We start from the raw sequence: 232,392 nt of genomic DNA on the forward strand, positions 1-232,392 counted from the left end.
CCAAAAATGGGCAGAAGACCTAAATAGACATTTCTTCAAAGAAGACATACAGACGGCCACGAAGCACATGAAAAGATGCTCAACATCACTAATTATTAGAGAAATGCAAATCAAAACTACAATGAAGTATCACCTCACACCACTTAGAATGGGCATCATCAGAAAATCTACAAAAAACAAAGGCTGGAGTGGGTGTGGAGATAAGGGAACCCTCTTGCTCTGTTGGTGGGAATGTAAACTGATACAGCCACTAAGGAGAACAATATGGAGGTTCCTTAAAAAACTAAAAATAGAATTATCATATGACCCAGCAATCCCACTACTGGGCATATACCCAGAGAGAACCGTAATTCAAAAAGACACCTGCACCCCAATGTTCATTGCAGCACTATTTACAATAGCCAGGTCATGGAAGCAACCTAAATGCCCATCGACAGACGAATGCATAAAGAAGTTGTGGTACATATATACAATGGAATATTACTCAGCCATAAAAAGGAACGAAATTGAGTCATTTGTTGAGACGTGGATGGATCTAGGAACTGTCATACAGAGTGAAGTAAGTCAGAAAGAGAAAAACAAATATTGTATATTAACGCATGTATGTGGAACCTAGAAAAACGGTACAGATGAACCGGGTTGCAGGGCAGAAGCTGAGACACAGATGTACAGAACAAACGTATGGACACCAAGGGGGGAAAACTGCGGTGGGGTGGGGATGGTGGTGTGCTGAATTGGGCGATTGGGATTGACGTGTATACAGTGATGTGTATAAAATTGATGACTGATTAAAAAAAAAAAGAAAAGAAAACACTCCCATTTACCATTGCAACAAAAAGAATAAAATATCTAAGAATAAACCTACCTAAGGAGACAAAAGACCTGTATGCAGAAAATTATAAGACACTGATGAAAGAAATTAAAGATGATACAAATAGATGGAGAGATATACCATGTTCTTGGATTGGAAGAATCAACATTGTGAAAATGACTCTTCAACCCAAAGCAATCTACAGATTCAGTGCAATCCCTATCAAACTACCACTGGCATTTTTAACAGAACTAGAACAAAAAATTTCACAATTTGTATGGAAACACAAAAGACCCCGAATAGCCAAAGCAATCTTGAGAAAGAAAAACGGAGCTGGAGGAATCAGGCTCCCTGACTTCAGACTATACTACAAAGCTACAGTAATCAAGACAGTATGGTGCTGGCACAAAAACAGAAAGATAGATCAATGGAACAGGATAGAAAGCCCAGAGATAAACCCACGCACATATGGTCACCTTATCTTTGAAAAAGGAGGCAACATATACAGTGGAGAAAAGACAGCCTCTTCAATAAGTGGTGCTGGGAAAACTGGACAGGTACATGTAAAAGAATGAAATTAGAACACTCCCTAACACCATACACAAAAATAAACTCAAAATGGATTAAAGACCTAAATGTAAGGCCAGACACTATCAAACTCTTAGAGGAAAACATAGGCAGAACACTCTATGACATAAATCACAGCAAGATCCTTTTTCACCGAGCTCCTAGACAAATGGAAATAAAAACAAAAATAAACAAATGGGACCTAATGAAACTTAAAAGCTTTTGCACAGCAAAGGAAACCATAAACAGGACGAAAAGACAACCCTCAGAATGGGAGAAAATATTTGCAAATGAAGCAACTGACAAAGGATTCATCTCCAAAATTTACAAGCAGCTCATGCAGCTCAATATCAAAAAAACCAACAACCCAATCCAAAAATGGGCAGAAGACCTAACTAGACATTTCTCCAAAGAAGATATACAGATTGCCAACAAACACATGAAAGAATGCTCAACATCATTAATCATTAGAGAAATGCAAATCAAAACTACAATGAGATATCATCTCACACCGGTCAGAATGGCCATCATCAAAAAATCTAGAAACAATAAATACTGGAGAGGGTGTGGAGAAAAGGGAACACTCTTGCACTGTTGGTGGGAATGTAAATTGATACAGCCACTATGGAGAACAGTATGGCGGTTCCTTAAAAAACTAAAAATAGAACTACCATATGACCCAGCAATCCCACTACTGGGCATATACCCTGAGAAAACCATAATTCAAAAAGAGTCATGTACCACAATGTTCATTGCAGCTCTATTTACAATAGCCAGGACATGGAAGCAACCTAAGTGTCCATCATCGGATGAATGGATAAAGAAGATGTGGCACATTGGGCTTCCCTGGTGGCGCAGTGGTTGAGAATCTGCCTGCCAATGCAGGGGACACGGGTTCGAGCCCTGGTCTGGGAAGATCCCACATGCCACGGAGCAACTGGGCCCGTGAGCCACAACTACTGAGCCTGCGCGTCTGGAGCCTGTGCTCCGCAACAAGAGAGGCCGCGATAGTGAGAGGCCCGCGCACCGCGATGAAGAGTGGCCCCCGCTTGCCACAACTGGAGAAAGCCCTCACACAGAAACGAAGACCCAACACAGCCATAAATAAATAAATAAATAAATAAATAAATAAATAAAAATAAAAATTCAAAAAAAAAAAAAAAAAGAAGATGTGGCACATATATACAATGGAATATTACTCAGCCATAAAAAGAAACGAAATAGAGTTATTTGTAATGAGGTGGATGGAGTTACAGTCTGTCATACAGAGTGAAGTAAGTCAGAAAGAGAAAAACAAATACAGTATGCTAACACATATATATGGAATCTAAGAAAAAAAAAAGTCATGAAGAAACTACTGGCAAGACAGGAATAAAGACATAGACCTATTAGAGAATGGACTTGAGGATATGGGGAGGGGGAAGGGTAAGCTGGGACAAAGTGAGAGAGTGGCATGGACATATATACACTACCAAACGTAAAATAGATAGCTAGTGGGAAGCAACCGCATAGCACAGGGAGATCAGCTCGGTTCTTTGTGACCACCTGGAGGGGTGGGATGGGGAGGGTGGGAGGGAGGGAGATGCAAGAGGGAAGAGATATGGGAACATATGTATATGTATAACTGATTCACTTTGTTATAAAACAGAAACTAACACACCATTGTAAAGCAATTATACTCCAATAAAGATGTTTAAAAAAAAATCATAACTTTTACTGTAATTTTAAATATTATTTTACAATGCTACAGCTTTTCAGATACAGGATACAACCTTCTCTAGAGAATAAGCATAAACAATACCATAGTTGGCTTAAAAACAGCCACGCATTAAGAAAGTGTGCAAGGTCAACACCACACAAGACTTTCATCTTAATACCCACAGTAGATAAAGCAACTCCTAATTTAATACTGGGCTAATCTATTCATTATTAGAAGCAATACTGTTAATATGAGTAACAAGAAATATTTCCCCTTGCATAAGCTTATATCAGAATAGATAACCCATGACAGTTAACAATAAAAGAAACCTAAAGTAATACTTAACCTATTCAAACATTGTTAACCCAACACAAGTATGCATTTAAGAAGAGATTTTAGAGCTTCCCTGGTGACACAGTGGTTAAGAATCCACCTGCCAATGCAGGGAACAAGGGTTCGAGCCCTGGTCTGGGAAGATCACACATGCCGCAGAGCAACTAAGCCCGCGTGCCACAACTACTGCAGCCCGCACGCCTACAGCCCGTGCTCCTCAACAAGAGAAGCCACCACAATGAGAAGCGCGTGCACCACAACGAAGAGTAGCCCCCGCTCAAAGCAACTAGAGAAAGCCCACGCACAGCAACAAAGACACGATGCAGCCAAAAAAAAGGAAAGAAATTTTTTTAAAAAGAAAAGATTTTTAAAAGCAAAAGGAACTCAGCAATACAAACCTATCTGTTTATGAAAAACATTACCTCTAGCACTTCTGGTTAGAGGCACCGCCTGCCCAGTGAGATCTGTTTAAGGGCTGTGGTATCCTGAGTGTGGAAAGGTAGCATAGTCATTTGTTCTCTAAATAAAGACTTGCGTGACTGGTTACACAAGGCTTTTACTGTCTCTTTTAAGCAGTGAAATTGACCTTCCCCTGAAGAGGTGGGAAGAATATAAGGTGAGAAGACCCTATCGAGCTTAAATTAATTAAACCAAAAAAATAAACAACTGAACTTTTAAGGGATAACATAGTTTTTAATGTATTAACAATTTTGGTTGGGGTGACCTTGGAGATTAAAACAAACTTCTAGTGATTAAAATTTAGACCAACTAGTCAGAATGCTTTATTGCCTATTGTTCTGAAACACTGATCAAGCATATTGTTGATGCTTATGGTACAAGTTATCCTAGGGATGAACAACGCAATCCTTTTCCAGAGTTCATATCAAACACAGCATTTACGATCTTGATGCTGGGTCAGGATATCCTAATGGTATAACTGCTATTCATGGTCTGTTTGTTCAGTGATTAACGTCCTAGAGATCTGAGTTCAGACTGGAGTAATCCCAGTCGGTTTCTATCTATACTGTAGATTTCTCCCAGTATGAAAGTTCAAGACAAGTAAGGCAGACTTTACAAAATGTCTTCAAACTAAATGATGATACAATCTACATTCAATTAGTTTATGCATACCCTACTGTAGACAGGGTTTGTTAGGGTTTGCAGAGACCAGCAACTGCATTAAACAAACTTTCATCCGCAGAGGTTCAGGTCCTCCTCCTAAGAATATGTTCACAATCAACGTTATTTCACTAATCACCCCATTTTACTCACTATAGCATTCCTTACATTAACTGAATGGAAAATCCTAGGCTGTATACAAATCCAGAAAGGGCCAAGTAGAGACAATTTGAAACATTTACCAACCATCATGCTAATCGGACTTGCCCTATCATCATTGCGAATCCTTTACGTGACACATGAAATCAACAACTCTTCCCTAACAGTGAAAACTACGGGTCAGCAATGATACCGAAGCTACTAATACACAGATTATGAAGATTTAAATTTTGACTCCCCTATAATCCCCACATCAGATCAGGGTTACTGATCACTCAGCAGAACATGGAGCAGCGCCCCTTCCAGGTTGTCCGTCCTCACATGAACACAAGATACAGAGAAGAAAAGGGACCACAGGTTAATCATGGCAAAACCCTCAATTCAGATGTTGGAAATCTCAGAGGGGACAAGACACACTGCAGGCAAAAAGCAGATACGGGGTCTCCCCCTACATGTGATCCTGACCCATGCAGATGTGGTGAGACCACACAATCCCCAGACCCTGCACCTGGGGTCACACGTCCACACTCACCAGGGGGACCCCACCTCCCCAGATCCTGTACCTGGGGTCACACATCCACCTTGGTCAGGACACCGTGGCTGTGCTGCGTGGGCTCCCAACGTGTGGACAAGCCGGGTCCCTGGGACCTCCTAGGACTGTAGAAAGCAGTGTAGGTTCCACCTCCACTCCTGGCACTTGTCCCAGAAGAGTCAGTCCCTTCCTGTTTCACTTTGGTTCTGTGTTATTTTAATTGTTCTTAAAGCTTTCAGGCTAAAGTTGAACACAGTACCTTGGTTCTGGCAGGCTCGGCCCTTTCCTTGCTCACCGAGGTGTGGAGAAAACTCACGCAGCAGCAGGGCTGAAAGAGGAGCGGCACGACCGGACTCTGCTGAGTGGGGATGGCCGACCGGAAGGCGAGCACAGTAGCAACCTCACCTGCTGCCCATCAGCCTTAAGCCCAGATCCACGTGCCCAGCAATCAACTCACCAGGTACACCTGCCTCCCTCCTCGCCCTCTGCGTGCTGGTGAATTGGAATAATTACCAGGTAGCCCACCTGAGGAGTCTCCACCAGCCCCATTGAAGGTGAACCTCAGAGGGGTAAGGACTAAGGCCCCTACGACAGCACTGACCCTGGGAGGGCCAGGTAACCACGCTCGGAGCGGAGCGCTGTTACCCAGACAAGCCCACCTCAGCTCCAGACCCCAGACATCTGAGCACTGGCATTCAGACAGAAGCACAGAGCTTCCCAGTACTGAGGCCAGCCTGGGTCTCTACCCTGGTCTCCACATCGCCCCTGAAGCTCCAGGACTGAGGCCAGGTCTCTACCCATGTCTCCACTTCCATCTTGAAGCTCCCAGGATTGAAGCCAGGCCGCATCTCTACCCAGGTCTCCATGTTCTAGTGTATGCAGAACACAGTCTGGTCTAAATGTTCTCATTTGTAGACAGCACACAGTCAGGTCTAAACATATTCCGTCTAGACAGGGCATGGAGAGATCTAAATCTATGGTGTAGGCAGAACTTGGCCAGGTTTAAACTACTTTAGGTTTGATCTCCTACGAGGCACAGGTCACACACGTGGGCTCATCTCTGAACAGGGGCTCACTGTTGTGTGGGAACTAGGATGTACATTTCTTGGAAAATAAATTAACATCGGGCTCCACAGTCACTCACATCAGGAAACTGAACAAAATCTTTCTGTCATTAGACATTTCAACATGCAAAACAGAAACGTTACAGATTTCTCTGGTCACATCGTGGTCAGGATCCCGGGGTAAGCCAGGAGCTTCTTGTACTGCAGCCTAGTCTTCTGCAAGGACAGACCAGAAGTGGCCTGATTCCAGCATCTCGAGCTCCCAGCAGGAGGTGGCCGCACTGGAACCCTGGGCAAGACCATCCATCCCACAAGCCGATTCCGAGTGGAGGGCTGATGGCTGCGAGGGCTCCCAGTCAAGTTACTCTGATGCCCAGAGCGTGCACTGCACTGTGTTCAAGGGGAGAACATGTGGAGAGGTTGGGGCACAGAAGCCATCCGAGCGGAGAACTCACAGGCCGAGCTCCTAGGGCACCAGTCCATCTCCACATGGCGGCCCGCCTGCCCACCATGGGCCTCACGCCACCCACCCATCACCCCCATGCCACAGTGCCTGCTCTTTCAAAAGCACAGGGTCTCATGAAGGAGACCCAGTGGTCCACCCTCGAGTCCTGATACTGAGTTTGGGGAGAATGAACTCCCCTAATTGGGCGATGGGACCCTCTGAGGAAAGAGCTAGTGGCCCCATCCGAGTCAGGGCCTTACTGAGCAATGGGAACACAGGAGCTAAGTTCAGGGCCTGGAGGCCAGGCCAATGGGAGGGGCGCCCCCCAGCCCTGGCTGGGCTCTCCAACCGTGACGTTGTAGCTTAAAGGGGACCCAGGGCAGAGCACTGAATGTAATGGGGGCCTAAGCTGGACCCTGAATGGAGCTTAAAGAAGGTGTGAATGACGTGACTGAGATAGTTACAGCGACTGGAAGACAGACTCTGTGTTAGGACATCCTGCTCCATCCATTTAAATGCCCGAGATCCGTGATCTTTACATGGCTACACAGGATTGTTTGAGCAGGTGTGTGCTGAGGTATCTGGGGCCTAATTAAGTCTGCAACCAACTTGCAAGTGGTTCTGGCAAACACACAGGTGTGCGCACAGGCATGCACAGCACACACACTAACATATGCACCTGCACAACATAAGTATATGCACACACTAGCATATGAATACACATGCACACACATGCATAGCACACATATGCCCATGCACACAGTAACACGTTCATGTGCAAATGCACACGTGTACCTACACATACCCAAGCACATGCACAGCAAATGTATGCACACAGGCACATGTACACACACAGGGAATAAAGTGAATATCGTAAAGCGTTAATTCCTGAACACAAGTGAAGCTCATGTGTATTCTTCCCTTTTTCTTAACTTTGACTTTTTTCAAAATAAAAAGTTTAAGAAAAACGTTAATGGTAAGTGACTTTTGATTCATAGGACTTTCTGAAGTTATTCCACAAATATTGTAAGACGTGAGAGATTAATGTAGATATTACATGTGTCCATCAATGGATGAATGGAGAAGGAAAACATGGTCCATCCATACAATGGAATGTTATTTAGCCTAAAATGGAAGGAAATTCTGACACAGGCTATAGCATGGATGAAACTTCAGGGCATTATGCTCAGTGACATAAAGCAGACACAAAAGAACAAATAATGTTTGATCCATTCATATAAGGTCCCTAGAGCAGTCAGATCTATAGAGGCAGAAAGTAGGATGGTGGGTGTCAGGGGCTTCAGGAGGGGGAATAGGGAGTTAATGTTTAATGGGGACAGTTTCAGTTTTGCAAGATGAAAAAGTTCTGGAGATGGATGGTGGTCGTGGTTGCACAACAGTGTGAATTACTTCCTGATCCCGAAATGTGCACTTAAAAATGGTTAAGAAGGGGACTTCCCTGGTGGCGCAGTGGTTGAGAATCCACCTGCCAATGCAGGGGACACGGGTTCGAGCCCTGGTCTGGGAAGATCCCACATGCTGTGGAGCAACTAAGCCCATGTGCCACAACTACTGAGCCTGTGAGCTGCAACTATTGAGCCCACGTGCCACAACTACTGAAGCCCACGCGCCTAGAGCCCGTGCTCCACAACAAGAGAAGCCACGGCAACGAGAAGCCCGCGCACTGCAAGAAGAGTAGCCCACACTCACCACAACTAGAGAAAGCCCACGCGCAGCAATGAAGACACAACGTAGCTAAAAATAAAATAATTTTTTAAAAAATGATTAAGATGGTAACTTTTATGTTATATGTATTTGACCACAATTTTTTTAACTTTTAAAAGAACCACAGGAAATAGTCCATGAATGCAATAAGGTGCACAACTTTACTAATAACCCAGGAAATAAAACCATAAGAAAAAACTATGCATACACCTACCAGACTGGCAGATATTAAAGACACAGTGTCAAATATCAGCAGGATGTGGAGCAATGGAAAGCCTGGTACCCGGCGGGGGTGCAACCACTTCTGAAACAATCTGGCCTCAGCGAAGTCTGTGCACACGTGGACCCACCGTGCTGCTCCCAGTTAAACACAGACCCACGAGCACTGGACCAGGACACACAATGACTCTGAAGCTGCAGGAGCCAAACCCGAAACCTGAAGGCCATCACAAGCAGATGCAGAAATGAACTATGCATGCTCACTCGAAGGAATATTGCACAGCAGTTGAGTAGGTTTTTATTCAAAGTAGGTAAAACTATAAAAATTATTTTTAAAAAGCTATATCCACGAGATGAAAGAATCTCATGGACACAGTGCTAAGCCACCAAGGGCAACAAAGCAGCCCGTGCAGTACACCCACGTACAGAGTTCAGAACTAGGCAAGCTGGGCTGTGTTATTTACGGATGCGTGCCTGGGGGTAAACCATGAGGACAAGATTACTGTCACAAAATCAGAAGAACAGCTATCTCACGGTAGGGAGGAGGCCGTCACAAGGGAAGGGCACCCCTGGGTGCCCACTCATCATGTTCTGTTCCTTGAGCTTTATGATTATTCTTTATGTGTATATAACATAATTCTTAATATATAATTAAAGCTTATCATTTTTGTTTATTAAAAGAGGAGTCTCCGCAACAAAGTAGAAGGATGCCTACTTCTCCCAGGGAAGCAAAGGAGTACAGTTTCTACCAGTGAAATCTGGACACCATGGCTGCTTCAACCATCAGGCCTGACAACAACGCCCATGAGTGGGGCACCAGGGCCATGACACTCAGAAGGAGGCCCTGGGACCTCAGTCCTGGGTCACTGCCTCTGAGCAGCCCACCCCACCTGATCAAACTTCTCGGTCATTCTGGGCATGATGCTCTTGCCTTGGTTGCACAGCTCGGCCATCACCATTGCTGGGAGAGAAAGAGGAAACGGACAGAAGAAAGAAGTAGGGTTCAAGCTGACCCACCGCCTTCTACGGAGACTATGCCACCGTCCCTAAGAGAGGACAGCAAGGCCACAGGATCCAGCCTCATGGCCTGAGGCCTAACCACACTAGGGCCCCAGGTGTCTGGTGTCATGGGGAGAATTTCATGAGGTGCCCTCAGACCTCCTGGTTGGACACATGGGGCTTTCAGACACACAGGTCCTGCCCGACCCTGCACCTCTGGGGTCAGATTCTGGAGGTGGGCCTGGAAGCCTCCAGTTTTTCACTTTTTTTTTTTTTTTTTTTTTTTTAATTTATTTATTTATGGCTGTGTTGGGGCTTCGTTTCTGTGCGAGGGCTTTCTCTAGTTGCGGCAAGTGGAGGCCACTCTTCATCGCGGTGTGTGGGCCTCTCATTATCGCGGCCTCTCTTGTTGTGGAGCACAGGCTCCAGACGCGCAGGCTCAGTAATTGTGGCTCACAGGCCTAGTTGCTCCATGGCATGTGGGATCTTCCCAGACCAGGGCTCAAACCCGTGTCCCCTGCATTGGCAGGCAGATTCTCAACCACTGTGCCACCAGGGAAGCCCGCAGTTTTTCACTTTTGATAACAACTTTTGAGACAATTCACATACCATAGAATTCACCTATTTTAAGCATAAAGCTCAGTGGTGTTTTGCATATTCACAGAGTTGTGCAATCATCAGCAGGATCCATTTTAGAATATTTCCATCATCTCCTCAAAACCCCTGCCCTTTAGAGGTCACCCCTCACTTCCCACAGCCCCAGTACCACTAACCACTTTCTGTCTCTACGGATTTGCCTGTTCTGGACGTCTCATGTAAGTGGAATTAACTAACTTTCCTTTTGGGTCTGGCTTCTTTCTCTGAGCATTATGTTTTCAAGGTTCATCCATGCTGCAGCCTGTATCACTGCTTCACTCCTTTTCATGGCTGAGTAGTATTCCCCCCTCTACTTTTAACTCTATAATTTATTGTGACTCCCTGCCCACACTGCATAGGGCTGATGAGAAATTCACCTTCCATCATTCTTGGGGTGTAACCTGCACTTTTAACCAACACCCAGGGGTCCTGTGCAGGGGCTGAGAGCCCAGCCCCACACGGTGCACAGTCACCCTGTATGACCAAGCCCAGAGGAAGGGTGAGATGGGCCTGAATGTTTAGAGGACCAGCAGTCTCATGTGAAACCAACTTGCGGGTCAGTGTCCAGTGAAAGCTGTCCCCAGGGCACCATGCAGGGAACACAGAACAGTCAGGGTCCACAGCACTGCCTTCAGTTCAGGCCCACCCGTGGCAACTGTCTACTTGGAAAGTGCTGAGGCTCCAGGGGAGGATCCTTCCTGCCTCTTCCAGCTTCTGGGGGCTCCAAGCATCCCTGGACATGTGGCTGCATCCCTCCCATCTCTGCCTTTGTCTTCACGTGGCTTCTCCTCTGTGTCTGTGTCTCCCCTCATCTTAAAAGGATTAGGGCCACACAGGATTAGGGCCACCCCAATGCCCTTGTCTTAACTACTTACAGGACCAGTCCCTACTTCCAAATGAGGTCATGTCCTGAGGCCCTGGGGTCAGGATGTGGATGTCTTTTTCCATGGTGGGGGATGGAACACACAATTCCCTTTCACTCTGAGGTAACAGACCCCATAGGACAGGTGTCCTTATAAGAAGAGGAGATCAGGACACAGAGACACCAGGCACATGCCTAGGACCATTCTAGATGACCAAAACTCTCCTCAACCATATCTCACCCAGACCCTGTCCTTGGCCTCCACCTTGGCCCCATCCTTGTGGGGCCTGCACAGCCCGGTCTCAGCAAGAATCCTGCCGAGTCAGTGCAGAAATGAGGGCACCAGAACACCCCAGAATGTGCCTCTTTGGCATGTGGATTAGTGTGAGCTAAATGCCACCAAGAACCAGCAGATGCAGGCAAAGCTCTAGAACAGGGCACAAGCATTCCTCCTGCAAAGGAAATTCACATTTACAAAGGAAATGCTCACTTGTAGGGACCTCTCCTTCTCTCATACCTGGAAGAGGAGGCCACTCAACAACTCTCATCAATAAAAAAGTCACCAACTTGAATCTGCATCACAAACTCCACTAAACACCCTTGTTCACCGTGCTTTCCTGACCGCCTTCCCATAACTTAATCCCCCCAAACCGCTTTCCTTTGTCCAGCCCATGATGGTATTTACGTCCCCAGTTCTCACTGTCTCCTGAAGTAGCATTTCTTTATTCCCACATATACATACATCATTCAGACATTTTCTTTTCTCTTGTTAGTCTTTCTTTTCTCAGTTCAATTTCTGGGTTCCAAGCACGGAACCTGGAAGGGGAGAGGGCACTGGAGCTGGCTGCTGTCCATTGTGAAAGCCATATTGGAATCTTCAGGAATGGCGTGAGCCATTGTTAAACACAACTAGTGTTAGAAATTAACTTAAAACCTTACACTGAATAAACTATATTAAGAACAAAGGCAGCGGACTTCCCTGGTGGCGCAGTGGTTAAGAATCCGCCTGCCCACGCAGGGGACACGGGTTCGAGCCCTGGTCCAGGAAGATTCCACGTGCCATGGAGCAACTAGGCCCCTGCGCCACAACTACTGAGCCTGTGTTCTAGAGCCCGCGAGACACAATTACTGAAGCCCACGCGCCTAGAGCCCGTGCTCCGAAACAAGAGAACTCACCGCAATGAGAAGCCCGTGCACTGCAACGAAGAGTAGCCCCTGCTCGCCGCAACTAGAGAAAGCCCGTGCACAGCAACAAAGACCCAACGCAACCAAAAATAAATAAATAAATAAATTTATTTTAAAAGAAAAAAAAGAATAAAGGCAGCAAATTCTCAAAACTCACCACTATCACTGTAGACCTCACTGGCTGTGGTACTGCATTTACTACCATCTCTGCTTGCTCTAACCCCCTCCCGCCCACAGCGTGTGTGATGGAAATGCTCTCTGGGCTTCTTCCCGACTCCGTGTTCAGGAACATCACATTGGAAACTTGAAACTGGCCACCGTGGAAATATCTACACCACAAATACCACAACCCAGGCTTGGTTGACTGTTATGTTGATGGTCTAGACTTACAAAGTGATGGGGAAAGTGTGACTTGTGCAGACCAGATGCACAGGTGCTTGTCTGCGGTGCTGCATTGTAATGACTGAGACAACACTCTTCCGCGTCCAAAACCCAGGACATGATTCAGCAGAGGCTGCTGACGTCATGGAGGAAGGAGTGAGGTTTTACACACATGGAGTCCATAGTCTTACTACTTAATTACAAAAAAATACCAAGCAATGTCAGAACTACTCTCGTGTGTCGACTAGGGGACCATGGGTGGTGGGCGAACAGGAGCCGGGCAAACATCCACAAAAGCATCCCGTGAGGCCCTGGGCTTTCTGGAATTTACACCAGAGTCTTGTCCGTTAGTATGTTTTGTTAATTATGTACCACACATCCTGTATATCAGTTTACCTAATAAACATATGTGCCCATATATGCACCATTTTGGGGGGGGCCCACTGACAATAGAGGCTTGTGTGTTATCTGTTTTCCCATGATAGCATATTTTCATCTTTGTTATCTGTGTACCACTGTCCTTCACGTCATCTTACATCATAAACTGTGCACGTGTGCTGGCTCTTCTTTCCCTGGAGAGTGGGGTCCTGACCATTGGCCAGCACACTCCTGCCCCTGACCCCATTACCATCCCTGGCAGAACTCAGGCCCTGAAACATTGGCTGGACTCACACCCAAAACCTAGGTGTCCAGGAGGTATGGATTTTCCAGACCTTCACCTCAGTTCCACAACTTGCCGAATTGGAAAAACCCGGCCACTTTGCACACTCAGGTGTCAGCAAGAGCAGTGGGCAGAGATCCTACGAGACGGAGGAGGACAAACACGATGTGTCCTATCAGCAGGTCCACCGATTATGGCTGTGGTGAAGCTGGGCACCCTCACGTGAGAACCAGACAAAGATGCTGTTGCTCCAGGATGTCTGCATCCAGGCACTGTGACCACAGGAGGAAGGGTCACCCCAGTAGACCTCAGCCTCACTCACGCTTGAGTGAAGGAAGGAAGGAATGAAGGAAGGAAGGAAGGAACAGGCAGTGACCCAGCAGGGCATCCACAGGGACCCAACCCTTCCCCCAGAGAAATTCCACAGTTGCTCCCAACAGGGAGATCATCGGACACCTGCATTGTGGGCCCTCAACACACTCTCCTTGACCCCAAACACAAGTTTGTTGAGTGAATGAACAAACGTCACCCCCAGGTACAGTCACTAGAGCCCCTACCTTTTATTGCCCCTGTACCTTAGAAGCACACAGACATTTCTATCTACAGGATCCAGTGTTCCTCCAGGAAAATCCAGCTAAAATGTAAACTTGAAGGTGGAAAGATCACCCCTTCCCTGTACCTACCTCGTACCTCCCCTAGGCCCGCCTACCAGCTCGGCATCCTCAGGTGCACACACCTGATCAATTTGCTGTGACTAATATTAGTGGTGGGTGTTCCAAAAGTGGTGGTGGTAATTGTTCCATTACTAGTATGTTGCTTTGCCATTTTAATCCTCGACTGAATGAAATAATTCCTGGGGCCTCATCTACCTTGAGACAGAACAGAAAACATCCATCCACAGCACAGACAAATTTGCAAAGCGGGTAGGAGAACTCGGTTTCTACAGAGCCCACCTGGGACTCACACTGGGCAGTGTAAGAGCAAATCCAAATTCAAACCTCCAGGCTTAATTCTCCGAGAATAAAGACTTCCCCCTTCCCTTTTCTTAGGACATTTACTTTAGAACACGTGGGAATTCCTTCTCTGTCTCTTTGAAGTCCATCTTTTAAAAGTGGACACGTGTCTGACACTAGCACATCTCAGAATGTTTCCGGCAGGACTGGGCATGTCTCTGAAATGTGACGGAGAAAAAAAAAAACCCGACTTCCAGCTCCTGAGAGGAGAACCTGACTCCAGCGGGGCCTGGCTCCAAACACAAACTCACCTCCACCATGAAGAAATCAGTGATTGTTTGTCTGGGAACATGGATGGAGCAGGTGGTCTCCGCTCAGCTGCACAAAGGGTGAGACGCTTTGTCTCTCAGTGGGTTCGCCCCTGATGCCACCTGTGACGCATCACCCACTGTGGTTTCATGCTGGTTCCAGAATAAACGGTGTTTTCTCTCCTATGTTTGTGGAATGTCCCCTCCTTTCTATCACAGGTCAGGGTCTGAGTGTCCTCTCCTCCTGTCACAGCCCAGGATCTGAGTGTCCCCTCCCTCCTGCCACAGGTCAGGGCCTGAATGTCCCCTCCCTCCTGTCAGAGCCCAGTGTATGAGTGTCCCCTACCTCCTATCACAGCCCATTGCCTTTTGACAATGTTAAAGGTGACCTGAAGGTCCAGAAATCCCCTCACCCTCTGTGTCCAGGAAACGACTTTCCACAAAGACCCTTCTCCACAAAGAGCCAGCTGAGACTCAGGATCCCCCATTTCCTGACCAGGCCACACAGACCCAGTCCCTCCCCCGGCTCATCAGCCAGGAATTGACCCGCTCATTCCCAGAATCTGTCAGAACAAGGGCTGGTCACCCATGCGTTCCCCTCCTCCCCGGCCTGAGCTGCAGCCACTGCCCTCTGACGGGGCAGAAGCCCTGCACAGAGCACCTCCTGATTTGGGGCCTCTCATCCACGTGCCATCAGGCCACCTTTCATGCCAACGCCACGCCCAGGCCTTTATACTTGTGTTTACTCTTCTCCATGGAAAAACCTCCTTTGCCCCAACTATCCAGATGCTTGCAGACCTTGTTAGGAGTTATCCCTACTGTCATGGTCCCCCTTCTATAGCAACAGTCCTCCTCTATTTTTAGATCCCCCCTCTACAGTAACAGTCCCCCCTTTACAGTAATAGTCCTCCTCTACTGTCATATAACACCTCTACAGTAGCAGCCTCCCCTATAGAGTAATAATCCTCCCCTTTGTCATAGTCCACCCTCTAAAGTAAGTCCACCCTCTAGAGTAATAGTCCCCCTATATTGTCATAGTTCTCCTCTACTGTCATAGTCCTCCTCTATTGCCATAGTCCCCTCTCTACACTAACATCTCCACTCGTGTCACAGTCCTCCTTCCACAGTAACAGTCCCCTCTCTGCTGTCATAGTTCCCCCTCTACAGTAACAGTGATCCTCCACTGTTAGAGTCCCTACTCTATAGTAATAGTCCCCCCTCTACAGTTATAATGTTCCTCTATTAACACAGTCCCCCCTCTGCAGTAGCGGACCTCCATCCATTATAAGAGTTCCCCTCTACAGTAATAGTCCTCCACTGTAATAGTCCCCCTTCTTTCGTAAAAGTCCCTTTTCTACTGTAATAGTCCCCTCTGTACGGTAATCGTCCCCCCTCTACAGCGATAAACCTCCATCTACTGTAATGGTCTCACCTCTACTCTAATAGTCCCCTCTCAACAGTAATAGTCCTCCTCTACTGTAATAGTCCCTGTCTACAGAGTGGTCCCCCTCTATTGTAAGAGTCCCCTTTATGATAATAGTCCCCCTCTAGGGTCATAGCCCCTCCTCTACTGTAACAGCTCTCGCATTATCATAGTGCCCCCCATTGTAACATGCCCCCCTCTACAGTAATAGTACCCCCGCTACAGTTGTAGTCCTCCTTTATTGTAAGAGTCCCCTCTCCACAGTAATATCTCCCCACATTGTCACACCCCCATTTATTGTCACATTCCCCCTCTATCATATGAGTCACATCTCTATGGTAATATTGCCCCTTGTACAGATATAGTCTTTCCTCTACAGTAATGGTCCCCCCTCTACTGTAACAGTCCCTCTCCCTATGAGTATACTCTCATGCCCTTGTAACAGTCCCCCTCTCTCCTCGCAATACTTCTTTTGAAATAAAAGTCTCCTTTCTAACCCAGATTTGATTTTATTTCATAGGCCTCATAGAGTGACATACAGCAAAACACTTATTGCAGGGCCCAGGCATGGGCACCTGTGGATGTGTGGTGTCCCCCATCATGTAGGGCGCCTGTTGGTGTGCCTGTGTCACCATCATGGGGACACCTGTGTGTGTGTCTGCGTCCCCATCACAGAGGAAACCTCTCCCCAAACACAAGTCACATGACACTAACAGTATCCTGTCCACACCCGTCCCTGTCCCCAGGCCTCTCCCCATAACTCAGGTCACCTGAGCAACGGGTGTCCCGTCCCCTCCGGTCCCACATCCCCCAGACCTCTGTTTCATCAGACTCTGGGTCACTCTGTAACAAGTCCCTCATCCTCCCATTTGCCCCCGCCTGAGAAGGTCATGGGTTTGTCCATGGGGGGAGGAAAATCGTCCCATCCCCGTGGACACCAACTGTGCACCTGCCAGGCTCTCACCTCCTCCCAGGTGCACAGGTGTGGGTCACCCGTCCTCTCCATTGACTGCAGACCCCAGCTCTCTGGTTTCCAAGTACAGGTTCAGTTGTGCTCTGCACTAGTGCAAACCCAGAACTAGCCAGGTGAGCCCCATTCCCAGGTGCAGTCCCAACCTCGAGCCCTCGGACAGCAAGCCTGGGAGTAAGCCGGGTGCACCTGGGTGCCCTGATGCTTTCCCCACTGAGCCCTTCCCCAGCTGGATCCACTCCACCCTTTGCCTTCTCCGTCCACATGGGGCTCAGGTGAGCACCAGGAGAGGCCTTCCCAAAATGCAGCGGGGCGCAAGATGAGTTAAGGTCTCAGTCCCGCTGTCCTGCCTGGATGGCCAGGTGAGACATCTGAGCCGCCCACCTGTGACAACACAGGGAGGCTCCTTCCGTCCCCCCGTGCACCTGCAGGCGGTGACTGGCACAGAGTAGACACTCAAAGTAATTCTCAGGTGAAGGAACGGACGGACATGCACACAGCCGGCAAACCCACCCGACGTTCCAGTCCTCCTCCTCACCCAGACCCCTGAATGCTCACCAGGACCCCCAAATGCTCAGCGGGCTGCTCAAATGCACATCAGGCCCCCCGAACACGCACTCGGCCCCACAACTGCTCAGCCACACCAACCCGCCCCATGGGCCCTCAGCCCACAGGAGACCTCAGGCCACAAGCCCTTCCCCGCCCCCGACCTGATCCGCGGCCTCGCTTGGCAGCACAGGAGACGGCGGGCTCGTCACACACACACACCCCGCCCCGTGAGCTGCAGTCCAGGGGCCCCTGCAGGCTCAGTGGCTCCCCCTCCTCACGCTGGGAACACCGGAGCCTGCGCGTGGATGCTGCCCCCGGGGGGGCCCCGGCCCTCCAGCCCCTCCTGCTGCCCCTCCAACCCCTGGGCCCCAAGAAGGAAGGAGGAGCCAGGGTCTGAGGGGCGTGTGGACCACCCTTGACCCCCACCCCACCTGGAGACCCTGAATTCAGACAGGCAGGTGGTGCTTGCCGCGACCCTGAGTCCAGCCGACTCCCCTGCTGCAGGCCCGGCGTCCTCTCTCAGGCCCCCGGAGGGAGCCTCACGCACTGCCTCACACGCTCTGGGCCGTGCTTGGATGTAAAATACCCACTCCTGTGATGGTGTGGGCGGAGCTACCTCCCAGAGCTGACCCGTCCCACCCCAGACGGGACCCCACTGTCCCCACTGTGGGGACCGCACTGCCCAGCTGGGGGTCCTCAGGTCCTCACAGCAGACAGCCTGCAGGGACCAGACCTTCCCAGGGGACACGAGGACTTTCTGAGTGTGACCGTGGCATCCAGTTGTCAGAGGACAGGACTGAGGATGTCCTGGGTGTGACCACTTGGATAAAGTGTCAGGCCCCAGGCCCCGGTGGGCCAGTGCTAGGGGTAGTGCTCTAGGAGACTCCTCCCACCCAACTTCCCTACTCCTTCCTGTGGTCTGCACTCTCCGCTTCAAGGAACCGTCCCCCCACCAATCCCCTCATTTGCCTCCCACATTGAAGCCCCCCGGTGGGGCACAGCGGTGGAGAGATGAGGCTGAGGAATGGCCTGGGGTCTCCAGGCATCGACAGGCTGCCCCCAGGCTGCAGCACACCTAGCCCACGGGCCTTGAGCCCACAGGAGACAGAAGGCCCCCACTTCCTCCCCAGGGTTGCCGTGCTTCCACCCCAGCCAGGAGGCCTTGGTAGAGAACACTCCAGGCCAGAGGGAGGCTGGACCCAGGAAACTCCACAGTGATGTGCCCTCTGTAGTGTGTACAGTCAACTCCCAGGGACCCCCGGATGGGAAAGACCCTGCCCACACCATCCTCCCCCCATAACTCTAGGTCCTGCCCCTGGCCTGCTATTGTGCTGCTCTGAAACAGGAGCCCTAGGCCAGCATCTGTGGTCGGCACTGTAGGAATGTGTCTGAGCATGGGACAGAGAGGAAGGGCTGGGGAGGGGAGGAGGGGAAAAGGAAGAGAAGGGAAAGGCCCGGGAGGGAAGGGGGGCGACTTCACTGGTGCGTTAAAAGGCAGCGGCCACTGAATACAATGGGAGCGCCTGGAAGGGATGTGGAACAGAAGGGGCATCAAACGGAAACCCAAGGACCACTGAGTAAAGTCTGTAGTTTAGTTAGTACTGTACCAAGGTTAATTTCTGAGTTTTTGATAAATTGTTATATGCTGGGTGAGAAGTATACAAGAACTCTTTAGATTATCTTTGCAATGCTTCTGTAAATCTAACAGTATCTCAAAAACTGAACTTTAACAAAAAAAAGGCAGTGGCCACAGCAGAAAGGGCGCCTTAGTGAGTCAGAAACCTCTCGCACTCTTCGTGTCATGGCTCATGTCATCCTCAGCTGGGCTCTCTGAGGCCGGGAAGTGGAGCAGGAGCCCCAGAGAAGCCTGGCTTTGGAGGCAGAGAGCTCCGGGCTGTCGGCTGTGGTGGTGCAGCGCACCATCTCTGCACGCTCACCCAGCTACCCACCTATCCTACTGTGCTTCCTCTTTTGTGCAGGGCTGGACTGAGGATGCACAAGGGGTCCAGGACGGGGAGGATGTTCCACAGAGCTCTCAGCTCTGCGTCTGTGGCTCCCACTCCCTCGCACACAGTGGGTTCTCCACGAGTGCTCGGCAACGAAAGCAGAGAAAGGGGGTCGCCTTCACCCTTCTTACGGCACCCACTAAAACGGAATGTGGGGGAGGCCCACCTGAGCCCAGCAACCACTGACTGTGGGTGCAGAAGTCAAGGACCTCTGCAGGCTCAGCCATCCGGACCGCCTGCGCCTCACCCCCAACCCCACCCAGGGCACAAGTGGAGCATGGACAAGGCCAGAAGACCTCAGCTGGGTCAACGATGGAAGCCAGCATAGAGGTGTCACAGGAGGCTGCAGCGCCAACAAGGAGCTGAAAGAAAATGCTTTCCTTCCCCCAGCTTTGGTCCCGGAGGTCGGGTCAGGGCAGGCCGGCCAGCCCAGCACATGCACTGTCTACCTGGGACACATTCTCAGGTACGGCAACTGCCGTAGGGCCCGGGAAGGGAGCCACTGGGGTGGTGGCCCCTCTAAGGGTTGAGAGGGTCGGGTTGCCCATGGCTGCCAAGAACGGACACTCATGTACACTATGGTCTTTTGGTGATAATGATATGTCAATGTAGGTTTATCAATTGTCACAAATGTACACTCTGGTGGGGGACATTGGTAACGGGGGAGGCTGTGCATGTGTGGGGACAGGAGGCATAGAGGAAATCTCTGTACCTTCCTCTCAATTTTGCTGTGAACCTAAAACTGCTCTAAAAAAAAAATTGTCTAGTAAAATGTAAACAAAAAATACTTCTAACATATATGTACAGGACCACATGTTATTAATATACAAGGAGCTCTAACAAATCAATAAGAAAAAGAAGAATCCGGGCCGCCCCTGGTGGCACAGTGGTTAAGAATCTCCTGCCACTGCAGGGGACACGGGTTCGATCCCTGCTCCGGGAAGATCCCACACGCCGCGGAGCAACTAAGCCCGTGCGCCACAGGTACTGAGCCTGTGCTCTAGAGCCTGCGCGCCACAACTACTGAAGCCCGCGCACCTAGAGCACGTGCTCCGCAACAAGAGAAGCCACCGCAATGAGAAACCTGCGCACCACAACAAAGAGGAGCCCCTACTCGCCGCAATTAGAGAAAAGCCTGCGCGCAGCAACGAAGACCCAACTCAGCCAAAAATAAATTAAAATTAAATTAAATAAATAAATTTATAAACAAAAAAAGAATCCAATGCAAATGGAAAATAGACATAAACAGGCAGATCATAGACAGATTCAAGTGGTCTGTAAATATATTAGATAATAATAATAGTTATAACATTTACTTAGCCCTTATTTTGAGCTAGGAACTGTGCTAGAACTTTATATGTGTGATGCTGTTAAATCCTGAAATCCAATTACTAAGGCCATTTTCATATCCCCATTTAATAGATGAAGAAACTGAGATTCAGGGCGTTCAGCAACTTGCCCAACATCACACAGCTTGAGAGGACCAAACAGGAATTCTCATCCAGGCAGTCTGACTAAACAGAATCTTACTCATAGTAAAGGAATTGCAAATCAAAATAAGCATTAAGGTATCATTTTTTCACTTATCAAATTAGCCAAAATATTAAAGTTTGATAAGACTCAAATGTTGGCATGGGTGTGAGAAAATAAACATTTTCATGTATTATTAGTACAATCTTTTTGGAGACCAATTTACCAGTATCCATGGACACTTTATATGTACCACCAATTGAAAACTTTATCCCCAGATATTCTCACAGATGTACACAAAATTATACATATACAAGGATATTTATTTTTACATTTTTTTAATAGCAAAAAATATAGGCAATAACATAAAGTCCAGCAGAAGAGAACTGGTTTAATTTTTTTTTAAATGCACCTGTATTCTATGCAATACAATATACCCACAAAAAAGAAGGAGGTGGAATCTATATATGGCAACATTATCTGCAAGATATATTAATTTTTAAAAATAAATGCAGAATAGTGTCTAAGTCAACCTAATTTATACAAAATACTTAGAAATCTGAGCTTGTGATTACAGAGAAAATTTCCTGGTGGACCCATGGAAAGTACAGTGGGAACCGTGGGAACTGCCCAGCGGGGAGTGAGGCAACCTTCAGTCTACACTTTACACTAATTTGAAATTCTTATCACGAACCCGTACAATGTTGAAAAATAGAAAGCCAAGGTCTGTACTGTTTGAGATTCTTATCATAAATATCTATTGCTTTCATTTTAAAAAAGCAAAAAGCCAGGCCTAGAGTCACACAGACTGGAGTTTGAATTCCAGCTCCTTCATTTCCTGGTAATAAAACAGGGCAAGTTACTTGACCTCTCTGAATCTCAATTGTCATTGGGAAGTGGGCAAATTGTGAGAAGTAAAGAAGATAACGTATGCAAAATATCATCACTGCTTCTACCATTTGTTTAGTGTCAGAGTGTGGTAGCCACTATTATCATTGCCTTCATTCACTGACAGACTATGAAATGCTGATGTTTTTCAACTGGTTAACTGTGTGTACCAATAAGTTCTTGTGGCAGATTGTAGGTCTCTTGCTTTCTAGGAGAATGTAATGTCTGGAGGAGCCGCAGCCATCTTGTGACCATGAGGCTAGCCCTTGCTAACACCCTGAAGATGGCAGAGCAGAATTATGGAAAGAATCTGAATCCTTGATGTCTTCATTGAGCCACTGAGCCGACTCTAGAACAGTGACCTCCTAAGTTCTTAACTGAAATTAAGAATTAAGTGGTGAATTAAACATTCTCATTGTTTAGATAACTTTTGATTCATAATTCAGTTACTTGCAATCAGAAATGTCCTCAAGGGGGCTTCCCTGGTGGTGCAGTGGTTAAGAATCGGACCACAATGGAGGGGACACGGGTTCGACCCCTGGTCCGGGAAGATCCCACATGCCGCGGAGCAACTAATCCCGTGCGCCACAACTACTAAAGCCCGCGTGCCTAGAGCTTGTGCTCCACAACAAGAGAAGCGACCGCAATGAGAAGCCCGCGCACCGCAATGAGTAGCCCCCGCTCGCCGCAGCTAGACAAGCCCCCCCCCCCCCCCCGCCCCGCGCAGCAACGAAGACCCAGTGCAGCCAAAAAAAAAAAATGTCTTCGAGAGACCACCTCAGGGAGGCTTCGTGGGCATGTAAAGAGATAGGAGTGCTTGTCCTGGGCCCAGCCACTCCCTCTCACCCCACTGAAGAAGAGAAGCCCACCCCTGCTCAAGTTCTACTCTCTCTTTCCATCCCAGACACAGCCCTCATCCACTCTTCAGTTGAGAGGCTCTATCCAATCCTCCTGCCTGACATGCTGCAAAGAAGAGGCTCTCCCTCCAACCTCTCTCTTGGCTGCCATCACCCCTGGCACACCCAGCTGGCCCTGGGCACCAGACAGAGCAGGTGGAAATCATGCCAGGCAAGGAGCGACAGGGGGAAAGACCCTCAGAATCAGCCGCCACCGCAGTGACCTTTAGGCCCCAGTCTCTCTCTGACAGCCAGCTCTAGCTCAGAACCCCCTCCTCAAGCCCACTGCCCCCGGTACTCCCTCTGCCAGACAGGGTCAGTCTCCCGTGACGGGAGGCACACTCCCGGCTGTCCACACCTGCTCTCTCCATGGCCCAGGAAGAGGACCTTCGTGGGGTGGGACCACGGGGCACATTTCGAGGCTCTAGGTAAACTTAAAGACAAAGGCAAGCCGAAGAAGAAGGGTTATAAAACAAGGCTCCTACACTCAGCCCCCTCGGCGTGTATAACTCACATTTGGAGTCAATGGTGTAAGTAAAGTGAGGCTGTCTTCCCTTTCAAAGGCCGAAATCGCCCCCGCCCCCTTCCCCATCCCGGCGCCCGCACCCTTCCCCATCCCGGCGCCCGCACCCTTCCCCATCCCGGCGCCCGCACCCCTCCGCTCCGCCCCGCCCCGCCTCGCCCCGCCTGGACTCCACCCCCTCCACCTTCTCCAGCTCTTTGCTCTTCTCTGGAAGCTTCCGTTCAGCTGTCCTGGTTGGCAGTGGAGCGTCAGGAGTGGCGGAGGGGGAGGAGAAGGCACAGGGACCGAACTTAGCAGTGTCCGCCATCCCCCCACCCCGCCCGCGTCTTCAACCCAGGGCGGGACAGGAGGAAGGTCGCTCGAGGCCGCCGCGGGCGGGGCAGGGTTGGTGGCTCCCAACCTGCGCCCCCAGGTGCCTCTGGAAGGCGATTCCGCGGCCACAAGGGGGCGCCCGTGCTCCTCCGGCGGTCTGCGCTGCCCGGATCCCAGCTCCGCACCGAAGCCCTTGGCTGACCCCGCCAGCCGCCTGGGACCGACGCCCAGCTGTGTCCCAGCCCCTCTGGGACCACAGTTCTGCTGGTTCCTGCCTCTCCTTTCCCCAGCCCAGTGGTGTGACCACGGAGGAGGCCGTGGGCCATGCCCAGGGGATTGCATCAGGGGAGAGGGGAGTTGGGTTGAAATCTTCTCAAGAAGCCCCTTCCCCTCTCTCTGAATTCCCCCAAGTCTGAAGCGAAAGAAAATCAAACCAGAGAGTCTTCCTTAAAAGACGCAAGCGGGGCTGACAAAAGCCACAAAGCTTGCAAACAAAATGGCGTCCTTGGCCACTTCCTTCCCAGACCCTTGACAGCTAGAAATGAGATGTGAAGAGAGGAAGGGTAAAGCAGAAGCCTAAAAGGGACGAGCCAAGTGGGCCTGGGATGAGAGGCAATTCCACTCCTCCCCAGCTGGACTTCAGCACCCCAAGTGTAGTTCTTTGGTGAGCCATAGAAAATTCCAGCCCCAACAAAGGCTCCCTACTTGGGCCCACCTCAGGCCTTCTCAGTGTCTCAGAAGTCTTCTCAGAAGTCTCCTCCCCCTGCCCCCAGCCCTGGCTCCTAGACACAAATCCAGTCCCACACAGGAAGGGAGCAGAGACCAGACAGCGCGGTGTGTCCCTACCGAGGCCTAGGCCATGCCCCAACCTAATTACAAGGCAAGCAAGAAGATTCTGAAAACATGAGAGAGAGATGACCTACCTAAAGCCAGCAGATGGGTACCACCCACCCATCATGCCCCTTGGGTGACCTAGCCAGCCAGGGCCCAATAAAGGTCACCCAAACTGAGGATTGATAGGTGCCCTTCTAGCCTGATCAAAGCCTCTTCACTCACAGGGCAGGACCACTGACAACTGATTTCTCTCTTAGGGCAAAAGCGATGGAAACAACCTGACAAAGCAACCCCAAGCTGTCCCAGGGAGGCCTCCTTCTCCAGGAAGAAGCTCAGAAGCTATTTGGCAAGCTCAAACAGTTTGGGTTTTGTCTGAAGAGAAAAAGGACAGGTGGGACGGAAGGGCCTAGACTAGTGAAAATCAGGAATGCCAAGACCCTAACCACGAGAAGAGAGACTGCTGTTTGGAGCAGAAGGGATAAGGCAAGGCAAAGCCTTGGCATAAAGGGAAGGAAGCAGCGGGGAGGACAGTGGGATGGATGGCGGGGAGACAGAAGGTCTCTGGGGGCAAAGAGGACATGAGACGGAAAAGGAGAAAAGGGGGGAACTGAAATTAAAGATAAATAGGGGGTGGGGGAGAAAGAGCACCAAGGGCAGTGGGTGCAGGACCTGCAGAGCCTCCCCACTGCCCCTGGGATGGACGCCGATGGCGGCGCTCTGCTCCCTCAGCCGTGTTAATAGGATGCTGAGAAAGCACGCTGTGTCTTTTCTCAGGAAAGACGTTGGGAAATGAAAAGCTTCTGGGGAGCCCACTGCAGACTAGCAGTGAGAGATGGGATGCTTCTCCTTAACATGGCTCTGGGAGCCAGAGTTTCAGAGGACCAGGGCCAGAATACATGTGTCCCAAGCACGGTGAAGGACCTGGAAAGAGGCTCTGAATGAGGGAGGTTTAAGGAAAAAATGTGGGCCTTGATTAAGGCCAAGCTGACAGGGCAAGAGCTGATCCCACTGGTGGCTGTGGAAGTGGTACCTAGCAATAGCAGACGTGTGCTAAGCGCTAACTCAGTGCCAGGTAACTTATGTGGGCTACTTCGTTTACTCCTCACAGCAAGCCAAAAAAGGGAGGCACCATTATCGCCCCCCATTTTACAGATGAGGAAGTTGAGGATCAGCGAGGTTAGTAACTTGACCAAGGTCTCATAGCTATAGGTGAGATCCAGGATTCAAACTCAAGTTTTAGACGACTAAGCTATAGTGCCCCCCTCAGTATCCTAAGTATCAGGACCTGCATTGGGAAGACCCCATTGGCCTCCTGTGAAATAAAAATCCAGTACCTCTGGGGGACAGAGACCCAATTCAGCAGACTCGAGAGGTGATGTCACAGTGGGTCAGGGCCATTCTCTGCTTTTCCACCCTCCCCCACACTGTACCCTCAGCCCAGCAGTAGCCTACACTCTGGCAGGAACAGCTTCTCCCCCAGGTAGACTGGTGATCCCTGTGACGGTGATGGCAGCCTTGGACTTGGAGAGGAGATGCATGCCCTGTGTCCTGGCCAGGCCCACAGGTGACAAGTTCCAGGGAGCTAGGCTTCAGCTACTGGGGCCCCAGGCTGCCAGAAAGGAGAGCTGGTGGACGGAAGGGAGATCCCTGGAGAAGAGGTGATTCCTGCCTGAGCATGGAGCTCTAGGAATCTGGGGAAGGCTCCAAAGGACAGAATCTACCAGAACAAAACAAAACAAACAAGACCAGTCAGGACCAACTGGACCCTTCCCTGACAAAGCTGTGATCTCCGTTTATTTCAAATTCAAAACAAAACAGACATACACATAATGAAATCCACCACCTTCCAGAGCCAGATCTGAAGGGGTCCCAGAAAGTCTGGTCAGAAATCTGGAGTCTGAGAGGAGGAGATCTGTAAACGAAGCTGGTGGCCATGTCCTGGGACCCTAAAGCACTGCCAGTCAGGCCCAGCCACGGAAAGGCCACAGCAAGAAGTGGGTGGGAGGGTTGGGTCTCCAGGTTGAATTCAGAAATTAAGCTGCAGCTGCTCCAAGTAGACTTGTCCGCAGAGGCTGTGCAGCCTGGGCTAGTGAGGCCAAGGACACCATTTCCGCTGTTCTGGGGTGGCAAGCTTACCTAGGAGGGTGTCGTGGGGGCCCCAGCCGTGCACAGCCCCCAGCTCGGACACAGGCCAGGCTGGATTCCAGCACCACCCTGCAAACCTTTATCTCGGTCACGATGAGGTGGGAGGGTGGCTGGCTAGCCCTCCCCATTCAGGGCACAGCCCAGCCTGCCATCTTGACATACCAGGGGCAGCCTAGAGGTGGCAAACGGAGAATGAACTCATGACAGCCTGCACAGGACAGAGGAGGAAGTCTCTTCATGAAGGGTGTCCCTGGTCCCAGCCAAGCCCTGTGGCGTGCAGCCCTTCACCTGTCCCTCCCCAACCTCCACCTGCCTCTCCTCGTCCCAGGTGGTAGCCTCACCTCCTTTTACTCAGACTGGAAGCCTCAGCTTCCTGGAACTCCTCCTCCTTCCCAAATCCATCACATGCTGTGTGTGTCTGTGTGTGTGTGTGTGTGTGTACACATGCCCAGCCCTAGCTGCCTTCTCCATCTCCCCCTAACAGGCCGCTCCTTGGTTCCCATACCCCAGTCCCGCCTGGGCTCCTCCCTCCCACCTCTTCCACACGAATCTCCCGTCATGGCAGCCAAAGGGACATTGCTGGAATGAAATCTGTGTCCACCCCTGCTTCCACAGCTCCTGTAGAGTCCCTTTCCTCAGTCACACCAGGAGCCTCACAACTAGGACCCCCTGGCCAGCCTCCCAACACAACAAACACCCCAACTCAGCCTGCACTGCAGTGATTCACCGCAGCCTGGGCAAGACAGCCACCTCCAAGCCTCTGGCCAGGCCGTTCTCTCTGCCTGGTATGCCCCTCCCTGCTCACCCACCAGTCCAGCCCCGCTATGTCCTCAAGACCCTGCTCAGCTCTGGCCCTGTGTGAAGATGCCTTCCTACCCCAGTTCATCACCCCTCCCCCTGTGTCCTCACAGCTGGGGCTCCTGGCGGCCCCACGCAGGGCCAGAGATGAGGGCACCCTGGTACCCACATGTCACTCCCTGGAGCGTGACATGCCTGCCCTGAACCACAGGCGTCGGGATGGACAGGCCCAGGCCCCCGGGCTGCACGGTGCCAAGAGCCTTATGACTGCACGAGAACCTGCTTGATCACATTTTAAAAGGGGGGTAAGGTCAAGTCCCCTCCTGCACACCACACCCACCCCTCTGGCCCAGCCCTACCCTCAGAAGCAGCTCTGATTCGCTGTCATTTTCAAGCAGCGGTAACATTTTATCTGGCCTCCGCTGGGAGTGGGAAAGGCACATTTTGGGGTAAGAGAGCCCCATGTTGGGGCCTTGGGATGCATTCTGACCTGAAGCATGCCTTTCTCACCTGGTTCCTGTTAGAATGTCACTCCTGCGTTAAATGTTAACCTATTGTTGCATGAGTCATTTCCACCTCGAGTACTGGGCCCTTGGGGGTGGGGAAAGGTAAGCCAGCTGTCAGGTCCTGGGTTCCTGGGTGCAGAAGAGGGCACAGGAACAGGGCCAGGCCATGGGCAGGGCTGCATGTGGGCCCTGACTCCACCTTCCCATGCCAGGTGACTCTAGGCAGGGCACTAACCTTTGGCTCCCTCACAAGGCGGCGCTGGTGGATTCTGTCCCAGGAGCTTGGAATCCCCAACACTAAGCCCCAGGGCAAGGACACAAACTCACCCTTATCCTCCGCAGGTCTTGAGAGCTCCTTTGTCAATGAAGTCAGGCTGTGCTAAGCGCCAGTGTCCTGAGCTCCCCACCCCCATGGTCCCCTGACCCCCATGGCCTCACAGCTCCCGCCATTTCCCACTAGGTGGGAGACCCCACCCCAGGCTCCTTCCCTTTTCCCACCCATTCCTGCCCTCCCTTCTTTGAAGAACTGCACCAGCTGAGAATAAGTCCTTAAGCCAAAGGAGCAAGGTGATAATGGTACAATTTCAGGCACTGCAACATATTTGGGGACAGGTGGCCACCTGCTCTCTCCTTCCTGAGGCCAGCGCCTGACACAATGCCCTACTGGGAGGCTGGCTCTTAGAAGTACCCTGCAGTCCTCTGTAATGCTCAGAGCCCCCCATCCTACACACTGTGAGCTCAGCAAGGGCACGGGCAGTTTCTTTCCCAAGGAATTCACAGAACCTGGCATGGAACATGGGCTCAATAAATTCTTCTTGTTCACAACTGCCCTGCGCTGCCAGCCACGTGCTGCAGGAAAACACTACAGGCTTCAGCCAGCCTCAGCTCTGCTCTCATCCCACCACCTCGAGCTGTCCAACCCAGGGCATAGCAGCTACAGCCACGCCAATGTCTGTGGTTGCGTCTATAAAACAGAGTGAAGCGGTAAAGACTCCACGAAGTAAGGGGATGAGTACAGGCTGTGGCACATGGGAGGCCTCCACCATGTCAGTTCCCGCCCCTAAAGACTCAGACAGTCCTTGCCACTTGGGGCCCCACGTCTCATGGCAGGAATTCGTTGTATCTCAGCACTGCTGTGAAAATAAAGCCACCAAGAGGCCTGGGGGAAATCATGGCAGAGTTCTGAGGAGAGACTAAACAGAAGGTCGAGGGTTTTGACAGAAAAATCAGGATCCCCCTTATGCACAGCGTTGAAACCGTCCCAGAGTTCAGAGCCGGATGTGCAGATGTGGCTCTTGGAAATCAAGCCCTTAAAAACTAGCCCAGCTGCAGGGGGAAGGAAGCCCCCAGGCTGCAGTCCTGTGGTCTGCAGGCAGCCGAGAACAGAGACACGTCCATGGGTGCCAGTGGGTCCAAAGGGCACAGGGCCCCTACTGTCCCTGGGGCTGAGTCCATGGGCCCAGGGCAGCTCCTGGGACTGCAGCTCGTTACTCAGGGGCTGCACTGGAGCAGCCACAGCAGCTGGGGCACTGCAGGGACTGCATAACAGCTTGAAGTGGCCCCCTCCGGCCCTCCGCGGACAGGCTGTTCTCGCTGGCAGGGGCCCGCTGGAGCTGCTCAAACTGCATCTCCAGGTGCTTCTGGATGGCCAGGCCGAGTACCTCAGGGTCCACTGCAGCTCCATACACCTCCCATGTCATGCCCTCAGCATCCCATCGCACCTCCCGCACAGGGGATGGCACCTCCTCCAGGCTGGACCCCAGAGTTACCTCCGGGAATGTGTGCAGGGACACAGGGGCCTCCAGAGGCGGGCTGGTGGCCACAGCTTTGCAGACTGCCTTGGGGGCCGCTTGCACACCAGCATCCTGGGCTGACAGAGGTGATGCCAAGATGGGGGCCAAGTCACTTGCTGAGGTCATGGTCCACATATCCTTGGTCCTGGCGCCAGCCTCCATAGCTAACCCGGTGGGACCCCAAGGGTACGCACAGCAGTGGGAATGCCCAGGAAGCCCCACAGGCAACCTACACTGGAATTTCACCCCATGCTGAGCCTGCAGCCCAGATTCACTCACTGATGCCACTAGTTTAGGAAAGGCCAGGATCCCTGGGGCAGGCAAGCCATGGCAGCAGCTGCTGGCCCCCACCTCCCTCATGCCACAGAGTAGGGATGCTGGGGGCAGAGCATGGCAGGAGGTGGTGGCCGACTGCCCAGTGGCTTTGAGGCTGCTGCTGTGGGTCATTGTGCCCCCCAGGCCAGGTGGCGGCACCCACACCTGACTCTCCTCCAGTGTCCAGGCTGAGTTTGAAGTCCCATCCTCCAGAGCCAGGTCCCTTTCCAGGCCTGCAGGGGCTTGGCCACCCTGGCCAGAAGTGCTGCTGGGCTGCAGCTGAGCCCTATGGACAGGCGAGCTGCCCAGGGCCGAGCAGCTGAGGCTGGCCTTTTGGGCACTGCTGTGGCCCCAGGTCTGGGTGCTGTAGACCAGGTCCGAGTGGCTTCTCTGCACAGCGGCGGTGCTGGGGTCCCGCAGGCAACACAGGTCACCACCGCCCACGGTAGACACACTGCCCACAGTGCCGCTCCGCCAGTGACCCATGGCCCCGGGCTGTGGCCGGGGGCCGGAGGCCCGTGCCTGCTCCTCACGCTCAGCCTGACGCCCTTCCTCCTCTGGGACCTGGGCACCCGTGCTGGCCTCGCCCGGCAGGCTGGAGGAGCTCCAGGACAGGGGCTGAGGGCAGGGACTGAGGGGTCCCTGGGCACCCGGCTCAGGGCGGCTGGATCTCATGGCTGCCTGCAGGAGAGAGAGAGGGAGGGAGCGGCGTTGAGTTGGGTGCAGCACTTCCGCTGGACTCTGCTGGGGGCCCACAGGGTGCAGGGCGCACTGCGGGGACAGCTTCAGTCGCAGCCTGCCTGACCAGTCAAAGCCACAAGCAAAACGATGACAGGAGACCAGACACTTCAAATCAAGGTCACCACACATTATACACAGGGATGACACTTCAAATACCTAAAAACCAGAAACGAGCGATCAGAACGAGCCCTAGGGTAAGGTCCTAGAGACCACCCAGAAGGCCAGCTGTTGACTCTTTACTGCTGGGTTATGGGGAAGGGGGGAGCCAGAGGAGAGGTCAAGCCTGCTGGGGACAATAGGTCTTAGCACAGAAGTATTGCAGTATTTTAATAACCAGTAAAGCTCAACTGGTGAGTACTAGCCGGGCTCCTCCCACGACTTTCAGTATCTGTTTCACCTGGACTAGAGCATCCTTGGTACACGGTGCGGGGAGGGGGCTCAGAGAAGTTTCGTGGGACAAGCAAGAAATGAATACAGGGCACACTGAGAACCACCCTGGGTTCTCCCATGGCCCTCCCCATCTTCTCTGGCATAGCCTGGCTGAGCTGTCACGTCTCTGGGGATCAGTCTTGGCTGCCGTGAAGGGGAAGGGCTTTCCTGGCTTCCATCACAGGCTCCAAGGGTAGGAAGAGGCCCCCATATCAGCCCTCTATGCACAGGACTCACTCGGCATTTGCTCATTCCTCCCACAGCCATCTCCTGAGCACCTACCGCATGCCAGGCTCTTGGAATTGGGCAATATGGAACTAGTTTAGATCAGCTGTGTGCCCCCCCCAGAATGGGGTCCAGTACAGGCCTCCCCCACTATCCGAAAGTACGGCATTCCTATGGAACCGTTCGTAAACCAAAATGGCGTAAAGCAAAGAAGCAACTACCTTTTCTTGTAAAATCCTCTTCGGATTTCTTTCCTTTATTGAAAACCTGTACTAATTAATGTAGGTCTCTCATAAAAGTGAAGTGACATAAAGTGAACTTTTGAAAAGCAGGGGATACCTGTACCACCAATCAGACACCGCACACTTCCTGCCCCATTCCCTCCCTGCCATTCCTGTCCCTTCCTCTAGCCATAGACTCCTCCAGACCTGCCCACTGGCCTGTCTGCAGCCCAGAGTCAGCACCGGCCCCTTCAACCTTAGTGTCTCCTCCCGGGGAAGCTTTCCCCAACGGGACTGGCTCCATCTCTGGCTGAGCACTGTCTGGCCTGGATGGAAAAGTCTGGCCAACTGTGGGCCTCCCACCAGCCTGAAGCTGTCAAAGCCCGTGGCCTGTTCCACACTGTCTGTCCTAACACGTGGCTGGCACTCAGAGAGTGTCTGCCGTGTGTCTGACGGAGAGAACAAGCGAATACAAGAGTAAACCCATAGGGGAAAGGGCTGAGTGCCAAGAACGGGGTCTGAGGGAGGGCATTTCCAAGGCAGGAGAGCTCACTTTGCATGATGGATCAGAACTTCCTGGAGGACCAGCCATGTAGGTCGGGCCTGGAGCGAGAGGAGGGAGATGGTGCCCAGGGGGAAGGAACAAGGAACAGGGTGAGCAGAAAGCAGGAGGCATGTGTTCAGAGCACAACAAGGGGACAGCAGGCTAGGGGCTGGGCAGGGCCCCAAAGGGAGGGAGTGGGGTCAGGGCATCTGGGCCAGCCCGGCCCCGGCCAAAGCTGTGAATTAGAAACTTTACTCTGAGACTCCCAGCCAGGCAGGACCAGCTGCAGAAACAGGGCAGGGATAGCAGGCAACAGCTGCAGTTTGGGCAACCCCAGTCCTGCCTTCCCAGCCTGGGCTGATAAGAACTGTCAAGAAACCAACCACCCTGGCCAGGTGAGCAAGGCCACCTGAAAGGGAATGTGGGAAGGGCTCTCGGGAACTCAGTTTCTGTATATTACAAACTTCTTGCTGTCCCAGAGCTCAGGAGATGGCTGGTGGTTGTTCGAGCCAACGGTGAGGATGTTTCTAGGGCAGCTGTCCCCTGAGAGCTCCAGGCTTGCTATGAAGCCCATTTCAGCACAACTTCCGGCAATGATGGAAAGATGCTGCTCTGTGCCATCCAATGCAGTAGGCACTGATCACATGTGGCTACTGAGCACTTGACATGTGGCTAGTGCGACTGAGAAACTGAAATCTGATTTTATTTAAATTTAAGTAATTGAAATTTAAAGGGCCACCTATGGTTAATGACGACCATACTGGACTGTGCAGCTATAGACATGGTCCCAGCCTGGGCAGGAGTATCCTGTCCTGGCTGCTCCTTGGGGCTGAAGCCAGACTGGTCCCTGGAAGAGTCAGGAAAAGGATGAGTAGGCAAGAGAGGACTATGGCCCAGGCCCAGCCCTCAAGGAGTTCTAAGATGGACATATAAACAGAGAAGGGCAACAAAGCCAATAATCACAGTGATGATAATAAGAAAAACAGCTCCCAGTGCCCAATCACCCACTGTTTGCCAGGCATGTGCCATCTCCTTTCCAGCACTGTCTCATTTAATAGTCCAAGCAACCTCATGACATATGTCATCTGAGACGTATGAGAGAGGTTTAGTGACCTGCTCAAGGGCACACAGCTGGTAAGTGGTTAAGCCAGGAATTAAACCCAAGAGTTTCTGAGGTTCTCTGTGCTCCCTCTGAGCACTGTGCAGACCTCCATCCTAGACACCATCACTCTCCACTGTCATTCCTTTTTATTTACTGTTGCCGTGGCTCAACTGGAGTCCCAGAACCCGGCGCAGCATCTGGCACTCCCAGGGGTGCCCACAACATGCCAGTGGAACAAGTGAATGAGTAGGAACAAAGCCTGGATGTCCATCCCACCCGACCTGCTTCTTAGCAGCTTCACAGGCTGCCCAGAGTCAAGAGGGCAGGAGGAGCACCTGCTGCGTGGGAAGGCTGTGGTCACACATAGCCCCTGGCAGGCAGACAACCACCGAGCCCCAAGACCAAGTATGCCAAGGAAGCCCTATCTGGACAGCCTACACAGCTTCTGGCTGAGCCTCACCTACCCTGGACCCTCCTCACAAATAGGTCCTTAAGGAGCCAGGCCAGGCCCTGGCCCCCCTAAGGAAAGGGTGGGACAAGGCTGGGGATACCCTCAGACTCCACCAGGAGCTGGTGAGAAGCCGTCAGTGACAAGGGTCCCGCTGTGCCTGCCTCACCAGATGGCTGTCTAGTGTCCAGGGTTGGTCATCACCCAGTGAGAGAACAGTGACCACAAAGACACCGGGGGTGGGGGGAGGAGGTTATATTTCTGTTGGTTCCCTTCCTCAGCCCATCTCCACAAATGGCAGGTGACAAAACTGAGACCTGGAGCAGCTCAGAAATGTCAAAGAACCCACAGCTGAACCCTAGCTGGCCTTCCCAGCCCGAACGAGGAAAGGGCTTCGAGGGAAGTTACTCGAGTTATGCCAGGGAAAGGAGGTTTCCCACACACCCTACCACCAAGAAGAGGGGCCTCTCAGGAAGCAATGGAGCTGACCAAATGAACCTTGGAGCCAGGGGCAAGCAGGTGGGGCAAGGGGTCTGCTTCCAATCCAGGCTCTTCCCCTTCCTACATATGTGCACTCAGGTGGACCCCTAACCACTTTGAGCCTCAGTTTCCCCAATCTGCAAATAGGAAATAAATCCCCACCCTGCAGGGCTGTTGTGAAGACTGAACGTGATGGCATATGGACTGCCTGGAACAGTGATTGTTAGTAATCTTATCTTTCTTCCTCCCATCAGGAGTGACTTGTGCTCAAGGTATCATAGGACTAGTACTGGGGGGTGGGGGGGAGCAGAAAGATGGCTTTTAGGAAGCCATCGAGACACCCTATAGGTTAGCCTGGTCTCGCTTCTTAATCTTTCCTACCCATCCTTTCCTTTCATCCCATCCTAGGACCTAGTTACCAACAGTGTTCCCAATGTCTCCATCATCACTATGTTTCCAAGTCTATTTTAAACCTCAAGTTTGAAGGATACCCATGCACACACTCATACCTGCATGCATACGGACACACACAAGTTTGCAGTCTGCATTCTAAGTGCCCCAAATGGCATGTCCATCTGCCTTAAAAATCATGGAAAAGGCTCTGGTTTCATGCAAAAAAAAGACCCTGGGAAGATGTTTTAGCACAAGTTAAAGCACAAGCACAGAGGTATCCAAGACCCCTAGTGTTCTTTAGATGACACTTTAATGTTCTCTCTCCTGTCCCACTTGATGCCAGTCAAATTTGCAATGTGGTCAATTCCCTGTGGCCAAGGCAGCACTCTCCTGCTGCCTCAGTTCTGCTTGTCAGCAAGTGGAGGAGCAACCAGACTCACATGCAGCATTCAACCAATGTCATTTTGAGTAAAAAACTCCAGTTCTGCAAAAACTTCCAGAGAGGCCCAACCAAAGAGAATGCTAGGTTGACCTGGTCAGAGGTTCCAACTCCTGCTGTGTCGCCCTAGCGGAGGAGTCCAAGGCCCCTGGGGATGAGCCCAGGGGGATTACCAAGGCCAGTGCAAGCAGGCCCCATTGCAGACCACACCTGTGGCATCCATTTAGGTCCTCTCTTTTAAGGGACAGGCATTTGGATGATGACTTCTGCTTCCAGCAAAACCAAGACAGGAAAAAGCAAAGCTATGTGGTCAGGAGGGGAAACTGCTCATATGTTGAGATGTGGATCTTTCCCCTCAGGGACCAGGGAGGGATACACACCACCCAAATCCTTCATTGCATAGTGAGGGTGTGGCAACCTCCAGCAGGTGGTCTGATCCATCCCAGCAGCAAAAGAGGGACTGACAGGACCAGACTGTTTAGGGCCAAAGTGGGGGAATGCAGCAGGGAGCATTCCTGAGCTACTGAGAAGTGTTTAGAGGGACAAAACTTACCCATCATAGAGCCTTAAGAACAAGATGCCCAGCTCACAAGCTATGCAGGAAAGGGTCCTGGGGTAACAGTGGGGCAGAGGCCCCAGGACCCAGCTCTGCTCACCACAGAGAAGCCTAGGCCCCACCAGCCCCAGAGCTTCCTCCCCTGAGGAGGATTTGCCCATACTTTCCAGTAGGAACCTGGGATGGAGAAGGTCAGCCTCCAGGCCCAGCTGCCCCAAACCCGAAGCAGCCCAGGTGGCTGGTGTGTCGCTACCTGCGTGGCCACGGGCACCCATGAACCAGCACAGGCCCACGCCCCAGCCGTGGACACACCAGAGGCCGACATACAGGCCCGTTTGCGTGTGAGCCTGCAGGAAACAGCATCCACACAGCTGCACACTGCACAGCAAACATACAGGCTGTGGAGCCAAAGGCCCAAACACACCACACCACACACTCTCCCCCAGGGGCAAGGGTCCCTGCCCTGACCCTCCCGCACAAAGCCCACTGGGACTCAGGGAGAAGGTCCTCAACGCGATCCCCCAAACTAGGCTACAGACCTTCCCAGCAGCAAAGACAGTGACTGAAGGAAGACAGGGCTGTGGGCCAAGGGGGTAGGGATGGAGGGCAGGAGGAATGAGAGGGAAGGGAGGTCTGGGGCTGGGGGCTGTGGGAGGAGGGTGGGATGGGCGGTGGGGATGGAAAAGGGAGGCGGAAGGGGAGGAGAAGAAACCATAGGAACAGGGGTGGAGGCAGCATGAGACGGGGTCCTGGGCAGAGTATTGAGAAATGGGAGGATGGGCAGAGGAGACGTGAAAGAGGGGATAGGAAAGGCAATGAGACCAGAGATAGGAGGAGGGATGCGGCCATGGGGGGCGCTGAGCACTGAGCGGGGGCCGGGATGCGGAGGGTCCGAGTGCAGGGAGAGGTGAGGAGTGGGGCTCCGGGGCGCAGGAAGGGGAGGCGCCGCCCATCCCACCCTCCTTCGCCCTAACACGGGCGAGAACGGAGCTGGCCTCTCACCCTCTCGCCCGCCCAGGGCCGCGCAGGCCGGCGGAAGCGCTGCTCCTGTGGCCGCCACAGGTGCCCGGCGCAGCGGCCCAAGATGGAGCCGAGCCGGACCTGGCCTGGGCCGAAGACGCCGCCAGCCGCGGTCCGCCCGGCCCGCGGAGCCAGCGCCGGGGAGGCGCCGAGGGGTGACTGGGGGCTGGGGTGGGGAGCCGGGGGAGACGGGACGAAGGGGACGGCAGCCCTGCTCACCTGGGCCCGCCCCCGCGCTCCACCGCCCACGTCGGCGTCCCGGCCCCGCCCCCGGCCCCGGCCCCGCCCCCACGGTCCCTCTGCTCCCCGCACTATCCCCACAGCCTACAGCCCCACGAACCCTCCCCTACTCTGCCCCGCGAGCCCCCAGTCCTCCTTCCTGACCCCCTCCTCGCGGCACGTCCCACTGTCCCGTCTTTTCGGCCCCGCCCCCACCATGATCTCCAGTTTTACAGGCCTGTCCAACGACCCCCCACCCAAGACACCCATCTTATCGACCCGACCCCGCCGTCCCCAGTGTCATAGGCTCGGCTCCCCACAATCCTCCAGCCCCCGACCCAGCTCCCCAGCCCAAGTCTTCATAGCTCCGCCGCCTCGGTCCTTGTTCCTCTCCGTCACCACGCCCCGCACAGAGGTCTACAGCCGCTCTGGAGACCCCCTTTCTCACGGCCCGCACCTTGTTCTTGGTCACCCTGGCCCCGCCCTTCACAAGTCACGGACTTCCCACCCTGCCCTCGAGAACCCCAGCGCTAGGACCTGTCCCCTGGGATACCCGGTCGGGTCCCTCTTAGTCCCCGCCCTGTGGACGCTCATTCTCCAAGCCCTGGACCCCAGAGTCCGATCCTCTCCGATTCACTCTCGCAGACCCCAAGACCGACCCTGGTCCTTTGCACTCCACCTCCACGGCCCCTCCAAGACCCAGGTCTTGTCCCCTGAGCCCTCCACCCAGCCTCCACAACCTAAACCTCCTAGATTCCATGCCCAGAGTTGCTTCCCCAGTTCTGGCCCCAAAGCCCGTATTCTCCCACACCTTTCCTCATCCCTTTCCTGGCCCATGTCCCTAGTCTCCATCTTTGCCCCCAAGCCAACCCAACTCCTGGCATTCAATCTCCAGCCCACTCCCAGGGACCCCAACAGCTGGCTTGTGCATTGACCATGTGGGAATGAGCCAACTCCACCCAAGCTCGCACCCCTTCCTGCCACTCTCTGCAGCCCCAAAACGCCCTGTCTCACTCTCTCCCCGCCCTATGATGCCAGGAGCTGGTCCAGGCCCTGGGAAATCCCGATCCTGCCCTACTAGGATGGGGGCCTGTGAGCTCAGTTTGCTCAATATCCCCCAATCTCTGACAACCACGGGCTCCTTACACACAGACTCCCAACAGGCGTCCACCAGCCCAGACTGATCCTGACCCCTTCCACCCTCGAGAGATTCCTACCACCCTCCACCCCCACCCCAGGGCCCCTTGTAAGAGAATCTTGTCCTATCTCTGGGCTCCGAGAATTGAGCCCCAGTGTCGACCCTCCTCTGTTGATCCCAGCTGCAGGGACCACTGATTTGCTTGCCCAGCCCTTTGCTGAGGGGTCTTCAGTGGCGGAAGAGGCAATACCATCTCTGCTGCTCTTCCAGTTTGGGAAGACCTCAGGCCCCAGCCGCACTTCTCTGGTCTCCACCAGCCCTGTGCCTCCACCTAGCATCAAGAGGGGACCTGCAGAAAGTTCCCCAGCCATTGGAGAGTGGAAAGCCCAGGCAGGAGCCTGCACCATTCACTTTCCGTAGCCCCTAGCCTGGCACCTAGTCCAGAGGAGGGGGCGTGCGGCACTATGCAGCAGGTGCAGCTTGGACCTCACACCCAGCTGCCCCCACCCAATGCCTTGGTGTATTCTCTGCATGTGAGACCCCTCCCAGCCTTAGTACCCCTGTCCGTAGCTCTGAGCTGCCCCTCATCAGTTTGTCTCATAGACCAAAGTACGCAACAGATAAACAGTCATTCCCTCAGTATCCGCGGGGTATTTGTTCCAGGCCCCAGCACAGATATCAAAATCCTCAGATGGCCAAGTGCTGTAGTCGGCCCTCTATATCTGCAGGTTCCACATCCTTGGATTCAACCGACTGCTGATCGTGTATTAAGTTTGCCATCTGTGGTTGATTGACTCCACATGTGTGGAACCCACGGATACAGAGAGCCGACTACACCACCATGTCACACACAGCATTTGACCCTGTGGGTCATGCCCTCACGCTTCTCCGCCCAGATTTTAATGACGGGCATCACTGTCTACTCCCCCCAGCCTGAGATCCTGCTGCTTAGGGCCTGGAAACCTTGGTTTTACCTTCTCTGCCCACCCGCCCCCCCACTCCAGTTACAGCTTCAATTTGGGATCTCACTCACTGGTGAAGAGGGTGGGGTTCTGCTTAGGAAGACTCAGACTGTCCTAAGCACCCCTTTCCAGTGGGGTCTCTTTCCCAGGGTCTAGCAGATGGCTGGCCTCCTCACCATACACAGCCTGGCAGGGGGATACGGCCAAAAGGGGGCATGTTGGGGATTTGTTTGCTGAGACCACCACCCACTCCTGCCCCTGCCCAGGAATTAGGGCCCCTCCTCCAACATCTCATGAATCTTACTCTTATTTCCTTTTTAGGGAAGTCAACAGAGTTCCAGGAAGGGATGAGCTATGTGGGGATATACTGAGAGCTAGTGCCAGATCCAGGACTCAGACCTGGGGCTCCCAGCCCCATGAGCATCAGAGAGCCCCCCTAGAACCTCACTGCAAGTGTTTCAAGGATCCCTGCTTGGAGGTGTCAGCAGATGTCTGCCATGCTGGATGCCCGCAGATGCAGCCTGACTGGACCTGCCATTAGAGTCTCTGAACATCACCCTGGCCTTGGCCCCTTGTCCAACTGGTCGTCTTCTTCCATTTGTGGCTGGTCATGGCAGCTTTCCTGGCTGCAGTGGCTGCCGGGGGAGAGCCCAGGATGGAGAGTCAGACAGGAATGACAATCCCAACACCCCCGCATATTCACTGGTTCTGTGATCTCACACCCAAGCTAAACCATTCCTCTCTCTGGGCATCAATTTCCTCATCTGCAGAATAATTATTCTTACCTCACAGGACTATAGGAAAGAGAGAGTTTGTTTAACTGTTCTGTAGAGTCTTCTTGCTGCTATCAGTCATTTGATCAAATATTTATCGAGCTCCTCCTTTGTTCTGGAGATACAAGATAGGACTGCATGGGGTGGGGATGGGAGTGGAGTTTGTTGATTGCTTTGGTAGAGAGAGGAGGCGCTTGACTTAGGACCTCATGGGCCAAGTGTCATTTCCTGAGACTCAGACCCTGACAGAAGAGAAGCAGGTATGGTGGGCTCAGGAGTTCAGTGGGGTCATGCTGGGATGGGTGAGACAGCAGGTGGAGAGGCAAGTGGAACATACAGGACTGAGGTTTGGGCTTCCCCAGGAGGTCTGGGCATCATGGGCACAGGGGTCCCTGAAGTCACAGGAGTGGATAAGGTCTTTAGGGAGAATGTGGAGAAGAGGACCTAGGACCCACCTGTGAGTAACCAGGTGGCAAAGGACTGAGAAGGAGAAGCCAGAAAGGAAAGAGGGAAACTGGGACATTGCTGTGACCCCGGGCATTTAGAACAAGGAGCTTCAACGAGGTAATGGAGCAAGAGCCACTGGAGTCAAGGGGGAAAATGGAAGACAGTGCTTGTGCAGGCAACTCTTTTAAGGATGGCCGTAAAGGGGAAAGGAAAAAATGGTGTCACTTGGAAAGGGGTGTGGGATCAAGAAAGAGATTTTTTGGTGTTGGTGCTGTTTTTTGGTTCGCTTTTTTTTTTTTTTTTTTTTGGCTGTGTTGGGTCTTCGTTGAGCCTGGCCTTTCTCTAGTTGCAGCAAGCAGTGGTTACTCTTCGTGGCAGCGTGCGGGCTTCTCAATGAGGTGGCTTCTCTTGTTGCGGAGCACGGGCTCTAGGCACGTGGGCTTCAGTAGTTGCGGCACGTGGGCTCAGTACTTGTGGCTCATGGGCTCTACAGCACAGGCTCAGTAGTTGTGACGCACGGGCTTAGTTGCTCTGCAGCATGTGGGGTCTTCCTGGACCAGGGCTCGAACCCGTGTCCCCTGCATTGGCAGGCGGATTCTTAACCACTGTGCCACCAAGGAAGTCCTGGTTTGCTTTTTAATATGATGCATCATGTAGCGGGTTTCCTTGATTTCAAGAAACAGAAAACAACACTGGTTAAGTTAAGCAAAAAAGGAACTTGTTGGAAGATTGCAGAGAGCCCAGATGGAAGCTAATGCAAGAGAGCTGGCCTTGGTTCCTCAAGACAGGAGCCAGGTGAGTGCAGACCCCAGCAGCAGGGGCCACCCCACCATCTGGAAGGAAGGATTTCAGTTGTTTGTCTTTCGTGTGCCTCTCAACTTGAGATTTAAAGAACCAGGGGATCAGGAGCTCTTTTGACTGAGCTAAGGCCACATGCCCTCTGTCTTTGGATGGTGAGAGGAATACCTGGCCAAATGCATCTCTAGGAGCATCACACAGGACCCACCAGGACCGCACACACAAGGCATTTTCCCCAGAAGGAGGAATGGAGACTGGGTGGCCAGACACAGACAGATCACTGCACACTGTAACAAACTGACAGATCACAAACTGACAGAAGGAGGAATGGAGACTGGGCGGCCAGACACAGACAGATCACTGCACACTGTAACAAACTGAGTATATTTGACAGTGGAGAAAAGGGCCCATAGAGAGGGAGTGGATGAAGAACAGGAAAGAGTGGGAATCACTGCTGGCGTAAGGTCCCCAGTGGGATCCTGAACGTGGTAAACAGGAGTCAGGCGATTTCTCTGTGTAACCAGAGGGCAAGAAAAAATGATGGGGTAATACCTAGGTAGGGCACTAGGTTTGGAAATGGAAGTTTGTTGATTTCTGTTTTCTTGTCTGATGGTTCTGTTTTCTCTGTGTAATAAAATGCAAGATCATGTGCTGAGACAGACAGGGGAAGATGGAAAGGTTGGAGGGGCAAGGAGGGAGGAGGAGGTTTGACATAGTTATTGCAGAAAGTGGAAGAGACTACTGGCCAAAGAAATGCCATAGAAGATCACCAAGAAATATTGGGGGCCACGCAAGTTTGGAACCAGAAATCATAACGAAAGAATCTTCATCAAAGAAAAACAAGTTTTAGCTAAGACTCACAGTTATGAGAGAATTAGAGAGTGAAACTTTAAAAGGTGCTTTTGCAATAAATATACCAAACAAAAATAAAACTAGTTTTCTTAGTCTTTTCTTACTATCCCTTAACTGCAGCTTCCAGAATAATATTAAGTAATATTGGAATAATCACACTTCTTGACAGATTCCTAAATGTGATGGGAACTCCTTTGCTTTTATGCCTTCAATTATGAGATGAACTGTTGGTTCAAGACAGACATTCTTTATTATGTGAACAGCATATTCTTATGACACCTGTTTTCAGCTTTTACCAGAAATAGTTGTTGCACCTTTTTAAGGGCCTGCTTATTCTCTAAATTATGACATACATTTTTTTCCTTCTACTTAATGAACTAATTATAGAAACAGATTTCCTAGTATGAAGTTAACCTGAAACTCTGTTTTGGCAAAGTAAATTATACGTTTAACATACTATTGGATTATATGTATGGCAATTTATGTAAGATTATTACATCTATACATGTGTGTGTTCATTCTGTGGTTTTTCTCTTTTGGAAAAATAATTAATATTGTAAAATTAAATAAAAAACTTCCCCCCCCCAAAAAAAAAAAAGGTGCTTTTGGGACTTCCTTGGAGGGCCAGTGGTTAACACTCTGCACTTCCAATGCAGGGGGTGTGGGTTCAATCCATGGTCGGGGAACTAGATCCCACATGCCGGGTGGTGTGGCCAAAAGATAAGAATGAATGAATGAATGAATGAATGAATGAATAAATAAATAAATAAATAAATAAAAGGTGCTTTTGACCCATCTCCACTTAACCAACTTGTGGAATGAGTCAAGGTCCCCATTTCTTCAGTAAAGATGGTGAACAAAGCCTTCTGGATGCTGGTAGCCAGGAGGACACACTTTAGCTGGCTGGGCACCTCTGCTCCCCCAGCTGAGTTGCTGGCTTACCAAGAGTCAGTTGAGTTTGTATACAAACTTACTTATTCCAACCATATGTGTTATCATTATGCAAGGTAATTAAACAGCACATGAACCAATGGAATATGAATATGAAAAGAAAGTTTTGTTCCTGTGAAAACTGGGTTAAATGCTCTGGAAAGCGAGTCATCAAAACTGCTGCCAGTTAAGTGTGGGAAAGGCAACTTGAAAAAGCATAAGAAGAAAGTCATAACAATCTAGACAAATTCTGAATCAGATTGCTCCCCATCTGTCTCTGAGTTAATTAACTCGCCTATTAACCAATCATTGATCAGAACTGAACCCTGAGTAAAAGGGCTAATGTTTAGGCAAAGAAGAGAACTTACTGAATCTAGCTTCGAGCATTGCAAAATTCAAAGGCTCTGTCTCTCGCACTCCTTCCCTCTGATCCCCTCTGGGTTAGAGTCATTCTTACCTGGGCTCTCTCCCCTTGGGAAACAAGGGTTGCTGGCAGCCCCAAATCTATATCCTCACGTCTCTGGATCCACAAATCAAATCTTACCCTGCTTGACAATCCTGGGCCAGGGGGAGGGAGCTCTTCGATTGGCCAGCCTGTGTCGTGTGCTACTCCCGGGAGGGTGGGGACATTGTGCTATGACTGACAGTCCCTCCAGGGTCACAGAGGGGGGTGAAGATGCAAGATGCTGTTGCCAGACTAAAGGGAAAGTGACACTGAGCTAGCTCAAAGCACAGTGACCACTGGGGCAGCAACTCTGGGAGTCTCAGAAAAGGAGACGCTGAAAGTTTGAAGGTGTCAGTGTGTCATTGCCTAAGGAAGAGAGAGCTTTGACTATGTTGAAAGGTATGTGCTTGTTTTTCAGACAAAAATATCCCTAGAGTGTGAGAGACTCCTCTAGCCATAAGATCCATGAGTGAAAAGAACCTCCTGGAGAGAGAAGACTCCCTGGGACCTGGCATCTAATAGATGCTCGCTGAAGGAACAAAGGAAGGAAGGAAAAGAGGGAGGGAGGAAGGGCTGAAAGGTAGTTTACCCAGGAATACCTATTACCACCTCAGTTTAGCCCACAAACATTTTACTGAGTCCCTAATAAGTGCCAGTCCTCAAGGCCTCTGTGATGGGAGATTCAGGGACAGCAATGACAGACACACAGACAGACAATTAGATCATGGTGATTAAAGGAGGCGGAAGGGGCTGGGGCACAAGAGTAGAGAGCCTATAAATAGACCTCTGTTGCTTTTTGCTCCCCACAGTCCATCCCCCCATTTCATTTGGAGGATCGCCCCAAGACCGATATTGCTGGTCATCCTCCAATATTTATTCTCCCTTTCTATAGTAATAGAACTCCTCTAGCCAAGAATATGACTACTCAGAATAAAAGCCACATTTCCCAGACACGGTGCTGCGAGGCCTGCCAAGGGCCTAGGCTGTGTCCAGTGAGATGTTAGCAGAAGTGATGAGTGCCATTTCTAGGTCGTGCCCTTCAGAAAGAATGTGCCTCGGGACTTCCCTGGTGGCGCAGTGGTTAAGACTCTGCGCTCCCAATGCAGGGGACCCAGGTTCGATCCCTGGTCAGGGAACTACATCCCACATGCATGCCACAACTAAGAGTTCGCATGCCACAACTAAGGAGCCCGCCTGCCGCAACTAAGCCGGTGCAACCAAATAAATAAATATTAAAAAAAAAAAAAGAATGTGCCTCGCCCTTTCCCTCCTCACTTAATGGGATGAAGTCATGGCATTAAGCCAGTCTGTACCATTCAGATGAGGGCAGGGCCCTAGGGATGTCAGAGCAGCAAGCTAGAAGGGGCCTAAATCCCAACACTGTGCATGGCCTATCAGCCCTGGACTATTTATGACCGAGTATCACATGAAAGAAAAATTAACCTCTAGCCTATTTGAGCCACTCCTTGGGGTGGGGGCTGTCTTGCAGAAGGAAAGCCTATCTATTAATTAACAACAGTCTTGACCTGGAAGGGAAGTGCTGCAGGTAACGACACTTAAAATATGTTCTAAATACATATCATTGCAGGCTGGAAAGCTGGAAACCCATGTTATGCACACTAAAGCAGTTGATAAACTGATTCCTACAGTGCCTTGGAAAGTCATCTGTAGCTCTAGGGAAATGGTTGAAAATTTCAGGATGTTGAGGTTTGCTGGCTGCTTCTTGCCACTCTCAACAAGTCCTACAAGAGCCAGAAGAATCTGGATAGAGGTGGCAGCATGCAGGCAGAGATGGGGGTTGGTGTGCTAGGAGAAGCTCTCTTTGCCTATTGGCTACAACCTAAACTGAAAAGTTTTTCAGGTTGAAAAGTCCTACTGCTTCTATAGCACAAACTGAGGCAGATATAGGAGATGTTTCTGAAGAAGTGGTATTGGCAAGAGGCAAGACTATGGACCCCTGTCTTTCTCAAGTACTTTCAATTAAAGGTTCTCAGTGTGACAATGATGGCCAGCTCACTGACAAAGACCAGATAGAGGATATTGCCTTCCAATCCAAGCTGAATGTTTTCACTGGTCTCAAGTTGAGAGGGTGGTGAACAGGTATATCATATAGGCTCATAAATAAAAGACCAGAGTTTTAAATTCTCTTACATGCCCAAAACTAAGATTTTGAAGGACATGTGTTTCCCAAAAAACCACAAGCCCGGCCAGCACCAGCCTGCATTGTTGACTCAAAGCAATGAACCCCAAGTCACGAAACCCACACCAGCAGGAAGTGGGCTGAAAAACTATGCAGCCCCAAGAGGGGTGCACCTTCGATGCCCACTTCAGATGTGGCCACAGAAGAGAGTGAACGAAGTGGGGAGCACCAGGGCCCAAAGGAACAGTCCTGGAGAGAGGGCCTTCATCCAAGGAATTTGCTCCACACCCTGGGATTCTTTGCAATTTCTTCCCACCAAGATTTGATGACAGCAGCCAACCAGTGGCTGCAGGAGTTTCCATTTTCCCTTCTTCTGGACAGGGGTTCCTACTATGCTATACTGTTCTAATGCACTGTTGTATATTGGCTGTGATGAGGTAGCTAACTTGTATATGCATTTAGAGGGCACTGCACCACGAAGAACTACATCCAGACCCCACACTGCAGGCTGTCCGTGCCCAGATCCTAGGCTGGGAGCTGGGTACAGGCACTGGATGGAACTTTGGGGTTGTCTTCCCCAGGGAGAGGACATTTGAAGCTTTGGGAGAATGGAGCACACAGACATTTGGTTGGCCAAAGGGACAGACTGGGAATGAGACTGCTAATTGGCCCCTAATGGTCATGATCTCCTTCTTCTATCTGGGGACATGGAAATCCAGGGGGAAAAAAAGACAAAATTTCATTATCTTCCTGAAAGCTATGTTTGGCCAAGTAACTGACCAGTAGGACTGAAGTGCGGAGAGGCAATGCCTGTAACCAGAAGGGGTGAGCCCTCCTCTTTCTCTTTTCTGTTCCCACTGGCTGGGTCGTAGAGATGGTGAAACATCTCATACCACACAGATACCTAATACCTAGGGCTAGTGAAGCAACAAGATAGGAAAAAACCTGGCCTCCCAGGCTGCTTACCTACACACAGGTAAGAGAGAAAGAAACTTCTATCTTGCTTAAGCCAATCTCACTTGAAGTTTCTCTTCCAGCAGTTCAACCTGTATGCTACAAATTACTCACCCTCTCCTCTCCTCCATGCCCATGTGCTTTGGGTGGGTCTCAGGAAGAACAGCATATGACGAGGCCTAAGCCAATCACTGCATCACATTACCCTGGACTCAGAGGTTGTTCAGGATAATAGGTATGTGTCCCACTTAGAGCCAATGACATACAATAAAGAATTTCTCTAGGAGTCCTGAGAAAGAGACTCACTCATTGGGACTTCCCTGGTGGCGCAGTGGTTAAGAATCCGCCTGCCAATGCAGGGGACACGGGAGTCCTCAGGAACAAGCAAGACAGATCCAGAAATATCCATTACTGCATTGCTTCCTTCCTGGAGCTAAGTGCACCATCTAACCTCTTGACTTTCCTCTTCTCCACTCTTTCTACCAACTAGAGCCCTCTACTGACGCAGAATTTCTGCTGCTTGGACACCTTGAATCACCAAGGCCCCAGCTCCTCCTGGTGGCATCTCTTAATGCATCCTTCTTGCTTCTTCCTCTGCAGCTAGCTGCCTTGCTCCTGCCATCTTTCCAAACTCCCAGTTCAAACAAGAGGAATCCGATAGACATATGTCATCTTTAATGACAAAGAAAAGCTCACAAGTCCTGCCCAGCTGATGAACTCAACACTTTAGACCATGTGGCCCTCTCCCATCCAATGGCCACATGGTCTAAAACATGTCCACCTACTAGCTGTCCCCTCTGCTAGGGCTGTGGGCATAGCAGGTGCCACCACTGATGTATTGTACTTCCATATAGAAGTATATTAGCCAGGGCTTCCCTGTTGGCGCAGTGGTTAAGAATCCACCTGCCATTCAGGGGACACGGGTCCAAGCCCTGGTCCAGGAAGATCCCACATGCCACGGAGCAACTAAGCCTGTGCGCCACAACTACTGAAGCCCGCGCACCTAGAGCCCATGCTCTGCAACAACAAAGCCACCACAATGAGAAGCCCGTGCGCAGCAACGAAGACCCAATGAAGCTAATAAATAAATAAATAAATAAAATATAAAATATATTTTTTAAAAAAAGAAGTGTATTAGCCAGTGTACTCTTTGGACTTCGAGAGGCAAAAACCCAACTCAAATTGGGTGAAGCACCAAAAGGACTTTTCTTTGGTTCTTGTAAGGTAAGAGTCCAAAGTCAGGTTTGGCTGAATCCAGAGGCTTAAATGATGTCAGCAGAACCGGGCACCTCAGGGCTTCCCTGGTGGCGCAGTGTTTAAGAATCCGCCTGCCAATGCGGGGGACACGGGTTCCAGCCCTGGCCTGGGAAGATCCCACATGCTGCAGAGCAACTAAGCCCCAAGTGCCACAACTACTGAGCCTGCGCTCTAGAGCCTGCAAGCCACAGCTACTGAGCCCACGTGCCACAACTACTGAAGCTCGCGCGCCTAGAGCTCATGCTCCGCAACAAGAGGAGCCACCGCAATGAGAAGCCTGCGCACCGCAACGAAGAGTAGGCCCCACTCGCCGCAACTAGAGAAAGCCTGTGAGCAGCAACGAAGACCAAAAGCAGCCAAAGATAAATAAATAAATTTATTAAAAAAAAAAAAAAAAAGAACCTGGCACCTCTTCGTCTCTTTTAGCTGTACTTTCCATACGTTGTTAACTCAGCAGCTCCTGGATTAGATCGTCACAGCTCTAAGTCGATGGAAAAGAGTTTTAGGAGTTGAGAATAATGTCAAATTATTGTAATAGCTATTATTGTTATTATCACTCCCAACAGTTCCCCTTAAATTCTAAGTCTGAGTCATAATAAACTAGCATGAGTCACTGCCCAGCTCTTCACTCATCACCATGGTCTAAGGAATGCAATGTTCTGACTGGCCAGGTCTGGATCAAGCTCTAGAGTCAAGGAGAAGTCAGCCGACCCTAAGAATAGAGGTCTGAGAACAGAGGAGAACACATGGATTTTGTCACCAGAAGAAGCAAGAATGGATTCTGGACAGGCAAAAACACCAAATATCCATTGCAACCTGCACCTTTGGCCACCCGACATCCACTCCTATCCTTCCTCCCATAAACATACTTGTTAAAATATTCTTGCTTAACATAATGAATGCAATTTTACCATATGCCACCGAAACTCTACTCGTATCCACTGCAACAGAAGACCACCAGGGACCTAGATTCTCAATCAATGACTGCCTCCAGCTCCAGGTCCATAATCTCTGGGTGATGTGCAATGCTTTCAGGGAGCCCAGAAAGAACTGTACTAAGTGAGGCTCTGAGGACTAGATAGCAGAACCTAATGGATGATCTCTTTAGCATGCAGGTGAATAAATTCCAATCAGTTTCCAATTCATCTGGATTATTCCACTCAAGATTCAGGTTTCAGACTGAGAGCATCTGATTGACCTAATCTGCATCCCACACCCACCCCTTGACCAGGACAGAGTGCATCTGATGGAAGAGGGAACATAGTTTCTGTTATCCTATGAGGGAAGCAGGTATGCTGGGCTAACATGGCAGATCCTCACCACATCTATTTCTAAGACTTGACAAAGAGATAGAGACACTGCTGAAGAGCTAGCTGGTGGGAGGGTGGCTGGGTGAGTGGGCTCAGATGTGGCATCAATGGCTGCTCCAGATATGCAAGCATCCCTCATGCCTGAGAACCTATGGACTCAATTCTTTTTATGAGGCCACTAAAACAGCCCTTGCTCTGGGAAAACTGGGACATTGTTTGTGTCAGTTCAGTCCAGGGTGTTGGTTCCTTGCTGATCCTATCATTATATTACCTGAAGACCAAATGATGGACACTGCTGATTGCTTACCTGTGTCAGGATAGGCTAGGTTACCTGGCAATAGCAAACCTCGTGAAAATATCAGTGTCTTAACTAAACAAAGGCCTATTTCTCTCTCTCGCTTTATGTCCATCATAAGTTAGCAAGAGAGCTCTGTTCCTCATACTTCTTCAGGAACCCAGGCAACTGGAGGCTTCTTGACATATGCTTTTACAGTCACCACATCGATGGGAAATGATGGGGAATCACGCACCAACCCTTAAAGCTTCCACTAGAAAGTGGTATGTGTCACTTCTGCTCATATTTATTTCATTGGCCAAAGTAAATCACACATCCATGCCTAAGTCCCAAGCGGAGCTTTGTACCACCTGCATGAAAAAAGGAAAGCCAACTGTACTGGCCAAGTACACACACAGCACTAATGACAAACAGTACCCAAGTTCTCTCTTCTTCTTCCTTCCTAACAGAGTCACAGTTTTATCCAGGATGACAATGTGCCCAACTAAATATACGTTTCCTAGTTTTCTTTTAAACTAGGAGTAGCCATGTGACCTCATTCTGACCAATGAGATATAAGAGGGAATCACCAGTAAGGAAAGCTAGACGTGATGCCCTAAGATGCAGCAGTCATGCTGTGACCATAAAGACAGAAGCTACACAATAAGGAAGTTAAAGGAGGAGAATGAGGGAGCCTAGAATCTTGATGAAATCCTTGAGTGGCTGCCTTTCCCTAGGCTGCCAATCTCTGGGCTGCTTTTTACCCAAGAACAGTAAACCCTTATCTCTTTTATCCACTGATAGTCAGGCTGTACAGTGTTTGCATTCAAATACATACCTTATTATTTATCTTCTCTGTGTTTGAAGTTTCTCACTGTGGGTCTTTAACATACAGATGATTCATGGTACAAGGAAAAGAACATGGACTTTGGATCACTCAACACTGGCTTCAAATCTAGGGTTGACCAATTTCTAATTATGTGTGCTTGGGTGGATAACTAAGGATACATAACTAAGGTTCTTTGAGCCTTAATTTCCTTATCTATAAAATGGGAACAAAAACCCTGTAACATGGACAGCCATTTCTGAAGTCCCTTGCCCACCTCCCACTGTAAGACTGAAAAGTCAGATACCTGCTTTTTTCATCTCCCTTGAAACCAGCATGGCTGTGTGTGGGTCTTGCCCATGATGTATAAGAGTCAACATGCTGAGGGCTTTCTGATGAAAGGAGAGAAGTGAGTGAGGAAAGAAGCACTTATCCCACCCATGTCCTCTTCCTTCTTTTTCTGCCTTTGAACTTGGTGATAGAGAACACCAAGCTTGGTGCTATAGTAGCAATCTCGCAACTTTAAGCTGACACATGCTGAGATGGCAGAGCAGAAAGACACAAGGAGCCTGAGACTTGGATGATACTCTTTGCCAAACCAAATCTGAGGCCATCTAACTCCAATTTCTTGTTAAGTAATACTATATTTCACCAATTCTAAGATCCACATTCTTTTTCACATGTAACACCTCTAAAATCAAGTCACATCTCACAACTGATTTGATAATAAAGAATTGCTTCATAGTTTGATAGCATTTTTTTCTTATGCAAAGAAAGTAGTGTACTAATGATACATTTCATAATCAATGGCATCTTCAAGTTAATAAAATATGGTAATAAATCTCCTTATGGTTTAAGCCACATTTAGTCAGGTTTTCTGTAAGCTGTAGCCAAAATAATTCCTAACTGATTAAAAAAAAATACCTACTATAACATAGAAAACAAACTTATGGTTACCAAAGGAGAAAGAGACAGGGGAGGGATGAATTAGGAGTTTGGGATTAACGGGTACACACTACTATATGTAAAATAGATAAACAACAAGGACCTACCGTGTAGCATAGGGAACTATATTCAGTATATTGTAATAACCTATAATGGAAAAGAATCTGAAAAAGAATATATATATATAAACTGAATCACTTTGCTGTACATCTGAAACTAACACAGCGTTGTAAGTCAACTACACTTCAATAAAAAGTTGTTTGTTTTGAAAAGAAGAAAACTTCATAATCTAAAAAATAAATACCTACTATAGAGGGTGGTTATGAAGAATGAATGAATAAAATAATGTAAGTAAAGTACGTACTTTGTGTAGATAGTTTTCAAGGGATGGTATTTGGTCAGCGGCTCAATATATATATATTTTTTTATTAGAGTATAATTGCTTTACAGTGTTGTGTTAGTTTCTGCTGTACAATGAAGTGAATCAGCTATATGTATACATATATCCCCTCCCTCTTGGACCTCCCTCCCATCGCTCCCACCCTACCCATCTAGGTCATCACACAGCACCGAGCTGAGCTCCCTGTGCTGTACTGCAGGTTCCCACTAGTTATCTATTTTACACATGGTAGTGTATTTATGTCAAACCTAATCTCCCAATTCATCCCACCCTCCCTTCCTCCTCTGTGTCCACATGTCCATTCTTTATGTCTGCGGGGGTCATTTGTAGAGATGTGGCTCAATATCTTTTTATATAAATTCTTTTTTTCTACCATGTCCAACAGTAAGCACACATACACATGTATACACATACACTCACTTAAGAGGGGTATATGCCCAGAAAATAAGGCCAGGTAAACAAACTCTGAGTTACAAGTTTGGCCCACAGAGAACTCAAAGCAGGTGGCAATCTTGTATCATTTGAGATTTTTGATTACAAATGGCAGATACCCACCCAAACTTGCTTGAGTACAAATGGGAATTTGTTGACTCACCTAAGAGAAAAGTTGAACAGTGTTCTGGCTTCAGACATGGTCTGATTCAACTGTCACCAGGACCCAATATTTCTCTCCCTCTGATCTCTGGTCACCACAACTCCAAGATGATCCTGTTCTCATCGGGCTCTTTTCTAATCATGCAAGATTCCTGTGTTATATTCAAGGCCTTTGGGAAGAGCACCTGTCTCTCTCCCAGCATTGTGAGGAAAAATGGGGTTACGTCTCATTGGCCCTGATCAGCCCTGTGCCTGTGTCTTTCTGAACCCATCACTGCACCCAGGAGAGGGCACTGCAGAGGAATCAAGGCCAGCTCCAAAACAGAGGGTGGGGTCAACCACACCTGAGCCATCAGCACCGAGACAATGCACACAGGGTACCATTTTAGCAGAAGAAGGATGAAGGATGCTGTGTTACAACAATCCCAGGTATCCTCCCTGAGCCTTTTTCTCTCTTTCCCCTAAATCCACTACCACCACCCAGTCCTTGGAGCTTTATCACTCCCACAACAATTAAGGCTGGTCCAGGGACTTCCCTGGTGGCTCAGTGGTTAAGAATCCGCCTGCCAATGCATGGGACACGGGTTCGAGCCCTGGTCCGGGAAGATCCCACATGCCGCGGAGCAACTAAGCCCATGCACCACAACTACTCAGCCTGCTCTCTAGAGCCCGCATGCCACAAGTACTGAAGCCCGCGCACCTAGAGCCTGTGCTCCGCAACAAGAGAAGCCACCACAATGAGAAGCCCGCGCACCGCAACGAAGAGTAGCCCCCGCTCACCACAAACTAGAGAAAGCCCGCGTGCAGCAATGAAGACTCAACACAGCCAAAAATAAATAAATAAAATAAATAATTTTTTTTAAAAAATTAAGGCTGGTCCAGGGAAGACCAAAGTCAGCCAGTAAGGAGAAGTGGCAAGACCATCCACCTGGGGCCACAGCTACAAGGTTTGTGAAGCAGGAGAAAGGGTGTAGCTCTTCAAAGGGGAGCCCTGCTCAGCTCCCCACTCTAGTCTCACCAAAGTAATCAACAAGAGAATGACTGTGTTTCAGTCAACTCTTGCTGCCTACAGACTCTCTATGGCAATAAGCATTTATATCACCCTTCCACGTCTGCGCCTTGGCCGGGGTAGGTTGGCATAAGCTGACCTCATTGATTCCAGGCTCCCAGACCGGTTTGGATCTGCTCCACAGATCTCTCATCAGTCTGGAACCAGCAGCTCCCTGGGTCATGCTCTTCTCACCTCAATGGCAGAAGCACAAGAGAGCAAGGCAAGTCCAGCCTTTGCTCGCATCATCTCTGCTAACGTGCTATTGGCCCAAGCAAGTAACAAGGCCAAGCTGAAGGTCAAGTAGAAGGGAGGTAAGTTTCCCCACTACGTGCAAGAATGAGGAAGTACAATACTAGTACAGGGAAAAGAGGACTTGGGACGGATAATTTAATCTGCCACAGAAGGTAACCAAAGAATAACCTTCCCCACAGACTCAGCACTTTAACCGATTTGCTCTTTATACTAAACGCTCAGCCTTGAGCCCTGAAGTCCAATAAGATGGCCTTGTCCCTCATCACATGATCCATTTTGGGGGGGGAAAGGTGTAAGATATGAGAGAGCCCTGAGCTCTCTATGGAGGCCACACCTGGAATGGAGCAACATTCAACAGAGATTTCTTCTCTTCTGTCCACTGCCCTCATGCCCTCAACAGTCTTGATTTGAAACTGAGCAGGAATCTGTGGGGCCCTCCCGGGTATAAAAGCCTTTCTGTGCTCCCCATTTCTTTCTTTTTTTTTTTTTTTTTGGCTGCACGGGGTCTTAGTTGCGGCATGTAGGATCTTTAGTTGTGGCATGGCATGTGGACTCTTAGTTGCGGCATGCGGACGCTTAGGTGCGGCATGCATGCAGGATCTAGTTCCCGGACCAGGGATCGAACCCAGGCCCCCTGTATTGGGAGCACAGAGTCTTACCCACTGGAGAACCAGGGAAGCCCCCCCCATTTCTTGTTTGTAGGAAAAAGGCTTCAGCATCCTAGCCCTTCCCTGAGTTCCAAAGAGCAGATTCAAACAGTTACTAATTAGAAAAATGAGGGAATGCAGAAACAAATTCCTGCAGTCAAGAAACAATAGTGCAGTGTTGGGGCAGGGTGCTGGTTCCTCCTCAGGGAGGGTGGGGGATATGAATAGCAATTTGATACAAATCTTTGAGTTCTTCTACAGGAACTAAGGGTCCCACCCAAGTGGAGGATGGTGACTACATGCTGAGCGCAAGCACTTGGACCCCAGACTGGTCAGAACTAGAAAGCTGATGACTGAGATTCCTGGAACATCACCCTGTTAGCTCACCACCAACCAGTCAGTAGAAAGTCACATACCCTGCAGCCCTCCCCCAAATTTGCTTTTAAAACTCTTCCCTGAAACCCTTCGAGGACTTTAGGCCTGTAGAGCCAGTTCTCCTTGCTTGGCCCTTGCAATAAACCTTTCTCTGCTCCAAACTCCAACATTTCAGTTTGTTTGGCCTCACTGTGCATTGGGCACACAAACTTGGGTTTAACAACAGATTCAGTCTTCAGAAAAGCCCAGCCCAGGTAATAAATCTGAAAACCTGAGCTAGAGTTGTCTTCCCGTCTCCCATAGCCAGGGCCAGCCTCAGAACTTTCCCCTAGAAAGTTTAAACTTTCCCCTAGAAAGTTTACCTCCTACTTCCTTCTGCTGCAGCCCCATCAGCTCTCTGGGCAGGCACCCCAGCTCTTTCGTTCATGTGGCCCACATCCGATCATGGGAATTATGCACACAGCCCACGTCCTGACAAGCCCCAGGAGCAAGTCAGTGGTAATTCCCTGGCACACTCAGACACACATTCCCACCACAAGTGGCACATCTAGTCCCCGAGATCCACAGCTCTTTGACCTTCATTAGAGGGAGGGCAGCTACTTCCCAACACAGCAGCAGATTGCTCGGGCCTCTGGCTCTCTCTCCACCCTCTTAAGCCAGAAGCCACAATTGCCTGTGCACATCAACCGCCAGTTCATTTCCTCCCAAAGCAAGCTCTCAGAGTGGTCCTGTTGAAGCCGAAGCTCCCTGGGCTTGAGGGGAGGGTGTAGCTTCCCCCCTGTCCCGCTTGCCGAGGGTCCCACATCACAGCCCAGCCTTCCCCAAAGGCATCTCCCAAGTCCTCTCTCTCCTCCACTCTCCCAGCCTTTTCTTTCCCACTATGGGCCAGTCATCCAGCTGGTTCTCAGCTGCCTTTGAAAATCTACATTATAGTCTACCCCCACTCTTTGGAGTCTGATTGCTAACTTCTTAGTATCTCAGCCAAAATGTCAATTTAACATCTTGAAATATCAAAATAAAAAAAAATTTTTCCCAGCAGCCCCCTGGAAGATGTCTTCATGTATCTCACTGGCTAAAACACAATCCTATGGCCACCCCTAGCTGCAAAGAGGGCTGGCCAAGTCAGAATGTAGCAAAGGGAGATGTGGGTGTCAGGAATGGCTCAGACCCTCCAGATGCATCCCTGGGGGCCAAGCACACTGCTGCCCCTAACAAAATCTGGGTTCCACTGTGAGAATCGGAGAAGCTGGAGGAAGGGTTGGGGTGGGTGTTGAAGGCTAAGTAGTAAATTAACTGTTGTTTGTCACAAATGGCCCTGGTTGATAAGACCCTATACCCCAGTGGCCAACAATCCTTGGGACAGCTGCTTGGTCAGAGGTGACAATTCAGAAAGGGCAAGCCTTGCATTGATCCCTGACTTCTGCTCTGAGGGGCAGCCTTGGTGGTCAAGGGACCCGGAGCCAGAACAGCTAATCAAACCTGGCCAGCCACTCCCTAGCCTCTTCACCTCAGTGTCCCTCACTTTCCACCTGAGTAAAATGGGAATAAGAGCCTCACAGAGCTTGCTGTCCCCACCTCCCATTCATTTCCTGCCTTGGCTAACAATTAATTAAGAGTCTTAGTTGCAAATATCAGAAATCAACTCATACTGGCTTAAGAAAAAAAAAAAAAAAAAGGTAATTTATTGGACCACCCGGGATAAATGGCTGCCGGCACAGCAGGACCAAGAGCAAGACAGCTTCGTCAGGCCTCCCACGCTGCTCTGAGCTCTTGTCTCACACACACTCCTCCACACGGGTGCTCCCAGCATCCCCAGACTTACTTCCTTCAGCTCAACAACTCCCACCAATAAAGGGAGTGATCCCACAAAAATTCCAGGATTGATTCTGATTAGGTCATGACCCAACCCTGAACCTATCCCTGTGGTCTGGGTCACGTGCAAAGCTCCAGAAAAGAGGCAAGCTGGTGATGCGGGGAAAGGGAAGAGGTCGCCTTCTATCAGCTACTACATGGACAAGGAGAGGAGAGAGTAGTTCTCGAGAAAGAAAAGGCAGGATGCTGTTGCCAGGAGAGGAAAAAGGCTGCCAAGCAGGGAACAGGGAGAACTGGGCAGGGGAGCAGAGAACATCCCTGGGAGGCAGGAGTGAGCCGTGGGCTCTGGGCTCCACCCTGGGACCCTGGGTGGTCGTCCATAGGATGGCACACATTTGGAGCCAGCATGGTGGAGTAGGGGAGAAGGAGGGGACTTCTGACCTGACAAGGACAGATGCTCAGAAGAAGGGGTTATGGGAAATTCAGGCTGAGGCCACCCTAATAAAACCAGAGAAAAGAGATGAAGCTGGTGGGGGAAACCCTTCCCCATCTCACAAAGAGGGACCTGGGGTGACTGGGCTGGAATTGACATAAATGTCAGAAACACAGTCTTCCACATGTTTCTCAGCATGGCCTTTATCCTGCTCTGGCCTCTCTGTTCCTAAGTGATGACAGATGACACTTCCTTAGACAGGGCTGATTCTTAAGGTTAATTGAAAGTGGCCTTTTGCGTGAATCATCCATTGCACTGAATTATTAATCACCTGCAGACATTTGCAGGCTTTTAAACACTTGGACTTCCTGCAACCCTCCTTGGAAATGCTTTTTCCAGTGGAAATATGACTTCCTTTTGGCCATGGAAAACAGAAACATTGTCTGCTGCTGTTTCCAGATTTCCTAGCTCCCAGAGACCCAGTAAGGAGCCAGATCTGAAAACAGGAAGCAGGGCCAGGGCTGCAGCCAGACTCAGAGCCCATTCTTTTCTGCGGAGTAGGCTCCAGGCCAGCCTGCTCTCAGAGCCTCCACAGGACAGTGGACAGAGGGAGACTGACCACAGTGCCTCTGGCTGTTGGCCTTGTTCATGGTCATCTCCACAGGAAAGGGTGCCCAGGGGCCTTGCATGGGCTCTTCAGTGGGTCAGTGGGGAGGAAGGAATGAGAAGGCCAGGTGTCAGGTCCAGCTCCACCACTTACTGGGTGGGCCATGGAACCTCTTTGATTTGGTTTCTTCATCTGAAAAGGTGGTCCCTGGACAGGTTGACAGGACAGTTTGACACAAGGCAGGGCAGGTTGACACAAGGCAGGGCTCAATGGGATCATGTACATCAAGCCTGCATCATGGGACTTCCCTGGTGGTCCAGTGGGTAAGACTCTGCACTCCCAATGCAGGGGGCCTGGGCTCGATCCCTGGTCAGGGAACTAGATCCTGCATGCATGCCACAACTAAGAAGTACACATGCCACAAGTAAAGATCCCACATGCCACAACAAAGATCCCACATGCCGCAACCTAAGACCTGGAGCAGCCTAAATAAATAAATATTAAAAAAAAAAAAAAGCCTGCATCATGATAACCAGAACATAAGGAGCAAAAAGAAAGGTGGATTTCCCTCCTGCCATCTGCTCTCATTTTCCAGTGGAAGAAGAAAGACTCAAAACTCAGTGGGCTGGCTGGACATGTAAGGTGCACGCAGACAGAGCTAGCAAAGTAAGTGTAAGCCCCAGCAGCTGGTCTCCAGGGCTAGGTCAAGGAGCTCCTATCAGACCTGGAAGGGTAAGCCCAAGATGTGTGATACATGGACAATGGTGGCAGAAGCCAGGAAGCAGCTCAGCCTGAGGGCACAAGCTCTTCATCCACCATTCAGCACAGCCTTGGCCGGGAGGTGGATATTGGGAACGCTGAGATAAATAAGACATGGCCCTCTGCCTTCATGGAGGTTCTGGTCTGCCAGGGAGAGTGAGCTGGGGTAACAGTCACAGACACAGACTCCTATAAAGCAACATGGTAGCTCCAGGTCCAGTGAGGACAAGGAAGGGGTGATGAAGGGCTTCATGGAGGAGGAGGAGATACTAGAGTTTCATCTTGAAGGATGAGCAGTGAAGAAGGAGAGGGGGCCCCTGGATATCTCAGGCAGGGAGAGGGCAGCATAATGAAAAGGCACCTGGTGCATTGGCAGAGCTGCCAGAAGTAGTTCCACCAGTCTGGGCCCTGAGCATTGCAGAGGGACGGGGGGATATGGGGTGTCCAGGTGGGTGAGAATGGGGAGAGGAGCCTGGAAGAAATAAGCTGGGGCAGGGGTATAGGATCGAATCTAAACTGCAGACAGAAAGTTGATGAGGTGAGGCATGATGAAGACCTGGGCAAAGTTCTTGATGGTGATGGAGATGGATGGAGGAGGAAGAGGCAGGACTTGGTGACTGCTTGGGTGTGAGTGGTGAGGGAAGGAGGCCAGGGAGGAAGATGGAGCCCTGGGAAGGCACAGCGCAGGGCTGGGGGAGGATGGGCAGCTCTGGGCCTGGCACTTCCTGACTGGCCACAGGCATTGCCTTTTCCAGGAGTACCCACTTCCCCAGAAGGGCCCCAGGGCAGCTCAGGCCCAGCTGTGGAAGTGGCTGGGTATTAATGAGTGTAATGCCCATCAGGGAGGAGTGGTCAGGCAGACAGGACAGTCGCGAGTCAAGGGGGGGAGGGGTATGCTGTGGTAATGAGGGGTCATGGTGGCTGGAGGATTACCATCTGGGGGGCACATGGGCCTTGCTAGCTGCCTGGCCCCAGCTTAGGAGCAAGCTGAGAGCTCCAGGCAGCAGGAAGAAGGAGAATATAAACCATCTCTCCCAGAGGGCTGCCCAGACTCTGTGCTCAGCACAACAATAGCTCCAAAGATGTCCACTCCCTAGTTCCTGGAACCTGGGAATAGGTTACTTTACAAGGCAAAAAGGACTTTGTAAATATGATTAAGTTAAGCATCTTGAGATGCAACATCACTAATTATTAGAGAAATGCAAATCAAAACTACAATGATGGGGGCTTCCCTGGTGGCGCAGTGGTTAAGAATCCGCCTGCCAATGCAGGGGACATGGGTTCAAGCCCTGGTCCGGGAAGATCCCACATGCTGCGGAGCAACTAAGCCCTTGTGTCACAACTACTGAACCTGCACTCTAGAGCCCGAGAATCACAACTACTGAAGCCCGCACACCTAGAGACCATGCTCCGCAACAAGAGAAGCCACCACAATGAGAAGCCTGCACACTGCAATGAAGAGTAGCCCCCGCTCGCCACAACTAAAGAAAGCCCACACGCAGCAATGAAGACACAATGCAGCCAAAAATTAATTAATTAATTAAAAACCATATGGTAATTAATTACCATATGACCCAGCAATCCCACTACTGGGCATATACCCAGAGAAAACCATGATTCAAAAAGACACATGCACCCCAATGATCATTGCAGCACTATTTACAATAGCCGGGACATGGAAGCAACCTAAATGTCCATCGACAGACGAATGGATAAAGAAGATGTGGTACATATATACAATGGAATATTACTCAGCCGTAAAAAGGAACGAAAGTGGGTCATTTGTAGAGACATGGATGGACCTAGAGACTGTCATACAGAGTGAAGTAAGTCAGAAAGAGAAAAACAAATATCGTATATTAATGCATATATGTGGAATCTAGAAAAATGGTACAGATGAACCTGTTTGCAAGGCAAAAATAGAGACACAGACGTAGAGAACAAACGTATGGACACCAAGGGGGGAAAGGGGGATGGGATTGACATATATACACTAATATATATAAAATAGATAACTAATGAGAACCTGCTTGTATAGCACAGGGAACTCCACTTCGCTGTACAGTAGAAATTAACACTACATTGTAAAACAACTGTACCCCAATTTAAAAAAAAAAAAGGATCTTGAGATGGAGAGATTATCCTGAATTATGTGGGTGGGCCCCATGTAATCACAAAGGTTCTTATAAGAAAGAAGGGGACTTCCCTGGTGGTCCAGTGGTTAAGACTCCACGCTTCCACTGCAGGGGGTGCAGGTGCGATCCTTGGTTGGGGAACTAAGATCCTGCAAGCCATGCAGTGAGGCCAAAAAAAAGAAAGAAAGAGGGGGACAGCACCTTTGGTCAATTAGTCTGTGACAAAGGAGGCAAGAATATACAATGGAGAAAAGACAGCCTCTTCAATAAGTGATGCTGGGAAAACTGGACAGGTACATGTAAAAGAATGAAATTAGAACACTCTCTAACACCATACACAAAAATAAACTCAGAATGGATCAAGGACTTAAATGTAAGGCTGGACACTATAAAAGTCTTAGAGGAAAACACAGGCAGAACACTCTTTGATGTTAATTGCAGCAATATCTTTGTGGATCCACCTCCTAGAGTAATGAAAATAAAAACAAAAATAAACAAATGGGACCTAATTAAACTCTAAAGCTTTTGCACAGCAAAGGAAACCATAAACAAAACAAAAAGACAACCCACAGAATGGGAGAAAATATTTGCAAACAAACTAACCAATGAGGGTTTAATCTCCAAAATATGCAAACAGCTCATGCAGCTCTATGTCAAAAAAATAAATAAATAAACAACCCAATAAAAAAATGAGCAGAATATCTAAATAGACATTTCTCCAAAGAAGACATACAGATGGTCAAAAAGCACATGAAAAAATGCTCAACATCACTAATTATTAGAGAAATGCAAATCAAAACTACGAGGTACAACCTTACACCGGTCAGAATGGCCATCATCAAAAAGTTTACAAACAATAAATGCTGGAGAGAGTGTGGAGAAAAGGGAACCCTCCTACATTGTTGGTGGGAATGTAAATTGGTACAGCTATTATGGAGAATAGTATGGAGGTTCCTTAAAAAACTAAAAATAGAACTACCATATGATCTAGCAATCCCACTCCTGGGCATATATCTGGAGAAAACCATAATTCGAAAAGATACATGCACCCCTATGTTCATTGCAGCACTATTTACAATGGCCAAGACATGGAAGCAACCTAAATGTCCATTGACAGATGAATGGATAAAGAAGATGTGGTACATATATACAATGGAATATTACTCAGCCATAAAAAGAACAAAATAATGCCATTTGCAACAACATGGATAGATCTAGAGATTATCATACTAAGTAAGTCAGGCAGAGAAAGACAAATATGATATGATACCACTCATATGTGGAATCTAATTTTTGAAAAATGATATAAATACTTATTTACAAAACAGAAACAGACTCACAGATTTTGAAAACAAACTTATGGTTAACAAAGGGCAAATGTGGGTGGGAGGGATAAATTAGGAGCTTGGGATTAAAATACACACACTATTATATATAACATAGATAACCAACAAGGACCTACTGTATGGCACAGTGAACTCTACTTAATATTCTGTAATAACCAATATGGGAAAAGAATCTGAAAAAGAATTAATATATGTACATGTATAACTGAATCACTTTGTGGTACACCTGAAACTAACACAACATTGTAAATCAACTATACTCCAATAAAATTTTTTAAAAAAGAAAGAAAGGCAGAAAAAGTAGATATGTAGATGACAGGAAGTCAGAGAGATTAGAAAGTGCTGCTGCTGGCTTTGAAGATGAAGGCAGCTTCTAGAAGCTGGGAAAGGTCAGGAAATGGATTTTCCCCAGACTCTGGAAGGGAAGCAGCCCTGCAGGCCCATTTTAGTCTTCTGTCCTCCAGAACTGTAAGGTAATATATTTGTGTTTTTTAACCACTAAATTTGTGATTATTTGTTACAGCAGCAACAGGAAACTAACACAGACATCCAGTTCAGACCTGAGGGGAAAGATGGGGAGGTTTGGGGCCACTAAGGCCCCATTTCCTGAGACACCGCCCCCACCTCCAGCCTGGTGAAAGCAGAGGTCAGGGCCTCAGGTCTTCCAGACACTCCAGCCAATAATACTGGTCGCGGAGGGAGCGGAAAGGGCAGTGGGGGAAATGCCCTGCCTCCACCTAGCAGGGTGAGGGGGTGGAGTGGAATGAGAGGTCCCACTCCTCCGGGACACTTTCGGGGCCCCATCTTCTCACCACCCCACGCCCATCTAGATCCTGAAAAAGACTGACCACACTTCCTCTGCACTCTAGCGACCAAAGGCTCCCAGACAAACCCCTCCCCCTGAAGGGAGAGGGATCCCTCTTCACCACCCATCCCACCTCAGGTCATTTAGGGCTCAGGCAGGGCGGGGCCTAAGGCACACTGACAGACCGGCGGGCTCTTCACCTTGTCCACCCCGCGTCCTCCTTCCCTTCATAGGCACAGGTGTGACTTGGGAGCAAGGCCCAGGCTCAGGCTCTGTCTTTGGACACAACCTTCAAGACCGTGAAACAACAAGACCGACCCTCCCTCCGCCCACAAATATCTTCCTTTCCTTCCGCTCTTACAGATGCTTTGAAGTCTGAGACGCTCCCACAAGAGCTCCCCGCCGGGACGCCGTGCGGGCCCCGGGAGAGTGCTCATCCTCTGCGGGGTTGCACGCTGGGTGAGAGCGGGCTGCGGACCAGGAGAGCCTTTACTCCAGCCTCTCCGTCAAGGCTGCGTTCACCAGCCTCCATTGGCGTAGCCCCTGCGGTCTGACAGTAATCACTATAGAAATAGTGACAGTGGGTGGTTAGGACTCCTCGCTTCCACTGCAGGTGACACGTGTTGGATCCCTGGTCGCGGAACTAAGATCCCGAAAGCCTCACGGCTGGGCCAAAAAAAAAGGTTACTGTGGGTGCAGAGTAGGGAGGAGGCCTAGGCGAAACCGCCCTCGGTCATATAATCACAATAGAGGCTGGCACGCGCCGCGCTCCCCCAGCCTTGAGCCAGTCACGGATCTGAATACATTAGATACGTTAACCCTAGAGGGAGTACTATTATTAACCCAACTGAGCCGAGGAATCTGCTCTCTCCAACGCCTCGTTGCTGTCTGTGTCTATTGAGGCGGCCAACTTGTAAACCTGGGCGCTGCCCTGCGCGCCCCCGCGGTCAGACCGCAGCGCCGGGGCCGGACAGGGCGCGGAGACTCAGCCCTGGAATCCGCGAAAGCTCCCGGGAGCAGGGGTCGGAGCTGGGCATCAGTCTGCAGAGGATCTGCGGAAGGTGGAGGCGCATTCCTAGACGGGCACAGCGCGTGCCAAGGCCGCCAGGGGTGAAGAGCCAGGTGCGGAGCCGTCTACCAGACGCGGGCGGAGAAGGCTTTAGCTCTGCCCCCGGGAAGCCTGGCCCTCGCGCCTCAGCCGCGGGGAGCCCCGGGCGCCCCGCCCCGCGGGGAGCCCTTCGGTTCCGGGAGCGCATGGTCGGCTCTGCGCCCTTCCAGGGCCACGACCAGGGCCAGGCAGGGGCGGAGCCGCGGCCTCCGGGAGCTGGGTCCCTGCCCCCGCCGTTCTTCGCTGACCGGAGCGCAACGAGGTACTGCCCCCCGCGTCCGCCCGACGGCCCGCTCGGCGCTTTAAAAACCCGCGCGGCTGCAGCGGTGGCGGCGGGAGGCGCGGAGACTGGCGAGACCGAGCCCCGGGCCCGCGCCCCAACGGCCGGCCAGAGCAGACCCATGGAGGGTAAGTGCCCTCGCCTCCTCACCCGCTACCCCGGCGCCGCGCTCTGCGCCCCGGCCCCTCAGCCACCCTTTGCAGCACTTTCCCTCACCCTGCGGGCCTCTGCTGGGTCGCAGCCCTGCCTTGCCTCCCGCTCCTAGCGGGGTGCGGGGATGGAGCGTAAGGCCCGCTCCTCGTAGCTAGCTGCGGGTCAGGAGGTGTGGGTGTCTTTCCTTCTCACCACCCAACCGGGTCCTGACCCCAGAGCCTGGGAAGCCCCGCGCCCGCGCGTGACCCGAAGGAGGGACCTTGCTTGCTTAGCGCAGGATCGAGGGTCCGAGCTCTCTCAGCCGGCTCAGACTGAAGCCTCCCAGGTCCGGGCAAGTGTGGGGTGCAGGTGCCGGTAGCAGAGTGCCTGTGTTTTGGTTTCTCACACTCGCTGCTCCCATCCTCATCCACATCCCCTCCACCGCCTCCCACCGACTCCGCTAAGTGGGCTTGCTGTGAGAGAGGGCTGAGCGGTGGGAGCGGTTTTTAGAGAAAGTTACAGAATTCAAGCAAGAGTCCAGCCTCTCAGCAGGTTCCAGGACCCAAAGGATAGGGCTCTGAGTGCCACCCAGGGCGTCCTCCCTTCCCCTGCTTTCCTTAAGTGCAGGGTGCCCAGCTCACCCTCAAGCCCGAACAGGAGTCCAGGGAAGATGGAGGTTCTGATGAGAGAAGGGTTAATTTCTATGCAGAAGCACAAGGAAATGGTTCATTTCACCCAGAATCCCAAGTCCCAGGCCAGCTGCTTTCCAAGGGAAACCAGAAAGCTCTGCCCAGGGCACTAGGACCGTAAGGGAAATGGTTTTTCCTTGAGACCCAGCAGAGCCCAGCCAGCAGCACCCCTCCCCAGCAGATACCTTAAACCTGCTTCTGTGTTATTCCTGGGGTCCAACCCAGGGGGGTGGGCTTGCTGCTCAAATTCTGTCCCCAACCTGCCAGTGGTGTGAAGGGGAGTGGCCTTCCCCAGGCATCACATCCTGGTGGTGTCTGCCCCCAGAGCAGGTGGTCCTGGTGATTGGGGGCATCCTTGGGGGACTGCTGCTACTGCTGCTGTTGATGGGGGTGAGCTGGTGTCTCTGGAAGAGGCTTTGCGCCACGTTCACCTATGAGGAGCTGTCAGGGGCCACGGCTGCCTCCAGCACACAGGGACACAAGCTCTGCCCACCGGATGCCAGGACCCAGGCAAGCAGGTGAGGCAGGATTGGGGCCTTGGGGCCAAGGGAGCTCCTGCTCTTGCTTCGGGCCCTCCCTGTGGCGTTTCCCCTGGAGCGGCGTGGGGAAGGAAAGGTCTGTTTATGGAGGGCCTCCTCTGTGCTGTCAGCAGGCCGGGAGCTATCACAAAGAAACCCCAGAATTCTCACCACAGCTATGAGGCAGGTGTTATGAAGCCCGTTTTCCAGCTAAGGAAAGTGAGGCTCAGTGGACATAAGTAACGGGTCCAGATAGCACAACTAGGAAGTGGCAGAACAGGCATTCAAGCCCAGGCAGGCCTACTCCGGAAGCTCTGCTCCTTCTCCAACTCAACACTGCTGTGGGCAGATGAAGGTGTTGCCTCTGGCTCTGTGTGTGTGTGTGTGTGTGTGTGTGTGTGTGTGTGTGTGTATGGGTGTGTGTGCCCTGGTGTGGGCCCAGAAAATGGTGCTGTTGCCTCCTCCTGGCTCCTGCTGGCTTTTTCTCCTCCAGCGCCTGGCACTTAACCCCTCTGGGCTGAGCGCTCTGAGGCCACACCGTTCAATAGCCACCTACGTGTCATCTCCCTGCCTCTGGACAGGTTACCAGGTGTACCATTCGTGGTGCCCCCTTCCCTCCAAAGCCAAGACTGGGTGCCCCTGAGCAGCAGAGAGTGGGCCCAGGCCCCACAGGACCCCTGCCCAGCCCTGGAGCTCCTGCCCCATGCCACCGGCAGCAATCTTGGTGAGTGTGCCCACCAGGGCCTGCCCAGGGGTCATGGTATGCTCAGGCCAGGGCGGACCCATCTGGTTTCATGGGCCTGGCTCCAGAAAAAGAGCCTGGATGGGCCTGGGGATGCCAGAATTGCCCAGTGACCACTCTTTCCAGGTGCTTGGGTTTACCAAATGCCTGCTGCACCCCAGCCTGGGCCAGATATGGCTTCATGTGCCATTTTGGAGTTAGACCATAACTCTGGGGCTGGGGGAGGGATTATCACCCCATTTTACACATTAATAAACTGAGGCTCCGGAGGTTAACAGTGCCTTGCCCAAGGTCACAGAGGCAGTAAGCAACAGATCTGGAATTGTAACCCCAGTGTTCCTGGGTGCAGAACCTGTGCTGTGTCCTGCTTCAGGATGATGGGTTGGCCAATCCAGAAGGCAGCATGGTGGAAGCTGGGCACACAGCTTTCTGCCTACCTCTTTGCTCTGAAGACCTCCCCAGGAACCACCCAGTAATCAGCTAGGCCCTTCTAATTTAAAGAGGATGAAAAGGGACAACACTATATTACTGAGACACCCTCTGGACACCACGGAAAGGGGCCAGGCCAGATGCTGGGAACTGCGCCCCGCCCTGCAGGCCCTGACCTCTGGGGGTGGGGGTTAGTCATGGGGGCAAGGGTTGAATGAGTATTGTGGCCTCTGCTAGGAGCCCCAGGGAGGAGCAGGCCTGGATGTAGAATGCCTTAGTGGTGAGAAGGCCTCTTGGGGGAGCTGCACTAGAGAGAGGGGCTGTGTTCAGTCTGGAGACAAGAGCGGGGCGAACGTGGTCAGGAGAGGCCAGTGAAGTGCCTGGTCAAAGCTCAGCCACAAAGGGCTGGGCCAGGAGAGGTGTGGCAGTGGAGCCCAGAGCTTGCTGCCCCCGATGCCCCTGCCTTCCCCTGGCCTGCCAGTCCTCCCAGCCTCTGTGTTGTAGGAGACGCATGCGTGGTGGAGACCATCAATCCAGCGCTCTACAAGATCCCGGAGGACAAAAGTGAGACCCACTTCCCTGAGGGCTGCCTGGGGTGGCTGTGGTTCTCTGTGGAATATCAGCAGGAGGCCGAGCGACTGCTGGTGGGCCTGATCAAGGCACAGCGGCTGCAAGCCCCCTCAGAGACCTGTAGCCCCCTGGTGAAGCTCCACCTGCTACCGGATGAGCGGCGCTTCCTACAGTCCAAGACCAAATGCAGAACAACCAGCCCACAGTTTGACGAGCACTTCATCTTTCAGGTATGACCTCCGGAGCGGGCAGGGTCTGGGACCCTCTCCCTCCTGGGAAGGACAGACATTGTGCAGGAGAGCCCCAGCCTTCCGTGCTAACCAGGGCCCTGCAGCCCCCAGGACCCCTGTGCCACAGGCTCTGCTTTACCCCTCCTGCCAGGTCAGGGTGTACAAGAGCCCTCACCCTTGAATGGTGGGGGAGATGAGAGACTTGAGGGATGAGGGGGCAGAGGGCTGGGCTCCTCCTGTCCAGGTTGCCTGGAGGTGAGAAACAGAAACATATTCTTGGAACACCCACTGAATGCCAGGCCCTGGCCCATGGGGCTCGGGGAGGCACCCCAAAGCCCTGGAACACGAGGAGCTCTCTGGCAAGGTTGTCCATGGAAGGCGGAGGGGGAGACCCCCCCAGGCCCCTTGGGGTGGGGGCAGGAACTCACCCGTCCCGTCAGAAGCCAGAGCAGGACCTGAGAGCCATCTTGCGACAGGTGGTGCCTTTGCAGCATGGTGGGCGGATGAGCTCAGGGTCTGGAGGTGCTGAGGCTGCCGGGGCACTGAGCCAAGCTCACGGCGGCCTGGGAGCCTCAGCAGGTGACTGGGGCCCTTATGGGAAGCCAGCAATCAAGAGCTGCCGAGAGGCCCTGGACAAATTTTTAAGAGCAGGGCAGCAGGCTGGCTGGCAAGGTAAGGATAGGCCAGTCTGCATCTGGGAAGAGTGTGATTCCTGCTTCTTCCGGGGCAGAGCACTGAGAAGAGGGGTGGCATGGGGCCCAGCCCCTGGCTGTCCTGCTGGTGCCGAGGCTGTGAGAATTCACAGGTGAACCTGCTCCTCTTAGGACATCCAGATCCAAGGTGGGGAGGCTTGGATCAGCCACACGTCATGCTTGCATAGTTAACACCCATCACTTCCCTGCCCTATCCCTGCACCAACTTGCTCCTGGCCTCTCTGTGGTTTATGGGGGAAGGGGAAGGAAAAGAAGAGAAGAAAATCAATATTAATTAACCATCTGCCATTCATGGTTTTATAACCCAGAGAGTAAGAAACATTATCCCATTTTACAGGTGAGGAGACTGAGTCTCAGGGAGAGGACTGTTCAGGTGCCCAACTCAGATAGCAGAGACAGGCGGGTTCCCTGGGCTCCAGTGCGGGAGCTTCTTACACTTTTATGTGTAGGTAAATCATTGGATGCCCTGTTAAATGTAGATTCTGCTTCATGGGTCTGGGTGGAGCCTAAGGTCCTGCACTTCTGAGGTCCAGGGGGTGGTGTGTGCTGCTGGTCCTTGGAGCACACTCTGCGTGGCAAGGCTCTGGCACACCCTGCCACCTCCCCGGGATACTGGCCCAACGGCAGCAAAGGGTCCCCTGAGGATGCCTGGGTTTGGGGTGCACAGGTCCCTGGTTGAGACACCCCTCATGGAAGGATCCTGTGTCCAGAACATACCACGCCATCCCATCCCCTGACCCCACACCTGAGCCCAGCCAGGCCCTCATCTCCCTCAGGTGTCCAGCAAGAGTGTCACCCAGAGGGTGCTGAGGTTCTCGGTGTACCACGTGGACAGGCAGAGGAAGCACCAGCTCCTGGGCCAGGTGCTGTTCCCCCTGAAGAAGGAGACCCTGGCGGGCGACTGCCGGCGCATCATCTGGAGAGACCTGGAGGCTGAGAGCCTGGAGGTAAAGGTCAGGGTCACCAGACATATGCCACCATGTGTCAGACTACCGTGGACAGCCAGCAGGTGTGGCCCAGCACCTGCTAGCCAGTGTCAGCCCTCAGCATACTGCCCACCACCCCTACAAGTGTGACTCAGCATGCTGGGCCCGGGCCGGAGCTGCGTGGGACAAGGAGGGTGTGTGGAGCCTGGGCAGGGAAGGGTGCCTCAGCCTCTTTTGCCCTGGAGATCAGATTACCTGGAGCATCCTGAAAAATCCACGTTTGGATTCCCATCCAGATCAGACAGCTGTGAAAGATGACACCCCAAATGGACCAGCCAAGGAAACTACCTACTCTTCCCCCAACCCCCAGTGAGGGTCCGGGTGGCTCAGAATAGGCCTTGGAATCCCCGAGACCTGGGTTTGAATCCTCAGCTCTGGTCCTTACTACTCTGTGATCTTCAGCGTGCCCCTTCAACTCCCCAGACCTCCGTTTCCCCATCTGTAAAATGGTGGGTGGGCTTCCAGGAGGGAGTGTGGCTATGTCACGGAGTACCCAGGGCCTGCCTGCCGGGAGGACGGAGGAGGGCATGGGGGCCTCCAGGACCTACCAGGGTGACAGGGGTGCTTTCCTCTCGGCCTCTCCAGCCTCCCTCCAAGTTTGGCGACCTCCAGTTCTGCCTCACCTACAACGACTTCCTGAACCGCCTCACGGTGATCGTGCTTCGAGCCAAGGGCCTCCGACTCCAGGAGGACACGAGCTTTGTCAGTAAGCCTTCGCCCTGGGGCAGGGCCCACCCTGTGAGCTTAGGACCCTCACCCCCACCGTCCAGCTTCTGCTCGAATATGCTGCCAGGAGCATCACTGCCTCCCGAGCCACACCCTCCCGCTCTGCACGGCTGTGGCGTGAGAAGCTGCTTCCTTATGTGAATCCCGGGGCTGCATCTCCTTGGCCTCCATCAAGACCCCTAAGACACCTGAGACCAAGTTTGCCCTTCACTTTTCCCAAGGCGGTGTCTTGGCTCCTTGCCTGCGCTGCCTGACTCCGCCCCTGCCCTTCTGCGAAGGTTCCAGTTCCTCCAGGACGAGGCCCTGTGCCCCCCAGCCCCGGGAGCTGGGGGTGGCGGGGGCACCCCTGCGTGCAGAGCTGGTCACTCAACTGGAGCCCGGGAGCTGGGGGCACAGGAGCCCTGCTCGGGCTCACCCCGCATGTCCTGCCCCACTGTGAGCCCCCCAGCCACCCAGTGGGTGGTTGTCTGCCCCCATGCGTCTCTGCCTCTGGCTCACTGTAAGCAAGCTGGCATTCAACCCTCCACTGCGGATCCAAAACCCATCTCAGCCTCTCCGCCAAAAAACTTGGCCTCTGAACGAGAAGGTGTTTAGGGGCCCCAAGAGGCCTGAGCACCCAGCAGGCAGGACCCCCGCCCCCCCGTGGGGAGGGATGGGAGTGTGGTGCCAGGTTCCAGGAACAAAGGCCAGCCGAGCCGTGGGTGCGTTCAGGAGACAGAGAGAAGAGGAAGGGAGCCGAGCATTTTCTCGGCTGCAGGCAGTACACTAATCAACCCCGTTTCCTCTTGTAACGCCCTTTGGCTGCAGCAGCTGTGAGTAATGGGGTCCTGGCGCCCAGGCGGGGCGTGTGCCCTCCCAGCCGGACCTCCCACAGGCTGGAGGCTGGGCCCCTGCCCGCCCCTCCTAGCCCGTGGTCTGCACTGCCCCCCAGGTGTCCTTGTCAAGGTGTCTCTGATGAACCACAACAAGTTTGTCAAGTGCAAGAAGACTTCGGCTGTGCTGGGCTCCGCCAACCCTGTGTACAGCGAGACCTTCAGCTTCAAGGCCGACCCTGCCGAGCTGGACACGGCGAGCCTCAGCCTGACAGTGCTGCAGAGGGCCGAAGGGGACAGTAAGGCTGCTCCCTTACCCTCAGGCCGTGGGGGCAATGGGCGAGGAGGAGCTGCTGTGCATTCAGAAAGCACGGACCCTTTGGAGGGAGCTGTATGGTTTCTGTCCTCCGCCTAAGGAAGCTAGCGCTCAGAGAGACTGAGATATTTGCCCAAGAACACGGAGCTTGCTAGTGAGAGAGCTGGGATTCACACCCAGCTTTACTCTGGTTTGATTGTCCATAGCACCCTAGAAAGAGGTTAAAGGATGGCCTCTGCTACCGCCTCCTGGGGCAAATCACCAGAGAGTTTGGGAGACGGCACAGCTACCTGCCACCAGCCCAATGACCTGGTGCCGTGGGTCTTTATGTGCCCTTGTGTCGCCTCATGACTTCTGTACAAGTCTTGAGGGTCCTAGGTAAGGTTCAGTGTGGATGAGAGGGTGGAGTTATCCCAGGCTGCTCTCCCATACTGCCCCCCACCCCAGTGTCCACTGTCACTGAGGCAGAGCTGTCGGGCCAGCTGGTCTCATGGGCCAGAGCTTAAGCCCCTTCTCCACTGTGGTAGTTGGTGGGTGAAAATCATTGTTGGATACTCCCCCTGAATACTCAAGTGGGCTGATGGAAGAGGGCTCCCTTCTGGAGGGGCCCCTTCCTCCTTGGCTCTTTGACGTGAGGCAGGTTTGATGGTCCACTGGGAGGTTGGGGGCAGAGTGGGTGCCCCAACGGAAGGGCAGACTCTCCACCTGGGCTCCCTTCCCCTGCCAGCTGTCGCTCCAGATCAAAGTCAAGACCTCTTTGGAGGCTGTTAAAGAGGGAGGGGGCTGGCTACTTCCTTCGAGGGGAGGAGTGAGAGAGAGAGGGAAGGCACTGGGGATGGCTGAGGTCGTGTGGCTTCTGGGCTCCAGAGAATGACAGTGTTCTCCCGCCCCGCCCCCCCACAGGGAGCAGCGAGCTGGGCCGGGTGGTGGTGGGCCCCTACATGTACACCCGCGGCAAAGAGCTGGAGCACTGGAACGAGATGCTTAGCAAACCCAAGGAGCTGGTCAGGCGCTGGCACGCGCTTTGCCGCACCACTGAGCCCTGACCCGGGCAGGGACCTCGGGTCTGCTCCAGGAGCCCTATCTCCCCACAGCCATGCCTGACAGCCACAGGCCTGGACGCTGCATCCAGCATTCTCACTGGGCTGCAGGACCAGCCCGAGCCGGGGGATCACGAGTGCCGATGTGCAGGAGAGAAGAGGTGACAAGAGAGCCCCGGTCAGGGCAGTGGTGTGGCCGCTGGGCTACATCTCACCAGCATGTGAGGCCCTCCCGACTCATTCCATCCTTCTTTACCCGTGGGGCTGCCTGTGCTTGGAATCCTGGCTCCTGGTCGTCGCAGTCTCGAATTGGACCGGAATCTCAGGCATTGGGAAGAAATACTCTCTAGAGTGAAAGCATAGCTGTGCACGTTGTGTGGAGTGCCAGGGAAACTTGGAAAACTGATGATGTGTTGATGCTCAGCCTCCACTTTCTTCCTCTGTGGTTTCTCTGCCTTCTGCCTGGCGGAGAAAATGAACTGCCCAAAGCGTTTATTTCAGTTGGTCCACAATAAATAGCACAGTCTGAGAAACTGGATTGGCATGTAGGTGTGGAACAGTCCCCAGGATGCCTGGGCAGCACGGCTTGGGAGAAAAGGCTCCTGGGGATCGCGACTCACTCGCTTCACACCTGCAGGAGAAAGCAGCCCGCCCAGGTACCAAGTGGTGGACAGGTTCTGGGCGTCCGCTCCTGGGGCTCTCACTTTGGGCATGAAATGGTGAAAGCACGTGGCCAAAGCATAGCCCATAGGGCTGAAGCTTTTCCCGTAAACCTAGCAATTCCATTATGATTATTGTGTTGTGGTAGGTGTCGGTGTAAACTTCATTAAGATGGAAGTTCCCTCAACTACCCGTGAAGATGTACTCAAGGTCACCGGCAGCCCTTGTGCTTGTCACTGTTACTTATCAGGCAGTTTGTATTTTCACCCAAATGCTACTAAACTTGCAGATTCAAGCCTCCTTACTGTGTAATTAGAACAACACTTAAAACAGAATCTTCTCTTTTCTTAGGCAGTGAAGCAACTTCTGCAAAAGCAATTAGTGAATGTTGCCATCGGTTTGTGCCTCTTTGACTTCACCTCCAATGTCTGTCAATGCACAAATACAAGCTTTGCTGGCAGTGGTCCATACGCACAGAATACCTTGTGTTTGCTTTTCCTCACTTATTTCACGGGTCCATTTTTAACGTAGTCCACACTCCAGTAATTTCTAATAGTGTTGTGGCACACACATAATAGGCATTCCCTGTGTGTTTGTATAGCCAGCTACTAAAATGGAACTGTTCCCCTTTCACCTGGGGTCATGAAACCATAGGTGCCAACCACCTCCACATTTCAAGGGGAGGTTCATGCCTGTCAGTGACCTTTCCAGGGCCACTTGGAAAAGTTGGTAAGTTTTCCCTTTGCAGGACAGAATGGACGGGTATGGCCTACTCACGGTGGAAAAATCTCAATGGCAAGAGACAGGCAGGCTCTCTGCTCTGATGGGGAGGTGGGGGTGATATATTGGATTGGCCCCCGTCCACAGATGCAGTCAGGGTAAAAAATACACAAGTGCCTCCCATAGACCAGAGATGACAGCCAGCCTGGGCTATCTCGATACTGTCCACAAGGTGACCCAGCACAATGAAGCCCTTGGATTTCCATAAAACATTTAGAACCAGCTTCTCAATTTCCACACCAAAAAAGTGCTAGAATTTGGTTGGATTCTTCATGGAGTATATAGATCAGTTTGGTGGCCATCTGGTATCTTTACAACGTTGAATCTTCAACCCATTAACATGGTGTATCCTCTATTTCTTTAAGTCTTTTGCAAATTTCCTTAAACATGTTTTGTGGTTTTCAGGAACGTGTTTTTGCACCTCTTTTCTTGGATTTATTCTTAGGTGTTTTATATTTGTTTGTTTCCAGTATATAGAGATTCTATTGATTTTTGTATGTTGACTTTGTACCTAGTGAGTGGCCTTGCTAAAGTCACTTGTAATAGTTTGTAGATTCTTTGTACTTTCTTTGTATATAGTCATGGCCTCTGTGAATGATAGCTTTACTTCTTCCTTTCCAATCTTTATGCCGTCTTTATCTCTTGCCAAATTGCAGTGGCTGGGTAACTGGACAAGAAAAGGAAATAAAAGGCATCCAGATCATGAAGGAAGAAGTAAAACTATATTTATTTGCAGATGACATGGTTTTGTATATAGAAAATCCTAAGAAATCCACCAAAAACTTTTGTGAATATAGAATTCTAGGTTGACATTTCCTTTTCTTTCAACAGCTTTAAAATGTTATTCACATTTCAGAACTTCTTTTTCTTTTCTTTCATTCTTTTTTTTTTTTTTTTTTTTTGACCACGCAGCACACCTTCCAGGATCTTAGTTCCCAGAATGGGGAATGAACCTGGGCCACCGCAGTGAAAGTGCCAAGTCCTAACCACTGGACCACCATGGAATTCCCTAGAATTTCTTCTCTGTGTCTCCCTTTTATCTGACACCTTGGCCCCTCCAGTCTCAGCTGCCTTGGCAACCCAAATCTCCAGTGTCTTGTCTCTCCAGCTCCAGAGTCTCTGCTGCCTTTTCTGCCTCTTAGCCATGGCCCTCTGTCCAAATGCTCAGCCTCTTAACTAGAATCAGCAAGTTTCCTGAAGGGAAAAGTGGTTCACAGAACGTCAGCTAATCTCCTTGTGTTTTCCTTCTTCTGAGATCATGGCCCATCAAATGCTTGTCGACTTGGCAGCTCTTCAGCAAAGAAGTTTTCTGTATTTTATTCAGGCTTTCTAGTTGTTCTCAGCAATGAACATAACTCTGACTCAAGCAGAAAAATAATTATTTTCTCAGAATTCTTCTCCCAGAAAAAGAATTCTTAGCAAAGAGTGATTTTATACAGGGAATTTGATGACACAAGTTACACAGCCTTCTTGGGAGGCTGATGAAGCTAAAAGGAGAAAAGTTGCTTGTATCAGTTGGCTATTTTTGGAATAATGGTGCATAACAAACAATCTCAACATCTCAGTGTTATACTAAAATGAGCATTTATTTCTCACACATCTATGTGTCAGCTGAGTGTGGGCTGATCTAGGTTAGGCAACTCACTTCCAAGCTGTGGGTCTGGCCAGGCTTGGGTTCTCATCCAGGCCTGCTCCATGTTTGTTCATTCTGAGCTCCAGCTGAAGGGGCAGCAGCTACCCAGGGAAAGCTCTTCTCATGGGGAAGGCAGAAGAAGGGCAAACACTTTCTACCCTCTGCTTGTGTTGTGTCACCTAATATCCCATTGGCTGAAGTAAGTCATTTGTCCAAGTTCAAAATCAAGGGGCAGGGAGGTAAACTACACCTTTTTGTGAGAGGAACTGCAAAGCACCATAGCAATGGATACAGCTACATGGGGGGTTAAGGATAGGGGTGATAACATCAGTGCACCATACTGATGTTCCCTGGAAATGGGGAACGCCAGGCCCTGTGCTTGGCTGTGCAGGTGCACTCCCTGAGGAGGAGACCTCCCTGCCTCGTAGCTGCTGCCAGGTCTCAAAGCCATTGCTGCCTATTTGGTATCCCATAGTGATGACTGGGTGGAATTTGCACAAATTCTTTGCTCAAATTACTGCAAGAGCCTTGAGCATCCTGCTGTCATAAATGTCACAGTCAAAGGGAGAAAAGGATGATTTTTTACCTTCTTTCCACTTTCTAGCTTCACCTGAGTGTCTCACATTTGGTAAACTCATCCTGGAACCCTGTTTCATAAGTGTTGGGAAGCATAATTTCCAGACTTCCATTTCCAAAAAATGTAATAAGACCTTTAAAGGGGATAGGGAGGGGGCTGTGTGCCAACCCACACTCTGGGGCAAACCTGAGTCACAGGAACCTGCAGAGAAAGGAGGCTCTTGAAGAACCCACGTGAGTACTCTAGCTCATAACTGGTCATGTTAGAACCTCTCCTGCCCCTTAGGTGGCCTTCCCATACCCCCTCCCTGCCCCTGCATGGATGATCAGAAATCCCTGTTAGCAAGTTGGGAAAGGAGGAGTGGGAGCACAAATTGGAGAAATAGGAAAACAGTGCTCCAAGCCGATCTTCTGCTGTGGCCGGCTATAGGCATGAGTCCAGGTCAGTGCAGGAGTGAGTGGGAGGTGTAAACTTTAAATGAAGCTGGAGATAACTAATGAGAACCTACTGTATAGCACAGGGAACTCTACTTAATGCTCTGTGGTGACCTAAATGGGAAGGAAATCCAAAAAAAGAGGGGATATATGTATATGTATAGCTGATTCACTTTGCTGTACAGTAGAAACTAACACAACATTGTAAAGCAACTATACACCAATAAAAATTTTAAAATAAAAATAAAAAAATAAATGAAGTTGGAGGTTTGGACCACTGCATGACTGGACATTTCAAGTGCTGAACATAACCTGTTTTCGCAAGTAGAAGTAATAGGAAAAATTTATCGTTACATAAGAGTGCTCAAAACAGTCACGGGACTTGCCCTAGATTTTATCCAAATGGCAGGGAGAAGCTACCTGCCAAGCAGGTTTGAATGGATGACTGGGGAAAAAAAGGATCAAGTAGTTTGCTGATTACATTCCATAAGGCCGGCTCTTTCAACAAAATGGATATATTTCTTAATTGAATTTAATATGCCCTTATGAAGACAGATTGGAATATCTACTTTTTATGGGGTTTTTTACCCTAATTTTTAAGTATGGAATTATTTGCTCAGATCACTCTTCCCCTCTCAATTTCAGAGGTGTGTTTCTCAGAGTGGAATGACTGTCAAGGTGGGGAGAAAGGCACTAGCTCTGAGGAACTGTGCTAGGTCATTGCACATCATCAGCTTGTTAAACTCCACAGCAGTCCAGGAGAAACTGCCCCACACTTAGAAGTGAGGAAAGTGCACATCAGGGAGGAGATGCCATCCCTCAGGCCCCAGAACTAGGAAGTGGTGAAGCTGGAATTTGAATCAGACTCCGGATGTCTAAAAATGGTGTCGTTATCACATATAGCCAGAGAAACCTCAAAAAAGCGACGGTGTCGTGCCAAAACAGCCCCACAGCCTGGGATCCTTCAAAGGACTTTTAAGTGCCTATTGGATACAGCCGCTTCTGTTTGTGCACCTTTGGTTGCTAGTGAGGCTGTGCATTTCTCCACATTTCATCCTCCCTTTTCCCCCTCTTCCCTCCCTCCCTCCCTTCATTCTTTCCTCTTTCCTTTCTTTCACTCCTGTCTGTATAAATTATCTGCTCATCTCCACTGATGAAGTATAATGCAGCAAGTGACCAGATTTGATTTCTATCTGCCCTTTGTTTTTGATAGTATGTTTTTACCGGTTTGCTGATTGACAAATCTGATAGGACAAACGCAGGGAGTAGACAATAGGTGGGTGGCGCACCGGTGCAGACTGGATAGGGGGCTGGAGCTGGTGGCCTCCTTGTCAGGAGGGCTATGGGAACATGACTGACGGGCCAGGCCGGCCGCAAGCTGGTGGAGGGACCGGCGGCGTCCAGGGAATGTGGCCGGAGCAGAGCGCCACCCGGTCGGTGTCCTCGCACTCAAATCGGGACTGATGCGCAGCTACTGGAACAGCAAGAAAAGCGCCTGCCTCCCTCAACATATCTCTAGCGCCCTCTACTGTTTAGCATCCTACTCACTGCGAAGGAGAGACGCTTAAGGGAATTCCGTCTGCAGAGGAAGGACGAATTTGGAGCTGATTCCGGAGGTGAAAAGCTGGAAAAAGGACCTCAGTTCTTCTTTGAAGAATTTAGCAAAGAGACCAAGACTGTGAAAAAGATAAAAGCTTTTATTAGAAGCAAAATACGTGTGGAAGAGGCAATGTATGTGTGGGAAAAACAAAATACGTTTGGGGGAGCACGAGGTCGGGCTCAGAGTGAGTTGCACGCAATAGGGGCAACTTAGGTTGCTTATATAGGGTCAGTTTTCCGGGTTTTGTTTTTGGCCAATCGTCTCCATATTTGGTCCTGGTGTGGGGCACATCGCTCAGCCAAGATGGATTCCAGCTGGCATCTTCTCCCTCTTGTCCTTCCCCTAAACTGAGGGCATTCTCTGAGCATGTGTCAGGCCAGGAAATCCACAAGAACGCCCCCAATCAGGGTCCACTGCTCCCGCTGGTATCCCATCTCAAAATGTCAGCAGATCAGCTGCAGCTGCTCAGTCTGGGGCCTATCTCCTACCTCAGAGCTGCGAGGCAACTGCTAACTGGTAAACCAGCCCTCCCAGAATCTTCCCTTGTGCCCGCTCCCAAAGACTACCTCCCCCCCTCCCACCAAAATAGCCACTAACCTGATTTTTTTAACCACTTTATACCCGTTAGAATGGCTAAAATGAAAATGATTGGCACCCCCAATTGTTGGCAAGGATGTAAAACAGGAGTCCTCATACATGACTGGTGTGTAAAACTGTGCAGTCTTGGAAACTGTGCACTGACAGTTTCTTATAGTTAAATATACACCTATCCCATAAACCAGCAATCTCAATAGGCATCTACCACACCCCCCCAGCTTCAAAATGAAAACATACATCCACAGGAAGACTTGTAAAAAGATGCTTATAGCCAAACATCTATAGGTATTCATAACAGCCAAAAACTGAAAATGACCTTTCATAGGAAAATGGATAATGTAATATATTCATAAAATTGGTGTATTCCTCGGCAATAAAAAGAATGAACTATTGAGTCACATAAAAACTTGGGTTAATCTCAAAAATGTTGTGTGAAAAAAGCAAGTCACCAAGGAATATAAGCTATATGATTTCATTTATATGAAGTCCAAGAACAGGTCACACTAACCTACGGTAATTGAAATCAGAACAGTGGTTTCCTGTCATGAGTGGCAGGGGACTAACTGGAGGTGGAGATGAGAATAGTGATGGAAATGTTCTAAATCCTAATTGGGGTATTGGTTACATGAATGTATTTTTTTTTCTATATTTGGGAAGTGATCTTTTTATTTTTTTATTTATTTTTTGGCCACACTGCACGGGTTGTGGGATCTTAGTTCCCTGACCAGGGATCGAACCCATGCCCCCTGCAGTGGAAGTACAGAGTCTTAACCACTGGACTGCCAGGGAATTCCCAGTGAAGTGATCTTTTTAATATAGGGAATTTATATTCTTTAGAAGTTAGGGACATTTTCCTAGTAATTCCATCAAGTAAAAATAAAGAATAAAGTAAAACTAGGATTTCCCACCCAGGGGAATCACTACACCATTTTGGTAAGATTCTTCCAGACAGTATGATCACAGTGCTGCATACATTATACTATACACATATGCAAATAAGGACAATTCCTTAGCTTGTCTAGTATCTGATTATGCAGACAATTTGCTGACCTGCTATCTAAGCTTATCTGAGCACGGAGTGAAGTGAATCAGAGATACCAGAATGGAGAGAGGAGTTACCATTTGGAGGGAGTTGTGGAGTGGAAGAGATCAGGCAGGAGCTTGATCTCCCATGACAAGAAATTGTCATATACTATATAAAAAGGTTTTGTTGGAAACTACAGACCCTTCTCCACAGAAAAAGGTACTTTTGTGTGTGTGCACTCTCATACAGTCATTTTTGTATATGGTTTTGGGGAGAATCACAAAACTCCTGAGGTTCATTTTTAGGGAAGCCAAGTTAAAAACAAAAAAAGCCTGAATTAGAGAAAACAATTTCAATGAACCAAAAGAATTTTTAAAAACACACCTAGTAAAATAAACTTGTTCATTTTATCCTGAATTTAGTTATGTTCAAGCAGTATGATTAATCTAGTAATCCTCCAAACTTCCAGGTTAAGTACCGCTCCCTACTTCCTCACTGGTGACTACCCTTCTCTACGAGCTGCTGCTACAGTCGTAATGAGAGAACCAACTGCAAAGTGTCTGCTGGCAAGTAAATTCAGTGAGGCACTCAAATCCTAGAAATGAACAATGTGACTCTCTGCCTCCCCTGATAAAGAGTTGAAACATGACCATGTTTCCTGCATTTTCAATGCCTCTTTATCGAAAGACATGCTCGTCTGGAACTTGTCTAAACGTAGGCTTATTATGAACTAATCCATAGTCATGTATAGTTATAATCAAGGAAATCATGTCATGTCTATGGTTTATTAACGTAGGAGTAAGGAAAGCACTTAGAGTTTGTGACCATAGCGGAAAAGCAATTCCTGAGGAAATGCCTCAGGTCCGCGTCCTAGTACTTAGGAGAGTGCCTGGAATGGAGCAGGGACTAAATGGAGAGAGCCTTTAATCCTAATGAACTGCTGCATGTTGCCTTCATTGCTAGATCATTTTTCTAGAAGCAAAAAAGGGATGGGCTTCCCTGGTGGCGCAGTGGTTGGGAGTCCGCCTGCCAATGCAGGGGACACGGGTTCGAGCCCTGGTCTGGGAGGATCCCACATGCCGCGGAGCAGCTAGGCCCGTGAGCCACAACTACTGAGCCTGCGTGTCTGGAGCCTGTGCTCCGCAACAAGAGAGGCCACGATAGTGAGAGGCCCGCGCACCGCGATGAAGAGTGGCCCCCGCTTGCCACAACTAGAGAAAGCCCTCGCACAGAAACGAAGACCCAACACAGTCTAAATAAATAAATAAATAAATAAATAAATAAATAAATAAATTTATTTTTTAAAAAAAGGGAAAGACCGAAAAACAAACAAAAAACCTCACAGAATTTTCTCAGGGAAAAAAGAGTTTTAATTAATACCTTTAACACAACTCTCTTTATAAAATATACTTATTTTAAAACCCCGAGCAAAAGCCCTGTCATTCATTTCAAAAGACAAATCATTTCAGTGCTCTTCCTTGAAGTGCCTGCAATTTCTTCCTCTGGTCTTAGAGAAGGGCATGGGACCCGTGCTTCATGTCGTCAGGATAAAAATCCAGGAGGGAGAAATCCTGTTGTAGTGGGTAGCTGTTTTCATCTAACACAAAGAGGCTCTGCACCTTCAGGACACAAGGTGCCCCACTGCCTGCCAGCAAGGCATGGAGCAGGTCTGCGGCGACCAGGTCGTAGGTGACGTCTGAGGGAGGGGCTGAGGAAGAGGAAACATGAAGGGCTCTTAGCATGCCTTCCAGGGGTGTGGACATGCTCACATTGAAGGGTTCATTGTTTTCCTTGGTTTCTCAAGTCCCAAACCCACTGTAAATGTCTCTTTCTACCCCCTCTCTTTCTAGTCACAGGTTACTCTAGAATGATGAGGCACAATTCCTGCTGATCTGGAGAGAAGGCACAAGTAATGCACTGTTCAGACTGATGGTGTTTCCTATTATGGTACAGCCCCTGGCTTCTTCAAACAATCGAGGGAAGAACTGAGATTAATCTTTTCCTAAATTAAGCCTGAAACAAAAAGGGCATGTCCATATCAGAAAAGTACTCTTATATTTATCTAGTCTATAGCTCTTATCACAGTTACATATACACATATTTATTGTTTATATAACAGGACTCTAAGTTGGTTACTTAATATCAAATCTTGATAATGTATACAAATACTAAGATTCTAGGTGGATATGTCATTGTATTCTGCATTTGTCCTATATGCTTCCTCTCATTTTTTGAGGACATCCAATCAAGTCATTTAGCAAGTTGCTCAACACTAGACAGCCAAGGCATCACTGACTATGCTCAGACTCTACTGGTTCCCTAACCAACACCACCAGCCTTTCTTGTATTGAGTCTACAGACTCCTGGAGGGCCCATGACATATTCCTGGAGGTGTGAGAATTCTGTACAACACTTAAAATTTTTGAATTTTCACTTTGATAAGCTAAAAAAAAAAATCAAGGTTAGTGATAATCTGAATGATCTGATGAACACTTTATAACGGTGCCCACATCTTCACTTAGGGATACAATTTAATTAATGCCAAGAAGGAGGACTTTAATTGTCTGAGGAATGGGCAAAACACAGGTCTATACTGTATATGAGAACGATGCTTCTCTGAGAAATAAAGACTAACTGCCACTGTGCAAAAAATGAAAAGACAAGACTGAAAATAAACAAAGAACAGTGAGAAAAGGCATGAAAACAGTGGAAAGAATGAAAATTAATAAAGAAAGTGAATAAAAAAAACAGAGAGACTTCCGATTAGGATGCAGAATACTGGGAAGAGTGTGGCTCCTACCCTAACAATTATTAGAAAAAGCTGAACAAACTACAGAATCACAATCTTCTTGGACCTATAAGTGAGCCAAGGTTGTACAGCTGCCAAGAAGACTGCAGTGTAAGGAGAGACAGGACAGGAGCACAGGTTTACCTGGGGCTGAGCTCAGAAAGAAGACAGTCCACCAAACAAGCAAGAATGAAGAATGTGCTTAAAGTTTCAATGAACTGCTAAAAGCCAAGCGTAGACCAGCGTCAAAGACAAGGGGGCACGTGCTCTTCTTATCTTCACCAGGTACTCACAAGGCTGGATGCAGGTCAAGACATCAGAGAAAGCTTCCAGCTATGGTGAAGGCCTGGGAAAGGGGAGAAGCTGCCAGGAGGAAAAGCACAAAACACCACTCAGGACGTCTCCCTTAAGGAACAAAAGCCTTAAACTGCTGGAGGAAGACCTCAAGTCCTACTGCCCCAAGATACAGATGGTGAGGATGAAGATGGAGGAAAGGTGAAAGGAAAATCCCTCTATCCCTGGGGGAGGGGCAGAAAACCACCCTGGATCAAGACCATTAGCGGTGCCCTGCTGCTGAGAGAGGGGAAGGACCACACAAAGATACCCACCAAAGACACAAGGCAGAGCTTGGCTGACTTGGCAGAAGGGGCAGGGTCACTGAGAAAGCACCAGATCCAAGACCCAGACACACAGAGCCTGTGTAAGACTAAGGCTGGACCAGAATCAAAGAGAATCACTCCTGCCCTTCCCTCCAGGCTGGGATGCACCAAATGACAACGAATAGAGCTTGTACAACCTGGGGAGGTACAAGAACATGAAGAGAAACTCTCTCTGAGGCCCAGGTACAGAGTGAAGGGTTAAAGCTGATTGGTGAAGCAGGAATAGTAGGGAAAACTCTCTGGAGAACCACTCCGTACCATGAGCATACATAATGCTAGATAACTGGAAGCCAGTGGTGACCGGAAGGTAACCAGAACAATAAAAAACTCAAATCCAACTCATGGTCTGACAAGATTAACTACTCTGCCCACCCCCGACCCCCAGTAAAGGTCTAGGAAAACAGGCATGCCCACTTCAGGTACAAATACTGTTTACCTCAGTCTGTATTGTTCTATATGCAATGTTCAGCATTCAAGCAAAAATGAAAGCCAGAAAAAATAATCCACTATTAACAGACAGAGCAATCAATTGAACCAGATTAACTCATCTGCTTAGAGAGTCTAAGACTAATGAGAAAAGGATGGAGTTTGAGCATCTGACAAATGGGTCATCTTCACTTTGTTGTTAGCTACTGACTAGACCTATCATCAGAGCTGAAGATCCTACATATCCGCACCACCGACACTGGACAATCTTTATATGTTTATATAGTGTCGCACATTCATTTACTTAACTATTATAAAACTAAGGTCCTGGTGTTGGACACCAGGTAGGTCCTTGTTGATTATCTATTTTATATATAGTAGTGTGTATAGTCTTGTGTTTCACTTCAGCTAAATTATCCTTCTGCTTATATACTGACAAAAAAACCCTCTTAATTTACAGTATAGTGTTCCTTCTGTTCCAGTATACTATCTACACTCCTGAAATGAATGGTTTCACCAAGGACAGCCTCTTGATGGCGTGTTGATATCTTACCTATAACTCTGTTGAGCCAGTCAGGAGAAATGTTGAGAAGAATCTTCTCTATCAGCTTTGATCCTACATGGACGCAAACCTTATATATTCCATCAACTATGGTCATTAAAGCTGGCCTACAAAAGAGTAAACAGCACAGGACCCTCAAAAAGATTTTCAATTAAAGAAATGTTTAAATGCAATATGATTTCAAAAATCACTGGGTTTTTATGCAGGGTTAATTTTAATTCCTAAAACAACTCTAGGACGTCCTGAAACATCCCAGAAATACAAGAAGGGCTTTTTTTTTTTTAAAAAGAGTTTCAAGTGATAAATTAATAAATTTTATTTATTTCATTTTAAATTTTCAGATACTAATGTAAGAAGACATTATTTTACACTGCTGTGTAAATTATTTCTAGAAATAAAATAAAGATGATAATCATGTATTTCACAATCACAATTTCAAGTTATTTTTTTCCACTGGATTCTTTCTCATCAAAAACAAACTGTTTTGCATGTCAATAAACAAGGAACTAGGTAAATAGTTTTCAGTACCAATAGTATTCAGTACCATAATATTCCATATGCAATGGAATATTATGTGACTATTAAAATGAACGAGGAAGATTTATAAGTGCTATTAGGAGAGGAATGCCATGATACACTCTAAGGAACAAACAATATGAACAAAACGATATGGATAATATTATTCTATCTATATACTTTTAAAGACAGGGATATACCTCTTTTAAAAATAAATTATTAAAAAATAAATTGAAATCCAGATACTACTTGTGGCAATGACTGGGTCTGTGAACATCAATGGCGTCAAATAAGGAACATGGTTGTGTTCTGTAATGTAGTTGACGGCCAACCTTTTACAAACACAATGGTAGCAACCAAGTAACTTTTGGAAGAGGAAACAGAGGATTCACTGTCTTTAACAATGATGATTGGGCATTATCTTTAACTTTGCAAACTGGTCTTCCTGCTGGTACATATTGTGATGTTATTTCTGGAGATAAAATTGGTAATGATTGCACAGGAATTAAAATCTATGTTTCTGGTGATGGCAATGATAATTTTTCTATTAGTAACTCTGCTGATGATCCATTTATTGTGATTCATGCTGAATCTAAATTATAAAGCTTGAATTAAATACATATACCCAGAGCGGGGGGAAAAATAATAAACTGAGAACAGAATTTAGAAAGACTCACTAGTATAGGGGAATTTCGTGTAACAGCTAAAACATGACTACTGATTTTCCCTCTAAAAACTTACTTCCCCCTTTATCCACATGATGATTCTAGTTTCTTTCCTCTTTTACACTCTATACTCTTTCCCCAGGCTATCTCTCTTCCTCCATTCTTTATTTCAACAAATACATACTCGATATCTTGTACCATGCAGTGTGCTAAGCACTGGGTATACACTAGTGAATAAGACAGATCTGGTTCCTTCACTCAAGGAACTTAAGAGTTTAATAGGATAGAAAGACAATAAGCTTTTCAACAATGGTGGCAAGATGATTCAATGGGGATAGAATAGTCTTTTCAACCAACTGTACTGGGACAACTGAATATCCACATGTAAAAGAATGAAGTTGGACCCCTTCCTTATACCACATACAGAAATTAACTCAAAATAGATCATGGACCTATACATAAGAGCTAAAGCTATAAAATTCTTAGAAGAAAATATAGGAGTAAACCTCCATGATCTTGGCTTAGGAATGATACTTTTCTTAGATATGATGTTTCTTTATGTTGCTTGAAAAGCACAAGCAACAAAAAGAAAAACAGATAATAAAAAGTGTTGGCAAGGACATGGAGAAACTGCAACCCTCATACATTGCTGGTGAGACTGTAAAATTGTGCAGCAGCTTTGGAAAACAGTTTGGCAGTTCCTCAAAAGGAACAAAAAGTTACCATACAACCTAGCAACTCTACTCCTGAGTATACATCCAAGAGAAATGAAAACATGTCCACACAAAAATTTGTACATGAATGTTCAGAGCAGTATTATTTATAATAGCCAAAAAGTGGGGACAATCCAAATATACATCAGTTGATGAATGGATAAATAAAATGTGGCATATCCATATTATGTGGCAATAAAAAAAAATGAAGTACTGATACATGCTACAATATGGATGAACCTTGAAACATCTTAAGAAAAAGTTAAGTCACAAAGGACTGCACACTGTATGATTATTTATATGAAATGTCCAAAATAAGCGTACCTATAGAGCCAGAAATTCGACTAGTGGGTGCTATGAGTTGGTGGGAGAGGAGAATAAGTGACTGCTATGGGTATGGGGCTTTGGGGGAGGGGGAGATGAAAATGACCTAAAATTGATTGTGGTAACAGTTGCACAAGCCTGTGAATATATTAAAGCCATGGAATCATACATTTTAGATGGCTTAATTTGATGGGATGTGAATTATATCTCAGTAACGATGTTTTTTAGAAGACAGTATGCAAGTAAACGACTCCAGGTACACACACAGGGCACTCTAACAGAGAACAAAGGAGGTGACTAAGAAGGCCTCTCTGATGAAGGGCCACTGAACTAAGACACGACGGAGCCAGCCTCGTGGAGTCAGGCAGAGAAAAGAGCATGTGAGAAAGCCCTAAGGAGGAAAAAGTCAGAGTGTCTAAAGAACTTAAAGAAGGCCGGTACAGCTGCAGCCCTTTGAGCAAGGCAAGGAGTACAGCAGATGAGACCACAGAGGCAAGTGTGATGGGAAACTCTGGAAAGGTTTTAAAGGAAGGGAGTGGTCACTCTGTCAGCTGTGGAGAATGGACTTGGGGGAGGCGAAGGGAGGGGACCATGCATCTGAATCCAATTTTCTTTTCCAGACAAGCAACTTTCAAAGTAAGAGCAAAGTTCATTTACTTATTTATAACAAACATAAATATATGTAAAGGGAAATAAGGCTTATGGACTAAGCTTCTGTAAATTTTCTTAAAGTATTCCATGATAACATGCTGAATATATTTGCATACGGCTTTTAGATATTGCAGTATTTAGAAATAGAAAAGAGAATAAAACACTGAGTGCTAGTCTGCTATCCTTAATTTCTAATATGAAGTTGGGGAAACTGAGATACAGAAAGGTTAAACACCTTACTAGCTTCCACAACTCAGAGGTTAGGTCATATAATTACTTTTAACCTTTAAATTCCAATAATATGTTAAGGTGAGGAAATGAGTTTCTTATGAGCCATTTAGAACTTGGTTAAAAATGTAAACCAAGTAAAAGTTTTCTTCAGTATAGCTGCTTAAAGACAATAAAATCTCCCAATTACTGCTTTTTAAAAATTCCTGTTATGATTACTGGGCAATTTCTGCTTTCATAAATAGCTATTTATCACTCAGGAGGAAAAATTTATTCTCTTGGATTAGCTCTAGTTAGTTCTCATTAGAAAGAGTTGATATATGTAATTTTTTGGTCACTTCCAGTCCTATAATATTAAACATTTTCCATCCCGCTGGCTTGCTTAGTTGCCTTACCTATAGTATTTTTTCTTCATGGTAAATGGCAAGCAGCTAAAACATTGTTTGTAGATCTTGTTCTCATCTGTTTCTAGTTCCAATCCACATTTTGCACAGCCAGTATATATAATATTGGGAAGAGAAGAAAAAATAATCTTCAGAGAACTGTGAGCATTTAGAGCTATCTTCAGAGATGCTGTAACGGGAAACACTAGCTCTAAAATCTGGGCTTTGATTAGAATCACTCCTGTAAAAGACAAACAGAAAGAAATATCACAAATTAGGAGGCCAAAACCATAACTTTAATTTACAAACATGCTTAACTATACAGTTGATTCACAGTTACTTATAGTAAAGGATACACCGAGGTCTTGTTCTTTGTCTTCTCTACTCTTTTCCTAGACATTCTCACTCACGGAGGACTTCCGTATTTACTATAGAGTGTAAGGGGTGATCTGCCTGCAACTTAAAGATTTGGCTAATTTGGCTGAAAAGGTGGATGTTTTCTTCCTCCCTGTCCTCTGGAATCATGAAAAATCAGTTTAATCTTTTTTAGGAGAAATCCCTTTAAACACTTGAAACTAACTAACATGCCATCTCTTCTTCCTTTTTAATTAATCATCATCAAAAGTCAAATAGGAGGTCAGTAATTCTTCTATTCTCTACTTTGCCCAAAAATAATACACCACTAGCTTACCATCTTTTTAAACTTTTTTTTCAATTTCCCACCCATCATCATCCACACACTGGGTGTTGGTTACATAGCCATGTGAGCCCTGAGGGTCCTCATGTACTAAATGTTTTCTGTGTGACTCACCAGGCACCTCAAGCATGTTCATTCACTACTCACTGGCTCATGCACTCACTCATTCAACAAATACTGAGTATCTCTTATCTGCCAGACATTCTTTTTTTCTAATTTATCTTTGCCTTATTGTATACTAGTGAGATTGATGAGTTTATCTGAGCAACCTTCTCTTTTCCTCTCCATGTTCAGTTTAAAGCCTTTTTTAAGGCTTTGAATTTGCTCCTCTTCATCCTTTTAGCACACTCCGGGTCAAGAACTCATCATTCAGTGTCCTGTTCCCTTTCCTGGTAATCTCTGCAGGGGTCTCATTAATGGCGACTTTCCTATTCCTAAGCCCTTCAGTTTGCTTCAGTCTTTTAGTGCCTGAAGGTTGTTTCATCATCTCTTCCAATCATGTCATATATCTCTACACAAATTACAAGGGTGTGTAGCGGTCAGCATACCTAATAAACTATAGCAGACTCTTCATCACGTCTTTCCATAGACATGATGAATCACTAAGAAATTATTTAATGAAATAACTCAGTAATTTTATTTTTATTAAAGCATAGCTCACCCATGTTTTTTGTTTTTTTAATATTTATTTATTTATTTATGTGGCTGCGTTGGGTCTTAGTTGCGGCACGCAGGATCTTCGTTGTGGCATGCAGGGTCTTTCGTTGCGGTGCATGGGCTCTTCGTTGCAGCACGTGGGCTTCTCTCTAGTTGTGGCGCGCAGGATCCAGAGTGTGCAGGCTCAGTACTTGCGGTGCGTGGGCTTAGTTGCCCCACGGCATGTGGGATCTTAGTTCCCTGACCAGGGATCGATCCCTCGTCCTCTGCATTGGAAGGCGGATTCTTAATCACTGGACCACCAGGGAAGTCCCAATAATTTTAGAAGAATGTTAATATAATTGCTAACATTTTGTAAATTTACACAACTCTTGAATTAAAAGTTCATGATGAATGTGGATACCGCTTTCAAGGGGTTCACGGCCTGCTGGGCACTGATATTCTGCTGATGACAGGATACTTCCTTCCTTCCTCCCCTCCTCCCTTCCCTCCTTCCTCCCCTCCTCCCTTCCTTCCTTTTTTTTTAATTTTTGGCTGCACCACGCAGCTTGAGGGATCTTAGTTCCCGACCAGGAATTGAACCCAGGCCACTGCAGTGAAAGCGTGGTCCTAACCACTGGACCGCCAGAGAATTCCCAGAATCTTCATTTCTTTACAAGGAGGCAGGCACAGCCTCAACCCCTCTGGCTTTTACTAAGGAAGCAGACCCTCTTGGGAAATTCCCCCTGTTAATCTCCCTTTCTTCTGCCTTTTATTTAACTATGAAATAGGTTAGAAAAACATTGCTTGTATTTCCACATGCTCTCCCCATGTCTGTCTTAAAAACACATAAACAATGATAAAAACTATGAATTCCACCCTCATAGCTAAACATCAAGAGACTGAAAATAGCTAAAAGGGCCTCTGTGAACACAGGATACTGCTACCAAACACAAGTTCGGGTGCCCAGTGCATACTGAGGCTAAAAAACCTGAAATGTTAGAGTTTGGAGCAGAGAAAGGTTTACTGCAGGGCCAAGCAAGGAGAATGAGCAGCTCACGCTCAAAAAATCCAAACTCCCTGATGGTTTTCAGGGAGAAGTGTTTTTGTTTTTGTTTTATTGAAATATAGTTGATTTACAGTGTGCCAATCTCTGCTCTACAGCCTCTACAGGCTTCCCTGGTGGCACAGTGGTTAAGAATCCACCTGCCAATGCAGGGGACATGGGTTCGAGCCCTGTTCCGGGAAGATCCCACATGCCATGGAGCAACTAAGCCCGTGCGCCACAACTACTGAGCCTGTGCTCTAGAGCCCAGGAGCCACAACTACCAAAGCCCACACGCCTAGAGCCCATGCTCCGCAACAAGAAGCCACGATGATGAGAAGCCTGCGCACCGCAACGAAAAGTAGCCCCTGCTCGCTGCAACTAGAGAAAGCCCGCGCGCAGCAACGCAGACTCAGTGCAGCCAAAAATAAATAAATAAAATAAATTTATAAAAATAAAAAAAAAAATGTGTACCTGGAGTCGTTTACTTGCATACTGTCTTTTCCATATGGTTTATCACAGGATATTAAATATAGTTACCTATGCTATGCGTTAGGAACTTGTTTAGGGAGAAGTTTTGCTGCGCAAAATTCGGGATGAGGGCTGCAGGGTGTGACTTTCTTCTGATTGGTTAATGGTGAGGTAACAGGGCGGTGTTCCAGGATTGTCAATCATCAGACTTCTGATTTCAACCAGTCTGGGGTCTCAGCATGTAGTTAACCATCTTCCACCAGTGTGGGGGCCTTAGTTCCTGCAGAAGAACTCAAAAATTCTGTTATGTATATTACTTGAGCAGGAACCAGGATCCTGCTTTAATAGTTGCACTATGATTTCTTGACTGCTCCTTCTTTGTTTCTGCATTCCCTTACTTCCCTGGTTAGTCACTGTTGGAATCTACTCTTTGGTATTCAGGAAAGTCTAGGAGGCTGAAGCCTTTATCCTGCAAATAAGAAACTGGGGACACAGAAAGTTTTTTGTACCTGGGAAGGTCCCGCAGGGTCCTGCTCAGTTTCACAACCAGGGACTGACTATAACAGCACGAAGTTTTTGCATGGTTTCCCACTGGGGAGTACATCTCCAGGGTTTGCAAGAATAGTCCCAATTCCCAGCCTCATCCCCCAAATTGGTGAGTTTATATACTTAGTACCATTAATCATCAAAACTGTGGCCACCTAATTTGTTGTTGTCCGTAATACTGTTTATTTTTATTTTAAAATCTAATTCTAGGTCTCCAATCCCAGCAAGTAGCTGTTTTATGTAAAAGGTAGATAACAGAGTAGACTTCTCTGTGACACCAAATTAAATGTAGCCCCTCTGCTGCCTATGGCATTCTTCTTGCAGTGACCAGCTCCACAAGCCTGTGGGGCTTTGGGGGTGGGGGGCGGGGACAGGAAGGACATATAAATATGAAACTGGGTTAGAAATTTACATGGCACTACAACACTACCCAAGATTTCACCAACTAGTATAAATCTAGAGTTTCTATAGCCACTTACTTCCATTTTTGAAAGTTGTATCAAAATTTTGTTTGATATAAAAATTTGTAAATTTTCTATCATCTGTGTTTATTTTCCAGAAGTATTATTAATTTAACTTAACTGTTAGTATTGAAACAGAGCAGGACCCTGTGGGGCTCTCCCAGGTACAAATCCTTTCTGTGTCCTCATTTCTTGTTTGTAGGAAATAGGCTTCATTCAGCCTCCTTGATCTTCCCTGAGTTCCGAAGAGCAGATTCAAACAGTTGCTAATCAACGAAGGGAGGAGATGCAGAAACAAGGGAGGAGAAGTCAAGAAACAATAGTACAGCAGTGGGGCAGGGTCCTGGTTCCTTCTCATGGAATATACATAACAGTATCTTTGAGCTCTTCTGCAGGAACTAAGGCCCCAACCCAAGTGGAGGATGGTAACTTCAGGCTGAGCACACAGATTCCAAGAGCACCACCCTGCATCTCTCACCCCAAATACTGCCCATAAGACTTCTCCCTGAAAACCACCAGGGAGTTGGGATTTTTTGAACATGAGCTGCCCATTCTCCTTGCTTGGCTCTGCAATAAACCTTTCTCTGCTCCAAACTCTGACATTTTGGTTTGTTTGGCCTCACTGTGCATCCGGCACACGAACTTGCGTTTGATCACAGTATCAATAAATGTTTCCATGTAGAAGTGGGTATATGGAGTTCTTCTCTGAGAATAAATCTCTGTATTCAATTAAAAGGTGGATATTTTGAGAGGTGTTGTTGTTTTTGTTTTCTACTTGCATTCTCCTTAGCTTAGTTTTATAATGTAATAATGCTAACCTATAATCACATCTTGGAAAATATTCAAACACACATACCTGAATTAACACAACTTGTAAAATTTTAACCTGGCATTTGGCCAAGGTAGAGTAAGCGACTGGATTTATGCTCCTACCTTGTGATATAATAAAAAGTAAATATTCAGTCTTTGTCCTTAGTTCCTAGCACACAGCTCCAAAAACTCTTGGAAATCTCCCAGAGTGATAAGAGTATCTTTCTTTGCTAATGAGATGACTGGTGACTGGGGCCCATAGGTAGCTTCAGGATGGGGGCTGGTCACCAAAAGAACCAAGGCAGATTAGATGGTTAGAACTTTCAGCCCTACCCACTGACCTCTGCAGAGGGGAAAGGGGCTGGAGATTGAGCTAATCACCAATGGGCAATGATTTCATCAATAACGCCTACATGATGAGACCTTGATTAAAAACCTTAAACAGGGTTCAAGGAGCCTCTGGATTGATGAACACACTGAGATGCTGGGAGGTTGGTGCACCTGGAGAGGGCACGGACACTCCACGCCCCTTCCCCCATACCTTGCCCTATGTATCTCTTCCATTTGGCTGTTCCTGAGTTGTATCCTTTATAATAAACTGGTATGTAAATAAAGAGAGTTCCTGAGTTCTGTGAGCAGTTCTAGCAAATTACTGAGCCTGAAAGTGGGGAGGGCTGTGGGAACTCCCAACTTTGTAGCCAAGTCAGACAGAAGGGTACCCAGGGTACCTAATACTTGAGACTGGCATCTGAAGTGAGGACAGTCCTGTGGGACTGAGCTCTTAAACCTGTGGAGTCTGATACTAACTCCAAGCAGGTAGCATCAATATTGAACTGTAGGACACCGAGTTGGTGTTCAGAGTTACAGAAATGGCTATTGGTGTGAAAAAAACAAAAACAAAAAAACAAACAAAAAAAACCCATACATTTGATGTCAGAAGTGTTGTGTATAAAAATAGTTCAGACACTTGAAACAACTAAAAACCAAACAAAATGTATGACACAACAATTCTCAAGACATCAGATATCAGACAACAAAGGATAGTGATCCCTAACAGATGAGAAGCAAAAGATGTAAGCCTGGTGACTGCCCCAGCTTACAAAGAGAGTTTCCTGGCTGTGGTGAAGGAAAGGGTACCCAGGCAGAGACTGGTGGTTTCCCTGAGTTGAGAGGAGACAGAGCTTTGAGTCTGGAAGGCTAGTATGGCTAGAGTTCTCAGGGCAGAGCACTAGATAGATGAGAGCTGCAAAGAGAGAGAACTCTGGAGAAGTGCAGAGGGAGAACTCTGGAGAAATGCAGAGGGTCCACCCCTTGGAGAATTCAACTGAGTATTGACCAATATATGTGACCAGAGGCCAAGGAAAGAACCATGGAAAAGGATTACTGGGAACAATCACTGAAGCTTGCACAGAGCTGGGAGTAGTGTATCTTCCCACCAGCTAGAGTGGAAAATCTTGTAATCCATAGTGCACTGGATAGAGAACTTAGAAGCTGTACTTGGAGGAAAATTTATGGCACTAAACTCCTACATTGGAAAAAAAAAAGTCTCATATCAACGACCTCAATTTCCACCTTAAGAAAGGTAAAAAAGTGAAACCCAAGAAAGCAGAAGAAAGGAAAAATGAAGATCAGACAAGAAATCAATGGAATAGAAAATAGAAAAACAGAGAAAAATTAATGAATATAAAAGGTAGTTATTTGAGAAGATTAATAAAATTGGTAAAACTCCAGCGAAAATGATCAGTAAAAAAAAAGAGAGAGGACACAAATTAGCAATATCAGGTAATACTGTTATGAGTCCAAGCTTGCTCTGTTCACCACCAGACAGGCCAATGAATCGGAGACCAGGAGTTGAGGCAAGGAATACGACTTTATTTGGAAAGCCGGCAGACCGAGAAGATGGCAGAATAGTGTCTCTGAAAAACCATCTTTTCTGGGTCTGGATGCCAGTTTCTTTTATACAATCAGAGAGGGAGAGGCGGTGAGGAAGTAAAGTAAAAGGGCCATCAGTCTTGCAAAACATCTCCTGGAATGACCAAGCCTCGGTGAGGGGATGTGTTAGTTTCTTCTTTCTTACAGCCATTCACAGGTGGGCAGGGTTCCCTGAGGCAGGCCATTATGTATGATTATAATAATAAAAGCAACGAAAAGCAAAGGTTAAAGTCAAACAGGTCCAACGTTGAGTCCGATTTACCTCTTCCCTGTTACAAATATTACTATAGATTCTACATATATCAAAAAGGATAAGAGAATATCATAACTTTATGCCAATAAATTGTTGTTGCTGTTGTTGTGCCAACAACCTAGATGAAATGAACAGATTTCTTGAAAGATACAAACTACCAAAGCTCACTCAAGAAGAAACAGATAACCAAAATAGCCCTATATCTATTAAGTAAATTTAATTTGTAGTTAAACCTTCCAATAAAGAAAACTTCAGGCCCCGATGGCTTCCCTGAGTTCTACCAAACACGTACAGAAGAAATCAATCTAATTCTAAACAAACTCTTCCAGAAAACTGAAGAGGAAAAACTACATACCAACTCATTCTAAGGGCATTGCTCTAACACCAAAACCGGAAAAAGATATGTAACAGGGAAGAACTAAATGGGACTCCATGTTGGATCTGTTTCTTTGACTTTAACCTTTGCTTACCGTTGCTTTTGTTATTATAATCATATATAATGGCCTGCCTCAGGGAACCCTGCCCACCTGTGAATGGCTGCAAGAAAGAAGAAATTAACACATCCCCTCACCGAGGCTGGCCATTCCAGGAGATGTTTTGCCAGACTGATGGACCTTTTTACTTTACTTCCTCGCCACCTCTCCCTCTCTATTTTGCCTTTTTACTTTACTTCCCTCTCTGACTCTATAAAAGAAACTGGCATCCAGACCCCGATAAGATGGTCTTTTGGGGACCCTAGTCCACCATCTTCTTGGTCTGCTGGCTTTCCAAATAAAGTCATATTCCTTGCCTCAACACCTCATCTCCCAATTTACTGGCCTGCCACGCGGTGAGCAAAGTGAGCTTGGACTCGGTAACAGTTACTACAAGAAAAGAAAACTGCAGACAACACAGACATAAAAATTCTTATTAACAGATGTTAGTGAGAATTCCCTGGCGGTCCAGCGGTTAGGTCTCCGTGCTTCCACTGCCAAGGGCCCAGGTTCTATCCCTGGTCAGGGAACTAAGATCTCACAAGCCGTGCATGGCGTGGCCAAAAAACCAAAAAACCCAGAAATGCAAAGTTGGTTTAATATGCAAAAATCAATCAATGTAATTAATTATATTAAAAGATTGGAAAAAAAACTATGATCATCTCAATCGATGGCAAAAAAATCATTTGAAAAATTCTAACATCCATTTCTGATTTAAAAAAAATTTTTTTTTCAGGACTTCCCTGGTGGCACAGTGGTTGAGAATCCTCCTGCCAATGCAGGGGACACGAGTTCAAGCCCTGGTCCGAGAAGATCCCACATGCCGCGTACACCACAACTACTGAGCCCACGTGCCACAACTACTGAAGCCCGCGTGCCTAGAGTCCGTGCTCTGCAACAAGAGAAGCCACTGCAATGAGAAGCCCGTGCACTGCAACGAAGAGTAGCCCCTGCTCGCCACAACTAGAGAAAGCCTGCACACAGCAACAAAGACCCAACACAGCCAAAAATAGATAAATTTTTTAAAAAAATTAAAAAACAATTTTTTTTCAAAAAACTAGGAATAAAAGGGAACTTCATCAACCTGATAAAGGCATCTATGAAAAACATACAGCCAATACCATACTTAATAATGAAAGAATAAATGCTTTCTCCCTAAGATCAGAAACAAGGTAAAAATGCTTGCTCTTACAACTTTTTTTCAATATTGTATTAGAGGAGCTATCAAGTGTAACGAGGAAAGAAAAATAAATAAAAGGCATCCAGACTGGAAAGAAAGAAGTAAAACTGTCTTAACACAAGTAAAATGACCATCTATGTAGAAAATCCAAATCCACCAAAGAGTTGCTACTGAGTTTAGTGGGTGTAGCAAAGTTACAAAATACAAGGTCAATATACGAAAATCAACTGTATTTCTACATATTACCAATAAACAATTAAAACTGAAATTCTTAAAAATACCATTTATAATAGCATAAAAATAGAAACTAGGGGTATGTCTGACAAACAATGTGAAAGTCCTATACTCTGAAAACTATAAAACACAGCTAAGGAATTAAAGAAGATCTAAACAAATGGAGAGATACATCTTGTTCATGGATTGGCAAACTCAGTGTTAAGATGCTTCAGTTCTTCCCCAAATTAATCTATAGCTTCAACACAATCCCAATCTAAATCCCAGTAGGCTTTTTTTGTAGAAATTGACAAACTGATTCTAAAATCCACATGGAAATGCAAAGGTTATAGAACAGCCAAAACAACTTTGAAAAGAACAAAGTTGGAAGGCTAACAATATCTGACTTCAAGACTTATCAGTATAAAACTTAGGTAATCAAAATAGTGTGCTATTGGTGGAAAGATAGACAAATAGATCAATAAAACAGAAGGAAGTCCAGAAATAGAACATACATGTGGACAACTGATTTTGACAAAGGTGCAAAGGCAATTCAATGGAATAATCTTTCCAACAACTAGTGCTTGAACAACTGGATAGTCATACAGCAAAAAACAAACAAAAAAACCCCAACTTCAAGCCATACCTCACGTTACATACAAAATTAACTCAAAATAGATCATAAACCCAAATTTAAAACCTAAAACTCTAAAACTTTTAGAATAACATGTAGGAGATAAATTTTTGTGACATTGGGTTAGCAAAGATTTCCTAGAAATGACACCAAAAGCACAATTCATACAAGAAAAAATGGATAAACTGGACTTCATTAAAATTTAAAACGTGTGCTCTTCAAAAGACCTGGGTAAAATAATGAAAAGACAAGTAAAAGACTACAACAAAGGCAAGCAAAAGACAAGCAACATTTTTGCAAAGCTTATAGTTGATAAAGAATTTTTACCCAGGGAGTTCCCTGGTGGCCTAGTGGTTAGGATTCTGGGCTTTCACTGCCGTGACCCATGTTCAGTCCCTGGTCTGGGAACTGAGATCCTGCAAACTGCACAGCACAGCCAAAAAAAAAAAAAAAAGAAAAAAAAGAAAGAGAAATAATTTTTACCCAGAACATAAAGAACTCTCAAAATTCAATAAAACAATCAAGTCAATTTTTTTAGGTAGGCAAAAGATTTCAATCGACACTTCATCAAAGAAGATATATAGTTGGCAATAAAGTACATAAAAGGTGTTCAACACCATCAGTCAATAAGGAAATGCAAATTAAAACCACAATGACCCATTACTACACACCTATTAGAATGAACAAAATTAAAAAGAATGTCCATACCAAGTGTTGAGGTAGGTGTGGAAAAAACAGAACTCTCATATACTGCTGGTGGAAATGTAAAATGGTACAACTACTTTGGAAAACAGTTAGGCAGTTTCTTTATTTTTATTTTTTGGCAGTTTCTTTAAAAGTTAAACATATGCCTACCATATAATCCAGCTATTGACTCAGTTCCTAGGTATTTACTCATGAAAAAAGAAAGACTATGTAATGCCTTATATTTGAATGTTTATAGAAGCTTTATTTATAATAGCCAAGAACTGGAAACAATCCAGATGTCCATCCACAGCTGAACAGATAAACAAATCACAGTATATTCATATAATATGTACTACTGATACACACAACCACATAGATACAACTCAAAGAGTTTGCTAAGTTAAAGACTCCAAACAAAACAATGTACGTACTGCATGAGTCCATGTATATAAAACCATAGAGAATTCAAAGTAATCTCTACTGACAGAAAGCAGATTGATTGCCTGGAAGAATCGGGGGCAGGAATGAGGAGTCAGAAGAGATTACAGAGAGACAGCTGACGGTTTCATGACTGTGGTGACGGTTGCACGGGTTTCATGTCAAAACTCACCAATGTGAATGTGCATGCTTTAAAAAAGGGTAATTTCTTGTGTGAAAATTACATCCCAAAAACCTTGTTAGGGCTTCCCTGGTGGCGCAGTGGTTGAGAATCTGCCTGCCAATGCAGGGGACACGGGTTCGAGCCCTGGTCTGGGAAGATCCCACATGCTGCGGAGCAACTAGGCCCGTGAGCCACAACTACTGAGCCTGTGCATCTGGAGCCTGTGCTCCGCAGCAAGAGAGGCCACGATAGTGAGAGGCCCGCACACCACGATGAAGAGTGGCCCCCGCTCGCCACAACTAGAGAAAGCCCTCGCACAGAAACGAAGACCCAACACAGCCAAAAATAAATAAATAAATAAATAAAAATTTAAGAATGGTCATTCCAATTTAAAAAAAAAAAAAAATTTTTTTTTAAGCTGACACTCTGAATCACATTTGAAAAGCACTAACTCTGGACTTTCCTGGTGACACAGTGGTTCCTGCCTGCCAATGCAGGGGACACGGGTTCAAGCCCTGGTCCGGGAAGATTCCACATTCCGTGAACCAACTAAGCACGTGTGCCACAACTACTGAGCCTGCGCTCTAGAGCCTGTGAGCCACAACTACTGAAGCCCACGTGCCTAAAGCCTGTGCTTCACAAGAGAAGCCACCACAATGAGAAGACCGCTCAACGCAACAAAGAGTAGACCCCGCTCTCCGCAACTAGAGAAAAGCCCACGCACAGCAACGAAGACCCAATGCAGCCAAAAAATAAATAAATAATTAACTATTTTTTAAAAAAGAAAACCACTAACTCTGAAGTATCCTATTAACTGCATATGACACAACTCTTAACATTTCTGTGGATGAACCAAAAATGGGCATATCATGCTAGTAAAAAGCCCAAGAAATATAGTTTAGAATCTTAGCATGTGATCTCTTAGGAGCTTCAACTTATTTTATTTGGGACCAGATTCTTTTCACTAGAAAAACTGTTAAAATAATCTTAGTCCACTTAAAACACATTTAGCATTTAACAAAATCTAAAACCATCTATAAGAATTCAGAAAATTATTTATGCAGACTGGAGAATAAAGTTAAAATTCAGTATCAAGATCCAAAGTTCCTGAGTTATTCTCAATAACTCAACCTATAAAAGCACCAAATATAGTAATCTTACACAAATTCTGAGGAAAATTTTTGACCAAATTTTTCTTCTTCATTAAAAAACTTAAATTATCTAACAATAAACCTGCAGAAACATCTCATTTTTTTCAACCCTTACTTGCCCTCTGAATACATTTGCTATGGACTTCCCTGGTGGCGCCGTGGTTGGGAATCCGCCTGCCAGTGCAAGGGACACGGGTTCGAGCCCTGGTCTGGTAAGATCCCACATGCTGTGGAGCAACTGGGCCCATGCGCCCTAACTACTAAGCCTGCACTTTACAGCCCGCAAGCCACGAATGCTAAGCCCACGTGCCACAACTACTGAAGCCCGCGCGCCTAGAGCCCATGCTCCGCAACAAGAGAAGCCACAGCAATGAGAAGCCCGCACACCGCATCGAAGAGTAACCCCCGCTTGCCTTGACAACAGAAAATCCCGCACGCAGCAACGAAGACCCAACGCAGCCAAAAATAAATAAATAAATAAATATTTAAAAATAAATAAATACATTTGCTGTAGTAGCTGCTGGAAAACTTTCTATTAGTTTCCAAAACTGATAATCACTGACATTTACTCATTACTGGCATTTAGCAACCTTAACTATAGCTTTAAATGCTGTTTAATTTGTTATACCTTCAACCAGGAGTTAGCATCTTTTTAGCATCATTTCTGTAGTTAGGAATGCAATTTAGTGAAAAGTATTTCCCACTAAAATTGTAGCAGTTTATCTAGTTATTTTCACTATTTTACTCTCTCTTCATTCCAAAGTGTATAGCATTTTGAACCTAAAACATACTCCTTTTACTACTGCACTCAAAATAAATTAATTATATTTAGTTCATGGAAATTGTGTGAGTGTGTGTATAAAATTCATCAGGCATTCTTCCATGTAGTATGCTTCTGAGAATGAAATTTATACACACACTCACACACGCATATTTGAGTTCAGGAAGTATGTTATTACATTATACAAAGCAGTAAGTAAATATCGTAAATTCTGTATCAATGTTAACTTTTAACACTCATGTATAGATGATAGCTAAGTAACTTGATAAAATGTTTATCTCAACAGTGATTCTGGCTACAGTCATTTTTCTATTTCTGGCTTATTAAATGATAAGCTGCTTTTAACTACATGCAAAAAATATTTTTAGGTAATCCCTAATAATTACAAATTAACCTCAAAGGATTGTAGGCAAAATGTTTGGCAGATGTCAGTATCTGTTTCAGTTACTTACAGAGATCTATATTTCACTTTTATATTCAATTACACATTTTCCCCACAAATGGCAGCTTCTTTGCTTATATTAAAACTAGCGGACTTCCCTGGTGACGCAGTGGTTAAGAATCCTCCTGCCAATGCAGGGGACATGGGTTCAAGCCCTGGTCCAGGAAGATCCCACATGCTGTGGAGCAACTAAGCCCATGCGCCACAACTACCGCGCCTGCGCTCCAGAGCCCACGAGCCACAACTACTGAGCCCGTGTGCCACAATTACTGAATCTCGTGTGCCTAGAGCCCGTGCTCCACAACAAGAGAAGCCACCGCAATGAGAAGCCCGAGCACCACAACGAAGAGCAGCCCCCGCTCACCGCAATTAGAGAAAGCCCGAGCGCAGCAATGAATACCCAACGCAGCCAAAAATTAATAAATAAATAAATTTATTTAAAAAAAAAAACTAGCAATGTCTTATATAAATAAAGGTCTTACCTGAACGCTTTTCCTCTAGGTGTGTCGCTAAATCTGACATCTTCACAAAGGAGGATGTGTTTTTTTGAAATTTTGCTTTAAATGTAATTGCCCTTATATCATCATCAAACAGGCACTCACAAGATGACCATGGTGTCGTATGCAATTCTAGGTTCTCTAGGATGCAATTGCGCTGAACAAAAAGATATTTAAATTCCCAAATACAATCTTAAACAAAACAAAAACAAAAAGTTACCAAAAAGGAAATTATCTAGGCTCAAAATCAGATTAAATAGATTGACCTGATTAAATCAGTTAAATACAACTTTCATCACATTAAGGAATTTGGATATAAAGAGGCAAAATATCAATGTTGTATTAAGGCAATAAGATAAGAACGCTAGAGATCATTTTAACAAAAATTTTTCTAAAGATTACTTGGTCTCCTAAACAGTCATAATTTATCATAACCAACTGCTTTTCAAAGTAGCAAACTCGCATTTTGATATCTGCAGAAAAGATATTTTAAAATAATGGCATAGAAATGGACGTCTGCCATAATCAATATTACTCATTGATTTTTCAACACCTTAGTTTTCTTTTATATTTATTCATTTATTTATTTATTTATTTAGTTGCACTGGGTCTTAGTTGAGGCAGGTGGGCTTCCTTAGTTGTGGCTCTCGGGCTCCTTAGTTGTGGCATATGGGCTCCTTAGTTGCAGCTTGAGAGCTCTTTAGTTGTGACATACGAACTGTTAGTTGCGGCATGCATGTGGGATCTAGTTCCCTGACCAGGAATAGAACCTGGGCCCACTGCATTGGGAGTGCAGAGTCTTAACCACTGTGCCACCAGGGAAGTCCCCTTAGTTTTCTTATTTAGCTAATTTTTCCACAACAAAAATAAAAGCATTTAGACTCAGTTGCTCCTATTTTTAATTCCCTTAGTAATAATTCTGAACCACAGTAGCACAGACCTTCTTGCCAAATAATCAGACTATATATTAATAGATTCAACTTTAAAACTATATCAAAACAAAAAGAGGTCTCTTAGCACTAAGTTTTCTAATGACAGTTGTCTTTTTAGTTTCCCACATACTTCAGGCCATAAATCTAATTCACACACCCTACCAGCTTCCTCATTTTCTTTCATTGGACAGCTTTTTTTTTGTGGACAGTCTTAAAACAAGTCAATACATCTGTATAGACAGAGCATCATTAGAAAGAACTAAAGCATATATATTCCAAGCTGTTGCTTAAAACCAATCACTATTTTAAAATAGCTTTCTTGCCTTGTTATAAAATACATGCTTAGAAATCACAGATAAGCAAAGAAATAAATGGCAGCTATAATCAACACCTCAAAATAAACACAGTTAATATTTTAGTGGCCATCTAGTTGTTCTCAATTTGTTTGATTTTTACTTATGTCAACTATATTTTTACATGTCATTAAGTATTAGTCTACATTATTTTAAAATACTGCGTAATATGTCATTGCACAGATATACCAAAATCTTAAAAATTATTAGAGTAATCCTCTCTTTTGGGGCATGTTTCTTATTTTTCACTATTATAAATAGTACTGTGATAAAATATTTTTAGCTACATCTTTATGCACAACCGTGATAAATTCCTATTAATTATAATTGTTAGGCCAAAGGTATTCCAAATTCTAAGGCTTTCATATGCATTGTCAATTGTCCTCAAGAAAGGTTTTACCCCGAAACTAATACACTGTAAGTCAATTATACTTCAGTTAGAAAAACAAAAAAGAAAAAGAAAGGTTTGCCAATTTACATCTTCAGTAGTTTAGGAGAGTGGCTATTTCCCCATATCTTCTCTATTGATTTCTTAGGAGAAAAATCAGCTGTGATTATTATTTTATTTGTCTGTCTTCCATTACTAGTTAAGAGTAACTATTTTCATACATTTATTGGCCACTTTAATTTCCTCTTTGGGTACTTGCCTGTTCATATCTATTGCCCATTTATTCTTACAAGTATTTGTCTTTTGCATATGGCATTACTTTCTGACAAAACGCAATTTTTTTCTGGTTTTTCACTTGCATTTTAATTTTGTATATAGTGATTTTTAGTTGATTTTTAATGCAGTTTTTTGTTACTATATTTTATTTAACCTACTAGTCTTTGGGTTCCAAATGAGTTCACTTATATTTTTTTCTTCTAGTACTCATTGCTCCTTTTTTAAAATATTTGAATTTCTAATGCACCTGGAATTTATTTTGGCACAAATATAAAGTATAAGTTTAATTCTTATTTTTTTCTCAAATTGTTAGCTAGATATTCCAAATATTATCTACTTTTTAAAGGAAAAAAATTTGCTTTAATTTTTAAATTATAAAATAAAATATACTTTTTGTAAAATATTTAGACAGTAAAAGAAAAGTAATAGGTAAGATAAGATTGCCCATGTTTCAATAAAATGGATAATGGGTACTTCAGTTGATTATATTATTCTGTCTATATGTTTGAAGTTTTTTAAAAAATATATTTATTCATTTATTTATTTTTGGCTGCATTGGGTCTTCACTGCTGTGTGCAGGCTTTCTCTAGTTGTGGCGAGCGGGGGCTACTCTTCGTTGCGGTGCGCAGGCTTCTCATTGCGGTGGCTTCTCTTGTTATGGAGCATGGGCTCTAGGCACACGGGCTTCAGTAGTTGTGGCACATGGGCTCAGTAGTTGTGGCTCACGGGCTCTAGAGCGCAGGCTCAGTACTTGTGGCGCACAGGCTTAATTGCTCCACGGCATGTGGGATCCTCCTGGACCAGGGCTCGAACCCATGTCCCCTGCATTGGCAGGCAGATTCTTAACTACTGCGTCACCAGGGAAGTCCCTGTTTGAAGTTTTTTATACTAAAAGGTTTAAAAAATAAATGCAGACTCCATACATGCATAAAATTCAAACTAAAGGTATAAAGAAAAAATATAAAGCACATAATACTATTATATAGAAATAGCCACTGCTAGCATTTTAGTATCTGTATTTCCAGATTTTTAAAAAATTTATTTATTTATTTATTTATTTTTGGCTGTGTTGGGTCTTCCTTTCTGCGCACAGGCTTTCTCTAGTTGTGGTGAATGGGGGGCTAATCTTCGTTGCGGTGCATGGGCTTCTCGTTGCAGCGGTTTCTCTTGTTGCGGAGCACGGGCTCTAGGCACGCAGGCTTCAGTAGCTGCGGCATGCGGGCTCAGCAGTTGTGGCTCGCAGGCTCTAGAGAGCAGGCTCAGTAGTTGTGGCGCATGGGCTTAGTTGCTCCACGGCATGTGGGATCTTCCCAGAGCAGGGATCGAACCTGTGTCCCCTGCATTGGCAGGCAGATTCTCAACCACTGCACCACCAGGGAAGTCCCTGTATTTCCAGATATTTTAATGTGTATATACATACTTATATATCCACTTTTATTAAAATGGGATCCTATTATACATGAAGTTTTATAACCTACCTTTTTTTTTTTTTATTTTTATTTATTTATTTATTTATGGCTGTGTTGGGTCTTCGTTTTCTGTGCGAGGGCTTTCTCTACTTGTGGCGAGCGGGGGTCACTCTTCATCGCAGTGCGCGGGCCTCTCACTGTCGTGGCTTCTCTTGTTGTGGAGCACAGGCTCCAGACGCGCAGGCTCAGTAATTGTGGCTCACGGGCCCAGGTGCTCTGCGGCATGTGGGATCTTCCCAGACCAGGGCTCGAACCCGTGTCCCCTGCATTGGCAGGCAGATTCTCAACCACTGCGCCACCAGGGAAGCCCCTATAACCTACTTTTTTAAACTAAATATTCTATAATGTACACCTCTCCAAGCTAGTGAACATACACATCTTTGATAGTGAATATCTTTGTGTGTCTACCAGACCACAAATAACCCCCTTAACTCTTCCCTCACCCTCTGAAATAAGCTCAGATACTCCAACTGGTACTTTTTTTTCTTTTTTTTTTTGGCCACTTAGTGCAGCATGAGGGATCTTAGTTCCCATACCCCCTGCAATGGAAGTGCAGAGTCCTAACCACTGGACCGACAGGGAACTGCCTACTTTTTGACCCTGTCCTCCAGGCCACAGCTGACTGAATCAAATTCAATCTAGGCAATCAGATTCTCTTTGCTGGGAATTTAGAAATGGAACTGGTCTCTTAAAAGGAAAAGTAAAATAGGAGCTACAGAGTAACCATCTGCTTTCCATAAGGTTGAGAAGCAGGGAAAGTCTAGACTGAATGAATAAAGCAGATCCATGGAGATGGTGCCTGGGACCCAAAAAGCTTTACAGCTCCTAGTTCCAAGTCCCCCTGAAACCCATCACTCTTGTCCTATGTACTATGACATACTCCTGTATACTTCCAATATATCTCCCTTAATTGTTTAAGTTAACCATGATAGAGTTCTAGTTTTAACTACAAGCCCTCAGTGTCCAAGTTCAAATATAATTTCTTAATACATCCAATGGATACAAAACCTTCATGTGCATGCATTTTTAACTTTGTGATTCTTTTCTTATCATTTGAAACAAGCCAAGTTATTTCCTCCTCAAACTTGAGTCTTTTACTCCTTAAAGACAGTGGGAACTTTGAATGGCTGCCTGATCTGGGTTTTGTTTTTTTTTTTCTGGCCATGCTGAGGGGCATGCGGGATCTTAGTTCCCTGACCAGGGACTGAAACCATGCCCCCTACAGTGGAAGCACGGAGTCTTAACCCCTGGACCACTAGGGAAGTCCTCTGATCTGTACTTTATTCTTCATTCATTCATAAAGAAAATATCTACTAGCACAGGCAGTGCTGTGTGATGGGGATACAATGGTGAACAAGCTAGTCAGGGTGCTTTTATTCACAGACTTTACAACCTACTGGGAAATTTAGTTAATTACCAAGCAAGCAAATAAGCTGGATCATCTGTCTGTGTTAGGTGGCATGAGTGCTATACAAAGAGTGACCTGGGACTTCCCTGGTAGCGCAGTGGTTAAGAATCTTCCCTGGTGGCGCAGTGGTTAAGAATCTGCCTGCCAATGCAGGGAACACGGGTTCAAGCCCTGGTCCAGGAAGATCCCACATACCGCGGAGCAGCTAAGCCCGTGCTCCACAACTACTGAACCTGCGCTCTAGAGCCTGCGAGCCACAACTACTGAAGCCCGTGCACCTAGAGCCCGTGCTCCGCAACAAGAGAAGCCACCACAATAAGAAGCCCGTGCACCGCAACGAAGAGTAGCCCCCGCTCGCCGCAACTAGAGAAAGCCCCCTCACAGCAACGAAGACCCAATGCAGCCAAGAAAAAACAAAGAGTGACCTGAGAGGGAGTGATTATGTATATTCATGTGTGAGGCCTCTCTGTGGAAATGAAATTGGAGAGCCATCCATGTGGGAGAGCTGGAGGAAAAAGCACTCTAGGCAGGGGAAACATGTAAATTCAAGATCCCAAGGCAGGAAAAAGGCTGGCATGTTCAAGTAGCAGAAAGGAGTTAAGCTAGTAGGTCTGAGGGAGACTGACCAGTACTGAGACAATTCGTGATACAATTCTATATTTGAATCATGAATTAAGGGCAGGTATGGATATCAAACCTCCATGCAGACATAACTGTGATTTTGCATGAAGTATAATTATAAAGGTTGAGATCATTTGTATTACTCTGTGCTTAATTAGTAATGTCATGAGAGTACTTTATTGTAATGTTTTATTTTTTAAATATTAGACTTCTATTAAATGATTTCAGGAGAATATTGCATTGGAAAGGCATTTAGTTCTGAATAGCTTATTTTATGCATACTCAATTCCCAAGAAGTGTAATTTATGTCCCTAGCCCACCCTCATTAGGACCTAAACTGTGACCAATGCTTGCTACACATGAGGCATACCAAATTCCTACTAACAATGCATATTTCTAAAAAACGCAAATTGGGGATTAGTCTCTTATTATTCTTCTCTAAAACATTGACTCTGTTATCTCCAGTATTCAGTAATGACTGCTTGACGATCATTTCTGATTATATCACCTAAATGTGAGTTTGTTTTCCTTGGGAACAAGTAAAACCAGGGCCCAGTACAGAAAGAATAATACAGAGAATGCCTTAGGAAAAAAAAAGATATACTAAATGAATAGACAGAATGCTAACAATTTGTGAAAGTAGAATCACTTACTTAAATGATTCTTCAAAATTGGTATTTTCCCATTTTAGAAAGAATGATCTTGAGGTATTAAGGTAGATATTAAAACTTAAAAAACAATGATTATAAATAAATATGCTGAATGAATGAACAAAGAACAACTATACCTTAATTCCTGGATTCATAAATTTTCAATATTAACCTAAATATCACAGAATTATCTAGAGATAACTACAATTCCTCTTCTATTAACCAAATAACTATTAGTTTTAAAAGAATATTCATATTAAGCATGGAGCAATCTGCTTTGCTACAGCTCCACTGTAACTGGAATGACACCTTCGACCTACATTCTGCTCAGCATGCAGTAGACTCATGTTCCTGGCCGTGACATGGTGGTCAACAACGATGGTTTGTCTATCATCGACACATGTTTCAGATTTCTCAACCAAACAAATGTTTGTCACTGCTTGATCTTAACATAAAAGTCAAAAGTCAAATCCTAGTTATGGGCTATTAATGATTAAGAGAGACGATGTGATAGATCTTATCTTTAGATAACTATTTTGAAATACAAGTTTGCAAAGAAACATTAACTCTTTCAGGTAAAAAAGAATGGGTCACATACTTAATCTTTGAATTAATTTAGCAGAGTAAAATAACTCATAAGCCAGTAATTAAACTGTTTCTGATTGTTGCAGCTAAAGGATCTCACAATATCAAAAAGAAGATGTTATACTATTTTATTGAAACATCAATTCCATTTAATTCAATACATCACAAGTGATTAACTTATGCTTTAAAGAAAAATGTAATCATGTGTCATACTTTAAACATGAACATTCTATGGATGGCTAATAGTCCACACTTTTAAAACAACTGGAATAAAAACCTGGGGCACAGTAATTTATTAAACAGTAACACTGCGACTTGAAAGAGTTAATGCAACTCCCCTAACATCTGCCCTATAACCAGAGAGAAGTTTATTTATCAGAGTACTTTGGCTGAATAAAAATTGTAGAAGCGTCTCCAGAATTAAATTTTTAAACAACATTGTCCAAAGAAGGTAAGATCTTCACTATAAAGGTAAAGTAGTATACCTGGGAATAAACAGAAGATTTTATTTTGCTACCATTAATTGTAGAGGACTTTTTAGATCACTGAATTGCTTACAGGAGGTATAAAATTATAACAGAAGAAATCTGCAAAAGAATATTCAATCATGATCAATTATATTTCAAACGTAGTCTGATCTCCAGAGTCTCTTCATCTTAGGCTCATAAGCATTAATCATTTACCTAACTATAAATAGATTAAATGCTTTTTGGTGTATTTACCTTTTTTCCTTTGAAGTTGAGGGTACCAGGCTGCTCCAGGACCCCATAATACAAGCACATAATGTTGACCTTGGGCCTGTTCCACTGTTAACATAACTTTCCTTTGCTTCTGCCCTCTATAACTGTATAATGCCTCTGGAAAAGGAAAAGGAATATTTCAGTTGGCATTACTCTATTACATGTGATACCGTACTTCAGTGTCTAATGATATCTACTGATAACCAAATGGTACACTAAGACGGTCCTGTATCTTAATTTTTTTTAATTGAAGTATAGTTGATTTACAATATGGTGTTAGTTTCAGGTGTACAGCACAATTCAGAAGAATATACATATATATATTCTTCTTCAGATTCTCTTCCCTTATAAGTTATTACAAAATATTGAGTATAGTTCCCTGTGCTATACAGTAGGTCCTTATTGTATCTTAATTTTTTTATAACCTAAAATTAAGGAGGCACCCAAAATGTTTACCTGTCAGTATAATGATATCAACAACTCTTAGAACTGCATGGACTAACACGTCTGGCTGAAGCTGCTCCAATTCTACAAATTCTATACTGCTCATTTTCTGAAGCTGCCTCCGAGGAAGATCTCTGAGATAGGAATGTTTTGAAGACACATATGCCAGTAAGTCTTGAAGTACAGTATCACTAACCATACTGGAATCTAAGAAAGAAAGAAAAAAAAAAGACCACATGTACAAAAAATGGAAACATTATATTTTCCTGATAACATGATATCTTCTTAGAACTGTTTTTTATGTTGTAAAGTGTGATTAAATGTAAAACATGTTTTCATTTCTATAAAACATGTAGCTTATTCTTGAATCAGTTTAGATGCCAAAATAAGCTTGATATTTTTAACCAATGGAAATGGAATTATTTACCATCTCCAAAAAACTTGCCCTGCTCCCTTACTTCTCTATTTTGTTAATAATATCATTTTTCCACCAATTAACCAAGACCAATATTTCAATTATTTTTTGATTCCTCCATTACCCTGTTGTATCCAACCAGTTTCCTAACTCCTGGAGTCTGATTTGATCACGTCTTCCTCAACTATCCCAACCACTGCTATTCTTCCTCAAGACTGTTAGCATTTCTCATCTGAAATACTCGAAGACTCCACTAACTGGCTCTCCCAGAACATGCCTTATTCTTTCCCACTGCTAAGCCTCTGCCTTCACTATATTCACTGGCTATAATGCTGTCATCCTCCTCTCTCCCCATCCAAATACTACACAGAAAAACAACCACTATAGACTCCCAGTGATTTCTCCTTCCCCTGAACTTAGTTTTTATCTCTAACTCTCATTTGGCATTTGTGCATGCACTACTTTATATTTATCTTGATTGTTAGATCGATTATGTAATTCTTAAGTCATTATGCTACTTAGATGTTTTTCTCTCTTGTCTCAATTTTTTTCCTCATTTTTATATGTACTTTACATACAATAAAATACACATTTTAAATGTACAGATTGATGAGTTTTGCTGATTAAAATTTAATTTCCCTGAAGGAAAGGGAGGTATGTTTGAATAAATGACTGACTGTTGACGAAAAATAAGATCTTAGCAAAAAACAGGAGTACTTTTTAAAAAGCAGAGTCTATTAACTGATTTCAATAGAAAAAAATAAATGATTCTTCTTTCCTTCTCCCAGTATCATTTTCATCCTAACGTATTTCTTGTGCCACACTAAAGCCTCATTATTCACTCACTCATCAGTAGACCATCCACTACATGCCAGGCATTATACCAGGTGCTAGGGACACAAAGACATGAACCCAAGGCTGAAGAAATTATCAACCTAGAGGTTGATAACCAACAATGGGCTTAGGGTATATGCAGTATATGTAAGCATTCCTAGGAGGACACCAAAAGAACTGCCCCGGGAAGTTGGAAGAGGCTTTACTGAGGAAATATTTAGCAAGGTTTTGGAAAAATGCCTAATAAAAGGTTTCTAGGTAGTAACTGGGAAGGAAAGTATATTTCCAGGTAAAGAGAAGGGGCTGGTAATACTTTATGTACCTTAGACGCTTTTGATATTCTGATAAAGCATAGAGACCCATTATCAGAATAATTTTTTTTTTAATGAATAGAGTTTATTTATTTATTTATTTATTTATTTATTTTTGGCTGTGTTGGGTCTTCGTTGCTGCGTGTGGGCTTTCTCTAGTTGCGGCGAGCGGGGGCTACTCTTCGTTGCGGTGCACGGGCTTCTTATTGCGGTGGCTTCTCTTATTGTGGAGCACGGGCTCTAGGTGCGCGGGCTTCATTAGTTGTGGCTCACGGGCTCTAGAGAGCAGGCTCAGCAGTTGTGGCACACGAGCTTAGTTGCTCTGTGGCATGTGGGATCTCCCCAGACTGGGGCTCGAACCTGTGTCCCCTGCAGTAGCAGGCGGATTCTTAGCCACTGCGCCACCAGGGAAGTCCCCAGAATAATATTTTTATAACAGCTTTATTGGAATATAATTCACATACATAAAGTTCACCCTTTTAAAGTGTACAATTCAGTGTTTTTTATAGTATTTCACAAAGTTGTGTAACTATTACCATTATCTAATTTTAGAACATTTTTATTATAGAATAATATTTTTAAGTTCATGAAATGAAATAGGATAGTAAAACCAATTATATGGAAATACAGTAATCAAAATATTTTTAAAACTGGGGATAACCTATGAGCCTCATTAAAACATTAAATAACAAGATATAGCAGAGTATGCAGCAACTACTATAATTTCAAAGTATGCCAAAGTATCATGGGCATAAATGATATTCAAGTTATCTTCAACAACTGTAATGTGATATGAAAATATATGTGTTTTCCATTGATGACCAAGTCACAAGTATTGATAATATTACTGAGGATTGTCACCTTATTCATAATGGAAGGAAATGCTAATTTTCAATAAGCAATTAGTGAAAACAAAGATGTAATATCTTACTGTTACCAGAGATGGAGGTGGGGGCAGGAGGAACTGGATGAAGACAGTCTAAAGGTACAAAGTTCCAGTTATAAGATAAATAAGTACTAGGGGTGTAATGTACAACATGATAAATATAATTAACACTGCTGTACATTATATATGAAAATGGTTAAGAGAGTAAATCCGAAGAGTTCTTATCACAAGGAAAAAGAATATTTTTCTATTTCTTTAATTTTGTATCTATATGAGATGAGAGATATTCACTAAACTTACTGTGATAATAATTTCATGATGTACGTAAGTCAAATTATTATGCTGTATGCCTTAAACTTATACAGTGCTGTATGTCAATTATATCTCAATAAAACTGTAAGGAAAAAAAAGATGTAAGGTCTTCCCATCCAAGTTTATGGACGCATTAACGTAGAGGAATCAATTTTCATAGACGAAAGAGTAGGAAGAACTTTTAGAAGGCTAGTGACCATCCAGCAGATGAAAGGACTAGAAACCAGGCAAGACTGCTTGAAGGGGAAAACGGTGATAGATTTGTGAACTAGTTCTGAGGTAGAATCCAAGAAGCAATTAGATGTGGAGGGTAAAGAAAAGACTGCAGAAGACATCAAGATTTCTGGCACAGCTGAGTGGATGGATAAAAACAAATGTTCTAAAGCTTTTAGAATCTGATACATGAAATCTATTCTAATTAAGGTCACTCAATTCCTAAATGAATTTTATAAAATAATGGTGATAGCATAACAAAGATAATGAGCATAAGAGAAAAGAACAGACAGTATGAAAGATGAATGAGAAAAAGGGGAAGAGTGGGGATAAGGAGACCAATTAGGTTACAGCAAAACCCAACTCCAGATATCTCCTTCCGCAGCTCCAGTTTATTCACCAGGCCTCCTGATTCCTCCTTCACAATATTTCCAGCACATTTGGAATCAGAAAAACGGTTCAATTCTGACTTTGTCAATAATGACTCCTCTGAACTTGTACTTAACATCTCTGGGCTTTATTCTTTTTTTTTTTTTTGGGGGGGGCTTTTTTCTTTATCTACAATAAGAGCTTTTTTGGGGGAACAAAGATTGCTAATATCAAATTATTTGCTTATTCTTACTTCATAAAAATTTGTACAGAAACATCTGATTAGTTAGATTTCAAATAAAACAGCCTACTTCATGAAAACATTGTGTTAAAACTTAGATTTATATACTTAATTTAATAATATTTAAGATAAATTTATATCCTGTCACATTATCAGGACTAGGTTTGTAAAATTTATAACACCATACTGTAATGAGGAAAGAACAGGAGCACAATACATATATTGATCAAAAGTAAGAAGGCTCTCATGAGTTGTAACACCTTGCAAAAACAAAAAAAACTCTTAACTAAACTAACCAAATTGACTTATTCTTTCAGAAGAAAAACAATTGCAATATTAGCAAAGTATCAACTGTTAACTATTTCCCTAAATCAAACAAAAAAAGCCTTAGAACATACTTTATTTAGCTACTAACTTGTGTAACCTGTGAAAAACAAGGCAATATAAATTCCTATGTAAGTATAAAAATAAATTTGAAGTAACCTCTAAAGGTTATTTAATTAGCTCAAGGTTTTTCACATTGTTCTACAAAACCTGAAGCTCCCCAGGTTCCATGGGATATTCTCCATCCAGAATTAGATCCTAAGATTTTTATGAAATTACTGAACTAGAGCAATCTCACTTGAATCTAGATCAGTCTTAAAACCAGAACTATCTACAACATCTGTCTCTCAAATCCCTTGCAAAATATTTACATACCATGTTATTTTCATTATTGTAAAACATTCTTTACCCTTCCACTGTATTAACATCTATAAAACATTTATAAAAGCCATTTAGCTCCTTGGAAATATGCTTTCGAAGATGTAGCAACTTCGAATGCTCATAATAAAAGATTAAACTTTAATCTTTTTTTTTCTAAACTTTAATCCTTTAAAGAAATCCCAAAATTAAAAATTGGCTGACTTCAACTAGCCAAAACCATACTGTTTTTAATTACTATAGGTTCACACTAAATCCTGATATCTAAGAGGGCAAATTATTCCTGCTTTTCTTTTTCAAAAATGCCCAGGCTAAAAATATATATATATAAATATAAATAAATAAATACAATAAATGCCCAGGCTGCTTTTGACCACTTACTCTTTTACCTATTAGAATAGTCTTATCAAATTTCATGAAAATCTTATTGGGATTTTGATTGGATTTTTACTGACTTTATAGATCAACTTGGAGAGAACTGAAATCTTTACAATGTTAAACCTTTCAGTGAACAAAATATGTTTATTTAGTTCTTTAATTTCTCTTAATTTTTAATTTTTTCATTTAACAACAAAATTGTTAAATTTCTTACTAGATATTTAGTACCACATGATAATATTGTAAATGGTGCCTTCTCTTTATTTGTGTTACTAGTTGTTAGTCACTCCACTCTAGAAATGCAATTGACTTTTGTATATTAACCTTACACCTGGCCACCTTGCTAAACTTTCCCATTATTTCTAATAATTTGCTTGTAGTTTTAAGAGGGGAAAGATCCTTTGTAAATCTATAAATAATAATTATAATAATCCATCACATCATCTGTAAATAATGACAGCTTTATTTCTTCTTTTCCAATCTTTTTGGAAATTTCTCTTTCCATGTTTTCTCACACTGGTTAGTATCTCCAATAATATGCTGAATAAAAGTAGTAACAGCAGCATCCTAGTCTCGTTCCTAATTTTTTTAAGGAATGTTTCTAATATTTCTCCAATTAAGATATCTGCTCTGGATTTTTTAAAGATACTCCTTATGAATTTAAAATAAATTTCCTTCTATTCCCAATGAATAGGGGTTGAATTTTATTTTCAAAAGCTTTTTTGTACCTTTGAGATGAACATATATGGCTTTTTTTAACTTCTTTTTTTGAACTAATATTAGACTTACAAAAAAGTTGCAAAAATAGTGGAGTTCTCTTATATTCCTTATCCTATATCCTCTAATGTGAAGATCTTCATAAGTACAGAATAATTATGAACAGAAAATTAATACTGCTTAAATATTAACTATAAATCTTACTCAAATTTTACCAATTTTCCCACTAATATTCTTCTTCTATGTAGCATCTTATCCAGGATTCTACATTACATTTAGTTGTTATTTCTCTTTAGTCTCCTCCAGTCTGCAGTAGTTATCAGTCTTTTTTTAAAACATTTATTTATTTATTTGGTTGCGTGTGGTCTTAATTGCAGCAGGCAGGCTCCTTAGTTGTGGCTCGTGGGCTCCTTAGTTGCACATGTGGGCTCCTTAGTTGTGGCATGCAAAGTCTTAGTTGCGGCACGCATGTGGGATCTAATTCCCCGACCAGAGATCGAACCCAGGCCCCCTGCATTGAGAGCACGGAGTCTTATCCACTGCGCCACTGGGGAAGTACCCAGTCTTTCTTGTCATTCATGACCTCGACACTTCTGAAGAGTATTGATCAATTACTTTGTAGAATGTCCCTCCATTTGGGTTTCCCCAATGTTTTCTCATGACTGAAATGAGGTTATGCATTTTTGGCAAGAATACCACAAAAATTATGCTGTCTCCCTTTCAATGCAACATAGCAAGGAATTCATGATATCCTTAATACTGATATTTACCTTAATCACCCAGTTAAATTGGTGTCTGCCTTGTAAGTTGGTTTTCTCCTTGTAAGCTGATAACTACCTTGGGGAGACATTTTGAGACTATGCAATGTTTTTTCTCCCCAAACTTCCATCTACTAATTTTAGCATCTATCAGTGGATCCTTGTTTGCAATATTTATTACTGAAGTGGTTACCTAATGGTAATTCTCTGTTTTCCTTTTTCTTCTCACATTTATTCATTGTAATTCCAATTTAGTCATTGGAATTGTGAAGAAGAGCTCTTATTTATTTGTTTGTTTGTTTACTTAATTTAGTTTGTAAGTCAGTCAGTTGAATGTTTATTTATTTCAGTATGAACCCATAAATATCTTATTCTATGGGCTATAATTCAATACTATCTTTTCTTTTTTTCCTTAAATTGTTCCAGTTTTGGCTAGTAGGTAGTCCTTCATGTTGGCTCTTGCGTTCTTTCAAAACAACCCTTTTCTGACACCACCAGATGTTCCAGGCTCTTCTCATATTTTCGCTGTCCCAGTCCTGTAATCAACCACTTCTAGCAGTGCTGGTTCCTTTTACAGACCAAGATCTGGGCCCTAGGTATGATCATTTTTACTGAGGTGTCACTACTTCTGTGTCCTCTCAGCAGACAGAACTAGGAAATATATGTACTAAGCATAGTAGCCCACCTATACACATATATCTATATTTCTGTATCCCTTTATCTATATGCTTATCTATCTATATATTGAAAACCATGAGCTTATACTAGTATTTCTAGCTCTAATCCAAAAGGTTCCTTTTAACCTTCCCTCTTTTTTAAATATAACTTCTTTCTTTAACAGTGAGAAACCCAATTCTCATTATCTACAATTTATTTACTTACTTGTTCAATTTTAGTACATATACAGAGTTGTTGCTAATCCATTCCTCTTTGAGAAACACTTTTACTAACTAGATTACAGCATTTATGTACGTTTTTTTCCTTAGCCTTACAGAATCCAGTCAATACACTGTTTTCCAGTTTCTTAAGTTTGTTCTTTTTCCCCCCACCCTTCTGTGTAGTTATTTTATTCATCTGTAATACTCTTGGGCTCATTTGTCAGTGTTCATTCCATTTTGGGTTCCCCCTCCACCACATTCTAATTGGTTTTAATCATTTATTTTCGGGGGTATATGAAACATCACTGTGGTTCTGTGAGACACAGCCACACAAAAAGACATACTCAAAGAAGTGTCGCTCCCTCCTCATCAATGTTACCCTATTTCCATTCCCTCTTTCATCTCTCTCATTGATGCTACCTTATTTTCATTCCCTCTTTCTTTCTACCCCTTTCCCAACCTTTCCCAAGATTGCAGGTATCCAATCTTGTTATTTCTGGTTTATCCTTTCTGCATTTTTTTTGCACAAATGAGGAGTTACATGTATATTTTCTTATTCCTCCCTTCTTTCTTAGATGAAGGATAGCATACTACATACGCTTTTGGGGGCTTTTTATTTTTCACATAACAATATGTCGTGGAAATCACTTCGTATCACTTCATAGACTCTTTTTACACCTGCATAGTATTACACTATGTGACTGTACCATAATTTAATCAACCATTCTATGTATGAGCATTTCAATTTTTTCAATGTCTCGTAATTATAAACAACACTGCAAATAATAACCTTGTTCCGATGTATTGTCATATTTTTGTATTGATAGTTGTATCTTCAGGGTGGATTCCTAAAAGTAAGCTTGTTGGGTTGAAAGCTGCGTACATATGTAATTCTGTTAGGTATCACCAAATATTGCTCCAGAAGGGTTGTGGCAATTTACCTTCCCACCAGCGATGTGTAAAAGAGCCTTCTCCCCCACAGCCTCATCAACAGAATGTGTTGTCCTAGTTTTTAATTTTTGCCAATCTGATAGGTGAATGACATCTGTGTTGTTTTAACTTGAATTTCTCGCGTCTACTTCCCATTTTTCCATCAGGTCCGCTGTTGCTCAATTTTTAAGAGTTCTCCACATATTAGGAATACTACCCTTTTGTCTTAGATGTATGTTGCAAATATTCCCTCCAAGTATGCCAGCTGTGTTTTGACTTTATGTTGTTTTTAGTCATTCAAATTTTTATTTTTCCATAGGTAAATGTATTAGTCTTGTATTTTACTGCCTCTGGATTCTGAGTAATAGTAAGAAAGACGTTCCCTTCACCAGGTTTAGAGGGGAATTCATCTATGTTTCCTTCTAGTAGTTATATGGTTTTATTTTTTACATTTAGATTCTTTTTTTTTTTGTAATTTATCTTTTTTTTTAACATCTTCATTGGAGTATAATTGCTTTACAATGTTGTGTTAGTTTCTGCTTTATAACAAAGTGAATCAGCTACATGTATACATACATACCCATATCTCCTCCCTCTTGCATCTCCCTCCCACCCTACTTATCCCACCCCTCTAGGTGGGATACAAAGCACGGAGGTGATCTCCCTCTGCTATGCGGCTGCTTCCCACTAGCTATCTATTTTACATTTGGTAGTGTATATATGTCAATGCTGCTCTCTCACTTCATTCCAGCTTACCCTTCCCCTCCCTGTGTCCTCAAGTCCATCCTCTATGTCTGCATCTTTATTCCTGTCCTGCCCTTAGGTTCGTCAGAACCATCTGTTTTAGATTCCATATATATGTTAGCATACAGTATTTGTTTTTCCTTTTCTGACTTACTTCACTCTGTATGACAGACTCTAGGTCCATCCACCTCATTACAAACAACTCAATTTCGTTTCTTTTTATGGCTGAGTAATATTCCATTGTATATGTGTGCCACATCTTCTTTATCCATTCATCTGTCGATGGATACTAGGTAGCTTCCATGTCCTGGCTATTGTAAATAGAGCTGCAATGAACATTGTGGTACATGACTCTTTTTGAATTACCGTTTTTCTCAGGGTATGTGCCCAGTAGTGGGATGGCTGGGTCATAAGGTAGTTCATTTTTAGTTTTTTAAGGAACCTCCATACTGCTCTCTATAGGGGCTGTATCAATTTACATTCCCACCAACAGTGCAAGAGGATTCCCCTTTCTCCACACTCACTCCAGCATTTATGGTTTGTAGATTTTTTGATGATAGCCATTCTGACTAGTATGAGGTGATACCTCATTGTAGTTTTGATTTGCATTTCTCTAATGATGATTAGTGATGTTGAGCATCCTTTCATGTGTTTGTTGGCAATCTGTATATCTTCTTTGGAGAAACGTCTGTTTAGGTCTTCTGCCCATTTTTGGATTAGGTTGTTTGTTTTTTTGATATTGAGCTACATGAGCTGCTTGTATATTTGGAGATTAATCCTTTGTCAGTTGCTTCGTTGGCAAATATTTTCTCCCATTCTGAGGGTTGTCTTTTCGTCTTGTTTATGGTTTCCTTTGCTGTGCAAAAGCTTTTAAGTTTCATTAGGTCCCATTTGTTTATTTTTGTTTTTATTTCCATTTCTCTAGGAGGTGGGTCAAAAAGGATCTTGCTGTGATTTATGTCATAGAGTGTTCTGCCTATGTTTTCCTCTAAGATTTTGATAGTGTCTGGCCTTACATTTAGGTCTTTAATCCATTTTGAGTTTATTTTTGTGTATGGTGTTAGGCAATGTTCTTATTTCATTCTTTTACATGTAGCTGTCCAGTTTTCCCAGCACCACTTATTGAAGAGGCTGTCTTTTCTCCGTTGTATATTCTTGCCTCCTTTATCAAAGATAAGGTGACCATATGTGTGTGAGTTTTTCTCTGGGCTTTCTATCCTGTTCCATTGATCTACATTTCTGTTTTTATACCAGTACCATGCTATCTTGATTACTGTAGCTTTGTAGTATAGTCTGAAGTCAGGGAGCCTGATTCCTCCAGCTCCATTTTTCTTTCTCAAGATTGCTTTGGCTATTCAGGGACTTTTGTGTTTCCATATAAATTGTGAAATTTTCTGTTCTAGTTCTGTGAAAAATACCATTGGTAGTTTGATAGGGATTGCACTGAATCTGTAGATTGCTTTGGGTAGTATAGTCATTTTCACAATGTTGATTCTTCCAATCCAAGGACATGGTATATCTCTCCATCTGTTTACATTTAGATTCTTAATCCATTTGGAGTTTATTCTTCTATTTGCTGTGAGAATTTGTCACCTGAAAACTCAGTTCACCTTTTCGTGGGTGTCAAGTCAAAAGACACTACCGGGCTTCCCTGGTGGCGCAGTGGTTGAGAATCTGCCTGCCAATGCAGGGGACACGGGTTCGAGCCCTGGTCTGGGAAGATCCCACATGTCCCGGAGCAACTGGGCCCGTGAGCCACAATTACTGAGCCTGCGCGTCTGGAGCCTGTGCTCCGCAACAAGAGAGGCCGCGATAATGAGAGGCCCGCGCACGGTGATGAAGAGTGGCCCCCACTTGCCGCAACTAGAGAAAGCCCTCGCACAGAAAAAATGAAGACCCAACACAGCCATAAAATAAATAAAAATAAATAAATAAATAAATAAATAAATAAATAAATAAATAAGAAAAAAACCCCCAAAGTTTAAAAAAAAAAAAAAAAAAAGACAATACCAAGTCAAAGATGGGGAGAAGGCAGGATTTATAACTTGCAGCAAGTAAGGAGAACACTGGTGATCATTCCCAAAGCAGTGTCTCCCCGAACAGCAAAATTGCATAAGTTTTAAGCTAAGGGTACCTGAATATTCATGAAGGGGTTTGGGCTGGTGTATGCGTATTCATGAAGGGACTTGGGCAGTTGGCAGAGTCCAAGCTGGAAAAGGTCAAAATCATCATCCCTTAGGTTCCAGTTGATCTGGTGGTTCAGCAATTCAGGCTAATCTTTACCTTTGAAACAGAACTGGGAATCTTTACAACTGATATTTTATCTTTGTTATTGTTACTTCTCTTCCCTGATAACAGTCATTGGTTTCTGCATTCCTTTGTTCCCTTAAGATCATTAATTACTGAGACCTGTTCAAGGACAAGCATTATGGCCATGCTTAGACCACAAAATGGCTTAGGACAAAAATGGCTTCTCTTGTGTCAAGAAAGCCATGCCTGGTTCTCTTTCTCTGGGGACTCCCTTACCCTATCTGGTTCCAAAATGGATATAATCTTATCTTTTTCTAAATGGCTACCCAGTTACCTCAGCACCATTTATTAAAAAGCTAACCGTTACCTCAGTGGTTTCAGTTACCATCTTTGTCATATACTAAATTATACATATGTGGTCTAATTCTGGTCTCCCTATTCTGTTCCACTATCTAGTTGCCTATTCATGCACCAGTATCACACTGCTTTAATTATGGGGGCTTTAGAGTATGTTTCAATGCCTGATAAGCCTAGTCTCTCATAGTTTTTTTTTCCTAGCTTTCCTAGTTTTTCTGTTTTCCTAGCTATTCTTGCATGTTTGTTTTTCCATATGAATATTAGTATCAAGTTGTATATGCCATAACATAGCATGTTGGTATTTTTATTGAGACGGCATTGAATTTATAAATTATCTTAAGGAGAATTGGTATCATTATAATGTTGAGTCATCCCATCCAAGAATAGGGAACGTTGTCTTTCCATTTGTTCATGTCTTCATTTTTTTCTAGTGTATTTAAAATTTTTCTTCATATAGGTGTTGCACATGTCTTGTTTAATTTATTCTGAAGTATCTTCTTTATTACTATTGTAAATAAGTATTTTCCTACCATTATGCCCTTTGTTTGGTGTTTGTGTATACAAATGTTATTGATTTTTTTAAATAGTAATTTTTGTATTGTTACACCACTGAATTCTTTTATTGTTTGAACTGATTTTATCTTTGAGTCCCTGGAGTTTTCCAGATATGTTATCAAAGCATTTTTACATAGAGGTAGTTTTTATTCTTCTTCACCCATTCAAATGTCTCTTCTTGTCTAATTGCATTGGTTAATAAGTCTATATATAATGGTGAAGAATAGCAGAGATAGTGAACATTCTTATCTTATTACTGATTTTAGTGGAAATGCCTCTAGTGTTTCTCCATTAAATAAGATTAGGCATTAGGGCTAAGCATATCTATATTTTTGATACAGTATCAACTGTATTGTAACTGTAGCACTGTAATGAAACTGTACTTATTGATAGAAAGAGAAAGTATCCCTCAATTTTTACTTCCTGGAGTGCTTTAACTATGGAGATAGTCATATAATTTTTTCCTTAGATTTATTAATATGAAATATGATACTCATGCATATTCTAATACTGAACAAATCTTCCATTTCTGGAATAAATCTCACTTGGTCATTATTTTCCTAATGTGGTGTTAGATTTTGTTTACTAAAATTCTGTTTAAACTTTTGTACCAATAATCATGTATAATACTGGTTTGTATTTTTATTTGTAATGTCTTTATTTGGTTTAGGTGTCAGTGTTATATTTGCTTTATAAAAGGAATTAGGAATTTTCCTTCTTCAATACTCTGGAATAGGGACTTCCCTGGTGGCACAGTGGTTAAGAATCTGCCTGCCAATGCAGGGGACACAGGTTGGAGCCCTGGTCCAGAAGATCCCACATGCCACGGAGCAACTAAGCCCATGCACCACAACTACTGAGCCTGCGCTCTAGAGCCCGTGAGCTACAACTACTTAGTCCACATGCCACAACTACTGAAGCCCACATGCCTAGAGCCTGTGCTCCACAACAAGAGAAGCCACTGCAATGAGAAGTCCACGCAGCGCAACAAACAGTAGCCCCTGCTCGCCCCAACTACAGAAAGGCCCACACACAGCAACAAAGACCCAACACAGCCAAAGATAAATTAATTAATTTAAAAAAATACTCTGAAATAATTTTAACGCCATTGGAATTATCTGATCTTTGAAGGTTTGGTATAATTTCCTATGAAACTATCTGGGCCTCGCACTTTTTTGTATGGTAGTTCCTTAATTCTTTTTATTTTTATTTTTGGCTGCACCTCACGGCTTGTGGGATCTTAGTTCCTGGACCAGGGGTCCAACCGGGGCCTCCAGTAGTGGAAGCACAGAGTCCTAACCACTGGACGGCCAGGGAATTCCCTGTATTTCTTCTATAGAAACTGGTCAGTTTAAGCTTTCTATCTCTAACGGGATCAATTTTGGCAATCTGTATTTCCCTAGAAAATTATATATCTAGCTTTTTCAAATTTATTTGCATTAAGTTCTGTAAAATAGCCTTTTATTTTTTTAACATATTATTATTATTATTTTTTTTTTTTGGCTGTCTTGGGTCTTCATTGTTGCGTGCGGGCTTTCTCTAGCTGCAGTGAGCGCAGGCTCCTCGTTGCAGTGCGTGGGCTTATCATTTTTGTGGCTTCTCTTATTGCAGAGCGTGGGCTCTAGGCGCGTGGGCTCAGTAGTTGCAGCACGCAGGCCCTAGAGTGCGCGGGCTTCAGTAGTTGTGGCGCACAGGCTCAGTAGCTCCGTGGCATGTGGGATCTTCCCGGACTAGGGATCGAACCTGTGCCCCTGCATTAACAGGCAGATTCTTAACCACTGTGCCACTAAGGAAGTTCCCTTTTATTGGTTTTTAACTTCTGTTTCAATGATTATTTCCTCCTTGTCATTTACTCTGTATCTTTGTGCTTTCTCCCTTTTTTCTTTTATTTTTTCTTTTTCTTTTGTTTCTTTTTAACTTTATTGTATTATAGTTGATTTACAATGTTGTGTTAGTTTCAGGTGTACAATGAAGTGATTCCATTTACATATACATATATTCATTCTTTTTCAGACCCTTTTCTCATATAAGTTATCACAGAACATCGAGTAGAGCTCCCTGTTATACAGCAGGTCCTTGTTGGCTATCTACCTTATATATAGTTATGTGTGTCTGTTAATCCCAAGCTCCTGATTTATCCCTCCTCCCCACATTTCCCCTTTGGTAACCATAAGTTTGTTTTCCATATCTGTAAGTTTGTTTCTATTTTGTAAATTAGTTCACTTGTATCATTTTTTAAAAAATTAGATTCCACATGTGAGTGCTCTGTCTGACTTACTTCACTTAATATGATAATTTCTAGGTCCATCCATGCTGCTGCAAATGGCATTATTTCATTCTTTTTTATGGCTGAGTAATATTCCACTGTATATACATACCACATCTTCTTTATCCATTCCTCTGTCAGTGGACATTTAGATTGCTTCCATGTCTTAGTTATTGTAAATAGTGCTGCAATGAACATTGGGGTGCATGTCTCCCTTTTTTCTTGATCAGATTAACTAGTTGGTTCATCTATCTTTTTTTGAAACAAGATTTTGATTTATTATTAAAATTATCATTTTTTAATTCTTATTCTTATTAATTTCTGCTTTTACCTTTATTATTTCATTCCTGTTTCTCTGCTTTACTTTGTTGTTCTTTTGCTAGTTTTCTGAGTTTGGAATTTAATTCATTTATTTTTATTCTTTCATTTTTATTGATAAAAAGAGTTTAGCTAATAAATTTTTCTTTGATAACTCCCTTAAATGCATCCCAGAGATTCTGACATGCAGTGTTTTCATTGTCATTATTTTTTTTTAAATTGTATAATATCAGTTTGTATTTCCTTTTTCACCCAGGATTTTTTTAATAGGTTTAAAATTTCCAGATATAGGACCTGCTGTTGTTGTTGTTGTTAATAAATTCTAGTTTTATACCATTTGATCAGCGTGTTTGTAATAATTCCACTTTATAGAAGTTACTGACATTTCCTTTATGACCTAATAGGATCAATTTTCCTGACTGTGTTGTGGGCACATGACAAAAATGCATATTTCTATCATTAGAATGTAGACTTCAATTTATATACATAAGATCTACCCTATTCATAGGATCAACACTGTTCACTATGTTATTTAGATCTTTTATGTCCTTAGATATAGTCTGTCTATTAGATCTGTCTTGTGCCATTAGAGAAATGCAAATTAATACCACAATGAGATATCACTACACACCGATTAGAATGGCTACTATTTCAAAACAGGACAATACCAAATGCTGACAAGGATGCAGAGAATCTACAAGACACACTGCTGGTAGGAGCCACTCTGGAAAATAGTTTGGCAGTTTCTTTTAAAACTGAACATGTATTTGCCATACAACTCCCTCTTTTCATTATCTCAAGAATTCCAGAGGCTCAGAAACTCCACGGAAGAACTTCGGAGATCCCTGGAACCACTTGGAATGATATGCAAGGTTTTATATCTATCTACTTAAGTCTGTTTTTCTGAAGACATGGCCCATAGCTTCTCAAAAAGGTCTATGACTTGCTAAAAGGTTAAGAACCATGACTATATTGACTCTAAGAAAAATAAGAAAATGAAACATGAACCCCAATATTTTTTTTTCTTTTTTTTAAATGAAATTTATTTTATTTATTTATTTATTTATTTATTTATTTATTTATTTTTTAAATTTTTGGCTGCGTTGGGTCTTCATTGCTGCGTGCGGGCTTTCTCTAGTTGCGGCGAGCGGGGGCTACTCTTCGTTGCAGTATGTGGGCTTCTCGTTAAGGTGGCTTCTCTTGTTGCAGAGTACAGCCTCTAGGTGCGTGGGCTTCAGTAGTTGTGGCACGTGGGCTCAGTAGTTGTGGCTCGTGGGCTCTAGAGTGCAAGCTCAGTAGTGGTGGCACACGGGCTTAGTTGCTCCGCGGCATGTGGGATCTTCCCGGACCAGGGCTTGAACCCATGTCCCCTGCATTGGCAGGCAGATTCTTAACCACTGTGCCACCAGGGAAGCCCCCAATATTTCTTAAATATGATTATACTGTACAAGTTCATTTTTGTAAATTCTATTTTCATTCTTACTAAGAAAATAAACCAATACCTTTCAGCTAACTTGTTTAGAAGACATTTTGTAACATTACCATTTTAACCCTACTTTTTTCTAATACACTTCAAATACTAAGAAATTATTATATTTAAAATGTGTCTTACATTCTTCAGGATGGACAGATGAATAACTCCCAAGATTTAATAAGTGACTGGTAAATGTTGATTGCAGTACTGTCTCACCAACCCAATGATCCTCATGAATAGTAACATCTAGAAAGGGGAAAAAAAAAAGTTCTGATCATGCCAAAAATTCCTTCACATTGTGGTTAACGTACCTATCATAGCAAAATACTGTGCATGCCTCTCACATGCCAGCCAACTGAAGTTCAAATAGGGTAAATCATCTGCCTAAAGAAACAAAATGATAAAATAGCAAATCTGAACTCTGAACCTAGGTATGTCTGTATGTAGGTAAAATAACAAAAATTGCTTCTGTATATTCAAACAATATCAATATGGACGCTCTGCTCCACAGAAGTTTAATGGCTTTTGTTCACTTAAGGCAAATGGTACAATGTATATTTCTGATAAATTAAAAGTGAATAGGGACTTCCCTGGTGGCACAGTGGTTAAGAATCTGCCTGCCAATGCAGGGGACGCGGGTTCAATCCCTGGGCTGGGAAGATCCCATATGCCTCGGAACAACTAAGCCCACGTGCCACAACTACTGAGTCTGCGCTCTAGAGCCCACAAGCCACAACTACTGAGCCCGTGTGCTGCAACTACTGAAGCCCACGCGCATAGAGCCCATGCTCCGCAACAAGAGAAGCCACTGCAATGAGAAGCCTGAGCACTGCAATGAAAAGTAGCTCCCACTCGCCACAACTAGGGAAAGCCCATGCACAGCAACAAAGACCCAACACAGCCAAAAAAAAAAAAAGTGACTAATTTAGGGCCAGGAAGCCAAGCAGTGGTTCATTCCAAAGCAGTAGTGCCTAGAAGAGTAAAAAATATTCAGTATGCATTTACCCCTTCTGCTAATAAGCATAACATAAGGCATTCTTATTCAGAAATTGTGAACTAGATACTATTTTTTCCTAAGGAAATAAAGCAAAACAGAACAAAAAACCCTGTTAAAAAAAAAGGTGTTCATAGAAATAATCTAAATATACTATAATAGGAAAATGGTTAAGTAAATTGTGCTAAATCACTTCACAGAATGTTACCTAGTTGTTAACAATTGTATGGACACTAGGAAAAGATAGAGAGATAGCAGGGTTGAGTTTCCATCTGCTAGGAAAAGGCCTCCTGGGAGGCATACACAGTGACAGTAATGCCTTGGTAAAGTAACCATGGTCCACGGTCTAACCCTCTCTTTATGGTCTGGGGAACCTCATTTTTTTCAGCACTCCAAAAATAGATTTCAGCTCTGCAGCATAAGCTCAGTTAATGAGACAAAAAAACCCAAAACAGAACACCATCTTTTTGTTTAAATATACAACAAGGCATTAATTGCCAAAGAACAACACTTGCAGCCTGTTCTCACCTTGTAGGCAGTTTTACACCTTGGAAGCCAAGTCATAAGGAAAGGGCTGCTCAGCGAGCACTGAATCAGAACAGAGCTGAGTTAGATGACCTGAGCTGCCAACGAATAAGAGGATACTGCCAGTGAGACAAGACTACGCCAAGCTGTTACAATCACATGTTCATCTCTTCAGTAGGGACTGCACCTGACAATCTTACACAAATACCAGCGTATATTAGCTAAGGTTCTCACTCTCCCAGCAAACCATCCGGTAGGAATTACCAGTGATTGCCTTGATTTCTCTTTATAAGCTTCTAAGGCTGACCCACACCTCTTCTCTATCACATTCTTTCTTTAGATGTGCTATTAAGCTCAATCAACTTCATCCTGGTCTGGGATTCATGCTTTTTTTTTTAATATAAATTTATTTATTTATTCACTTATTTTTGGCTGCGTTGGGTCGTCATTGCTGCCCACGGGCCTTTCTCTAGTTTTGACAAGCGGGGGCTACTCTTCGTTGCATTGCGTGGGCTTCTCACTGTGGTAGCTTCTCTTTGTTGCGGAGCACGGGCCCTAGGCACGTGGGCTTCAGCAGTTGTGGCACACAGGCTTAGTTGCTCCGCAGCATGTGGGATCTTCCTGGACCAGGGCTCGAACCCATGTCCCCTGCATTGGCAGGCAGATTCTTAACCACTGCGCCACCAGGGAAGTCCTGGGATTCGTTCTTTTTTTTTTTTTTTAATTAAGATTGGAAAGTCCATTTATTTTTATTTATTTATTTATTTATTTATTTATTTATTTATTTTTGGCTGTGTTGGGTCTTCGTTGCCGCGCACGGGCTTTCTCTAGTTGCGGCGAGCGGGGACTACTCTTCGCTGTGGTACGTGGGCTTCTCATTGCAGTGGTTTCTCTTGTTGCGGAGCAGGGGCTCTAGGCACGCAGGCTTCAGTAGTTGTGGCTCACAGGCTCTAGAGCACAGGCTCAGTAGTTGTGGTGCAAGGGCTTATTTGCTCCATGGCATGTGGGATCCTCCCAGACCAGGGCTCAAACCCGCGTCCCCTGCATTGGCAGGCAGATTCTTAACCACTGCACCACCAGGGAAGTCCTGGGATTCACTCTTAAAATGACTGATATCTCTGCCCTAATACACTGGTGTGTTGATTTTTAAATCAATAAAGGACATGTAACAAAATGTTAAGATTTCTTTTTTCACGTGAAAAAGCAGGATACAAACTTTTTCATGATTACAATTGTATAATAAGAGTAGGGATTCTGGAGTCTGGGTGAAACCCTGCTTTGCCACCTCCTAGCTGGGTGACAGTGGGCAAGTTACTTCACTTCCCTAGGTCCCAATTTCCTCCAGCTGAAAAATGAGGATGATAATCAGTGCTCTCCTCATGTAGTTGTTGTAATGAGTTGAAAGACACGTAAAGTTTGAAACAGGGACTGACACTAAGTAAGTTCCCAATAAATATCAGCTATTACTCATGTATGCAGACACAGATTGAGAAGCACGGGGAAGATAAGAGGAAGGTAACACTCCAAAACTCCACTGGCAAAAAAAAAAAAAAACTCCACTGGCGGTTATATGAGGTTGGTATAATACCAGGAGTTTCTCTTTTCCATATTTCCAAATGTGATTAATAGCGACCCTTGAATAACGTGGGGTTAATGCATCTATAACTTTACAGTTAGCCCTCCATATCCCTTGTTCCTCCACATCCACGGATTCAACCAACCACTAACAGTGGAGTACTGTAGTGTTTACTATTGAAAAATATGCACATATAAGTGGACCCATGCAGTTCAAACCCATGTTGTTCAAGGCCCTACAGTAATTTTAATAATTTTAAAATGCAATAGAAATTCTATGTTCCCTCAATAAGAATGTAGTGTGCACAGCTTTATTAGGGATTAAGTAGTAGATATATTGTCCTTTTATCATAAGATGGTTAATACACCTAAGGAAAATGGTAAAAAAAAAAAAAGATATACATAAATAAAACTATAAAAAACAAAGAAAGAGCCTGATGATACACGACATGAATGCTAGCACAGTGAATGAAAGGAGGAGCAAGCAGAGAAGGCTTCTTAAGGAGAAGATGAGTGGGAAGGAGGGACAGAGCTAAGAAGGACAGACAAATGCCCAGAAATGGCAACACACAGGACCCCGGGAAGGGGTGAGGAGACCAACACGGATGCCATAAGGAACTCGATCATTGCTGGAACCCTGAGAGGCAAATGGTAAAGAGAGAATCCTCAAAGGCTTAAAGTGGGAGGGGGAAAAAGCCCACAGCTTTGTAAAATAAACTCCCAGTATACCATGATGACCTTACCCGTGAGTAAAATTATATCTCCAAGAAACACTGTAAGTGCCCAAAACGCTGCAGTCCTCCACAGAAAAACCTTCTTCTTAATTTCTGATTGGTCAATTACCACAATTGTTGCTAAAGGCACTTTGGAGCCAGAATTTGGTCCAGATTTTATGTTTATTTCTTTCACGTGACATGGAGATAACACCATGACTAAACAATTATACTTCTGACTTTCAGAATCACAGTTTTTTATTAACGATGTTTTTTTAATGCCCTTAAATCCAGACACATTCCTCTGGTGCATTGTTACAGTATGATCTCTCTCATTAGAAATCAACTTGATTTTCTTAGCGACGTGGGGGACTTCAGATAGAGCTTGAGGATGGCCTGATTTATCTTCAGAGGTCCAACTTCTTTTAATAGAACTTTTGTGGAAGGTATTTAGTTGGGAACACAGTATTCCTGAGCTACATGACTCAATGCGTATCTCATTTGGTGGCAATTTATCATCAAAACTGAAAAGTTCTTGAGATCCTATATTTTCTTCAAGACCTTTATCGGTGTTCAAGAGAATGTGGCTATTTTTTGTTTCAGGACAAACAGGACTAAAAAGTTCAAGGGAACAGGCTTGGTTCTGTCCACCTTCATGTCCTTCTGTAGAATCATCATTGGGCTGAATCAAATTATCTTCAGTTATTCTTATTTCCCCATGGCTTGTCTCTGGTTCAATCTCCATTTTAATGGTTCCTTTATTTACAGAATTCTGCCCTTTATACTTCCTTTGAGCTAAAAAAGCAACCTGGCTGGAGGTCATTACACTGAGAAATTCAGTATCAGTGGATATTTTAAGGCCTGAGACCTTCCTAACTGTTCCTTCAGGCCTTGGTTTGTCTACTGTGCTAGAGGAAAAGAATTCCAGGCACTGGTTTTGTATTTCTTGATGCTCTGTTGGTGCACAGTTTGTTTCCATAGCTCCTGGCCCCGTATTAGTCTGTTCAGCACCACAGACCACATCCAATATAGCTGCACACTTATGATCTAACTGAAAGGAATTTTTTGGAACATTCTGACCATGTATATTTGATTGATCTTTATGCTGTTCATCTGTGATTTTCTTATGTTCACTGAAAAGCTTTTGATACTTTTCTTCTTCAGTTAAATGTTGAAATCCGGCCTTAAATCCACATATTTGATCACTGGAGTTGGTTCTATCACTCAACCCCAAGGGGTGACTCTTCTGGGATTTTATAGTTTGTGTTTCAGAAATGCAATGTGTGAAGTCATCTTTCACATGAACAGATCTGTTCACAGAGTTTGCTGGAAAATGACCATGAGGAAGATCTGGAGGGTCCAGAGGTTCCAGGTCCTGATAATCCTCAAGACTTTTGTGCCTGCATTTTTCATCCTTCAGATGTAAGGAATGGTGATTGTACAAAAGCTGAATTTCTTTCCAGGGGTCCGCAGTGGACACTAAAGAAGTTGGTTCCTGTGATACTGTCATTTCCAGTGGACTGACTGGAGCACCCCAAAAAATGTGGACTTGAGATCCTCCACTCATGGTTTCTGAAAAAATGAAAAATCTAAAATAAGCCTTTGTCATTAAGTTTTTATAAGTTGATATTAACTTATATCCCCAAAGCAAATATAAACTATGAATCAAAAACATAATTAATAGATGATTTACATTGTTACTCCATTTAATTATAAAAGTAATAAATATGTAAGAAATCGTAAGGAGAAACCAAAACATCCACAAAAATTCCTCACATAAAGACTCTCTTTAAGGAAAATAAAGCTAAGTATACTAACATCAAACGAGTAAATCCTTAGCATGGTCACTTTTTTGTGTTGAAAAACTTGCACCATTTAAACAATAACTTAGTAAAGAAGGCAGGAAACAGCATTTGTTTAACTGCACTATAGTCACCTTGAAATCTCCTGTTTCCTTTACTCCATTGATTATGTAAGTTTAGGGCCTCCTTCCTTGAACTGTGAACTCAATTCCCAAGATTAGGGACCTCCCTGGTGGTCCAGTGGGTTAGACTCCATGCTCCCAATGCAGGGGGCCCGGGTTCGATCCCTGATCGGGGAACCAGACTCCACACGCATGCCGCAACTGAGTCGGCATGCCGCAATAAAGGATCCCGTGCACCAAAACGAAGACCCTGAGCGCCGCAGCTAAGACGCCCCCACAGCCAAAATGAGTAAATAAATAAGTACTAAAAAAAAAAGTAAACACACACACACACATACACACAAGTTTCAATTCCCAAGATCAAAACAAAAGGGTTGAACCAGAGAGAAAATAAAAAACCAAGGCTCTTTTCAAGATGTCCAAGTGACTGTATTATCTATCTTTAATCTGTCAGCATAATCAATAGTTGCTTCTGTATTTTTAATCTTCTCTAAAATACACCAGATTAAGAAAAGTCACTTTGTAATACACAGATAAAAAAACTCATTATAATTTAAACAGTTTTTCATTAACTGTGGCACTTGATATAAGTAAATCTAAGTAAGCATCATATTTAGTGAGATAAAAATAAACATACCAATATTTACTTGATAATAACTGACTTCCAAAAAGTTTGTGTTTTTATTTTGTTTTTTTTGGCCGCGCTGCGTGGCTTGCGGGATCTTAGTTCCCCAACCAGGGATACAACCGCGCCCTTGGCAGTGAAAGTGCAGCGTCCTAACCACTGGACCGCCAGGGAAATCCCCAAAGAGTATTTATTAAATAGATCTATTCCTAGAGTTTGCTGACAAATTTTTTATAGTGCTACAGAGACAAAAAGACAGAGTCCCTGGCCTAAGACAACTGTCAGCCTGGTTTTAAAAAAACAAAAAGGAGAGAAAAATAGTGAATGTAAACTCATAGTTTAAAAATAATGTAATAAATACTATAAGCTATAAATAGGAAACAGTAGTCTCCTGCGGAACAATGCTCCTATGGAAGGTAAGCGCTATGGCTATAAGCATCTAAACAAAAGAACGAGCAGCTGTAAAAGGCAGAGTTATGAAAGACCATGGTATGATTGAGGACTTTTGATCAGAGTACAGGGTCCTTTGTAAAAAGGTAAGAAAGTTTCAAATCATGAAAAGTCCATCTGGAAGTATGGGAAATATGGCAGTATACAGGAAACGACAGCTATTATCCACAGTCACTCTTATCATTCCTTGAAGATTCGTTTATGGTCACCTCTTTCAAATCTAATAACCTATCCAATTATAATTCTTGTGATTTCAGTATCAATGTGGGTGTTCCTTCCAATACCCTGGCCTCTTGGTTCCTTGCCCTCTTCTCCTCCACTTATTTTATTCTCCATCCTACCTCAGTTATCCATTCTCATAATCATACAACTACCATTATCAATAACTACATACTTTTCCTTAATTTCAAATTAAGCTTTCAACTCTGACTACTTTCTCCTATCTTCGACTTACCCCCTCTAAATGCACAACTCCAACAATTCTTTGACCACAAGGGATCTACGTTGAACACAATGATCATACTTCATTTTTACAGCCTCATTCTTCACTTCCCTCCTTAACCAACTTAGATTCCATGGTCCATTATTATAATCATTCCCTATCATACTTCTCTAATTCTGCTGCTCTCATCTCCAAGGTATTGGCCCGGCTAAACTCGAACCCTAGTTCAATCACCACCTACTCTACACCTGTAACCAATGAAAACTAGTCATTGGTTAGTTCATTACCACTAACCTCAAGGTGGTACCCAGCAATCTTATCTTTTCCTGTCCATTCGTTCTCCAAGATAACTCTTTTATACCTTTTTACTCTTTAAATCCCCAGCATCTCCTCCCCTATCTTCAAGTGCAGCTGGTGATCATTTACAAGTTGTCAACAACATATTTACCCACTTCTATCATACCCATATACTTTGCCCAACTTCTTATTACTACAGACGAACTAACTGTTCGTGCTTCTATGCAAAGCCATCTCTTCCTCACTTAGACATTAGATCTTATACCCTCTTTCCTACTCAGGTTTCAACAATTCTCCCCTTTTCTCCTAAATCTTGATTTTTCTCTCTTTACTGGAGCATCTCCATCAACATACAAACATGCTGTGATTGCTCCTCAAGCTGTTATTCCTCAGCTCCTACACTCCTCCATTTATTGCACCACTTTTCTGCTCTCCTCTACAGCAAAATTCCTTGAAAGAACTGTCAATATTCCCTCTGCTCCCATTCTCTCCTAAACCCACTCCAGTCAAGCATTGGTCCAAACCACTCCACTGAAACGGCATATTTCAAGGTCTCCAATAACCTCCACCTTAGCATCAGTCAACTTCCCATTTTCAACTTACTCCGACTGTCAGCAGGATTTGACACCACTGATCACCGCTTTCTTCTTTTTATCTGGCTTTAGGGATACCACATCCTCTTGATTCTCATCCCACCTCACACTACCTCACCAGTCGCTCCTTCTCAGTCTCCTTTGCTAGCTCCTCCTCATCTCCTCAACTTCTTACTCAAGGGCCCAGTACTTGGCTCTCTCTCTGCACTCACCCCCTAGGTGATTTTCTTTCAGTCTCAGGATCTAAATACCTTCTAATGACTACCAGATGTATATCTCCATCACTAATGACTAACGACCACCAGATGTATATCTGATGTAATGACTAATGACCACCAGATGTATATCTCCATCACTAATGATTAATGACCACCAGATGTATATCTGATGTCATGACTAATGACCACCAGATGTATATCTCCATCACTAATGACTGATGATCACCAGATGTGTATCTTCATCACTAATGACTAATGACCACCAGATGTATATCTCCATCACTAATGACTAATGACCACCAGATGTATATCTCCATCACTAATGACTAATGACTACCAGAGGGGGCACGGGTTCGATCCCTGGTCAGGGAACTAGATTCCACATGCCTCAACTAAGAGTTTGCAGGCCACAGCTAAAGATCCCGCATGCCACAACTAAAAGATCCCACATGCTGCAACTAAGATGCAGCACAGACAAATAAATAAATAAATATTTTTTTTAAATCCTAGAAAGAAAAACATTGGGAAGCAAGATTAAGGATGATTTTTTAAAGATTTCTATATTTTAAAAGTTTTATTGTGATGAATAATGAATGTTTATTATTTTTATAATAATCAGATCTTTTTTTGTTTGGTAATTCAGGCTTTTCTTTCACAATCTTCAAACTGGATATGGTGTTCCAATAGACATACAACAATGGACCTAAATCTAACATTGCAGAATAAGAGCTGAGAACAATGATGTCAGCTGTTAACTTATTAGCAACTAAAACAAAGATATACCGCTATTTTCAAACAGTTTATAATAGTGAATTATTACTAAGGAAACAAAATTATAGTAAGCTTAGGTGTCAAGTCTTGACCCATAACAAAACAAAAAGGGCTAAGTATCACTAAGTACTATAATCACATGTCCCACCCCCATCTAATCCTCATAGAAAGAATAATCTGCATAAAGAGTAACTGGTACATTAGATCTAATTGACAGTTTACTATCTATATATCATTATTAAATTGGCCACTAGGGGGCCCCAAATAGCACAGCAAAAACGTTCAAGTTCAAAAGATATATCAAAACCAAGTGGAAGAGGGAGGAATATATTATTCTGACACATAGGTAGAAACACTTAGATATATTCAAATCAAATGCATAAAATTCCTATGCTAACAAACTTCCTTATCTAGAATCTTTGGGTTTTTCTCCAATAGTTTCTTCCCTTTAGCCTCAAATCTTTAAAAACAAAACAAAAAAACAAACTTTCATGTTGTTTCTTTGTTCTCACTTCCTATTTATTCTTCAACCCACTTAAATATGGCTCTTAACTCCAATCATTTTGCTATAAAGTTTTTTACTATGGAAATCAATGACCTCTAATAGCCAAATCCAAAGGTCAGTTTTCAACACTTATCTTACTGCCATTTGAGACTGTTTATCAATTCCTCTTTCCTGAAACACTCTACTTTTTTTGATTCTGTGAGACCATCAAATTAGAATTCTTTTCTGCTTAAAAAACCAGAAAACTATTGATTTATTCATTCAATCATTCACATAACAAATACTCAGTAGTATATGCCAGGCATCATGCTAAGTACTGGGAATTCAACAACAATAACAAAGAGCTTTAAGGAGCTTATAGTCTAATGGGAGAGCTAAAATGACAACTGTAAAATAGAGAAATTGAGTAACCACAGGAATACATGCAGGGCGTCCCTAGGAGGGAGAAGCCTGGGGCAGCTCAACCAAGTAGGACTGCCCATTACCTGCATTTTTCATAGGCTCTCTGGACTACGTTTAGTGACAAAATTTTGAAACTGAATTTAAATAATATTCATAAAAAAGGAGTACAATACAGTCCCAAGGCATCCCTGCACTCCACCCCAACACCAGAGCCAGTAAAGCAGCCTCCACTGTTTTACCCAAGGGACAGACCTGCAATAGGTAATCTCCAAAAGGTTTAGAAAGAGTGTAAGACACTCACTGCTTCTAGGTCCTCACTTAACATTTTCTCCTAAATGTCCTGCAATCTGACTTCTATTTCCTATCTCTATTAAGACAACAGTGAAGCCCAAATTGTCAAATAAGTATCCATAGTACTTCACCACTCCAACTGTGAAACTCTTTCCTTAGTTTCTAGAACACTACTCTTTCCTGACTAGTTCTTCTACCTCTCTGGTTTTTCTTTCTCTCTTTTTCCTTGGGCCATCTCATCTTTTCATTCCATATAACGCTGCAGAATTCCATCTAATTGCATTCATTTAACTACTAAATATCCAATTATGCTTTACCAGGCTATACTGAACCAACCACTCTCCCTAACATCAGGCTTATATTTCTAGTATCATTGTATCTGACACAATCACAGTAGATAAAAAAGCAATGTTCTTATGGAAGTTTCTCAAAAACCTAAAAATAGAACTACCATATGAACCAGCAATTCCACTCTTGGGTATATATCTAAAAAACAACAAAAACACTAATTTGAAAAGATACATGCACCCCAATGTTCATAGCAGCATTATTTACAATAGCCAAGATGTGGAAGCAACCTAAGTGTCCATCAACAGATGAATGGATAAAGAAGATGTGGTATACATATACAATGGTATATTAGCCATAATAAAGAAATTTTGCTATTTGCAACAACATTGATGGACTTGGAGAGTATTATGCTAAATGAAGTCAGACATAGAAAGACAAATACTATAAGATATCACTTATATGTGGAATCTAAAAAATAAAGCATTCCAGTGAATATAACAAAAAAGAAACAGACTCACAGATATAGAGAACAAACAAGTGGTTACCAGTGGGGAGTGGGAAGGGGGGAAGGGCAAGATAAGGGTAGGGGATTAAGAGGTACACACTAGGGACTTCTCTGGTGGCGCAGTGGTTAAGAATCCGCCTGCCAATGCAGGGGACACGGGTTCAAGCCCTGGTCCGGGAAGATCCCACATGCCGCGGAGCAACTAAGCCCGTGCACCACCACTACTGAGCCTGCGCTCTAGAGCCCGCAAGCCACAACTACTGAGCCCGTGTGCCACAACTATTGAAGCCCGTGCACCTAGAGCCCGTGCTCTGCAACAAGAGAAGCCACCTCAATGAGAAGCCCGCGCACTGCAACGAAGAGTAGCCCCCACTCGCTGCAACTAGAGAAAGCCCACGCAGCAATGAAGACCCAATACAGCCAAAAATAAATAAATAAATTAATTAATTAAAAAAAAAAGAGGTACACGCTATTATGTATAAAATAAATAAATAAGCTACAAGGATACAACTCAGGGAATATAGCCAATATTTTATAATGGCTATAAATGGAATATAACCTTTAAAAATTATGAATCACTATGTCGTACACACAAAACATATAATATTGTACATCAACTATACCTCAATTAAAAAAAAGAAAGCAATGTTCTATTTAGTCTCTTTCTTGAAGGGAATATCTGACTAAATGACCCTATATCTGACTAGATTCCATAGTCCTTGGATTCAAGTTTGGTAGGGTTGAAGGTTATGAGGCCCAGAGGCCACAGATTCCCAAGATTCAGAGCTCTCCTTGCCTTCTAGGCAGGGGAAGTTGCTGAAGCACACAGGGGTGACACGAAGCAGTCTTGAGAGTTCAGACAAGATCTCCCAGGACGAGAGATGTCTGAAATAAATTAAAAGTCTATAAAATACAAGGTTATTTGTATATAACGATTACTTTAGTATGCCTTCACTTGTTTGTCTGAATATATATCCCTGTACGTGTGGGACTCCCCCTTCCCGCTCAAAAGAAAAAACACAAAAACTGACTTGAAAGTACGGTCCTGTTAATTCAAAAGAGAGTAATTTTTTAAAGAAGTCTTTATATCTAAGGCTGCAGCTAGTAACTCCTCTAATTCATAGGATTTGTGAGTCTGTGAGCAGGGGGATGGCATGTGGTGAGGCCAGAGGGAAACAAAATATTTATCATAGCAAAAATACACTGACTGAGAGTTAAGCTGTGAACACTGACATATTTCAATGATTCCTGGATAACTTTTGGGTGGACTCAGAGGGTTAAAGCTCATTAAGATACCAGATGAAACTTGCAAGTACATATCCATTACCATAGTTAATAATTATACAATTTCTCAATCGGCAGAAGGCCACTTCAGTCAGAAAGACCAATGCAACCATAGTCCTTTATCTTTAGAGTGGTCAGAGTCTGATGAATGGGTCAAAGATTTATAAAACAGGATGAACCATATCAGCAGGTTTGTCTTTGCAGAACACTGCAACTAAAAATGCTTGTTACAAAATATATGTGGTTAAAAGGGAGTGCTTTCTCCATCTTATTACCAACCTAAAAACTCATCATTATAATGCCTTTCCATGTCAATTTTACCAAAAAAAACGAGCATGATAAAGTTACTCAAAAGCATCAAATGACAAAATGAAGAGGCAGCATAGGATTGTAATTAAAAGTATGGGTTTGGGAGCAAGATAGATATGGGTTAAAACCCTACTCTGCAACTTACTAAAAATGTAAACTTGAAATTATTGAAGCTAGATGAGATATATATATACATATATACATATTCTTTATATTTTTGTATATAGTTGAAAACATCCATAATAACAAAATTAATTTCTTTGTAAGTCCAGTGAGAATTGTCTCCTTATCTGTCAAATGAAAATAACATCCATCCCTATCTTACAGTGTTGCTGTGAGATGGGCACAGAGTACTTACTCAATAAAGATTAGAGTCTTAAACCTCAGGAACTCTACACATATATATCGATACTTGGTGACACATAAAAACCAGCCCATTGTATTTCAGGGTTTTTTTTAGTGTGTATTTTTACATAGTTGTAACCATAAAATTGAAATAATTTTGTATTCTGCTTCAATTCATGTAATGCTACTCTTTTATGTCAACCTATAAATTCCTAATCATTTTTTTAAAATAAATTTATTTTTGGCTGCATTGGGTCTTCATTGCTGCGCGTGGGCTTTCTCTAGTTGCCATGAGCGGGGGCTACTCTTCTTTGCGGTGCACAGGCTTCTCATTGCAGTGGCTTCTTTTGTTGCAGAGCACGGGCCTCAGTAGTTGTGGCTTGCGGGTTCTAGAGCGCAGGCTCAGCAGTTGTGGCGCACGGGCTTAGTTGCTTCACAGCATGTGGGAATCTTCCCGGACCAGGGGACCCGTGTCCCCTGCACTGGCAGGCGGATTCTTAACCACTGCGCCACCAGGGAAGCCATTCCTAATTATTTTTAATGCTAGTTTAATATTTTCATAATGAATCTAATTTAGTTCACCATTACTCTCTAATTCACTCATTTGTTTCTAACTTGTCACTATTATAGCCATTGCTACATTAAATAATTTGAGGAATTTAGCATTTCCTTTCGATTATTTTCTTGTGATAAATTCCCAGGTATGGAATTATTGGGTCAAAGAAAATGTACATTGTTATAGCTCTTAATATTTATTATCGTGTTGTTTGCAAAAGAACTGGACAGTTTATAATGCCACAAACAATGGCCAAGAGTTCCAGTCTTACCACAACTTTGTTAGCATACTGAAAAGTAATTTTGGGACTTTCCTGGTGGTCCAGTGGGTAAGACTCCACATTCCCAATGCAGGGGGCCCAGGTTCGATCGCTGGTCGGGGAACTAGATCCCCCGTGCATGCCACAACTAAGACCCAGCGCAGCCTAAATAAATAAATACAGTCTTTTTAAAAAAAGTAATTTTACTAGTGAGGGTACAGAGGTACTTCACTGGTGTTTCATCTGCATTTCTCCAATTATTTCCAAAATGAAAAAATAGTGAATTTTAAATTACATTTGGATTAAAATCCTTAATATATGAGGTATATGCAAGCATGTGCAAACAGACACACAAAGTAATAGAAAAATGGGTTAAGAAGATAACCAGGTTGGGAATTCCCTGGCGGTCCAGTGGTTAGGACGTGGGTTTTCACTGCCTTGGACCCGGGTTCGATCCCTGGTATGGGAACTAAGATCCCACAAGCTGCATGGTGCAGCCAAAAAAAAAAGTAGATAACCAGGTTTATAGCACAGAAAAAAATACATGGTTAAAAACAAAGAAAACATTCAACCTCCTAATAAAATGAAAGAAAATTTTATAAATTAATGAGAAAACATTTCAACCTATCAAACTTGCAAAGATTCATGAAAAGGGTACAAAGGTGCAGGGAAATAGCTTATACTAATAAGAGTTTAAACTAGTAAAATCCTTCTGGAGGGCAATATGGCAATGTATGTCAAAAGTCTTAAAATTCTGTATACCTTTGACCCCATAATTATACTTCTAGGGATCTAACCTAAAGAGAAAAACATCGTATACACTCTCTTAGATTTAGCTACAAGGATGTTCACAGTAGTATCGTGTAAAATGTTAGAAAAGTGAGGAAAACGTGCATTGACTGAGGTCTGATAAATTATGGCACATCCATACAAAGGCAAACTATATAGCCATTTAAAGTCATGAAGATAGGTATTATCACAAAAATTTTTCCTTAATATACTGATATGTAAAACAAGGAGACTATAGAAGATTATATATGGAGATTTTATTTTATTTTTTTTAAAAACAGTATTCAGGGGCTTCCCTGGTGGTGCAGTGGTTGAGAATCCACCTGCCAACGCAGGGGACACGGGTTCAAGCCCTGGTCCGGGAAGATCCCACATGCAGCGGAGCAACTAAACCCGTGTGCCACAACTACTGAGCCCACATGCCACAACTACTGAAGCCCATGCACCTAGAGCCTGTGCTCTACAGCAAGAGAGGCCACAACAATGAGAAGCCTGCTCACCGCAACTAGAGAAAGCCCACATGCAGCAACGAAGACCCAACACAGCCAAAAATAAAAATAAATAAAATAAATTTATTTTTTTAAAAACAGTATTCAGGTTACTACTATTTACATTGAAGTTAGAAACCATTTCTACAGTTTCCATGTGTTCTCCATAGTGACTGATACAAGTGGTGCTAAAAAAGAAATAGTTCTTCTGTTCTTTAACCTCATTCTATCAATCCAATTTATCTTAATTCACTGTGCTAAGAAATAACATTGAATACTAGTAACCCACCTACTATGCACATTCATGGTAAACTCATTACTCTTACAAATACCCAATAGTTACTAAATGCTAGTACCTGAATTTCCTACTTAAAGATAGAATGTTGCCACATTTTATGTCACTTACTAAAGGGTATAAGACACACTATCTGCCCCTCAAAAACAAAATCAATTGAAGTTTAAAGCTATTACTCATTCTTGTATCTAAAATAATAGCGACTAAAACAAACCTTTAAGCAGACAATTGATTTCTTAAATCTTTTTGCATAAGCTCTCATTTCCTTTGCAATAGGCTTTGGTTTTTCAAGTGAGAGATTTGTTATCATGTTCTCATCACCACCTGAGGTACCCTATGATTAGTGCGGTGCAGTGAGCCTCTTAGTCCTGCTTGCAATGCAGTGGGAATTTCTCCCTCCCAGCCCCTATTCCAGGCATTTTCCTTCTCCCAGTAAGTATTTAAACAGGAAGTGACCCTTAATCTAGCTGCTCTTCTGCCTTAAAGAATAGGGTGACCGGACATCCTGATCTGCCCAGTATGGTCCTAGTTTAAGCATGCTATCCTGGTGTCCTGTTTCGTCAGTTTCCCTTCTCACTCTTAAAAATGTCTCCGTTTAGGAATAAATTACATGGTGCCCTAGTTATGAACCTTATAAATACACGAATAAATGTCCTATTAGTGAAGAGTGTGCCTCCTAATACATTTTATCAGAAACATTATAACAATAGTTAGGAACAACTTAAGAAATAAAGGGAAACACTCTGTTTCATTTCCCTGTAAAAAGTTTTTAAAAATAAAATACTAACAGAAATAAGGCTGAATTGCATCTAAAATACATAATATGCATTTAAGAATCTCACAACACAGATAAGAATTAAATGAGGTAGAAAAGAGAATTAACCTGCCTGGCAGCTAAAGAAGCTAGTCAGGTTCTGGGTAATGAGGCTACAGACACAGGTATAAAATCTTTTGGATCCAGTCTTCCTAGAAAATGTCTCAGACAGCAAGATGTCAACTTATCCAAGACTCACCCTTCCTAAGGAAAGTCAAAGGAGCAATCCTAAAATGTCACACTTCACTCCCCCATCTCCCACACTATGTAACTGCAAAAGGACTGAACTGTAAGAATAGTAATCAAGATCTCAAGCAAAACATGGGTCCCAGGGGTCTGCCTGCCAACACCTGTACTTGCTCTCATCCACCCACCCCCTAAAAAAGATGAAAAACACAAAATCAAGGAAAAAAAAAAAACTTTGCAACTTCAGCCCTGACATTCCTTTGTAAAAAGTCCATACTCATCTCAGCAAATGGCAACTCCATTCTCCCAGTTCCTCAAGCCAAAAACCTTGGTATCCTCTCTGATCGCTCTCTTTTTCTCATACTTCCATTTTGTCATCAAATCCTTTTAGCCCTACCTTTAAAATTCATTCAGAACTTGACCACTTTTCTCCACCTTCACCTGCTCCTGCCCTGGTTCAAATCACCATCATCTGGATTATCTGCAATAACCTGATTTTCCTTCTTATTCTACTGCCTCCTCAGAAAACAGGTTTATAGAAGTTAAAGGAACTTGCCCCAGGTCACACAGCCTGCAGGCAGTGGAGCCAAGACTGGAATGCAGGAAATCAAACTGCAGAGCCTTAGATCTTAACCAGTATACCATATTGCCTCTCTGGGTTTTTGACTTTGCTCAACTGTGGAGCTAGAATCCAAGCCGGAACGCTGCCATTAAGTCATATGAAACACACTCAAAAAACACTGGTGGAACTTCCCTGGTGGCACAGTGGTTAAGAATCTGCCTGCCAATGCAGGGGACATGGGTTTGAGCTCTGGTCGAGGAAGATCCCACATGCCGCGGAGCAACTAAGCCCGTGCGTCACAACTACTGAGGCTTTGCTCTAGAGCCCACGAGCCACAACTACTGAGCCCACATGCCACAACTATTGAAGCCTGCGCACCTAGAACTCGTGCTCCACAACAAAAGAAGCCACCGCAATGAGAGGCCTGCACACCACAACGAAGAATAGCCCCCACTCGCCGCAACTAGAGAAAGCCTGCGCACAGCAATGAAGACCCGATGCAGCCAAAAATAAATAAATAAATAAATTAATTAATTAATTATTTTTTAAAAAGCACTGGTTTATCTAGAGAGGTAAGAAAAGAACAGAACTTCAATATAAAGGAGCTACATTATCAAAGAATTCCACTTAGAAGGTTTACTGTAAAGTTAATAATGAAGTGAATAATAAATGGCTTTTAAGAGGACCTCTCTCTCTTTCTCTTTCTTAATCCCTTCCTTCAACTCTGACAAATTTTCTCTCTCTCTGCCTCCCTCCCTCCCTCTCCCTCTCTCTCCCTCTCTTTAGTCATCTGGCAATGGGATGATAAATTTCCAAGACATTAAATATTCAAATTTTAAAACCTGTTGCTGGGAATTCCCTGGCGGTCCAGTGGTTAGTACTCTGTGCTTCCATTGCAGGGGGCATGGGTTCAATCCCTGGTCAAGGAGCTAAGATCCCACATGCCACAACACAGCCAAAAAAATAAATAAATAAAAATAAAAAATAAAAACCTGTTGCTTAGCAAGTTAAAATATACAGAGTAAATGTAACAAACCATAGATGACAGACCTACTTTCCTGACCTAAATCACTTTCTTCCTTTCACCTTAAAATACCCCAAGGTATACCTCAGCATCTATGTGCACTAGCTGTTCCCTCAGCCTTAAACGTTCTTCCCCTAGACTCTTGTTTACTATTTTTAAAATTTGAAGTATAATTAAACATTCAATAATAGGCACAGGTCTTAACAGTTCTGTTTGATGACTATTGACAATGGTCTACACCCATGTAACCATCACCCAAAACAAAATACAGAACAGTCCCAGGATCTCAGGAAGTTCTTTCATGTCTTTTTCTAAACAGCTTCCTTCCCTTTCCAATCTACAATTATCTTCTGATTTCTATCACTACAGAATAGTTTTGTCTTTTCTTGAACTTCATATAAACAATACAGTATATGCTCATTTATGTCTAGTTCCTTTCACTTAACACAATGGTTTTGAGATTCACCTGTGTTGTTGGGTGTATCAGGTGTTGGGTACTGTGAATACACCACACACACACACAAAAAATACACCACAAGTTGTTTATCCATTTTCCTGTACATGGACATTTCAGTTGTTTCCAGTTTGGGGCTTTTATGAATAAGACTGCTATGAACATTCTTGAATTCATAATTTTGAGGAAATATGTTTTCATTTCCCTTCATTAAATATATAGGGGTAGAATGTTAAATAATAGGATGTATATATGTTTAACTTCAGTAGAAAATGCCAAACAGTTCTCCAAAGTAGCTACACTATCTGGCACACCCATCAGCAATGGATGAGTTCCGGTTGCATCACATCATGCCCAACATTTAGTATCTTCAGCCTTTCTCTTGTTAGCCATTCTAGAGTGTGTGAGATGGTATCTTATGATGAATTTACTTTGCATTATTTCCCTGTTGACTAAGTGATGTTGACTACCTTTGCAAGTGCTTATTGGTCATTAGTATATCCTCTTTGGGGAAGTCTGTTACTGGGTTATTCCTCTTTTCCTCATTTTACTATTGAGTTATTACACTTCTTTACATACCCTAGATATAAGTCCTTTCACAGATAGATATGCTGGAAATTTTTTTTTCCCCACTCTGGACTTACCTACTCTTTTTCTTAGTGGTATCTTTTATTACTTTTTAAAATATTTATTTATTTATTTATTTATTTGGCTGTGCCGTGTCTTAGTTGTGGCACGTGGGATCTTTAGTTGTGCCATGAGAACTCTTAGTTGTGGCATGTGGGATCTAGTTCCCTGACCAGGGATCGAACTTGGGCCCCCTGCACTGGAAGTGTGCAGCCTTAGCCACTGGACCACCAGGGAAGTCCCTTAGTGTTATCTTGTAAAAGGCAGTAATGTTAAATTAGTTGAGGTCCAATTTATCAATTTTTTTCTTTTACGTGTCTTTTTTCTTTTAGGATCTTATCCAATAAATATTTGATACTCCAAAGTCATAGGGATATTCTCCTTTTTTTTTCTTCTAGAAGCTATGACATTTTAAAAATATATCCACAAATTATTTGATACTCCTCCCTTCAGGAGGTGAGGCTTAATTCCTCTACCCTTAAACATGGGCTGGAGTAATGAGTAGAATATGGTTCAAGTGATGGTATGTGACTCCCAAGACTTTGTCATAAAAGGCAATGCCGCTTCCTCCTTGTGCTCCCTCTTTGATCACTTACTCTGAGGGAAGTCAGCTGCCATGTTATGAGGGCACTCAAACAGCCCTAAGAATAGGCTCATGTGGTGAAGAACCGAGTCTCCAGCCAATAGCCAGTGAAGAGCTGAGGCCTCTAGCCAATAGCCGTGGGACATAAGCCATCTTAGAAGGGGATTCTCCAGCCCCAGTCAAGCCGTCAGATGATTATACTCTTGCTAAAATCTTGCCTACAACCAGATGAGAGACTCTGTGCTAGAATTACCTAGCTAAATTCCTCCTGTGTTCCTGACACAGAGTAACTGTAACATAATAAATATTTGTTGCTTTAACCCAGGAAGTATTGGGAAATTTGTTATGAAGTGAGAGATAATACAGAAGTTGTACTGTTTTTGCTTTTGCATTTTAGATATATGATCCACTGCAAATTAGTTTCTGTGTATGGAATGAGTTGAGGTGATAGTTCATTGTTTTCCATATAGATATCAAGTTAGAGCAACATTTGTCTTTCTTTCTCCCATTGGACTGACTTGGCACTTTGGTGGGAAAATGCATGAGTCTATTTCTGAGATCTCTATTATGTATCATTGACCTAAATGTCTATCCTTATGCCAACACTACACTGTCTTGATTACTGTAGCTTTGTGGAAAATCCTGACATCAGGAAACAAAAGTCCTCCAACTGTGTTTTTCAAAATTATTTTGGCTATTCTTAGACCTTTACATCTTGATAAGTTTATAGAATCGTCTTATCTATTTCTTCAAACAAAGCCTACTAGGATGTTGAAGAAGACTGAAATTAATCTATCGGTCAATTTAGAGAGAATTCCATCTTAATAATGTTGAGTCTTCCAATCCATGAATATGGAATATCACCATTTATCTAGGTTTTTCTTTTAACTTACACTAGCAATGTTTCTACCTTTTCAGTGTTGAGAGCATATCCTTAGTTAGATTTATTCATAGGTATTTGCTTTTTTTTATGCTATCAGAAATAACAGTTTTTATTTCAGTTTTCAAATAGTTCATTGCTAATATAGAGAACTACAAATTATTTTCATATAGCGATTTTGCTAAATTCACTTATTAAAATTGTTTTTTGTAGACTCTATCGGGTTTTCCATGTACACAATCATGTTATATGTAAGTAACAGTTTTACTTCTTTTCTAATTTTTATGCTTAATTATGTTCTTTGTCTTGACTTATTACACTTTCTAGGACCACTAGTTCAATGTTGAATAAAGGTGGTGAAAGAGAAATATATATCCATATTATTGCTTTAAAATCTTTAGGATCCATAGCTAAGGTTGGCAAATGTTTTCTACAACAGGTCACAAAGTAAGTATTTTAGGCTTTGCAGATCATACAGTCTGTTATAATTACTGTACACTGTGGATGTAGCAAGAAAGCAGCCATGGACAATACATAAACAAATGAGCATGGCTATGTTCCAATAAAACTTTACAGTCACCGAAATTTGATTTTCCTATTTTTCACATGTAACAAAATATTAGTCTCCTTTTGATTCTTTTTCAGCCATTTTATTACATATAAACCATTCTAGGTCACAAGCCACACAGGCACAGATGATGGGCTGGATTTGGCCTACAAGCTGAAGTTTGCTGATCTCTGGTTTAGACCACTGATTTGAGACCTTTCTTCTTTCCTAATATAAGAATTTAATGCAATGTTTCCCTCCAAACAGTGCTTAACGGCACTACTATTTGTTTCATTTGTGCTTTGTACTGGTTTTTTAGCCATTGCTATAGGATTTTCAATTTACATCTTTAACTTTACACAGTCTTCAAATAACATACAGCCAGCCTACCATATACATGGGTTCCACATTTGCAGATTCAACAAACTGCAGATCAAAAAACAAAATCCAGAAAGTTCCAAAAAGCAAAACTTGAATTTGCTGCATGCCAGCAACTATTAACATAGCACTTACATTGTATTCACAACTATTTACATAGCATTTACCTTGTATTAGGTATTATAAGTAATCTAGAGATGATTTAAAGTATACAGGAGGATGTGCATAGGTTACATACAAATACTGTGCCATTTTTCATAAGGGACTTGAGAAATCTGAGGATTCTGGTATCCAAGGGAGGTCCTGGAACCACTCCCCGGGGATAACAAAGAATGACAGTACCACTTAACCTGTTCTAAGAACCTTACAACAGCATTGATTCCCAATCTGAATGTTATACTCAGGCCAAATTATTTATCAAGGTTAAGAGGAAAATAAAGGCATTTTCAGAAATGCAACATATCAAATAATTTGCCTCCCATTCACCCTTTCTTCAGCAAATTGTGGGAGTAAACCAAGAAAGAGGAAGACATAGAACAGAAGAAACAGAAGATCCAACACAGAAGAAAAGGAAGTGCCTAGAATAATAGCTGGGCACTATGAGAAAATGGAAACCGCTCCAGACTGGAGCACGTTACTCTGGAGGGACTTCTCTGAGATGACGACATTGACAGAATAAATTATGTGAAAGAAAACAGGAAATTTGGGCAACTGGTAGCAAATTTTGAGTTGAGTTAGTGATAAGAACACAAAAAACCATATAAACAAGTTATGTCCTAAACTGAAAGCATCAAATACATTACTTGAAAAATCACAGGTAAATACCAAACAGCTAGGAGTTGAGAGTGGTTACCTCTGAGAAGGGGAAGTGAAGGTGGGGACCAAGAAGTACTGTCTGTCTGGACGATCCCTGACAAACTACTTGGCTCGTTAAACTGTATAACTCTGAAGAAGAAAAATATGGAAGATAAGGAAATAAGGTACTTAAGGATTTCCCAAGGACATAAAACCACCTTGGCAACTAACTGTGACCTCTAGAAACCAAGAAGTCTAACAAAATTGTCCTGCAAAATAGAAAACAACACAAACGAATGCATTTGATGGGTGGAAAAGGGCAAAAAAAAAAGCAACATTACGCCTGTGCTATCATAACTCTTGTCAAATGCGTGACATCAAGAGCAGAAATCCCTAGGTTTCCATGCTTCAGTTCCCCCGTCTATAAAGTGCGTGTAACAGTATCCCTCTCCCAGGACTGTAATGAGGCTTCAACCCAATAATGAACATAAAGTGCTTACAGCAGTGTTAGAAATAAATATTAACACAGTTAATACTTTACTATTTTTAAATAACTGAAATTATTTTTTATTTCAAATCATTCAATTTAATTGTCACAATGATACTGAAAAGTTTATTTGAATGCTTACCTTGTCTATTCAAACATCAAGGCCTCTAACCCTTTCACATATATCTCCAAAAAGGGGGGACTGTGGGGGAAAGAAGATAAACTGTCTGATGACCCAAGAGAAACAGAAATAACAATTAATGAAGGTTGTCTGTAAAGATGCTTATAATTCTGAAGAACTGACTGCACCTGAAAAACTACTCATGATACCAGGCTTTATCTTACACTTCTTAGTTGATTATGATCAATCATTCACTCACTAAGTAAGTCAGCAATTAGAACTGAAAACTTGGTCCTAAATATACATTAACTCAGTAATGCTGAGACCTGCATTTTTCCACTTCTAAAGAGGTAAAGTCTCCAACTTATGCACAGATTGTGCTCTCCAAGTTCAGTTCTACTTTGTTATAAAACCTGAGAAACATCTTTCCAAAGGAAAAAAGTATGAAATAAAGTTGAGATCCTGGGCAAGAAATAAAGGCCAATTTAATCCATACGTACCTAAGAACCATGGAAAAAAGAAAAGAATAAATATAACCATGTTAGGTGGCTTTCAATCTCTTCTTTTGTGCTCTAACAGCTAGCAAAAAAATAGTTACTTGAGATTCAGAGTTGTCCCACACTTTTATTCATCTTTGGATCCTTGTAAACGTAAGCAGTATGTAACAGAGTACCTGACTTCTATTAGAAGCTTAAAATATTTATTTAACAAATGAATAACTAGAATTAAGAGTACTATTTGAACTATACTCTTTTTATGGAGAAATACACTACAATTTGCAATTGAAGGAACATTTTCCTTTATCTTGGCAACAAGATCAGAGTTTGAACACCAAGAACAAAAAAGCCTGGGCAGATACTCCATCTACATAATAGTCATTTCTCCTAGAAATCACATTTTGGTCACAGATCACTCATAGTGTTTTTAAGTATGTATAAATCACTAAGTTGGGTTTCACTATATAAAACTTGACCTCCAAAATTCCCTGCTTCTTTCCCTTCACCAATATCTTAAATAAAAATTGCAGCCATTAATATTTTATCTGGGAGGATTTTCCCCCCAGTTTTATTGAGATATAATTGACATATAACATTGCATTAGTTTAAGGTATAGGGTATAATGATTTGATATATGTATATATTACAAAATGATTACCACAATAAGTTAACAACCATCACCTCACATAGTTATAAATTTTTTTTCTTGTGATGAGAACGCTTAAGATTTACTCTGTTCGCAATTTTTAAATATTTAATGTAGTACTGTTAACTATAGTCACCATGCTGTACATTACATCTCCAGAACTTATATATCTTATAACTGACGTCTGTACCTTTTGACCACCTTCCCCTATCTCCCCATGCCCACCCCTCTGACAACCACCAATCTGTTCTGTTTCTGTGCCTTCAGTTTTTTATATTCCACATTTAAGTGATATCATACAGTATTTGTCTTTCTTGGTCTGGCTTATTTTACTTAGCATAATGCCCTTGAGGTCCATCCATGTTGTTGCAAATGGCAGGATTTCCTTATTTTTATGGTTGAATAATACTCCATTGTATATATACACACCACATTTTCTTTTTTAAAAAAATGATTTGGCCTCCCAGGTCCAAGTCAGTATTTTTTTCTTTTTTTGTAATTAATTAAGTTATTTATTTATTTATTTTTGGCTGCATCGGGTCTTCGTTGCTGTGCACGGGCTTTCTCTAGTTGCGTCGAGTGGGGGCTACTCTTCATTGTGGTGCGCGGGCTTCTCATTGCAGTGGCTTCTCTTGTTGCAGAGCATGGGCTCTAGGCGCGCGGGCCTCAGTAGTTGTGGTTCACAGGCTCTAGAATGCAGGCTCAGTAGTTGTGGCGCATGGGCTCAGTAGTTGTGGTTCTCAGGCTCTAGAGCGCCGGCTCAGTAGTGGCGCATGGGCTTAGTTGCTCCACGGCATGTGGGATCTTCCCAGACCAGGGCTCAAACCCGTGTCCCCTGCATTGGCAGGCAGATTCTTAACCACTGCACCACCAGGGAAGTCCCATACACCACATTTTCTTTATCCATTCAGCCATCAATGAACACCTAGGTTATTTCCATGTCTTGGCTATTATAAATAATGCTACAATGAACATGGGGGTACAGATATCTCTTCAAGACAGGGATTTCACTTCTTTAGAATATGTTCCCCAAAGTGGAATTGCTGAATCACACAGTAATTCTATTTTTAATTTTTTGAGGTCGATATTTTAATCTAAAATTAATTTTTTAAGTTTTTTGAGGTAGAAAGCAGTTTCTATACTACTTCTAGTCAGTACCAAAGGTTATCAACTGAAAAATTAATACAATGGACCAAAAAATGTAATAAAAAAAACTTATTAAAAGATTCAATACTCAGGGACTTCCCTGGCAGTCCACTGGTTAAGACTCCATGCTTCCACTGCAGGGGGCACAGGTTCGATCCCTGGTCAGGGAACTAAGATCCTGGATGCCAGGTGCGGCACGGCCAAAAAAAAAAAAGATTCAATATTCAGAGAGAAATTCTGTTTAAAACCCAACATTTCTCTAGTTCAAATGCAACTACCTATACTTAGACATTCCAGACATGAAGTAGATAAAATTACCCAACCCAATAACATAAATTATGTTAAGAACAAAAATATTGCAAAACAACTGAAAATTATAGGTTAACATTACAGAATTTAGTAAACAATGAATTCGATGTCCACATTGCAAAGCTGACTTCCATAGTTTAAAACCTGAGTTTACCTAAAAAAGAAACCCCTTAATTTTTCATTACTCAAAGAAAACAACTCAATCTCTATGATACATCCTTAAAGAAATAAAGATTAATTTATCCTAGAGAGCCAGGGTTCACATCAAGCTTTATGGAATGATTGATAATCACATTTCTTCTTCCAAACATAAAATTCATGTGGATTGTCACCTTAAATGAGAAAGGCATGAAAAGAACGTAAGCTCCAATCTAGCATTAGAAATTACTCCATAAATATTATTTCTCTTGAATACCCTTTCTGCTTTGTAAGTCTATTTCCCCAATGAAACCAATATACTTTATTTCTTTATAATGATTTCATTTCATGTAAATTTATGAAGGTTGTATAAATATTTGTTAGAATAGGAGTTTGTCTGAATAGTTGACAATGACTAGTGAGAACAAAAGAGACAAGGGTAGCATCATCAGCAGAGGACACAAAAGCATCTCTAAAGCACCCACTACATTAACACAACATTTTTTACACAAAGATTTTTAAGTAAGGTCTTCATGTGATATTTTTGAAAAATATTTTTATATCCAAGAAAATTTAAACATAAGCAATTAAATCTACTTTTAATTTTTAATTTTTTAATTGTTTTTTTATTTTGAATTTTGATTAAGAATGTTTTCTGATCCACAGGCCTTTTCCTTTTATGTACAGCTACCATGGCAGTGAGTTATAATTAACTTAGCTACCTCTGTTTTAAATGTTGGGATGTTACTTTTCTTCTAGTTTTATTTATCTACCTGAGGATTCATGTTAATAACCTGTTGTGAATTTTTTCAAATGCTCAATGTTAAATTATGAAAACATAGAATGCTTATACCATAGTTAAGTATAGGGGAATTAATAACACATGAATGTATCACTTTGACATTATTTTCTTATAAATAAGAACAGATGCCCTTTTTAGGGAAAAAAAAAAAAAAAAAAAAGAATGTTTTCCGTAGAAAGACCAGATCAGTTTCTCTGCTTTAGTAAACTACATAATAAAATATGAAACTCATTAAGGAAAAGCAAAGCAGGAAACTTAATATGTCACTTTTAGACACCTATCCTTATGTGAAAGTAAACAGCATTAATTCCAAGCATATTCCAAACTTTTAGGAGAAGTGGGTGGGTGAAGGAACAAGAGAGAATAAAAACTGACACTACTTCTATAGTGTAGGTTTATACTTTAATGTGTTCATTCTGAAAAGCAAATGAGGCAAACTGAGACTTCCACCTGGCTTGCCAGAATGGCTCTCATGAGTACTAACATGCTTAGGTTAACATTTTCATAAACTTTTTTCTCATTTCTTCCAAGTATCTTAAATAACATTAAAAACTATATAACATGATACAGCTGCTTCAGAAAAACTGTTTGACAGTTCCTCAAAAAGTTAAACATAGAGATATTATATAACCCAGTAATTACATCCTAGGTATACACCAAGGAGAATTGAAAACATACGTCCACACAAAAACCTGTAAACGAATGTTCATAGCAGCATCATTTCTGTCAAAAAGTGGAAATAACCCAAACATCCATCAACTGATGAAGGGAAGAACCAAATGTGGTATATCCTCACAATGGAATATTATTCAGCCCAGAAGAGCTACAAAGTACTGATATGCCACATCACAGGTAAACTCTGAAAACACGCTACATTAAAGGAACCAGACACATAAGGCAATATATCGTATGATTCTATTTATATGAATTACTCAGAATAGGCAACTCCATAGAGATATAAACAGAGATATGGCTGCCAGGGGCTAGGAGAAGGGGGAAAACTTAAGAGGGGTTTCCTTTGAGGGCGATGAAAAAGTTCTGGAACTAGATAATGGTGATGGTTGCACAACACTGATTATACTCAAAGCCACTGAAACTTTTATGTTATGTGAATTATACTTTAATTAATGAAAGAAACCCTACAAAACAAAAAACAGATGTTAACATCTTTTCAAAGAAAGTTAACTTCCAAAATAAATGATGATTATTTTGGTATTTCTTTAAAAACCTTATTGTTAATTTGTTATGGACATTAGAAACATTTTTATTTATATATTTATTTATTTTGGTTGTGACAGGTCTTAGTTGTGGCATGCAGGATCTTCCATGCCTTGTGTGGGATCTTTGTTGCCGCATACGGGATCTTTAGCTGTGGCATACAGGATCTTTAGTTGTGGCATACAAATTCTTAGTTGGGAATGTGGGATCTAGTTCCTTGACCAGGGATTGAACCCGGGCCCCCTGCATTAGGAGCATGGAGTCTTAGCCACTGGACCACCAGCAAAGTCCCTAGAAACATTTTCAGAAATAAACCTTTTTCTATAATGCCGAATACCATCCTTAAGCTTTTCTATTTGTCAGGAGTTCGCATAAAAATCTTTTATCACCAGCTTTGCAATGCTTAGCCTGCCAGGGTAGGAATCAATTTTATATAATATCTAAACAAGTGAGTTTTAAAATGGGCAGAATGTTTTATTAAATTTGGCTTACCAATATCGTATGTTGAATTTTAGTACAGGAGAGGAACATGTTTATTTCTAATGAAGAAGATCAGCAAAAGATGACAAACTTTTTATTTTATTTATTTATTTATTATTATTTTTTGGCTGCGTTGGGTCTTCATTGCTGTGCGTGGGCTTTCTCTAGTTGCAGTGAGCGGGGCTACTCTTTGTTGTGGTGCGTGGGCTTCCCATTACGGTGGCTTCTCTTGTTGTGGAGCACAGGCTCTAGGTGCGCGGGCTTCAGTAGTTGTGGCATGTGGGCTCAGTAGTTGTGGCTCGTGGGCTTAGTTGCTCCACAGCATGTGGGATCTTCCCGGACCAGGGCTTGAACCCGTGTCCCCTGCACTGGCAGGTGGATTCTTAACCACTGCGCCACCAGGGAAGTCCCGAAATACTTTTTATTATTTACTTATTTATTTAAGATTTATGGGCTTCCCTGGTGGCGCAGTGGTTGAGAATCTGCCTGCTAATGCAGGGGACACGGGTTCGAGCCCTGGTCTGGGAAGATCCCACATGCCACGGAGCAACTAGGCCCGTGAGCCACAACTACTGAGCCTGCGTGTCTGGAGCCTGTGCTCCGCAACAAGAGAGGCCACGACAGTGAGAGGCCCGCGCACCGCGATGAAGAGTGGCCCCCACTTGCCGCAACTAGAGAAAGCCCTCGCACAGAAATGAAGACCCAACACAGCCATAAATAAAATAAATTAAAAAAAAAAAAAAATTAAAAAAAAAAAAAAAAAGATTTATTATTTACTTATTTACTTTATTTATTTATGGTTGTGTTGGGTCTTAGTTGTGGCACACAGGATCTTTGTTGCGGTGTGTGGGCTTCTCTCTAGTTGTGGCATGAGGGTTTTTTTTCCTCTTCTCTAGTTGTGGTGCGCAGGCTCCAGGGCATGTGGGCTCTGTAGTTTGCGGCACACAGGCTCTCTAGTTGAGGCACACTAGCTCAGAAGTTGTGGCACGCGGGCTTAGTTGCCCCGTGGCATGTGGGATCTTAGTTCCCTGACCAGGGATCACACCCGCGTTCCCTGCATTGTATGGCGGGTTCTTTACCACTGGACCACCAGGGAAGTCCCCCGAAAAATTTTTTAGACAGCAAAATTTACCTGGTCTGCTTTAACCCTCATGAAGCTATCTCTGACATTCATTTTTTTAAATTTTGATATTCAATACAGAAAAGCAACATCCAAAAAAAAAAGGCCATGCCAAATGCAATAATAATAAAAATGCAAAAATTAATTTATTTTACCTCAAATATAATAGAAAATACCACTTCTGCTGAACCTAATTCTAGGCAAGGTAAAATTCAGTCACCTACATAATAATTTGCCCAGTGTCCATTCACAATCTTCCTGCTTGCTCTTAATGGCATTTGAGCAGAGTAGGCTCTCAATCTACATGAATTAATTATGTAAATTATCAGATTAAATAACAGTTTCAACTTAAAATAATAACATCTATTTGGGGCCTATGCGAACCAGGCAATGGAACTAGAGGCTTTATATATTTAACTCATTTCAGCTCACAATACCTTACAGAGAGGTTAAGTAACTTCCCTAAGGTCACAACACTAGTACACTGCAAAGCCAGGATTCAAACCAAGGTCTGTCAGACATACAATCATTTTTGCTAAAACATTCCAAGTCTGGGCTACAAAGGAATATAATTTCAGTTTAATTGGCAAACATTCATCTTATCTCTTGAATACAGCTTCTAAATGTTTAGGTAATGAGAAAGAAAAAGAGTGCCTGAAAAGAACATTACTGAAGAATGAAATGATGTGTCTGGGGAAACATGTAGTGCACTGTTTGCCTACTATGTGCCATGTGCTGGACTGGCTATTTTAATGCATGAACACTTAATTGTTACAACAATACTGGGAAGTTAATATTGATACCTCCTTTTTTACATAAGAAGAAACTGAAGTTTAGAAGGTGCAAGAAAGTCCAAGGTTACAGAAGTTGCAAGGCACATAGTTGGGATTAGAAACCAAATTCAGTCGGTCAATAAATATTTACTGAGTGTTTACTATGTACCAGGGCTATATGAGGCACTTAGAATAGAATATTAGAGATCTCCCACATACAGCTCAAACCAAACCCATTTTCTTTTTGCTTAGGCAGTAAATCATTGTGAAACTGAAAAATCCCCATAGATTTTTCTTTTAATAGCTTTGTTTTAAATGATTATTCATGCTTTGGTTATACATGTTAAGTACTGTCCCTAAAGCCAGAAGTTGACTGCCATAAAAACTGAATAAGCCTCCAGTAGATAATGTGAAAATATAAGCAATTCTGTCCTCCTGCATGATTTTGAACATATTGCTAGATAGAGAACACCACTTTGGAAAATATACTTCTTATGTTCTGAAGGATAATTTAAACCATTAAGCATTTTACAAAGCTTTTGAAGGTCAGATTTTAAATGACAACAGTGAAATTTCAAAAAGAACAGGAAAAGTCAGCACCAAAGCTAGTTTAACATTAATAATAAGTGATCTAATAAATAGGTCTATGTTTGCCTAGTCAGGTTTTGCTTATTATGTCAGTTGGAAAGCCGGAAGGAAACTGGTTTTAACTCCCATACAACCTGTAACATGACAACATCACTTTATCATAACTGTAGCTGATATCAGCATAATGCTGAGACAGTTCAAATTTAAAACTGATTTTTCTTTTCCAACTATTTTCATTATCATTAATGGTATATAGAATCGAGATAACTTAAGAAAAAAAAAAAAAGAAGGGTAATTAACATTTACTGTGACCCTTCTATGTGCCAGATACTACATTTAATTCTCACAGCCACCTTAACCTTTTAGAGGAAGAAACAGAAGTTTTGAGAAATGAAGTACCTTTTCTAAGATTACACAGCTAATAAAGAGGCAGAGCCAAGGTTCAGACTCTGATGTCAATTATTATAATGCTCCATGGCTCTAAACACCTGTCAGTTTCTTAATTTATTTTAAAAATTTTATGATAATATAATATTAGAGCAGAGAAAGCAGAGTAAAATAATGATTTGGATTATGAACTGTTTTAGTACCTCAAAAGTACTAAAGAGTGATGTTGACCTTTTAAAAATTCCTATGACGGTCACTGTGAATGAGAATATAAAATACCTTCAAGTCAAAATATTAGGCTTTTGAGTAGAAAAAAAGTAACAAATAAATAAGTATACATTTAATATTATCAAAAGAGAACCAAGTTAAAAAAAAAACAAAAAAACTAGTTCTATTCTAAAGCAACACTTTTTGAAAGACTGCAGATCACCAGCGTAGGCTGGCTCGAAGCAGCATTTTTCAGAGTTAACTTCATGGAAGACTAATCCCTATAAAAATATTGAAAGATAATGAGTTTCCACAGTCAAACAAGTTTGAGAAATGCCGGACTTAACGCTAAACCAGTTTCTTCACTGGGTACAAACAGTACAACATAGCGCCTGGAGCCCTCTGGAGTCAGACTATCTGGGTTTGAATCCCTGCTCTTCCACCTCCTGGCCTAGACATGATATTTGGAACATGTTATTTCACTACTCTGGGTCTCAGGTTTCCCACCTGTAAAAAAAAAAAAAAAAAAGAGACAATTGCAAAGACAGATTTGTTGTAAAGATTAGAAAGATTAAAACATCTGGGGTCGAGATATGGGGATATATGTATATGTATAGCTGATTCACTTTGTTATAAAGCAGAAACTAACACACCATTGTAAAGCAATTATACTCCAATAAAGATTTAAAAAAAAAAAAATCTGGGGTTGTTAGAACAGAGCCTTAAAATAGTAAGTGCTTGATAAATGTTAAATTATTAGTAGTAACATCATTTCCCTGAGCCTTTATTAACCTGATAAAAGTTGATGCTCATCATGAATCTCCAAGGAGCCAAGGGATATACCTAGTATGCAGTTTCCCAAACTTATATGATAGAACCCACTTTTCCACAGACCATCCCTCAAGACTGGTTAATGTCTTTTAAAATCAAAACAAAACAAACAAACAAAAAATACTATGAGAAACAATAAAGAATTCCATCACTAAAATTAAATCTGTTTTAAAAAAATACAAGTGTAGTGCTTCCCAGCTGGTGAACACATCAAGGTGCAGGAAGGGTGGCATGTGGAAGAAGGCATGGGAAGCTCCACGCCCCTTCCCCCATACCTTGCCCTACATATCTCTTCCATTTGGCTATTCCTGAGTTGTATCCTTAATAAGCCAGTAATATCTCCTTACAGATTCCAGCACATGGGTTCAGTGTCTGGAACCTGTACATGTAGTAGAATAGTGCATTGTTTTATTTTCCATTCTCATAGCCCTCAGTGGCTTCAAGTGATCACATCTCATCACAGTAGTCATTCAATTATCCAAGATACTATGCGGAACCTATTCATCATCACCCAGCCTGCAATCATTTGAATAAGGACATGAATGGTTTCCGTTATCAAGATACATCTATTTAAGTCTCATATCTGTTGTATAGAAGTCAATATTCAAATGATGGCGTGTTTTCCGTTTGGTATTTATTGTGCCCATTTGGCAAATTTACAGTCATTACCAGAGTGCTGATCATGCTACCCTTCCATTTAGAATTTTTTCTAAGCAGTATGTGTCAGGATCTTCAGAAATGCTTACACCCTTTGATCAAACAAATCAATTTCCAAGGATCTATACTATGGAAATAAATAAGAATACAAGATAAAACCTTAAATACACATATTGCATCATTGTTTAATATTGTGGAAAGTTAGAAATACTAAAGAAGTCTAGGGAATTCCCTGGTGGCCCAGTGGTTAGGACTCAGAGCTCTCACTGCTGAGGGCCCAGGTTCCATCTCTGGTCCAGGAACTAAGATCCCGCAAGCTGAGTGGTGCAGCCATAAATAAATAAATAAGTCTAATTTTAGGGGAAGGATTAAACAAAGAGTGGTACATTACTTGTATTACACAGTCATTACAAATTATATTTGAAAGATTATGAGTAATGCTATGTGAAAAAGCAAGTTACTAGTTTATTTTTGTAGTATAAGCATAATTTTCTAAAACAAGCCAACAAAACACCAAGTAATCAAAATTTAAGACAAAAACTAAATCTAAAAATACGCCGAGGACTTCCCTGGTGGCGCAATGGTTAAGAATCCGCCTGCCAATGCAGGGGACATGGGTTCAAGCTCTAGTCCGGGAAGATCCCACATGCCACGGAGCAACTAAGCCCGTGCACCACCACTAATGAGCCTGCGCTCTAGAGCCCGCGAGCCACAAATACTGAGCCCTCGTGCCACAACTACTGAAGCCCGTGAGCCTAGAGCCCGTGCTCTGCAACAAGAGAAGCCACCGCAATAAGAAGCCTGCGCACCGCAACAAAGAGTAGCCCTTGCTCGCCGCAACCAGAGAAAGCCCGAGGGCAACAGTGAAGACCCAACGCAGCCAAAAATAAATTAATTAATTAATTTTTAAAAAAACATAAAAAAAAAAAATACACCCAGTGACATGGCACACAGCAGGCGGAGAGGACATGCACACCCTCATTCCTTCCTCTTTCTCAACTCCATCTTCACGTTAGCGGCAGTGGTAAAGCGGTTCAGTCGCCAACATGCAGCTGTTTGTCTGCACGCAGGAGCTACACACTCTCCAGGTGACCGGCCAGGTGACAGATCAAGGCTCATGTAGCCTCGTTGGAGGGCCTCATTGCAGAAGATCAGATCCTGCTCCTGCAGGATGAGGCTACCCTGGGCCAGTGTGGGGTGGAGGCTGTGAGCACTCTGAGCACTCTGGAAGTAGCCAGCCGCATGTTTGGAGGTAAAGTCCATGGTTCCCTGACCCGTGCCAGGAAAGTAAGAGGTCAGATTCCCAAGGTGGCCAAACAAGAGAAAAAGAAAATGGGCCGGGCCAAGAAGCGTATGAAGTACAACCAGTGCTTTGTCAATGTTGTGCCCGCCTCTGGCAAGAAGAAGGGCCCCAATGCCAACTCTTAAGTCCTTTGTAATCTTGGCTTTCTCTAATAAAGCCACTTAGCCCAATCCAAAAAAACCCCCCAAAACCCAAGAAACAAAAAATGAATAAATAAATAAACAAACACCCAAATGTCAACTATGGTTGATTGAGCCATAGGTGACCCTTCTTCCTACTTCTCTACATTTTCCAAGTTTTCTTTATGGAGTATGTCAATTTTGCTTAACTCTTACTTGATACCACTTGCCTTTGAGCTAAAGTTCTACTAGATGACAAAACAAAGCAAACTGGCCTAGTGGTCAAAGATGGGAAACGTGTGAAATGTGATTTCTTTCAAAGGTTATTTATCATTTTGTGAGAGGCAGAAATGGTTAAACATACAACGAAGTCATATTACCTGCTAGCAAAATTGTTCTTAGTTTGTACAATGAAATCACATACATCAGTACTTCTTAGTGTTCTGCAAAAACACCATGCATCATGATTCTAAGTATTTTGTGACCTGAGGAAGTCTGAAACTGAAAGCATGTTTAAAATATGCCAAATATTAATGTAGTGTAACCTTTGGTTTTAAGGCATATTGGGAGAGGTAAAACTCTCAGAATATTATTTTGTAACTTTATCAATTGATACATTTTCTAAATGTCCAAAAACAGACATTTAGGGAATTCCCTGGCGGTCCATCCAGTTAGGACTTGGCACTTTCACTGCTGTGGCCTAGATTCAACCCCTGGTGCGGGAACTAAGATCCTGAAAGCTGCCCCACGCGGCCAAAAAAAATAAAAAGACATTTAACATGTAGTATTTCAGGTTATACATTATAAGTTAAATATGGCTTAACTATTGCTGCAATATTACTAAATTTACATGCCTTTAAAGAGATCAAGAACTATTTATACTGCCATTCCCTCCTTTTGTGACTCAGAAATTTTTACACTCCCTCTTAACCTGGTGTCTGCTGTGCAAAGGCCTGAAGACCTAATGATTTCTCACCCCAATATGGACTCAGGGTTACTTCTACCCATATGCCCACCCCTTAGAGACAAGTTTGTCAAGGCCAAAAAATCAAGTGAGCACCAATCGCTTCCACCCCTGCCTTCCTCCTTTCCCAGGGCTAAGCCTTGCCAAAAAGAAAACAGCCCCATGCTAGGGTTCTTTATGACATGCTGAGCAAAAGCCACAGACTGCTAAACACTGCCAAGTAGACCTGAAAACAATGAACTCATCTAGCTTTGTGCATAACCCAGAACCTCAGTCTGTCAGCATCAATGCATTTTTCCCATAAAATTAATAAAAATTTTGAGATTAGCTAAAATCACCATATTCTTACAATCATCCAAAACGCAAGCCCCTATGATTACTCCCTCTTTCCTGCTGCACTCTGATCTCATTTCTGCTCTGTACTGTCTCCCTCTTCGACCATCACACACCCTCCAATAGCTATACTTCCTGATAACCCTTTACACTGTTCCACTGCAAACAAATTCCCTAAACCCCCACCAATTTAAATTGGTTCCAGCAGTCTTGCTCTCTAAACTAATCTGGGTGCGAGATATTCTCTCCCACTCAGCAAACGTGAAACACGTAAGTCATGCCTTGTTCACCATCACAGTTCTTTACCCTCAAATAAAGGTACGTCTTTTGAGGTTTAAGTCATCTGTTGCTACCTCTCTCTCCTTGTCATCCACTGGTCTCTTGGTCACTCTCCCACATTCACTAAAGGCTTTGGAACCTGGTTCAAAATCTTTCCACCCCTTGCTCTGCCACCATTCTGAGCAACTCACTTCCTGTGTAGCTGACTCCTGTAAAATTCTAGATTTACAGTTCCCTTATCTCAACTCCAGGAACCTTCACTTTCTCTCCACTTCAGAAACCCATTCCATAGCCAGATCTTGCATTCAGTCATAACCAGCAACTGCTCCTATTTAATCTTAAAATCCAATATCCAGTCTTGACCCCTTCATATCCCAGCAGCTACTTTCTGGTTTCATTTGTTTGCTACTGAGCCTAGACTCAATGGCCCAGAACTTGAAATGCTCTAACTACTGTAATTTCTTGCATCCTTACTCTGTCTGACATACTGGCCTGTAAAACTCAAACCAAAATCAATCCAGTTGTTCAACTTGTCTGCTCAGCCCCTCAGGCTGGTGAGGCCTGAGAGACGGGGGAAAAAATCATCACACAACTATATATACCAGAGCCATGAAAAATTATTACAATTCTTTTAAGTAATCCCATTCAGTTAGCCCTCTCATTTCTCTCAATGAAATTCTCCCTTTCTCCTCAAACTCTCCCCTACAATCACCATCACCATCCTCTATAATCTCAGCTGATGAGGTGATCCCCCCACTTCACTGAAAAATTCATCAAGTGTGTTGATGCCCCAAACTCCTCACCTACCACCCAAACACTTTTCTCCATCTGCACCATCCTTTCTTTATTCCTACTTCCGTGGAAACAATATTCCTATTCCTACTGAAACCTAGTATCCTCACTCTGTTCCCTCTACTCTTAAGGACAATGTTCAATCAATCTCACATACCTCCTTCTTCCTGTATCATCAACTTCTCCCTTCCTTCTGACTCTTTCCATTTAGCATATAAACATGCTGAACTGTCTCTCATCTTGATAGAACATGCCCTCTACCTATGATCCTGTATCTCTACAAGCTTTTTGAAAAGAATGTCTGCACTTACTGCTTCCACTCTCTCACAACTATTCACTCTAGTTCTCAGCAACCAGGCATTTATCTCTACCATGGAGATTCCACTGAAACTGTTCTATAGAAGATGATCAATCAGCTAGTTGCTGCTCTGTCCTTATAGTAGCTGACCTATTTTCTACATTTGACACTGCTGACCACTCTTTTCTTAAAACTTCTCAGTCTTCATTTAATGACATTTACTGAAAACCTACTTTATGATAAGAACTGTGGATAAAATGATGAACATGATGGTCTTAGTCCTCAAGAAACTTAAAATCGAGTTGGGGAAGCTTTTATGGTAATTCATACTCATATTTCAACCTCTCAGATCCTTCCTTCCTTTCTCTACTCAGCCCTTAGATTCTGACACTCCCCCAGGGCTCCCCTCTTTGCTCTTCTAACATCCACCCCAGGATTACTGTATCTACATTACCTACTCACTGATGATGACAAAATTTACATCTCTAGCTGAGAATTCTATCCGGAGTTCTGGACCCTTTTACTCTACGAAAAGATACTGGTACTTGGATATTTCACTATCTTGATAATATCCTTTGATATACAAAAGTTTTCAATTTTGACGAAGTCCAATTTATCTATTTTTTCTTTGGCTATTTGTGCTTTTGGTGTCCTATTTAAGGAACTGCTGCCTAGTCTAAGATCATAAATATTTATACCTACATTTTTTCTAAGACTTTTACAGCTTCAACTCTTACAGTTAGCTCCTTAATCCACTGAAACCATAATTCTTGAAAGATAAGGATTTCAATGGCAGTATCTGAAGGCTTAAGAGTAAAAAGAGCTTTTTAAATTCTAAAACCATGGCTTTAAATATCACACCCCAAGGCAAGAAAACTCTGCTGGCAGAGTTTATACTGTAAACTACAGCACAGAGGAAGTAGCAGGTGGTGACGTAAATGCAATTCTTCCACGGCAATTGAGAGGACATAAAAACCTGGAAGAGGAGTGCAGAAAGAAAGAGGAATTAGAAATAGCTTAGATACAAGTTCAAAATTCTTACTACCTTCTGTCTCATCTACGGCTAAGTCTCAGGGTGAGGAAGGGTGAGAAAGATCTCCAGTATGTTTGTGGGGAAGGACCCAGAACAGAAGATAATTATGTTTCCCCTTCCCAAGTTATGGTCCAGGGAACTGCAAGCCTTTTAGCAAAAGCTTGCAACTAACACTACATCAATGTAGTAGGGGAGCAATACCAATGACATGCCCAGACCACACTCCTGAAAAGCTACCTCAGAGTCCCAAGCGTGCCAGCAAAATGTGGAAACCATTAAGGAGTTTGCCTTGGGTCAGTGGGCCCAAAAGAGCCTGGGTTTAAGGAGGACCCAGCACTCACAGACCCGCTGACCAGAGGCCATGGAAGCATCAGGGACATCAGCCTCAGATGCAGCAGAGCAGACAGGGCCACTCCAGATTAAGCCAGTACAAGGTACAACCTAGTAGTGGCCAAGGGCAGAGGATGGCACAAAGATGAGAGGCCCCTTCCTCAATGCCAGAAAATATTATAAGGCTTCTCTATGAATACCTTCCACCCCAGAAAAAAAAAAGGGGGGGATGTGAAAAAACTGAACATTTATCCAAAGGACTGATTATTTACCCAAGGGTCTGAGTAAACCTGGAATTAACTAATAAATTAGACCAGAAGGTACTGACTTTATCCTAAATTGGCAAGATTGCTATTACCCAGTAGAAATAAGAAGCTCCAGAGTTAAGGAAGTTTCAGTTATAGAGAAATAATGAAAGTTACATGTTTGCACATTCAAATTTGTAGTTTACAAAATTTATGCCCACTACACTTGCAATTGGGTTTCTCACTGAACAAAAAGTAAAAAGGTAAAGCCCTTGCCGACATAATCTACCTCTCCAAAATCACACTGGTTTCTATCCATTCCTAAAATATGTCGAGGTCTTTCCTCTCTCATGGCTTCTCCACATGCTGTTTCCTTCACTTGTACCCACAGCTCTTTATACAGGTTGCTCCAACTCAGCCTTTAGTTTCAATGTAAATGTTTCTTCCTTGAAAAGGGCTCTCTGGCCACCCTATCTAAAGCAGCACAGCACCCTGTTACTTCTTCTCTAGCACTCCTTGCAATCTAACTTCCCAAGCTCTGTCCTTGTCTGTCTTGTTCACTGCAGGCTCTGGTCAATAATAGGTGCTCAATAAACAGTTCTACATGAATCAATGAATAATCAAAGTAAAATGTGAGAGAGAAAATAAACTTTAAAATCTTCTAATAAGTCTGAGTATTAAGGAGTTTAAAAATTTAAAGTAGACAACCACCACATTTTAATTTGGATATGAAAGTCAAATAAAAGACCATAAATAAGTTCCTATTTCCATTTTAAGAACAATGCAATTACAGAGTTTTACAAAGACAGTTATGTAAATTCATAGGGTGCCTTCTCCAGACTAAAGCCATTTAAAACAGAAATACAAAACAGAAACAAATCCAACAAAGAATAAAGACAAGTTTCTTTTAAATTAAAATAAATAGGGACTTCCCTGGTGTCCAGTGATTAAGACTATGCCCTCCTATGCAGGGGGTACGGGTTCATCCCCTGGTTGGGGAGCTAAGATCCCACATTCCTCATGGCCAAAAAATCAAAACATAAAACAGAAGTAATATTGTTACAAATTCCATAAAGACTTTAATAATGTAAGATATCAATTCTTCCCATATGAATCTATAACTGTAATGCAACTTTAAGTAGAATACAAAAGGATCTTGTGTGTGTGTGTGTTTACAATGATCAATATTAGACATACTTAAATATGTAAATAACAACATAAGTTCCAGCTCTCCAAAGTGATGAGCAAGAGTCAAGCCAACTCATCCTATGAAAACAACCAAAAACACTAGGTGAAATATAAAAAACAAATCCTTAAAAGTCACTAAGCCATAATAAGGTAGTAAGGAATTACCTAGTTAAAACTGTAAGAGAAAACCAGGAACCTAGAGTAAGTCAGCAATGGAGCTGCTTTTGATCTGAGGGCATTTGATCATGAGGGAAAATATAAATTTTTGTTTGATGATGTCATAGGGTATGAGGAACACAATTCAAAGCACAGGACCCACATAAAATGATGAGTCTAGTAAGACAGTATCCCCACAATAATCTGTAACCCTAAAGGGCAACACCCTCACGCTAAAAGTCATCTGAAAGTAAACCAGTCCCTGAAGTCCTATAACCAAGGTCTGCACTGTCTCATGGTCCCGGGAATTACAAACCTTGGATTAAGGTGGCACTTTGCCTGACCCCAGGCACCTATAGAATAAAACATAAAAAAATAAAAAGTTGCATAAAAAGAATAGGTAAGATACATATAAGATAAAGTGAGAGATGACAGAACTGAGTAGAGACAGTATTTGAAGAGGTAACAGTTGAAAATGTCATAGAAGTATGAAAGATCCCCATCTCTAGAATCAAAAATCACAAAGAACGAATATACAACAGAGGATATCAGTAAAGTCAATGAAATGGTCCTCTGAAGAGACACACCATCTGGTGAGCTGCCCCACCTGATCTCTTCCCATTTCTTCTCCTGCTTCTCCCCCTCCCCCACCAACACATATACTCACACTCCAGCCACAGTGAACTATGACAGAGCTACCTAATTCATATCATTTTGACCAGGATTTTCTTTTGTTTAAAAAAAGAAAACACCTGGACCACATTTAGAAGGGGGGGACAAGGATATCACAAGGATATCATAAAGATACACATAGATGAGAAATGAAATTAAAATTGGAAAGTCATCTTTCTGACCAAGTCACGTCATAGGTTTCTGGGCCAGCATTTAGACTGGACATGGCAGGCCAAAAGGCACCTGCTGCCCAAAGGCACCTTCCTAAAAGGCAATCAATCATCTGTAGCCTGAGGAACAAGGGATTAAGGTCACATGATCACCTGAAAGCACGTCCTGCTATGAGGACATAGCAGTGATCTTGATTAAGATCCATAGTACAGCTACAGGTAATTTGGCAAAAAGCATGTTGGTCAACATGATAATTTGGCTGAAATGACAATCAAAAATAAATATACCTGTACCGACATTAATTTCTTACTTTTGATAAATGCATCGTGGCTATATAAGATGTTGATAGTAGGGAAAGATGGCTGAAGGGAACTCTGTAGTATCTTTACAACTCTTCTGTAAATCTAAAATTATTTCTAAAGAAAAATTATTTCAAGAAAAATTATTATAAATAAAATTATTCGAAATAAAAAATCAATTTTCAAAAGTAGAAAAATCAAAAATACCTAGTCATTGTTTTTGTTTCTGTTTTTCCAATTACAGTTTTCCCCCACTATGCAAAAGTAGAGCATTCCTCTGAAACCTTTCATAAGCCGAAATGGCGTAAAGTGAAGAAGCAATTACCTTAGGAGACATCTATGTAATGGATGCACAAGACAAATTGAGATAAAGCACAGATGCACACAGGAACAGTTCAAAGCTATGGCCGTTTGATGCTGACATCCTGAGTGTGGTTCCTGAGAAGGAGCTTGGTGGTGCACCATCTCTATAATGGCTTGGCTCCCTTCAAGACAAACGCCGAGCGCTATTTTTGCTTTTCACCTTTTTTCATAAAGTGAAAGTCCTCTTCAGATTTCTTCTAGGTATTGAAAACCGGTACTAATGTAGGTCTTTCATAAAAGCGAAGTGGAGTAAGATGAACTTTCCAAAAGTGGGGGATACCTATATTCTACCTTAATTACATCATGGAGTGCTTTTATGATCCTAGATATATATTTTTAAGCATTACTCTTTCATATTTCAAATTTTTCAGGTGTTATCCTACTTTTAAAAATTCTAATTGATTTTTTTTTTTTTTTTTTTTGTCTGCACTGTGCAGCTTGCAGGATCTTATCTTCCTAACCAAGGATTGAACCCGGGTCGCCTGCAATGGAAGTGCTGAGTCCTAACCACTGGACTGCCAGGGAATTTCCTGTAGTTGATTTTTTGCCAATTATTTCTGCTTTCACTGATAACTATAGAGAAAAATTAGAAAAACGTAAATGTTCCATATTGAGAACCAATATGAAAAAATTGTGATTTAGATTAGAAACAACATGAATCTATAGAAATAGGTTATGAATAAAATCTAAGCAACCCTTGCTATCCCATCTAGCCTGTTTCTGAGTTCAGACACCAAGAGCTGGGTCAGTGAAGAACACCTGTAGTTAAAAAGGTATCATGGACTTAGGGATAGTCTTTCTGTTATTCTCATTTGTATACTTTTTCATTTTTCTCTAAGTAAATGTTAAAATAAATGAAAACCATAAGAGGCAAGGAATTGGAACTTCTCAGGGCTTGTTTTTTTTAGTTTTTCCATTTAAACTTTTTCTAATTAATTTAAAGCCAATTGTGATTGCTTCTTGAATGTGGTTGGGTTCACTTTTCTGGTGTTTGTATTGTATTTTTTAAAAAGGCAGAAAAGAATATGAAATTACAGAAGATAGTCAAAGTCTATAATTCATTAGACATAAAAAATACCAGATAATTATTATTCAAAAGTTTCATTTTATACCTGACCTAGAAAAAACACATGAAGGATAAATATTTGCTTTAATTTGAACCTTTCATCAGAAATACCCCACGTTCTTGAAGTCCAGATATTTGTTCTTTCTGTATTAACACCTTTTCACCGATACTTCATTCTTTTTTTCTTTTTTTTTTAAACAGCTGACTGGAATTTTCAGTGTGTATGGCTGGCAGATATCAACTTCTAGAATCTAAGATGTAATCCCTTTGTGTTTCTTTGGTTTTAGATGGCCCTACAAGAATGCAATCATAAAGATTCTACAGTTGATGAAGACACTGTGGAGGACAAAACTATGTAAAGGGCACCTTTACATAGCTAACCCATATATCTTCAAAACAGTCTTATCTCAAGCTGTGTTTCTGACAGTATGTTACTGTAACAGAGACTGTGATGAGGCTGTCATATCCACCCTTAAGACAAAGATAAGAAGAACTTCTAATTTCAACATAAATGCTAGATTAGTCATCTTAATTTAAGCCATTTGCCTATGTGTTACACCAACGACAATAAGTTACTGATGGCAGCTTCATCTGAAAATCTGTTGAAATCATTTGAGCACTTGATATTTCATTATAAATGCCAGATTTTTTTCCCAGAAGTTGAGGATGGGTTTCTGTTCTGTCTTCTTGTGTGACAACAGAGCAAACACCACAGCATGGAGTTATTGCCTCGCAAGCTGTCAATGGTAAAAAGCTGTTCAAAAAAAAGGAGGCATAATCTTAAAACTATCATCATTATATAAGGTCTCAAAGGGAACTAGACTCTGCAAATTTCTCAGTGTGGAGAACATGAAACATAATGATGATAGTTTCAAAGGGAACTAGAATCTGCAGATTTCTCAATGTAGAGAACATGAAACCATAAGCATCACAATTCCCAGTGTCATGGTTAAGAATGCTTCACCCCTCTTAAACTGTACTTGTATTCTAAGAAAATGTATTATCACAATAAGATAGCATGGAGAGGATGTTATTTTTGATGGCAAATATGGTAAACACTGTTGGCTGCCAATTGAACAGTTATTCCTTCCACAACTTTCTCCCCTGCCAGCAGAGCCTGCCTATACTTCAGAAGCTAAAAGTGCCAGAAAGTCCTCTTTCTAGCCTCCCTTACAGCAAGAGCATGGGCAAATAACCAATCCTAGCTACTGGGGCCTAAGAGAGCTGAGCAAGCTGGCAGGCCTTTGGAAAAGGTTTTTTTCATCAATAAAGAGATATGTATGGGAGGAAACTGCTGTTCTTCTACATAATACTTGGTTGTGTCTGCATGTGACCCCTGGAACCACTGTAGCAATCTTGCAAACATGAGGAAAGATATCACCAAGTTGCTAAAAATAACACAGAGAAAAGCCCTAGGTCCCTGAAGTACTGGATCACTAAGCCCTGTACCAACAATGAATATCCTTGCCTCTGGACTTCTTGTTGGATAATAGTTACTAGTTAGTTTATGGCTTTAGTTTAAGCCATCTTTATTTGGATATTGTTACTTGAGGGCCAAAGCATCCTAACTAACAAAGCTAATGAATATCTGTTCATTGCATGCTATCCAGATCAGGAAGTTAAATTGTTGCTACTTAGCCAACTCCAGCCATTACTGTTACTTGAAAACTGGGTTGGCCTCTGGGTGGGTGTCCAGCCAACAAACACAACCAAGCCAAAGATCAGGAGAAGGAAGGATTTATTACTACTTGCAGCAAGTAAGGAGAACACCTGGGATCTTTCCCAAAGCAGTGTCTCCCAGAACAGCAAAAGTGGGGAAGTTTTAAGGTAAGGGTACCTGCATATTCATGTAGGCACTTGAGCAGAGGAGAATTCGGCATAACGCATGGCCAAAAAAACACAAAACAAAAACAAATTGGGGCAAAGGTCAACAGAGTCCAAGCTTTAGTGTTTCGAAGTCAGGAGGGTCAACATCATTCCATCCTCCACCTGGATGGGACTTCAGTTCCTGCAGAACTCAAAGATATATTATTATGTATATCCCCTGAGGAGGAACTAGGACTCTGCTTTATCACTGCACTATTGTTTGCCTTTTCTCTGTTCCTGCATTCCCTCAGTTCCCTTAAGATCATAATTACTGAGACTTGTTCAAGGGCAAGCATTGTGGCCAGGCTTAGATCACAGAATGGCTTCTCTTATGTCAAGAAAACCACTCCTGGTTCTCTTTCTCCAGGGACCCCTTAACTTATCTGCTTACATTACCAGTGTCTCTACCTTAATCCCTACTGCTTCATTCATGTTTTTCTTTTCTGCCTTTCACTAAGGAGCAAACTCAGTATAATTATACACACATCTATGCTTCACAGTAAAGTCTGTTTCTTCTGCATCTCTCCATGATGGCCAACGGGAAGGTACTTTTTGCTTCTCCAGTATATTTTTCAGTTATGTTTGCTTTTAACAGCATCAGAAATGTGTTGCAATTTTTAGCTTATAATTTCTTTCTTTCTTTTCCCTAATTCCATATTGAAATCACAACTGATCTAAAATTTCCAGAGAGAAAATGCTAAAGATAGAATAAAGATTTGCTGTTATAGAGGGTCATCCACATAGATCAATAAGTGGAGCTGAATGGTGAGGCATCTTGAATAATGAATAACTGAATGTACTATCCTTTTTACCTATAAGGAAAGCAAAAAACTTAACATCAATTTAAAAAAAGAGAGAGACAGAGACATAATGAATTACATACATGTGAGTTCAAAATCCTAGCTTAGAACAGTTAATTTTTAAGAGACCTCACTTGTTTCTTGCATGCTATGCTTAAAGGCATAAAGAACCTACTACGATTTTTCATGTTTACTCATAACAGGGAAAGAACCCTTAAGCAAGAGTTGATAAAACCTTTGTTGAATATTATTCAGCAACACAGCAAAATGAAAACTTAGCCAAACTAGCCAAGCAGATATAACTGACATTTGATTTATTAAGAAAAAAAAAGTTTTTTAAGAGGAAAAAGACTACAAACCCTGAAAATTTCAGATCCTTTTCTTGGATATAGTTTCTTTTACTGTTTTTCTGCTTATTACAAAAACATACTCACTAAAGGGGAAAAAAAATCCAAAATTACAAACTTTTCTGAATATCAATCAGAAGCACAAAAGCAAATATTAGAAAAAATTATCCTTAAAACTACGGAACAAAGACTTGAAAAACAATCCATGATGCACCAAAATTACCAATACTCGAATAAAAAACAGAACTGGAGATATTCATAATGGCTGTTTAAGCCAAACTGTTATGATGATCAAATTGCTTTTAACCAAAATATACGCTACCCTGTATTTTCAAACCATGGTGTCATTTATCTTCAGGCCTTTGCAAATGGTCTCCCCTCTTTATGGGGTACTCTTCTCTCCCCCACACTCATCTGGCTGATTAATGAGGTACTGACAAGCACTTGAGAACTAAAACCTATTAAAATTAATAACGTGGGGCGACTTCCCTTGTGGCACAGTGGTTAAGAATTTGCCTGCCAACGCAGGACACACGGGTTCGAGCTCTGGTCCAGGAAAATCCCACATGCCACGGAGCAACTAAGCCCATGCACCACCACTACTGAGCCTGCACTCTAGAGCCTGCAAGCCTCAACTACTGAGCCCGCGTGCCACAACTACTGAAGCCCGTGCACCTAGAGCCTGTGCTCCGCAACAAGAGAAGCCACCGCAATGAGAAACCCGCACACCGCAACGAAGAGTAGCCCCCGATCGCCACAACTAGAGAAAGCCCGCACACAGCGACAAAGACCCAAAGCAGCCATATAAATAAATAAATAAATAAATAAAAATTAATAATGTGGGGACCTGATTTAAATTAAAAATCAAGATTTTTAGTTCCTTGTTTTAAAAGCCCTTTTAAAAAAATTAAATATTTGGGGCTTCCCTGGTGGCGCAGTGGTTGAGAATCTGCCTGCCAACGCAGGGGACACAGGTTTGAGCCCTGGTCTGGGAAGATCCCACATGCCGCGGAGCGACTGGGCCCGTGAGCCACAATTACTGAGCCTGCGCGTCTGGAGCCTGTGCTCCGCAACAAGAGAGGCTGCGATAGTGAGAGGCCCGCGCACCGCGATGAAGAGTGGCCCCGCTTGCCGCAACTAGAGAAAGCCCTCGCACAGAGGCGAAGACCCAACACAGCCAAAAATAAAAAAATATATATATATAAAAAAAAAAAATTAAATATTTGATTTGTTATATCATTTGGTTTTATTATATCATTTTTAATATCCAGATAGGAAAATTTATGTCAAACATGAACTAAACAACTCTATAAGAAAAACAAAATTCTGATATTAAATTCTTTCTAAGTTCAAATTCACCACTCACTCTTAAGGTAAAGTAGTCCTGAGATGAAAGAGTTTGAAAACTGATATTCTGTGTAATAGGTTATTCACTGCAGCACCACTGTAACTTCAAGATATTGGAAACAACCTATACGTCCATCAATGATAGAATAGCAAAAATAACCATGGCACATCCATACAATGAAGTACTATACAACAGTAAAAAAGAGTAAGGAGCAATTAGGCAATAAAATAAAACACATCCAGATTGGAAAGAAAGAAGTAAAACTACCTCTACTTGCAGATGACATGATCTTGTATATAGAAAATCTTAATGAATCCACTACAATAATTATCAGAATAAATGAGTTCAGTAAGGTCGAAGCATAAAAGATCAATATACAGTAATCAACTGTATTTCTGTATACTTGCAATGAATAATCTGAAAATGGAGTTAAGAAAACAATTCCAGTTATAATAGCATCAAAAAGAATAAAATACCTAGTAATAAATTTAACAAAAGAAGTGCAAAACTTATATTCTGAAAAGACAAAACATGGCTGAGAGAAATTTTAAAAGACCCAAATACATGAAAAGACATCGCATGTTCATGAATCAGAAGATGTAATATTGTTAAAATGGCACCACTCAGCAGGTTGATCTATAGATTCAACATAAAACTAAAATTCCAGCTGGCTTCTTTGCAGAAATAGACCACCTGATCCTAAAATTCATATGAAAATTCAAGGGACTCAGAAGAACCAAACAATCTTGAAAAAGAACAAAGTTGGAGGACTCACACTTCCCAATTTCAAAACTTATTACAAAGCTGCACTAACCAAGACCCTGTGGCACTAGCATAAGGACAGACATATGGGTGAGCGGAAAAGAACTAAAGAATGCAGCAATAAACCCTCACATCTAGGTCAACTGATTTCAAGAGAGTGTGAAGACACTTCAGTGGGGAAGAAATAGTCTTTTGTTGAACAAATAGTGCTGGAACAATTGGTTATCCACATGCAAAAGAATGAAACTGCATTCGTTCCTTACTCCATGCACAAAAAATCAACTTGAAATGTAAAAACTAAAACTACAAAACTCTTAGAAGAAAACACAGGTGTAAATCTTCACGACCTTCAATTAGACAATGGTTTCTTAGACATGACACCAAAAGCACAAGCCACAAAAGAAAACATTTATAAGTTGGACTTCATCAAAATTAAAAACTTATGTGCTTCAAAGGCCATCATCAACAAAGTGAAAAGACAAGCCACAGAATGGAAGTAAACACTTGCAAATCATATATCTGATACAGGATTTATATCTAAAAAATATAAAGAACTCTTACAAGTCAACAATAGAAAGACAATCCAATTTAAAAGTGGAAAAAGGATATGAATTTCTTTTTAAAAAATATATACAAATCATCAATAAGTACATAAAAAAGATGCTCAACATCATTAGCCATCAAGGAAATGCAAATCAAAACCAAAATGAGTCACCCCTTCACACCAGAAAATAACAAGTGTTGGGGGGCTGGGATGAACTGGGAGGTTGGGACTGACATATATACACTACTATGTATAAAATAGATAACTAATGAGAACCTACTGTATAGCACAGAGAACTCTACTCAATGCTCTGTGGTGACCTAAATGGGAAGGAAATCTAAAAAAGAGGGGATATAGGTATACGTATGACTGATTCACTTTGCTGTACAGCAGAAACTAACACAACATTGTAAAGCAACTATACTCCAATAAAAATCTGCAAAAAAAAAAGTGTTGGGGAGAATACAAAGAAATTAGAATCCTCTGCCTATAGGAATTAAAATGGTCCAGCTTATGTGGAGAACAGCTGGGCAGCTCCTCAAAAGATTAAACAGAGACCCAGCAATTCCACTCCGAAGTGCGTAACCAACAGAACTGAAAACATCCATCCCAACAAAAACTTGTACAAGAACGTTCATAACAGCATTATTCACAATACCCCAAAAGTGGAAATAACCAAATGTCCATCAAAGATGAATAGATTAAAAAAAGAGGGCTATAGCCATACAATGAACACTATTCAGCCATTAAAAGAAAAGAAATATTGATACATGCTACAACACGGATGAATCTTTAAAACATACACTAAGTGAAAGAAGCCAGTCACAAAGAACCATATATATTGATTGCATGATTCCAGTTAAACAAAATGTCCAGAACAGACAAATCTAGAGACAGAAAGTAGAAAGTATGTATTATCTTTCCAAATTAAATTATTTTTAAAACAACTATGTTGTTCCTGCATTTATATGCTGTCTTTCTAAATCCTAAAATAATTCTAAAATATTTTTTAAAGCACTTGAAAGCACAAACGCATGCTATGAATCAAAGAGAAAAGACCTGGAATTTTGAAACAGCTAAGGAAAACTCATAAACCTTAAAGGCAGAAAACCAGTTGTCTTTGTTGAATGCTATCAAATGACCAAAATTCCCTTCAAGTTAAATTCTAGCCTCCTTTTGTTTTTTTGTTTTGTTTTGTTTTTTAATTTTTATTTTATTTATTTTTTATACAGCAGGTTCTTATTAGTTATCTATTTTATACATATTAGTGTATACATGTCAACCCCAATCTAGCCACCTTTTGAACTGAAAATTATTATCAATAAACTTTAATTTGCAAAATATCTGTATATTTTATAAAGCAATCATCAGTGTAAAGCTGAAACTCGCTAGACTTTACATCACAGTAAATAATTTTAGACTAAATGCAACAAATACTTAACATACTTCTTGGAATAACAGAAATAGCATAACTTGGAGTCAGATACACGGTTTGAATCTTAGCATGCTATTTACCATCTAGGTGATCATCAACAATTTGCTTGGTCTCTGTGAGCCTCAGTTCACCCTCCAGATAAATCAGGAATTATAATACCTACTTCAGAATGAAAAGAAACATCCAACTACTTACTAAATGGGAAGGTGGGGGTCAGGACAGTGTTTGGATGATTTCACTCTTTTTAAAAAATCTATACAGTTTGAATTTTTTTTACAACGTGTAAATAATTTTAAAACAATGATTTTAAAAACTAAAAAATCTACTTTAGGGGTTCTTTTAGAGATATTTCGTAAAACATCTACACATAGGAGACTCTCAATTAAAATTTCCTCAATCCTTCCATAGCCTTTCTACCTTCTTGAATTCAGGTGAACAAAACTGGGAAGAAGCAAAGTTAAACATTTATTTTTCTGAAGGCTATAGTTATCAAGAAAGAGATAAACAAGGGCAATAAAACTAAGCCTTTAAACCACTTTCCTCAAAACATACCTAAGAATTTAATCTGAAGGGGAAAAATTTCCACATTTACTGATTCTAATCACTTTATTCTGATACTTTGTTTTTGCTTGTTGTTGTTTTTGCAATATAAAATAATACTATCAAGTGAAAAGGAAATTTAGTACCTTAATCATTTGACCAACAAGACAAATTCAGGATTCAGTCCAGAGAATAGTTATCACTGAAAAACACAATACAAATATAATGACTATCATTTATCTAGCAAATAAGATAATACTAAAAAAAAGTTAAAAATAAGATAAGCTCCACCTTTTTTGCTTTGACAGCACACTGAATAGATGAATGTAATTCAGTTGATCTAGGTTATTACCTTATACTGTACAGAATACTGTGAGAATTAAAACATTCTCTTCCATATGCTAACAGATGAATAAAGTGAATGTCAGGAAGCAAAATCGTCTTGCAGGCCAAAAAAGTGCCATTTTAAAATCACAAACGTACACTGGGACCGCTAAAGCTGGTTATGCGGCCTTTGATAGCTTGTCTTAAAAACTGAGTCATTAGACTTTTACAAGCATCTAATGTATAACTTTAGCATTTCTCATCAAGTATGTGTAAGTACATAATTAAACCCTCATGTCCTTTAACGTTTACAAATCCTATTCTGGACCATTAATACATATACTCCTGAGAAAGAATATCTGGGAGTATTATTGCATTTCTATAGTGTCCTTGTTTTTAGACTATTTCAAGAACGTATCTCTGAAATGGGGAAGCACACTCAGTAAATTTTAGAAAGATACAACGATTTACACAACTATTTCATCTCAACCTCATTGAGTGGTTGAATGGAACAAAATTAAAAACTTAAAGTGGTGAAAGCCAATAGGTAAGGGATTCCCCAGCTCCCAGGCTTTCTCCTTTCCACTTCCTGCAAGCCACTTCAAAACTCCAACTCCGATGACGAGAGTTCTTCGAAGTCCCAGCGGATAAAGCCAAGCTCTTAGCCCGACCTCCAAACGCTGCTTCTCTGGGCCGCCCCAAGACAGGCGCAGGGGTGGCAGGATGGCTGCCCCGCGCCCGAGGGCGCGCGGGCGGAAAGGAGGGACACCCATGACTCATTCGCCCTCGGCCCACCGCCAGACCGCACCACCTTCACCCGCGCGAGGTCCCGGGACCGGACTCTCAGCGCCCCCCAGAGGCGGGTAGGCCCCTTCCCCAAGAAGGCCCCCTCCCCCGGCAAAACACCCTCCCTGGACGAGGCCCTGGCCGCGCACAAACCTGAGACACCTGCTCCCCTCAGATCCCGGAAGCTTGCGGGGTCCCTCGCCCCGCCCCTCGCCCTGCGAGCATGCGTACCAGGACGGCCCGCGCCTGCGCGCCCCCGAGAGCCCCCGCTGGCGCACGCCGCCGCCCCGGCTCCCTGGGCGGCGCGCGCCCCCTGCCATGCAATTTACAGGCGACGTTGGCCCACTGCACCCAGAGTCCGTCCTCCCGTTAGGCGGCGAGCGCCGGAGGGGAGGGGACAGCCAGGAAGGCAGGAAGCTGCGGCTTAAAAGGGCAGCCCGCGCCGGGCCTTTCCTCCCTCTGTCCGTCCCCGGGCCTGTGAGAGCGCCTGCCTCCGCGGCCTCCGTCCTGCCGCCATGTACCGGTGCCTGGGTGAAGCGCTGCTGCTGTCCCGCGTCGGGCCCGCAGCCCTAGGCTCGGCGGCGGCCGACTCGGCCGCGCTGCTGGGCCGGGCCCGCGGGCAGCCCGCTGCAGCCGCCGCCGCCCCGCAGCCGGGGCTCGCGCCGCCCAGCCGGCGACAGTACAGCGAGGCGGCGGCCGACCGCGAGGACGACCCCAACTTCTTCAAGATGGTGGAGGGCTTCTTCGACCGCGGCGCCAGCATCGTGGAGGACAAGCTGGTGGAGGACCTCAAGACCCGGGAGAGCGAGGAGCAGAAGCGGAACCGGGTGCGTGGCATCCTGCGGATCATCAAGCCCTGCAACCATGTGCTGAGCTTGTCCTTCCCCATCCGGCGCGACGACGGCTCCTGGGAGGTCATCGAGGGCTACCGGGCCCAGCACAGCCAGCACCGCACGCCCTGCAAGGGAGGTGAGCCCCTCGCGCCCTGTCCCACGGCCCTGCCCTGCCCCGCCCGGCCTCCTGCCTCCTGCCTCCTGCCTCCGGGTCACGGCTCGACTCAGCCCCGGCGGGCACTGTCCTCCTCCCACGCTCCCCGCTCCCTCCCAGCCCCGGCCTGGGATGTGTCAGGCTCTGGTGGATAGTGAATTTTCCGCCCTATCCCCACCACGTAGTTGGTCCTTCCCCCGCGAACCGTCATCCCCGGCTTATGCTTGTTGATGCTGTATGCAGAAGACACTGCACCGCTCTTTTGATCCTAGCGACTGTGACAAACAGGGTGGGTCTTGACGGAAATCACTTGTAGAAAAGGAAATGACCGGCCCATCAGATTGTGCCTCTACAAGATTTTGTGGGCTTCTATGACTCAAGCGAACGCAAACCACAAAATAATTGTTTTCGAATTTTTTCACCCTTTGTACAACAGTGACAGATGATACAGTAACATACAAAATGAATTGCCTTTTAGGTTTGAAATCCAGAGTTTTACTAACCAAATGAATTTATTAATTATACTTCGATCTTTTATTAAACTACTTTCCTACTCCGGCAGCTTCAGTTTTGCACACACAAAAAAAGGTAATACATGAGCAGTGTAACATCTGACAAACACCAGGCATCCTGACAGTAAATCTAAAGGGTGTAGACTGCAGGACGGCCCGCCAGCCAATGGAATGAAATAGCCCTGGGGGTGTGTACTGGTCCAGGCTAGCACCAGATTTGAGCTTGAGGAAAAGATAAAGTGCTTGAAGAAAGGGGATGAGTCGGTTAAAATTTGATAGTCACCAAGTTATCCTGTAGTTTAAATGTTTGAATGTCTGTAGATTTGGCTTCTTCTGCAGTCAGATTGCTTTCTTTGAGCAAATAAAGGCTCTCCCCCCCTACTTTTCCCCCCTTAAAATCGCACAATGCATCTTTAATAGTGCTTAAAAGTAACATGGCAAAACCATTTTTTTCTGTTAAAAAATTATGTAGAATAAAGGACCCGAGGAGGTAGAGTCTAGCTGGAGGTTGCTTGGCTAATAAGCACAGAGGATGTTGGTCTAGACCCTTTGTCTCAGTAAATCTGGTCCAGTGTTCTGTTATACCAGCTGACTTCTAAGGATGATTTTTAGAAATCTCTCTAGCAGAAAAATTTGAGCTCTGCTGGCATTCTTAGCCCAGGAACAAAGGTTGCTTCAAACTGCAAAGGTAAATGATTTACCTCTACTACTTGCTAAATTTGCATTGACCCCACCCACTTCTAGGACTTAACCTTTAGAGCTTAATTATCCTCTAGCTCTCAGTTTCCTCTTCTAAAACCAACGTTTGAACCACTTTGACCTCTGGTTTCCCTTTCCAGCTCCAATATACGTAAAACATACACACTGTCCATCTACAGCGCCACAGCGCCTTCTTCCTATCCACTCCCTTATTCTCTAAACCAAGAATACAAGTTCAAGCTCCCAAGAAAAGCAAAGATGTTGGAAGAAGAGGCAAAGTTAGCAAATATTAAATTGCAGTGTTTCTTTAGAATGGACATCAAGTTTATATACTGTCTTGTTGGCAGTATTTTCCAGTTGCTTAAAAGGTATGCAGCAAAACCAGTATATTTGTTTTTCTGCAGGATCTGACTTTGTTTCCTTGAAGTTCTTTATATTATTCTGTTCTTTCTATGCCAGACCCTCTCCTATCATGAGTCACGACTCCACAGACTCACTAAAGCAACTAAAGTTTGCCCTAGTTTGTTAGTCCTCTTCCTCTTGCCACAGCAGTTTTATACCAAAATAATAATAAACCTAGCAACAAATTGCATCAGCTATAGAAAGCACTGTTACTGTAACACTTGTTCCTACTAGAATGTAAGATACAATTCTGTTATATTTATCCCACTTACAAGAAGGCTTGCTAGTGAAAGCACTACTAAATCCCAGCATATTAACAGAGAAACGGAAGTGCAACTAATAAATAGTAGCAAGCATTACAAGATAATGTGAAAGAAAATCAGCCTCTATAAAGTGATAAATTTATTATCTTAAGAAATTTGAAAGACCTTATGGAGAGAAAAGGATGGGGGAGGATCAGATAGCTATGCAGGCTCTTCAACATATTTTGGGAGTGCTTAAGATAATGAACAGGGGGCTTCCCTGGTGGCGCAGTGGTTGAGAATCTGCCTGCCAATGCAGGGGACACGGGTTCGAGCCCTGGTCTGGGAGGATCCCACGTGCCGCGGAGCCGCTGGGCCCGTGAGCCACAACTACTGAGCCTGCGCGTCTGGAGCCTGTGCTCCGCAACGAGAGAGGCCGCGATAGTGAGAGGCCCGCGCACCGCGATGAAGAGTGGCCCCTGCTTGCCACAGCTAGAGAAAGCCCTCGCACAGAAACGAAGACCCAACACAGCCATAAATAAATAAATAAACAAATAATTAAAAAAAAAAGATAATGAACAGGATACTAAATAGATGATCAGCAAAATGGGGGTACTGTAGACATCCATGCTTTGCTTTCATGACACTCTGGGATTTTCCTACCCATTTATCACCCCCATCTTGTTGCAGAGAATGTATATTCCAAGAGGGACTTATTTTCAGTGGGTTTTTTTTCCCTCTAATTAAACAGTACAAGAAAGTTGTTAACCTCCTTGGTCTCACTCTAGTTTTAGAAATATAGCATATATTAGGTGACTGAGATTTTTTTAAATGCTTTGGATAAGCCATGTGAACTTACCCTCCTAAGCACACTTTTCTCTCCCCATCCTAACTCAACTGCCTTCTCGACCAACTTCTTTGGGCTGGGGGAACCCTTGTCTGCTCCTCATCATCCTTTTCCCAACCCTCAGCTTTCTAATCTTTCATCAAGAGCAACCTTTTACCTGAGTTTTCCGACATAAAATTCTCAAGGTTGTAGCAAACAACAATCTAATTTATAATATGGGTAAGGGAAACAGGTGGTTTTAAGACCTGAGGGTGGCTGATGTGTACTTTATACTGAGTAAATATTTAGTAAGTAAATATTTAGTAATACATACTGTTTTTGTGCTTCTCTTTTCCCACATAACCATATTTAAATGAAGGCAATAGATTTGCATCTGTTAAGGATTTGCAAAAGAGTGTGCTTCATGCTCAGAAAGGAAGTTTTAAGGGAGGCCTTAAAAATATTTTCAGCAAAGATGAACCTTGTGGGAATTTGCTTTAAGGAGACTTTCAAAGGTTCTTACGTGTTTGAAAACATTATCAGTGATTATTCCTGTTAACTTTTTCAGAATAACTTCTCTGTATTTTATTGGCCCTGGTTCAACCTGAGATTAATATACCTTTTTAGAAGGAAATTTATTATTTAACTCATTGGGGGAGAAGTAGAGAGATTGATGATAGCAGTTCATTGATGTAGGAGTCAATTTATTTTCTATTCCCTCCTGTCCTCCCATCCTCCACCCCCCTCAGGTCTTCAGATTAAAAATGTTGAGTCCAAATTTCCTGTGACTGATTTTTCCTCTTAGAACTTTCTAAAATTATCATTTAAATAAAGTTGATGGAATCCTGATGCACTGACCTAAATCTTTCATTTAACTGCAAATATCAGCAACCCCCCCCAAAAAAAAGTGTACCTTATGTTAACCCATTGACTTGTTTTTAAGAGCCAGAATGCAAAAAAAGAAACGGTAGGAGGTAGATGGTCTTTGTTCTTGTCTTTGGGCGGCAGGATACAGGGGTTGGGGGCAGGGCAGCCAGCTAAGGGTTGGAGTCGGTACAGTATTGAAGTCCCCCTCAGCCTTTGGGATCTAAGTTTGTGGTAAATGGTAGTGCTTTTTGAGAAAACACTAGAAGGTACTGATACTGTTTTAAAATGAGACATCCTCTGCTTTCACTGGAAAAAAATGTTTCTTACTTATTTCTCCTATGCTGAATTGACAACCATCAAAACGGGTAACTTTGAATAAATTCACACTATCTAATATTTTTAGAGTGTGAGAATGTGTCTACGTCTGCTGCCACAAGGTAAATGTAGTCTTTGTATGTAAATTTAACTCAACCTGGAAGTTCAGTTAGAACACAGGTAGTTTATGTCTTCTACCCTCTAGCCCTTAGCCCTGAGTTATTGCTGTTTTTAATACTTTTTTAGTTAAATATGAATTGCGTTGCTGTTATAAAGGTCTTCTTATTTCATGGGAGCCAAATGCCCTCCCCGAAAATACTAGGGAATGAAGAGCTACGATAATGGTGGAGACCTATAAGCCAGGTTGTCCTTCAGTCTTCCTGTCACTTTGTGTGAATCCCTCTAGCTAGTTTGCTTTGGCAGTAAAAACCCCATATGCAGGAAGACAAACACTTACTGCTCACTTAATATGCAAAGGACACTTTTCAGGAATTGGGGCATCAAAAATTGGAGGACAAACACCAGTAGTATGTATCAAACTCCAGATAAACTGACAGTGTTTAAATTTCTAAGAAATGACTTAGATTTTATAACTTATACAGTGGGAGGAAACTGGGTTTAGATTGTTGGTGATAATTTAGATTGCTTAGGAAAATTGTTTCTTATCCAATTATGTTAAAGATACTGAGGGCTTTGCCAACAACCAATAATAATTAGGTTGTTATAATGTAAATAATAAAGGAAAAAACCTTTAATATCACTTTAATGAAGCACATTGATTCATAAATGGCCCATAATTGCTCTACCCAACAAACCCCTGTTAAAATACATACATATGACTCAAATGTTCTAATAATAGTGAAAGTTATAAAATGAAGCAGCTCTACTCCCAGTCCTTTCCTACAAGATAACCGTGAACAGTCTTAAGTCCACAGCTATTATCTAAAATTGACCTAGCTATCCAGATGAATCAGTGTTTTCCCCTTTCCAGAGGCAGAAATTAATGCAGATTGAAGTACTCACTATCAAGACTGAAGTGTTAATGTATGAAATACTACTGATAAAGGCAGGATAGGTTTTATGAAGGGCAAGAGGACAATCTGGGAGAGGGCTGCTCAAGACATTTTTAGTTACCTTTCAAAAGGCAGCTAGCTGTACCTGGGAGAGTCTGCCTTCACAAAGGTCAACTGGCAAAACAAGGGATAGCAATAATAGCATTTATTGAGCTCTTACGTGGTGTACACCAGGCATTTTGCTAAGAGCTTTTCGTGCATCACTGCTTTGATTCCTCAGAACAACCTCATGAATGCACTGTTGACCCAGATTTTCGGATGCAGATACTAAGGCTGAAGAGTGAGGTCTCCCTTCGCAGGGTTACACAGCAGTAAGTAGTAGGGTTGGGTTCAGGCTCCAGCCATCAGATTCCAGCACCCACCTTCTTAGTCACTGTCTGGATTTATTCATGTAAAAAGTTACAAATTGTATCATGGGGTAAGCACTGATTGAAAATCATGTCATGCCATCAGCACAATGATTCCTACTACTTTGGATCATTTGAAATTTGTTAATAGCTATTAGAAGACCTAACTTCTTGCTAGAAAATAAATGCATTCACAGGTGATGTCTTTACCAGTCCCTTTTGTTGTAATTACTTAGGCAATGAAGGAACATTTTAAAGAGAGTTTTCCATTGAAAGAGGTTTCAAGAGCTTTGGTGTTTAAACAGTTTATATCGGCCAGAAAAACTCATTTCTCCACCAGAGTGTTATTTCATGTATCTTTATGGGTCTTCAGTGCGATAATTTTTTAGCGCTTTGCAGTTTGCACTTTGCACTTTGTTTATTCTTTAGAGTTAGTCAAAATGTATTACTACTCAGGTCACTAATTTTTAAATGGCTTTCTTCTGGGTGTCTCTTCCTAAAAACTAAGAAAAGCCTTTGTTTATCATGAATTGCTGTTCTCTTGATTGTTCTTGGAGAAAGTCTGTCAGACCTTCTAATTTTTCTAAATTGCTGCTTGGCTAGAGGAAAATATGAAAGATGACACAAATGAAAATTATAAAGGTTGATTTTCCTTTCCTGGAACCAGTCAATAAGTGACACAGTTGGAAGCACACTGGGTAATATGTTACTGCAATAGGAGTTCAAGGAAGATGCCCGGGAAAGACCATCTTGATTTGGAAGTAGGGAAGGCTGGTTAGGAGTTCGACTGGGGAAAGGTCATTTCAGATAGAGGTGTCGTAGAGGGGGTGGCATCAGCTCAGGCAGGAGGTGGGACTGTGTGTTGGGGTCATGAGGACAGAATATGTTTGTAAATAGTGAAAAGTAAGGTTTTATGGAATAATAAATATTTATGTGGTCTCTGCCCGCAGTTCCTAATACAGAGCTCCTAAAATCCTTGTAATTTCCTGAGTGATAGGGGTTCTGGGAGTATCCATTGTTCTGATATTTGGCCTTTGACTCCAGTTGCTGACACAGAGCCCCTGAAACCCTTGTAATTTCCTGAGTTATGGGGGATGGTAGGAGCATCCTACACAGAGTTCCTAAATCCCTTGGAATTTCCTGGGTGATAAGAGCATCTTTTGTTCTAATGAGGCAACTCTTGATGGGCTCCTGGTTAGCTTCAGGATTCCCCTACAGGTAGAATATATGGAATGGGGAGTCAAAGATTTAACTCATCTGAGACACTGGTAGGAAAACTGGTATCAGGGAACAAAGTGTTACTAGGAAAGAGGATTGCATTTTGAAAATAAAGGAAATCTGGTGTAAAATGATCCTTAGGAAAAATGGAAATACAGGCATATGTTTTTCTCAATCTTACCCTTGCAAAAAAAGTGTGGTGCCAGTCCCTACCTTGTCTCCCATATCCCTATAATTCTTCTCGTCCTCTCTTAAGATCCCTCTCAGATATCACCTAGACTTGTAAATAATAGATAGGAAACTAGATATCTGAAATTTTGAGCCTTTACCTCTTTGAATCTTTTTATAACAAATTGTTGTCTTTTACTAAGTGTTATCCACTTTATATTCACCAATTTTACTAACATCATTTCCAGGACCTGTTTGGTATGAAGATATGATAAGATAAGCTTAGTGTTATTATCAGAATAAGGAATCTATAAAACAAAAATTAACAGAATCCCCCTTTTAATTCATATTCTTTCCTCCGTCCATCGGGCAGTAAGTTAAATACTTAAACACAAAACAGTTCTATGTTCTATAGATATGTATGTACATAAACGCTGGGAAATGACTTGGAAGGTTATATATACATTTAAGTTGCCAAGAATAGTCACCCCTAAGGACTGGGGTCATAAGTGGTAATCAGGAGACATCAGCTTTTTCTGTATTTGAATTTTGAAAACATGCGTATGTATTACATAATTTTGAAATTTTAATGGAAAGAAGAAATATATTTTTCATTTCGTTTTTCCGACAGCAGCTAAACATTTGCTTCCCAGAAAGCTTAGTTTTGTCTTTTCAAAATGCTTAAAATAAAGATTTTGATAATGGGTTAAGACTGTAAAGTGTTTGTTCCCTGCCTTAAACGGAACGGTACATGGATACTGTCAAGCAATCCTTAGTTTCTGTACTAAATGCTCCTTCCTGGAGCTGAAGGAATTTTTGTGAGACTTCTAGTATTTTACATGGTCATTACTTGCTGGTGGGTAGGTACTGGTTCCTCACTGCTGCTTTCCCTCCTCTCCTCATTTTTAATTAAGTTATGCTCTTCTATTGCGAGCTAGGGAATATTATTAAGTGAGAAAATAGGTTCTAATGAGTAAATGGCAAGTGTATTAGTGCATGAATTTTAAGAGTTCTAAGTCCTCTTTGCCTTTCTGGGGTTCTGTGCTCGTGGTAGAACTCTTGGTTATTGAGTAAATAGTTTCTGAAAAGAGACACTACAGTTGGAAATTGAATTTCTGGTCAGTAAATCAAACACTGTTAAAAGATCCAGGTTCAAGTAACTTTTAAAATCCCATTTGAATTTTCATGAATGTGTTTAGTTAATGATTCATCATAAAAAACAATGGCGACTTAGTCGCTAGGAGCTTTTTTTGTATGTTTTTGGGTTTGAGTCATCTAGCAAAAGGGAGAAAAATTCAAGCTACTCAGTTGTGGTTTTCACTGCATCTTTTTCAAAGTAATCAGCTGGTGTGTTTTCTTTATCACCATAGCAACTTAGTCAGTTTTTGCTTTTGATTTTTTTTTTCCTCCTAGAAAAACTTACTGTACACCAATCTTAGGCTCTTGAGGGTAGTAAGGAAAATATTTGGGAGTTAAGTTAAAAGGCTGAGAAATGTTTTGTGCTGTGTATAGTTTGCAGAGGTCTGCATTTCATTAATGTTGTTTTGAAACATCTGATTACTAGTTAGCTCAAAATAACTATATATTAAGTTAATTTCTCTGGAGAATCAATGGTATGATTTCAAAGTTCTATCACCAACCTTTCCTCCAACTTTACCAAGTTTGATAAATAATAAACATTGTCATGGGTGGTGTTTCTTTCCTCTGGTGAACTGAAAGCACAGATTACTCTTTCAGCCGTGGACCTTGATTTTAGACCCCATTTCTTTTTTTTTTTTTATTTTTTTTATTTTGTATTGGAGTATAGCTGATTTACAATGTTGTGTTAGTTTCAGGTGTACAGCAAAGTGATTCAGTTATACATATACATATTTCTATTCTTTTTCAGATTCTTTCCCAGATAGGTTATTACAGAGTATTGAGTAGGGTGTAAATGTTAATACCAACCTCCTAATTTATTCCTCCCCACCAGACCCTATTTATAATGACATCAGACCTGTGGTCCACATCTGTATAATCACCCAGTTCCCTTTCTAGTGTACCCAGCCATGGACTCGTGCTTTCCATTGGAAGCATCTACCTCCATTATTACATCTGTCGTTCAAAGATCCAGTTGATCTCTTCCCAAACAGTAGCAATGCTCGTGTCAGCGTAGGCTCTGAGATTTCAGGACACCAAAAAACTATAATATATGTTCTCCATTTTTGTAATAAAATTTGTTCCTTCTAGTTTCTATCCCTGTGCCGCATCCAATCCCTGTTGGTCTTGCTTACCTTTAGCCTTCTGTGCCACAGAAAAGAGGGAAAGAAAGGCTTGGTTTTATAAAAAGTGAGAATATTCATACTGCAAATAAGGTCCTTCTTGCTTCATTTTGGTTTAAAATGTTTTAAGTTTTTTTGGTTTTCTTTTATGCATGTGGGTATCTGGCTTTATTGAACGACTTTGTCTTCATATTTACTATTCTTGATATACAGTAGGCATTCAAAAATGCTAGGTTTTCCCCTTCTTTCAGAACTTCAAAGTATATGTCACATCATTTTGTCCTTCATGTACACCAATTGTGCTAATATCTCCTAATCCACTGAATTTACAAATTTATTGGAGCATATTGTCTTTTTTGCAGTCATATTCTTAGCATTCATTAGAATGTGGTAAAGAATTTTCAGGGGGCAGTATATTTTTAGTAATTATCTTTGGTTTCCAATCCCAGAGGAAGAATAGTAACTAGCCTTCCCTTGGGTATGGGTAATTCCTGTATTACTGGAGTCTGTACTAGTATATCTGCCAAATTCCACACGTAAAAACATTCACGTGTCACTAATTAGAAAGTTAAAAATGAAAGCATATGTCTTCTTTAGCCCAGGCATCCCCTGCATTCATTTCTAGGTCTCTCACCCTTATCAGTTCCCCAGGGCTTATTCCCTGACTCCACTACTTTCCTTATAGTGGTCCCTTGCCTCAATTCACTAGAAGTCTTCATTGGTTCCTAGCCTGCAGAAAATGCCTGTGGAGTGAGGTGATTTATGTAACTACTACTCTTCAGTGTCTTGCAGTTGAGCTCTCTAAATGGGTGTGGCTAGGAAAGAAAATTTCACTTTACAAACAGGAATTCCTGGGTGCCATCCAGTGGAAACATGTTTTTTGTTACATGCAGTTTCTGACTCATATCATTCCAGGACTTCTGCAATAAAATAGATTTTGTTTACACTGTTTTGTAGAAGGAGTGGCCTGGTTTCTAATGAGCATTTAAGTCTAGAACATTAGGATTGCTGTCTGATTTATGAATGTTAGTATTTCAAGCTGTTTTTCGTTTCCCACTGAATGCATTAGTTATAAGCACTGGGTAAGGGAAAGTAACTTTTCCCCCACTTAAGAAAGCAAGGAAAATTAATGTAACAGTGACTATTTCCATAGACTCTAAAAGCACAATGAAAAAAAGTGCTTCAACTGTAATAGGAAAAATGCTGATTCTTAATAGAGCACTATTTTACCACCTCCATGAATTTGTCTTGAGAAGTAATAAAATCAAAGGTTATTGAGCTGCTTGTTTAAAATCCTATCCATTTAGACTTTTTAAAAACTACATTTCTTTGTTATTTGCCACTACTTTGCAATACTTATAATAACAGTGAAAATAGTTGAGATTGAAGTATCGACCACATGCAGACACTGTGCCAGCTGCCTCAAACACATTATCCCAAGCAATTCTGGCATGAAGCCTAAGAGCATTGTTTGCACCTCCCCAGGTGAGCAAGTGCAGATGCCCACAGCAGTTGCTATTGGGGTGAGTTCACTTAGTTAGGAAATGCTGGGCACTGCACCCAACCCAGATCCCTGGCCTAGCATAGTTTCCACTAAATAATATGCCTAAGTAATGCCTAGTCACTAAGTGACAATTTGTATAAACACATTTTAGTATTTAAACAATTTTTTAACTTAACCAAGGAGATAAAAGACCTATACTCTGAAAACTTAAAGACATTATTGAAGGAAATTGAAGATACAAAGAAATGGAAAAATATCCTGTGTTCATAGATAGGAAGAATTCATAATATTAAAATGTCTGTACTACTCAAAGCAATCAACAGGTTTTATGCAATCCCTATCAAAATCTCAAAACAGGACTTACCTGGTGGCGCAGTGGTTAAGAATCCGTCTGCCAATGCAGGGGACACGGTTTCAATAAATAAATTAATTAATTTAAAAAAAATAAAATAAATTTCAATAAATAAATAAATGGGTGAATTTCACAAAACAAAACAGATTCATAGATATAGAGAACAATAGTGGTTACCACGGGGGAGGGGCAAGATAGGGGTAGGGGATTAAGAGGTACAAACTACTGTGTATAAAATAAGCTACAAGGATATATTGTACAGCACAGGGAATATAGCCAATATTTTATAATAACTTTTTGTTTTTTGGCTGCATTGGGTCTTTGTTGCTGTGCACGGGCTTTCTCTAGTTGCGGCGAGCGGGGGCTACCTATTGTTGCGGTGCTCGGGCTTTCTCACTGCGGTGGCTTCTCTTCTTGCAGGGCACAGGCTCTAGGTGTGCAGGCTTCAGTAGTTGTGGAATACGGACTCAGTAGTTGTAGCTCTCAGGCTCTAGAGCGCAGGCTTAGTAGTTGTGGCGCTCAGGCTTAGTAGTTGTGGCGCTCAGGCTTAGTTGCTCCGCGGCATGTGGGATCTTCCCAGACCAGGGCTCAAACCCTTGTCCCCTGCATTGGCAGGAGGATTCTTAACCACTGCACCACCAGGGAAGTCCCTGTAATAACTTTAAATGGAGCATAATCTATAAAAGTAGTGAATCACTATGTTGTATACCTGAATACTTCAATTTAAAATTTTTTTAGTAAAGCAATTTTTGTTGAAACCAGTGTTTGGTCTTAATTTTTTTTTAAATTTTATTTATTTATTTATTTATTTATTTATTTATTTATTTATTTATTTATTTATTTCTGGCTGTGTTGGGTCTTCGTTTCTGTGCGAGGGCTTTCTCTAGTTGCGGCAAGTGGGGGCCACTCTTCATCGCGGTGCGCGGGCCTCTCACTATCGCGGCCTCTCTTGTTGCGGAGCACAGGCTCCAGACGCGCAGACTCAGCAATTGTGGCTCACGGGCCTAGTTGCTCTGCGGCATGTTGGATCTTCCCAGACCAGGGCTCGAACCCGTGTCCCCTGCATTGACAGGCAGATTCTCAACCACTGCGCCAACAGGGAAGCCCTGGTCTTAATATTACTTACAAATTTTGGATTTTTTTTCTGTAATAGTTTTTAGGACCTGGTACATTTGCTTTTTAGCGCTTTTTATTCCTTCCATGATATGCACAGGCACTGACTTACATGTATGTCAAAATTTTAACATGGATTCTGTCTTTCTACCTTAAGTTTTAAGAGTCAAGAAATAGTCATATTTATTCCACATGTATTTGAGTGCCTAATGCATGCAAATTTTCTGTGTTAGGCACCAAGAATTAGTAGACAAAAGAAAGTCTGTCTTCATGGTGCTGATTTGCTGGGGTGGGGGTGGGTGGGGGTGGAAGCTGGAGAGTAAACAAATATAAAGTCAATTTAAAGTAAATAGGGGCTGGAGAGTGGGGATGAGGAAGTGCTATTTTAAATTATTTTAAAAGGGGTGGTCAGGGAGGGCCTCTCAGAATGAAGAAAGTTTTTAATAAAGACCTGAACAAAATGAGGAAGCAAGCTTATAGCAACAGATATCTGCTATATGCAAAAAAAAAACCCCAAAACCCTGTCATTTATCATTCTAAAATTTTAATAACAGTTTATTCCACAAATAATCTGAGAACCCATTATATGCAAGATAGTTTTCTAAGAGCTTGCTTTTCTAAATAATTCATTTTATTTTTCTGATGGGACAAAGAAATATGTTCAGTTTCAGAATTTGCTGTTTATGATCATATACCGACAGATGAAATTCTCTTGGAACGTGTCGTTTATGTTTAGATAGGTGTTTTCGGAAACATCCAAGAGCCAGCTTTTTTAAATGACTAAGGGAGTTTTCTCAAACTGCTGGTCCATGAGAATACTGTGTATTTCTATCTGAAAAACTTTTATTCCCAGAATCCTTTAAGAGGTGTCCCTGGGCCCCCATACTTGTGACTCAGTGTCAGGGAGCCCCAAGCAGTGTGCAATCATCAGCCTCACTCAGGCCTTCTTCCTTGGGGTTGAGAAGCAATGGACTAAAAGGATGAGAGGTGGCTTAACCCTGCAAAACTTCGGTTATTGACTAAGACCACCAAAACCAAAGTAGTGGGCATACCCGCTTTCTGTGTCCCCTCTACCAAACATCTAGTTTGGTAGAGGATTGAGGGCATTAAGACTCCGAGTTGCCTGTCTGCTTGGCTACCTCCCATCCTTATAGCAGAGTGAAGGGAATTGCTCATTTCCAGGAAGGAGAGATGACTTTGTCAAGCTTCTCATTTCTTGGTTGAAAGAGGCTGGCAGTTGGTGAAGGGAGTTACAGGTAAGGATCTCTTTGGTTATACCCCATTGAAGCCAAAACCTCTATTTAGACATCTGATATTCAAGTTGAAACTGTCAAGCCTGTTAACTATCCATTTGCCTATAGCAAAATTCTTGAACTCTCTGCTACCAAGTCACCTAAAGCAAAAAGTAAAAGAAAGAAAAGCCTCCATGGAGTTACTTGTCTCCCTGAAAGTGTAAAAAACATTCATTGGAAGGTAATTTTCGTCTGTGAAATCATATTTACTGTTATTTCCCACTGGGTTATAAGTCCCTGAAGGACAGGGCTATCTTATCTCGAAATCCCCAGAAACCCTACTTGATGCTACTCATACCAGAAAGCGAACACTGAACTTCACCAATTTTATTCTCTTAAATATGAAAATACTTGAATCAAATTCAGTGCTCATTCTGTCGCTCTTTCTGGGTATCTAATTAGCAGCTTTTTTCCTACTGACTCTTTTTTTTTCTTTCTGGCCAAGCTACGCGGCATGTGGGATCTTAGTTCCCCAACCAGGGATGAACCCGAGCCCCCCTGCAGCGGAAGCATGGAATCTTAAGCACTGGACCACCAGGGAAGTCCCCCTATTGACTCTTTAGTCATAAGCTACTTTAGGTGTTCTTGAAAATAACCATAAAAAGTGTGGACATTTTCAATTTCTAGCATTTTTTTTTCAACATGCCAGAAGGATGTTCTAAATACATCCCCTTCTTTCTCACCCCCCTCTTTTTTTTAAACTGCCAGGTATCCGTTACAGCACTGATGTGAGTGTAGATGAAGTAAAAGCTCTGGCTTCTCTGATGACATATAAGTGTGCAGTGGTTGGTAAGTGGTCTCCTTTGCCGCTACCTAATAAGAACTCTTTGGGGAAATATGTTTGCATACAAGGTTGTTAGAGAAATATACCTCATCAGAAGTGGGGTTTTTTTGTTTTTAGGTTGCACAGTTTGACTTATATCATTTTTCAATTAGTCTTAGTTAAGATTTAGTCTTTTTTTTTTTTAATGGGGAACTTTATAGGAACTAATTGAATTTTCCTTAAGTGTAGATCTTTGTTTAAATCCCTTTCTATACTCTGTAAATAAGACCAAATCATAGTAAAAGGAAAATAAATATTCCATTACATTTTAGAAATAGTAAAGCACACTGATTATATATGCATTGTAATTTGCCTAGTCTAGTTTCTGTTCACTAGAATTTTAAGGTACAGCATTTTAGAAGAGATGGTGGGTTTATTTATTGAATTTTCTGAAACTAAAGCTAAAAGTATCATACTTTTATAACATTACACAGTGCTTTCTGCCTTTTTAATTCTTCTAGCCTTTATATGGAATAACTTTCAGCCTTCTCTTTCAGATGTGCCATTTGGGGGTGCCAAAGCTGGTGTTAAGATCAATCCCAAGAACTATACCGTAAGTATCAAAGTGACATTAGTGCACATGGTGCATTTACAAAGGACTTGAAATTACTGGACTTCTGTGTATCCCCTATACCAGTGAGATTAATGGTTCCTGTTGCTTTTATAAATTTCTTTATTTCTTTATTTATTTTTGGCTGCATTGGGTCTTTGTTGCTGCGTGTGGGCTTTCTCTAGTTGTGGTGAGCAGGGGCTACTCTTCGTTGCGGTGCACGGGCTTCTCATTGCGGTGGCTTCTCTTGTTGCGGAGCACAGGCTCTAGGTGCGTGGGCTTCAGTAGTTGTGGCTCGTGGGCTCTAGAGCACAGGCTCAGTAGTTGTGGCGCACAGTCTTAGTTGCTCTGCGGCATGTGGGATCTTTCTGGACCAGGTCTCAAACCCGTGTCCCCTGCATTGGCAGGTGGATTCTTAACCACTGTGCCACCAGGGAAGTCGTCCTGTTGCTTTTAAAAGTAATGGAAAAACAAGCAGTTAACTCATTGAGTGTTTTGCCATATGAAAGGTCACCTACTTACATCAGTGTCCTTTTTCATTTTCTTACCTGGTTAAAAGGTAATTAGTATAATTAGTATACCTTCATATTCTTAAGCATTTAGTTATATTCATGCATGTTATATACGACTATAATATAACTGTGCTCTGAGATTTTTATGTTGGGATCCCAAGGTTCTAGTGACATATCTTAACTAGTTTGGTAAAAATTTTATTATTTATCCTTTCAATTCCAAGTTAATTTAAGCTGCTAATTAACCTCTGTATTAAGTTAAATAAATTATGTGAATAAATACCTGTATACGAACAATGTGTATGATTTTATTTTTTAAATTTGTAATTTAAATGAAAATACACCATAAGGATTGCTCATAAGATCCTATATTAATACAAGGAGAACAGGTTTGAGCCTTAGTGCTACTACCTGTTCCTTATGTAACCTAATTTCTAGTCTCTCAGAAATTTAAAATTTAATTTCCGTTTAAAATGGAAATACCTACTTTATGAATTGTTCTGAAGATTACACAAGAAGATATATGAAAATGTCCTATAAGTAGAAAATAGGATGCAACTATTATCTCTACAAGTGGTTTTTCTATCAAAAATTATTTTTTCATTATTGTTTGTGTTTCACCTTTTTCCTTTATAGGATAATGAATTGGAAAAGATCACAAGGAGGTTCACCATGGAGCTGGCAAAGAAGGGCTTTATTGGTATGTATTGCCATGTAGATTTCCATAGAGGGGGAACATCTAAAAAGTAATTGTCTTAATTTAAACTCCTGCTTTTGTCTATACATGCATGGAGAGATTTGTCCTCTTACTTTGAGAAATTGGGTTCTGTGTTAAACATGGTGAACATACCTGGGCCTGTTCATGACACCTCTTTAATAGAAAAGTTCAGGTTCTCAGTATACAGTGTGGATACCAGGAGAGGTCACTTCCACCTCTTCTCCTTGTACAGACATAATAAAGGTTTTTGATCAGTGTAACAGCATTGAACAACAAGCACAATCACAACTGTGACATCCAAAAAGACTTTAGGAACTAAATAATGCCTGCATTATAAACAATTTTTAATATGCAAAAAGTAGTTTTGCAAGAGTAATCCTGTTGCGAAAGCAGTGAGAAAACTGATGCTGTTTGGAATTGGAGGCTTAAGCAGGCCTTTCGCTTCAAAGCAGTGGGCACAGGCTGGGAGGTGTGGAGGCTCATGCTGATGACTCCCTGTGCCATCACTGGCTGATTTTAAGGATTCCTGGGGCTCCTAATGTTTGTTACTCGGACTAAGTTTCTGAGGGTACTGATCTTCATTTTCTTGATTTTCTATCGCACTGTTATCCATGTCATACGTTATTTTGTGTATGAGATGTGAATATTCTTTTCTGTAATATATAGTTATTATTTAATCTTTAAATTTCAAGCAAATTGTCTTTCTATTTATTTTCTTGTCCTAGAAAGATTCTGATTTGCTTTAAAAAAAAAAATCATTTAATAGAATTTTGCCCCTTTAACAATAGTTAAAACTAAGAAGACTGACTAAAATAGGAAAGAAAATCTACTTTTCCTGTTTTCCTGTCCCTCTTGTTTTCCTTCCCCAGTATTCTTCTCACTGTTGACAAGTTCCTGTGAACTTACTATATCCTTATTTTGAAATCTGCCCCTTTTAAGTAACACTAGAACTTTACTAGATTTGTCCTGTCTTTTATAATTTAAAAGGCATTTGGATTCTTGGCATGCATCCTCCCTGGCACTGCTGTGAGCTTTACTTACACAGTCATTGTACAGGGGTAGCACTAGTTAATGAGATAACTACCTCCTTCACAGAAATATCTACTAATTCTGATAGCCTTCATAATTTTTTATATCATAACTTAGCTTAAACTCTTAGCTTAAATATCAAACGTACTTAATAGTCTTGAGTGGTTTCAGACTTTATTCAGTTGTATTTATTGTCCATATATAGAGAGGATATCCAGCTTAATTTTCTCTATATTGACAAGAACCCTGTAATTGCAAAGGTTAAAAAATGATTCATTGAAACACTGAAAGCTTAAATATTAGCAATTTGACTTCTTTGCTTATGTGCAAAAGCCACCATGCAGCTAAACTGACATCTGGGCCCAGAAAGCTTTGTAGCATAAGAGGGATGCAGTTGTCATTCTTTCCCTCTCTAGGGCACAAAACTACTCCTGAGCAAACCTTTGGAACTGATGTCATTTCGGTTATTTTCTGACTTCCCTTTCCAGAGGTTCAGATTATGAGTTAGACCTGAATCTGGGTCCTAGCTCTGTCACTTCATATGAGTTTAAGGTCAGCTTTTCAATTTCTGCAAAAAGAGTCAGCTCTGGTTTTGATAGGGGTTGCTTTGAATCTGTAGACCTATTTGTAGAGTGTTGCCATCTTAACCTTTTTTTTTTTTTTGAATTTTGCTTTATTTTTTATACAGTAGGCTCTTATTAGTTATCTATTTTATACATATTAGTGTATATATAGTGTATATTTTATACATCAGTGTATACATGTCAATCCCAATCTCCCAATTCATCCCACCACCACCACCCCCCCACTTTTCCCTCCAACAATGCCACTTTTCATCCAACGGAGAACATTCATACCTTATTCTGTTTTCCACTTTAAACTAGTCCATGAACACTGAATGTCTTTCCATTTGTTTTTGTTTTAAAACGTACATTTTATTTTATTTATTTATTTATTTGTTTGGGGTTTTTTTTTAAATTTATTTATTTATTGATTTTTGACTGCGTTGGCTCTTCCTTGCTGGGCGCATGCTTTCTCTAGTTGCGGCGAGCGGGGGCTACTCTTCGTTGCGGTGCGCGGGCTTCAGTAGTTGGGGCTTGTGTGTACAGGTCTCACACTACTTCTGTTAAGTTTATTCATAAGTATTTTATTCTTTCTGATACTGTTCTAAGAGATATTAGTCTGCCGTATTCTTTTCTTAAGAAGTCTTTGATACCAAGATAATACTAGCCTCATAGAATGAGTTGAGAAGTGGTCCTTCCTCTTTTTCTTTCTTTCTTCTTTCTTAGTTTGTGCAAGGGTGTTAATTCTGTTATGTGAGTTTAGATACCACCTTTGTAAACTGTGAAGTTCCCTTTTCATCCGCTATATCTCTGTGCACCAAAATTACCCTCTTAGCTTTACCCCTACATTCATGTTCTGTGAAAGCAGTTGCTTTTTTCAGCCAATTTTTTATCTTATTTATACTGTTATGGGATTGAGTGATGGCATTTTAACTTTCCTAAGGGTAGTTACCTGTTTTTAAAAGGATGGACTTTCATACCTGTAGGTATTTGAGAATTTACCTGTAATCCAGGAATTGTTTATAATCTGTGCATCCCTATATATTGATTTTGTATGTAGTAGAAAACTCACAAGCCTAATAATATTTTGTGATTTTGCTTTGGGTAGGGGGAGCTATCTGACTTCAGCATATCTAGACTAATAATTGTTTTTGAAAGACAATTTATTATCATACATTTTTGATTTACAGAGTACATACCTCAAACTTGCCCTTCTCCAAATAGAATTGTTATTTGAGGCAACAAGCTTATTTAACCTTGATATTGCTGAAAACAAGCATAATACTTTTGTAGATACCTCTAAAGAGATGTGGGAGCAAATTGTCATTTATACCTTAGGAGAAAAGCAATATGATTAAATATACTTGTATTACCCTCCAGTTGAGGTATGTCACTGTAAAGGAATGGGAATTGTGAGCCAGTGGAACAGTGGAGCCCTTTTGTCAGAGGATGAGGCTAGAATATGGCATTAACTGTTCCAAGCAGGAAAGCTGTATGGGGTGAGGGTGGGTTGGGGGAAGTTAGACTTCTTGATATTTTAAGATGCCTAAGGAAAAGAGTACCAGGACATAGGAGAGTTACAGGTTGGGTACGGAAGGGGGAGCAAGAGTGTAAAAAACAAAACTTTGACCACTTCAAAGTTGTCTTACACCAATCCTGTATCGTTACATCACAACTTGTATAAAGAAGTACATATGTAGGGCCTGGGCCCCTAAAATGTAGAAGAATGTTAGAATGGACCTTATTCTGTTGAGTAAAAGTAATAATTATAGGAAGAACTCAAGTATAGCTCTTAGAAAGAACTTAATTTGGGAGACAATAGTTTAATCATTTAAAAGTTGTGTTTTTCTTTTTATAAAGATAACGAGTTTGTATTTTATAATTAAAACAATATAGAAAGTTATAAACAATGCTGAAATCTAAACATAGTGAAAAAGTTTGTGCATATTTTCTAAACCTCTGCATACATATATACACATGGAAATACGTATAGTTATTATACATCGGTATATATAAAGAGACTTTTACACGAATGGGAACTTATAGATGCTGTATGAAACCTGCTTTTTTCCCCCACATGTATGTTTTGGTGATGATTCCAAGTCATTTACATGGATGTACATCATTCTTTGTAATGGCTGCATAGTATTTCTTTGTATAGATGACCCATTAAATAATTAGGTTGTTTTGTATTGTATTCTTACTGTTTTGATGGGTATATTTCTGTGTATTCCTGCCTTTACAGATTTGAGTGGGCACCATTTAATACATTTCCATCTGAGATCTCACTGGACATCAGCATTAGTGCTGTCATTGGCACTTGTTGCTGCCTGTGGGCTAGCTTCTTGTTATCCTCAAACTTTTTATTTGCTGATCTGAGGAACTGAAAGTCAAGGCCTAAAACGTTCTGTACAGAGTAAGCTTTGAATAATAGGTCAAAGCAGCATTATGTCATGGATAAAGGTATTATGGGGCTTAACATAATACTTCAGCAGTGTGTCTTTTCCCTTTTTCTACTTGGCGAGGAGGGCTTACACCCCCAGTAAGCAAGTATGTCACTGTGCTGTCTCATACACATAAACTTTCTAACCATAACAGCCCTCCTTATGGTACTGTTATCTCTAAGTACAGTTTAAGGAACTGAGGTCAAGAGAGGCTAAACTGGTTTGCCTATGCTTGCAACATTCAGAAATCTGTTGAGTGGCTTATCAGTTGTGCATGGCTAATTTCACATAGCAAGTGAACACCAGTGGGAGAAGTTATCATGTAACACTGTGTATCTGTAAATTTTGTAATGAAACATTTAATAAGTATTTCTATGACTTGAATTAGTAACCTAGATGAAATCTAAAGATTTCTAGCCATGGTAGCTTTGTTATTATAGAGAATTGCAAGGATCTATGTGTTTGAGATGCATTTATCTTAAAAACTGGTACGATGCCCTTTCCCTATGCCCCCAGGTCCTGGCATTGATGTGCCTGCCCCAGACATGAGCACAGGCGAGCGGGAGATGTCCTGGATTGCTGACACCTATGCTAGCACCATAGGGCACTATGTGAGTACCCACCAAAAGCTCTGAGGGCTTCATTTGCTATCTACCAGAAATAACAGTTCAAATGATGATATGTATAAGGGGAGAATTCACTGGGTTTTTCTCCTCTCCTTTAATCATATCGTGATTTTATATATTACTTCTGTCTATCTTATACCATAAATGCAGTGAACTTGGATTGAGCTTTTACTCATATGCAACCCTATCCTGACCGCTGGGATGGGCCCTCAAAGATCACCTCCCAGGGCAGGATACATTACAAGACAGTAAAAGGGAAATAAGGAAGCATTCAAGTTGGGCTTTTCCCTCAAAGGAACTAAGACACATTAAGCAGATAAGTTATGGAGATAGTGTAATAGCAGGGTGGAGAGTTTCTAAAAGCAGGCTTCCTGGAAGAGGTATTTGGTCAGGGCTGGACATTGAAAATGGATAGAATTTTTTTTTTTTTTTTTTTTTCCCACACACACACACTGTATTTTATTTTTACAAGAGATAAATAGACTGACACCAAGCATTGTACATGGATGACCACAACAAAAGCAACAATGATTGCAATTACCAAACATGAAACACACTCATACTATGTCATAATATTGACATTCAGTCCAGTAATCCTCCACTGTAACAGCTCCTTTACTTTGCAGTGAAAATTGGAAAATGGATAGAATTTAAACATGAAGATTTGGAGGATAGGAGGGGAAACTGTAGAGCTCAGATTGTCTGAAGATAAGGCACATTTAGAAAGGTGGTAAGAGAATGATGAAGTAAGTGAAAGAGTAGAAAAATAATCAAGTCCAAGTGTTTTTATTTTACTTGCTAGTCAGCGGGGAGCCTTTGATGCTGACCTTTCCTTAGGGGAGAGGGGCCAGCAACAGTGTTAGGCTGGAGCAAAGAGATGGCCTCCACAGTGTCAGTGTCTGTCTTCACAGCCGGTAGCGATAGGGCTGGGGAGAAGCATTGGCTCATGACAGAGGGTAAGACTCAGCAGGACTGGGTTGCATCTGTGGGACCAAGGAAAAGGACAGGGTTGAGTCAGAAAGAACCAGGAGGACTTACAGTCTGGGGACTGAGCAGAAGTAGTGCCATTAATGCAGAACACAAGAAGAACAACTAACTTCGTCCTTCAAAGGGATGGAACCTTGAAAAACAGTTAAGGAGTGGGAAGAGAACGTGAGTTGAAAAGACATTTTGTTACCCAAAAACTGGGTTCACCTCTTGGTGTGTGTCAAGCCAAAAGACACAACCAAGCCAAAGATCAGTAGGATTTATTACTTGCAGCAAGTAGGGAGAACACTGGGATCTTTCCCAAAGCAGTGTCTCCCTGAACAGCAAAACTGGGGAAGTTTTAAGTTAAGGGTACCTGCATATTCATGAAAGGACTTGGGTGGTTGGCAGAGTCCAAGCTTTAGTTGATTGAAGTCACTAAGATCAGAAAAGGTCAACATCGTCATCCCTTAGGTTCCAGTTGATCTGAAGGTTGAGCACTTCAGGCTTATCTTTACCATTGAAACAGAACTGGGAGTCTTTACAACTGATAAATTATCTTGGCTATTGTTAAGTTCTCTTGCTTGATAACATTCTTCTGTTCCCTTAAGATCATTAATTATTTAGACCTGTTCAAGTACAAGCATTGTAGACAGGCTTTGATATCAAAATGGCTTAGATCACAAAATGGCTTCTCATGTCAAGAAAGCCATGCCTCGTTCTCTTCCTCCAGGGACCCCCTACCCTAACTGCTCACAATTTATTTTAAAAATATAGAGAGAGCACTTACTACACGGGAGGCTTAAAGTGCAAGCAAGGAGTTCAGTACAATTGGGGTAAAGGCTAGAAGGAAAAGGTCTGATGCTATGAAGAGTGCTGGGGACCTGACCACGTCTCTGGAGTAGGATCAGAAAAGCCTCCTTGAGATGTAACCTTCTGGTCTGCACTCTGAAAGATGAGTACACATCAACCAGCGGAAGTGGCACTGGCCAAGGGTTGGAAGCAGAAGGAAGCACCTGGGTAAAGGTCCTGATGTGAAACGAGGTGAACCTGAGAGGCTGAGGGAAAACTATGGTGGCCAGGGTAGAGAGGGCGGGCGTGAGAGAGGCCAGCAGAGGAGAGTCGGGCCAAATTCCTACCTTGTAGGCGACAGCAAGGACTTTGGTCTTTGTCCTAAAAACAGAGGGAAGCCAGTGAAGTGCTAATTGTAAGCAGGTGTGTGACACAGTAAGCTTCACTCTGTGTGCAGCAGAGAATGGGACTGTTGGGGACAGGAGACTACACAGGAGCCCAAAAGAGATGATATTGGCCTGCCATAGAGTTGGAGAGGAATGGACAGATAGAAGAGTGATTGGGGGGTGGAGGGAAGGAACAATTAGTTAGAAAAGAATGAGAAGTGCCAAGAGCTTTGCGTTGTGGATGTTCTGAGGGGGTGGTTCTGAGAAGAGACCAATTCAGCAACTAGATTGGAATAGTGAGGTTGGAGCCAGACTGCAGGGGCGTGTTGAGAGGGAAGTAGGGCATGAAGAGTAGCCCTCACTTAAGAAAAATGGCGCTAGAGAGGAGACAGCTTGAAAGGTGCCTGTTGTCTAAAGAGAAAGGTTTTTGTTGTTCTTGGCATGTTGATTGGTGTGGGCCACAGATTCATCTTTTAAGGGCCCCAGTGGAAAGATAAGCCTTAGAAGAGGAGGAATATTGTTTCCTCTAAAAGGAAGGAAGGGGGCATCTAATGGAGGAATTTAGGCTTGTCTCATTTCCTGGGGGGTGATGTAGTGTGTAGTTGGGGGCACACTCAGACACCCTGGATTCTGGGACTGGCTCCTTCACATACCAGCTCTGTGACCTGGGGCAAGTGCCTTAAGCTCTCTGTGCCTCACTTTCCTTATATGTAAAATAACAATAATAATAGCACCTAGTTCATGAGACAGTCATGAGGATTAAGTGAATGACAGTATAATTATAACTGGCCCTCAGTAAGCATAAAAAATAAACACTTATAAACACTAAACCAGGTAAATTCCACAAATCCCCTGAAATAAAACAGGAGCAGTATGAGACACTTCAGAGAATTTTGGTTTTGACTGCCATTCCCAAAAGGTTGCTCTTCCATGTCATCTTCTTATGTTAAATGAGCTCTGGTTATGGTCTTTCATTCTTTTTAAGCAAGGCATTAGACTGAATAGTACAAAACAGTGGGCAGTACATTGTTATTCGTAGCTCTCTCCCAAAGGTGACAAAAGAAAGTTTTGTGAGGCCCTGCCAACTAAACCTTGGACTAAACACTGGTAAAAGACTGTCCTTCTTAAAGTGATAGGAAATACAAAATCAGAGCCTAAGGTAAGAAGCCGCAGTTGTTGTTTCTTGTTTTCAAACGTGGACCTGAACACGCAGCTCCTTTTGCCTAGCCCAGAAGTTTGGGTGCTGGAGAGCAAGCGAGTTCTCCACCCGGGCCCAGGCTTCCAAAACAATTAGGTATGCTGGGCATCTCGCAGGCAGCCAGCCAGCCAACCGGCACCGTGCCTGACCTCAGACAGGATTGCTGTCAGCTCCAGCATTTGCATTTTCTCTGTTCAAAAGCATTTGGCACTTACTTGGTTTGCAATTCTGTATTCATAAGCATTAACTATTCATGAAGGAAAACTGTGGGAAAACTACTAATTCCATAAATCACTTTACTAGACTGTTTTGTTTTGGTTTTTTTACTTTTGTTCTTTTTGTTGGTAATGATACAGCTAATACAATTCTAAAAGTTCTTATTTAAACAGTCAGTTTTTAACTTATCCGGCTAGAACATAACACTGGGGGGTAGGGAATATGATATGAAGTAAGGTACTTTATCTTGTTTCACATGGGTAGCAAATTGCCTCAACAAATTTATTAAATAGTCCATACTTTAGCCACTGACTTAAAATGCTTCCTGTATTTAATATTGATTTCCTATATACAATAAGACTGTCTCTAGTTTCTCCTGTCCCACAGAAGACAGTAGATTTGTCTATTATGCACTGTTCTGGTTGCTACAGTTTACAGTATGCTAAACTGGTTGCTTCCAGTTTATCCCTTGGAAGGGAAGCCCTCCCAAGCCCCTTTCTTCCTTCTAATTTTACTTGTTTCTGAACCAGAATACATGCACACTGTCAATTCAGAGAGTACAGAATGGAGAAGACTTACTCTCCCACTCAGCTTCTTAGAGCTAACAGCTACTACAGGAGGTGCTCTGCTGACACAAGGGCATGGTCCTCTGTGTCTCACCCACGTGTACCCCTTTTTTTAACTCCAGTAATACCATACTATATATACACAATTTTTTGTATATATACAATTGTATATATAGTATGGAAGTAGAATTTCTGGATTAATGGCTTTTTATCTTGATAGGTATTCTAGTTGCCCTGCAAAGCTTAGTTACTTTGTTTTCTTTCTTTCTTTGTTATTTCTTGAATACTTTTGTTAATCCACTCTTAGGTGAACTTGAGTTATCTTTTAAAAGTTCTTTTTTAAAAGTGACACTTAATTGAATTTCTAGATTAGTTTGGCAGAAAAACATTTTTGCAGTGTTGAGTCTTCCCATCCATGAACACCGTAATGGCTCTTCCTATCTTAGGTTCTGTTTTGGTGACATGCTCAAGTCTTTTGATAAATTTTAAGACAACTACAGGTGACATGTATACCCTTACTTAGTAGGGCTTAAACATTTGGTGAAGGAATAATAGTTTTAAGCTGAACTATCTCTACTTTTGTGATACTGCTATTTGTATTTACTTGATGTTTAATTCCTAAAAACCCTGTTTCTCCCATCAGAAAATAGTCTACTTTATTATATATTTTCTAGGAACAGAAATTTGAAAAGGTGAGACTTATCCCTATTGATGAAAGTATACCTTAAACACACACACACTCCTAATGAACATATTAGTTAAATGAGAATGTGTTTCCACTTTAACGCTGCTTTATGTTGGTTCGTCATAGAAATTGATGTTGACATTTCATCTTTTAAGTTTTGCCCTTTTTTTGCAGGATATTAATGCCCATGCCTGTGTTACCGGTAAGCCCATCAGTCAGGGTGGAATCCACGGACGGATCTCTGCTACTGGTCGGGGAGTTTTCCATGGGATTGAAAACTTCATCAATGAAGCTTCTTACATGAGTATTTTAGGAATGACACCAGGATTTGGAGATAAAACATTTGTTGTTCAGGTAAAAATGTTTGCTTTCTTAAAGAGTGACTGATACACATGTAATAATAAGTTTTTCAGTGTTTTAAGATTTGCAGTTTTTTTTAATTTTATTGGAGTAGAGTTGATTTGTAATGTGTTCATTTCTGCTGAACAGCAAAGTGATTCAGTTATAATATAGTTCCCTGTGCTGTACAATAGGACCTTGTTGTTTATCCATCTTATATATAATAGTTTGCATCTGCTAATCCCAAACTTCCACAAACCAGTTGTTGCTGTCTCCTCTGAACCTCTGAAGCTCCCTTTCTGATCTTCCCACCGGTGATGGGGCTTCCCAGAGTGTGGGAACCTTTCCTATTTTATAGCTGCCTTCCAGGGGCACAGGTCCCATCCCAGTTCCTTTTTTTTTTTTTTTTTTTTTCCCTTTTGTCCTACCTGATTATATGGACATCTTTCTTGTCCTTTCAGGTATTTGAGGTCTAGTGATCAGTAGGTATTCTGTGAGAATTGTTCCATTTGTAGATGTATTTTTGATGTATTTATGGGAAGAGGTGAGTTGCACATCCTTGTACTCCTCCTCGATTGGAGCCCCTAGATTTGCAATTTTTAAAATTTGATTCTTTGGATCTCTTAAGTTTTAAAATGGACATATGAAGAGTAATACATCCTTTATTTTTTGAACCTTGGTAGGATTCATGTGACTAAATCAAGTACCTCTCAGAAACATATGAAACTATCACCAACTTCTTTTGTTTGATATTTAAATTGAAATTGTATCCAGAAGGGGACATCTCTTAAACTATTATGTGTATACAGAAAGGTTTACACAATGATCCAAATTTCAACTTCGTGTGGTGTTTGATTAATTAGTTTACTTAGATGAATCAAAATTAAGTTGAATCCTACTTTAAAATAAAACCCATACCCCTCCCAATTACTGACTTATCTTTTCACGACCATAGGACATCTGGTCATCAGGAACTGAGGTCCTAGGTAGCGTCGTTGGCATCAACTACCGTTTCTTTATAGGCCAGCAAGGCTGCATGTCACTGAATGTCCTCAGGACTCATTATCACAGAGGACAAAGGGCTGGGTTCCACATTCCGAAACAGAAATTTATTGTTGAAGAGAGACATTGTTTCTTTTATCAAAAGGATTTTGAGAATTACTTCTAAACCAACAGAATTGTATTGGTCAGAATATGACATTTATCATCTGTGCTAGGACTTTGATTTTTGTTTCATGTACAACTGTTCTTCACAGGGATTTGGTAATGTGGGCCTGCACTCTATGAGATATTTACATCGTTTTGGTGCTAAATGTGTTGGTGTTGGTGAATCTGATGGGAGCATATGGAATCCAGATGGTATTGACCCAAAGGAACTGGAAGACTTCAAATTGGTATGTTAATGTAATATCTGAACAGTCTGACCACCTGAATGTTGTAAAGTTGAAATAAGTATTATTGAAATCTTTGCATTGCTTTTTTTTAAATTAATTTTTATTGGAGTATAGTTGATTTGCAGTGTTGTGTTTCTGCTGTGCAGCAAAGTGAATCAGTTATACATATATCCATTCTTTTTTAGATTCTGTTCCTATATAGGTGATAACAGAGTATTGAGTAGAGTTCCCTGTGCTATACAGTAGGTCCTTATTAGTTATCTGTATTATATAGAGTACTGTATATGTGTCAATCCCAATCTCCCAATTTATCCCTCCCCACCTTCCCCCCCGGTAACCATAAGTTTGTTTTCTACATCTGTGACTCTCTTTCTGTTTTGTAAATAGGTTCATTTGTACCATTTTTAGATTCCACATATACGCAATTATCATATGATGTTTGTCTTTCTCTGTCTGACTTCACTCAGTATGACAATCTCTTGGTCCATCCAGGTCTCTGCAAATGGCATTATTTCATCCTTTTTAGACTGCCATATTTTAGATTCCACATATACATGATATCATATGGTATTTGCCTTTCTCTTTTTGACTTACTTCACTTAGTATGATAATCTCTAGTTGCATCCATGTTGCTGCAAATGGCATTATTTCATTCTTTTTTATGGCTGAGTAATTAACATTCCATCGTATGTACGTACCACATCTTCTTTATCCATTCATCTGTCGATGGACACTTAGGTTGCTTCCATGTCATGGCTGTTGTAAATAGTGCTGCAATGAACATTGGGGTACATGTATCTTTTCGAATTATGGTTTTCTCCAGATATATGTCCAGGAGTGGGATTGCTGGATCATGTGGTAGCTCTATTTTTAGTTTTTTAAGGAACCTCCATAGTGTTCTCCATGGCGGCTGTACCAATTTACATTCCCACCAACAGTGCAAGAGGGTTCCCTTTTCTCCACACCCTCTCCAGCATTTATTGTCTGTAGATTTCTTGATGATGGCCATTCTGACCGGTGTGAGGTGATACCTCGTTGTAGTTTTGATTTGCTTTTTTCTAATTATTAGTGATGTTGAGCATCTTTTCATGTGCCTCTTGGCCATCTGTATGTCTTCTTTGGAGAAATGTCTATTTGGATCTTCCACCCATTTTTTGATTGGGTTTGTTTTTTTGATATTGAGCTGCATGAGCTGTTTGTATATTTTGGAGATTAATCCCTTGTTGGTCGCTTCGTTTACAAGTATTTTCTCCCATTCTGTGGGTTGTCTTTTCATTTTGTTTGCTTATTTTTTTAAATGTAACTCAAAGACCTCCTACTAAATGAGTCTTCATATCATAGGCACTAAACATAAACATTTAAATTCTGTTGCAGCCATTAATTCTGATTTTCAATCAATTATAGCAACATGGAACAATCCTGGGCTTCCCCAAAGCAAAGATCTATGAAGGGAACATCTTGGAGGCGGACTGTGACATATTGATCCCTGCTGCCAGTGAGAAGCAGCTGACCAAGTCCAATGCACCCAGAGTCAAAGCCAAGGTGACAGCATGATGGGTTCAACCTTAGCAATGTGGAGTGACACTGAGAGTCACAGAAAAGCTCTAATGGGCTTCCTCTTTTTTTAAAAAAAGAAAGCAGCTTTATTGGGATGTATTGGGTTGGCCAAAAAGTTCATTCAGGTTCTTTACCATCTTATGGAAAAACCCAGATAAACTTTTTGGCCATACAGTTCCCCACGCATACAATTTAAAGTGGGATTTTGCTTCTCTCCCACAGCCCCCTCCCCCACACATCTCTTGAGCTCAGCTGGAGGGGATCTGACGGTGTTAATGGTATTTCTCTATGTGACTCTATGTGACTTTCTTGCAGATCATTGCTGAAGGTGCCAATGGACCGACAACTCCAGAAGCTGATAAGATTTTCCTAGAGAGGAACATCATGGTTATTCCAGTAAGTAATCTACGTTTGCCAGATTTTTATATGTACTTGGAATCATAATTGTCTTTTGCAGGGAACTGGGGGAAGAGGAGGATTGTTAGTTTCCCAAGCCTTAGTGATGAATTCTTCATCTTTATTTTGCTTTTTTAAAAATTTATTTATTTATTTATATTTATTTTTTATTTTTGGCTGCGTCGGGTCTTAGTTGCGGGATGCGGGATCTTTTGTTGCAGCGCACAGGCTCTTGGCTGTGGCTCGCGAGCTTCTCTCTAGTTGTGGCACGCAGGCTCCAGGGTGTGTGGGCACTGTAGTTGTGGCGCGCAGGCTCCAGAGCGTGTGGGCTCTGTAGTTTGCTGCACGCAGGCTCTCTAGTTGAGGCGCTCAGGCTCAGTAGTTGCGGTGTGCAGGCTTAGTTGCCTCGCAGCATGTGGGATCTTAGTTCCCTGACTAGGGATCAAACCCGCGTGCCCTGCATTGCAGGACAGATTCTCTACCACTAGACCACCAGGGAAGTCCCTTTATTTTGCTTTTAAGAAAGTAAAGTAGAAGTGTGGTTAATACAATAAGTCTGTCTTATATTGGACCTGAACGTTTTCTTCCAACTTCAGGCTCTTTCTTGAGTATGTATTTAGACTTCTTAAATCCAGTTATATAAATGTATAATGTGCTAGAAGTACTATTCTAACTTTCAAATGTCCCTTGCTGTCTTACTCAGAAAGCTAATATGAGTAACATGTGCTTAAGTTTTTCAGTGGTTAAGCATGGGGTCTGTACCAAAAGGTCATTGGAAGTTAGAAGTTAGTGTGGACTTGTGATGCATTTTGAAGAACTGCTTTTGCTGAAAGCACTTAAATTCAGTTTAACTTAAATAGACTGCCTTTATGTAGTGGGAGAGTAAACACTAATCTTCTGGCGAGACACCCTTGGACCATCCAAACCAGTGGTTAGTGGGCAGGCAATTTTGTCAGAATTTTTTTGGTGGAGAAGAGGCTCTAAAACCTCTGATCAAATGCTTGCTGATTAATAAACCAATAAATTATTTTTTTCCCCAAAGGGAGAAAAGCCTCAGATGTATTGGGAAGGGGGTTTGTTTAAGTGCAAAATTTCTGATACTATCTAAAATACATTTGGGAAGCTTGAAGCTTAATCTGCTTTGATATTAAAACTGAGCTCACGTTCATTGTAAGCTTTTATTAAAATCATCATGTCCTCATTTTTTTGTGTATAGGATCTCTACTTGAATGCTGGAGGAGTGACAGTGTCTTACTTTGAGTGGCTGAAGAATCTGAATCATGTCAGCTATGGCCGTTTGACCTTCAAATATGAAAGGGATTCTAACTACCACTTGCTCAGTAAGTTCTGATTATCCTGTTCTGCAAAAGTAATCTTTTGAGCCATCTAAAAGTCTGGGGAAAGCCTGCATTTAATAAAAGGGCTAATTTCCTTTTTGTTTAATCTCAGAACAGAAAACTATTCTGACTCATGAGTCTTAGACCAAAAATATACAATTTCTTTATAGGTATTCACTATATTAACTCTCTGGAATATATTTATATTCCAATGTTTATTCTGCAAGTATGTTCTGGTTCCCAGAACCTAATCTCTAAGTTAATAGTATAAAGAGTATCGTTTTAAACCAGGAGCTCCTGTTGATACTCATCCATTTCATTCTCAGGTTGCTTTTGGTAAAGCCCTATCTATTGTCAAGAATTTTTTGAGTCTTCTGATGAGAATACTGTTTTGTCTTTGACTAGAATGGGCTCCAGAGTTAACACTAGAATTTTCCTCAAGCTGAAATAAGACCAAGACCTCCAGCTGAGCTTTACTGAGCCCACTCTGAGAATCTGGGTGAAGTGTTCCATCGATTTCCATTCCTTTTTCCCTCAGCATTTTCTTTTTAAAAGAGCCAAGGAAAATCCCTGCTAATGGGTGTTATGGAAACAGAGCAGTGACCTAAATTCACATTTATATAGGAATTTGGCAAAGTGCTTTATTCCTTTTAACTGAGATTTAAGTGAGTAATCCTTTTATGTTATTAGTGTTGAAGGTTTTATGTCATTAGTGTTGGGGGCTGTGGATATAGTTTGGGACTACTTTTGTTTCTACTTCATTTTTTTTCTACTAGCAATATCGTATCTTCATCTCTTGGCTTTTTATAGTGTCTGTTCAAGAGAGTTTGGAAAGGAAATTTGGAAAGCATGGTGGAACTATTCCCATTGTACCCACAGCAGAGTTCCAAGACAGGATATCGGTGAGTGTGCTTGCCTGCTCTCTTCTTTGGGTCAGGCCAGCTATATTAAATGGGATTAATGCGTGGTAATCAACACGACAGTTATATGACTTCCTCTTTCCTTACATTCTAAAAATGGAGTAAGAATCTTAGTTTGAAATAATTCATGGTTCTGCTTTTGATACTTTTACAATACAGATGACTCAAGTGATTCTAACATAATGGTGAAGAGTTATTGTGTATTTTAACTATTTTAAGCTTTAGAGAAATGGAAAGAATTGAAAAGTAAACATTAGATTGACCTATATAAAAAACTGAAATTACTATATGGACACAAATATGAGTCAAAGAAAACAGATGAGAAAAGCTATTTGTTGTTAATTAGCTATGGACAGGATATATTAATACACATTACAAAGAGGATTTCTTTACCAGTAAGTGGCAGGTGACATGAAAAGAATCAGAGGAAGTAGGCCTAGAAAAAAATGTTTAACCTCGTTGTTAAAGAAATATAAATTAAAATAAGGATTCTTTAATGTATTAAACTAGCATAAACAATTAATGGATCTTATACTCACCATGTCTGTTGTGAAGCAGTTGTACCTTTATTCTGATGACAATGCCGAAGACTTATTAAAGAGTTCCTGCCCTTTGACACTTATAATAACTTCACCTCTGGAAGTTAATCCTAAGAAAACAATTTTAAAGGAGAGGAATGAGTCCGTGCATGATGTCATTGGAACTGTGTTTGCAGTCTTTTTTTTTTTTTTTTTTTATAAACTAGCAGGAGACACTGCGTTTTACCAGCGCCAATGCCAGTACCTTTTTTTTTTTTTAATTTAATTAATTTATTTTTTTATGGCTGTGTTGGGTCTTTGTTTCTGTGCGAGGGCTTTCTCTAGTCGCGGCGAGCGGGGGCCACTCTTCATCGCGGTGCGCGGGCCTCTCACTATCTCGGCCTCTCTTGTTGCGAAGCACAGGCTCCAGATGCGCAGGCTCAGTAGTTGTGGCTCACGGGCCTAGTTGCTCCGCGGCATGTGGGATCTTCCCAGACCAGGGCTCGAACCCGTGTTCCCTGCATTGGCAGGCAGACTCTCAACCACTGTGCCACCAGGGAAGCCCTGCAGTCATTTTTAAAATTAGGTTTGATTTTATAATCCAGTGTGTGTGTGGAGGGGGGCAGGGAAATGGCTAAGTGATAATATGTCTTCTTATGAAATATTCAGTCATGGGAAATAATTTAAGACTATATTGCAACATGGGGAAATGTTAAGGGTTTTGTTTTGAAGGAGAAAAGATGCTTTTGCCACTCTGGGTAACTCTCCTCAAAGAACCTTCCTCTTTCCCAGAACCATGTGTCTTAGTTCTGGTCCCTCCTTCTGGAATACCCACACCCACTCCCTGCTTGAGTATCACATCTCAGTGGCTTTTCCTGAAAGTCCTCTCTGCCTGCCAGCATTTCATCCATCCTTCCATCACAAGTAACTTAGTGCGTTTATAGGCCCTGCTGTTGCTGCGGCTTTAAGATGGGATTCTTGCTCCTCCCTGTGGTCGCCCCATGTCCCAGCACTGCCACATAGTCAATCAGACTGAAACCTGGAGAGGGAGTAAAGAGGACAGCCAATTGGTTAGGAAGACAGAGCCGTGATGCCTTTCAATTTTATCCTTTTTTAAAATAATCTTTGCCCAATGTATCAGTCTTCCAGTTTTCAAATGCTTTCGGTGCTTCTAATTTTAGACTTTAATGCTATTTCTCATCTCTTAGTGACTTACCTATTGCAGGAGTCTTGTAATAAGTGTCAGTTGAAAAACCAGTTTTTTCCCCCATTTCCTTGCTTTTAGTTTCCCCCTCCCCAGCCATGCTGTGGCCCTGCCAGGACCTACATCATTGACCTGATCATCTTTTCACTTTCACTGTCCTTCATCACACCTGTCTTCACTTAAATTCCATTGACCATCATTACAGTCACTCTCTGGTCTTGTTTTGCTTCCTCACACCCCCTTGTTAACACGTGAACCCTGATGAAATCCAGCTCTCTGCCCCCTCCATTCCTCCGCTTTAGCAGGAGGCCCTGCTGACTCTTCAAACTTAAAGTAAGCTCTCAGCTGCCCAGCAGTTAAACTACTTTTCCCTGTTCCATTCATTCTCTCATTCTCTTGGTTAATTACATCACATTTTTTCTTTTTTTCTCTCCCTGCAGTCCAGTTCATGACCTGGTATCTATTCACAGAAAAGTGAAGCAGTCAGAGAACTTCCACATCTACCCAGCTCCTGGTATCTGTACCCTGTCTTGTACTCTTGAGCAACTCTTTGTGCTTCCATCTCAGCCCGAGTCTTGTTCTGGGCGTTGGATGGCCTGTTCTCAGTCTCTCAAATGCACTGCTCAAGCAAACCTTCCCCTTTCTCTTGCATCATCAGTTTTCCCTCTATTCAGTCATTCCTATCAATGTAACAAACGCTGCCTTAAAAAATATAAATCTTAATCCCACTTGCCCTTCCAGGTCTTGCTATTTTTATTTCCCGTATAGCAAACCTCCTTAAGAGTTGTGTATACTCTGTCCCCAGTTCTTCTATACTCAAACCTCCTATTCTGCCCACCACTCCACCGAAACTGTTCTTGTCAAGGTAACCAGTGGTGGCAGCATCACCAAACCTAGTGGTCACTTTTCAGTCCTCATCTTACTTCACTGCTCCCAGGTGATCACTCCCCCTGGAAATCTTTCTTAGCTCCCAGGACACCACATCCTCCTGGCTTTCTTCCTGCTTCACTCGCCAGTCCTTCTGCTGATCCCTGTCATCCCTGCACCCTGTTAACATTGGAAGTCCTCAGTCCCTGAACCACTTCTCAGTCTGAATTCAAAATTTTGGTGATCTCACTCAGCCTCATGGTTTATTTATATGCTGTCTCCTCTAACTAGAATATAAACTCCAGGAGAACAGAGAATTTTCATTATTTGTTTTCTGCTGTGTCCCCAGTACCTAGAAGAGGGCCTGGAACATAGTAGGTACTCAGTAAATGTTTGGTGAATGAATGAGTGGGTGAAAGCAATAGCAGTATTCCACTTGTAAAGCAAGTTTTCCTGTTCCTAACTTGGTACAACAAAACAAAGCTTAACCCATATGTTTCTCTTTTTCTTTTTTATTACTTTATTATTTTTTGGCTGTGTTGCGTCTTCATTGCTGCGTGCAGGCTTTCTCTAGTTGCAGCGAGTGGAGGCTACTCTTCGTTGCAGTGCGATGGCTTCTCTTACTGCGGAGCATGGGCTCTAGGTGCACGGGCTTCAGCAGTGGTGGCACGTGGGCTCAGTAGTTGTGGCTCGCGGGCTCTAGAGCGGTTGTGGCACACAGGCTTAGTTGCTTCACGGCATGTAGGATCTTCCCAGACCAGGGCTCAAACCTGTGTCCCCTGCATTGGCAGGTGGTTTCTTAAACCACTGCACCACCAGGGAAGTCCCATGTTTCTTTTTTTTTTTTAATTTATTTATTTATTATTTATCTTTGGCTGCGTTGGGTCTTCATTGCTGCGCGCAGACTTTCTCTAGTTGCAGCGAGCGGGGGCTACTCTTTGTTGCGGTATGCGGGCTTCTCATTGCGGTGGCTTCTCTTGTTGCGGATCATGGGCTTCAGTAGTTGCGGCACACGGGCTCTAGAGCGCAGGCTCAGTTGTGGTGCACGGGCTTAGTTGCTCTGAGGCATGTGGGATCTTCCCAGACCAGGGCTCGAACCCATGTCCCTTGCATTGGCAGGCAGATTCTTAACCACTGTGCCAACCAGGGAAGTCCCCCATATGTTTCTTAATTGATATAAGTGTTACAGAAATGTACCTTCTTAAGTGAATAAGTATTAATTAGATAAAGTTCAGCATATATAAAAAGTGGCTCACCAACAACAAGTTTTTATTTGGCATATCAGGATGTGTTTGCTAGCTATATATATCATATTAAGAGTGGTGGTGATAGTTATTTGTCCTAACATTAGAAAGCAGTCCAAAAAACAAATTAGAGAGAGGAACCCATTGAAACAAACTGACTTATAGAGGTAATTGGCAAAGGAAAGAGAAGAGCTGATTTGGTGGTCAGAGATGCTGGGTTATATCCCAGCTCTAAAAATAGCTACCTGGGGACTTCCCTGGTGGTCCAGGGGTAAAGAATCCGCCTTCCACTGCAGGGAACATGGATTCGATCACTGGTCGGGGAACTAAGATCCCACATACCGCAGGGCAACTAAGCCCGTGGGCCACAACTGCTGAGATTGCACACCTCAACTAGAGAGCCCACATGCCACAACTAAGACCAGACACAGCCAAAAATAAAATAAAATAAATAAGTAAAATTAAATTTTAAAAAAAGCTACATGTAACTTTGGCCAACTTCTCTGGTCACCAGTTTCCTCATCAGAAGAATTAGGGTGGTTAATTATGAGCTGCTAAGATCCCTCCAGCTTTAAAGTTTGTGGCATTGCTGAATATACAGGCAGGATTCTACCCCACAGCTGCTATTGGAGGTAGCTGGATTCTTTTTGGTGCCCTGTGTGGTGTGGTGGGGAGCAGAGATGAATGTACCCTGACACCGACAGGGTAACATGTTGTTGTGGTCTGCATCTCAGATGGTTGGTTGACCGGTGCTGAGCCCACTACTTGGCCTATGTTTGGTCCATACTTTCCTGTGGTGTTTTACCATGATATTAATTTCATGAGTGTTTGTTTGCTGTCAAATATAGTGAAAACTAAATTGTGGTTAAAACATGACTACTTAAATAGGTATCATCAAGATACTATACAGAAATTAAGTATATCTTTCCTGAAGGACAAAAAACAATTCTATCTGGCTGTATATTGACTTAAGAATCCTTTATGCTCTTACAGGTGAAGCATGTCTTTATGGTTTTGTTAAACTGTTCTTTTTCCTAACAGGGTGCCTCTGAGAAAGACATCGTGCACTCTGGCTTAGCTTACACCATGGAGCGCTCTGCCAGGGTATGTACACAGATGCTGTTTGCGTTTCTGGTAGTTACGTGAAGTACAGCTCAACTGTGTCATCTCAGCTGCCAGATTGTGTGTGCAGTGACAGAAAATAGCGATGTGTTTAAATGTTCCAAAACATGTGCTTTTTCAGTCTTAAATGATGAGTGTTGTTTTCAGGATGTTTTCAGGATCTTCCATATGTTTTTCAGACTTTGGGAAATAATGCCAAGTTAGAAGGAATCATGTTTAGCTTAGTCAGCCAAACTGGGTTGCAGCTCAGTGCACCACTCTGTTGTAGCTACAGGAAGCTACCTTACTACATAGAATTTGGTATACGTGAAAGGTTTTTTGACCACTTGATCCTTATTTCAAAGCCTTAAGCACAGTTCGAGTCCAGTTTTCTTAATTTCTTTTTGAGTTCAGATTCTATCCACTTGGCATCAAGTTGAAATAGCAAAAGCAGATATTAATTTTGTTAATTTTTTTGAGATAATTAGCATACCATAAATTCACCCCTGTAAAGTATATAACTTAGCAGCCTCTAAGTATGTTCACAAGGCTGTGTAGCCATCACCACTCACTCCAGAACATTTTCATCATCCCATCCTTAGTTCATTTAAATTATCACAGTGTGTATCAGACTCGCTCCAGATTACAGGATGTCTAAAGGGCACAGAGATAACTCACATCTTAAATTCTAAAGAGCAACATCTTCCTGTCACCTAAACAGTAGTTTGTATTAATTCCAGAGAATTAGTCCTTCCTGACTCAAGGTTGTTTCACTGCCTGAGTAGTTTCTCTTTGGCTACCCAAGTCTGGTCCTGAAGTGGTACTAGGGTAACTTGTACCAGGCTGTTATGTGCCTTGTGTGTTCATGGCCTGGCCACTTGAGTCAGGGTCACATCACATCTCCACATCACATCTCCTTCATTTCAGCAAATCATGCGCACAGCCATGAAGTATAACCTGGGATTGGACCTGAGAACAGCTGCCTATGTCAACGCCATCGAGAAAGTCTTCAAGGTGTACAATGAAGCTGGTGTGACCTTCACATAGACCGGACCAGACTGCAGCTGACTTCTTCACTACCCTCTTCACCTCTTCATCTGCAGACCTATCACAAGTTTACATGTAACCACAGAAATCTCTCTCTCATGACTTAATAGATGATGGACACCATTCTCAACAAGTCAATCCAAATCAGCCCCTTGAGAAAAAAAGTTAGGGGATCATAAATAAGCTAATAAGTGATAGTAGAAATTAGCTATGTCAGAGAGCCATTTGGGCATTTTGCCTTTAAATAAAGTCGTTTCCCTCTGCCTGTGCTGCCTTGTTCCATGGCTGTTTCCCAGCACAGTCAGCTGTAGCCCTGGGAAAAGCACCTTTTGTCCAAGAGCAGTCAGTCACTTGCCACTTTAGCTCTGGACAAATCTATCAGGTGCTTTGACACATTTAAGAAGCAGGTATATGGCATTTTCAGGAGGTAGCATGGTCCTCAAGTGAGTTATTGGTATCTTACATCAGCAAAATAACTCAATTTTATAGGTTACAAACAAAAAAAAACTCTCTTTATTCATTTTATTCTTTTAGAATAAAATAAGTACATGCTGCTGTAATAAAATTGCCTTTAATCACTTAACAAGCCTAACCTTGACTCAAGCAGTGAATGCCTGTAAACATAATAAATGAAAAAAGCTAGTATTTTTATAACATAAAACAGTATCATTTATAACTTGTCAATTGCATATTGTCATCCAGCAAAAATAAAAAGCCTGGTAGAGAATTAAGTTATCTTCATACCTGCAAATGATGGAGGCTATTTTTGTTAAGACTGTTGGAATTTACTAACCACAATTATGACATATAGTCCAAAGAATGCAGTAACCTCCTTATCATGTTAATTAATTGTCCTCTTTTGAAGATCTATTTTGTTGACTAATTGAACAATAATTCAAGTAGAGTGCCCCAGAAAAAAACCACTTGGGCTCCCTCTTTGGAGTCTGGCTGGCGGCTCTGAGCATTGCCAATAGCCCCGACTCGCCCCGACTTTTTGTCCTCATTTAGAAGCCTCATCTTCTGCACACGGCTTCATTCCCAGTGGGCTGGAAACAACCTGGGGTTGTGTTTTGTTTGGGAGTTGTTTGGCCAGGGCCTTTTGAACAGTAGTGTCCCAATGAAGTACTAGATATTATTTATGTAAGAATTAGCTTTTCTTTTTTTAACAATAATATCCTTTCAGAAATTTCTAACTACTTTGTAACTGCATGACTTAACCTGGTGACAAAAGCAGTTATTAAAAAGACTACCTTTTCCAAAGCTTATGTTTCTTTTCTGTGTTTTTGTATTTGATATATTTGTCTCTTTTAGTAGATGATAAAACTATAATTGGGTTTCTGAAATTTTTGAAACCACCACCTATATAACATTTCTTTCCATAATGTTTTGCGCTGCCAAAATTTTATTCTTGAATTCTTTTGTGTTTCATTCTATGAAACAATATCGATGGCTATTCTTGGGGAAGAGGTTCTAGTGCTTAAAGCTGATATACTAACATAATTTATATACCTTTTTATACATAGGTACTTTTTAACGAAGGAAGGTTTCATTGATGATGGTTCATTTTTAATAATTTAGCCACGGGATGTAACAAGACAATACTAACTGTAATCAACAGAAGTGGATTCTAGACCTGATTCCACCAGCTTACATAGCTGCCAAATCTGAAACATAACTTTCAGCTGGACTTTGTTTTGTCCTGATTCTGCCTTTCCATGGTTCTGAGCGTCGGGTCAAGGAGTAGATAAACAAGCCCATGGCACCTGGCCTTCCTGAGCACAGTGATATCTACTTGCACTCTAGATGGAACATTAAAATAGGGGAGAGGGACTTCCCTAGTGGTCCAGTGGTTAAGAGTCCACCTTCTAATGCAGGGTTTGCCGGTTCAATTCCTGGTCAGGGAACTAAGATCCCACATGCTGCAGGGCTACTGAGCCCACGCTCCACAACTAAAGATAAGCCCGCATGCTGCAACAGAGTCCATGTGCCACAACTAAGACCCGACGCAGCCAAATAAATATTTTAAAAAATGAATAAAATAGGGGGAAAGTGATGTGAAAGCAAGTTCCAGAATATCTGGAACAGTACCAGGTGGGTCAGTAGAGTCAGGTCACGTGAAAGCGGAATGATAAATCTTAGTGTGGCCTTTGGCTAACATTTTGGGAGTATTTATAGTGGTGTTTTAAAGACATACATTAATGGGTGTTATTGATATTGTCAGAAAACTGGTATTGTTCATACTAGCTATATAAAGGCAACACAGCACTAGTGTGTCAACTTTGGTTCCTGGAGTTTTGAGTTAGAAGAAAATTCTGGTCAATTACTCTTGGTTTCACTGAAATGTTCTCATTTATCTGCTTATAAAATTCTTTTTAAGACTTATGTATGATACTCTAAAGTTAATTGTTTCTGAAATAGCCATAGATGGCTTTTGTAGCACTTATTTAACTGTTGCCTCAAACCCCTACACCAGAATGTGTTCTAATTACCCCTTGATAGTTGAAGTTTAGGGAAGTTAAAAAAAAAACAAAAATCAAGTTTTAAGAAAGCCTGCATCTTAATTCACAAGCTTTAAGTAAATTACCTATTCCCTAAACATCCCTGGCAGGCTTTCTCAGCCCTGCTACGTGTAAGGTCATCAAAGCATGGCACATGAAGAAAACTACATCTGTGAACCTTGCACAGAAACCTCTGCAAAAGTTTTATTTGTAATACGTGTTTTTAATTTTTTTCACAACCCTTACTGGCTTCTTTTTGCTTGTTTTTTTTTAATCAAAGCTTACACATAGTGTAGACAGGATTTCTCAACCTCAACACTGTTGACATTTTGGCCAGGTAATCCTTTGTTTGGGGGACAGTCCTGTGCATTATCGGATGTATAGCAGCATCTCTGACCTCTACCCATTAAGAGGTCAGCAGCATCCCTGAGTTGTGACAATGTATTCAGATTGCCAAATGTCCTGTCGGGAACAAAGTCACTCCCTATTGAGAATTACTGGTGTTGGGAGCCAAATAGTTCTATGAGGCTTACTGTGAACTATAGTATTATACTGGACTCTTAACACCTATGAGACTAGTATTACCCTTATACCAAAGCCAGACAAAGACATCACAAGAAAAGAAAATTACACACCAATATCCCTTGTTAACATATATATAAAGTAGTTAAACAACAAAGTCCTACTCTATAGCACAGAGAACTATATTCAATATCCTATAATACCGGTCAGAATAGTCATCATTAAAAAGTCTACAAATAATAAATGTTGGAGAGGGTGTGGAGAAAAGGGAACCCTCTTACACTGTTGGTGGGAATGTAAATTGGTGCAGCCATTATGGAAAACAGTATGGAAGTTCCTCAAAACTAGAGTTGCCATATGATCCAGCAATCCCACTCCTGGGCATATATCTGGACAAAACTAATTCAAAAAGATACATCCATCCCTATGTTCATAGCAGCACTACTTACAATAGCCAAGACATGGAAACAACCTAAATGTCCATTGACAGATGAGTGGATAAAGAAGATGTGGTGTACAATGGAATATTACTCAGCCATAAAAAAGAATGAAATAATGCCCTTTGCAGCAACGTGGATGAACCTAGAGATTATCATACTAAGCAAAGTAAGTCAGAAAGACATATACCATATGATATCACATATGTGGAATCTAAAATATGACAAATGAACATATCTACCAAATAGAAACAGAGAACAGATTTGTGGTTGCCAGAGAGGGGGTAGGGGAGGGAAGGATTGGGACTTTGGCATTAGCAGATGCAAACTAGTATATATAGGATGGATAAACTAGGTCCTACTGTTTAGCACAGGGAACTATATTCATTATCCTGTGATAAACCATAATGTAAAAGAATATGAAAAAGAATATATATATGTGTGTGTGTGTATATATGTATATGTATAACTGCGTCACTTTGCTATACAGCAGAAATTAACACAACATTGTAAATCAACTATACTTCAATGGAAAATTTTTCTAAAAGAACACTGCAGGAGAAAAAATATATCCTGTAATAAACCATAATGGAAAAGTATATATAACTGAAAAGTATATGTATTGCTGTATACCAGAAAATAACACAGCATTGTAAATCAACTATTCTTCAATAAAATAAAAATATCCCTTAGTAACACAGACACAAAAATACTAAGAAACCAAGTCCAAGCTCATAAGTATCATACATACATCATGACCAAGAATTTCTCTCAGGAATGCGAGGTTGGTTCAACATAAGAAATCAATCTGAAACCCTTTCCACAAAGATGGCACCAAAGGCAGAGAAGGAAGCCCCTGCCCCTCCCAAAGCCAAAGCTAAAGCAAAGGCTTTGAAGGCCAAGAAAGCTGTGTTGAAAGGTGTCCATCGCCACAAACACTGCCACAAAAAAAAGATCTAGCCATCACCCACCTTCTGATGGCCCAAAACACTGCAGCTCAGGAGGCAGCCCAAATATCCTCAGAAGAGCGCCCCTAGGAGAAACAAGCTTGACCCCCATGCCATCATCAACTTCACCCCTCACCACTGCGTCAGCCGTGAAGAAAATGGAAGACAACACACGTGTTCATTGTGGATGTCAAGGCCAACAAGCACCAGATTAAACAGGCTGTGAAGAAGCTCCATGACATTGACATGGCTAAGGTCAACACCTTGATCAGGCCTGATGGAGAGAAGAAGGCATATGTTTAACTGGCTCCTGGCTACCATGCTTTGGATGTTGCCAACAAAATTGGGATCATCTAAACTGAGTCAGCTGGCTAATTCTAAATATAAAAGTTTTCACTATAAAAAAAAATCTAATAAACCCCATTAATTGAACAAAGGGGGAAAAAAACACAACCACTGTGGAAAAAGCATTTGACAAAATTCAAGACCCTTTCTAAACATAAAGGACATTTATGAAAAACCCACAGCTAACATCATACTCGCTGAAAAATAGAAAACTTCCACTGAAGAGAACAAGATTCTTGCTTTCACCCTGCTATTCTACATTATACTGGAAGTCCTAGCCAGAGTATTTAGGCAAGAAAAAGAAAAGCCATCTTAATTGGAAAGGAAGAGAAACTATTTTGCAGATGACATGATTCTACATATAGAAAATCTCATAGAACACACACACACTCTACTGGAACTAATAAACAAATTAAGCAAAGTTGCAGAGTACAAGACCAACACTCAAAAATAAGTTTTCCTATGCATCAGCAACGCACAATCTGTAAAGGAAACTAAGAAAACAATTCTATTTACAATAGCATATGAAAGAAGAAAATATCTGGGAATAAGTTTAACCAAGGAGTTGAAACCCTTATACAACTACAGAACACTGTTTAAACGGAAGAATACCTCAATAAATGGAAAGACTTCCCATGATTATAGATTGGAAAACTTAATATTGTTAAGTTGGAATTACTTCTCAAAGCAATCTATAGAGTCAAAATTCCAATGGCCTTTTTTGCAAAAAAACAGAAAATCTGATTCTAAAATTAATATGAAACTGCAAGGACTTCCCTGGTGGCACAGAGGTTAAGAATCTGCCTGCCAATGGTCCAGGAAGATCCCACATGCCGTGGAGCAACTAAGCCCGTGTGCCACAACTACTGAGCCTGCGCTCTAGAGCCCACAAGCCACAACTACTGAGCCCATGTGCCACAACTGCGGAAGCCCACACACCTAGAGCCTGTGCTCCACAACAAGAAAAGCCACCGCAGTGAGAGGCACGGGCACCACAACGAAGAGTAGCCCCTGCTTGCTGCAACAAAACTGCAAGTGGCTCCAAATAACCAAAACAATATTGAAAAAAAAAAAAAAAGGCGACAACAACAAAAAAACTTGGAGTTCTCACACTTCCATTTCAAAATGTAATACAAAGCTACAGTAATTTAAACAGTGTGGTACTGACTGACATACAAACATTTGGACCAATGGACTAGAACTGAGAGTCCAGAAACATCTATGGTCCATTGATTTTTAACATTGGTGCCCACACCATTTGTATTAGTTACCCAAGGCTGCCTTAAAGTACCACAAATTGGATGACTTAAAACCACAGAACTTTATTGTCTCATAGTTTGGGGGGCTATAAACTGTCAGCAGAGCCATGCTCTCCCTGAAACCTGAAGGGGAGAATTTCTTGCCTTTTCCTAGCTTTTGGTGGTAGCCATCAATCCTTGGCATTCTTTGGCTTGCAGCTTCATTACTCCAATCTCTGCTTCTGTTGTCACATGGCCATCATCCCTCTATGTGTGTCTCTTATAGGGACACCAGTTATATTGGATTAAGGGTCCACCTTACTCCAGTATGACCTCATCTTAACTAGTTACATCTGCAATGACCATATTTCCAAATAAGGTCCCTTTTTCAGGTACTGGGGGTTAGGACTTCAACATATCTTTTTGGGGGGAACTCAATTCAACACATAACACCATCCAATGAGAAAAAGGCATTAGGACAACTGGATATCTACGTGCAAAGGAACAAAGTTTGACTTCTTCCTCACTCCATACATAAAAATTAACTCAAAATGGATCAAAGACCTAAGTATAAGAGATAAAACTGTAAAACTATTAGAAGAAACCATATTGGTAAATCTTCATGGCCTTGGATTTGGTAAAAAATTCTTATTTTTTTTATTTCAGTTGTATTTTGAATTCTACAATTTCTACTTCATTCCTTTTTATAATTTCTAATTCTTTATTTGTATTCTCTATTTGATGTTGATCTCATACTTTCTTTTAATTCTTTAGATGTGGTTTCTTTTAGCTCTTTGAACATGTTTAAAATAGTTGAAGTCTTTGTCTAGTAAGTCCATTTTCTGAAGTCTTAAGGCACAGTTTCTATCCCTGCCCCCCCCCCAAATGGGTCATAATTTCTTTCCTTGCATATCTTTGTTTTGTTTTGCTGAAAACTGGACATGTTAAATAATATAAAGTGGCAACTCTGGAAATCAGATTCCATATTCCTCCCCTCAGATTTGGTTTTGTTGAGTGTTTAGTGACCTTTCTGAACTAATTCTAGTCTGTTTTTTTTTTCAATATTTTTTTTTTAAAGTGCTTCTATAGCACCTTGTATTTTTTTTAAATTTAATTTAATTAATTTATTTAATTTATTTATTTATGGCTGTGTTGGGTCTTCGTTTCTGTGAGAGGGCTTTCTCTAGTTGCAGCAAGTGGGGGCCACTCTTCATCGCGGTGCGTGGGCCTCTCATTATCGTGGCCTCTCTTGTTGCGGAGCACAGGCTCCAGACGCGCAGGCTCAGCAATTGTGGCTCACGGGCCTAGTTGCTCCGCGGCATGTGGGATCCTCCCAGACCAGGGCTCGAACCCATGTCCTCTGCATTGGCAGACAGATTCTCAACCACTGCGCCACCAGGGAAGCCCTAGTCTGTTTTCTTTGTTGTGTGTGGCCACTGAAATTTCTCCTCAGTTAGCTTAGTGGTCAGCTAATGATTGGACAGAGATTTTTTCAAGTACCTAGAACCAGTAAGTCTCCTATCTTTGCCAAGGCTCTGTCTATGCTGGGCCTCACCTTCAACACTCAGCCAGGCAACTTACATCTTGGCCTTGGTTCTCACTTCCTGCTTGCATAAAGCCTCAGGGTTAGAGATGAGAACTTCAGTCCTTCTCAGGTCTTTACTGAGCTTACACACATGTGCATGGCCTTTACTGAGTCTCACACACGTGCATGGCCTTCTAGATTCCCAGAAGTATGTTCGAATTTTCAAAGCCCCTAAGGACGTTTTATTCCCCAGTTTTTCCTTTTAAGATTTTTGGTTAGCCTATTGCTTGCTCAAACTGTTAATCACCACCTCACCTCATACTGCCACCAACTTTAAAAATTACCTCTAAATGTTTTATAGCAAACAGCCCCAGGGAAAAGCCTTTTTGCACTAGGGGAGCTTCTAGTCCATACAAATAAAGACAGCCTTACAGTGGGGTCTTCCTAGGAGCCACCAGTCAAGTCAAACAATGACATTTCTCTGGGAATAAGGCTTTGAAGAAACACCAACTCTGTTCTACTCTTTCCAGTAGCTGCCAAGCTGTTGGTTTTCACTGTGATTGTGGGCTGTTGGTGTCCAACCTTGTACTGCTCACCGCAGGACAGGCCAATAAATAGAGAGACGAGTTGCTGGGGCAAGCAATAGCAACTTTATTTGGAAAGCCAGTAGATCAAGAAGATGGTGGACTCATGCCCCAAGAACCATCTTGCCCAAGTTAGAATTCAGGCTTCTTTTATACTAAAAGGGGAGGGAGTAAGGTCAAACATTTCCTGTTTTCCATTAGGCTCCAGAGGGGATGTGTTAATTTCTTCCTCCCTGCAGTCATTCACAGGTGAGCCTGGTCAGAATGTTCCCTGTGAGCTAAACAAAGGTATTTTAGCTTAATGCTCATTACCTGGGAGGCAGGGTTCCCAGAGATGGGTCGTTATGTATAATTTAAGCTCACAGGCAACATCCCTTCAATAATTAGCTTGTAATATAATGCAAAGTTTCTTAGCTATTACATTGTCAATGTCCATTCCAGTCTTGTGGGAAAAGGGATGAAGACTGCTCTGGCTACTTCCAGAGGCTATGAATAGTCCTTAGAATCTTTAGTCCTTTTTTATCTACAACTATTTGAACCTGATAAAACTGCTTAGCACTTTGTTGTCTAATTTGTAATTGAACTTGGGGTTTTGGTTCCAGTTCCCAATACAAATACTAAATTCCTGTGGTAGACAAAACTAAACAAATTGGTTGAACCTTCTCCAGCTACAATGAAATTCCCATCTACTTCATTTGGATGGGCAGACCTGTTGGAGGCAAACTCATGAACAAAGATTAATATAGTGCCCAAAGTTTCAACGTAATTGGCAACTGCTGGGTCTTTTTTTTTTTTAAATAAATTTATTTATTTATTTATTTATTTATTTTTGGCTGTGTTGGGTCTCGTTGCTGCACGCAGGCTTTCTCTAGTTGTGGCAAACGGGGGCTACTCTTCGTCATGGTGTGCAGGCTTCTCACTGCGGTGGCTTCTCTTGTTGCAGAGCACAGGCTCTACTCGCCCAGGCTTCAGTAGTTGTGGCACGCAGGCTCAGTAGTTGTGGCTCATGGGCTCTAGAGCGCAGGCTAAGTAGTTGTGGCACATGGGCTTAGTTGCTCCGCAGCATGTGGGATCTTCCCAGACCAGGGCTCGAACCCATGTCCCCTGCATTGGCAGGCAGATTCTTAACCACTGTGCCACCAGGGAAGCGCAACTGCTGGGTCTTTTAGAGCATTTATAGATTCTCTCGCCTAGGCAGACATCTGGAATGGCCTACCATACAGTATTTCAAAGAGGCTTAATTTTTTTAATTAATTAATTAATTTGTTTGGTTGCACTGGGTCTTAGTTGCAGCTCGCCGGCTCCTTAGTTGTGGCATGCAAACTCTTTAGTTGTGGCACGCATGTGGGATCTAGTTCCCTGACCAGGGATCAAACCCGGGCCCCCTGCATTGGAAGCGCCACCAGGGAAGTCCCCCAAAGGAGCTTAATTTAAGCCTGCTTCTGGAAGCCATTGATCCGTAGCAGGGCAACTGGCAAGGCCTTATCCCAAGTTAAGTTGGTATTCATTTTCTCAGTTTTTCCTGTTGATCGTGGTCTCCAGGATGAATGTAGTTCCAATGCCTTAATCCAAGGCCTTAATCAGGGGATAATTTCCTTAAGGAGGGCTTTGACCAATTAAAAGATACTTATTTTAAAGACTAATAACTTAAAACTGCCACACACAAAACAAATGGTCCACAAAACATTTTCCTTTCCTGATGAAGGTTTTACGATGCATTGTTATCATTAACCAGTCTTTTACTATTAAACTTAAATGGCCAGTTGAGACAAACAGTTTTTCTGAGACCCTTCTTCCACCCCTGATTAAGACTGGGGTGGCCAGGATTGGGGATAATATTCATTTCACCTTCTAAGCTTTCTGTGCAGACTTGGTGACCTTGCCAGCTCCAGCTGCCTCCTTGTCCACAGCTTTGATGACACCCACAGCAACCATCTTTCTCATGTCAGAATCAGCAAAACGGCCCAGAGGAGGATAGTCAGAGAAGCTCTCAACGTACATGGGCTTGCCAAGAACCATATCAATGATGGCAGCATCACCAGATTTCAAGAATTTGGGGCCATCTTCCAGCTTTTTTCCCAGAACAATGATCCATCTTTTCCTTTGGCTTAGCAAACTCGCAAGCAACGTGAGCTGTGCAGCAATCCAGCACAGGTGCATATCCAGCACTGATTTGGCCTGGGAGGTTCAAGATTATTACTTGAACAGGAAAGCCAGCCACTTCCATTGATGGGTCCACAGTCACCAGCCACTACGCACATCTTTGACAGACATGTTCTTGACACTGAAGCCCACATTGTCCCCAGGAAGGGCTTTACTCAAAGCTTCATGGTGCATTTCAGCAGATTTTACTTCATTGTAACATTGAGTGGAGCAAAGGTGACCACCATGCCAGGTGTGAGAACACCAGTCCCCACTCCACCCACAGGGACAGTACCAATACTTCCAATTTTGTAGACGTCCTGGAGGGGCACACACAAGGAATACACCGGCTGGTATTTTGACAAGTCAATCTGTGGGAGAAGTGATCCTCTTGCCTCAGAGGATATATTTTTAGACTAGGTGTCCCAGTGACCCTTTTTAATGGTATTCGTATTGGCCATGTGTTTTTGGCCTTCTCTGGGGTGCGGTTAGCACACACTTCTGGTCTCACCTTTCGGAGACCTGTGGGGAAAGAGCTCTGTCTCCTTTCCTGGGGCTTTCATGAGTGCCATCTGTAGGCTTAATGTGTGTTCTGGTGGGACTCTGATGTCAAGCTGTTCTGGTGAGAAACTTCAGGGTGAGGTCTACCAGAAAGTTAATCAACTCATTCCCCACTGTCAATTTTACCCAGGGCTCCTGTGAGGAATTAGGCGCAAGTCCAAGGGAGTCCCTGGACTGTTCATTCACCAGAGTGTTTCTCTCTTTCTACCATATGAGAGAGGCTCTCATCTTTTGTTTTTCTGCTTATGTTTTGGCCTAGGGCCACCTGTTTTCCTTCCTCAGTGATGACTTACTACCAAAAAGGTGGTGTTTTATTTAGCGTCTTCTTTCTTCTGTTGTTGTTCCTATTGAACACTTTAAAAGCAACATCTACCAATTGAGAAGGGTTCATTCCAAATGCACCATCTAATCTTTGCAACTTTCTCCCGATATCTGAGGCACTTTGCCCCCACCAAAAGGTCAAATTTACCATTCTAATATTTTCAGGGGCCTCAGGATCTGCATTACTATGACATCTGTACACCTGATAAATCCTCTCCAAAAATTCAGAGAGATCTTCATTTGTTTTGCTGAATTTCTTGAAAATCTTTTGCTTTGGTTCTCCTTTTCAAAGCCCTACCAAGATGCACCAATAACTAGTTCTCTAATAAGGGCATTCTTCCCTCACTGCGGTCCCAATCTGGTTCAGCTGAGGGTACTGCCAAATGGACTTCAGGTGTAGAGGATCCTCCCTATTAAGGAGGGTTGCAATCTTTCCAATTAAACAAGCCTGAGAAACCCAGCGGGCAGGTCATTTGCATTTAGGTTACCTATGAGGTAATGGGGGAAAGGAAATTGCCGTCCCCTGGGAGTGGCTCCTGGCCCAAATTGGGTGCCCCGTCAGTTCTTAGATGGTGATACCAGACCGAGTACCTGAGCCCCAAAACCTAACACATGATTTTGTAATTGATCCCTAGAAGGAAGGGAAGTCCTGAGCCCCAGTGCCAGGAATTGGGGCTGGATAGGAATGGAAGGTGCAGGAGGGGTTGGATATATTGGCCAGGCTAGGACAGCTAGCTCAGCCGTAGGAGTTAAGGTTTGAAGCAACATATCCTCACTCTCATTCCCTTTTTATTTTCCCTGATGTAATAGCATAAATGCTTGCACACAAAGGATTTCATCATTCTTCCCCACTTCTTCACACAATAGCTATAGAATCATTCAAAAGCCACTGTAAAACCATAAATAGCAATTGACTGTCTCTAACCATTAAAGGGATGCCTTTATGCTTTGGCATCAACCAACGGGGATTACAATGCAACTGAAAAGAAACTTGGTTACTGCTGTGACATACAAAAATTTATGATAATTACTAAAATTATGACTGATACCGTTTACCAGGATATACCAGAATTTTAGGAGTTCCATATAATTTCTATAATGTGTATATTAATAACTTTTACCCATATGATACAATCTAAAGTTTTATCATCACTTATTTGACAATGCTTCCCACATAATTTAACATACCAAATAAGCCTAATTAGTTTAATATTCCTCTCTCTGAGACAGAGAAAACAAATAATTTGAGGTGTTCCAGGGACCCCTGGGAAAACCTCAAAGTTAGCTAGAGGTCAAGTGAACTTCATTTAGAATTTGATCTTTGGGAAGTTCATCAAAAATATCAAAAAGTTTTGGGTTTCCCTGGTGGCGCAGTGGTTGAGAGTCTGCCTGCCAATGCAGGGGACGCGGGTTCGAGCCCTGGTCTGGGAGGATCCCACGTGCCGCAGAGCGGCTGGGCCCGTGGGCCGCAGCTGCTGAGCCTGCGCGTCTGGAGCCTGTGCTCCGCAACAAGAGAGGCCGCGATGGTGGGAGGTCCGCGCACCGCGATGAAGAGTGGCCCCCGCTCGCCGCAGCCGGAGGGGGCCCTCGCACAGAAACGAAGACCCAACACAGCCAAAAATAAATTAAAAATATATATATATATATCAAAGAGTTTTAACCAGTGATAAAATATCTCAATGGCAAATACAGATCACTTAAAGAAATAATTACCAAAAGCAGTTCAATATTTTAAGAAAACTTTGTCCTCTTAGAAAACCAAATTCAGGTTTTATACCACTTTACCTTTAAAATTTGTTTTCTTAAATTCAATCTTATCTTAGCCAATCCCTATCATGCACAAAAAACTCTTTCAGTGTTCCTCCTCCAAAAACCTTCCACAATTTTCTGTATCCATTTTCTGTATCCATATTCTATATCCATCCATTTTCTGTATCCATATTTATACTAATATTTATTTTACTTCTATTTCTATTTGTAGCTTTTAGTGATTTTAGGAACCAAGTGGAACCTTTCTCTTCTTCCTGAGAATATGCCCCACTCTTAGATTAATTAATCCATATTAATCTGTCCCTCACTTTTTCCACTCAAAAACAGCCAGCTCTAAAACAAAACCACCTTTTTCCCTTTAACAAGATGTGTTTTCATTCCTCATACCTTCTTTGCTGAAAACACACATCCTACATCTTGCATACTGAAATGCTCCCTTTATACTTCTTAACTTTAAAACCTTAATCTCTAGTGAAAAATCAAGAATTGTAAAACCGTCAAACCAGCATTTCCTGATTGACAAACTTATGCTTTAGTCTTCCTCTTCTAAGAAGGCAAATGTAGGTAAACTTAGACCTGTCCAGCAATTAATGTTCTAATATTTTATCCTATTTGAAATGACCCAGAGAGTCAATGAATTCTCTTCATTTAACTTAGTTTAGTTTCAAGTTATGAAAATCTGGAGAAACTATTTTAGATAGACATTCCCCAAACATAATTATTCCTATAGAGTTTACCTAAAACTCTTACCTCATATACCTCTATTTTATTTAGTTAAAATCTTTGTCATATTATTATCTTCTTGCTGACAAACTTTGTTAACAAGAATAGGTATTTGGACTTCCCTGGTGGTGCAGTGGTTAAGAATCCACCTGCCAGTGCAGGGGACATGGGTTCAAGCCCTGGCCTGGGAAGATCCCACATGCTGCGGAGCAACTAAGCCCGTGTGCCACAACTACTGAGCCTGTGCTTTATAGTCCGTGAGCCACAACTACTGAGCCTGTGTGCTGCAACTACTGAAGCCTGTGCACCTAAAGCCTGTGCTCCACAACAAGAGAAGCCACCCCAATGAGAAGCCCACACACCGCAACAAAGAGTAGCCCCTGCTCGCCACAACTAAAGAAAGCCCGTGCGCAGCAAAGACCCAATGCAGCCAAAAAATAAATAAATAAATTTATTTAAACAAAAAAAATAGGTCTTATTTGATTTCTAGCAAACTTAGGTACAGTAACAGTATTATACTTAATGTTGATGACTCTAAAGACATGTCTGTGGAAATCAAACCAACAAGCTTACACAAACCTTAATACCAGAAATTAATTCAATACTGAGTATTTCCTAGATGACATGAACCCAGAATTCATTCTAGCTAGTTTCTTTTATATTTGAGTATTTATATAAGTGCTTAATTTCCTTTAAGCCAAATAAATAGAGCTTTTTTGCAAATTAATGTTGGCAGTGCTACACATCTGAAACATGTACAAACACACAAACACAGGGACCTCACAGTTCCCATTCCAACATTTCAGCCATGAATCAAGTAGAACAATGTAAAACTAATCAGTTACAAAAGAGGCTGGATTCAAACTGGGTTTCTGGCAGATGGGACAAATCAAGATCACCGGTGTAGATGGCTAAACCCTTTTTACTAATATTTATTTTACTTCTATTTCTATTTGTAGCTTTTAGTGATTTTAGGAACCAAGTGGAACCTTTCTCTTCTTCCTGAGAATGCCCCACTCTTAGACAAGAACAGACAAAGTTTTTTGGTTTGGTTTTGTTTAGTTTTTTCTGTTCCTTTCCTCCATTTAACATCAGTAAAAGTTCTAAATATCACAAAACTGATTTGGCTGTAAATGGAGAAACAGTACCAAACAAAATGAAACGAAAAACCCAAACGACAAACAGAAAATCCTAAATAAACCCTCAAGTTTGGTCTTGGGGTTTTACATATACCAACAACACAGGAGACCATAAACATAGTACTTAACACAGCAAGGAAAGCAGTGCATGGTGCACAGGGTCCCAAGACAGCCCTGCCTAAATCCTTTGTGCAGATCCTAACAGGTACTGTGGCCACACATTGTTACGATAAAGTATCATCTTCCTCTCACCCATGGGTTCATAGCTGTAATCAGATCACTTATCCAAAACGAGCCCCAGAGGACTTCGTTTAGGGATAGTTAAAACATTCCCCATTTTTAAAGACAGAAATTCAAGACAAAACACAAACTGCACACACAAATGCTAGCATCCACAGGAACAAACGAACCGGTTCACAAATCAGGTAAAAGTCCGACAACTCTTTCCTCTCTCCAACAGTGTACCCCACTCAAATACAAAACAAACTGGCTTATTCTGGAGAAAAAGCCCCAAACAGTGGAAAAAGTTCCCGGCTGTACACGCCGGAGCGACTTACCCTACTGTATGGAGCTTGCTGGCTCCCAAACGTCGATTTGTTGCTCCAACTGTCAAGCTCTGGGGAAGCCGGTGCCACTTTGGGGAATTTTGAAGGGAAAGATCCTCAGGACAAGCTGTCCCGGCAGCTGCTAGGGCCTTACCCCAAAATTCCCCAACCAGGGCTGGCTAGCCACAAGGAACAAGGCTCCCGGCTGGCTGCACCAAAATTTGTTAAGAGTCCAAGGTCGTGCTGCTCACCACACTACAGGCCAATAAATCAAGAAATGAGTTGCTGGGGCGAGGAATAGTGACTTTATTCAGAAATCCAGCAGACCAAGAAGATGGTGACCTCACGTCCCAAAGAACCATCTTCCCAGAGTTAACATTCAGGCTCCTTTTATACTAATAGGGGAGGGAGTAGAGTCAAACACTTGTGGTTTCCATCAGCCCCTGAGGCGATGTGTTAACTTCTTGCTCCCTGAAGTCATTCACAGATGGGCCTGGTCAGGATGTTCCCAGTGAGCTAAACAAAGGTATTTTAGCTTAATGCTCATTACCTGGGAGGCAGGGTTCCCAGAGATGGGCCCTTATGTATAATTTAAGCTTACAGGCAACATCCCTTTAGTGATTAGCTTGTAATAGAATACAAAGGTTCTTCCCTATTACATTGGTTTTCAAGGCTTACAGTGGAGCTGGAAAGGTGGGGGGGCACAGATGAGAAAAGAATAGGGAGAGTTAAAAACATTACAAAGCTCTCTGTTCTTAAAAAAAGATTGCTTTTAATTTGTTTTATGTAAATACTCCCTGGATTACTGTAAGCCTTTGGTTAATTTCCAGAGTTCTGAAAAAAGTTGATTCTGACCATATTTTTGTCAGTTTTCTCATGATTTTTATGGAGAATTTTTGGAGGTCTTGGAGAAAGTCAGCGATTTTCTTTGACATCACTCTTGATTGCTTCTTATAACATGCTTAGAGTCTGGGGTTGATGCCATGCCCCTCATTGCACAATACACACAGTAAAAAGAAAATGAGAGATGCAAGTATCTATTTTAGAACAGCACACTGCAAGGTGAAGTTAAAGGAACGTGGGAGTGCTTCTCCAATTCTCTGTGAAGGAGGTCCGGTTTTTTGGATTTTTTTTTTGTTCCTTAACCTCATTCATCATGATATGTGGTGCTACTTCCTCTACTTCCTGTGACTAGTCCACATGCAACTTACCGTACAAGTTCAACAACCTGAACTGGTCTATACCCCATTCGACAAGAATTCTCCACTGATCATACTCTTGGAGGTACAGGCGATGCCCAATTGCTTTAAGAGTTTCTAAACACTCTGTTTCATTACTTTCCTTATTGCCAAATGGCAACAAAGTTTGAAACCAGCAAACTTTGAGTAGCACTTAATTAGGAAGCAATCTTCAATAAGCTCGTATGTGGCCTCCACACCCACATTTTAAAATACATGCATTGGTTTTCTCTTAAATTCAAGCATCATGGAAATACATAATATAAAAAGTGAGGATTCCTCATATTCCCACAGAGTTGAACACTGTTAATATTTGCTATATATATGCTACCAGTTTTCTTCTATTCTTATATGTTTGCTTTGTAAAAATGAACTTATTCTACATACATTTCACAAACTATTAACTTATTTGTACATGTTCCCTAATGATATATGTATATTTTCCTCTTTTTTTTTTTTTTTTTAATTAATTAATTTATTTATTTATTTTTGGCTGTGTTGGGTCTTCGTTTCTGTGCGAGGGCTTTCTCCAGGTGCAGCGAGCGGGGTCCACTCCTCATCGCGGTGCGCGGGCCTCTCACTATCGCGGCCTCTCTTATTGCGGAGCACAGGCTCCAGACGCGCAGGCTCAGCAGTTGTGGCTCACGGGCCCAGTTGCTCCGTGGCGTGTGGGATCTTCCCAGACCAGGGCTCGAACCCGTGTCCCCTGCATTGGCAGGCGGATTCTCAACCACTGCACCACCAGGGAAGCCCCAATTTTCCTCATTCTTAACAGCCACAGAATATTCCATTTCATATAAATGTGATAAATGTTAACCAGTCGTTAGGTGACCATCTAAGCACAAGTCCCATTTTTCAAGCTAAAGCATTTTAATACACTAGAAGTAATAAGTGTCAACTCTATATTGTCAAATCTAATAAGCAGAGTAAAGCTTGCCATCCAAGTAATTTCTTTTTTTTTTTTTTTTTTAAAGAGCAGGTGATATACAAGCTGGCTTTTTTTTAATTTTTATTTATTTAAACACTATTTTATTTATTTATGGCTGTGTTGGGTCTTTGTTTCTGTGCGAGGGCTTTCTCTAGTTGTGGCAAGTGGGGGCCACTCTTCATCGCGGTGCGCGGGGCCTCTCATTATCACGGCCTCTCCAGACGCGCAGGCTCAGTAATTGTGGCTCACGGGCCTAGTTGCTCCGCGGCATGTGGGATCCTCCCAGACCAGGGCTCGAACCCGTGTCCCCTGCATTGGCAGGCAGATTCTCAACCACTGCGCCACCAGGGAAGCCCCCATCCAAGTAATTTCTAATTATCATTTTAGGGTGTTTCCAATCTCTTGCTATCATTAATATGTCAGAATGTATCCTCGCCCTTCAGGCCTCTGTATGTACACCCAAAGAATAAAGTCTGGTAAGCGAACTGCCATCCAAAGAGGCTGTTCTGGTCAATACTCTGTTATGGCCTATATGGGAAAAGAATCTAAAAACAGAGTGGATATATATATTTGTATAACAGATTCACTTTGCTGTACACCTGAAACTAATACAACATTGTAAATCAATTATACCCCAATAAAAATTTAAAAACAGGGCTTCCCTGGTGGCACAGTGGTTAAGAATCCTCCTGTCAATACAGGGGACACAGGTTCGAGCACTGGTCCGGGAAGATCCCACATGCCGCGGAGCAACTAAGCCCGTGCACCACAACTACTGAGCCTGCGCACCTAGAGCCCGTGCTCCGCAACAAGGGAAGCCACCGCAATGAGAAACCTGCGCATCGCAACGAAGAGTAGCCCCCGCTCACCGCAACTAGAGAAAGCCCGCGCGCAGCAGCGAAGACCCAACGCAGCCAAAAATAAAATAAATAAAATAAATAAATAAAATTAAAAAAAAATAAAAAAAAAATTTAAAAACAAAAACCCTACAGAAAGCAAAAAAAAAAAAACTTCATTTGCCTCCTAAAATTTAAAAAAAACAAAGAGGCTGTTCTGGTTGACATTGCCACCCACAATCCACACCCTTTTGAGCTTGGGTTTGGATTGGGAGAACTCAAAAGTCATCAGAACCCAAACCAAGATATAAGGTCCATATCTAGCTGGACAATAGCGAACGTTCCAAGCCAGAACATTGGATATTCCTGGGCCGTTCAGAAACACGTGAAGCCAATTCTGTAAGAACGCCAGAAATCTGGGGAGCAACTAACTCATTCCACAAAACACCTTTTCTTCTAATTTCCCCTAAGAACAAGTAACTTCCAGCAGGATAAATAAGCAATGCCATATCTTTACAAGTCATTTCCTTTTTCTTTAATCCAAAATGTTAAGCTAAATGCTATTTAAACATGTTTAACTTTAATGGTACTGACTCACTCGTGGCAGGAAGGAGAGAAGGCCAGGCATTCTGACCCACTACCGCCAGTTAGGCCTAACCCGAGTCTCTGAGTGGAGATCTGACAGCAGCTCCAGCAGCCAACAGGTAGTGGACTGTTTCTCCATGACCTGATTCTGTGACTGTCCAGCAGAAATGCTTCTCTGAAGCCTCCTTCAGAACATGAAGCAGCTCAACCTGCCTGAGCCTGCCCAGCTAACCCCTCAGTCAGGTTGGTCTGTTATCTTCCCTGATTGCTGTTAAGAATATTTCAAGGAAAACGCAAAGAA

At 42.8% G+C, this 232,392-nt stretch overlaps 4 protein-coding genes, 1 long non-coding RNA gene and 2 pseudogenes across 35 annotated transcripts; 5 read left to right on the forward strand and 2 right to left on the reverse strand.

The window, feature by feature from the left end:
* Positions 1 to 23,858: 23,858 nt before the first annotated feature.
* GPRIN2 (G protein regulated inducer of neurite outgrowth 2) lies at positions 23,859 to 124,095 on the reverse strand. 2 transcript variants are annotated; one of them, XM_082424244.1, is made up of 2 exons: positions 118,388 to 124,095; positions 23,859 to 31,702 (listed from the first exon to the last, which is right to left on the reverse strand). In XM_082424244.1, exon 2 carries the CDS (start codon positions 30,954 to 30,956, stop codon positions 29,466 to 29,468), a length of 1,491 nt encoding a protein of 496 aa, XP_082280370.1. In that variant the 5' UTR covers positions 30,957 to 31,702; positions 118,388 to 124,095; the 3' UTR covers positions 23,859 to 29,465. The 2 variants fall into 2 exon arrangements, with proteins under 2 accessions (XP_082280370.1, XP_082280371.1); XM_082424245.1 differs by lacking the exon at positions 118,388 to 124,095 and adding an exon at positions 36,667 to 36,828 and having other exon boundaries at positions 23,859 to 30,767.
* Positions 41,355 to 44,498, forward strand: LOC309642777. The gene is made up of 2 exons (XR_014253374.1): positions 41,355 to 41,917; positions 42,473 to 44,498. It is a non-coding gene; the product is annotated as an uncharacterized lncRNA (long non-coding RNA).
* Positions 54,670 to 71,653, forward strand: SYT15B (synaptotagmin 15B). Of its 2 annotated transcripts, none has more exons than XM_082424236.1 (8): positions 54,670 to 63,686; positions 64,705 to 64,897; positions 65,479 to 65,625; positions 66,550 to 66,868; positions 68,358 to 68,528; positions 69,153 to 69,273; positions 70,225 to 70,404; positions 71,325 to 71,653. In XM_082424236.1, the coding sequence occupies exons 1-8, from the start codon at positions 63,425 to 63,427 to the stop codon at positions 71,465 to 71,467; spliced, it is 1,536 nt and encodes a 511-aa protein (XP_082280362.1). In that variant the 5' UTR covers positions 54,670 to 63,424; the 3' UTR covers positions 71,468 to 71,653. The 2 variants fall into 2 exon arrangements, with proteins under 2 accessions (XP_082280362.1, XP_082280361.1); XM_082424235.1 differs by having other exon boundaries at positions 54,671 to 63,686; positions 65,479 to 65,621; positions 66,573 to 66,868.
* On the reverse strand, positions 72,743 to 175,251 carry SHLD2 (shieldin complex subunit 2). Of its 27 annotated transcripts, none has more exons than XR_014253250.1 (13): positions 175,185 to 175,251; positions 174,068 to 174,123; positions 173,462 to 173,543; positions 168,117 to 168,287; positions 127,803 to 129,344; positions 124,104 to 124,211; positions 108,070 to 108,264; positions 107,596 to 107,730; positions 100,177 to 100,383; positions 86,694 to 86,922; positions 83,193 to 83,308; positions 77,094 to 77,221; positions 73,753 to 74,388 (listed from the first exon to the last, which is right to left on the reverse strand). XR_014253250.1 is itself a non-coding variant. In XM_082424206.1 (13 exons), exons 6-13 carry the CDS (start codon positions 129,337 to 129,339, stop codon positions 80,275 to 80,277), a joined length of 2,727 nt encoding a protein of 908 aa, XP_082280332.1. In that variant the 5' UTR covers positions 129,340 to 129,344; positions 146,891 to 146,975; positions 168,117 to 168,287; positions 173,462 to 173,543; positions 174,068 to 174,123; positions 175,185 to 175,251; the 3' UTR covers positions 80,114 to 80,274. The 27 variants fall into 27 exon arrangements, 26 of the variants coding, with proteins under 26 accessions (XP_082280336.1, XP_082280332.1, XP_082280351.1 ...); XM_082424206.1 differs by lacking the exons at positions 73,753 to 74,388; positions 77,094 to 77,221 and adding exons at positions 80,114 to 80,474; positions 146,891 to 146,975; XM_082424210.1 differs by having other exon boundaries at positions 72,743 to 77,221.
* On the forward strand, positions 152,892 to 158,151 carry LOC309642558 (ubiquitin-like FUBI-ribosomal protein eS30 fusion protein pseudogene; annotated as a pseudogene). The gene has a single exon. The product of its transcript is annotated as a ubiquitin-like FUBI-ribosomal protein eS30 fusion protein pseudogene (transcript).
* Positions 175,252 to 175,399: 148 nt separating the features above from the next.
* Positions 175,400 to 214,467, forward strand: GLUD1 (glutamate dehydrogenase 1). Its single transcript, XM_082424234.1, has 13 exons — positions 175,400 to 176,000; positions 189,918 to 189,998; positions 190,530 to 190,585; positions 191,731 to 191,794; positions 196,365 to 196,459; positions 201,458 to 201,637; positions 202,879 to 203,016; positions 204,421 to 204,558; positions 204,889 to 204,969; positions 206,186 to 206,309; positions 207,117 to 207,208; positions 212,101 to 212,163; positions 213,088 to 214,467. Exons 1-13 carry the CDS (start codon positions 175,547 to 175,549, stop codon positions 213,205 to 213,207), a joined length of 1,686 nt encoding a protein of 561 aa, XP_082280360.1. The 5' UTR covers positions 175,400 to 175,546; the 3' UTR covers positions 213,208 to 214,467.
* Positions 214,468 to 214,601: 134 nt separating this feature from the next.
* Positions 214,602 to 225,959, forward strand: LOC309642554 (large ribosomal subunit protein uL23 pseudogene; annotated as a pseudogene). The gene has a single exon. The product of its transcript is annotated as a large ribosomal subunit protein uL23 pseudogene (transcript).
* The last annotated feature ends 6,433 nt before the right edge of the window (positions 225,960 to 232,392 follow it).

Source organism: Balaenoptera physalus (genome assembly GCF_965194825.1).
Source record: "Balaenoptera physalus genome assembly, chromosome: 14".
Lineage (NCBI taxonomy): Eukaryota > Metazoa > Chordata > Mammalia > Artiodactyla > Balaenopteridae > Balaenoptera > Balaenoptera physalus.

Bases quoted from the DNA above. Each gene is read 5' to 3' on its own strand.
- GPRIN2 (XM_082424244.1), bottom strand. From the start codon at position 30,956: ATGTGTGGTGACCTTGATTTGAAGTGTCTGGTCTCCTGTCATCGTTTT.
- SYT15B (XM_082424236.1), top strand. From the start codon at position 63,425: ATGGTCGGCTCTGCGCCCTTCCAGGGCCACGACCAGGGCCAGGCAGGG. The intron at 63,687-64,704 runs GTAAGTGCCCTC...GTCTGCCCCCAG, and splicing joins CCAGAGCAGACCCATGGAGG to AGCAGGTGGTCCTGGTGATT. The intron at 66,869-68,357 runs GTATGACCTCCG...CATCTCCCTCAG, and splicing joins ACGAGCACTTCATCTTTCAG to GTGTCCAGCAAGAGTGTCAC.
- SHLD2 (XM_082424213.1), bottom strand. From the start codon at position 168,159: ATGCCGAATTCTCCTCTGCTCAAGTGCCTACATGAATATGCAG. The intron at 129,345-168,116 runs GTACCCTTACCT...TCATTTTTTCAG, and splicing joins GTGCCTACATGAATATGCAG to AAACCATGAGTGGAGGATCT. The intron at 107,731-108,069 runs GTAAACATTTTG...TTCCTTTTCCAG, and splicing joins TGATATCATTATACTGACAG to AGGCATTATACAGTTATAGA.
- GLUD1 (XM_082424234.1), top strand. From the start codon at position 175,547: ATGTACCGGTGCCTGGGTGAAGCGCTGCTGCTGTCCCGCGTCGGGCCC. The intron at 190,586-191,730 runs GTAAGTATCAAA...TTTCCTTTATAG, and splicing joins TCAATCCCAAGAACTATACC to GATAATGAATTGGAAAAGAT. The intron at 212,164-213,087 runs GTATGTACACAG...CCTTCATTTCAG, and splicing joins CCATGGAGCGCTCTGCCAGG to CAAATCATGCGCACAGCCAT.